General features: G+C 41.7%; 2 protein-coding genes and 3 pseudogenes across 4 annotated transcripts; 3 read left to right on the forward strand and 2 right to left on the reverse strand.

The window, feature by feature from the left end:
* The first annotated feature begins 51,824 nt into the window (after positions 1-51,824).
* RELL1 (RELT like 1) lies at positions 51,825-112,998 on the forward strand. The gene is made up of 7 exons (XM_059923214.1): positions 51,825-52,027; positions 81,507-81,728; positions 85,384-85,455; positions 92,636-92,693; positions 95,269-95,505; positions 98,609-98,747; positions 110,639-112,998. The coding sequence occupies exons 1-6, from the start codon at positions 51,940-51,942 to the stop codon at positions 98,742-98,744; spliced, it is 813 nt and encodes a 270-aa protein (XP_059779197.1). The 5' UTR covers positions 51,825-51,939; the 3' UTR covers positions 98,745-98,747; positions 110,639-112,998.
* LOC132366247 (lysophospholipase-like protein 1) lies at positions 108,097-116,389 on the forward strand (annotated as a pseudogene).
* A 10,334-nt stretch (positions 116,390-126,723) lies between these two features.
* Positions 126,724-210,142, reverse strand: C5H4orf19 (chromosome 5 C4orf19 homolog). 3 transcript variants are annotated; one of them, XM_059924146.1, is made up of 5 exons: positions 210,055-210,136; positions 155,958-156,026; positions 144,706-144,755; positions 129,518-129,571; positions 126,724-128,484 (listed from the first exon to the last, which is right to left on the reverse strand). In XM_059924146.1, exons 4-5 carry the CDS (start codon positions 129,547-129,549, stop codon positions 127,551-127,553), a joined length of 966 nt encoding a protein of 321 aa, XP_059780129.1. In that variant the 5' UTR covers positions 129,550-129,571; positions 144,706-144,755; positions 155,958-156,026; positions 210,055-210,136; the 3' UTR covers positions 126,724-127,550. The 3 variants fall into 3 exon arrangements, with proteins under 3 accessions (XP_059780129.1, XP_059780130.1, XP_059780131.1); XM_059924147.1 differs by lacking the exon at positions 155,958-156,026 and having other exon boundaries at positions 210,055-210,142; XM_059924148.1 differs by lacking the exons at positions 155,958-156,026; positions 210,055-210,136 and adding an exon at positions 151,795-151,842.
* Positions 129,857-131,108, reverse strand: LOC132366248 (CDGSH iron-sulfur domain-containing protein 2-like; annotated as a pseudogene).
* LOC132366249 (large ribosomal subunit protein eL39-like) lies at positions 171,391-172,771 on the forward strand (annotated as a pseudogene).
* Positions 210,143-215,399: the final 5,257 nt, after the last annotated feature.

Genomic DNA, 215,399 nt, shown 5'->3' on the forward strand with positions numbered 1-215,399 from the left:
GTATGTGAAGTGCTTTTAAACTTTAGGGCCAGATTCACATGTATATTATTTTGAAAAAATATCCATCAAATGTAGGCTAAAGATAATGAAAGGAGTTTGGATTATTTAAATTGGGTTCGTACACCTAAAACTTTAATTTAGAATTTCCTGTTAGCAGGGTATGTGAATAATTAAAATTTCTAATTTAATCTGAAGGAAATTTCTCCTACTGAATTTTTAATGAAATATCTAAACTATGGCTATCTCAGCTACTGCCCCCAGTTCTTCCTGATTCATGTAGCTCATTAGCACGAGAAATCATCTCTCTCGAAACTGATCGTTCTTGAGAATCTTCTCATTTCTTCTTTACATCAAATCCAGATACTTTATATTGATTTATTTATCTTTTAAAAAGCTTTATTGAGGTATAATTGACATACAAATAACTTCACATATTTAATGTATACATTGTGATGAGTTTGGACATAGGCAAACACCCATGATGCCATCACCAAAATCAAGGTACGAAACATATCCATTACCTCCAAAAAATTCCTTGTTTTCTTTTCTGGGTTTGAGTGTGTGTGTGTGTGTGTGTGTGTTAAGAAGTCTTGACATGAGATCTATCTTCTTAACATATTTTAAAGTGCACAATACCATATTATTAACTATAGGTGCTATGTCATACAACAAGATCTCTAGAATGTATTCATCTTGCATAACTGGAACTTTACAAGACTGCTCAGAAACTAGCTGAGCAACTGACTGCTCATTGTTTATCTCAGCGCACTTCCGGTGAAGGTATACATAGAGCTAAAACAGTCTCAGAGAAACTGAGCCTCAGGGTTCAGACTGCTGCTTTACTCCTACAGACCCCTAAGCCCTTATGTTAACAATTCCTTGGGCTTGGCTCTATATAAGGACCCAGGTTTGTAGGCTAAGGTAAGGGATGCACTGGCATTCTTGCCTTGCCTGTAAGAATCTCCCCTCATCCAAACTGTGCTCATCTGCCAAAGCTCAGCACAAATACCACACTCTCTATTAAACCAAAAGTGCTTTCTTTCTCTTCTGAGTCATGAGACTAATTTATGGCTTTCTTGTGGCACCTACCTTACCCTGATGTGACTTACAGTGGTTTTGTATATGTATCATTTCTCCAGTCGACTGTAAACAGTGAGCAGAGACTGTGCCACACATCTCTGTATCTCTTGCAGCCCTGAGCACAGAGCCCAACTCATGCTTAAGGAACAGAACCTGGACTTATGCTGCAGCCTTCATCCACCTTTCATTCATTCAGCAAGTAACCATTAAGCATCAACCATGGGTCAGGCCCTCTGATGTGTATGGGTGACATAGCTGTAGACAAGAAAAACCACGTCGCTCTCTAAATGGAGTCCCCTTCTAGAAGCGCTAGACAGGCACTGAAAACATAAGTAATGAGAAATGCTTTGCAGAGGCTTGAGAGAGAGATGTGAGAGGGAGAGAGCCATCCTTTGGACTGAGCGTTGAATGAAACCCTCCCAGAGGAGGACATTTGAATGGAGTCTGAGGATGCGAAGGAAGCTACGTCTTCAAGAACTGGTGGCAAGAGAGTTCCAGATAGAGGGCACCGAAAGTGCATAGAGCCAGGAGAACACAGGAAGTAGAAAGGGGACCAACATGGCTAAAACGGAGTAAATAAGGGAAAGCAGGGGAGGAGATTTTAACAACCATATTTTGGACTCTAGTTCAGATGCCATATTGCAAAACACCTTTGTTCAAACATATAACCACTGATACTTGAGAAGCTAATGTATATTTCAAAAATAAGTTACCTGGAGAATATGGTACCCACCATCAGTTGATAAGAAAGTTTTATCAGTTTTAAAGACAGGTTCTTTCCTGTTGCATTATATTTTAGAATATAATATTATTTTAATTATATAATAACTAGATTAACTGTCTAACAAGCCAAGACCCTATCAATAGTTACGGTATGAAGAAACATTTTCAGGACTCAGCTTGCCCTCAGTATACTTCCGCGTGTCACACTACACCAGATGCTGTTCCGTGTTGTCACTTCAGCTTTAATTAACTGTGGGGAGTGGTGGCACTAGTTGCAATTAGTTTATTAATGAAAATTTTCCTTTATTGTGCCGAAAGCCTACTGGTGCAGATCATCTGAGTGTGATTAACTGCTTCAAGGAGTGCGGCTCACAATGCTGTTGGCAACGATGCTGACCTGTGAACTAGTCTTTCATCCAAAGATAATATAAATTTAGCTAAAATTTTACAGAATAACTTATTAACACTGGCTGCTAATGAAGCACTGAGATGAATTATTTTCGGTAAGAGTTAATAAATATCTTGAGCTTACTAAAATTGCTTTGACATCTCTCTTCCATTTCTGTCAACATACTTCTGTGACACTGGTTTCTCTGCTATGAGTGTTAGTAAGACAAAATATAGAAGCAGTTTAACTCATCCTCAATAAGTAATGCTGTCACCATCTAACCCGTATGGACTATATTAACAAAAAGGAAGCAGCTCATTTTTCCCATCAAAGACTTTAAATATTGATATGCATGTAGGTGTTTGTTCAAAATGTTTGCTCATTTACATAGAGGTGTTTAACAGAAGAAATCATTATTTCCTTCATCACCTTTTTGGCTGTGATTGCAGTGACCAGTGTGAGTAGGGGCTGCAAACTTTCGGGAGTGGGTAGAAGGACGAGGTGATGTATAAACTGAATCCAGTCAAGTGGGCCATGTAACACCTTCTTTCCTTGAAGTTGAAGAGTTGTGGCCCAGAAACTTCAAATGGGCTCAGAATGTAAGGACAAACAAGCAAACAAACGAAACCAGAAACAGATTGAGAGAGAGAAAGAGAGAATGTCCTGTCTGGGTCACCAACAAAATCCCAGTCAGCAGAACAGTCGGGTCATTTGACAATCTCGAGCAAGCAAAGAAAACAGCTTCAAAAATTGTATGAAAAGGTAGTCACTCTTTCCCTTCAAATTATGAAGAACATGGAGACATTTGTTAGTGGGTAAGCATCTCTCATCCTTGGGAAGATTTAGAATTGAGAAGAGAAATGTTCAAGAGAATGAAGCACTTAGTGCTAACATTTATTAAGGTGGAAGGATCAACACATGTTTGGGAGGAATTCAGGGTCACCCCCCTTCTCCATCTCCCTCTGCCTTCGGGTCAGAAGGATATCCTGTGGCCCTGGAGTGAGTAAGAGCTTCAGCTTCAGGTTTGAATGAACATGGGACTTAACCCTCCCACCATCACTTCCAGAGGCGTGATCTGTAATAAGTTCTTTGCTTCTCTAAGCCTCAGTTTTCTCATCTATATAATACTCCTCACCTGATAGCATTGTAAGGATTAGAGAACACATGCAGAACATTGGTACAGAATAAGTGCTTGGTACAGAGCAGTGGCTCATTATCTGTTGCCGAGTAACAAACAACACCAAGCTATTGGTGTTAAAACAACAACTTTCTGGATTCTGTGGACCAGAAATTCAAAAAGGGCAAAGCAGAAACAACTGTTCTCTTCTCTATGATGTCTGGGGTCTCAGTTAGAGCGACTCAAATTGGGGGTGGGTGGGTGGTAAATCGAATGAGGGGGGCTGGAGCCAGAGGATCCACTTTCATGATGGCCTCTTCACTCAAGTATCCGGTGCCTGGACCTGAGATGGCTAAAGCACGGGCCCAGCTAGGACTGTTCACTGCAGAGCTTACACACAGCCTCTGCACATGACTTGGCTTCCTTAGAGCACGGCAACCTCAGGCTAGTCACACTTCTTACAGGCAGCTCAGAGCTATGAGTTAATATCAAAAGTTCCTGTGGCAGTTTTAAAACCTGGCCCCACATTCTTGATACTCCTCTCATCAAGAAATCGCTGAGAGGAGAGAAGATGGCGGAAGAGTAAGACGCGGAGATCACCTTCCTTCCCACAGATACAGTAGAAATACATCTACACGTGGAACTGCTCCTACAGAACACCCACTGAACGTTGGCAGAAAACGTCCGACCTCCAAAAAGGCAAGAAACTCCCCCCGTACTTGGGTAGGGCAAAAGAAAAAAGAAATAACAGAGACAAAAGAATAGGGACGGCACCTGCACCAGTGGGAGGGAGCTGTGAAGGAGGAAAGATTTCCACGCACTAGGAAGCCCCTTCGCGGGCAGAGACTGCGTGTGGCGGAGGGGGGAAGCTTCGGAGCCACGGAGGAGAGCGCAGCCACAGAGGTGCGGAGCGCAAAGCGGAGAGATTCCCGCACTTCCCGCACGGAGGCTCGGCGCTGACCAGCACTCACCAGCCCGAGAGGCTTGTCTGCTCCCCCGCCGGGGCGGGCGGGGCTGGGAGCGGAGGTTCGGGCTTCGGTCGGATAGCAGGGAGAGGACTGGGGTTGGCGGCGTGAACACAGCCTGAAGGGGTTAGCGCACCACAGCTGGCTGGGAGGGAGACCGGGAAAAAGTCTGCAGCTGCCGAAGAGGCAAGAGACTTTTTCTTGCCTCTTTGTTTCGCGGCGCGCAAGGAGAGGGGATTCAGAGCGCCGCCTAAACGAACTCCAGAGACGGGCGCGAGCCGCGGCTATCAGCGCGGACCCCAGAGACGGGCGTGAGACGCTGGGGCTGCTGCTGCCGCCTCCAAGAAGCCTGTGTGCGAGCACAGGACACTCTCCACACCGCCCCTCCCGGGAGCCCGTGCAGCCCGCCACTGCCAGCGTCCCGTGATCCAGGGACAACTTCCCCTGGAGAACGCACTGCGCACCTCAGGCTGGTGCAATGTCACGCCGGCCTCTGACGCCGCAGGCTCGCCCCGCCTCCTCTGTACCCCTCCCTCCCCGCGGCCTGGGTGAGCCAGAGCCCCTGAAGCAGCTGCTCCTTTAACCCCGTCCTGTCTGGGCGGGGAACAGACGCCCTCAGGCGACCTACACGCAGAGGCGGGTCCAAATCCAAAGCTGATCCCCAGGAGCTGTGCGAACAGAGACGAGGAGGGGAAATCTCTCCCAGCAGCCTCAGAAGCAGCGGATTAAAACTCCACAAACAACTTGATGTGCCTGCATCTGTTGAATACCTGAATAGACAACGAATCATCCCAAATTCAGGAGGTGGACTTTGGGAGCAGGATATATTAATTTTTCCCCTTTTCCTTTTTTTTTGTGAGTGTATATGTATATGCTTCTGGGGGAGATTTTGTCTGTATAGCTTTGCTTTATAATTGCTTTATTTTACTTCACTATATTATAGCCTCTTTCTTTCTTTCTTTCTTTCTTTCTATTTTTTCTCCCTTTTACTCTGAGCCGTGTGGACGAAAGGCTCTTAGTGCTTCAGCCAGGCATCAGGGCCGTACCTCGGAGGTGGGAGAGCCAACTTCAGGACACTGGTCCACAAGAGACCTCCCAGCTCCACGTAATACCAAACGGCAAAAATCTCTCAGAGATCTCCATCTCAACATCAAGACCCAGCATCACTCAATGACCAGCAAGCTACAGTGCTGAACACCCTATGCCAAACAACTAGCAAGACAGGAACACAGCCCCATCCATTAGCAGAGAGGCTGCCTAAAATCATAATAAGGCCACAGACACCCCAAAATACACCACCAGATGTGGACGTGCCCACCAGAAAGACAAGATCCAGCCTCATCCACCAGAGCTCAGGCACTAGTTCCCTCCACCAGGAAGCCTACACAACCCACTGAACCAACCTTAGCCACTGGGGACAGATACCAAAAACAACGGGAACTACAAACCTGCAACCTGTGATAAGGAGACCCCAAACACAGTAAGATAAGCAAAATGAGACGACAGAAAAACACACAGCAGATGAAGGAGCAGGGTCAAAACACACTAGACTTAACAAATGAAGAGGAAATAGGTAGTCTACCTGAAAAAGAATTCAGAATAATGATAGTAAGGATGATCCAAAATCTTGGAAATAGAATAGACAAAATGCAAGAAACATTTAACAAGGATGTAGAAGAACTAAAGAGGAACCAAGCAATGATGAAAAACACAATAAATGAAATTAAAAATACTCTAGATGGGATCAATAGCAGAATAACTGAGGCAGAAGAAAGGATAAGTGACCTGGAAGATAAAATGGTGGAAATAACTACTGCAGAGCAGGATAAAGAAAAAAGAATGAAAAGAACTGAGGACAGTCTCAGAGACCTCTGGGACAACATTAAACGCACCAACATTCGAATTATAGGGGTCCCAGAAGAAGAAGAGAAAAAGAAAGGGACTGAGAAAATATTTGAAGAGATTATAGTTGAAAACTTCCCTAATATGGGAAAGGAAATAGTTAATCAAGTCCTGGAAGCACAGAGAGTCTCATACAGGATAAACCCAAGGAGAAACACACCAAGACACATATTAATCAAACTGTCAAAAATTAAATATAAGGAAAACATATTAAAGGCAGCAAGGGAAAAAAAACAAATAACACACAAGGGAATCCCCATAAGGTTAACATCTGATCTTTCAGCAGAAACTCTGCAAGCCAGAAGGGAGTGGCAGGATATACTTAAAGTGATGAAGGAGAAGAACCTACAACCAAGATTACTCTACCCAGCAAGGATCTCATTCAGATGTGCTGGAGAAATTAAAACCTTTACAGACAAGCAAAAGCTGAGAGAGTTCAGCACCACCAAACCAGCTTTACAACAAATGCTAAAGGAACTTCTCTAGGCAAGAAACACAAGAGAAGGAAAACACCTACAATAACAAACCCAAAACATTTAAGAAAATGGGAATAGGAACATACATATCGATAATTACCTTGAATGTAAATGGATTAAATGCTCCCACCAAAAGACACAGGCTGGCTGAATGGATACAAAAACAAGACCCATATATATGCTGTCTACAAGAGACCCACTTCAGACCTAGAGACACATACAGACTGAAAGTGAGGGGATGGAAAAAGATATTCCATGCAAATGGAAATCAAAAGAAAGCTGGAGTAGCAATTCTCATATCAGACAAAATAGACTTTAAAATAAAGACTATTACAAGAGACAAAGAAGGACACTATATAATGAGCAAGGGATCGATCCAAGAGGAAGGTATAACAATTGTAAATATTTATGCACCCAACATAGGAGCACCTCAATACATAAGGCAAATACTAACAGCCATAAAAGGGGAAATCGACAGCAACACAATCATAGTAGGGGACTTTAACACCCCACTTTCACCAATGGACAGATCATCCAAAATGAAAATAAATAAGGAAACACAAGCTTTAAATGATACATTAAACAAGATGGACTTAATTGATATTTATAGGACATTCCACCCAAAAACAACAGAATACACATTTTTCTCAAGTGCGCATGGAACATTCTCCAGGATAGATCATATCTTGGGTCACAAATCAAGCCTTGGAAAATTTAAGAAAATTGAAATCGTATCAAGTATCTTTTCCGACCACAACGCTATGAGACTAGATATCAATTACAGGAAAAGATCTGTAAAAAATACAAACACATGGAGGCTACACAATACACTACTTAATAACGAAGTGATCACTGAAGAAATCAAAGGGGAAATCAAAAAATACCTAGAAACAAATGACAATGGAGATACGACGACCCAAAACCTATGGGACGCAGCAAAAGCAGTGCTAAGAGGGAAGTTTATAGCAATACAAGCCTACCTCAAGAAACAGGAAACATCTCGAATAAACAACCTAACCTTGTACCTAAAGCAATTAGAGAAAGAAGAACAAAAAAACCCCAAAGCTAGCAGAAGGAAAGAAATCATAAAGATCAGGTCAGAAATAAATGAAAAAGAAATGAAGGAAACAATAGCAAAAATCAATGAAACTAAAAGCTGGTTCTTTGAGAAGATAAACAAAATTGATAAACCATTAGCCAGACTCATCAAGAGAAAAAGGGAGAAGACTCAAATCAATAGAATTAGAAATGAAAAAGGAGAAGTAACCACTGACACTGCAGAAATACAAAAGATCATGAGAGATTACTACAAGCAACTCTACACCAATAAAATGGACAACCTGGAAGAAATGGACAGATTCTTAGAAATGCACAACCTGCCGAGACTGAACCAGGAAGAAATAGAAAATATGAACAGACCAATCACAAGCACTGAAATTGAAACTGTGATTAAAAATCTTCCAACAAACAAAAGCCCAGGACCAGATGGCTTCACAGGTGAATTCTATCAAACATTTAGAGAAGAGCTAACACCTATCCTTCTCAAACTCTTCCAAAATATTGCAGAGGGAGGAACACTCCCAAACTCATTCTACGAGGCCACCATCACCCTGATACCAAAACCAGACAAAGATGTCACAAAGAAAGAAAACTACAGGCCAATATCACTGATGAACATAGATGCAAAAATCCTCAACAAAATACTCGCAAACAGAATCCAACAGCACATTAAAAGGATCATACACCATGATCAAGTGGGGTTTATCCCAGGAATGCAAGGATTCTTCAATACACGCAAATCAATCAATGTGATACACCATATTAACAAATTGAAGGAGAAAAACCATATGATCATCTCAATAGATGCAGAGAAAGCTTTCGACAAAATTCAATACCCATTTATGATAAAAGCCCTGCAGAAAGTAGGCATAGAGGGAACTTTCCTCAACATAATAAAGGCCATATATGACAAACCCACAGCCAACATTGTCCTCAATGGTGAAAAACTGAAACCATTTCCACTAAGATCAGGAACAAGACAAGGTTGCCCACTCTCACCACTATTATTCAACATAGTTTTGGAAGTGTTAGCCACAGCAATCAGAGAAGACAAAGAAATAAAAGGAATCCAAATCGGAAAAGAAGAAGTAAAGCTGTCACTATTTGCAGATGACATGATACTATACATAGAGAATCCTAAAGATGCTACCAGAAAACTCCTAGAGCTAATCAATGAATTTGGTAAAGTAGCAGGATACAAAATTAATGCACAGAAATCTCTTGCATTTCTATACACTAATGACGAAAAATCTGAAAGTGAAATTAAGAAAACACTCCCGTTTACCATTGCAACAAAAAGAATAAAATATCTAGGAATAAACCTACCTAAGGAGACAAAAGACCTGTATGCAGAAAATTATAAGACACTGATGAAAGAAATTAAAGATGATACAAATAGATGGAGAGATATACCATGTTCCTGGATTGGAAGAATCAACATTGTGAAAATGACTCTACTACCCAAAGCAATCTACAGATTCAATGCAATCCCTATCAAACTACCACTGGCATTTTTCACAGAACTAGAACAAAAAATTTCACAATTTGTATGGAAACACAAAAGACCCCGAATAGCCAAAGCAATCTTGAGAACGAAAAATGGGGCTGGGGGAATCAGGCTCCCTGACTTCAGACTATATTACAAAGCTACAGTAATCAAGACAGTTTGGTACTGGCACAAAAACAGAAATATAGATCAATGGAACAGGATAGAAAGCCCAGAGATAAACCCACACACGTATGGTCACCTTATCTTTGATAAAGGAGGCAAGCATATACAGTGGAGAAAAGACAGCCTCTTCAATAAATGGTGCTGGGAAAATTGGACAGGTACATGTAAAAGTATGAAATTAGAACACTCCCTGACACCATGCACAAAAATAAACTCAAAATGGATTAAAGACCTAAGTGTAAGGCCAGACACTATCAAACTCTTAGAGGAAAACATAGGCAGAACACTCTATGACATAAATCACAGCAAGATTCTTTTTGACCCAGCTCCCAGAGAAATGGAAATAAGAACACAAATAAACAAATGGGACCTAATGAAACTTAAAAGCTTTTGCACAGCAAAGGAAACCATAAACAAGACCAAAAGACAACCATCAGAATGGGAGAAAATATTTGCAAATGAAGCAACTGACAAAGGATTAATCTCCAAGATTTACAAGCAGCTCATGCAGCTCAATAACAAAAAAACGAACAACCCAATCCAAAAATGGGCAGAAGACCTAAATAGACATTTCTCCAAAGAAGATATACAGATGGCCTACAGACACATGAAAGAATGCTCAACATCATTAATCATTAGAGAAATGCAAATCAAAACTACAATGAGATATCATCTCACACCTGTCAGAATGGCCATCATCAAAAAATCTAGAAACAATAAATGCTGGAGAGGGTGTGGAGAAAAGGGAACACTCTTGCACTGTTGGTGGGAATGTAAATTGATACAGCCACTATGGAGAACAGTATGGAGGTTCCTTAAAAAACTACAAATAGAACTACCATACGACCCAGCAATCCCACTACTGGGCATATACCCTGAGAAAACCATAGGTCAAAAAGTGTCATGTACCACAATGTTCATTGCAGCTCTATTTACAATAGCCAGGACATGGAAGCAACCTAAATGTCCATCGACAGATGAATGGATAAAGAAGATGTGGCACATATATACAATGGAATATTACTCAGCCATAAAAAGAAATGAAATGGAGGTATTTGTAATGAGGTGGATGGAGTTAGAGTCTGTCATACAGAGTGAAGTAAGTCAGAAAGAGAAAAACAAATACAGTATGCTAACACATATATACGGAATCTAAGGGGAAAAAAAGGCCATGAAGAACCTAGTGGCAAGACGGGAATAAAGACACAGACCTACTAGAGAATGGACTTGAGGATATGGGGAGGGGGTGGGGTGAGATGTGACAGGGTAAGAGAGTGTCATGGACATATATACACTACCAAATGTAAAATAGATAGCTAGTGGGAAGCAGCCGCATAGCACAGGGAGATCAGCTCGGTGCTTTGTGACCACCTAGAGGGGTGGGATGGGGAGGGTGGGAGGGAGGGAGATGCAAGAGGGAAGAGAAATGGGAACATATTGTATATGTATAACTGATTCACTTTGTTATAAAGCAGAAGCTAACACACCATTGTAAGGCAATTATACTTCAATAAAGATGTTTAAAAAAAAAAAAAGAAATCGCTGATGAGTCTTTTAAGAAAGGAATGCATGAATACCATAAAACCTCCCCAAATCTGTTATTTACTACATGAGTAATGCAGTAGTAGGAAGAGTGATAAAATAAATTACCAGAATTTCTTGAGGTGGGTAATGTATGAATTTGGGATTTGAAGATTTTACGTCTGGTCCCTAATTCTCGTCCGCTCGTAGTGATGCTTGGGTAGGTCTGTTCCAAGCCTCTGCCGGCCTCCTCCCGTCTTAGACCTTCTGCCCCCTGGGGCAGCTTCCGCCCTTGCTCTGGTTGCGATGGCCACTGCTGAGCTCCTCGCCTGCCCCGGCTGGCTCTCTGACTTCTTCATCCTCAAGCCTCCTGGCTACTGCTCTGGCTCCTTCTCTGCCTTCAGTTGAGGCCGCCTGTATTCTTCTGAGGTCACAATAATGGGAGGCCGGGAAACACAGGTGACCTGTAGAGATTTGTGTGCAACTGCAAAGAATGATGAGGAGGGTCCAGACTGTTCAGCCTTTACTGTAAGGTCAGCACCAAGTAAAACTGTGTATTTGTTTCTTAAAACAAAGGTATCTTGAAAACACTGAAGACTTTAAAAGCAGAGTGCTATCACTGTGCAAATGCACACTCACATACATTTATATACAATGGTTCTCTTAAGAAGAATGTCATTCACTCTATTGTTTTTCTTTTCCCTGGCAGGCATCTCTGGCTTATGCACTAGCTAGTTAACCATTAAAGGGCCTTCCTGCTGTGGTTTATTCAAAGAGTTAGGGTGTCTCCCTCTCTGCCTACTGAACTCAGTGTGGGTAGGAGATAATGAGGATGCGGCCAAGGTCATGGCCATTTGACACTGCTGCCTCCTGGTCACCCTGGGCATTCCTGGCTCTTTTTCAGGTGACTATTTGTTGTTTAACACAGAAGAATCAGGAGGCCGAACGGGCGAATCTGTGCAAACATCACCACACCTGAGGCGCACTCAGGCCCTGTGTAAGCAGCATCTAACGTCAGGAGATAATTGGGCAGTGGGGAACCTAGAATTCAAGTGGAATCTTTTCCCTGAGCTTTGCTTTTTTGTGTCCCCTTGGCAGGCATCCATTTTGCCTCTCAGCTTGTTAAGCGCCTGTATGCTGAGCCTCTTTCTTTACTTTGTAATTTTTATGGCGATTATAATTGAGCTTAATAGAGTCTCCTGGAATCCTACAGGCTTTTGAATGTTGTGTCTCTGTTTGAGGTTAGATTTAAGAGCTTCTTCCATACAAATTTTTTACTTTAGGAGTTGTTCTGGAATTTGTTTGGAAACCACACACTGAGTCAGAATGAAAGCATTTAAGAACATCTCCCTAAATTGAATATGGTAGGAGAGCGAATCCAACCAAGGAACATGCTTGAGGAACAAGGTTTGATTGCTGTTCAGTAAATTTGGGGATTTATTCTGCTGAGTGAACTGTGCAGGCTGAGGGCAAAAACTGAGTTGCTTGGGGATTTCTAGAAGCTGCGTGTATTGGATATGAATAGAGGATTGAGCGGCAGAGAATACAGAGAACAGACACCTGGTTGGGAGGACTTCTGGGAAGAGTCTGGGGACAGAACAGATAGAGTTAGTGGAGGAGCATGATTAAACTTAGCTGGGTGAGGTGTGATGTAAGCATCTCCTTAGCCTCTCCATAAAATCTATAAAACTGATTTTATAGTTAGATTTTTTTCACAAAATAACCTTTCAATTTTAGGTCAGTTTTAGATTTACATTTAGATTCAGATCACAAAGTTGTGAGACAAGTACAGCATATACCCTCCTCCAAACCCGGTTCCCCGAATAGTAATGTCTTAGGTTAGTATAGTATATTTGTCACAATCAATGAGCCAATGTTGATACGTTATTATTAACTAAAGTCCATACTTTATTTAGATTTCGGTTTTTAAAAAATTAATTAATTAATTAATTATTTTTTTGCTGCATTGGGTCTTTGTTGCTGCGTGCGGCTTTCCCTAGTTTCAGCGAGCGCCGGCTACTCTTTGTTGCAGCGCGCAGGCTTTTCACTGCGGTGGCTTCTCTTGTTGTGGAGCATGGGTTCTAGGTGCGCGGCCTTCAGTAGTTGTGGTTCGCGGGCTCTAGAGTGCAGGCTCAGTAGTTGTGGTGCACGGGCTTAGTTGCTCCATGGTATGTGGGATCTTCCTGGACCAGGGCTGGAACCCGCGTCCCCTGCATTGGCAGGCGGATTCTTAACCACTGCGTCACCAGGGAAGCCCTAGATTTTGTTTTTTAACCTAATGTCTTTTCTTTTTTTTTTTTTTTAATTAATTAATTAATTAATTTTTGGCTGTGTTGGGTCTTCGTTTCTGTGCGAGGGTTTTCTCCAGTTGCGGCGAGCGGGGGCCACTCCTCATTGCGATGCGCGGACCTCTCACTGTTGCGGCCTCTTCCGTTGTGGAGCACAGGCTCCAGACGCGCAGGCTCAGTAGTTGTGGCTCACGGGCCCAGCCGCTCCGTGGCATGTGGGATCTTCCCGGACCGGGGCACGAACCCGTGTCCCCTGCATTGGCAGGCGGACTCCCAACCACTGCGCCACCAGGGAAACCCCCTAATGTCTTTTCTATTCCAGGATCCCATCCAAGATCCCACATCACATTCATTGTCTTCTCTCCTTTGGCTCCTCTCGGCTGTGACAGTTTCTCAGACTTTCCTTGTTTTTTATGACCTTGATGGGTTTTGTTTTAATTGAAATGTAGTTGACTTACAATATTCTATTAGTGGGACTTCCCTGGTGGCACAGTGGTTGAGAATCCACCTGCCAATACAGGGGACACGGGTTCGATCCCTGGTCCAGGAAGATCCCACATACCGTGGAGCAACTAAGCCCGTGCACCACAACTACTGTGCCTGCACCCTAGAGCCCACGAGCCACAACTACTGAGCCCATGTGCCACAACTAGTGAAGCCCACACGCTCTAGGGCCCACGTGCTGCAAGTACTGCTCTTCAGCGTCATCTACTTAAACCTCATAAGAATCCTCAGAGATGATATTTTTACCTAGCACTGAGAGCTGTACCAAACAGAAGATGAAAAGGCTGGCAGATTTTCATCCTATTTGATAGACTGAAAAATGTGACTCTGGGGATTGGCAGTGATTCTCCTAGGGCTAAGCAGAGAGTACAAGCCTGGGATCAGTCCCAATAAGCCCCAAGTTCTAGCTGAATAAGCAGATGTCTGGACATGGTGTCCAGAATGTCCACTTCAGTGTAAAGTGATTACTCAGAGACAGCCAGTCAACAAAGACTGACACATTTGCAGTATAATGTGTGACCTTTCACAGGGAAATTGTTGAAACTCAAATGCAAGTGGAAGGAATTGCTCAAACATATTTTTCTTGCTCCTATTATATGCTTACATTTATTTGTTGGAAAATCCACCAATTGATTTGTGGATTTGTTGTTGTTTCAGGGTTTCTTTATGATCTTAGCATTTAAAAAGTTGATACAAGCTTGATTTCCATTTATGAAATCAAGCAAGTAAACTAAGAGTAATTCACTTGAATTCTTGACTATAATATTTTTTACTTGATTGTAATTATCTCTTGTTACTCTCCAAGTCCCTTTGGAAACCTTTGTTTTACTGAGTTAAACAGCTTCTATTAGAATTTATCACTTAAAACTAGAGTATAAGTAAGTAAAAATAATTTCCATACAGTGTTTGATTTGAGAAGATAATATTCAAACATAGATCCATCTGATTCTGAACAGATCTACGATAATACTAAAAATTATTTAGTTGTTTTTCTCATTTTGTAAACCTTAAAGTGGGTCACTGCATTCCTAGAAAATGAAATGTATGATATGATCATAGTGTATATAGATTTTGGTAGGAGGCTGATTTTATGCTTATCCTCAAATAATGCATGTTTTTGAAGCACATAAAAATACTCTTATTAATAACACTGAACAGTGCCCACAACCAGGCTTTGTGGAGACTTGCCAAGTGCAGTTTTGAATCATGTGTATTTTTCTGATTCAAGTAGAGTACATTCAGTAGCTCAACATTTCCCCTTCATTATTGATTGTATTCTCTCTATCACTGTGACATTGTTCCCAATAATTGGTACTAGAGAGGCGTGGGATTGATTTAGGGTATATAGATGACCCTATTCCACAAATTTTATGATACAGTTACAGACACTGGAACCAGGAACTAGTATACCACCAGAAGCACCAGAGGTCCCCTTGGTAACATTTTGAACACTGAATTTTTAAAGAGCATGCATTCTTAGAATGGAGACTAAGAGAAAAGGGCATTGGCAGCTGGCAGGTATTGTGACATACTGAGCCTATCTACCCTGGAGTAACTTTCACAAATCCATAGACAGTGACAGAACTACTAATCAGGCCGGATGGAAGCATCATGGTGCTGAATAATGATCCTAATCATGCTCTGTCTGAAAGGTGGGGCAAACACATCTTGCATGTTCCCTTTTTGTTCCTTTCACTGACCCAGATTTCAATATTGGATGCGTGACTGCATACACCCCATGCCATATCGGAACCATCCATTATTTGAGTCCACATTCCACGCACTGAGAGTCTCTTATGACTGTAGTTTCTCAGATTGTAACTGAAAGCTCGTGACTCAAAAGAGCTTTGAGTCTCACATGTGGATGAGACCTACGCTAAATATCTCTGGCCTGGACTAGAACGTTTTATATGAGGCTTTCTCCAAGACATAAAAGTTTATTTCCCAGTGAAATAAAATGGCTTCCAACATTTTAGTGTTGACAGGGAGAAGTGACAAGGACAGTTTGTCTTGGAAGCTAGAGAGACTGTCACTCTAAGAAGTCACTCAAGTAATCTTATTACCAATGCATCTCTGTGGTTTCAGATGAATTGCAAACACAAGGCACATCCTGTCTCAGGATTAAGCAGAAACTTGCAGCAAATGTTAACCTTTTGATGGTAGAGTACTTGATGTGCTCTAATCTTAATCTATTCAATTAATTTTAACCATTATAACCAGCACTTCCCTACTTAGCTTGGACCTAACTATGCTAGGGATATGGAAAAATATTTTTCCTTTATATAGTTAGTTCGGTCTTTTCCAACTTTACATCTAGACTTTTCTCCATTCTCTTTCCAGATGACATCACCTCTGAAATGGATTCTAGGCTTTCATTTTCCCTCATTGCACTCTCCTCTGTTTTAAACACTAGGAATTGCTCATTGGGTATGTATATTGAGCACCCTGATTCTGTGATCATTACAATAAAGTCTGATGCCAGGCTAGGAAAATGGCAGCTGGTCATATCTCCATTCAAGATAAGCCTCTCTCTTACAGGATGAAGAACAGCACAATGTGTCTTTAGAGGATATTTTTACAAGGTGACTCCCTTTACTTCCTATTATAGTCTCCTTTCTCATGGATGAACTGCTTCATCAGTTTCAGCCGGTGCTTTTCAGAGTAGGGACATAGTCACTGCTTTTTGGGTCATGAGTCATGTGTCTTCCTCAATTCCTGGAGGCAGGTTTACCTCCAACATAGCATCAGGGAAGCCCAAATTCTGGCTGAAGATTGCTATTGGTTGTTTGACCTTGAAATGTCATTCAGTAATTCTTGCATTTATTCATTCAACAAATATTTATTGAGCACACTCATGTGCCAGTCACTAAGCCAGGTATTGGTGATTCAATGACGAGCAAAAAACTACATCATCTCCGTCCTCAAGGAGCTTGCTGTCTACCCTGTTGGGTTGGTAATTAATCAAACAAATAAGTGGAAACTTTTAAACTGTGGTAAGTGCTATGAGGTTAGGGAAGCCTTCCCTGATAAGTGATGATTGAGATGAAACCTGAAGAAAAGATGGAATTTGGCTAGGTGAAGAGAGAGGTAAAGAACTTCTCAGATAGTGGCAACAGCATGTTCAAAGGCCCTGTGATAAGAGAAAGCAAGGTGTGGCCTGAGTATGATTGGTGACTGGGGAGGGCATGGCCCAAGATAAAGTTGGAAAGGTGGGCAGGGGCCAAATCATGTAGGGCCTCACGGTCATGATAGAGATTTTGTATTTATTCTCAAAGCAATGGGAAGCCATTGAAGTGCTTTGGAGGGGGAAAATGGTAAAGTCATCAGACTTATGTTTTGAAAAGATCACTGGTGGTAGTGTAGGGTAGAGGTAGGTGTGGGCTAAGATGTAAGTATGGAAACAGTCTGATCAGACCATTGGAGTAATCCAGGTGAGAAATGAAGGAAGCACCATCTATGGGGGTGGATATAGAGAGAGGAGGGTGGGTGCCAGGTATATTTAGAACTCAGTGATTGTTTGAATATGAGAAAAGAGCAAATAGAGGTTTCAAGGATGAACAGAGAAAGACTATTTGGAGGGATCAAAGTTATTCCCATGAATATTTTGTGTTCATCTTTTCAGGTTCCTTTGACATTATAATTTTTTGATAGACTGTTCTTGTCTTAAAAAATTAGGGAACTGGGATTTGCTAGGGAGAATTTAGTTTACAGTCAAATGTAGTTGTTGATCATCATGTTGAGGACATCAGAGCTTTAGTGAGGGTGGTTCACTGGGAAGACCAAACATATAGGTTAAATGATAAACATTTCCTACAGAAATTGGCAGTTGGCAAGCATGTCAACTACCTTAATCCCATTCTCACTCGAGGAACTGGTAAATTTCCTCTGGTCCATGTGGCCATAAGTTCCTTTCTGTTGTTGATGGCTGCTTTTGTAATCATAGCTTCCTTCTGAACTATGACAAAGAAACTCTTAATCAAACTAGTCCATCTGTGTTTAAGACTTTCTCCAGTCTTAAAAACACAAATTTCATTTGCAGATTATCTATTTAGGCAGTTAATTCGTCACATCCCCCGTAACAGACACCAATTCATGTAGTGTTGTTTGTTTTCTGAGGAAGGATAACCCTGGAGAAGTCCCTGGATTAACAGATATTCTATTTATTGTGGCCTTTTTATCACCTTAGTCCTAGCCCTGGGGTTGTTAAACAGAACTCTATTTTATTATTTATTATTTATTTTTAATTTTTAAAATTTTATTTTTAGTTTGGCTGTGTTGGGTCTTCGTTGTTGTGTGTGGGCTTTCTCTAGTTGTGGCGAGCGGGGGCTGCTCTTCGTTGTGGTGCGCGGAGGGCTTCTCATTGCGGTGGCTTCTCTTGTTGCAGAGCACAGGCTCTAGGTGTGCGGGCTTCAGTGGCTGCAGCATGTGGGCTCAGTAGTTGTGGCTCACGGGCTCTAGAGCGCAGGATCAGTAGTTGTGGTGCACGGGCTTAGTTGCTCCGCGGCATGTGGGATTTTCCTGGACTAGGCATCGAACCCGTGTCCCCTCCATTGGCAGGCGGATTCTTAACCACTGCGCCACCAGGGAAGTCCCAGAACTCTATTTTATATTTACTCTTCCTAGGACCTCTACTATGGATAGTTCACTTGGGAGTAAAGAAAGATTTGCCTGGGAGCTTTATGAAACCTGGATCTCAGAAGACAAAGTGGTCAGGCTGCTTCTTCCGTATTCTTCTTCCAGTCACATTCAACAACTCAGAGAACTCAGACTCGTAGGGAACGCACTGTGCCCCACTGGAAAGCACCAGGGCTATGGTGCTTTGCCAACCTTCAGTAGTAATTGGCTATTGCAAGGAGCTGCTGGGATCATGATATCAAACATTTACTGAACATTTCCTACATGCACGGCACAATGATATGTGTTTTATGTGCATTTAAACATTTATGTGCATTATTGAGGTATAACATGTAGTAAAGTTGCATAAATCCTTATTGTACAGTGTAAACCTCAATGAATTTTTATATACGTATGCACTGTGTAACCACCACCCAGATCATGATATAGCATATTTCCAACACCCAGTAAGACTTCCTCATTCCCAGACAATACCTTCACCTCCCCCATGATAAACATTGTTCTGACCTCTATCACCATAGTTTAGCTTTGCCTGTTCTTGAACTTGAAATAAATGGAATCATACAGTCTGTGTATGAGGGTCATCCATGTTATTGCATGTAGCAGTAGTTTGTTCATTTTTTATTGCTATGTAGTTTTCCATGTTTAACTATATCATAATTTATTTATCCATGGTTCTTTTGGTAAGACATTTGACTTATTTTGAGTTTCAGGCTATTATAAATAAAGTTATGACTGTATCACAAGTCTTTTTTTTGATGAATATGTTCTGGATACATACCTATGAGTGGAATTACTGGATCAAGAAATACATTTAGTATATATTAGTAGATATAGCCAAACCATCTTCCAAATTAGTGATACCAGTTTGCACACTTACTAGCAGTTTCTAAAGTGATTTCAGTTGCTCTACATCATCACCAACACTTGATATAATCAATGTTTAATTCTAGCCATTCTGGTACACATGTGGTATTATCTTATTTTAATTTGTATTTCTCCAATGACAATGATGTTAAACAGTTTTTAATATACTTACTGGCCATTTGGAAATCCTTTTTTGTTAAGGATCTTCTTGCCCATATATATATATATATTTTTTTTTTTTTTTCAGCCATGATTCTTTCAAAGCCAGGTTTATCTAGAAGGTTATATTTGCTACCAGTTTTAAAATTTTAGAGTTTCTGATTTTTCCATACAATTTTAAGGCGTTTTATTTTTTTTTAATTTTTAAATTTAAAAATTTATTTTTTATTTTTGAATTTTATTTAATTTATTTTTTTTAAACAGCAGGTTCTTATTAGTTATCCATTTTATACATATTAGTGTATATATGTCAATCCCAATCTCCCAGTTCATCCCACCCCACCCCCCACACTTTTCCTCCTTACGTGTCTATATGTTTGTTCTCTACATCTGTGTCTCTATTTCTGCCCTGCAAACCGGTTCATCTGTACCATTTTCTAGATTCCACATATACGCGTTAATATATGATATTTGTTTTTCTCTTTCTGACTTACTTCACTCTGTATGACAGTCTCTAGGTCCATCCACGTCTCTACAAATGACCCAATTTCGTCCCTTTTTATGGCTGAGTAATATTCCATTGTATATATGTACCACTTCTTCTTTATCCATTTGTCTGTCGATGGGCAGTTAGGTTGCTTCCATGACCTGGCTATTGTAAATAGTGCTGCAGTGAACACTGGGGTGCATGTGTCTTTTTGAATTATGGTTTTCTCTGGGTATATGCCCAGTAGTGGGATTGCTGGGTCATATGGTAATTCTATTTTTAGTTTTTAGTTTTTTTTTTTTAAATAACTTTATTTATTTATTTTTGGCTGTGTTGGGTCTTCATTTCTGTGCGAAGGCTTTCTCTATTTGTGGCAAGTGGGGGCCACTCTTCATCGCGGTGCGCGGGCCTCTCACTGTCGCGGCCTCTCTTGTTGCGGAGCACAGGCTCCAGACGCGCAGGCTCAGTAGTTGTGGCTCATGGGCCTAGTTGCTCCGTGGCATGTGGGATCTTCCCAGACCAGGGCTCGAACCCGTGTCCCCTGCATTGGCAGGCAGATTCTCAACCACTGCGCCACCAGGGAAGCCCTATTTTTAGTTTTTTAAGGAACCTCCATACTGTTCTCCATAGTGGCTGTATCAGTTTACATTCCCACCAACAGTGCAAGAGGGTTCCCGTTTTTCCACACCCTCTCCAGCATTTGTTGTTTGTACATTTTCTGATGATGCCCATTCTGACCAGTGTGAGGTGATACCTTATTGTAGTTTTGATTTGCGTTTCTCTAATAATTAGTGATGTTGAGCAGCTTTTCATGTGCCTCTTTTCCATCTGTATGTCTTCTGCCCATCCAGCTTCTGCCCATTTTTTGATTGGGTTGTTTGTTTTTTTAATGTTGAGCTGCATGAGCTGTTTACATATTTTCGAGATTAATCCTTTGTCTGTTGATTCGTTTGCAAATATTTTCTCCCATTCTGAGGGTTGTCTTTTTGTCTTGTTTATAGTTTCCTTTGCTGTGCAAAAGTTTTTGTGTTTCATTAGGTCCCATTTGTTTATTTTTGTTTTTATTTCCATTACTCTAGGAGGTGGGTCAAAAAAGATCTTGCTGTGATTTATGTCAAAGAGTGTTCTTCCTATGTTTTCCTCTAAGAGTTTTATAGTGTCCAGTCTTACATTTAAGTCTTTAATCCATTCCAACCACTGGGCTCTCAGTTCCACCCTCTGGATTATCCTTCCTCCTGCAATAAATGTAACCTGTGTTTGCAGCTGAGTAGTTTTCTCAGCTTTCTTCCTGCCCATAGATGTTTGAAGGTCCCCAAACCTCTTTTTATTGTGTACTGTCTTGGGTCATTTTAGTCCAAGCTGTTACAACTCCTTTAAAAAACTTTATGGATTTCTTACAAATCGTTTTAGAGTCCAAACATAATGCAAAACCATACCTCCAAGTCATTTCAAAACAAGCCCTTGCCTATCATTGGCTCTCTGTAAATCTGCTGTAAGAGTCAGGATCCTAGTAAAACTGAACTCCTTGTAAACAAACTGAAATTCTGAGAAGCCCTATTACTTAAGATCCTCATTATTAAGGGCTATTTGTCAGTTTGCAAGGGTCTATGACATACTGACATAAGGTCTTAACAAAGACACTTCATGGCACTCCCTCAGTTTCATCTTTAGACCATTTTTTCATGATCATGCCCTGGATGTGATCTCTGCCTGAAGCCATTTCTTAATTTTAGCATTTTTTTTTTCCAACTGGAGAGTCTGGGAATGAGAAATAATTTCATTTTTGAACCCAGTAAGTCCCAGGTCCTTTATAATTACCAGTTTATTTCTCTCCTTACTTAGTTTATCTCTCTCCTCACCCATTTTACTATAGGCAGTGAGAAGAAGCCAGGTGGCATGCACAACACTCTGCCTGGAAATTTCCTCAGCTATATCACCTACTTCATTAAGTAGATTTTCTGTTTTCCATGTAACCATAGGTTACAGTGTTGTTAAACTTTCCACCACTATATCATAGGGTTCCTTTGCTCCCAGCTTTCTAAACATTTTCCTCACTTACTTTAAGCTCTCACCAACTGCATACTCAAGGCCCTCATATTTCACAACAGCTTCAAGGCCCATCCAGCTTCTGCCCAACTCCTCCTCCCAAAGGTGCTGTCACATATTTTAGGTTTTGTTATGGCAGCAGCTCACTTCTATGTACCAGACTTTCCTAGTTATCTATTGCTGTGTAACAAACTACCCTAAAACTTTGTAGTTGAAAATGACAACACTCATTTATTTTGTTTATGCAACTGCAATTTGGACAAGAGTCAACAGGAAAGACTTCTCTGCACCTCCCTACCCCCCACCAGCATCAGCTGGGGCAGCTCAACAGTGGGCAGGAACATTTACTCTTGGATGACTCACTCACATGGCTGGCAAGTTGATGCTGCCTGTTAGCTGGGTTGAGGGGTGGAGGCCTTGTTTCCTACCCAAATGGGCTTCATCATATGGCTCATATTTCTCCACAGCATGGTGGCTGGGTTCCAAGGGTGAATGTCCCTAGACAGGTGGAAACTATGGTTTTTTATGATCTAGACTTGGAAGTCCCATAGCATTGTTTCTGCCATATTGCATTAGTCAAAATAGTCACAAAGGTCCATCCAGATTCAAGGGAGGGACATAAACTGTCCCTTTTGATGGAACAGTGGTAAAGTTCTGAATGAGCATATGAGATGGGAAATATTATTACAGACATTCTGGAAAATGTAATCTGCCATGCTTTCCTTTTCACACTGCTAATAGTATCTTACAGTTAATAAAAGCTCTTGATTTTAAGGAAGTCCAATGTACTCACCTTTTCTTTTTTTTTTTTTAATACATTTAAAAAAGTTGAAGTATAGTTGATTTACAATGTTGTGTTAGTTTCAGAAGTACAGCAAAGCGATTCAATTATATATATATATATGTTTTATATTCAGTTATATATATATTCAGTTATATGTATATATGTATATGTATATATTCAGAGTCTTTTCCCTTATAGGTTATTATAAAATATTGCATATAGTTCCCTGTGCTATACAGTAGGTCCTTGTTGGTTATCTCCATCTTTCATTTAATGAGTAATTCTTTGTGTGTGGAGAAAAGGTAACCTTCTTACACCGTTGGTGGGAACGTAAACTGGTATAGCCACTATGAGAACAGTATGGAGGTACCTTAAAGAACCAAAAATAAAGCTACCATATGATCTAGCAATCCCACTTGTGGGCATATATCCAGAGAAAAACATGGTTTAAAAGGATACATGCACCCCAATATTCATTGCAGTGCTGTTTACAATAGTCAAGACATGGAAGCAACCTAAATGTCCATTGACAGATGAATGGATAAAGAAGATGTGGTACATATATACAGTCGAATATTACTCAGCCATAAAAAAGAATGAAATAATGTCATTTGCAGCAACATGGATGGACCTGGAGATTATCATACTAAGTGAAGTAAGTCAGACAGAGAAAGGCAAATATCATATGACATCGCTTGTATGTGGAATCTAAAAAAAAAAATGCAAATGAATTTATTTACAAAACAGAAACAGACTCACAGACTTAGAAAACAAACTTATTGTTACCAAAGGGGAAAGGTGGAGGGGGAGGGATAAATTGGGAGTTTGGGATTGATTATACACACTACTATATGTAAAATAGATAAACAACAGGGACCTACTGTATAGCACAGGGAACTCTGCTCAGTATTCTGTAATAACCTAAATGGGAAAAGAATTTGAAAAAGAATAGTTGCATGTGTATGTATAACTGAATCACTTTGCTGGACACCTGAAACTAACACAACATTGTAAACCAACTACACTCCAATATAAAATACAAATTTAAAAAAAGAAAGTTTTGCCTGTTTTTTTTTGTCTGTGCAATGTGCAGGATCTTAGTTCCCTGACCAGTGATTGAACCTGCGCTCCCTGCAGTGGAAGCGTGGAGCTTTAACCACTGGATCGCCAGGGAAGTCCACTTTGCCTGTTTTAAAGTTACATTATTGTACTTAATCCTACAAGGTAGGTATGCGTGGTATTATGGGCCTTAGCTTTTATAGGAGAGAAAATTGAAGCACAGAGAAGTTAAACACTTACTCAAGGTCTGACTCCAAAGTTCATGCTTTTGTGTCTCGTCCTGACTGTCTCGGCACCCGAACATTTAGAGTGAACCCATATTCCTGCTGAAACTATTCTGATCAGGCTGGGACCACCTCAGAGCTGAGTCTTCCTCTGGAAGCCTGTTTACCTATCTGTATTTTCCTTCCACTCCTCTAGAACAAACAACCCATGGAAAGTAAACTTTCTTAAGTTCCTATATGATCTTGTAAGATGTCATAAAGGAGAAGGAAGCTTCTTAGATACATCTGACTGAAGTTAGGTACAGACTCAAAGCGTTTTTGTTTTGTTTTATATTTTTGCTGTTATTACTGTTGTTATTTGGTTAGGTTTGATTTGATCTCCAGGCAGAAAAATAGGGTAAGGAAAATGGAACCACCTGGTCCTAGTCCGAATGGCCCTAAAAGCGGGTCCTACTTTTAGGGCTGAATATGAATAACTACACAATCTTAAGCCTAACAGCGGATGGGTCTGTAAGATATGAATATAAAACTACCGGTTCCGCGTGCATCACCAGATTATTGTGAGGATAAAGTGAGCTAATGGACGGAAGTCAACTCTAAGAACAGTAACTGTAATGTTTCTTTACTAAAATCAACAAATCCCTGCAAGAGGCAAGCCTGCAGACAGAGTAGAGAACAGAGCCATTTGCCAGCCAGAGCATATCCTAGGAAAACTTTGTGACCCCAATAATCTCATCATATATAAACACCTATATTTTTATGTCAACTGTGCCACCAGGCATTTGGGAGCCTGCCAACTTTTTGCAGTTGTTCCTTTCCTCATGTGAACTACTAGATAATTCAAGTTAATTGACTCATTGGAGGAGGGAAGAGGCAATTCAGGACTGTGCTAATTCATTTTGCAGGTTTCCTGTCAACATAGGTAAGAGGTGAGAGGTAAGATGGTGCTTTCCAAGATAATCGTCCTTTGCCAATTCAGAACGATTTCAGTCCTGAATTAGTTACGGCATGTGACAAAGAAAATAAGTTATTTCCTTTAACTTCTTGCTTTGCTTAAAGTGACAACATAATAGAGTTATTGTATTTACTCTCTACTAAATAGCAGGCTCAAAAAAATCCTGACGTCAAAAGAAAGTGTAAGTTCTAATCAGGGATGAATTGAAAAATGGCTAATATTTATTGAGCCCTATGTATCAGACAGTTTTCTAAGTGTTGTACAGTGTTAACCCGTTCGACTCCCATGACAGCTCTGTGAGTGAGATATTATCATTTTCTCTATTCTAAGAAATATAGGAGGCATAGGAGGGTGTGGAGATGCAGAATTTAACCAACGAAGTTGGATGCCAGAGTCTGCCCTTGGAATCTTACCATCACCTCATTTGATATAAATTATTAAATTGAGCTTCTTATTAAAAATGTATGTTTATCAAAGACAATGTCTATCATTAGACTAGATTAGATAATAGGTATGAAAGCTATTAGCAAGGAAGTTGGCAATTGCTATTGTTGAAACTAACAGTTAATGAGCATGTTCTAATTACCATATACTTTGGGCACTCTTTTGGTGTAAGATAGACTTGGATTCATGCCATTTGCTACCTGAGTACTTTGGGTAAATTACCTGACATTTTTGAGGCCAGAGTTTCTCATCTGCAAATTGGTACACACTGTATTCCATTGAATCAAAGACGTCATTAGTTATAAGATGCACCATTATTTTATGCACAATTAAGAAATTTAAAAAGCAGACAATTAAATATAATAATATGCTTTCTTATCACGTGGGTTTTAAGATGTATCCTGAATTCAGAGATGTTAAAATATGAACAAAGATACATTTTAGAGTCAATAAAATATGGAACAATACCTTAAGAAGTTATTCTTGTGTGGTTTAAAATGGATATTTTATTATATATATTATAGAACAATAATATATAGTAAATATATATTACAGTTAAAATATGTAAAGCACATATAGAAGGCAATTAATAAATATTAATTAGTTCCTCCTCCCTTTAACTACTTAGTAAACAATTTAAATGTTTGAAACACACTAATTTCATACTATTATATTCAACCAGATAGAGGAAAGGAAGTGTACAAGAGTGAGAAAGTCTGTTTGAAAAAACAAGAGCTATGCAAAAAATTGAACCTTGATACGTTAGATAATTAATGAGGCAAAATAAGGGAGAAAAGAGCATTAAACTCTGAAGTGAAGTGAGAATCGTGTCTAATAAATTTAGAAACCAATTAATGAAGATTAGAAAATAACTGTGCTTTGCAATTGTAAAAATACTAAAAAAAATCAGCAAACTGAGTTTATTTTTAAATAGAAAGAAATATTTTACAGTTGAGGCTGCTGCATATTTCTCAGGGTTCTGAGCCAACCCATTGGAGCAGTGATGTCATGAAGAAAAGAAGAAAGACATAAGAATAAAATGTTAGTAGCATTCCCTTTAAAATCAAGATCAAAATAAAGATGCCACTAACACCACTTATAGTCTATTCAACATTGTACTAGAGGTTGTAGCCAGAATAATAGGACAAAAGTTAAAAAGTATAAGAATTAGAAAGAAAAAAACAAAACTCTAATGAAAACTATAATCGTAATATGATTATCTGCACACAAACAAACAAACAAAAAGCACCAAAAACTTACAAGGAACTATAAAAATCAGTTATATTTTCATACACTAGCGAAAGTTAAAAAAAAAAAAGAGAATTTGCAATAGCCACAGAAAGAAAATTAAGGTAACTATGAAAAAATCTAACAAATGTGGGCAAAAACTTTAGAAAGAAAATTATAAAAATTTATTGAAAAACACAAAATAAGGCCTAAATAAATGTAGTATTATACCATGTCAATGGCAAGGAAGACATAATATGGTATTTCCCCAAATTTGATCTATGGGAAACTCCAATTTCAATCCAAATTCCAATAGGCTTTTCATGAACCTTGACAACTGGATTCTAAAACTTAAATGAAAAAGCAAATTGCCAAGAATAAGAAGAGCAAAGTGTGGAAACTTGCTATAATAGATACTAAATGTAAAGCTACAATTATAAGAGAGTATAATGCTGGCATGTAGATTGACAAAGAGATGAGTGGAACAGAACAGAAAGCCCAGGTACAGATAATACACAGATGGAAACTTGATATATGATAGTTGAGGCAAGTCAGATCAATGGGCAAAGGAGAGTGTATTCCATAAATGGTGCCAGGATATGGATGGAGTTTTTCCATATGGGGAAAAGTGAAAGTTGGATCCTTATTTCATATCAGATACAAAAATCAATTCCTGATATATTAAGGACCAAAATGTGAAAAGCAAAACTTTAAAAATATTAGAAGTGAATATAAGAAAGTATCCAAATATTTGGAATATAGAAAGATGTCATAAATAAGATATAAAAGAAATACATGTACACCAAAAACACAAGAAAAAATTATGAATTGATTGTAGTAAAGAAAAAAGTAAAAAGAAGGATAGAAACTGGAAGAAGAGTTGAAACACACACATATACTTGATAGAGGGTTAACATTTATAATAATAATAATCTCTTCTGAATGAATAAAAAGACAAAATCTTGGTATAAAAATGAACAAAAGACATGAAGAGGCATTTCAGAAGAGAAAACACAAATGGCCAATAAACATATAAGATATTTAACCACCATACTAATCAAGGAAATACAAATTAAAACCACTTAGGAGGATTGGGTGTACCAATGGCCCCAAGTTTTCATGCCTCCTGGTGTACACACTCTTTGGCACTGCCTTCCCTTACTGAATCCGGACTTGACCATGTCCAACCTGACAATAGCAAACCTATTGCGAGCAGAGCTTACATAAGCACTTGTGTGTTTCTGTTCTTTCTCTTGCTTGTTTGTCTTATCCATGAGGACAAGTCTAAACTTTGTTATTGGAGGGTGAGAGACCCATGTAACAGAGCTGAATCATGAGGCCCTTTTAGTCCAGCCAATGCACTGATGACCTGACAGTTGTCTGCAGGCCGTGAGCAAGCCCAGGTGAGATCAAATGAGCATGGCCCAGATCAGCAGAACCATCCAGCTTAACCTTGACTAGTGAGAAATAATAAATGGGTATTGTTTTAAGACACTAAATTTTGGGATAGTATGTGGCAATGACTAGCTGATATTGTTACTATTTTACAGCCATCAGACTGGCAAAATTAAGAAGTTGACAATGTCGAGAGTTTGTGGGAGTACAAAGCAAAGGGTACTCCTAACACACTAGTAGCACAAACTAGTATAACCACTTTGGAAAATAATGTACCATTATCTTATAAAGATTAAAATACCTCAGGGCCCAGCAGTTACATTCCTGTTGTATGTGTGTTTCCATGTACATCTTAGGAAAATGCACATTCCAGAGATGTGTATAAGAATGTTCATAGCAACATTGTTTGTAATAGCAAAAAATGCCAAGAATCCAAGTGTCTGACATCATAAAGGACAAATAATTTGTAGTAATTACATAAAATGGAATAGTGAAGATGAGTAAACTAAAGCAAAATGTATCAATATGGATTAATCTTACAAACATAATATTGAGTCAAAAAAGCAAGTGGCAGAAGAATACAAACAATAGGATACTGTTTATATAAAATTCAAAGAGGTACAAAACTAAATATACTGTTTAGAGATACATACAAATGTAGTAAAATTATAATGAAATTATTGCAAAATTCAGCATGGTGGATTCATTGGGGAAGGTAGAAAAATTTCAACAGTTTTGATAATATTCTATTTCTTAAGCTGGTTGGTAGGTACACATATATCCATTTTATTAATCTTTATGTCTTGTATACTATACATCCATTCCAAAGAATCTATCTATCTATCTATCTATCTATCTATCTATCTATCATCTATCTACCTACCTGTTTAACTAAGGAACCACTCTTTCAAAACATAAAACGTAAAGAGAGAGAGAGTTGGAAGCATTCATCTATTACTACGTCCACATAGCTGTTGTCAGGTGTACAGAGCAGAGTCCAGGGGATTTCGCTAACACTGTACTTCTTTGATGTCCTCACCAGGGAAAAATGATGGGTATATGCTTTGTTTCCTGCAATTTTTTTTTTCAAATCAACAGCTTCCAAAATATTTTACTTTGTTATTTTAAGCACATGCTCTTTCACTGTGACCCCAGATGACATTTTCTGAGCACATGAGCGGCGGGCTGCTTCCTGCACTAACACTGATGTGGAAAAGCAGATGACTATTAACTATCTGGAAGGATGAATGCGAAGAGACAATGGGGATCAAACAAAGGAGAGCTACAATTCTCTCAAGTGTCCAAATTATTCCCTGACGTAAGAGAGCCTTTTCAGAGGCTAGGGTTGCTTTTAACTTGCAATCAATCAATTGATATCCACCATAAGCCTTGAACTGTGCTGGATGATTAGGGTACAAAAACATATAAGTACACACCCAAGAGAAGTGAAAACATATATCCACACAAAACATATACAGGAATGTTCATAGCAGCAGTTTTAGCATAAGAGCTAAAAAAATGGAAACAACTCAAATGTCTGTCAACTGAAGAATGGATAAACAAAATGTGGTATATCCATACAACAGATTATTATTGTCCTAGAAAGAAATGAAGTACTGATACATGCTACAACATGGATGAATCTTGAAAATATTATACTTAATGAAAGAAGCCAGACATATACTGTATGATTCCATTGATATGAACATCCAGAAGAGGTAAATGAATAGAGCCTGAAAGTAGATTCATGGTTATCAGGGGTGGGGATAAACAGGAATGACTGTTAATGGGTGTGGGGTTTCTTTTAGAGGTGATGAAAATGTTCTGGAATCAGATAGTGGTGATGGTTTCACAACTTTGTGAATATATTACAAGCTACTGAGTTGTATACTTTAAAAGATAAATGTTATGGTGTGTGAATTATGACGAAAAGAAAAAGCTAATCCATTTTGTTAGGCAGGAGAGTGGTTACTGGTGATGGGGGAGGCAAGTGATGGAAGGGAGAGTGAGAGGAGTTTGGGGTGCTGGTCTGTTGTTTCTTGATCTGGGTATTGGTTACATGGCTCAGCTCACTTTGAGTTAGGACAGCACACTTGAGTAAACATTTTTTGATATATATTGTTACGGGTTGAATTGTGTTCCTCAAAAAGATATGTTCAGCTCCTGCTACCTCAGAATGTGACCTTATTTGGTAATAGAGTCGTTGCAGATGTAATTATTTAGTATGAGGTTACGCTAGAGTACAGTGTGACCTTCATCCAATATGACTGGTGTCCTAGAAGAAGACAGAAAGACACACAGGGAACACAGCCATGTGGAGGTGGAGGCAGAGAGTAGAGAAATACTACCACAAGCCAAGGAGCGCCTGGGGCTACCAGAAGCTGGACGAGGCAAGGAAGGGTCCTCGATAGAGGCTTAGAGGAAGCATGGCCCTGCCAACACCTTGACTTCAGACTTCTAGCCTCCAGAACTGTGAGAGAATAAATTTCTGCTGTTGTAAGCCATCAAGTTTGTGGTATTTTGTTACAGCGGCCCTAGCAAACTAAAACATATATTATAAATATAGTCTTTAGAATGAAAGGGAAAAAAAGAGCACATAAGTCTCATTTACTCATCAGATAGAAGTTACCATAGACGGAGCATGGAGGTAGTACTTGCTCTGGTTGGTGAGATCAGGGAAGGCTTCCCTCAGGGGGAGACACTTGAGACGAATTTTTTTTTTTAATTAATTAATTAATTTATTTATTTTTGGCTGTTTTGGGTCTTTGTTGCTGCTCGCGGGCTTTCTGTAGTTGTGGCGAGTGGGGCCTACTCTTCATTGCGGTGCGTGGGCTCAGTAGTTGTGGCGCACAGGCTTAGTTGCTCCACAGCATGTGGGATCTTCCCGGACCAGGGCTCGAACCCGTGTCCCCTGCATTGACAGGCGGATTCTTAACCACTGCGCCACCACGGAAGTCCCTTGAGCCGAATTTTGAAGCACTGGTAGGAGTTTGCCAGGTGGGAAAGGAAGAACTGTCACTAGACTGCCATGCTCCTTGACATGCGAAGCTAATGTTTTAGTGAGGGTGACAGGTAGAAAACAAACAAATAAACAAATAACAAATTACAAATTGTGGTAATTATAACATAAAGCTCAGTGTATTGAGAGCATTCTCATGTCTCTGATGGATAGCAGCTGTGTCATAGGTGGGCAACCCTCTGCAGCCTGGTGTCTGAAGATCACTGGTAGAGTGGATGGACCACCAGGCAGAGAAGCATGATCGTTTTGTTCTTGCCCTAGTGCTGTGTGTCTTGGGCACATCTTCTCACTTCTCTGAACCTCACTTCCTACATCTGAAAAAAGAGAGGGCAGGAAAAGTGTGTATCTAAAATCCATTCTTATTCTAATTTGGTGAAATAAGTGTTCTTACAGTCATCCATCTGAGTCCTCAGGTTCTGCACCCACAGATTCAACCAACCATGGATTGAAAGTATTTGAAAAAAAATTTCCAGAAAGTTTTAAAAAGCAAAATCTGAACTTACCACATGCCCAGCAACTACATACATAACATTTACAATGTATTTATAACTATTTACATAGATGTACATTGTATTAGGTATCATAAGTCATCTAGAGATGATTTAAACTCTACGGGAGGATGCGTGTAGGTTACATGCAAATACTATGCCACTCTATATAAGGGACTTGAGCATCCCCGGGTTTGGTATCCGTGAGGGATCTGGAAACCAGTCCCCCATGGATATCGAAGGATGACTGTATGAAGAGCCATGTAATTTGGTTAATTAAAGCTGAATCCATGGGACAGTAGCCTTATGCTAATTACAAAAGTTTCACAGTATTCTACGTGGATTTTTTTTTTAAGGTGGTTAAATTGAGCTGTAATATCTATTACAAAGAAACAGAGCTGCAGTCTGTGGCCTTATTTTTTCTGACTGGAGAGAGCATGGTAATTCACCATATAATGAGAAGAGCATTTACCCCTAGAGGCAGCTTCATTCTTGCATTTATCTCTTCTGTGGCAGCAGCTATTTTCTTTGCAACCCTGTCCCTACTGGAATTGCTTCCATAGCGCATGTATCTCTTTGGCTAGGGAAATAGAGATGAATGTTCAAAGCCAGCCTAGAGAAGGAGAATGAGAGGGCAGCTCTCAGGTAATGAAAGAACTCCAGACTTGGGGTTAGAGACCTGGGTTCAAATCCCACTTCTCTCACTTCTCAGCCATGAGACCCAGAGCAAGTGTTGTACTCTCTGAGCCTCAGTTTCCTCGTCCACAATGGAACTGAAAATACATTCTTCACATGGCAGTTGTGAAGATTAAATTCACTCATGCATTCATGAAATATTTATGGAGCACTGACTATATCTATCTATCCCTATCCAAATATATACACGCACACACACACACACACACACACACATATATATAACTCTGTCTATCTACTTATCTATCATCATCTATCTATCTATCTATCTATCTATCTATCTATATCTATCTATCTACCTATCTATCTGGCACTGCAGTTACAGCAACGAGAAGACAACGCAATCCATGGTACCCAACCTCAAGGAGTTTTTAGTATAGAGGAGAAGACAGGTATTGAATAAGAAGTAAGGAGTGCAATGAATGATACTAACTTCTGACTTTATAGGGATTTGGAAAATGAGTAGAAATCATCTTGTTGAAGACAAAAATGGTAGGAGGCAGGAAGAGTATTCAAAATGGGAACATGTATGACGATTCTGAGCTTTTTGCTGGTGTTGGCTGAGTCAATAGTGAAGAAGTGGGTGATGGGACTGAAATAAGTGTGAATTAGGTAAGATCATAGCTCAGAGGAAATTCTTCCTGAAAATGTGTAACTTGGTAAGTTTCGTCCCAAAAATGAGCCAAAATTTCATTTAATTTTTTTCAGATATGAACTAAGAACCATAAAGTGAGTTGATTTTTGTGCTTCCTTTTCCAGAACAAGGAACACGTAGCAATACTCTGGGCTAATTTGTCTTTCAAATCTCTCTGGTGTTCTGAATCATGTCATATTTTTATTACACCTCAAGCTACTTCTGAAAAACATAATTGGTCTTCCTCAAACAGAATTTCTTAAGTGTCTGTAGTTCCTCTGTGGTAATTAAAATCACACAACTTCTGTAAAGATACAAGTTGTCTAGCTTGGTGGATATCATGTGTATACTGCCATTTATCAAAGCCTATTGTTAAACTAAATAAGGGGCAAAGGAGAGGTGCTGTGGCTAAAACATTAAGGTTTCAATGCCAGTGATGAGAGAAAATGTGGATTTTGCACTTAAAGCAAAATTTAAAAAATCCTATTTGGTAAATTCCCGGAACAATATTAGTATATTCTGCTTTTTCCCATTTTGCCGTCCAATATGGCCACCACTAGCCACATGTAGCTATTTTAAATTTTTTTAAGGTGGGGCGGGGGAGGGAAGGATTGGGAGTTTGGGGTTCGCAGATGCCAACTATTATATATAGGATGGATAAGCAACAAGGTCCTACTGTATAGCACAGGGAACTACATGCAATATCCTGTGATAAACCATAATGGAAAAGAATATGAAAAAGAATGTATATGTATGTATAACTGAGTCACTTTGCTGTACAGCAGAAATTAAACACAACATTAATTAAATTAATTAAAACAAAATTTAACATTCAGTTATCATTCTCACTAGCCACCTTTCAAGTGTTCAGTAGCCACATGTGGCTAGTGGTGAGCATATTAGACAGTGCAGATATGGAATATTTTCGTCATCACCAAAAGTTCTTTTGGACAGCACTGCCTTAGAAGTTCTATTTAGCAAAAAGAACTATGAAACGTTCTCATACAAGCCTGGAAGAAATGGGTTTTCCTTTATTCCTAGAGGAACATTAAGAATCTTTACAGTCACTTCTAGAAATGTATCCTTTAAAAGGTAGATACGCAGCTAATGGTTAATGAACAAAACTGTTTCTCATGCTATTATTACAGAAATTAACTAACGTAGATGTTCATGGCAAGAGAATAGTTAATGGTCTACAGTTACCAAAATCATATTTTTAGGGAGCCTTTAATGACATGAGAAATGCTAATGATATTAGTTGAAAAAAAAAACAACAACAATACAATAAGATACCCAAATGTACTCAACATGGTAATTTCTTGGCAATTAGCTTATGTTGGATTTTTCAATTTTTTACATTTTTTTTTTTTCCCAATGAGCATGAACTATTTAGTTGCTAGAGAAAAAAAGGTTTTTATGTTTTTTTTTTTTTAAAGTACAAATATTTGCTGTCTAGGGCAGATAGATAAATAAAATCCAAAGCAAAAAGCAAGTCATTAGTGAATTGCTTTTCTGTTTCAATGGTAAATTGAAAGGTTGGTGCTATTAAGAACATTTTGATGGCAATATCAAAGTCTAGGATCTGTCTTCAGTCTGTGTTCATTCTTATTACCCACAGGGATCTAATAAATGTGATTTAGAAGATAAGTGTGTGGGCTGGTGGCGTTAAGGAAGGTGATAATAAAGTGAATTACAACACGCCAGGCCATCTGCAGATGGCAAGGAGGAAACCGTTCCAAACACAGAGAAATTGAAATGTCACGGCATAAAAAGCAAGTTAATTTAAAACCTCATCTTTTTCAGTTAAAACAATCACATCATTTTAAAAGTCATTTTCTTACCTTTCATGATTTTAAAATTAAACTCTCAATTTTTTACAAGTAATTTTGATACAATCAGTTTTTTCAAGTTCTTTCTCAACACTCAGGCAGTTCTTCCCTATCATTTTGCAGATGAATCAGCCTAGCTGAGATTTTAGCAGTTTTATAAATGCATCCTAATGTCACACACTGTACATTTTCTATATATTTGTAATGTGCATACACATATATAATGATTTATATAAAGACAAATGGAATATGTACAAGTATTATATTATAATAGCTAATATTATAATATTAGCTATTATAATACATCAACCTTTATATAATTTTGTCCAACTTTTTCTTTTCAATGACTGTATCACATACATGGACATTTTGTAGTTATCTAGTGAATGTGAAAAAGTAGTCAATTGAGAACATTAGCAAGGGGCTGATTTACCGGTTAAATTCTTAGTGAAAAATAAAAATACTTAAATGTAAGACCGGACGTTATAAAACTCTTAGAGGAAAACATAAGAAAAATACCCTTTGACATAAATCACAGGAAGATCTTTTCTGACCCACCTCCTAGAGTAATAAAAATAAAACCAAAAATAAACAAATGGGACCTAATTAAACCTAAAAGCTTTTGCACAGCAAAGGAAACCATAAACAAGATGAAAAGACAACCCTCAGAATGGAGAAGATATTTGCAAAATATACAAACAGCTCATGCAGTTTAATATCAAAAAAAACAAACAACCCAATCAAAAAATGAGTGGAAGACCTAAATAGACATTTCTCCAAAGAAGACATACAGATGGCTAAGAGGCACGTGAAAAGCTGCTCAACATCACTAATTATTAGAGAAATGCAAATCAAAACTACAATGAGATGTCACCTCATACCCTTTAGAATGGGCATCATCAGAAAATCTACAAACAACAAATGCTGGAGAGGGTGTGGAGAAGAGGGTCCCACCTCTTGCACTGTTGGTGGGAATGTAAATTGATACAGCCACTATGGAGAACAGAATGGAGGTTCCTTAAAAAACTAAAAATAGAATTACCATATGACCCAGCAATCCCACTACTGGGCATATACCCTGAGAAAACCATAATTCAAAAAGACACCTGTACCCTAATGTTCATTGCAGCATTATTTACAATAGTTAGGACATGGAAACAACCTAAATGTCCATCGACAGATGAATGGGTAAGGAAGATGTGGTACATATATACAATGGAATATTACTCAGCAATAAAAAGGAACGAAATTGGGTCATTTGTAGTGAGGTGGATGGACTTAGAGACTGTCATACAGAGTGAAGTAAGTCAGAAAGAGAAAAACAAATATTGTATATTAACGCATATATGTGGAATCTAGAAAAACGGTACAGATGAACCTATTTGCAGGGCAGGAATAGAGACACAGATGTAGAGAACAGACGTGTGGACACAGGGGGAAGGGAAGGTGGGATGAATTGGGAGATTAGGTTTGACATAAATACACTACCACGTGTAAAATAGATAGCTAGTGGGAAACTGCAGTGTAGCACAGGGAGCACAGCTTGGTGCTCTGTGATCACCTAGATGGGTGGGATGGGGGGGTGGGAGGGAGGTCCAAGAGGGAGGGGATATATGTATACATATAGCTGATTCACTTCGTTGTACAACAGAAACTAACCCACATTGTAAAGCGATTATACTCCAATTAAAAAAAAATTTATTGGGAGGACTGAGAGTCAATCAGTGACTTACTTGTCATCTGGCAGAGACCAGTACATTGGCTTTTGAGCTGGAGAACGGGAAAGACATAATTTTAGGTTGGGGGACACCTCTTGAGCAGGGGAAGAATTGGAAGAGAGTGAATTATACAATGTGTGAAGGCACTAAAAGCAAAGTTCATCCATTTTGCAATGTTGTCTAAAACCATGGTGGATGCCGTGATCCTAAAAATCATCTTGCCATGGCCCATATGTGTTAGTCTGCTTGGAGTGTTCTGCAGACCAGACAAAGGACCCTTCTATCAACTGAGAGCTTGCCAAGTCACCTTTGGTTCATTTGATGATCAAATAAATTGAAACATTTACATTAATCCCCCTGTGGAGATATTTGTTGCATTTCAGAGTACAGTCAGCCCTCTGTACCTACATGTTCCGCATCCGTGGATTCAACCAACCTGGGTGGAAAATATTAGAAAAAAATTCCAGAAGGTTCCAAAAAGCAAAACTTAAATGTCACACTGGCAACAATTTGCATAGCACTTACATTGTATTAGGTATTATAAGTAATCAAGAGATGATTTAAAGTATAAGAGAGGATGTGTGTAGGGTTACATGCAAATACTACACCATGTATATAAGGGACTTGAGTATCCTTGGATTTTGGTAACCATGGGTGGGGGTGAGGGGCTGAAACCAATCCCCTGCAGAGAGGTTGGGGACTCTATTTGGATTCTGCATATAAAACAACATTCTAGCATTCCCTCCCTCTCTCCCCCCATTTGGCTGTCAACTGCTTAAGAAGGGTCTAGAAATAGATTTCTCCAGGTGACAATCTACTGTTTTGCTCCTTCATGTCCATGACCAGACCAGACTGCTTATCACTTCTGACAGTCCTCAACTCCAAGAGAGGGAATAAAAAAACAAATTGCACTAAGTTTCCAAATGTTAATTTTGAATGTAAAGTTTTAATCAGCAAAATGTGGGTGTTAGAAATATTGGAATTGATCTTCTCATTATGCTTCCAACTCAGAAATTATGATGAGATTCATTAGAGAAAAAAGCATCATTCATCTGTTCTTCATTTCCCTGGAACTTGGCATAATGGTCTTGGCTTAGATTGTCATTTAAATTTATGTGTCTTATCATAGCACAGCTGAATTTATTCACATCACAAAGAAAGTCTAAGATACTATGTCAATACATTTACTGAGTGTGTAATGAGTATATGGCCAATGCCAGACTACAATGACAGATAGAACCAGCTTCAGCATTTGCAGCCTTATGTCATTTTTCTAATAAATTGTATAACACAACATGGAGACTGTCTTACTTCGAATTCACTGGGAGAGAGAGAATGGGGGAGGGAGGGTTGGTCAGTGCACCTGTATCTTTATTTTGGTCCCTGCACCAGTACTGATGTCGAGTGGAGTTTCTGAAAGTTGTAAATTCTTTTATAGGACTCTGTGATCCCTTGCTGGTCTAGACCCTCAGCATCACATTGGAGTTGTTCAAAGGTTATAGTTCTTAATTCATGTTTACACACCCAGACATTATTTCCAAAGTAAAACCCATGGGGCTGGATTCAAGAGGTTTACAGTCTTGCCTCTCTCCACTAACCCTCCAAGAGCCATTATATGGAGGCTGAGTTACCCAGTTGTATTAGTTTCCTATTGCTGATGTAACAAGTTACAACAAATTTAGCAACTTACACAACACAGATTTATTACCTTACAGTTTTGTAGGGTGGATGTTGGAAATGGGTCTCACTGGGATTTATTTCTTTCTGGAGGCTCCAGGAAAGAATCTGATTCCATGCCATTTCTAGCTTGTAGAGGCTTCCCACATTCTTTGGCTCGTGGCCTCCTTCTCTCTTCAAAGCCAGCATCATTGCATCCCTCTGTGTCTTTCTTCCATAGTCACATATCCCTTTACTGTTCAGCCTCCCTTTTCTGTGTTTATATCCCTTCTGACTATGTTGAGCCCCCCCCAGGTAATCTCCCTATTTTATTTTATTTTTTATTTTTTTAATAATTTTTAAAAAATTTATTTATTTATTTATGGCTGTGTTGGGTCTTCGTTTCTGTGCGAGGGCTTTCTCTAGTTGTGGCAAGCGGGGGCCACTCTTCATTGCAGTGCGTGGGCCTCTCACTATCATGGCCTCTCTTGTTGCGGAGCACAGGCTCCAGACGCACAGGCTCAGTAGTTGTGGCTCAGGGGCCCAGTTGCTCCGCGGCATGTGGGATCTTCCCAGACCAGGGCTTGAACCTGTGTCCCCTGCATTGGCAGGCAGATTCTCAACCACTGCGCCACCAGGGAAGCCCAATCTCCCTATTTTAAAGTCAGCTGATTAGCAACGTTAATTCCATCTGCAAATTTAATTCCTCTTTGCTATGAAACCTAATATATTGACAGGTTTCAGGGATTAGAACTTGGACGTCTTTGGGAGGTCATTATTCTGGTTATTACACTAGCTCAGACTCTCTTCCCTGAGGGTCATCTTCTCTTAGAAGCCTATTCCAGTCTTTCTTACTGTGGCAGGCAGGCTCTTAGAGACCCATCAATGATTTCTGTCTCTTGGTATTCATGCCCTGTGTAATTCCCTCCCACTGAGTGTAGGAGGGACCTATGACTTACTTCTAACCAATAGGATGGCAGTGGCAGTGGAATGACATGTCCATAATTATGTTCCATAGGATTATAGCTTTCATCTTTATACAGACTCTCTCTGTTGCCTTCTCAGTTTACACGCTTTGATAAAGCAAGTGGCCATGTTGGGGAGGCCCACATGGCAAGGAACTGAGGGCCAACATGCCACAAAGAACTGAATCCAACCAACAACCACATGAAATTGAAAGTGGATCTTTCCCCACTTGAGCCTTCAGATATGACCTCATCCTCCATCAACACTTTGATTGTAGCCTCATGAGAGACTCTGAAGCAGAGGATCCAATTAAGTCATACCTAGATTCCAAGCCCACAGAAACTATGAGATAATAAATGTGTGCTGTTTTAAGGCACTAGCTTTGTGACAGTTTTGTTACAGAGCAATTGTTATCTAATGCACTTGCCAAAGGACCTCAGTGGGGAATATCCTAATCCATAAAACAGTTGCTCATAAAGTTGAACCTCAGAAGTGTAGCTTGGGGCTTCCCTGGTGGTGCAGGGGTTAAGAATCCACCTGCCAATGCTGGGGACACAGGTTTGAGCCCTGGTCCGGGAAGATCTCACATGCCACGGAGCAACTAAGCCTGTGCGCCACAACTACTGAGCCTGCGTGCCACAACTACTGAAGCCTGCACGCCTAGAGCCCGTGCTCCGCAACAAGAGAAGCTACCGCAATGAGAAGCCCGCACACCACAACGAAGAGTAGCCCCACTCGCCACAATGAGAGAAAGCCTACGCGCAGCAACAAAGACCCAACACAGCCAAAAATAAATAAAATAAATAAATTTTTTAAAAAGTCCTTGGAAAAAATAATTTGTTAAAAAACCACGAAGTGTAGCTTGAAGTGTAGATGCTTGTTACTCAGAGTGTGACTCTGAAATTGTTAGAAATGCAAAAACCCAGGCTCCATTCCAGATCTACTAAATCAGAATCTGCATTTTGACAAGATCCTCTGGTGTTTTATATATTCACATTAAAGTTTTAGAAATATGGGGATCCCTTTCTCCCCAAGAAGCTCCCCTCCGTGAACTTGCCTACCACCTTTGTAGTTACTAGCCCTGCAACCCACAGGGGTTGGAGGGCACCTTGGTTCAGGCCACAGAAGTCTAGTCACACCCTTATCCTGGGTCAATGGGAAATACTCAAGTTACCCCTTCCACGTTAATAGGGAATATCTATTTCAAAAGGACTTATTCCCTTAACATCTAGGCAGAGAATGTGCTGGTATCCTTTTTAAAATTCTACTTCTCTAGTCCCCTGTTGCTCACATAAAACATTGTTGGTATCCTCAGCAATCTTTCAGTCTAGTTGGGAGGATGGGGCATCCCACAGACCTGTAAGTAACAAAACACAACAAGAGAACCAAGTTGCTCAATTTGGGGACAGAATGGCAACTGATGACAGGTGTGGTCAAGAGCAGGGTTTACAGAAGAATCGGGACATGAATTGATCCCTAAAGGTGAAGAGCACACAGGACACTGAAGTGTGAGAGATGTTGAAGACAGAGCAGGTAGAAATATTTCTGGGGCCTTTGGTGAACATGAAAGTAGGCCCACTTGGCTGGAGCACAGACTTTAAGTAAAGGAATAATGAGAGATCAAGGAAATAGAGGTCAACACTGTGGAGAGAGATAAAGAAAGGAAAAAAGAGAGAGAAAGAAATGAAGGAAGGAAAGAAGATGGATTACAATAGGGGCAGACTGCTGTTTCAGCCAAGTCATCAAGCTATAACCGATACCATGTTCCAAAGTGAGGTGTGGGCCACTGGTTTACCAATGAGGTCCTCGAACACCAGTAACACGACTCTGAGTTCCTCACTCATAATTGAGGTATAAAAAGGTTGGAAATAATTGAAAAGGAGTGAGGAGTTTTACAAAGCGTTGCTGGTGTTCTTGGGCATTAACCACGGCCCCCATCACCATCAAGGAGGAGAGAGGGGGTGTGCTTTATCCTTTACTTCAAGGCAAGGGGATCCTCTGGCAACACTGCTCAGCTTAACGTGTGTCCCCTTCCTGGTGCCTGTCTTCCGTCTGAAAAGTTTAAATGGTGAGGAATGGCCTGGTCAGCTGCTTTGACAATGAAGCAAAGGAGAAGTGGCTTCACTGGAGGAAGGCGTGACTGTGCTGCCCACAGTTTTTTGGAGCAGAGACTGTGAGGGGGTCTAGGGTCCTGTCTACAAGGGCATCTGGAGGGGCAAGCAGCCCTCAGGGAAAAGAAGCCAGAAGTACCACCGGATGCCTAGAGCCTGAGGAAGTAGTGAAGAGACAGCCAGAGAAGACGTCCCCCCTCTTTGAGGAGAACTGAGGAAGATAGATTCCTGGGCTGGAAGGTGATATGGTGGCTGCAGGTGTCTCCAAAGAACCCTTGAAAATTCGTAAGAGAGCAGAGTCTGCGTTTAACCCCTTCCTTACCAGTTCAGCTCTGATGAGAGTTCTAAAGTGGAACTTTCTTGTCCTCTCTTCTTCTCTTCTCCCTCACAGCCCAAGCCTGTGAAGGTAAAAAAAAAAAAAAAAGTGGTCAACAGGATGGGGATGTTGAGTAGAAGGACCTCACAGGGAAGGAGAGGAAAAGGCTGAGTTCCCCAGGATGCAGACACAAGACGGAGACTTGCACGCAGAAGGCTGATGAGGGAGGGCCCCCAAGACTGACTCCGCGGGGGGCAGTGAGTGGGATGGGGCAGAGGAAGACGTTGAACTGGGGTGCAGTTGTTTGTTACAGAGGCCGCAGCCTTTCCCACGGGGTACTTCTAGAGCTGGGTTGCCCTTCTGAAGTCATCCCTCATTGGCAGAGGGCGCTCTATCCTCCTTTACCCCACTAACCCATCACTGAATAAGGGCTGACCCTGGGGAGGAGGCAGCTCTCTTTTGCTGAGGTCAATTTCCAGAGAGCCTCTCAGCTGAGAACCTTCAGGACCAATCCTCCGGCAGCTGGGGGACAACTGGGGGGGGCATGCCCGTGGATGGCAAAGACAGCATCGCTACACTGACAACACCGCCCTCCCAGTGCATGCATCCTGTCTGCAGGAGCATGGGCAGTGGAGAGGGAGGAGTTTTTAACCATTATGGTCACCGGACTTTTAATTAGTGTCCAGAGTAGCTTTTATTACCTTAAAGTACTGGGAAAATCATGACGCTTGCTCTAAATTTCATCCATGAGGAAGGAAAGAAATATCCCCATAGAATAAATTTACAGAAATGTGCATCTAGCTAACTAGCTAGGTAAGCTTACTTACATCCCCCAAACCTTGGTTATAACTGCATCAGTTTCTAGAGAAGCAGCATCAGGGGAGATAAGCTTTGCAGAGGAAAATTCCTCAGTAGGTGTGGTTATGCAAAGGCAGGCCCTGGAGCAGGTGTTCTACACTTTCATCTGTGTGTGTGCGTCTTGCACCCCTTTGGCAGTCTGGTATGGCTTATGGAACCTCATCTCAGAATCATATTTTCAAATGCATAATTAAAATTCGTAATACAAAGAAAACCAACGATGTTGAAATCTTTTGTTATTGAAATATTAAAAAAATTCTGATAGTGATATGTGTGCTACTTCACACATTAAACAAGATTTTATTTTAAGTCTTGTTATTTAACGTGTAATTTAAAATTTCAAAGTAATTTCCAAATAATAATGGGTATAAGCAGTATTTTGAGATATCTGCACGACTATAATATAATATGAAAATATCTGTGGTTTCTGTTGGTGCCAGTGTTGCAGGCACTGTGGTTTGTTGCTACATTTATCAAAGAAGGAAATGCAAAACTTCACTTCAAGATTATTGAAAACAGTTTTGAATAATTTCAAGATTAATAAGGATGTAATGTTTTCCCCACTAGAAACAACAACCTCCCCTGAGTTCTATTTACAGTCCCCTTGGATTCTGGGTTAGAACCCCTGCAATCTGGAATAGGATCACCTGATCCTCTACATGATAATAAGGTAATGAGAAGTTTTAGAGTGTTTTCTGGGGGAAGTGAGCTGGCAGTAGAGTGTATTGAAAGCCTTGTAATTCTAGGAGAGGAGAGATAGGGCTCTTTGCTCTGACCCTAAGTGGTGGTCCAGTGGTTAAGAATCTGCCTTCCAATGCAGGGGATTTGGGTTTGATCCCTTGTCGGGGTACTAAGATCCCAAATGCCACGAGACAACTAAGCCCGTGAGCCACAACTACTGAGCACACGCGCCGCAACTAAGACCCAACACAGCCAAAAATAAAATAAATAAATAAATAAATAAATAAATAAATATTTTAAAAAGGAAAAAAAAAGATTAAGGAAGTTTCCTTTAAAAAAAAAAAAAGAGCAAAGAGGTGAGTGGGGACCCAGGGAATGTGGTGGACTTACAGTGAGGAAACTTCCATGGCTGTGATGGCTGAGGGGATTCTGAGAACCACCTCATTTCCTGTTCCATCTGTGCTGGGTCCACAGATGATACTGGCTAAACCTTCAGGAACAGTCTGTTACACAAAGCACCTCTGTGTTAGTATGTCTGGGCGAAAAAGAATGGGCAGCGTACATGTTTGGGGAGGGGGCAATGAAGAGAGTGGCAGCCATTCCTAGAGGCCAGGGTGGCCGTCCCAGAATTGCACAGAGAGCCGCTAGGAGCCAGGTGACCATGAATAAGTGGCTGGCAGTGTGGACTGAGTCAGGATGGCCAAGAGGCCACCCTTTTTCAACCCAAATGTGCTAGAGGTAAGTGACCCTTGACTGAAAGGGAGAAGCTGGATTCTGCCTGCATGGATATGAGGGTAGACATTGAGGTTACAGCAGATTAAAGAGTTGAACGTGACCCTGTAGGCAACAAAGGGTTGGGTCCTAGAAGGGAAATGAGCAGAGAAATGTCTGCTATCAGTGGGGTTTTAGAAGTAGCACCGTGGCGGCGAATGTGGGATCGGGTAGAACAGCGCACGCTGGAGACAGACTGTTCAGAGGCAATTGCAGGACTTGGAACCACCAGGAACACAGAAGGAGGATCAGTCCCTTAGAATCGTGCCTTTTAGGAAGAAGCAGTTGTGGACATGGCTGTGCCTTTCTGAAGTCAAACAGAACTGTACTGTTTCTTCAGCAAGAAAAAAATAAAACAAAACAACTTGTGTGATTGCTTTGCAGCAGATGGAACTGGCCACCAAGTTCCTCCATCGCAGTGTGTGCTCACAGAAGAAAAGATTGTTTAGAATGTCAGCACTGAAAGTTCCTCATTAAGTCTGACGGTGGGGAGTGGTTTGGGGGTGGGGTGCTGGCAGGGGAAGGGCTGTCAACTGCCCTCAGGCTCCCTCTCGGGCCAAGCGGGTTTCTGGTGAAAGAGTCACTCGTGAGTGCCGGGCGCCAGCCACAACTGTGAAGCTCTACTTAGTTCACACCACCCCTGCAATATCGTTAGTCTGTACTGTTGCTTCTTCACCGTATCAGCAGAGAATGGAGGGTCAGAAGGATGGAGGGATCTTTTTTTTTAATTTATTAAAAAAATTTTTTTTACTGAAGTATATAGTTAATATACAATATTATATAAGTTACAACAAGAATGGAGGAATTTTTTTTTGGCAGTCTTCAAGTTTTTATTTTATTACTCCATATTTCTTTTGAGTTATTTAACAGGTTGAAAGAAAGTCAAAATGTTCCAGAAATATTTTCCACTTTCTTTTGATTGCAAAACAGGACCCCTTTCTACCAAAGGTTAGTGCTTATCCCACCACCGTATGTTAAAGTGGTTAAAGAAATGTTGTATTTAAAAAAATTTCCCCCTTTTCCTAGTTTTATTCCCCAAAGACATGCAAAAATGTTGCTTAGATCATGTGAACGGGGGATATAAAATGGCCCTCTCCAGATTACAGTGATTCTGAACAACATGTTATCAAAGAAGGTATTTATGGCTGACAGAGTAATGGGAAAATTGATATTTTAAAATAATAGATTATTCATGCAGGGACCACAATAGCTCTATCTTCCTTTAGCACAAAGAGATATAAGACCACGCATGGGGCTGTGATCAAAATCAACAGCTGAATCAACGTGCATGACCAAGCAGGCCCTTCTCCCTGGTACTCGGCACCCTCTTGGCAGAAGGCATGTTGTGACTCTTCACCGGTGGAAAATGGAGCTGCTACAACCTTTAACTCTGCCTGCAAAATGAGTTGCCACAGGTTCGTGCACAGAAGTGCATCTACCCTCAAGGAATAGAGGAGTCTTGATAAGCATGACCCTTGGGAGTAAAAGCAGAGGGGAGAAGACCAGCGGCCTTTCAGTCACCGCCTCAGGAAGGACTTAGGGTCTCTAGCCCAGACCTACATGGTACTAATGGTCTCATGCAGAGGGGCAGAGCTGGTGGCAGCTGGTACTAAGAGCTGACCAAGCAGACTAACTTTTTGGCCGGGCTGAAAGGAAGATGGGGAGAATCCTTGTTACTGACCTGGGTCTTGGCAACAGAATGGCCCATATGGGATTCTCAGAGTCTTGGACTATGTTGAGAAAGGGCCTTCCCCTCCTGCAGCTCTCTCATCCTCTCCGCCCCACTGCCCTTGTGGTACACCTCAGGCACACCAGACCCCTAAGTTCTCTCCGTACATCAGCCCTTTGGTGTCCTAACCAGCCTACAATGAAGCTTATCACCTCAAACCCTTATCCTTCAAAACTGCCAAATGCCTTGAAAAACCTCTAAGATGTCACACTTTTCCCTAAACTGGGATCCATTTCCTCAACTGCCTCCTTCATTCCTACCTCTGGGCCACTAGGCATAGTTACAGAGAATCACTCAATCAAGTCGATTGGTCCATGAAAAATTCATGGGCTGCAGCCCCAGCTGTACCCTCCGAGATGTGCAGTAGCATATATACTGGGCAGCTCTCCTCTTCCCTTCAGTGACTTCTACTACTCTCAGAATCTCTGAGAATCAGCAAAAAGTGCCCCTCCCTCCAGTTAGTTTATTCTGATATTATTGTACAATCTGGACAGCTCTGCCCTGGGGGTAGGGGGAAATGGGATTTCCGGAGTCCCAGGGGGAAGCATCCCTGGCTGCACACATACATGTGCCCAAATTCTGACAACTCGGCCCCCCCCACCTCCAGACTTTGGGTCCCCACAGTGTCAGCAGCCTGCACACTCCACACATCCCCAGGGAAAGAGAAGTAGGGTTGGAGTCTGATTGTCACAAAGCAGGCTTCTGCAGGTGAGAGAAGAAACCTCAAGGGATGCTCAGTGAAGACTGACATGGGACACAATCATGCATGCGTGTGTGCGTATGTGAGTGTGAGCACCAGTGACCGTGTGCATGTGTAGTCTTCCAAGTGTGTGCATGGCCTTGTCTGCAGTGTGGGCTTATATGCACGAGGCTCTCCCCTGCTTTTCCAAGAGTTGATCAGGAGGCCAGAATCTCTTGCCTTCACATTCTGGAATAAGTTCATATATGGTGCCTAGTGTGGTACATGACTCAGACACCTGTCCTGATGGCGCTGACCATGGTCTCCTCAAAGCCCTTGCATCATTCCCACTCCTTCCATTGTCAAAGGATGGTTTTGCCTCAATGTGAACCTCCTCAACTTTCTTTCTCAACTGCAAATATATTCATCTTGGTGCCTTTCTTTGGCCTTTTCCCTTCAATTTTAAAGCATGAGGTGTCTGCCTTTTATTCAAGGCTAACAACCCCTATGCTTCTATCAGGGGTCTCCTCTGGACCTTGTGACGTTAGTTATGCCCTTCTTCACTACTTCATTTCTGTCTATTTTCCAGTTGTCCCATACAATCAATTCCATTCCATAAAAATCTTCTCTTGGCTCCCAAGGTCCCTCTACCACTCGCTCCCTCTTCTCTCTCAGCCAGGCTTCTGAGAAAAGAACTCTCCACGACAATTTCCACTTCTTCATCCTCTACACTCTGGTATCCCCCCATCATTTCCTTAATGTTCTTTCACAGGAGTTCTCAGTAACCTCTGAGAAGGTTACTGACTTGGAGGATATCTTTTTCAGTCCTTATTTTACTGGACTACTCTGCACATACGATGCTGACCATCACTTCTTTCTTTAGGACAATCTTGCCTCTATTCTGCTTCCATAACACTTCCCTATGTAGAATCCATCAGTCCGCGCGAGGACCACGCCCAACATACCCGACTAGAGGCTACACTCAGAGTTCCTACACGTGGCAGCCCCATGTTCTCCTGAGACATGGGAAACCAATCCACAGCCAGTCTGTGGAGATCAAGCTAAGCAGGGCCTGGGTGCAAAGCAGCCATGGGAAGGCCCTGCCAAGATGAATAAGCAATGGCAGATAGCAAATTAGCAGATAGCAGAGAGTGAGAGAGAGAGAGAGAAAGTATAAACTTGCTAAGAAGTAGAAATGAGAACAATGTGGTAGCGCAGAGATAGAGAGGGAAGCACACCCCCTACATTTACCATCTACTGTTCTCAGTTCTGATTTGTTTGAGGGCTTGAGACTTGGCCATTTTTATATCTGTGAGTGTTTTACCTTTATAATAAATTTACTGCTTATTCAGCTAGTGTTGATGTTTCTGTGTATTGCAATCAAAAGGAACCTTGACTAAGACAGATACTTTGTACTTTGTCGAGTTTCTTCTCCAAAATGTGCATTTGTGGGTTTTATTGGGCCGAAACCATGGGGTTCATTACCATAATTCTCCCTTGCTCTTTACAGGGAATAACCATATCATTGTATGTCCACCCGATTTTGAGGCTCTAGCAGCAAATGGTCTGAGTCACTTATGTGCAATTTTCAGGGGACTGTGTGCCCATGAAACGAAACTTGACCTGGTGGTCAGGAATGAGGCAGCGATTATGGACACCACTGCTAACCCAGCAATCAGATTCCTCTGATGTCCTCTGATGAACATGTTGGCAAAACTGGGACTGCTCTATTTGCAGCTTCCTGACAGATGATAAAAAATATTTAATTGAAGAACTGAAATTCATCTCAACCTCCCTAAAACAATCTATTTTGGTATAATTTATGACAATTCCTGGGCATTTAAAGTTCTCAGTTCTCCTATTATTGACCACTGTGCTCAGCTCTGACCCACAGTTATAGCTGACCTGTTCTCCTCGCCCTCTTTCCCTCATGTGTACTCATCACCATGCAGCCTACATCATGCTAAATTCTGTCACTGTACAGGTACTTATACCCTTCCCCCACCTCTCCACTAATCCCTGTACTTCCCTCAATTTAGCCCAAATTGCACCTTCTCCATGAAGGCTTGCTCAGAGCCTCCGGTTGCAATCCTTTTGGTTTTGGAATTCCTATAGCCCAGAGGTTCTCAGCCAAGGGCGATTTTGCCCCCAGGTGACGTTTGGTAACATCTGGAGATATTTTTGTTTGTCTCAATCAGGAAAGGGGAGAGCACTACTGGCATTTAACTGGTAGAGGCCAAAGAGGCTTCTCAACATCCTACAGCGCACAAAACAGGTCCCCCCAACAAAGAATTATCTAGTCCACAAATGTCAATAATGTTGAGAAACCCTACAGTCAGGCCCAACTTTGGTACCATGCACCCTATCATTTGATTACTCATTATGGTGTAGAATCTTAGGGCTGGATGGGAACCTTTAGAAATCATCCTATCGTCTGCCTGAATTTTCTGGGTAAGAAGCAGCTGGTGAAAGTCATAGAGTGAGTCAGTGGCACGGCTTTATCCTGATCCCTGGGCCTTTGACCATTCCCATTTCATGATGCAGTTGTTTCCTTTCTTAACCTGGCTTCTATAAGCCAGGTTAAGATCTATTATGACTCATGTAGTGACTCTCTTCTCCAATCTCCTCCCCTCAGCCCAGTACTAGGAACACAATACATACTTGTCAGATCAAAATAGCCTCAGATTTTATAAAATATCACTTGATATACCTGCAAACATATTTTTTAAAGAACTGAAGGCTTCTTTCCTGGATGTAACCTCTCAAAAGGAAAGATGACTACATCTAAATCACAGAAAGAAGGAATTCTACAGAGACCTTCTGCAGAAGTATTTTCAACATTAATTAGGGTAAATACCAGCCAACTGAGCCTTACACATTTAAATGATGGTGATGAAAATTACCACCTTACAGCACAGAGGAAAACAGGAAAGGTTTCTACTAAGGGGAAGGATTAACTGAATTTTATAGAGAAACTGGAAAAAACAAAACAAAATTCGACAAAAACCAGAAAGGACAGAAGATTGTATAAGTTTGTAAATTTGATTCCTAGACGCTCTTCCCATATATAAATAACTAATTTTCCCCCAAAAAAGTGCATTTAATCAATTGTTGACACAGAGTTCAAGAAGTCCAGGTTAAGAGAAAAATGACAATAAGACTTTATATTGGAAAAGGAGAGCTAATTGGCTAGTATTCTGCATTTCAGAGGCAGAGCAGTATAAGCAGAAGTTCAAGTGTAGGCCTGGGGTGAGCTGATTCTGGATTTGAGTCCTGGCAGCACCCGGAGCAGCTGTGTGACTTTGGTGAATGCCTTAATCCCACAAATCCTAGCCTTCTCGGCTTTGAAGTGAGGATAAGTAATAATACTTCCCAAAACATAAAATTGTGAGGATTTGATGAAGGAACACAGGAAAAGTGCTTGCCCCAGGATCAGGCTAAATCTAAGAGCTGAGTAAAGGAGAGCTAATGTTACAACTATTTCTACCTATGATCCTGTAATTTTATTTCTGAAAAAATGGGAAGATCATTTAGTCTTGTGATGTTAAATTTTTATTTCCTCAGAAGAAATATGACATCCCCTTGCTAATATGAATGAGGACTTCGATCACACTGAAGTTTTCACATTTAAAATAAAACAATAAGCAATAGCTTTTAGATATGCATATGTGGGGCTTTTTTAATCAGCTGAACAAATCTGTAGGGTTAAGTACCTAGAAAATAATTTAAGCTTCATTTATTTCCTTCCTTCCTTCCTTCCTTCCTTCCTCCCTCCCTCCCTTCTTCCCTTTCTCCCTCCCTCCATTAACAAGATGTGCAAATGCATGTATATGAGGTTCTGTGACAGTGAACTATCTATAGAGAGTGTGTCAAGCAGCTAAGTGTTATGGAAAAGTCTGAGAAGGGAAATTTTAGAGCCTCGGTTCCAACCCTGGCTCACACTAGCAATGAGATAGTAGGCAAGTCACTTAACTATCTCTCATCTGTAAAATAAGTGGCTTGGTAGATGATTACTAAGGTTGCTACTAGCTTTAATTACTGGATTGTACTCTTATTTCTGGAGAGCCACAGACATCCAATTCAAATAGGTTGTTAAAAATGGCCCTGTCTTTTTAATAGTAAGTTCAATCTGTAAGAAAGAGTGAAACACTATTCATTTTTAAAATGATATTTTACATTTTGAATAGATATCTTGGTCCAATCATTTGGCTACATTCTAAGTTCCAAAACCAGAGCCGGCTTTATAGGTGTGTGTTTAATTTCTAGGCCCAGGACTATTTCATTTTTTTTTTAGTTAGAAACCCACATGGACCTCTTTCCCCTGCAGCCACTCTGTATTTGTGTTGGTATAAAACTGCTTCACCTGCCAGACTGAGGATGTGCGGACAACTGTGCAAAGGAAACACAGTGCCCTCCTTTGGCTTCAAAGGGCAGAGGTTCCATCCTTCAGCTCCAGCCATCTGTAGTGGCCTGAGCTTCTGGGAATTCCCACCTAAGTGCAGATGTTTGTAAGAGTCTAGTGGACTGTGTAGAGAACTCAGCGAGGAGATGAAAGAGTCCTCCTTTGAAAAGCTGAGGCTGACAGGCCAAGGAAGAGCCTGGTTCTGTGAAAACCTCCAATGCCCACTCCCTCCTCTTGCTGGTGTTCTTGAACTTTTGTTCAAGGCCTGACCGCCTTGTTTCAGGAGTCTCTAAAGAGCAGTAAAGAGGGAACTATTCATAGAAAGACCCTGACTCCAATTGCTGCTCGTGATGATGATTCAACTTCAGAAACCACTTCTGATCTCTTACTTAGTGTATGCTGTCATTGAGCTAGGCAGGGAGGGCACGGTGGTGAGCAAACACAATGGAGAGCTAATCCCAATTTATCACGGTGGCCTGGTCATCGGGGGTTTACTCCCTAGCCTGTGAAATAAGGATACTACTTACCTCACAGAGCTGGCGGGACGATACAAGGAGATAATAAGTGACTAGGCACTTGAAGAGTTACTTCGTAGAAGTATTTGCAAGGTGCAATGTGGGCACAGCATTTTTTAAAATAGGCGATTTGTTCCTGGAGGTATGTAGAGGTTTTTTCTCCCAATAAGAGCAGCTTAAATGGAAGTGGAGATAGGAAGAAATTTAAATGATTTGGCTTTTCTCATTTTCAAACATTGGAAGTTGACATCCCGCGCAGCGCCCCTCCCCGGACCAGTCACCTAGGGGAATGCCAGCTGAATAGATAACGCCAACAGAGAAAGAAGATCGTGCCCATTCCAATGCTGGCCATGTCCACCCGTCCAGACCTTCCTGACCTGCTCTTTTTCCTCTTCCCACGCCCACCTAGTCCCAGCGCCCGGGAGGACAAGCCCCGGCGACCCTGCCCCGACCCCGGGCTCCAGCGCTATGTGGACGGCTGCTGTCCAGAGGGTCTGGGAAAGGGAACTAGCGAGCGGACAGGAGGGGCCTCGCCCGGTGGGCGGGGTACGGGGCGGGACCATGGCCTAATCCGGGAGGCGGGAGCTGCGGACGGATTTGGAAAGGAAGCCGGGGCGAAGGGGAGAGGCTGGACCAGGCTGAGGTGGGCGGGTCCGGGGGCGGGGTCACTGGATGTGCCGCCTGCCTGTGTAAGCGGAGCCCGGGGCTAAGCTGGGAGAGGCAGGGCAGAGCGGAGGTGGGTGGGGCCTGAGGGGAGGGTCCCTGGCGGGGCGGGGTGCACAGCGCGCTGAGGCTGACCCCAGCCAGTCTGTTAGCCCGCGGGCTCCAGAGCTGCTATTCGCGCCGGAGCCCGGGACGCGGCGTCCCGGGGGAGGAGGGCGAAGGGCCGCGGCGATGGCTCCGCCGGGGCTCCTGGAGTCCGCCGTCCTCGCCGCTGCTGTCTTCGTGGGAGGCGCCGTGAGTTCGCCGCTCGTGGCCCCGGGTGAGTGCCCTGTAGCGGGTGGGGCGCGCAGGAGGAGGCGAGGGATCGGGGCTGTAGTCCCGCTGCTCTTCGAGCTGCCCTGGTCCTGGCACAGCCGCGGGATCCAGGCGCTGAACATCTGGCTGTCTGGGGGTGGCCCGGGCCGGGCGCGGCGCGTGGAGATGGCTCCCGTCCCTCCCAGCCTGCTCGGCTCCCGCCTTCCCTCCTCCGAGGACCTGTTACCCCCCGGCCCCACCTCTGAGCTGTCTGGCGTGTAGGGACCCGGCCGGCTCTTGCCTTCCTCGGAAGCCCTTCCGCCCGGGCCCAGCAACCTGGAGCCCTGCGGACCCCTTTCCTGCCCTTGTCCTCAAAGGCCCCGCGAGCGGAAGATCGTGACACCGGGCACCGGGTGCGCTGTCGCCGCCTTCCTCCCCCCTCCTTTTTTTTTTTTTTTTAATCTTCAAACCTTGAGGAGTTACAATTTCTTTCCTTTCCAAGTTTTCATTTATTTTCGTGGTTGATGGATTCTTGTAACAGGTTGGGGATTTCTGATTTCCTCCCACATATCCTGGATAAATCAGGCTTGGAAAAACGGAGGGCGCGTTTGTAAACTTACCTTTTTGTTTTTCTTCTTTGAGTTGATTCCTGTCACCACAAAAGGAACCTTCTGTGGTCAGAGCAGGAAGCCACCACCAGAGACGATAAAATGCTGTCCCCAATGATGAACTTGGAGCAGGAGTTTTTAATTGAAATCTAAGAGGGGGTGTAACTTGTACGGAAGTTCTTTCTCACACTCTTGTTTTTATAATTATAGACACCAGGGATTCCTTACCACCGAGCCCCCTCTTAATTGCCACCTTACAGCAGTAGTTAAAAAAAAAGTATACCTTCTTGTCCAGCTGGGGTTACTAGAGCCTGGAATCTTACGTCAGCAAGCTCTTCCAAGCTTGAGCGGCTCCTCTTCAGTCCAAATAATAAGCAATAACTGGAAGCCTTCCAACCATGACTATCTCCTCCATAAAAACACATATACTGCTCTTCACTCCTAAGAAGAATCCACTTGCTTACAGCTTTTAAACTGGCTTATCACTCTGGCCTTCACTTTTTTGTAGAAACCAGAATACGTTAGGAAGGGAACATATGTCTCCTGAATCTTTATTAGCAGATCTGTATTTCCTTCAGCCACCCACCCTGAGGAAATGGCCACTAGTGACATGTATTATTGGATGGGAGATTTTGGTTTTCACCCTGCATTTCATTGCTGAGACAGGTACATGCATCATCAGGTTCAAATTGGACCCCAGGTTGTAGACAGTACTTAGAGGGCTAGAGTCAGTTGCTCCAGAATTTGAAGAGCTTGACCCGGGAGGGAAACTGTTAAAAATTCAGCCCATGATGCATGTAATCAGTCATAGCAGGAGAAATCATCTGTAGAGTGAGCTTGTGTTTTGATGGATCTTTGAGCAACACACAGCTTTCAGGACTGGAATGTGATGACAAAACTCTTAATTACACAGTATAACTCTTTAGAAGAATGAGGTATCTAAAAAGGAAAGGGTACAGAGTACAAATGTGCCAGTGTGACTTGAGACCTGTTTTGTGAAGAAAAGATGCCCTGACCAGCCAACATCTGGTCCCCGTGGAATCTAAGACGGTGTTAATGTTTGTAGGGAATGTTTTAGGGAAGTAGGGAGAAAGATGGGGAGTAATGTTGAGTGCCTGCTATGTGTCAAGCTTTGAGTTGGGCACTTTATATTCATTTTTATACTTATTTCTCAATTCTGTGAAGTTCTTATTTCCAGTGAGGCACCTGAGGCCCAGAGAGATTAAACAATTGGCCCAACATCACATAGCTAGTGTATCCGTCAGCATTCAGTCTGAAGAGGAATCACTAGGAGGGGAGTGTGTGTGTGTCTACGCGTATCTATATCTTTGATAACCCAGCCTGCTTGATTCCAAAGTTCATTCTCTTTCCACTATACTGCACTGCTCCCCAGAGAGAAAATAGAAAAGAAATCACCTTCAGCCGTCTTGTTGAGATTCTAAGAGAGGGAGTTTAGGACATCATAATATTGTAAGCATGGGGTTATCAGAAGATGGGAAGTAGAGAAAAGAAGGACAGTTAAGTTCACAGTGGGTAGTGGCAATGTCTCTGACGTCCTGCCTAGTAGAAGAATCTCATTAAGCTTCTGTCTTAGTAGCAGCATTCGAAACTATATACCACCAGCACCAGAAGGGATGATTTTCCACATCTTGGCTTATTTATGTCTTTTAAGTTCTCTGGTTACTTAGGGCTTAGTTTCTCTGCAGACAATGGGCATGGCCTTTGAGTAAGGAGTGGGCTGAAAAGGACCAGGGGCTGGTGAATGAGAGGTGCCCTCTCCTGGGGCTCTGTGGGCTTCCATACAGCCTCCTGATTCCTCATTTAGATGCTAAGGATAAGCTTTAGTAAATTCTGGGTTCTCCTTTGGCCAGGTGGCTGCCTAGCTGTATACGTACATTAATCTTAGTCAGTGGACAGAATGTTTTGAGAAGGCACCCCTTGGAGCTTGGGCTTCCATGCCCAAATTCCATTTAAAGGGAAAATGCAATATTCAAGGCGTGCCTGCCCTTCCCTATCTCCCCATCCCCACCCCACCCCAGCCCCCAAATAAATTAAACAGACTATTTGGGAGTTTCAGTAGTCGCATATGAATGAGAGAGACCAAAGCCCCAGGTGATAGAGAAAAAAGTTTTCATTGTTACTTTTTAAAGAATTGTCTCTCATGTTGAAGTTTAATTACACATTGGGACAAAAGAGTAGTTATTTGAAACCCACAAAAAAATGATTTAAATTGTCATTGGTTAAAACTATTATGTTGAGTTGTTTCTAAGAATTTTAGGCCAGTTGCTTCAGAAATTCTAAAGATTTGGTGGGCTGCTGAAAGCAGGGAGAACAGTGAGTCTGGCTAAAATTGGAATCTGCAGTTAGTACACTGTGGGCCCTTTTCGGAGGAAGGAATGCAGTGTTTATTATACCTGTTTTGTGGCAGGCTCTGGTCTAAGTCCTCAGATCATTTAATTCTTACAACATCCTGTCAGCTATATAGTTTTATTCCTCCATGTAGAGATGAGGAAATTGAATTCTGAGAAGTTAACTTGAAAAAGTCACTTACATGTGTAAGTTGGATTTTGACGTTGACTCACATCTATTCAATTCTGAGGCCTATTGTTACCAAATCATTTTGTTTTTCTTTAGAGTGAGGAATTTCTTTTTACTGTAACATATTTATAAAGAATCATTAATAGGGTAATGGCATGATAGAGTAGAAAGAGCACCAAGCTCTAAGTCAGAACCCTGGACTTGAAGTGTGCCTGCCGCTTTCGGGAGTGTGGCTTTCTCTGCCTCCATTTTCTTGCCTGGAAAATGGGTGTGTGCCAACCCCTATCTTTTTCTGCCTTACTGGCTGCTAGTGAGGAGCAAATGAGCTGGTGTCTCTGAAAGGTCTTGGCAAATGGCAGAGTGGTATATATCTTCTATCCTGTGTATCTTTTTTCCTGTATTTCCTACCCAAAGTGCCCATTAGACTAGACTTATAATGTCAACCAAACTGTCTAATAAATGTAGACCACACATGTTTTCATTCTGGAAGTGGTGATGGTTTTGCAGTCATAGGTTCATTGTAAATATCTGAAGTCTGGAGTGACACCTCAGATTCATGGGTTTGCTGCCACTGACTGGGAGTTAAGTAGCCAAACCTTTTTTCCCCATTTCTCCTCAGCTAAAATACAGTGCTCTTGGTATTTCTGGATAATTCCCCCAAAGATTTAAAGTTTTGGGGGAAGGGGAGAGAATAACACTTGATCTCATTACTCTAAGACACTTGTCACTGTCAGCCTATTTCATTCTGGTCTTCTTTGTATGTATTTTCTACTTGGAGGGGATCATAATGCAAAGATACATTTTTACCTGGCATTTTTTTACCTAATGTTATACTTAAAGGTTTCTCCATTTCCCTACACACTCACAAAGTGGCTGCATAATATCCCATTACATGGTTCTCTGTCTTCTACCTCACTGTGCTTCCATTTTAGATTTTAGTTTTTGCTAATTATTTTTAAACGAATTTTAAAACTCATTGTTTAGTGAACATCTATGCAAAGCTTTGTCTGGATATCGACGACTTCCATAGAAAATGGGTTCCTGAAAAGGCAATGTTGGGGTCAAAGGTATTCATGTTTGAGGCCATTGATGCCACCAATCTTAGTGACCTGAAGGTTGTTCCAGTTTACATTCTCACAGCAGTGGTCAAAGGACTCACTTTTCATACCGTTGGCATTTTCTCTGAAAAACATATTTGCTAAATTATGCTAAAGGCAAAAATTTATACCTTGATTGTTTAAATGTGTATGTTTTTGATTACTAATAGGTTGACTATTTTCTTCTAGTATAATATTTGAGCCGTTTGCACATGTCTGTAATCCTTTACGGACAATTCTGAAATTTGAAAAACTCCGAAAACCAAAAGATTTTTGAGGCTTTTTGCATACTTCGTTGGTGGGTGAAACCTAATCTGAACCAGTGTGAATATTGCTAAGTTTTGGCTGCAGTAATATTAATGAGTTTGATTTCTGAGTGTTACATAATGTGTACTAAATGCCTTGTTACCTTTCTAGAATTACAAAGTCTGAATTTCGAGGCACATCTGACCTCCAGGTTTTCAGATAAGGGATTATGGTCCTGCATTTCCTCTTCCGTGACTCATCTGCTCTTGTTTATGGGCAGCCAAATGTAAAACTGCTCAAAATAGTAAAATACCCTATGGAGAGAAAGAACTCCTCAAATGAGTGGCACTTCGTGAAAAGAAGCACTGCTTTGGTATTTTAGTGGGGAATCTAATAAAGTGAAGATACTTTGGCAAAGCTGAGGTTTCCTCTGTTCTAGGTGGGTTTAGGGATGGATGCCCATTATAATGGAAACTCTGCTTTCCTCTGCCAGTTATTGACACAGCTTTCTTTGTAAGGGAGAAGAGAAACGGAATCCGCCCAAGGGACTTTTTGGGGAGGGAAGGTTGGTAGAGGGTGGTGGATACCCCAGGCAAACTGAGTTCCCATGCCCAGTCATCTCACCTTGAGGATCCTTGTGCCAAACTTGTTGAACTCAGGGTTCTTCTATCCCCCCTTTGCAGCGCCCCAAGTTTCCTGCCTTCTTGTCTTTGTTCATCTCAGGATCCCAAACACCTGCCAGCTCTTCCCGACTCTCCCCTCCCCCCATTTTGTTTGCACACCCCTGGGTATAACTGCATTCCAACCACTAAGAAAGTGCCTATTGTACAGAGGGCAAAGAAATCTTTGAACCACTTTCCTCATCTGTGTTGTGGAGAAAATATGGCAGAGTTGCCTCATTGGCGTCGTTGTGACAATTACATGAGATAAAAATATAAGGGTGCATGGCGCGGTGTTTGGCATGTAGTAAATGCTAAAAAAATATATTATTACTTTGTCCTTAACCAAATACTACCTGTCATAGCTCTCAGATGGGACAAAGTTGCTGGCTGCTCCAGAATTTTCCTCTCTGGTTCTCTGCCATTGCCTGAGGTGTCCCCTGACTCATCTTGCTCCTGAGCCCAGGCTGCTGAGGCTGCGGTGTCATGGGCACGAGGCTGAGGAGGCAAGTTGGGCAGCGCCAAGGTCCCAGGGGAGGAGTAGGGACCAGTGAGCCTGGCAGGGAGCTCTCTCGGGGTGCAGGGGATGTGTGGGGCTGAGCCATTAGCTACCAAAATTAGGCAAGGAAGGAGAAAAAGAAAGAAACCGTTAATCTTTATAAGGGTAGAATGTGGCAGTTTCTTTGGGAAGAATTTTGAAAAATTCACCAACTGGTTTTTCTTTAGCCGGTGGATCTGTAGCTACAGTCACAAAGTTTTGACAGTTTTCCCCTAGGATTAGTGTAATCATCCCATTGACATCCTGTTTGATTATCCAGGGTTGAACTTGTCCTTGTTCATCTTCTCATTGTTCACCGGTGAATGTTATGTTGAAGAAGAATATAATTAGAAATATATACAATATAAATAATAATATATAATATACGATATGTATAATATATGTATAATAAGAAATATATTTAGTCTCTGTCCTCAGTTCGTGACGCAAAGTTCCTCAAACCCTTGGGATTTCCTACGTGATAGGAGTGTCTTTTTTTTGTGAGGAGCCCCCTTTGAGCGTATGCTAATGAGGGGACTTAGGGTGGTGCCCTTGATACCCTCAGGATGGGGCTGGTCACCTGAAGGAGGGTGGGAGTAGAGGGTTGAAACTTTCAGCCTCACCCAGCCACCTCTTCCCAGAGGGAAGGGGAGGAGGCAGGAGGAGGGCCCAAGATTAAGCACTTTAAAAATTTGAATAACAAGACTTGATGAGCTTCTGGGTTGGCAACCTACCGTATGGAGATGTGTGGAGAGTAGCACACCCAGAGGGCACGGAAACCCCACCTCTTTCCCCATCCCTTGCCCTGCGCACCTCTCCCATCTGTCTGTTCCTGAATTGTGTCCTTTTATAATCAACTGGTGATCTAGTAAGCAGAATGTTTCCCCGAGTTCTGTGAGCCACTCTAGCAAATTAATTGAACTCAAGGAGGGGGTCATTGGAACCTTCAGTCTATAGCCAGTTGATCAGAAGTACAGGTGACAACCTGGACTGAGCATTGGCGTCTGACGGATGGGGGCCCGGGGAGTGCGGTGGGGAGTCTTTGGGTCTGAGCCCTTAACTTGTGGGATCGGATGCTCTCTCCAGGTAGTGTAGGAATTGAGTTAGTTGCTTGGTGGTGCGGGGGAAACACATGCTGGAATGAGGAGGTAGAACCCTGTAGCATTAAGGCTGACGATCTCCTCAAAGCTTATTTAACAGACGAGGATACTGAGTCGGCCTAGCCAGGTCTTAAGGGGGTTCTTTACTCAGTCTAGGACGCTTCCCACTGTGTGAAAGCTGTCTCTCCACTGCAGTGGACCCCGCTTTGCTGCTTCTGGCAAGGTCTACACTTGCACTTGGTCCTCACGCTCGGGGATCTGGTTTCTCAGCTCTCTGGATCTGGGGTGAGCGGGCCCTGAGAAGAATGACTTTGGCTAACTGACTCCTGAGAGTAATTGTGTTGTTCTTAGTCACGTAAAGTTAGCGTCAGAGGGGACTCAATGGTCCTCTTATAATTCAGCCCTCCCTTTGCAGATGGGGAAGCTTCAGGTTCAGGGGCCTGCGGGAATCAGGAAGGGCCGCAGCCCGTAGTCGAGGAGCAGAGCGTTAGGCTTGGTGACGGAGGGCCTGTGTGTGTGTCTTGGTCACTGTCCAAGGCTCAGATCCAAGCACAGGACCCGGAACAGAGCAGATGCTTAAAAACATTTGAATGAATGAATGAAGGAAAGAAGGAAGGAAAGAAGCCAGGGCTGGAATCCAGGTGTTCTGACTCAGCCCAAGGCATTTTCTTTATAATAAAGCGAAGACTTAACGACTTAACGCTTTCCAAAATCATCCCTAAGTCTTAGCTGTAAGTCTCCTCCCCCCTCTCCCCTCCCGAAATGGAAAGAGGCTGCTTTGTCTGTCAGCCTCTATGGGCTATATTGCTCTGAAAGCCTGAGGCAGAGACTCTGGTCATGGAGGAAAAAAAAGAATGACAAAAAAGTAAGCAAGTACTGCCTTATCAGGTGAATATGGTGGGACATCAACACATTTGAAAGTGTTAGTGAAAATTTTCAGTGCAAAGGTTTTCAAAACTCAAATCTGTTCGTTAAGTTCTTTTCAAAGACAAACTGAATTCAGTTGTGTTGCTACACCAGTACTTTAAATGCATCTATTAGTTTCATGTATATATATATCATACTTCCAATTTTATAATACTTTATACCTTTCCTTTATACCTCACAGGTTAATTCTTTAAATTATTTACTCATTCAGCAGATTTTAGCCAAGTGCCTTACTGGGGTGCAAGACACTAGGATGAAGTGATGCGAACAAAATAGACACAGTCTGTGCCTTTACGGAGCCAGTGCAGGTTATCAGGGAGGACGATTAAACAAGCAATAATGATAAAGTGTCATTACTACCTCAATAAGGAAAGTATGGCACAGGGCCAGAATACTGGGGCTGGGGGTGGGACAAGAGTTGAGTACAGGTTGAGCAAGACTTTCTAGAGGAAATGAAGTTTGAATTTATAGTTGTAAAAGTGTCGGCATTAGCCAGGTGAAGGGGACACGTGGTTGTGGAACAGAGGAGGTGAGAACGAGCAAAGCCATAGCATTGGTCCCTAAACTTGAGCATGCATCAGAATTAACTAGAATGCTGGTCACAACACAGATAGATCGCTCTCCCCCTCCTCCGGTGTCTGTAGCTCTGGGAAGGGACTGGAGAATTTGCATTTCTAACTGCTTCCCAAATGATGCTAAGTATCTTAACCTGGAAATCCATCCCCTCTTCATGGGCTAGTTGTCCTGTTTTCCTGCCCATCCTTGAAGCTGAGCTCTAGGATTAACACTTCCAGGAAACCTTCCTAGGCATTCTCAGTGATTTTATCTCCTGTGAATATACATCTCGAGTCCATGAATACATGTTGGATCTATAGTATGTTATTTAACACAGAATCATAGGCAGTTGTTTCCACTGTGTTTTGTGTTAACTAGACAGCAGAGCATATAAGACACACTCAAATATTTGATTACTTGATCAGGTTTATTTCTTGCAACCTCTAAGAGGAGCACTTTGCTGTATTCTGTTTTGTAGCGATGAGGAAACAGATGTACAGAGGGATAACCAAGACGAAGAGAAGTGAAATGTCTCATTCAAGTCCTAGATGAGGGGAAGCCAAAGCTATATATATGTTCATTGTTCTCAAATGTTCTTTGTTGTTATGTGAAATTGCATGTACTCCATGCTCAGCGCTACCGGTGGAAGGATGGTCTTATATTTATTTACTATTATTATTTTTTTACTTTTTCATTGTAGGGCCATCTACTGAAAGAGAAAAACTAAGGCAGTTTATTAATTGAATGTAGATTTTGTTCTTAGTGGAAAATGAGCGATTATCTAAGGAATTCTTCAGGAATTGTCTGTTTACTTTTAGAGTAAATATTTGAAGGGACTAATTCAATTTACATGTCATTAGATTTCGAAATGATTTTTATAAAGTTTTGGTGTGAGGGAGATATTTTTAAAAATCTATTTCAGTTTCCTGAAAAGACACAGATTAAACAATTATGCCATTACCCTTCTTAAGTGGCCAGCTAAGTTTAGCTGAGTAGTCGGAGATTTATAAAGAACCTGTACATAAAATGTCACGTGATAGGTAAGGGTCACAAAAAAACAACAAATTCTTTTCAATATCAGTAACATGCCAATCCTTCCTCCCCCATGCATATACGAACATAATGTGGTTCTCTGAGATTCCTGTAACGGGTAAAAGTTGGAAGAATTCACTGGGTTTTCTGTCTCACAATATAACTCGGGAACACTAATTTTCAAATATTCCAACGGCTCTCCATAGCTGGAAGTCTCCAACACAATCATGTGAATTATTCACATTATAAGAAACGGCAGCCCGGAATTTCCTGGCATTGGTGAAGTGGCAGATGGCTAATGGACAGGCATTCCTTCATCTTTCTTTGCATGTTTGTGCTATATAGTTGTATGGCCTGAATGCTTCGGAGGCTTCCTCAATTCTTTCCAACCTCCTCCTCCTCTATTAAAGCAAAACACAGAACAACCACCCATAGGAAGAAGAAAAGAGGCATGGGCTATCGCTTAAAGCCAGATGATAGGGCCAAGGAAGCTGGGTTTTGAAGGTAAAACTCATTTCCCATGCATGATTGCCAAGTCAGTGTCTTAATAGTCTTTGCAGGTAAAACATGTAGATATTCCATACAAACAGCATGCAATTCATTTAAAAATGAGGGCCTTCTTTGAGCTACTGTTAGGTGTTGTGTAGGTATATAAAATGAACAACAAACTTGGTTTCCGTTCTCTACTAACTTGTGATTGAGAAGGGGGAGGAGATAAGCTATGAATACAAATTGTTATAGAATAACAGGGAGGATGTATTTGGTATCATCAGAGACCTACAGACAAAGTGCCACGTGGGATCACAGAGGAGAGAGACTTTCCTTCTGATAGAAGGGATGGAAAAGCCTTGAGAGCCTAAAACTTGGCATTTTAAGCGGACCTTAAAGGGGAGTGTGGGGATGGCAGCCCAGCAAAAGGAACAGTTTGTGCAGAGGTGTGGAGATAGGTCAGGAGGGGTCAGTGCAGACCCGGTGAGACTGCAGAGGGCAGGTTGAGGCTAGGCTGTGGGGCTCCTGAAACTAGGTGCTTGATTGTGCAGGCACTTGGGGGCTAAGGATGGGGTGCAGTGGAGGATAGGGGACCAGAAGGGCCCTCAGGCATTGCAGTGTGATGGAAGAGCTCCAGATGCTGAGCTGAGTAAGACCTGAGTACCAGACATGGCCCCAGTACTTTCAACAAGGCCGTTGAGATTGCTGTGCTGTTTCCTCATCTGGAGAAAAGGTGGGGAGGGTTGGGGGTGGGCAAGGAGAGGGGGAGGGAAGGAGAGGGAGAGAGAATGAATATACCTGTTCTTTATACATCTCAAAGTTGTTTGGAGGATCAAACGGATAATGTAGTCCTTTGTAAGTAATACAAATATGACCCATATAGTGTATAGGTTTAATATAATGCATATGATATATAGATAGAAACAAGTTTTCAAAGTTTGCTGGGAAATTAGACTCATGAAGTAAGTGCAGTGTATCGTCTTGGTGGTGTGAAGGCCAGAAAGTGCTCATGAATGGTAAAGGAAATTGTACAAATCATCTTGCCTCCTGAATTCTTCATTGCTTAACATTTATTTTTAGAGGACTGTTGTGCATGTCCAGCTTTTGTGCTAGCTATTGTTGGTCAAGTTCTCATTGTTTTCTTCTCTCTCCGGGCGAGCCCAGGTCAGGAGGGCAGTGCTGGCCATCAGTGTTTAGGGTCGTGTCTTTAAATAAAACATGCAGATCAACACTGCGTTGATTAATAAAACCCTGCTTGGCTAAGGGCTCTATCTCTCCGTCACTTCTGGCAAGTCCGTTTCCTTAGTCCCTTGATTTCTTATAACGTGACCGAATAGATTTGGGGGAGGAAAAATAACGCACTTGAAAGTAATTTAGTGTACATTAGGTACCTTCATATTATGGACATAGTGCTTACAGAGACAGAGGACTTGGTGTGTCTTAGTGCCTGGGAGCCGGTGGGATAGGAAGCGCGGAGTCTTCAAGGAAGGAAGGAGAATTCTTTTGCTTGAACCATATGATAAAGTAGTTGATCCTTTCCATGTCTTTCAGTGATGCACCTTGATATATAAATAAGACTCTTGACTTTGAGTCAATGTGGTATAATAAAGGCTATATATATATGTGTGTGTGTATATATATGTATGTATGTATGTATGTATATATATATTTGAGTTTTGTCCCATGTTCCTAGCACAAAACTCATAAACCCTTGGAATTTTCTGAGTGATAGGAGTGTCTTTTGTTATTCTTAATGAGCCCTTTAGACTATACCTGAGTTCACCCTAATGAATGACTCTTGGTGGGCCCTTAGATAGCTTCAGGATGAGGGCAGGTTGTCAGAGGAACCAACTTCATGATTATAGTGGTTTGGAACTTTTAGCTGCATCCCCTGAACTCAGGGAGGGGTGAGGTTTTGACGATTGAGTTAATCACCAATGGCCAGTGACTTAATTATCATGCCTATGTAGTGAAATTTCTTAAAACTTCAATAAAAACTCTGAAACAAGGAGGCTAAAGGAGCTGCTGGGTTGGTGAACCCATGGATGTGCTGGGAGGGTGGTGGGTCTGGAGAGAGCATGGAAGCTCTGCACCACTTCCCCTCCCCACCCCCAATTCTTTGCCCTACGCATCTCTTCCATTTGGCTGTTCCTGAGTTGTATTCTTTATAATAAAATTATAACAATAAATATAGCACTTTCCTGAGTTCTCTGAGCCATCATAGCAAATTGTCGAACCTGAGGGAGATGATGGAAGCCCTGACTTTGTAGTGGGTTAGCCTGGTTAAGTGGTTAGATGCCATTTGCAGCCGGTGTCTAACGTGGGGTTTGCACTAACTCCAGGCAATTGGTGTCAGAAATGAATTGCATTGCAGGACGCCCAGTTGGTGATGGAGAATTAGTTGTTGGAAAATGAAGCAGTCAAGTCTTTCTTATTGTGAAATACCAATGCATAATATTAAAACATTGTGGCTGTAATAATCTCTGAAATTACGGTGGTTTACTACTTAAAGACTGAAAAGTCCTTTAAAAAAAAAGTATAGTGGGAAAGAAAAAAAGTTATCAGGCCAATGCCTTATTATTTATGTATTTACATTGTGTTTTATAGTGTAATAAAGTAGAAGTTACACCACTCTGTGGTTTCCATTGACCCGTCTCTCCTAAGGTGTAGACCAAAGATTTCATAGCCTTTTCTCTGCCTTCAGTCAGTGGAAATATCTAGCATGTAAGTATTATGGATTGCAGTTATAGGTAGTCTCCTCACTAAGGGATTTTCAGTGCTTTGGTTTACCTCCACAGCATTAATATTACTATTAGGATAAACCACAGGAAATTACCAATATTCTACTGTTATTGACCTACAGTGACAACAGTTTCATATGGTTCAAACTTAATAGGAATTAAGTTCTTATTGACTTTCTATCTGCAGTTTAAAAAAAAAAAACAACTGTCGTGACTGCCATCAAGACATTTAAGGGACTTCCCTGGTGGTCCAGTGGCTAAGACTCCGCGTTCCCAACGCAGGTGGCCCGAGGTTTGATCCCTGGTCAGGGAACTAGATCCCCACATGCCGCAACTAAGAGTTAGCATGCCAGCAACTAAGATGTCCTGCATTCCGTAAGGAAGATCCTGCACACGGCAACGAAGATCCCGCGTGCCGCAACTAGGACCCGGCGCAGCCAAATAAATAAATATTAAAAAAAAAAAAAAAGGCATTTGAGAAAATACTAAAAGGGAAAAAAGAAAAAAATATATACTCCCAAGTTCCACCAACAAAAGATACAAAATACTAAAAAGAAAATAAAAATAACTTGTAATCTCACTACTCAGAGATAACAGGCAATAGAGCACAGGGTATGGGACTCCGGAGCCAGGCTGCCTGGATTAAAATCTCACCTCTGCTATTTGCTAGCTGTGTGACCTGGTATAAGTTACTTGACCTCTCTGTGCCGTAGTTTTGTGTAAACATTTTGGTACTTTTTCTTTCAAAAAACTGAGATGGGACTTCCCTGGTGGCACAGTGGTTAAGAATCTGCCTGCCAATGCAGGGGACATGGGTTTGAGCCCTGGTCTGGGAAGATCCCACATGCTGCAGAGCAACTAAGCCCATGCGCCACAACTTCTGAGCCTGCACTCTAGAGCCCGCGAGCCACAACTACTGAGCCCGCGAGCCACAACTACTGAAGCCCTCGCGCCTAGAGCCCGTGCTCCGCAGCAAGAGAAGCCACTGCAATGAGAAGCCCGTGCACTGCGACGAAGAGTAGCCCCCGCTTGCCGCAACTAGAGAAAGCCCATGCACAGCAACGAAGACCCAACGCAGCCAAATAAATAAATTAAAAAAAAAAATTTGTCTCAATAAAACTGAGATCATGTTAGCTCAAAATACTGCTTTGTGTTTATCTCTTCACTTAACATTTTTTATTAACAATTTCGATCATTTTGGCAAAGGGATATGGCAAATCCGATCCCTTCATACAAATAGTTTCTATTGTTTTAAAACAAAAGGAAGTTTAGGATTTTCAATAAGTAATCAGCAATTTCAACAGTGTGGAGTGTAGATCAGATGGCTTTTTGATTTTGTTTCTTATAATGGTAGCAGGATTTTTTTTTTTTTGAAATAGGTATTTAATGCCAAAAAAATAGATAAATTGACCTGGAGAGACTATAACTTAAATGCACCTTCTCTTCCCAATACTTGACTCACTAGGGAAAACCATTCTCTCATTCTAGGTTTCTTATTGAAATAGATGAGTAATGATTACTCATGGATTAGTCTACTCAAGACACTAACTCAACATAGAGATGAGCTATGGATAATCCCATTTTGTGGAACTTTACTGAATATCAAAACTGGTAACTCGCACAGGCAATTGAGCACAGAGTATGGGGCTCTGGAGCCAGACTGCCTGGATTAAAATCTCACCTCTGCTACTTGGCTAGCTGTGTGACCTGCTATAAGTTACTTGACCTCTCTGTGCTGTAGTTTTCCTATCTGTAAGATGGGGTTGAAAACAATAGCGCCTACCTCATAGGGTTATTGTAAAGGTTGAACAAGTTCATACCTGTAAAGTGCTTGGAATAGTAATTATACAAAGTATGCATCAGTACGTGACTAATATTAATAGTATTTTTCTATGTGTCTTACCCTTGCTACTGGTTTTCAGAGTTCTTATTTGAGTTTCAGGCTACTGACGTTCATTTATTCCCCTTAAATCAGGTTCTCTATATCTAGGGTTTTCCTAATTACTTCTGTTTAATCTTGCCTTTGTTTGCCTTTTCCGAAATGGTCTTTATTTTCTATCTTAGTTCCTGTTCCTTTGCTCTCTCTAACAGCCCCAGGGGAGAATTCCCGGCAGAGGACTTCATGACTTCCCCAGGACAGGACCGTGGCCCCCCACCTATACCATCTCTGCTCGCCAGTTCCCATATTCACAGAAGGCTGGCCACGTGCCTGTCTAGCAGGAACACTGCCTGACTTAACCTGTGACTAATTGGAAAACCCTGCATTTAGGACTTTTGTAGTTTTCTGTTTAATTGTTACCCCTTCCTGTTCCTGGAAGGAAGAGAAACTGGACTGATGTCAGCGTTATGGGAGTTGCAGACTGGCCCCCGCGGTGCCGCCTTGGGCAGCTGCTCCCTCACCTCCAGGGTTTAAGGTATTTCTCTGCCCCCCACATTTAACTCTGCCCCTCCAGTTGGGCTCACGTGCTTCAGTGTCTTTTCCTGTCTGTTGGCTTTGTATTCCCAGCTGAGCTGGAAGCTTTGTGAGGATAGCAATGTTTACACTTATTACCTCTAATAATGAGCATCACAGCAATGCTAGCTAATGTTTATTGAGCACTTACTCTGTGCTAGGACCTCGCCTAAACCCGAGTTCATGTCATTACTGCTCAGAATCCATTCTATTATTATCTGTATTTTAGAGATGAGGAAACTGAGGCACTGAGAAGTTAATGGACTTGCCTGGCGTCTCACAGGCAGGAAGCAAGAAAAAGCTAGCTTCTGCTTTTTGCCTTCTTTCTTTCTAGGGAGCAGCTTTGGTTGAGAGCTTGGGCCCTGCTTGCAACAGACCTTGGTTCAAATCCTGGCCATTCCCCAGATGAGTGACCTTGACCTCAGTACTTTCTTCTTTAATGTCTCCATTTCTAAGATGGGTTTCATTGCAACACCTATCTAAGAGTTCTGAAGATTAAAAAAAAAAAAAAAGATAACGCGAGTAAAGACACCCGGCTCAGAAATAAGCACTCGGTAGAGGTTTGCTGCTCTTAGTGACTGGTGGTAGAGTGGTTGAACTCCCAGAGGCCCTGGATGTGGGATGGTGAACCCCCAACACACCCCCGGAGAATCAGTCACTAAATCCCTCTCTCCCTCTGTAGGGCCTGTCACCCGGCAGTTTTCCCTTTTGAAGCCCACCCGGCTCCACAACACCCCCAGTTTTCCCACGTGGGTAGTTCGTGTTGTCTTCTGCACGGTAGAAATTACTTGGCTGTACTCCCACTCTGGCAGGGGCGGGTTGTAGCCAGAAACCGGGGACCTAGCTCCTGGTGGCCTGGTCCTCTGAGTCAGCGCCCTCTCTGCGGAGCTCCAGGGCAGTCACTGGTTCCTAAGGGAACCCCCTCCTCCCTGGGCCCCCCTCTTGCAGTTTCTGCCAGAAATAGACTATCTGGGCCTGTCTTCTCCCCATTTGGTGGTTTTGTCCTGGCACTTGCTGGTTAGTTTCCTCCCGTAGTTTAAATAATTCCTAACCTAGTCCCTGCTTGACCTCTTGTGAGGAATGTTCAGGAACAGATCGGTTAGGGGATTGCATCCCTGTGGAAAGAGGGCAGCGCCTTTGGTGAGGGTATGTCAGCTCCACTCCTTGATGGACGCGGCAGTGTGGAAAATGATGGAGTCCAGTGAAAATCCAGTGGAGGGCCAGTTCCTAAAGCTGGGCTTGGGAGTGTGCTGCCATTCGTGGCCTTCCTTTGAATCTTTGCTATCTGGAATCTTCCGTTGATTTTGATGAGTACAGACAGGGGTTTGCTGGTATATTTACATCTTTTGGAAAGGGCTTACCCAAAAAGTGGGTAAAGCTATGGGGTGGATCAGTCGTCCAGCTCTGAAAAGAACTTATTTATATAAGTTTTTAAAAACTGTCAGCATTTGGCAAATGAAGGTACAAGTGCATTGGACATTCTGTCCCACCAAATAGCATCTTAACAAAACTGCTGATCCAGTTGCAGTGAAAGTGGACACTTGATCAGTAATCGAGGAATCCTTCTGGAAGGATGGAATCTGCTTTCACAATTCACAGGTTGCATGCGGCAAAAGTTCAAGGTGCTCCTACCGTGTTCCAGGAGCTGTGATTGATAGGGGTTCAGGGTACAAGGATAGGACATTCTCCTCGCTACCTGGGGAAACAGGAGTGTTTGGTTTAAATCAGGCTTTTCCTGCAAGTTCTGTCACCCACGTTGGGTTTCCTAACGTTGACCACAGTATGCCCGAGAGATGTGCTTGTCGTGAAGTGGGTGGGGGGGCTCTCAGTGGCCCTTGAGTGTTGGTTCTTCTGCCTGGCTCATTTCTGTATCTCCCCAGTGATGTCATGTTAGACCACTGATTTATTTGCAAAATGAGGGTCTCATCCACCCTCTTGGCTACTTCCTTGGGATTAGACGTTTCAGATAAGACAATGACAGCGTCAAGTGTCATGTGAGTGGAAATTTTTATATCTTATATGATGTCTCTAGCTAATAATGTATGTGATTGAAGATTTTCTTTTTCCTTTTCCATTCTTTCTTTCCCTCCCTTCCTTCCTTCCTTCTTTCTTTCTGAAAGATTTTTAGATGACATGCAACTAACATTGTTAGCACAAATAATGTTTGTGACAACTATTGATTTGCTTCGAAGTATAATAGTTTGTGAGTAATAATGTGAAAACATACCTGTGAACAAGATGCTTTTCAGTAGATAGAAAAAAGTCTTCCTTTTACTTTCATAATAGTTATGGAGCAGTAAAATAGCATTCTACTTTAGAGTGATCTTTTGCTTTTTGTAGTAGAAATTAATATGGGGAAATTTTATGCTGCTGAGAATATTTTTAAAGTCAATACAAATTTATCTTGCTGTAGCTGACTTTAATACTTTTTCATGAAGATGATTCTTACATTTAACAAGATGCATGCAGATTCCAATGTTTATCACACATGATAGGGTCATTTGGCAAGAGGCACCTTTTTAGTGTTTAAGGACATTCGGGTGGGTGGATGCAGACCTGGGCTCCAGCCCAACTCTGTGCTGAACTGGTGATGGTTTAACCCACCTGTTTACTGTGAGGCATGTGTCACTTACTAGGTAAAACTGAAAACCAATCTCCACTCTTACAGACGCTGCTAAACAATGTGGATAAGAGTGCAGGGCCCTGGGGTCTCGAGGCTTGGCTTGAATCCTGTCCCACTATATGTTAGGACTTGTTATTGAACCCCCATGGGCCTTATTTTCCTCATCTGCGCATGGGGATAATGAGACAACCTACCTTAAGATGTGGAAATGAAATGGAATTGTGCATGAAACACCGCAAACACTCGGTAAATGCTGCCCTACAGTTACCTTAACGTAGCAACTCATTCTTTATAACACACCACCTTTAGAAAAGAATCTGAAGTGATTATTAAATTTCTGAAGTCCATTGCTTTGCAGTCATATCAAGCAAATGTCTTTTGAAAAATTCTACTTTTTCTTGAGTTGATGTAATTTACAATTTGAAAGGTGAGGAAGGGTCTACAGTCAAAGTCTCACTCCACTCCTGTCCTCCAGCCACCCACCCACCCCATCTCCAGGAGACTGACAGTGCTACAGTAACTAAAGATTTTAAAAATCCCCAAATGGACAACACTGAAAATAGCAAGAGAAAGAGAAGAGGCAGAGGAAGGGGTAGGAGAATAGGAAAAGAGGAGGGGGGAGATTCAGCTGGGGTCCAAACTGCTGAGCTCTCCCGGTCCCTGCAGCCCCTTGGGCATCACCCTCACTTATACCCCTCTCTGAGGACCCCATGATGTGCCCCACCCCTTGGAGTCCCCTTGGGACTCCTCAGCCTTTTCTGTCTTAGAGGCATGGTGGGTGGCTTCCTGGCCTGTGTCCCAGTGCAGACACTGGCAAGCTGACCTCGCCCCATGTGGGGTGAGCTCAGGTCAGATGAGCCTTCTGTGTCATCTGAATGTAAACCACTGTTTGAGGTATTCTGGAAGATTCAGGAAGAGTCCAGAAGTTGAGATCCTTGACTTCTCAAAACACTGGTGTCCTAAACTGAATTCCTTCCCAAGGAGTAGCTGTGGGGCTGTAGCTCTTTTCTGTTTTTTTCAATCTTTTGGTGCTCTTGAAGAATTGGTAAATCCAAGACAGTTGTGGAGAATGCTAGGGACTTTCTCTTACTTTGCAAAGTTAGTTTTCCCCTTCTAATCTAAATGGAAACCTGAGATGGTAAATATTTATAGTTTCCATCATAGTTTTTGTGTCTTTGTTTCTTTATATTGACATCACCCCAGTTTCAGTTCTTTGTTCTGGTAGCTACTTGGGGTTCAGGAGTAATTCAGTTTTGTCCCCCAACCTCCTGCCTGTCAAGAATGTTTGTTCCCTTTTTTGTCCAGCCAAATTAAGTTTTTCTTTTGAAACCTAATATAAAGTCCTTTTTCTTCCTGGATCCACACTAATTACTTCCCTTCTCAACTCCTATGGTACTTATACAAAGGAACTGCAGCTTAGGGAAGGGTTGTGCTCCAGACGTTCCTTTTTGAGCAATTGGGCTGGAAATTGAAATGCATTTTCCCATTAAAAATAATAATTAGGCTCCCATAAAGGGTATTTAAAAAATGATAAAATGGGACGTAGTGAACTTTTATTATAGAAAAGTTGAAAGAATAGTAAAGTGGACTGCTGTACACTAACCACTTGGTTTCAGTAATTTGCCATATTCACTTGCTCACCCTGTCTATCTATCTGCCCATCCACCCATCCACATACCTCTATCTACCTACTTCTTTTGCTGAACTATTTGAAATCAAGTTGCAGACAGTGTTACATTTCACCCTAAATCCCTCTGCCATCATCTTATAGGATTAAGGACTTCCTTCAACATAACTGCAATACCATGATCATAGCTAAAAAAATAAACAATAAATTTGTACTACTGTCTATGCCATTTTCCTGTTGACCTCAAAATATCCTTTATTGCTGTTTTAAAATTTTTATTATTGTTTAGAATTTGGAATCAGGCTCCAGTCAAGGTTTACTAACCGCATTTTGTCCTATTAGTTTCTAACAAAATCTATTTGAAGCCACATTTAGCCAAGTACTGGGGGAGGGAAGGAACTTTGAAATCTTTGTGTACTCGCCCCTCCCTGTTTTCCTCTCCCACGCTTAATGCCTGTCTCTGGATCCTGGGGGGCTCCTGCTGCCCTGAGCTCTCCATTTTGGCCAGACCCCCAGCCCCAGGGTACAGGGACCTCTTAGCCAAATGCATCTGTAAATCAGGGGTTCATAGCCGGACATTGCTGATTTATGCATGTTTTGCTGGGGAAGCTTTCTGGGCCTCCATCTGTTCCCCTAGTGGGTTTTGCTGTCCAGTATCAAGAGTTTTCCAGCATCAGCAGAGCATTTCAAGGAATTTGACAAGATAGAGGTAACTGAGTAGCTGTATGCTTTGGGAGGGACTTTGTATCGTGGGTGAGTAGACTCTGGGCAGGTGGGTCCTGTCTGGATGTCCCGCCCTGCCTAGTCACAGCTGCGGAGTTGGGGAGGGTGGGACCGTTGCAGCTGCTTATCTGGGAGTCATTTGGAAGTTGGCAGCTGCCTGAAGTTCCACTACAAAGTTTAGCACTTATTTATATACTGACTTCCATTGTTTTCCAGTTTCCATATATGCTCGTTTGTTCTCTTCATACATTTTAAGTTTTTAAAATTTGGGCAAATGCTGTGTCTCAATCACTGGCGCTGGGGGAATATCTTAAAAGCTCTATGGTTTCGGTTATCCCCACAGCTAAAACCAGAAACAGTTTGGGGATGATTTTGTTTTGTGGAGTTTGCTTTGCATTCTCCCCTTTCATTAGTGTACATAACTGATTTAAACCGTGTTTAAACAGTTAGCTTAATAAAGGGGGTTGTTTTTCAGGAGCTAGTAGATCTTAGCTCTGCCAGAGTAGGATTGAGAGGCTCTATCCTGAAACAGGATCTGCCTGGGTTTTCCTGCGGGCTCTTACCAGTTTTCAACCATGTGACCCTGGGCAAGTGACATACCCTCCCTAACCTCCAGCTTCTCTCTCTAAAATAAAAGTACCCACTTCATAGGGTTGTGACCGTCAGAAACCCTTGGGGCCCATGGCCTAAACTCTAAATATGCAAGTCCCCCTCGAGAGGTCTAATCAAATATATTAATGATTATGCAGCAGACTCAGTGGAATAGAGCCTCATATCAGATCAGAACAGGTTTTGCTACCAATGAATTTGTCAGATTTGGTTTTGCTATGAAATGAGGTATAAAACTTTTTGTTTCAGAGGTTTTTGGGTTTTGCCTTGTGGACACGGGAGGGTGGGCTTGTGTTTTCCTCTCCAGTAGCATCAACCCAGAGTGAATGTGGATGGGGTTGGAAAAGGTTGCGGAGTATGGAACTTTGAGAACCAGGAAAGACGTTGGTTCTAGCACATAATTTTTTTTTAAATGGTTAATAATTTTCTTTTTTTTTAAAAATATTTATTTATTTATTTGGTTGCGCTGGGTGTTAGTTGTGGCTCGAGGGCTCTGTAGTTGTGGCATGCAAACTCTTAGTTGCAGCATAAATGAGGGATCTAGTTTCCTGACCAGGGATCAAACCCAGGCCCCCTGCATTGGGAGCACAGAATCTTTTCCACTGCGCCACCAGGGAAGTCCAGCACATAATGTTTCAGCTGAGCAAACCAAGGTGCAGAGGGGTGAAGGAACTTGTTCAGTATCACAGAGGTAGCTGGGGACAAAGCAGGAGGAAGAATAACCCCTTTAGAAAAATGCATATCTAGCCATCTTAGTCAGTAACCTAAATCAAAAATAGACTACTTTTGGGTACCGTGATTTGAATGTTTGCTGAAAAAATATAGGATGTGTATCTGTGTGTTTAAATGCAAGGTTCCAGCCAAGTTTAGTGGGTTATCTACTTACCAGCCAAGTCCTTTTCCCATCACAGAGTTGTTGGGTCACTGCTGGGAAACCCTAGCTTCTGAGAATGTACACCCTTTCCTGATAGGAGAGGAAGAATTGCTATCAGAACCATCAAAATGCTCTTGGCCCTGGTTGGAACAAAGCTGCTTGGGAGAAGTCACAAGGGCCTCCTTATCTGGAGTCTCAGGTTATTACCGTCATCCCCATTATGTGTATTTTAGCAACCCTCGAGCTATGCCCACTGGGTTTGAGGAATGCCATTTCTGTGCCATTTCTTCTCAGCTCCTCTGACCATTGGGGTCAGTTAGAAATATAAGTATTACTTGGAAACCAAGCTAGAAAACTGCTTTTGATTTTTTGAGTTGACTTCGAGCCATTCCTCATAACTCTTCGTCAGTTTCTTGCTGTCTTAATGTTTTTTATATAACATCTTCTTTTGTGACTTTGTCAATAGGATCTTGGCAAAGCACAGTACATAGTGGGTCTTCAAAATACGGTGAATTAACCAAACCTGGCTGGGTCTAAGAAAAACGCTAAGGATTTTGATAACCGCTGGCTTTTGCTGGACCTGTTTTACTTGTAATGTGGAGGGGAATCACTTTTATCAGTAAGAGCTGAGAACTCTCTGTTTCTATGGCTCTTGCTGTGTGTGGAGGATACTGGAGATGGGGTGATGGGCTTGTTTTGAAGAGGCTGAGGGACCCGAGGTTGTGGTCTGCATAAGGTGGGCTGTGATTTGGGAGTTGGAAGGGAGGTCAGAGACGGGGGACAAATAGAGTTTTGCAGTTGTTCATCGGGTAAGCTGCTCTGAGGTCTGGTGGTGGGCATTTTCAAAACATCCTACTTCCAGCTGTGCTAATTGGAATCTATAGTTTTGCGATGTGGGGAGCCTTTAATCTAAGTTGTGAAATATGAGAGCAAACCAGCATTTAGCATTTTAACAGAAGAGTCGGTAAATGATGACCTCAGGTCAGGTAAGAGGAAGCAGCGTCCAAGCAGGCAGGATCCAGACTGCCTGGTTTGAATCCAGCCACTGACGCGTAGCAGCTCTGTGACCTTGGGAAGGCTGCTTGACCTTTCTGTGCTTCCTTTCCACATCTGTGACGTGGGGAGAATACCAGTAACTATGTCATAAGTTTATTGCGAAGATTCAGTGCTTGGCTTAGTGCTGGATTGCAAATGCTCCATAAATGGGGTGGTGCTTATTGTTAGTAGTTACTGAGGAATAACAAATTAGTCTGAGCCAGACTTCCATCACTTCTGGAACCCTCCCACCTGAAACCATCCCCTTCCTGCCTCTGGTTCAGCCTACTTTCCATTCTGACCATGATCCCTGGTGTCTGATTCCCTTGGGTCTCTTATTCTCTTTCCTGCTCGGGTGGCCCACCCTGCATGAGTTAGCCCAGTTACAGGTTTGGGGTGCACATCTCAGCTGTGCCCCGAATGGCTTTGCAGTCCTTTCACTGGCCTCTCACATTCCTTCTGTCTCTCCACTAAGCCTCGCTGTCTCCGTAAGCCCCTCTTCTGCCCTGGTCCCTCTAGTTCTCAAGAGATGTCATCTCTCATATTCAGGCATCTGTTCGCTCACCTCCCCTCCATCCACCATAAAGAACTAACTCATGGACACCCTGCCTCAGGACGAAGTATCTTTTTTCCTATTCAAGTTTTTAATCCGTCTCCTTTTTGCTCCTTGTCTTCTGCATGTAAATAAACACTTTGGTTTCAGCCACTTTAAAAAAATTCAAAACTCCAAATAAAAATTTCTTCCCTTCATGCTGAAAGTGAACTCCCTTACCCTTAATGCCCATAGTGGGCTTCTAGAAAGAGCAAACTGACCTGTTTCTGCTCCTCAACCCAGGGAATCTAGCCTCACCTTCTGGTCTATGAAAAACTGGTCCCTCCAAGGCCACAAAGATCTCCTGCCAACCGTTTTTTCCTTCCTATTTTATTTTATTTATTATTTCATTTTATGTATGATGTATGTATGTATTTTAGGATTTTAAAGATTATTTTAGGATTTTAAGTTACTGCAAGAAACTATGGGGAAACAGAAAGGGAGCAAAGTACAACAAGGCAAAAGTTAAAAAAATTCCAAGTTACTTCCTGATTCAGCAACTAAAGGCTTTCCGTGTGTTCTTTGGAACTTCTGTGTGGCCCAATTTGTCTGAGTTTTTCTGAATTCTCTTTCTAAAGATTCTTCTTAGGGTGTTTCTCTCTTTTCTTTATTTTTTTTTAAATTGTGATAAGAACACTTAACATGAGAATTACCCTCTTAACAAATTTTTAAGTGCACAATACGGTATTGTTAACCGAGGGCACAATGCTGTACAGCAAATATCTGGAACTTATTCATCTTGCATAACTGAAACTTTATCTCTGTTGAATAGCAACTACCCCTCCCCCCCCCCCCCCCCCCCCCCCCCGCCACCAAAGCTGGCTCCTGGCAACCACCATTCTACTCTCTTTCTACGAATTTGACTATTTTAGATGCCTCATGTAAGTGGAATCATGTAGTATTTGTCTTTCTGTGACTGGCTTATTTCACCTGGCATAATGTCTTCCAGGTCCATCTTGGTTGTCCTTTATGGCAGGATTTCCTCCTTTTTTAAAGCTGAATGGGATTTGATTATATGTATATGTCACATTTCTTTATCCGCTCAACCATCAGCGAACATTTAGGTTGTTCCCATGTCTTGGCTATCGTAAATAATGCTGCGGAGAACATGGGAGTGCAGCTATCTCTTCAAGATCGTGATTTCAATCCTTTGGATAGATACCCAGAAATGGAATTGCTGCATCATTTGGTAGTTCTATTTTTAGTTTTTTGAGGAAGCTCTATACTGTTTTCCATAGTGGATGTACCATTTTATGTTTCCATCCTATTTTAGCTCCTCTCTCTTGAAGCATCTGACCTAGCTGACTGCTGATTCCTTCTGGAAACTTCTTCTCTGTTCTAAGGTAGAACCCTGGCTTCTCTTCCTCAGGTCCTCAATGGATATATTTCCATCTGGATGTCTCCGTGCTTACCTTTATCACTACATGTTCAAAACTGAACATGTGCTATTGTCTTCTCCATGCAAGTATATTAGCTAGGGCCCTTGAAACAAAGTACCACAAACTGAGTGACTTAAAAAGGAGAAATTTATTGTCTCACTGTTCTGTAAGCTAGAAGTCCAAGATCAGGGTCAGCAGGGTTTCTTCTCCTGAGGGCTGTGAGAAAGAATCTGTTCAGTGCTTCTCTTCTAGATTCTGATGGTTCGCTGGCAATCTTTGATGTTCCTTGGCTTCTATAAAGCATCATCCTGATCTCTGCCTTTATCTTCACATGGTGCTTTTACTTTGTGCTTGTCTGCCTCCAAATTTCCCTTTTTTTAAAGGACAGCAGCCATATGGGATTAGGGCCCACCCTAATGACTTCATTTTAACTTGATTACCTTTGTAAAGACCCTATGTCCTAATATAGTCACATTCTGAGGTACTTAGGGTTAGGACTTCAACATATGAATTGGGGGTGAGGCAAAATTCAACCCATAGCACCATGCAGACTTGATTTTTTTTCAGGTATTTCTCATCTCAATGAATGGCACCAATGTCCACCATGTTACTCAAGCAGAAACTTGGGAATCATCCTTATCAAATCACGTGCCTTTATATTAACCTAGCATCTAGAGCTTGTAGAACTTGGAGGCACAATTTTGGAATAGGAACCATAGCATCCAACAGGTTTACAAAGGGATCTGTGACTCCCAAATGGCTGACAACCTCTGCTCTGTATCTTTTTTTTTTTTTTTAAGTGTCTACCGCCTTGGTACAAAAGTAATAACATACATAAGAATTTTAGAAAACTACAGAAAAGCATAAAAATAAAATTAATAATTATCCTATTATTCAGTTACCCAGAATCACTTATTATTTTGGTCATTTCTCGTACATTTTATGCCTTCATGCATTTTTTTTTTTTTTTTTTTTTACTAGTTGGAGCATACTGTGTGTAAGATTTTGAATCCAACTTTTTAAAATTCAACACTAAATCACGTGTGTTCCCATATCTTCACAAAATCTTTATAAATAGTTTTAAATGGTGTGTTATTTCATCAAATGGATAGATAATGATTGACTTAGATATTTTATTATTATCCCATTGTCAAATATGCAGGTCGTTGCTGTTTTTTGACTTTTATAAATGATGCTATGACAACCTTTACTATTAATTTGGACTCAAATAAATATTTTTTTCAGAATTCAGGTATGAGTCAGCAGGGGATAAAGAAAAAAGGTGGACACAGTATCTCTAAGCAAATTATTAGTGTAAATTGAAGGAAAGCTAAGCCTACCTAAGTTAACAAATATCTTAGGCGTTAATTGTGAGTAGTTACTTTGTGATTTAAAAGTTATTCTTAATTAAATTGTTAAGGTAGATCACAGTAGAGTCTCCGGTCAACATTTTGCTCTTCAGTGATTCTTTACAGTCTATAACAGGGTTGTACAATATAAATTTTGGCGATGATGGAAATGTTCTTCATCTGACCTGTCCAATATGGAAGCAATTTGCCACATGTGACTATTGAGCGCTTGAAAAGCGGTTAGTCCAACTGAGGAACTGAATTTTAAATTTTATTTATTTTTAATTGATTTAAATTTAAATAGCTATTTGTGGTTAGTGGTTACCATATTGAATAGTGCAGTTCTATCAAGGTGATGACTAAACACTTTTATAGTGCTTATCTTTTCCTACATACCCTTTTAAGTGTTTTACATATTAATGTATTTAATCCTCACAATGACTTTAGGAAGTAGTCTTCCAGTTACTATTGCTATATAAAAAATTACCACAAAACTTAGTGGCTTAAAACAATAACAATCATTTATTTTGCCTGTGAATCTACAATGTGGGCAGGGTTCATCAGAAATGGCTCATCTTTGCTCCATGCAGGATCAACTGAGGTTAGAGAGTCTACTTCTAAGGTATCTCAATTACACAGTTGTCGTGTTGATGACTATTAGTGGTTTTTCTTCTTGGGGCAGCTTGGGTTTCCTCACAGCATGGTGGCTGGCTTCCAAAAGCAAGTGTCCCAAGAGACAGGAAGTGGAAGCTGTCAGTTTCTTAAGGCCTGGGACTTAGAAACTGACAAAATATCACTTCCAACATATTCTATTGGTCAGGCAAAGCACAGAATATATCTTCAAGGGGAGGAGATACAGACCTCACCTCTCCATGGGAGCAGTGCCAAAGAATTTGGGGACGTGTTTTAAAGTCATCATAGAAAGGTACAATCATTTTGATTCTGTTTTACGGATGAGGAAACTGAGCACCTAGCAGTTAAAAAACTTGCCCAAGGTGACATGCCTAGTAAGTGGCCAAGCTGTTATTTATGCCAGGCAGTCTGACCTTTTTTTAACTACAGTGCATCTCTGTAATTCATGTTTCACTAATTTAGATTCATATCTTCTTCAGTTTTGTCCATGGTGCAATAATTATGAGATTAAACGACTGCTATATGTTTGTAAATCACAAACTGTAAATACATAGTATTTGCAAGGGTTTGCTAGATGTCAAATTAATGATGAACACACATTCTCAACCATCTGATTCAGGAGGAGTTGTTTGGCTCCAATTCGGAGCCTCTCTGCTTTCATCTCTGTTTCTACTGCTTCCCAAAGAGAATTTATTATCACCTCCAGATTGAAACAGACCACGATTCTGAGTAAAACTCTTTCAGTCTTAGCATGTTGCCTGCTTTACCTATTCCTGTTGCATGGCACATGTGTTTTTTAAAAAGGAATTAATAAATAACACAGAATTATAAAAGGAGTTGAATATTTCTGGTTTTTACTGAAAGTAAGTCTTGAGGTTAAACCCTAATTTAGATGATATATTTGCATATGTTTAGGGAAGTGTGTGTGTGTGTGTGTGTGTGTGTGTGTGTGTATGTGTGTGTGTGTGTGTGTGTGTGTGTGTATATACTCTTATTTATTTATTCATTCATATTAATTATATTGATTCTTGGAAGAGAAATCAGAAAAAATATATAGATTATGCCAAATTCTAGAGGTTGCATGATAAAATAATGAATGCCACCTTTTACAAACCTGAGAAACCAGCAATTTCCTTTCATGTTCAAAGATAATGGATAGTTCCATGCGAAAGAGAGAGCCTTTTGTCCTGTGGCCTCTGTTTGATACTATTTGCTGCAGTAAAGAAATGTGGTCACTTCACACCTAGTCTTTGTCCCCATGTCATCATTACAACACAGGGTTTTTTTCTGGTTTTTTTTTTTTCATCAAAATACTCTTGAGAGAGTTTATAGTTAAATGCATCTAGCTTTCCAGTTTCTGGGTTTCTCAAGCAATACGTGTGAATCTCCGTGATGTAGAAAAGCTCATTTTATTACTTCAGAATCTGAGTATCCCAAATAATGAGACTTCACTTCAGTGAAATCCCACATTTTTCTTTAGTCCACATCCTACCTGACCCTCTCCTTTGTTTTTGTTTTTTTTAAATATTTATTTATTTATTGGGTTGTGCTGGGTCTTAGTTGCAGCAGGCAGGCTCCTTAGTTGCACCTCCAGGGCTCCTTAGTTACGGCATGCATGTGGGATCTAGTTCCCTGACCAGGGATCGAACCTGGGCCCCCTGCATTGGGAGCGTGGAGTCTTATCCACTGTGCCACCAGGGAAGTCCCTTCTCCTTTGTTTGATAACTCCCTTCTCATTTTATGTGTGTGAACTGGTACTTTGTTGATTTTCCACACAGTCGGCTCTTTCTCCGTTATCTTAACTGGCTGTATCTTATGATTGTACGAGCCGGGCTCACTGTTTTTCCCTCTCACTCCTTCATAGATGTGACTCAGTTCCCCATATATGGGAACCTCTTGGGAGCCTACGTAGCACGCTCTTGGGCCCAGATATCCGGCTGCCTCTGGTGTAAGTCCATGTGGCATTTTGACTTGTCCAAAAGCAGTGTCTCCTCTCCCAAAGATACCCCCTTCCCAGCTGCCCCATTTTTGAAGTCATAACATAGGTCCCCACTATTACTGTTTCTTTTAGTGCCCCATGCATACCTTCCTCGGCCTTTCTCCCAATCTCTCATGCCTGCCCAGGTGTTCACTTGTTTAGTGCCTGTTTCCGATACTACCCTACAAGCTCCAAGATGGCGTTGGTCATGCTGTGTTATTTTCCACTCTCTCTCCAGCTCCCAGCTGGTGCTTTTCACATAATGGGCATGCCATAAATGCTAATTCGGGTTAGTAAACAAATAAACAAATGCACGTGCTTCCATTTTTATGTTTGTACCCCTGGGCCAAAACTTGATGCCGTCGTGGATTTTTCTCTCTTTTTTCATACACTAGATCTGTCAGTTTACTAAATCTTTCTGGGACATACACTCCATGAGGACAGGGATCTTTGTTTTGCTCAGTGGTATGTCCCAGATGCCTAGAATGGTGCCTGGCATGTAGTTGAGCCAAGCTGAGCGTTTACTATGTTGTAGAAATGGTTCTGGATGTTTTACATGGATTAATTTATTTCATCTTCATAACAAGCCTAGAAGGGTGGGTAGCTACTATTAGTGTGCCTATTTTACAAGAAACCAAGGCATGGAGATTAAGTCATTGTCCAGCATCACACAGCTGCTAAGCGGTAGAGCCAGGATGTGACCCCACGTCTCCTGAGTCTGTGCTCTTAACCACTAAGTACTCTGCTGTGATACCACCTAGTGACGGTGTGTTTGCTCTGTGTGGACCCTTCACTGAAACTCTGTACATTCACTCCACGCTGTGTAGGTACTCTTTTAGATGAAGAAGCAGAGGCTGGTTTGGAGAGGATTTAAAAAAATTACCCAGGGTGGGACCCAGGTTCTGAGTAACAGGGACAGGATGGGAACTCGAGACTGTTTCAGCACTAGCCTGTGTGCCTGTCCTGCCAGACCTGCCAGTCTCTGCGTGGCCCGTGGTTTCGGAAGCAGACTCGCATTTAACAGGAACATTTCCCAAGGCTGTCAGATTTTCCTTGTCCCCAGTAGACGTCTGATGCAGCTGGGCATGTTTCTTCCTCAGACAATGATGGCAGCCGCCCGTTACACTCCAGAACTGAGACGACGCCCTCGCCCACGAACAATGGAAATGGACACCCAGAATACATCGCGTACGCGCTTGTCCCTGTGTTCTTCATCATGGGTCTCTTCGGCGTCCTCATCTGCCACCTGCTTAAGAAGAAAGGCTATCGTTGTACAACAGAAGCCGAGCAAGACGTGGAAGAAGAAAAGGTTGAAAAGATAGGTAAATAACCTGGATTCTTTTAATGGGAATGTGAGTGCAGACGATTTTTAAATCAGAAACCAGTAATGTATATTTTCCACCTCTATAAGGCAAATGATCCATCTTTTTTTATATATTGACATTATGTAAATTTAAAGCGTACAACACGTTAATCGGATACATTTGTATATTGTAATATGATTGCCATTGTAGCGATATTTAGCACCTCTATCACAGTACATAATTGTCATTTCTTTTTAGTGGGAATGGGAATCATTAAGTTCTAGTCTCTTAGCAGGTTTGATGATTATAATACAATATTGTTGCCTATATTCACTATACTGCGCATTCAATCTCTAGGGCTTATTTACTATTTGTTCTAAGTTTGTACCCTTAAGCAACATCTGCCCTATTGTAACTGAAGGTGGTGTTTGGCTGCTCGCTGCTCAAAAGCCAATAAAAAGACAATGTTGGTGGTGTATTTTGGATGCTGGCAACCAGGGTGGGGCGGGGGGGGAGGGTGAATGGACTCCTGTCCAAAGGCTGACTACCCCACGCCCCCGACAATCGGGGGCAAAAGAGATTTTATAGACGGAGGGAGGGGGCTACAGGCAGAAACAGCACAGGCAGCTCTGACAGTCATCTTGCAATTGGTCATGTGGTGGTCTGACCAGTGTCATCTTGATTGTTTTTTTGTTTTGTTTTGTTTTTTATAAATTTGTTTATTTTATTTATTTATTTCTGGCTTCCTTGGGTCTTCGTTGCTGCGCGCGGGCTTTCTCTAGTTGCGCTGAGCGGGGGCTACTCTTTTTTGTGGTGTGCGGGCTTCTCATTGACGTGGCTTCTCTTATTGCAGAGCATGGGCTCTAGGTGCATGGACTTCAGTAGTTGTGGCTCGCGGGCTCTAGAGCGCAGGCTCAGTAGTTGTGGCGCACGGGCTTAGTTGCTCCGTGGCATGTGGGATCTTCCCGGACCAGGGCTCGAACCCATGTCCCCTGCATTGGCAGGCAGATTCTTAACGACTGCGCCACCAGGGAAGCCCATCTTGATTGTTTTAAGTGCAGTTAATCTTCACTTCCAGGGTCAGTTTTTTCCCATTTCCTTGAGGCCAATTCTCAGAATTGTGGCAGCTTATGTCATGGCTACAGTCTGGTCATCATGTAGTTAACTTCTTCCACCTGGTGGCGGTTTCAGTATCTATAAGACAGCTCGCAGGATGTGGCTCAGAATATTATCTATAGCCCTTGAGGAGGAACTAGAGGCCCTTGCTTTAGCTTGACTTTGCTTAGTGACTAAACTATTATTGTCTTGTCCTGTTTGACTGCTTTTCTCTGCTTCTGCATTTTCTCACTTCTCTGATTAAACTTATTCTTTGGCTAAAGTTTTTCCACAAGCAAAAGGCAGGCAGAGGACATGGGCGTATAGACCACAGGGCCCTGCTCCATTTCACTCTCTCCCCATCCCTTATGCCCTGGTAACCACTCTCTATTTTTACAACTTTGGCTTTTTTAGTTTCCACATACAAGTGATAACATACAGTACTTGTCTTTTTCTGTGTGTGATTTATTTCAGTAAACATAATGTGCTTAAAGTCCATCTGTGTTGTCAAAAATGGCAGGATGTCCTCCTTTCTCATGGCTGAATACTATTCCATTATATATATATGTATCTCACATCTTCTTTATCCATTCATTTCTTGATGGGCAGTTAGGTTGTTTCCATATCTTGGCTATTGTGAATAATTCTGCAATAAACATGGGAGTGCATATAAATCTTCGAGATCCTGTTTTCATTTCCTTTGGGAATGGAATGACTGGATCATCTGGTAGTTCTATTTTTAATTTTTTGAGGAACCTCCGTATTGTTTTCCACAGTGGCTGTGCCAGTTTACACTCCCAGCAGCTGTGCAGAAGTGTTCCCTTTTCTCCGCATCCTTGCCAGCACTTTTACAAAATGATCCATCTTAAAGGCAGATGGTGTGGTGTAGTGTCACTGTAGATTTCACAGGAAGCACACCTAGAGTTATAAACCTTGCTTTCATTTATTAAATACCTACTAAATCATTTACTCTCATTTGCCTTGTGGCCTCGGGCAAGTTATATGTGTTATATATGCTGCTATGTATAATTTAACTTAAATTTAATTTCATTAATTTAATACTAATTTAATTAAAATTTTAATTTAAGTGAGAACAGTAATCTCCACGTTGTAAGATTATTGTGAAATTTATAGAGAATATATATTTGGTGTTTGTCACAAATGGCCACTCAGTAAATATTAACCCTTACTATTATTGAATTAGATTCCAATAAGAACGATGGGAAAACTGAATACGTCTCACCATTTTTGTGCTGTTACTTTTGCTGGGGGAGTTCTATCTTAAATCCACGAGGATAGAGTCTATGATTATTAAGTAAATGGTTGTGTGAACATTGCAGTGAAAATATGGCAAGAGCTGGTGCCTTCGTATTGACTTCAGAGTGTCTCAGCTTTTCCTCTTAACATGGAGTTGCTGGATTGTGTTTGGAAAACGCTGAGAGATGAAGTCCTGTTTTCTCCACAGATGTACTTTCCAACCACCCTTTAGGGCCTTGGGGAGTAGTAGGTAACTCTCCTTATCCCTTTCAGCCTCTCAAAGGACAGTTTTTGCAGAAAGGTGACGTTTGGAGTAGGTCAGCCTTCAAGCCGGCCCCAAGGGCAGAGTGCGGGAGCTTCTTCATTCCTTGCCAACTTGCTGGCCTGTTGGTTTTTCCCACCCCCACTGACCTTTGAGCCAGAGAGAGAGCACGGTCGCAGAATGAGTCATATGTGAGCTTATGAGCAAACCAAGGCTGAGTGTTTGTCAACAGAAGGCGGGGCCTCCCCCTCCTCCTTGTAGATGCTCTGTAGGTTGGCTTAGCCATTAGCATGTGTACTGTGCAACCAAACATGCGTATGCACAAGAGGAAGCAGCTTGGATGGAGACCATTTTCCACACGGGTAGGACACCGCATACCTTGATTCCTTCTTTGTGAGCTAGGTCAACCCTCCCTCTTCCTTCTTGTGTTATGGAAGCAAATTATAAGGATCAGTTTCAGAATGGAGATTTGATTTTTTTCTTTTCAAAGACTATCCCATGTGCAGAGTCTCTCAAAGTAAACTGAGTTGGTAGGCAATTAACTGCGACCAACATTTAGATCATTTGGAAGTACATTTAAAAGAAGAGTCTTGTAAAAACACAGCCGAATAATTACCCAATTTAAGAAATGAATTAATTTTCTAAATTTATATAGTACATCTGCAATTAAAATGAAATCCAAGAAGTTTTTCTTTTAACTGTCTTTTTTCTTTCCATTTCCCTTAAGGGTTTAACAAAACGATGAGAGAGAAATAATAGTAGTAAGGACTGATATAGATACATAGAATTGTTGTCTTGGAAACTGAATGTGTGTTTGGACTTGAGATCAATGCACAACTCTGATGCTTTTTATGCCTCTTATGCCGGGGAAGTCACTGTGTGCTTTCAGTCAGGCAGCTTGGGGTTGAAGGAAGAAAGCAGAGCTCTTAGCACCATGAGTGATCAGCTGAACTTTCTGGAGACTGTTCAGAGAGGTCTTGGGCTCTAAGACTGCACGTCTCGTTGACCTGATGCAAGTGACCAATTGTAACCTGTCCTCCCCTCCCCTTTCTCTTTCAGAGTTGAACGACAGTGTAAATGAAAATAGTGACACCGTTGGGCAAATTGTCCACTACATCATGAAAAACGAAGGTATGGTTGTTTTAGTGTCCAGAACAATTCAGTGTTCATATGTTTTATTAAAAACCTGCTTCAAAGAGTCGTGATTTGTATGGATTGTCCTGTCAATGTTTCTGAAGTTACTGACACCTTTTACCTAAGCTCACAAATAGCTCAGCTTCCAGCATTATCCGACCAGGAGAGTTTCACAGAAGTGTTTTCTAAGAGTCAGTCGTTGTAGAGTCAGCCCCGGAGGCTTACCTTTTAATCCTGGCCTCGCCTCGATTTGGGGAAAGTCATATTACACCATTGAGCCTCGCTTTCCTCCTCTAAAATAATATTTACCGCATAGCATTGTTGTGACATATTGCACATAAAGTGCTTGTATAATAAGCACTCGAATATTATCGATTCCTTTTTTTGTGCTTTTAAAAATACTGTGGTAAAATACACATAACATAAAATGTACCGTTATACCCATTTTAAAATGGACAATTCATTGGCCTTAAGTACGTTCACAATAATGTACAACCATCACCACTATCTAGTTCCAGAACTTTTTCATCATCCCAAACTCTGTACCCACTAAGCAGTCACTCCCCATTCTCCATCCCCTTTCCCTCCATCCTCTGGCAACCCCTCCTCTGCTTTCTGTCTCCATGGATTTGCCCATTCTGCGATCTATTCTTAAGTGTTAAAACTTTTAAAATATCTAAACTTTATGCTTTAAGCACTTTTTTCCCTTCTGAAATGTATTCTAAACCCCCATCTTCCTAAACTAATCAGGATTAGTTTAATCTTGATTAGATAAATCAGGGTCATTGTTCTGAAGGTGATTGTCTCCATAAGGTTCCACACCCCGAGTGACTTGTGAGGTGTGTGGCACTCCTACCCATATACCTGTGAACTAAAAATGTCACCTGTCATGTCAGTAAACAAAGGATGTTGCAGCCATCAAGCCATCACGTTACAGCCGCCCCAGCGGTGCACCCTGAGGAGACTCAGGGTGCACAGGATACTGGCCCCAGAGAGCTGAGGTGCATATCAAAGGAATGACTTCAGTGAACCCAGACTCTTGCATCTTCCCATACATAGAAAAGAGCTGCATTCCTTAACTCAGAGATGTCTGGTTTTCTTTAATTAATAGTCATCTTTTGATGTTCCCACTACCTGGTCTTTGTTGCAAAAACCCCCTGTATATCCTGGGGTTGCCTCTCCAGAGCACTCCCTCAGAGCTGCCTGAGACGCTGTGGCCCGGCCTTAGGTCCTCAGATCTGTCCACCGAATAAAACATAACCTCTCAACTTTTAGGTCGTGCATTTTCTTCAGTCGACATATCCGGTATCCGCAGATCCCCATACTTTGAATTCTCATGAGAATTTAAAAGAAAATGTTTTCCTTGGGCTCTGTCTGCGCCCTGGTCAGTGCCAACACATGCAGCATGCGCTGCTGCACCTGAGCCATTTGTCCAAAAGTAGAAATACCTCCGTGCTGCTCTTCCATCCCCAGCCGCTCCCCGGCGATCCTCTGCCCCCATATCCTCACTATCAGCTGGAGCACCTGCCTGGCCCGGGCTGCTGGTCAGTTTTTCTGACTTAGAGAAGCAGCAATTTCACATGATTCAGCATACTTTTCATTGTTCTTCACAGAGTCGACTTTACGTATTTGGCATAGATCTAGGTGCATTGTGTGCATAATCTAATCCTCAAAATATTCCTCTGGAGTTGATATTATTATACCCATTTTACAGATGAAGAAAGGAAGACTCCAAGTGGTTGGTCACACGGTTAAGGAGCAGCCTGGCCCTACCTGGGTCTCTTTCATCTATACAACATTGCCTTGCCTCTCTTCTACTTTGTAGCTTTCAGTTTCTATAGGATGGAAAACCAGATAGCCAAACTTAATAATATGGTGTTTAAAATAACAAGACAGCAATCACTTGGATTTGATGTCTGTTTTCTAAAGACCTTCCCTCAGGGAACAGTATTTGGTGATGCTATTCTTGAGGACTCAGTGGTTCATATTTCTTTTACATAAAAAAAGTGGATTTTAATTTGCATAAGAAATACAAAAATGCGTTCTTGGAATAGAAGCTGAAGCCATGACAAAAGTGCACGGGGTAAGGTTGCTCCTGTGCCTTGATGCGTTCGAAACTGCCTTCAGGGCTTTGGGGAGCTTGGAGGCCTTTGGGACCTGGGCTTCTGAGAGCTGGAGCGGTTGCTGAGTTAGTGAGTGCTGCATGAGGGGGTTACTGACAGGTGAACTGGTTGAAATAAGTCAGCTGTGAAAACTTTGCCGGGGGCTGAAGTTCTCGTGTATAATTTCATAGTAGACACTGAGTGCTTGCTATGTGCCAGGCTCGTTCTAGGGGCTTTCTGGGAACCCTGTGATTCAGATACTTCGTTCCCAATTTACAGTTGAGAAACTGAGGCCCACAGCACTTAACTAACTTGCCAGTGTCACCCTGCTGCAAGTAGCAGAGCTGAGATTTTAACTCTAGCATCTGATGTCAGTCTTTACTTACCCACGTGCTGTCACTGCCTCTTTCCTGATAGCAGGAAAGACGGATGATAAACTTCCTCCTTTCAAAGAGACAACGTATACAGCTGGGGTGTTTTATAGAACTCCTAAACATTAACTCATTAAATTCTCCAAACTACCTTATGAGGTAGATCCTGTTATCACCCCATTTTGCAGATGAAGAAACAGAGGCCCAGAGGGTAAGAAAGTTACCCAAGGTCACACAGCCAGCATGTGGCAGGATGGTGCCAGCAGTGGGCCCCTTCTCCTAATTACAGCAGACGAGAAGCCTTTGGGTCCCTGGAGCAAGCAGACTATATAATTTCCTCACCTTCCACACTCATAGACTATAGGGCTGTTCTTTTCTTTTTTAATTATGTCCTTTTCCTTTCAGAAAGTAGCCTTTTGGTTTCTGCTGCCTTGATTACCAGTAGGTATGTTGAAACAATACCAAGGCACTGATTTCATTCTTTCTCCTCTGCTCCCCAGTTCTTTCCCTTCTGTCTTTCTTATTCTTTACCCTCTTCCCTGTCAGGGCCTTCATCTGTCTGCCTGTGATTTCTCCAGTGACCTGTGAGGAAGGCTGGGGGCTCTTATCCTTTGTGTGGCCTTGGTTCTCCTTGGCCACCAGGAGACATCTGACCTCACTGGACACCCCTTTTCCAGCCGTGGCCCTCTCTAGCTTCCAGCCTGTGCCAAAACCGCAGCTGGGGGATTAGATACATACTTGGGTCTCTTACCAGTTGATAACCTAGCTTTTTTAGTTTGCCTTTGAGGCTTACATTCTCTATAGAACAAAATGTATTTTTCTTTTCTTTGTCATTAACAGACTCTGAACTTAATATCAATTAAGACCTCCCTGCTGAGGTTAATTTAACTATTTTTAAAAAAATTATCAGCACACTATAACATAATTTTTCTTTAAACATTGAAGAAAAAAGGAATAAAACTGAGTACAAACCATTACCATTTTTCCATGTTTACTTACATTTTCTTTGCCTATATTTACATATTTTAAAACATTTGCAGTCATGATATATGACTCGTCTTCTGCTTTGCATTTTTAATTTGGCTAATGGGGTAATATTTCACCTGTACTCATGGGGACATTCTTGTTTATGGTTTAAACCTATCATGTCTTGAATGTTGCAAATCAAGTTTTGTTTAGATAAATATCTCTTGAAGGATGAATTTATTGGCTGACCTGCAGACTGATTATTTTCCCCCTAATTCCTAATCCTTTCTAAATAGAGCTGAATTGAAGAGCATTTGGGTGGCCACTGTATGGAAGTTTGGAAAGTACCTGCAACTCCGTAGCTGAGCTTCTCTGCCAGGCCCTGACACTCTGAAAATAGCAACAATTCAGAGTATTGTGATTACTCTCCAAGCGCCCTGGTTATGGTTATTCACACTAGGCAGAGAGAGGGATCCCTTGGTGAAATTCTTACCTTGGGGCTCAATTTGTGTGGTGGCAAAAAGGATTCCTTCATAAACTACCATCATTACTGAGTAGATCTCTGAAACTTGCTGTAATGATTATGCAGACATCCTGTGAACTCTTAAACTACTCATCATTTAGATAGAGACTTGGACATTGAAGGAGTAGGTCGGGGTAGGTCGGGGTGAAAAGCACCCACCCCAGAGTCAAATAGACCAGGGTTTGTATCTAGGTCTGTTTCTAGCTCTGTTTCTAGCTGTGGGACTCTGGCCAGTCAGTTACAGTCTTTAGGCCTCAGTGTCTGTCTTTAAAATGGGGATGATAATTCTGCCCGCTCTTGGGGAGAATCAAACATGATAGGGTCTGTAAAGCTTTTAGCCAGTGACTGACACATACCAGGATCTTGCCTTGAATGTAAGGGAAAACTTTGAAAAGAGTAATGGTAGGAGAGAAGACAAGGCATTTTTGTTGTCTGATTTTGACTGGTCTATGCATATTATCAGGCAGAAATTCAGGAAAGAAGAGAGGAAGCAGTTTCTGGAAATTACTGCCCACTGGAAAATTTTCCCTGTTCTTGACAGGCTTTGCTTGTCCTATAATTGACTCCTCTCATCCTTTGGATGCCCATGAAGGGAAGTATAGTCGGACAGAATGTTGACAACTGTAGGGGAAACCATCTTTTGCAGCCTCTTGGAATTATGAGTAATCACAAGGAGGAGAAATATATTCATTAGAACTTAATTGGATTATTGCTCTTTTACAGCCAAATTAAAGCATGTGTTTATGTGCTAATGGTGGTGTTCTGTTAAGAGTTTTCTCATCACAGGAAACCAAAAGTGTTCCCAAGGGTTAGTTTACTGAGATTTACTCCCTGGTATAGATTGCAGGATAGGCTAGAGACAAGGGCATATGTGCGTGTGTATGTGTGGGTCCCACACACCCACCCTCAATGGGTATGAATGATCAAAACTTGAGTCTACTCTTAAAGCATCACTCATAGCAAACAAAGGGGTTGTTTACTATTGTTTCTAAGAAATAAGGGCAAGATACAGGAATACATGAATACATGAGAAACAACACAAGCCTATAAAAGCAAGTTTTAGTAATGATTTTAATATATTTTCATAATCTCTCTGGGAGCATTTTATCATCTGATGTTTCTAACAGAGGTCATCATTTTGATTAATTAATTTTCTCAGGTGACTATTTAAACTTTTGTTTTTGAAAAGCTCATTCTTATAAGTGAATGCTATTAGTGTTATCTTTGTTTTCATACCTTTTTTGTTGTTGTTATTTTCCCCTCTTTTCTGTTTATAGTTTTGAAGTTTAGTAAATGATGGCAGAATATAAATCTCAACTGGCAAATTATTGTGTATTCCCTGAACTCTTTATCTGAAAGAAAATTATTGTTCTGAATTCTTAGTATTAGTTAAAGAGAAAATGATTAGATTGTACTTAAATTTGTCTTACAGAGGGTAATGTGCCTTTTTTGTCATGTGGGAGAAGATACAGCTGATCCATTTCAGCACTTCTTTTGTAATGATAAGAGTCTTATTTAGATCAAAACTTGTGTTTGGAAATGCATTTGTGCATCTTCACAGATAGTCATGAAAGGCAAAGAAAATATTTCTTTTTGAAAAGGATGGTATGCTCCATCAATATTTCTTCAGAAGCCCCATACATTTGCAAGGGTTGTGAAGGGGAGAAAATTAGATTGTAGGGGGCAAAACCCCCTTACTATTTTATATGTAAAACACAGATATGCATATAGTACCTAAACATGTATATCTGCAGTATTATAGTTTCATGGGAGGGTGATTAGGAAACAAATGTCAAAAAGAAGGCTTCTGGGTGGAGCAATAACAAAAAAAAGTTGAAACACTGGATACATCCTTAGCTATTAGCACTTAAAAGCAGCAGTGTCAAAACTAGAGTTAATTTTCCTCCTCTCGGATGTCATTTGAGATGATAAATGTTGGTGTTAGCTCACATGATAAATGGTGATTTTTTCATTGTTTCATTGTCTCTGGGGAATTTGTTGTGGTTAGTCCTGAGGACACTGCTTTAAAAATCAACGGCAACGGGTCAGGAGTCGGTTGTAACATTTGGCCTTGCCAGGAAATACCCAAGAGAAACTTGACCATTCACTTCAGTCTTTTATCCTTAAGACTTGTCACCCTACAAAAGACGAAAAGAACACGTGTGTCTGTGCATGGAGGTGGGGTAGGCACCCAAGAAGCTTAGATTCAATTTGCTTTAGTTGACAGCCTGGGCACCCCCCTACAAATTTGGATTTTTTTTAAAAAAGTTAACATTAGAAGTCTAATTTAACTGATGGGTGTGACCAACATTTGAAATTTAAAGCTATCTGGCTAGAGTTAAGGTCTTGTATGGTCCGAATGGCCCACCTAGAAAATTAACCCTTTCTCATCCCTGATTCTATGTGGGATAGACTTGATACTACATGGGTATCCAGAATTTAGGGCTAATTCGTTGAGCATGTATAAGTTATTAAAATACAGGTCTCTTGAAACATACATTTTATGACATATTTAGCAAAGTGAGTTAAATTCAGTTTCCTTTTGGTTTGAGAAGGGGAGAAAGAAATGTCTTCTATGTTATATGGCTAATGACGTGTAGGAAACAAAGCTCTGTAGTAGATCTGCTTTCCTTTGCATAGATTCTCTGTCACTCTCACTAAATTCCTGCGTGGTGAAAAGTATTGGCAGGTGGTGCCACATCTGGGTTTTTCTTGGGAAAGACCCTCCCTTCTCCAGGGCCCCAGGGCCTCATTTGTGAACTGAAGGAACTCAATTAGGTGTTTTTCCAACAGTTTTTCTGATATGATAATTCTATGATCACTCATCTGATTGATTTCATTTTAATTCTTTTAATTAATTAATTAATTAATTAGTTTTTGGCCGTGTTGGGTCTTCGTTGCTGCAAGCGGGCTTTCTCTACTTGCGGTGAGCAGGGGCTACTCTTTGTTGCGGTGCGTGGGCTTCTCATTGAGGTGGCTTCTCTTATTGCAGAGCACGGGCTCTAGGTGCGTGGACTTCAGTAGTTGTGGCTCGCGGGCTCTAGAGCACAGGCTCAGTAGTTGTGGCGCATGGGCTTAGTTGCTCCGCGGCATGTGGGATCTTCCCGGACCAGGGCTCGAACCCGTGTCCCCTGCATTGGCAGGCAGATTCTTAAGCACTGCGCAACCAGGGAAGTCCCCCATTTTAATTCTTGACCTCTTTTTTTTTTCCTTAGCAAATGCTGATGTTTTAAAGGCAATGGTAGCAGATAACAACCTGGGTGACCCTGAAAGGTGAGTGCTTTTCCCCTGATTTTATGGGGCTTTCGTTTTCAGTTATCCACTAGAGCAGGTTTCTGTACTTTGGCACTATTGACATTTGGGCCAGGGAATTCTTTGCTGTGAGGAACTGTCCTGTGCATTGTAGGACATTTAACAGCATTCCTGGCCTCCACTTACTGGATGCCATTGTCCCTTTCTCCTGCTGTGTGACATCCCAGAACAAACGCCTCCACACATTGTCAGTGTACCCTGGGGGCGAAGTCGCCCCTGGTTGAGAGCAGCTGCGTTAGAGAACAAGGATGAGAGGAAGGAGTAGCCCTGGAACTGGGGACCTGGGTGAGTCTTACCTCCACCACTTCTGGATCCCCTCTTCTCGGGCAAGCTAACCGACCACCCTGAGCTCAAGTTCCATCATCTATAAACTGGAGATAACCACTGTACCAACTTAATTGGAATATTATGAGGAATACCGAATACCTCGGGCATCGAAAGACCTCTGTGAACAATGATGATTAAACGAAAAACCAGGCTGGTTTGGGGGCACCTGCTAAGTTCTGTTTTTGTATTACCAGTTTTAGGTTACAGTGGTTGAGTATCATAGTCCTTCCTAATTAATTACAGGTAATTGTATTTCTATGTAATTTTTCATGCTTCTTGGAGCATTTATTGAGTGCCTGCTGTGTGCTGGGCATGATGCTGGAGCCGGACCTTCACAGATCCTTGCCATGGAGGACGAAGTCTAGTGGGGAGTGGAGACAAGAAGCAGGGGCTGCTTGTAGGCAGAGAAAGTCCAGGACAAAAGGCCCGGGAGAGTGAAAGTGTGGGATGCCTCCGGTAAGGTTCGGTCCGGTGTGGCCCGAGTACATGCTATGGACAGAAGCAAGAAGGGCCAGGAAGACAAGTGGGGTTTGAGTGACATGGCAAGGAGTCTGGACCTTTTCCTGCTTACTCTGTGGGTGGTACACCCAGCGCATCTTAGCTATTTCATACATGTTTGTCAAACTGGCCACGTTAGATCTGCATTTCAGCGAGGTGACTTAGTGCCGGAAGGCCAGTGAAAGGAGCTCTGGTGGTGTAGTTTATAGAGACGTACGAGCTGTGGTTTCCGCCACACTCCAGCCCTGACCACAGACTCCTTGTGTTAGGACCATGTCACCTCATCGAATCTTTGCCTCAGTTATCTTAGGGCAGCCTGTGATCCCTGTCATTGGGTTTTGTGCACAGCGAGTACTAGATAAACGTTTGTTGAATGTTGTTAAACTTTCAAATTCAACCTCCTAATATGTGGTGTGAACATTGGTTTACCTCAGAAAGCTGCGGTTGTGTGTTTTTATTTTAACAAGCTAAAGAGCATTCCTAACGAACACCAGGAAACTTTTGGCTCTCTGTGGTGTTTGAGACTATCTCTTCAATCAGGCACTTTTTTGTCTACTTTTGAAGTGGGCGAGTGGGCTGGTTATCAGCAGCATAAAGGCTGGCTTATGCTGTCATGAGACTTCTATATGCCTTTGGGGCTCTCAGCCCAGTCTCAGGAGTCAGGCTCTGCTGTTATGTGCTGCCCTGCCCACCCCACCTACACCAGGTCAGAGGCCTGATTCCTGGTTGGGCTGGCCCTGTCCTGTCTTATTTCCTCCTTTCCTAGTGGACCAGAGCCTTGACACGTGCCTTTTGAAAGCAGCCAGCAGCTGACCTATATACTTCTGCTTTTTATATTTTGGATGGTAGGGCTGGGTTTCTTCCAGGTTATCAGAGTGAGCTCCCCTGTTTCTGAAGCACTGTAGTATGATGGTTAAGATCATGGTTTCTAGATTTAGTCTTTCTAGATTTGGATCTCAGCTGTCACTTACTAGCTGTGTGACCTTGGGTAAGTTACTTATCTGCTCTGAGGCTCAGTGTCCTTGTTTTTAAAATGAGGAAACTAATAATACCTACCTCAAGGTTTTGTAAAGATCAATGGAATTAATATATATCAAGTGCATAGACTGCTAAGTGTTAGCTATTTTTATTATTACTATGATCAACATCTGTCTTGAGCATCACTTTTGATGTCTTGACCTAAAAGCTTTCTTCCTTTGACACAATAGTCAGATCGGATCAAATATTCTATCTTAAGTCATTCCAATTTGATTGGAATTTAAGTTTTTCTCTCCTCCAGGGCACATATATTCTGGGCATCTCTTTGCTTGGAGATCTAGGAGGAACTTGGGTATGTGTGAGAAATTAGTTTACTTGAAATTAGATTGCATGAAAAGGGAGATCGGCCATTTGGAAAGAGACCTAATACTTGAAAGACACACAGTGCATCATCATTAGAAGCAGTGGTTTATTTCCGGCCAGTTAATCCCATGCTAGAAGTGATAAATCACATTGTTACTGTTTAAAACGAACTGTCATTGTATAGTCATAAGAGCTGAGTACCTGCTGCCTGAGATCAGTTCACAAAGCCCATTTGTATAACTGGAAGAGGCATTTTTTTTCTTTTGATTGAAACCTGCTTCTTATATTGCAGGGGGAGAGAATGCCTTAGCTGGTATTTCTTTTAATAACCAGTTCGACCTTTTCCTTCTTTTTTTTTTTCCCACCTTAGCCCAGGGTCCCCTAGCAGTCCTGGGAGCCCGCCTGTGAGCCCCGGGCCCTTGTCGCCAGGTGGCACCCCAGGGAAGCACATCTGCGGCCACCATCTGCACACAGTGGGTGGTGCTGTCGAGCGGGACGTGTGTCATCGATGTAGGCACAAGCGGTGGCACTTCATAAAACCCACCAACAAGGCCAAAGAGGGCCGCTCAAGGCGCCAAGGAGAAGTTACTGTCCTCTCTGTGGGCAGGTGAGTCCTGGGGGTGCTTTGGGTTTGTGTAACGTGATTGCTGTGCTGTGTGGATTTGTACACCCGTTAAGTGTACAGTGTGTTCTCCTGAGCCTGGCTCAGGTCCTATGTCTGGGCTTCTTTGATGTTTTCTGGTCTGAGTCCTGCATTTTTCCAACAGCAGAAGAATTCTAAGAGGTGGCTATTGCAAGATCAGGTGTGACTTGTATTAATTAAGGTAACAAATTAATTACTTGCTGTATTAGGGTTCTACAGAGAAGCAGACTCAATAAGATATATATACACACAGACGCACCTGTAAGAGTAGATTTATTATGGGAATTAGCTCACAGGATTATGGAGGCCAAGAAGACAGGAAAGCTGGTGGTAATTCAGTCCAAGTCCAAAGGCCTGAGAACCAGGGAAGCCGATGGTATTAGTCCTGGTCCCAGTCCGAAGGCCTAGAAACCAGGAATGCTCATGTCTTATGGCAAAAGAAGAGGGATGTGTCAGCTCAAGTAAAAAGAGCAAATTCAGTCTTCCTTTGCCTTTTTGTTCTGTTCAGGCCCTCAAGGGACTGCATGATGCCTCTTCTCATTGGTGAGGGTGATCTTTACTCAATCTACCAATTCAAATGCTAATCTCTTCTGCAAACGTCCTCACAGACACACCCAGAAATAATGTTTTACCAACTCTCTGGGCAGCCCTTAGCCTGGTCAAGTCGACACATAAAATTAACCATCACACTTGCTCTAATAGATAAAGCCCAAATCTCAACCGTTAAAGAATGGAAGTTTGTATTTCACTTGTGGAAATCGAAAGATCAGTGGTGGCCCTTCAAGCAGTCACCCAGAGCCCTGGGTCCTTTCCATCTTGTGCCTCTGCTGGATTTGCTAGCAGGAGAAAGTACGCAGAGGATTGTTCACAAGAGGTTTTTCAGGAGATGGGCCTGAAGTGGCACATTTCACTCTTGCTCACGTTCCTCTGGCTGGAACTCGATCACTCGGCCACACCTAATGGCCAGGGAGGTAGGAAATGTTGGCCAGGGAGGTAGGAAATGTCGGCCAGGAAGAAGGGAAGAGATGCAGCCTGGTCCACTGCTCTCCAGCCTCTGCCGTGTAAGATCCACGTGGACCCCTGGGACTGCTTGCTTTTAGTTCACCTCCTCCTTTCCCAGTCCTAAAGTTCCATTTACCTGTGACCCATATGTGATGTGGAGATCTTGCAGTTCAAGTGATGAACAATTTGACGATACTGTATGCAGAGCATTTTTGGTTGATTTTGAGCCTCCTGCAGGAACTGCAAGGCTAATGCTGCATGTGCAAAGGCAGTAGAGAGTAATGGTCGAGAGCATGCCTGCTGGCACCAGACTGGGGAAGCCCTGAGCAAAAGCTGACAGTGTTGCCTACATGATCCTTCTCTCCTTACTGACAAACTCTGGGAAGAGTAGCCTGGACTCACTGAATCACCCTCATTTGACTCCTGACACCAGTACTTACAAACTGTTACTTCTCTCTGTGCCTCAGTTTTCCCCTCTATAAAATGGGGATGACAGTAGCACTCACCTTATCGGGTTGCTGTGAAGACTAAATAAGGTGACTCAGGTAAAGGTCTTAGACCAGTTTTTGGTGCTTATTATATACTCAAGAATTGTTGGCTATTATTATTACTGTGATTTGAATTCCATTGAGTTTCATCATGTGTTGCACAAGCAACAAGGAGAAGACTCCTTGGCTCTTTGCCACTCACAACAAAACAGTGCAACTCATGACCACACTGTTTTATTCAGAGCAGAGTCATGGGAACTTATGAATGTGGAATGCGGTGAGAACCTGTAACTTGTTTGGACAAAGTGTATTTTGTTTGCTTTAAAAAAAATCTGCTGAAACTTTCAACTCAGATTCAACATGGCTTTTTTAAATGCCCCCAATCCAACTCTCCATCTTGGAGATAGAATAAATACTATGACTGCTGAGTGATTACAGGCTGCTTTTCAGCAAGTGTTGCTTAAAGAGAGTCTTAAAGTTTGACCGAATAGGTTTGTGGTGACAACTTTTTCCTGATCCTCCGTTCACTCCTTCAGAGTCTCCTTCCTCCTTCTGGTGGGTGACCTCATTTTGGACAAAGAAGGAGGATTTATTTTAGGTGGTTTTGAGGGAAATGAAGACCAAGACTAGAGAGAAACTACTGTGAAAGATTTTAGGGTTTTGATGGTGATGGACGAGAAAAGCAGTCCAACTGAGTACATTTCTTTAACTTTTCTCTTAATTCTTAAGGAAAATCTCTTTCTTAAATTCCTTAACCCTTAATGAAAACCCAAATTTGCTTCAAAAACAAAAACAAAAAAACCCAGACAAAACCCAAGCAGACACAAAAACTCTGCCACCGACTGATGCTGATAAATGTGTGTTTGGGGCCCTGTTTATAGAGACAGACCCTCTGCTGGGTGAAATTTGAGAAGACAGTTCCCTAGTGAACATCAGATTTGCAAACTAGTCGGGCTTTTATCCAGCCTTCTGTTGTTAAAACAGCTGATGTTTAAGCCCAGGTCCTTGTTAGAAACCACAGCTCTGAGGCTGTTTCATATTTGAGTACCCGTGTTTCTTAGTGCATTTCCCATGCTCTGTAAACTGTGCCGCAGAGTCTGTGATGTGTTGAGTGAACATCAGCTGGGAGGTTTGGCAGGGGACAGGGGCCTTGCTGTGTAGGACGGTTCCTCCTGTTGAATATGGTGATTTTCTTTTCTTTTTAAAAAATTTTTTTATTGAAGTATCGTTGATTTACAATGTCGTGTTAATTTCAGGTGTACAGCACAGTGATTCAGCTATATATATATTAATATAATATGTATATATTAATATATATATATTCTTTTTCAGATTCTTTTCCCTTATAGGTTGTTACAAAATATTGAGTACAGTTCCCTGTGCTATATAGTAGGTTCTTGTTGGTTATCTATTTTATATATAGTTATGTGTATATGTGAATATGGTGATTTTCATTGCCGTCCTAACTTTTGGCTGAGTTTGTTTGGGATCCTCCAGGTGGATGATTTTTAGTTCATTCACGATTCTCGTTCAGTGGAAAAGCAAAACCCGTCGCATCTCCTCTTTCCCCCGCTCAGGTTTAGAGTTACGAAAGTGGAACACAAATCAAATCAGAAGGAGCGGAGAAGTTTAATGTCAGTTAGTGGGACCGACAGCGTCAACGGGGAGGTGCCCATGACACCCGTGAAGAGAGAGCGAAGTGGCACAGAGTAGCAGGTAAGTTGAAGTTGCGGCGACATTGGGGGTGGGTGGTACATGGCAGGGAGAAGGTGCCCAGAGCCTCCCTGGGGTCTGTGGTAATACGGGAGTGACTTGGCAGGGAAATGAGAAGTGCTTTCCTGGAGCTGGTAAGGCTGTAGGGGAGGGAACACCATCACTTGTCTGCCCAGAGCTTTTTGTGAAGAGCCCATCAACACAGGTGCCTCCAGGGACCTGGCCTGCATGATAATGAATGGGGAGGATTACTTAGGAGGCACTGTGGAGTGGTGGGGACTGGAGCAAACTAGAAATCACATAACCCATCTGTTAGGGTTTGCATTACCACAAGGCAGGAAGCACTTAGTGTGGCTAGATCTTAGGCAAAAAAAAGGTGGAAATCTAGACTTTTTTACAGGTGAAATCAACAGGTTTTTAAATTTTGGCGGCTTGGTAAAAATCCTTTAAACAACCACGCAGGCCAAATGAAATATAATCTTGTCATCATTTCTAGGTAAACTGTGATTTGAAAAAGGCTTGAGCAAGCAAAGCAACGCTTTTTTCCTTTGAGTTGGAAACCAGTTTTCTTTGATGTGTCACAGTTCTAAAATACCCCCAGTAGAAGTATTACTCTTTCCACCAAATATTTTGAAGCAATTTAAAAGCAAACGTGAATGCTTCTTGGTTTGGCAGTTTTAACTTTGGGAGATATTACTTAAAAAAAAAAAAAAGCCTGTGATAATTTGATATTGGCTTAGCCTTCATCTTCTTTGCTTTCTGTTCTGGCTTGAGTCCCATTCATCCCTTTCATGTTACTTATTATATGTAAAAGGCTGCGTGTGAGGACTCAGGAGTGACCAGCTCCAAAGTCTCCAATGGAACTGTCAGAGCCTGAATGTTAAGGCAGAAGAGGTTCCACTTCCAAAGGGAGGGGGAGGCGGGGAAAGGGGGAGGGGACTAGCCAGGTCCTAGAAGGTACAGGGAAACAGCAAGGTCGAACCTGAGCCTTGGAGTCAGGCTGCCTGGTTCAAGTCCCCGTTTCCCACTCACTAGCCCTGGGACCTGGACAAGGTGCTTGCGCTTTTTTATGCCTCACTTTCTTCACTGGGAAATAAAAATGATGCTGCCTGCCTTGAAGGATGGCAATGAGATATCAGGGAAATAACATGGGAAGCCCAGGGCCTGGTGGATAGGAAATGCCCAGTCAGTGCTACTGATTATTTTAAGTGGCCAGTTTGGCGGAGAAGGGGCTTTTGAGTGAAGCTTCTGATAACCTGCCCGGGCTCAGAGGGGTTGAGGATGATCCAGAAGTCATCTGGAAGAGTTGTGCGCCTGAATTCTGTAAGACGTAGGGGCTCTGATAGCTTTCCAGCACTGGTTCTTGCCATTTCGCCCTTGGGAAGATCTGGCCCCTTCCCCTAAGTTGAGGAGCCCAACAGAGGCTTTCTTTAAAGAAGAGACATGGAGCAGAAAAGTCTGTCTTTGGCTTCTCAGCCAGTTACTGGTGCCTTGGGAAGGGAACGAAGAGGAATTTAGGAAAAGGAAGAGGAGGATGAAGATCATAAAAGCAGCTAATGTCAATTCAGTATTCTAGTCTTCTGGGTGTTGTACTGAGATGTATCTCACATGTCACCATTGTAAACATCTCCCAGTGGGATGGATACTATTAGCCCAGCTTTATAGATGAGGAAACCAGTGCACGGAAAGGGTAAGTTACATGTTATGGATCACATAACTGGCAAGAGGAGCTGATTTGAACTGAGGTCTGTGACTGTAAGACCAGCTGCACTCTTCTGCCATCCTGGGGTGCTCATGAAGGGGCAGCCCTAGATCCATGAATGAGGAACATTTCCACCAATGATCTGGAACCTGGTGGTCTAAGATGGTAGCCACTAGTCACCTGTGGCTACTTAAATCTAAATTAATTAAAATTAAAAGTTTCATTCTGCAATTGCACTAGTCACATTTCAAGTATTCAGTAGCCATAGATGACTAGGGTCTGCCAGATACTGTATCTGCACGGGACAGTGCAGATACAGAAAATTTCCATCATTGCAGAAAGTGTTACCAACAGAGTAGACGGTACCTTAGATGTTAGAATTGGAATCCTGAGTGACTTTGGTAAATTAGAGAAACATTCTGATTGAAGTCACGAGGACTTGCCTTCTGGGACGAGAAGTATGTGGCTATTCAAGTCTAAGGTGAGGAAGGCCCAGCCAGTTTAGCTGCAAAGAAAGAGAAAGCATGAGTTGTAATGACAGTTCTGCATATGAGTCATCAACCTGGCAGTGTGTTGAGAGACGGAGCAGCCCGTGGGTAAGAATACACTGCTTGCCCTCGGGCAGGAAGCGCAAGGTGATCCCGGGTTAGGCTCAGCCAGATTCCAGCCTTGCTAAAGTGCCGTGGCAGGTTTTGGCCACTACTGCTCGGAGGGAGGCACTCAAGATCTGGGAAGGTTAAAAGAATTAGGATTGGAGGGCTTCCCTGGTGGCGCAGTGGTTGAGAATCTGCCTGCCAATGCAGGGGTCACAGGTTCGAGCCCTGGTCTGGGAAGATCCCACATGCCGCGGAGCAACTAGGCCCGTGAGCCACAACTACTGAGCCTGCGCGTCTGGAGCCTGTGCCCCGCAACAAGAGAGGCCGCGACAGGGAGAGGCCCGCGCACCGCGATGAAGAGTGGCCCCCACTTGCCACAACTAGAGAAAGCCCTCGCACAGAAATGAAGACCCAACACAGCCATAAATAAATAAATAAATAAATAAAAGAGTAACTGTAGTGCCATGTACACACACAAGAAAGCTTATTTATAAAAAAAAAAAATAGAATTAGGATTGCTCAGCTATTTTTCTTGGTCCAAATTCTGTCCGTATCTGGATTTGATCCAGTCATCTGAAAATCCTGACCACATCTGACTGGTTTACAATTTGATCCTCTCTGCAAAGCACACAATCTTCTTACCATGATTTTGTGAAAGAGCGTTGGATTTGATTAGAAGACCTGGGCTCTCATCCTAGCTTCGCCGCTTGGAAATTGTCCTTAACTGCCCTTACTCCAGGTTTTCTTGAACGTGAAATAGGATATTAAATTCATCGATTGAAAGTGAGTGCCAAGAGAGCATCTGGCATGTCATTGGCTCTCAGTGGTGCTGTGCCGTCCAAAGGTGCAACGAGCACATGAGTGACCTTAGAAAGGGAATGTGTTTTCCGAGCCTTCAACATAATTGTAATTAATTTTGGAATTAAAAAAAATAATTTTTATTATGGAAAATTTCAAACAGACCCAAAAGTAGAGAGAATAATGTCACGAATGCCGATGGACTAACTTAATTATAATACGTGCTGCGTATTGAGTATCTACTATGGTACCGGGCATGCCTTAGAAGGCATATTCCATGTATTAACTGATTTAATCCTCACAACAGCAATAAGTAGGTGCCAGTTTAAGCAGAGGGAGTTGAAGCAACTTGTTTAGAGTTACCAGCAAGAACGTGGTAGAGTTTAGAGTCCAACCCAGGCAGTCTGGCTCCTGGAGTCCCAGACTTCACCACTCAGCCGGGTCCGAGGAAAAACAGGTCCTGTGGTTAGAGCCTGCTGAGGTTGGGACCTGCTGAGTGACGATGTCTGATGAGCCCCACAGAGAATGGACTCTGAGAAAGGAGGGAAGGGACTATTCATTGACACTCAAAAATATGTATGTACTTGTGAAAATTTTTCTTGCTTGGTTTCTTAATATTTCTCATCCTCCAAAAGAGTATGTTTGGGCGATTTAATATGACTTGATTTTCCAACAAGAGAGATCCTGAGGTTTTTCCTTCTAGGCTCAGAAGATCTCTGGTTCTGAGCTGAATCAGAAGATCTGCACTGGGATGTAACTAATACAATAAGACAGGAGTGTTATGTACCTTCTGTACTGTCTAATACAGTTTTTAGAGTTGTGTTTTTTTCCTGAAAAATATTTTTGTTTAAATTTGGATTTTTGGCCAAGCTGTTTTACTGGAATGCCTTGTTTTAATGTAGAACTGATTCAAATATTCAAATGCAAATGCATACCTACTCATTGGTTAGGTTTCCTTCTTAAAAAAAAAAATTCAGTGGCTGATACCACCAGCTAGACTTAGGATTTCTCTCTCTTTCTCCTTCTCTTTTTAAAAAACAAAATCTGCTGTTTGGCATTTCTTCCCCCCTTTATTATTTCCCCCCTGTTTCCTTTGCCTGAGTTCTTTTTTGTAGCTAGATCTGACTTGCACTCTGCCTAATTTATTTTGGCAATGCAGTTAAAATGGTTTCTTTTTTCCACAGAAAATGTGTTTTGATTTCTTCTTAGAAGAATAAGCTTTTGTTCTTCAAAGTTAAATAAATCAAATTGCTTTCAGCCTCCAAATGCCACTGCCTTGTCTTCATTATCATTGGGCTTTTGCTTTTTCAAAATGATGCCGTCGTAAGCATTCTCTCGCACATGTTTCTGAAGTATCTACCCCCTTTTCCAGTTTATGGTAGTATCTTATTGAAAACGTTGATTTGGTAAGTTTACAGAAAATATTTTTTATCAAAACAGAAATTCATCATATTAGATAGCTCTGTTTTAAATCGTTTTATTATTGAAGCTATTCTATTAATTCTTATTTCAGTCATTTAGTTTAGTGATTAAGAGCTGAGTTTTAAACTGCTTAGGTTTCATTTTAACTGTGCCACTAACTACCGGTTGTTTTCAGCAAGTTACTTAACCTCTCCAAGCCTCAGGTTCTTCATCTTTAAAGTGGTGTAGGGTGCGGTGGTGGATGTAAATGACATGATATATGTGTACAGTTCTTAAATCAGGCTTTGGCACAGAGTTAGTATTCACTAACTCACTATTCACTATTATCAATAATTTCCATCCCGTTCTCAGGGGTCCTAGTTAGTTATTAGCCCATTCCTCAAGCATCACTTTTAGATACTGTAACTCCCGTTTTACTTCTTAAGAACATTAGAGCTTTGGAGTCTGATGACATCTCAGAAATAGATATTTGTCAAGTCCCTTAGGAATTTGGGCCATTTTCTTGTGTGTGTTAAGAGGGCCTTAGAAATAACATGCCCCTCTTACTGGAGGTGGAATCAGAATTAGTAACAAGGCAATTGAAAAGTGTTGCAACTTAAGTTCTTTTTATTATACAGATCAGAGGAAGGGTTCTATTAAGAGGTAGTGTGGACTGAATTTTCTTCACCTCACCGTGCTACTGCTGGGCTGGGGCTTTGCTCTGGGATGAAAGTCTCCTTTTTGCCAAGACTCATGGAGCACGCTCCCTCCCTCCTCAGGACCACAGCTGGCACAAGGTCAGCTCTCCAGATCTTCGGGGCCTTTTCATTTCCTCCTCTAACAGTGAGGAAAGGCAAGCTTTTCTCCTTTTTGCTTTTGAACTCTGGTGACAGGCAGTGCAGTGATGGTCCGGTGGTGGCCTCCCCTGATGATGTGTTGCTTTATTTGCAGTCCTCTGCATGGCTCATTCTTTTGTTAACTCTCCAGGGAAGGAGAGGATGGTGAGAAACTTTAGGTATCACGAGTTAATTTTTTTCTCCATAGCTTATATTTTCTTCAGGGCAAAACACATTATTTTTTTTTTTTTAAAGCAGGAGGATCACAGATTTGATGGAAGCCCCTTAATGTGATTCATTGGCCTTTATAAACAGAAGTTGCACCTCAGATAGGTATGGATAGGACCACCTGGCTTGATTTAGAAATGGCTGAATACATTTCTAAAGAGTAATAGCAGTACTTTGATACTTGTGTTGTTCTTACATGGAAGACCAGTCCCATTGAGCCCATCTTAAATATGGAAGTGGAGGGAAGTTAATGTCTGTCCTTGACCATTCACTGTCTGTGCAAAGCATAGGCAGTAGAACTAGGCAGATGAGGAGAAGAGCTGAGTGGGGGACAGAAATTTAAATGCAACCTGATGGATCATGGGTGATCATCTCATCTCTCCACTTTACAGTGGAAGAGCCAGGCTCAGAAGGATGAATTTTTCCCAGATCCCTGGGCTGGGGAGGGAGAGGGCTTGGGTGGGAAGAAATCCATACTTTGGGGCCGATATGCTCAGTGGCTTTGAAGTTCAAGGGAGCTTTGCTTCAACAAAGAAAAAAATCTGCATTCAGTTTAGCCCGGTAACTCACAGCAGTGATCATTTCAACATTATCAACCTTCCCCAGGCTTGGTCTCCTATGGGGACCATCTGATGTCTTTTGGCTGTGCCTGGATCAGTCCAGGTTTGTGAGCTATTCTGTTTTCTAACAAGTCGACTAAGATCATAGACTTCGAGATCTCAGAGGAGCTGTGATGGCTAGTTCAGGTCAACTCAAGTACAATTAACATCTTTTAAAAGTATTTGTTGAGCCCCTACTTTGTGCCAGGCCTTAGGGGTGCAGCAGTGTGGAAAAAGGACAGACAAGGGCCATGCTTTCATGGAGCTTCTGTTCTAGTTTTTGTAGTGATTTTTCTCCCCATGCCCCCTTGGTCCCCTAGTTTTAGAGTAAGGAGGCCCTAGGACATTACGCTGTACAAGGTCATGCGGATGGTTTATTCCAGAGCCTGGACTTGGGCTTCCTATAGTTCAGTCCCTTCAATGTCTCTGAGGTCCTGGGTATTGCAAGTGTTTGAAATTGAATCATTTTTAAAATTGAAAAATAAGGCATGAACACAATACAATATTTAAGCACCATAAAAGGCTGCAGGATGAAAAAAGAATGTCTTCACCCTGTCTATGCCCCTTCTACCCACCACACACATGTCATCTCGCAGTCCCCTTCCCAACAGGGGACCACGGTTGTCCGTGTCCTCTATATCCTTTCAGGATTATCCTATGCGTATACCTACTTAAACAACATATATACGTGTCTACAGCCCCCTCCTTTGCCCTTCCACGAATGAGAGCTTAGATACTTGTCTGCACCTTGCTTTTTATTGAAGTTGATGACTGATAAGGTCTGTGGACTATTTTTTATGCTCCCACATTGATTGAGCCATGAGGAGTGAAAATGCTGGACACGTTTAAAACGTCGTATGTCCTCTTTGTTGTTGGGAATAGCCCCGAAACATTTACAGACATAATCTGAGAGTTTTGGGTGGACCTAAAAACATATTTTGCTGTCATCAACACTGATGTTCTAAGTTATTCTTCCACAGCCTTGTTCTGTGTACAGAAGAGACTGAAACATATTTGCGAGTATTCCCAGAATTTAGATAACATGAGGGCCCAGAGGGTTTTGTTTTGTTTTGTTTTGAATTGCCACCAAAGCTATCTCCTCTCCTCAGTTATCTACCTCGGCAGGGTCTGCTCCAGGGCGCCTCCCTAGTGCTGACCAGAAAGTGACCCCTCAGGGAGCTTATCTGTCCTCCCCGGTGGCCCTGCCTGCCCTCTGACAAGGCTTAGGAAAGAGGGCTGCAACATCTGCCTTTTTGCCGCAGAAACTGCAGCACTGGAGGCTCATGGAGACTTCGGAGGACGAAAAGGCAGACCTAAGGGGCTCGAGGGAGGCAGAAAATGAAATGCCTTTGGTGACATTTTGGCCTAGAACAAGATAGAAGAGGGAATTAATAGTTATAACCAGGATTTTTATTTTTCTTCATTTGTAACTCGAAACTTTGAATCTACTAACATTAAATAGCTAAGGAAATAGTAGTCCCTGTTTTCTGTAAGTTGTCTATTTTCTGCAAGGATGTACAATGCTATAGTAGCTCCACAGTATAGGTTCTGGAACCAGACTCCTTGTGCCCAAGTCCTAGCCGGACACTTTTTAGCTGTGTAATCTTGGGCAAGTTCCTTAGCCTCTGACTTCTCCATCTGTCAAGTGGGTTTAATAATTATAATACCCCCTACCTCATAGGGATGTTGTTCTTTGGCACTTAGCAAGTGCTAAATAGCCAAATACTTGATGTTATTATTATAATATTATGTCAGGTGAGACCTATTTAAACACTTAGCAAATAAAAGTGTGAAAAATTAATGGTTTTTGATATTTCTTAATTTTCCTGAGGCTCAGAGAGGCAGGTTAAACATAACCTATAAGATGTTGTAGTTTTGTTTGACACTCAGGTAGAGGCTTACTAAATGCGGGTAGCTGGACTCTTGCTCACAAGGCAGTCAAGAGGCAACGTTTAACTTGTTTTGTTTTCCTTATTAGAAAGAGGTGGGACCATTCAGAGTCTTAAATTATTCTACCTGTAGCTAGCGTAGACGTTGAATCAGAGGTTTATTGAGACTAAGAGGGAACTGCTGAATTGCATTTAAATCCTTCCCAGGAGAACGCTTGTGTTTCCAGATACAGAATAACTTTTGATGTCAATTACATTTTACTTGGAATAAAGTGCTCTGACTCTCACCATCCCAAGGGCTGGTAGATCACAAACGTTCAGCTATTGTCACTTGGGAAGCCCATTATTGCTAAATATGTGAACACATTTAAATTGTTGTGAAGCTATAACTCAGGAAAGAGCAACCTTCAGACTTCCCAGTAAGATCCAAATCTCATGTGAGAAAATTCAAAACTACAAGGAGTGCACAGTTTCCCACTGGCGTTATTCAGGAAAGAGCAGAGAAGGACAGGCCGCAGAAGACCTCATGGCTCGGTGGATATCTCCGCGTGATTGGTGTGGCGGCGACTGTGGCTTCCAGGTGGGACAGCCTGGGCTGGAATCACTGCTTTCTTATGATTAATTGCGTGGCCTTGAACCTGCAAGCCTCAGTGTGCACTTATGGAAATGAGAATCGTCATTGACTCATGGAGTCATTGAAAAGATTGAGTTACTGAATCCGGAGCGCTTAGCACTGCAGTGCCTGGTGCGTAGAAAGCACTCCGTAAATGTCAGCCACTATTGTTATTAATCAGACATTCTTCCTTCCTTAATCCCCTGTCCTTTGAGGTCTTAGTGTTCACTGTCTGTTAATCTGTTTAGGCTTCTAGTTTCTTAAGACATGGTTCTCATTTTTAAAGGGACCAGACCCTTTTTTCTAGAGAACCCTTTTTGCACAAGGCACACGTGCGTCCTAACCAAAGCTCTGTTGTGGCTCCTGTGGAACCTTAACACCATAATGGAATTCTAGCTTCATCTAATTAGAATTGTGTAAAAAAGCAATAAATTCTAGAGAAAAAGATGACCTTTTCTTTCCAGATAAATTGTTTCTGAGGTTCTTAATTTCTCTCCATCAGTCTTGTTGTATGATGGACGTGGTCACACTTGGGATTTCTGAATCGTCTTTTCAGTGTAAGGAAGTTTCGCTTCATTTCTCCCAGCTTGAGCACTCACTTGTGTAAGACAGTAATCACCAAATTTCCCCACCCTATCCCACCCAAAAAAGATAGATCAGTCTTGTTAAATATGGTGGGGTCCCACGGTGATGCGAGCTGAGAACAACAGGTGGGTGGAGTGTTTTCTCTCCCTCTGGTCCGCGGCTGCTAGCCTTCGCTAGCATTCATGCCGGCCTGCTCCTGGTCTCTGACTGCTGTGTGCCTGTAGAGAAGGCAACTTTTAATATTAATATGTTGCGGTAAAGAAATACTATTTTAAAGTATGTGTTTGTTTATCAATATGGTCGTATGCACAGCTGTAGAATGGAATGAGAAGAAATTCAACAATGTCAAATGCACCATGACACAGTCCCAGAAATAAGGCTGCAGTTGGAAATTTACAAGCTGTACAAAATGCGGTATCTTCTTTCCTCTAGATTATCACTCAGATAAGACAGGTATTTATCTGGAAATTGAGAGCTGCTGTGCTGGTCAAAGCTTCCCTTTTGTTAAGTGTGTGTGAAGACAGAGAGCCCAGAACTGTGAATCACTGCTGGGTAGTTTTCAATAGAGCCTGAAAAGGTTAACTTTCCTTTTTTCTGCCTTGTTCCTGGTATTAGTAATGAAGACTTTTAAGCAGCATTTTGTATTTTTCACGTTCTCTTTCAAAGATATTGTGTGCAGTGCAGTTTTAATCAGCTGCATAAGGCCATTGTGGAAGAGAGCCACTGTGCTGGGATGCTGGTTATGGTCACGACAGCTAACTTTTAGGAGGGTACTGACTGCTTGGCCCTGTATTAAGCATTGTACGTATATCATCTTATGTAAAACCCCCAACAGCCCTACGAGGGATGCTGCAGAGAGACCAAGGTTCAACAGCTAGTCACAGGGGTCTGGATCTGGGGACAGGCCACTGGCTCCAGACCCCTCCTGTGTAGCCCAGCCTTGGTCTTACATGCCCACTCCTTAAAGTTGGTCAAACCTGTGCAAAGAACTCTAAATGGGAAGTTCTACTACGTTGGAATGAAAACTCTTACTGTGATGAAACATTTCATTCTGACATCCCTTGCTCCTGACCTTCTTGTTTTCCTTGATGCAAAAAAGTCCAGGTCTAAGGGAGCCACTGATAAAAAGAGGAGACATAAAAGTAGTTGAACACCTTTTTTCTAGATAATGGCCTAGTTTGAAGTTTTACTGGGAAAATTCTCTCCTATCTTTTAGCTTTTTTTTTTTTCCTCTTAGGAGAATTTTTCCACCTCTGGCTTTTCTACTTTTTTCCCTGCTAGTGTCTTCCACATTAATCGACTCTCAAATGACAGTATTCCCAGACTTGACTTTGTTCAGTTTTATTGTACAAATCCATAGTTTAGCCATGCTAGGTTGTAGCAATGCAGAGCAGGGAATTACTTATTCATTTATAATTAAGAACTTGGTTCTTGCTGTTTTAGAGGACAATGCTTTATTTCCTTTTCAGCTAAGGGGGTAAGGGTCCTTTCCCCAACCCATTTAGTTTGGGAGATCCCCCTTTCTGTCTCTCTCTCCTTCACATATACACACACACACACACACACACACACACTGATTATTATAAATGACATAGTGACAGAAAAGATTAATATGGATAATATTAGGCTACATGTGAAGGATGAGCTATAAAATAAGTACAAAGTAATACTTCAGTGAAGACAACCTATTGACTTTTTGCTATTTCTTCATATTTCTGTAAGCTGGTTTCATCTCTGTTTTTGTTTAGCATTTATAGGAAACACAATTTGGGGAGACAAGAGAATGTTTTGTTCCTTAACCTGGTGTAGGTTTGCCTGCATTGTGTGTATGTTTCAATATACACAGTCAAGTGTAGAATTTTAATCCTATCCTGGGTCTTCAAAACAGGAAAGTAAAGGGGTACATAACTGTCACGTAGATGAGACTACTGTAGAAAAACAAAAAACAAACACAAAACTTTGAAAAATAAAAAATTATTTTGCAGGTTTATAGGGGGCTTCATTTGTAATGTAAACACAGATGTTGACATGGGCCAATTGTTAGAAGAACTTAAAAATATAATACAGAGCCTTGCAAGGTACAGTGAAGGCTGAAGATTGAGCATTTTATCATTGTGTTCGTACTCGCCCAGTGAAGTCCCAGCCAAGCTGCACCCTTTGCTCAGTGGAGATGCAGAGTTAACTCAATTTGGTGTGGCCTGGGAAGGTCACATTACCTGACACATGCAGGGTTCCTTGTGACTGACCACGTTCGCCCTGTTGCTCATTACTTGACAGAATGTAGCTGAAGAGTTAAAGAACAGGTTCCTGAGAAGAAGTGCTAAAGGACTCACAGGAAGAATGCCCACCAGTCACCCCAGAAACTTGTATTAAAACAGACTGCTGCCGTCAGTCTACTGTGGTTCTCAAGTTCTGTTCTTTCTTGGTTTATAAAACCTCAATAAAGAGGTCCTTTGGAAATTTTCGTGCTTAAATTTCCTTAGACTGATTTCAAAGAAGAAATGTGTAATGGGGGAAGGAATGCAGTGGGATGGGGTGGGACGGGGTGAGGATGGATTACAATTCCTCTGTGTTCTTAAATATTTAGGCCAGATTAACATGTGATATGATGCTTGCCAAGCTTTACCTTTTTTGTTTTCTCTTGCAGGAGTGACTTTATGTGAAGACTTCTAAGAGACTGAAAACTTATGACATATAAAGTTGCCTAGGGAATTATTTTTTTATCTTTTATACAATTTCTATGGTGGAGTCTGCAGGCATGTAGATGAAAGCTAAAAGGGAATACTGTTGCTATGCTGGATACAGAATTCAGTTTGCTTTGAAACAAGTTTTGGTTTAAAAATGTCTGATGCAAAATTTATTACATTTCCAGGGAGGAAAAGAGCTCATGTTTTTGTCTTCCCAACCACCACTCCTCCCAATCCCCTATCTGTGGCCTTGGTGTACACACTGCAATTTTTCCAGTATGATAACTATGTACAATGGAACTATATGTGTATAGTCTGAGCTAATGCTCAGGGTATGTGTGTCTGTAAACTATATGTGTATAGTCTGAGCTAATGCTCAGGGTGTGTGTGTCTGTGAACTATATGTGTATAGTCTGAGCTAATGCTCAGGGTGTGTGTGTCTGTGAACTATATGTGTATAGTCTGAGCTAATGCTCAGGGTGTGTGTGTCTGTGAACTATATGTGTATAGTCTGAGCTAATGCTCAGGGTGTGTGTGTCTGTGAACTATATGTGTATAGTCTGAGCTAATGCTCAGGGTGTGTGTGTCTGTGAACTATATGTGTATAGTCTGAGCTAATGCTCAGGGTGTGTGTGTGTGTGTGTGTGTGTGTGTGTGTGTGTGTGTATGTACACACATGTCTGTGTGCCTGGGCTTCTGTTCCCCCAACCCTTAGATCTCATTTTGCTACTGGTTGTAAGATGATCCCCTTATAGTTTAACTGTTACAAAAGATAAAAGATGAATCTTTGGTGGTGAAGGCTCCTTGAAGATATAGTCTAACCCTGGGCAGTTGATCCCCCAAGGGATCATGGAGTCAGAGGGAACCAGATGCTAGACTTTGGATTCAGAGACGAGAAATCAGCACTGACCTGCTACCAGCATGCCACTCCCAGGTCACTTATAAAATATTGAGAGTTTTGGTTGTTTTTTGTTTGTTTGTTTGTTTTAACTCAAGCTAAGAAAATCTTATTTAGCCATTGAATAAAGGGGGAAATGGTTTAAAGTCACTAAAAAAAAAAGTCTTGTTTTGACAACTCAAGGCTAAAACAAAACAAGACGATCTCCACTTCTGGTGCAAGATGGACCCACACCTTCCTCTGGTATGTTTTGCTTGGTGTTCTTCCTGTTCTCCATCTTGTAGCTAGTGCCTGTTATTTAAAGGATTCTTGAGGGTTACTTTCCCCTGTAGGTGTGGAATACCCCACTTAAAAAAAAAAAAAAAAGCTTTACAGTTTACAAAACACCTCAAAGAACCCAGAGGTGAAGGTAGTAGTACATTTATGGGAGGTCTGGGCCAAGAGGTTGGGGAGTCCAGGTATAGGGAAATCTTCAAGACCTGCCTCCATGTTGGTATGGTCCCTTGGCACTTCCTTTATTTCAAAAAGAAAGCACAATTCTCATTTGACTCCCAAAAGATGATTCCCATGAAAATGTACTTTAAAGTATCCATTCTTTTTCTGGCACCAGACTAAAAATGTCTAACCTTTTAAATGAATGGTAGGTTCAATTTCATGTGAATTTTTGCTGACAACTAATTAAAAGCTGTACATGTGTACATGCATACACACAGTAGACCAGGGGAAGGCAATATGGAAATAAATTTCACGGTGGTCCAGAAAGTAGCAATATAGGAATTTTGGGGGTGTGTATTAGTGTAAATAATATGCGTGCAGTCTAGACCAATAGTTTTAGTTTTATAAAGAGGAATCATTTTTTGTTTTAAAAATATTATGCCCCCGGAATGGTGAGGGATAAAGTGTAAGATATTCTTCAGCTTTAATTATTTTATAATTTTATTCAGGTCAGATCGCTTGTTTTTCTTTAATAGCAATACAACAGGCAAGAGAATACTCAAAATATTTAAATTGTATTTATACCAAGAGTATGTTTTAAATATTTTCTAATACTTGAGCAGTTGTTGTCTGACTGGCTTCCAAATATGCCAAAAGTTAAGCATTCAATATTTTCAACATGTATGCTTTTTACTGGTTTATATTACCTAATAAGAATCTTTAAGTGTTCCCAAAGCAACGGATGTTTACAGGCCTTTTGTGTTTTTCCTCCTTTAGAAGGCTTGGAGACCCACAACAAAGTTACTGTATAAAACACTAATGATGGACTAACTTCTGATGTAATAAATGAGTTGGCTACCACCTCAATGTAAAAATTTGTAAAGGAAATTTTTCACCGAGTGTCAAATGTATTTTTAACTGTCTGGTTTGTACTTCTATGACTTTTGTACTACCAAAGCAGAGTTAAAAATAAAAACGTTAAACAGAGTGAGTTGTTTTTGAATGATCCAATTGTTGGTGCCTTGGGTACTGAAAGTACAATTGTGGTTGGTATAATTTATCGAGCTTAATATCACAGTGCCTGATTTCTTACGTCTGAATTGTCAAGTGATCATTTGGCTGACTTTCCCCATTGGATTCCTCCTTCCCCCCGTAGTAATACCATCCTCACCCCTGATTATTATTTTTAAAATGTGGAGATAATTTTGGATGTAAGGAACAGTTGCAAAAGCAGTACAAAGAGTTCTTGTATACCCTTCACCCCACATTTCCTTATGGTATCATCTTACATAACCACAGAACAATGATCAAAACTAAGAAATTAGGGCTTCCCTGGTAGCGAAGTGGTAAGAATCTGCCTGCCAATTCAGGGGATTTGAACCAGGGTTCGAGCCCTGGTCCAGGAAGATCCCACATGCCGCGGAGCAACTAAGCCCGTGCACCACAACTACTGAAGCCTGTGCGCCTAGAGCCCGTGCTCCGCAATGAAAGAAGCCACTGCTCGCCGCAACTAGAGAAAGCCTGCACGCAGCAACAAAGACACAACACAACCAAAAATGAAAATAAATAAATTTATTTAAAAAAAACTAAGAAATTAACATCAGTATAATACTACGAATTAAGTCACAGCATTATTCCGGTCTCACCAATTATCCCACTACCATCCTTGTTCTGTTCCAGATTTCCCACTGCATTTAGTTTCGGCCTCCTAAATCTCCTCTGACCTGTGATTTTCCCTCAGTCTTTTCTTATTTTTCATGATCTTGACATGTTATAGCGTGTACCGGTCAGTCATGTTGCAGAGTGCCCTTCAACCTCAGTGTACCAGCTGTTCCTCCTGACTAGACTGAGGGTTTGCATTATGCGAAGGACGCCCTTCCCGTTGCTCCATATTGGGGGCTGGTGGGGGAGGCCATGATGTCAACCTCCACCATTCGGTCAAGGTGGTGGCCACCAGCTTTCATTCTGGTAAAGTCACTATTTTTCCCTTTGTAATTAATAAATATTTGAGGGGAGATATTTTGAGATTAGGCACATACCCTATTTCTGCTTAAACTTTCACCGTTTAATTTTACCACCTGTATTAGTTTCTTTGGGCTCCTGTAAAAAGCAAACTGGGTGGCCTAAGACGATAGAAATTTATTCTTTCACAGTTCAGGAGGCCAAAAGTCTGAAATCAAGGTGTCTGCAGGGTTGGTTCCTTCTGAGTCCCAAGGGAGAAGCTGTCCCACGCCCCCTCCTGCCTCCTGGTGGTTGCTGGCAGTCCTGGCGTTCCATGCTGTGTAGCTGCTTCCCTCCAATTGTCTGCCTCTGTCTTCACATGACTGGCTTCCCTGGGTGTGGGCCTCTGTCCTCTCCTCTTCTCATGGGGACACTAGTCATTGGATATAGGACCCACTGTAATCTAGGATGACTTCATCTTAACTTGATCACATTTGCAAAGACCCTAATTCCAAATACGATCATCTTCATGGGAACCTGGGGTTAGGACTTAAACATACTTCTTTTTAAAAAAATTTTTTTTAATTAATTAATTTATTTTTGGCTGTGTTGGGTCTTCATTTCTGTGCGAGGGCTTTCTCTAGTTGCAGCGAGCGGGGGCCACTCTTCATCGCGGTGCACGGGCCTCTCACTATCGCGGCCTCTCTTATTGTGGAGCACAGGTTCCAGACGCGCAGGCTCAGTAGTTGTGGCTCACGGGCCTAGTTGCTCCGTGGCATGTGGGATCTTCCCAGACCAGGGCCCGAACCCGTGTCCCCTGCATTGGCAGGCAGATTCTCAACCACTGAGCCACCAGGAAAGCCCTGACATACTTTTTTAGGGGACACAGTTCAACCCACTGCACCATCCATTGGTGGATCTTGCCTGCAGCTGTTTTTACTGTGGGAGGGGCTCTTTCAGGTTGGTGCCTGTGTCCCTTCGACATGGCTCCTTCTCTTTATTTCTTTCTGCCTTCCTCTTTAGCCCTTTTGCCCTTTCTTACTTTCCAGAACCACGAGCTGCTCCAGGCTCGTCTTCTCATCTTGTGTTTTCCTTGTCTTAGCCTCGGAATCCACCACTAACTAATCAAGGAGCCCTGGTTCCTTTTATTGGAGAATGGTGTTTAGAACTAGAGATCAGAGCACTGGGTGTGCTCATTGATACTGGGGTGTTACTGCCTCTGAGCACACAACTACATACACACACACACTACTAACCCGTTCATATACACACATCTTTATGTAACTCTCTTTAGAACAAAAGCGTGAGTCCCGACTGCTGCCTCTGACCCCAGTCTAGCTCCACGGGGTTCCCTCTGACCTTCCCACTTTCCTTCTTTGTGACTTTTCCCCAACAGTAAAGAAACCTGGCTCTTACAATCTATAATATTTTTATACAGTGTCTCAGCCCTAGCATGCGTATCAAGTAGTTTGAATACATACTCCTGTGAGGAATAGGTTTCCAGCTAGAGCACTATGCTGTGTACTTATTCTTCTAGTTTTGAGCCTTAGAGAATCCGACAGCCAGAAGCCTGTTTGCCAAATTTACTTAGGTCAGCGCCTTTGTTCCCCACACCTCGGGCGGGCTTGTGTGATTCAGTTTTAACACAGAGTCATTTGTCATCATCTGCGTTCCATCTTCCCTTCACATCCCGGTTAAATTTCTTAAAATTTATATGCGGCAGGGTCGTGGCGGCAGTCGTGGCGGCTCTGTCGGGTTCAGGGCGCCTGCCCCGCTGCATGGGTCACCGGCTGCGAGGCACAGCGCCTCTCTGATCTTCCTGCACGGCTCAGGCGATTCTGGACAAGGATTGAGAACGTGGATCAAGCAAGTTTTAAATGAAGATTTAACGTTCCAACACATAAAATTTAGTTATCTAACAGCTCCTCCCAGGCCATACACTTCTTTGAAAGGAGGAATCTCCAGTGTATGGTTTGACAGGTTTAAAAGATCTAATGACTGCCCAGAGCACCTTGAATCAATTGATGTCATGTGTCAGGTGCTTACAGATTTGATTGATGGTGAAGTAACAAGTGGTATCAGGAAGAACAGGATATCGGTAGGAGGATTTTCTATGGGAGGGTGCGTGGCGATGCATTTAGCATACAGAAATCATCAAGATGTGGCAGGAGTACTTGCTCTTTCTAGTTTTCTGAATAAAACACCTGCTGTTTACCAACCTCTTCAGAAAAGTGATGGTGTCTTTCCTGAATTATTTCAGTGTCATGGTACTGCAGATGAGTTAGTTCTTCATTCTTGGGGTGAAGAGACAAACTCAGTGTTAAAATCCCTAGGAGTGAGCACAAAGTTTCCTAGTTTCCCAGGGGTTTACCATGAGTTAAGCAAAGCTGAGCTAGAAAAACTGAAGTCATAGATTCTTACAAAGCTACCAGACTGAATGCATCGATTGATTTGTTAATATATAAGTAATGTCTTTTTGAAAAGTGATGTTTACTGCCAAATTCTAATTTGATAAACAATAATTAAAATATTTTAAAAAATTATATACAGCAAACTTCACTCTTTGGGGTGCCTCATTGGATTCTGATTTTGAATTTTCGTGTGTGTGTGTGTGTGTGTGTGTGTGTGTGTGTGTGTGTGTGTCTGCCTTGAAAACAAGATGATCAATAACAGCTTATGCTAAGGAAGTGGAAAAGCTGATTTTACAATTTTCAGCTCTTGAAAACCAGGAAACCCAGCATATATGCACCAGGGAGGATGTTAGGAATTCCCCCAAATCTCATTTTATAGTAGAAAGGGGTCATTTGGGGTTACAGGTTTTGTTCTTAATCAGTCAGCCTTTTGATATCCTCTCTAAGATCCTCCCTAGGATTCCGCTCTCTCACCGGCAGGTCCTGGGTGAACTTGCCACGGGGACTGATGGTCCATGGCCTTGTATGCTCCTGCACTTCCTTTTCAAATCCAGATATCGAGCCTTCCTCCACCCTGATCTGATATAGTGGAAGTGTGGAGGAACACTTCCTTCCCTCCCACTGAGGACAGCAGGATGTTGGTGCTTTGGAAGTGGGGTCCCACCATTCAGGGCTTGGCTGTGGTCAAAGGAGACTCTGTTTTTCACCCGAGGTCCTTACCAGTTCTTAAATCCTCTGGCCCTTTTGTCTGCAGGGCAGGTTCTATCCAGGGCTTCCTTTGTTCATTCCTCATCTTCCCAGGACCATTCTTCAGGACTGTTCTCAGATCTTCCTGGAGATCCCTCATGGTAGCTCCAAACACCTGAAAGGGCACCTGGGACTCTGTCCCCGGCATTCTCTGGCCGCCCAGCTGGTGTCGCTGCCCACCCGCTTCGGCGGCTACCCAGGCAGGCGGTTGTCCGCCTCGCACAGAGCTGGCACTTGCCCCCTCTGCCGGCCGAATGAGAGAAGTGCAGGAAGCGTAGCTCCTGGACCATTTATTGGTGGTGGTGTGTCTTTCAGGGCCGGGCGCTCAGAAAGTACGTAGGCATGATTTCATGATGATTCGCTGAATGAATAAATAAACAAAAGTCTACCTTTAAAAATGAAAGATTATCATCAGCTATTTTATGGGAGTAAAAATTGAAGCTTGGATTTTTCCTAACTCATTTTCTGGCCCTACTAGCTGGTCTCTATTGTCTTTCTCATAGGAAATCCCAGTTTCTCACCTGGGAACTTATTTCCCTGCACGTGCGGATGCTGGTAGAAATAACTGAGTTCTGCTTTGGAGGAAACCCCATGCCCTGAATCCTGCCACGGAAGTGGTGTGACTGTGAGAAGCAGTGTGGTGTCAGAGCAGTAGCCCCGGCCTTTGCTGCTGGGTTTGAATAGTGGCTCTGACACTCACTGCTGTGTAATGTTGGGGAACTTACCTTACCTTCTTTTCTTTTTTTTTTTTAAAAATATTTATTTATTTATTTGGCTGCGCCGGGTCTTAGTTGCGGCTTTCAGGATCTTCGTTGCAGCATGCGGGATCTTTAGTTGCGGAATGCAAACTCTTAGTTGCGGCATGTGGGGATCTAGTTCCCTGACCAGGGATCGAACCCCGGGCTGCCTGCATTGGGAGTGCGGAGTCTTAGGCCACTGGACCACCAGGGAAGTCCCTTACCTTACCTTCTGAGATGCAGTTGCCTCAGCTGTAAAATGACCTATCTCTCCGGACTTTTAAGGACTAGGAAAATGCATGCAAAGTCATGGTGCCTGCCATGGTCTCCATGGCCAGCCTGATGGAGTGCCCTGTCATCGTCAGCAGCCAAGCTCGGTAGCTTGGTAAAGGGTCTGTGTGTGTCTGTCCCACCACAGCTGAGCAAGGTGGCTTGTGAAGAGGCCAGGCACACATAACTTTGTCCAAGCGTGGAGCTGAGCCAGGACACTTTTTGCTGAGCCACAGTTACAGTTCAGAAGCCTCGTGGAGGAACCACAGAGTAGAGGAGAGTCCAAATATTGGGGAGGCAGAAGCACAGAGGTAGAAAAAAGAGTTGAGGATGAAGAGGTAGTGTGTGCAGGGGGCAGCTGAAACTCCATCAGCCCAGCGCCTCTCCCTTACTGGGATGATGCCCCCTCCTTTGGAGAACTCTTCTCCTCCCTCTTAGAACCCAGCCAGGCGCCCCGCTCCCCTGACTGCAGCTGGATGTGACCGAGGCCGTGCCGAGGAAGCTGGTCTGAAGAAAGGAAGGGAACATGCAGAGGGAAGAGAGGCAGTCCTGGTTTGCTGTCAAGGCCTAGATTCATTTGACCCTGAGGCCCAGCTGCCCTTCCGAGCTTTAGGAACATTCCAAGGACATTCCTCTTTTGTCTCACCTCCTTGGGGTTGAGTTTCTATCACTTCTGACAACAATCACAAAACCCCACGGTCGGTGCAATTATTCTCAGAAAAGTAGATACACGAGGAGTATCAGAGCCACATGAATAGTGGAACCCAGGCATCCAGCCGTACAGCTGAGGCTGCCCAGCGCCGCCTCAGATCCATAGCCAGGGGCCCCGGCCCTGGTGTGGCATCTGCTCTGAAATGCTCTTGCAAACCCTCTCCAGACTCCATTGCCTTAGGATAACCTCCCTTCCACCATCTTTCCTTGATTTGCCATAGGGCTCGCGACTGTAGCTCCCGTCAGAGCACAACTTTGGCATTCAGATGACTCTGGCCATCTGTGACCTTAAGGTTTTCAGATCCCAATCTTCTAACTGAAGATAATAGACTGAAGATAATATGTGCCTTTTAGGGAGGCCGTCAGGATTATAAGAGCGTGGGCAGATAGTGCATGTAGCACGGGGCCGGACACAGCCAGCGCTGACTCAATGAGCTGCCTCGGAGCTGCCAAACTCAGCCCCTCTTTAGTGAAATAAATGATAGAGTGATGAGTATTTGGCCACTTGAGTGTGGGTTCTTGATGTTTTTGCCACATTAAAATTGCTTCACATTGAAGATGGATCCCGGGTGGGGATGGGGGCGATTGGAGAGTAGGAGGGATCAGGTAGAAGAGGAAACTTCTGAGATTCTGTCTGGGCCTGAGATTCTTCTGGAACCAGGTCAAATGCCTTAAGTGAGAGGATGATCTCATTGCTCCAATGTTAAATGGAGCCGGATCTACAAGACAAGGGGTGTGTTCTTTCTCTGCATGTTCAGGCTCTCATTTTATCTTATCACTCTTAGGATAAGACATGAATGTGGTATAGTCTTAAAAAGAACTTGACTTCTTTTTATTTGCAAGTCATTCTAACTGAGAAATTATAGAGAAAATGCTCTTGGAATCATAACATGAAACCTAAATCACAAAACTTCTGGGTTTGATTATGGATGAATAGCTTAATGTTGGCCAAATAAAAAAACACCTAACAAAACGATCCCTCTGAAATAACTAACCAACCCTACCAAACCCAAGATTTCTATCTTGCATTAAAAATGCATTTTATTTAATAAAAATGTATTTGTGGCAAGGGAGGATTAAAGAAATAGGTTAGTTTTAATGCCTCAAATATTCATTTCAAACATAGCATGACAAAATTGTGACTAGGCATAAATTACTGTGTATCCTCCAATGGTTAAATGATGAAAATAATGAAAATAAATAATAATGATGAGAATACAAAATGTATTAAATTTGAAGTACCCCCAAGATGCATGTTTACCTTGAGATGATTGTTAATAATGTAGGTAGAAAGGGACTTATCTAGTTTAGAAATAATTCAATATGATTAGAAGTGGTGCAGAAAGCTTTGATGGTCATAGAAATCAAAATTTAGTTATTAAAAAAAAGTGTAAATGCTACTCATAAAAAAGTGGTCCAGTGTGAGATGACCTTCACTGGGTAATAGAAGCACATCTAACATTTATTATTTACCCGGTGCTGGGTATGTGCTAAGCACTTTATATTCTGTATCTCCTGTAAGTTGCATTACAGCTCAGGGCAGGCATAGCCACCACTTCCATTTTACAGGTGACAATACTGAGGAAAGGAATTTCAAGATACTTTGCACTGGCCGTTCACGTGATCACTGTAAAAACACAAATATCATTGGTAGTAGACAATCTCAGAGATTTTACAGATAAGGCCTTGACTAATGTTTCAATTCTTTATTAAAATCTCCCTCAGAACCAGAAAAAGAAAAAATACAAAACAAAAAAACAAAAACCTTTCTTTCCCAATTGACAATACATGTAAGTTTACTTTTCCAATATTGGATTGTTCTTATCTCCACCACCTTGGTTTAAAGTTCCCCCAACTTTCCGATCTCAGAATTCACTTGATTGTTGTGATTGCTGCATTCCCTGAAATAATGGAGACCAAAGGCTTTTTTTCTTAGAAATTTCACATTTTGATGCAGCCCTTCTTTTTTTCTGATGGTAACATAGCTGTCTCCACAGAGAGGCTGTATTACCTATTCCTTAAAAGGAAGCTTGTTGTTCAAACTGAGTTCAGTTGAGATTCTGCCACCGACTGTCTGTGTGACCACGGATGAATCAGATAGCTTTTTGAGCCTCCATTTCCTCATCTGTGAAATGGGGATAATCATACCTACAACTTATAGGGTCATGGTGGACTTAAGCAAGATGATGCATATGCAGAACTCAAACTGTACTAAATGCTTAACAAATGGTAGTTTTTTAAAAAGTTAAGCTATATTTGCACCTATAAAAAAACAAAAACCGTAACTTGCTGTCTCTCAGAAGTTATTACTGAATAAAATTTCTATATCAATAACTGTATTATTTGGCAAATTATTTTGAAAGTGTCTGCAGATATGTTTTTCTTGTTATAAAATTTTTCTCTATAAACTTTAAAAAATAATTTTAGTCCATTTCTTTTTTTTAAATTAATTTATTTTATTTATTTATTTCTGGCTGAGTTGGGTCTTCGTTGCTGCGCGTGGGCTTTCTCTAGTTGCGGCGAGCAGGGGCTACTCTTTGTTGCGGTGTGCGGGCTTCTCATTGCGGTGGCTTCTCTTGTTGCAGAGCATGGGCTCTAGGTGTGTGGGCTTCAGTAGTTGTGGCTCGCAGGCTCTAGAACGCAGGCTCAGTAGTTGTGGCACACGGGCTTAATTGCTCCATGGCATGTGGGCTTTTCCTGGACCAGGGCTCGAACCCGTGTCCCCTGCATTGGCAGGTGGATTCTTAACCACTGAGCCACCAGGGAAGTCCATCTCTATAAACTTTTAATTTAAATACTGTACAGTTCTTGGTTTGTCTCCTGGCCAATGGCTGACATCATGAAAATCTTAGAGCCTATGATCATATGGCTTCATAAATGGGTAATTTAAAACTTTTGATTCTGTTCTAGGCATGAACATTTAAGACAGGGAGAGCACATTAGTTAAATGAGAAGAGACCAGCAACTCTCCTTGGCCTGTAAAAATCTTCCCTTGTTTATACAAGGACCAAAGTTTATATGTACCAATCTTGATAGCTTTAGAGCTATTTTGGAGAATGAAAAAGGATGAGTAGAACCTGGAAATGAAACTATTTTTGTGGGAGTTTCTTCTAAGGTTGGTAACTGATGTCAAGAGAGAACTTTATGGCTTTGTTTTTGAAACAGCAAGAGCCCCACTAAACAAATATTCTAATCAGCCTGTCCTCCAACTTTCTCACTTATGTGAATTGGGAATGTGTAAATTTGATAAGGGAAATGAGTAAAATTCTTTGTCTACCTTCTGGTCTCTGGGTCATATTTTACCCTTGTTTTGTATTAACCATTCCAAAATGCTTAAAAGCAGAAAATACAGAAGTCTCCTAAAAAATCAAGCTCAAAGGGTGAGATAAGGGTGAACAGTAGCGATGAGTGGTATTGGCGAGGTATTTTCACGTTTGCTTGTATTCTAAGCGTATGGCTCACGTGCATATGTAGGCCACGTATCTTGTTGAAAATCTTAGTCCAGTTTTGTCTATTTAGAGTGATTTTATAGATAGTTCATTTGAGCTTCTAAATCGGTGGTTTTCAAAGTAGGTTTCACATAACCCAGGGGTGTGGGAAGAAAATATTAAAACCCAGATTGATATTTGTTATGTTAATACTGCTCTACAAAGTATATGACATAGTACAAGAGGACGGTACATTTATTTGTAAACATACTTCTATTAGGGGTAGGAGTGTGACATTTTTAACTGATAACTGGTGCAAGATCAAAAAGGTGTGGCAAGTCCTGCTCTAGTCTCAGAGTTTCTCCAAGTGTGGCTGGAGAAATACCCACATCAACTATGCAGATGCTGGGGCCCCACCCAAGACCTGCTGAATCCAAGTCTCTAAGAGCTGAGACCCAGAAACCTGCTTTTATAAAACAAGCACCCTGAAATTTGAGAATGTCTGCCTTCCACTTGGGATGTAGGAAGGATCCCCATTTTACAGATGAGGAAACTGAGGCTCAGGAATGTTAAGAAACTTAAATCCAAGGTCATACAATGAGCAAGAGGCACAGGCTGATTCCACCCCAGGTTGATTAGGGTTGAAGAGGGGCACGAGTCTGAGTGCCCGGCCCATGCTGTGTGGTCAGAACCTCCGAAGACCAGGAGGTCACCACGCATGGCTGCAGGGGTTAATCGTGGAGCCAACCCCCATGTACTTTTTCTACCATGAGGCGCCAAGAGAAGAGTGACATCTGAGTCTCATGTCACAAATACACACCCTCTCCTTCTTTCAAACCCCTCCAGGGTTTGAAAGATTGAGTTCAAGATGACTGAAAAATGTGGTGAGCCAAGTTTCCCACTGCTTGGTCCCAAACATTGGTTTTCTTAAGGTTTTTGTCTCAGTTTGGGAGTAAGGTCCTCAGGGTAACATGGCCTCGTGATGGAGACCAAATCTCCACTGGCTACTCAATTCCACTCTGTGCCCATCTTTCTACAGACCACCAAGCAGCCTCCTTATTCAAACGGAGCAGGGCCACCAGAGTGAAACGTGTGGCTAATACATGTAATTTCTTTTCTCTCATATTCATCTAGACTGTGCTTCCACAGCCCTGCATTTATACCTTTATCACAACATATCCCAATCTCACAGTTAGCATTAGGAATCTTAATCAGCTGCATGATGTCTCCTCCACTACATGTGAAAAGCTTTTAGTCTTTCATTCAACAAATAATGTACTGAGTCTCACCTGTGCCACACACCATCCTAGATCTAGGCAAAAGGTGCTTGTTTATTAAAGTCACTTTAGTTGAAAAAAAATTGCTAATGGTCAACTCCAAGCATATTTAATAGATTTGCCTAGCATGTTGTTTCTTAGAGTGGCTGAGAGTGCTTCAAAAGTCAGCCTGTTATATGTCTACTATAACCTAATACATTGGAGGAACTTATAAATTTAGTACATAAATAAATGAGCAACTTATTTCCGTAAGTTAACAGAGAAAGCGTTTACCATGAAAAATAAATGTCAGCTTGTCTCTGTTTAATTATCATCAGCTTTAAAATAGCAGGTTTTAAAAGGAATGAGGTTTACTCTAGAAGAAAAAATAAATAAACAGAAAGCAAGAATTTCCACATTTTCATCATAAAGACTCATTGTACAAATAGGAGTCCCCTTGATGAAGAATAAAGTCCAAGTTCAAGAGCAGAGGCCACGTTCCTGTGACTGCACACAGATGACAAAACTAAGGAAGTCAGATCTGTACTCTTGTACTTGCATTTGGTGCTTCCTTCAGTCTTCCTAAGGCCTCCTGCTGGGAGATACTGATGAAGAGTTAAGATGAGAATGGGTGGGGGACAGGCGGGCAAGTTAGGCCTTGGGGATCAAGAGATACAGACTACTACGTATGAAATAAATAAGCTACAAGCACGTAATGCACAACACAGCGAATACAGCCAATATCTTATAATAACTATAAATGGAGTACAACCTTTAAAAATTGTAAATCACTACGCTGTACAACTGAAACTTATATAATACTGTACATCAACTATACCTCAATTTAAAAAAAAAAAAAAGAAGAAAAGATAATCTTGCCCTTAGGGTCAGGGCAGAGGAAGACAGAAAGAGGAAAACGGTGACTGGCTAACAGTTACTGAACGTGGACAAATGGGCGTGTGCTAAGAACCTGAAATTCTCTTCAATCCCTTGCGGATCTGCTTTGACAGTTACAACAATATGCTACCATCTGCCTTGGAAACCAGGGAAAAACATCTAATTTCATATTTATATGATAGTTCAACTATCAGTAAAAAGTGAAATGTAACTTCCTAGCGCAAGAAAACTACATGTAATATAGAAATAATCTTATATCAAAATCAAGATTTAACATGGTAAATATCCATGCAATGCAGTTTGCTAAGATCATGGAGACAGTGATGTCCACTTCTTTATATATATACACACATATCTATTTAATTGGAGTATAGCTGGTTTACGATATTGTGTTAGTTTATACTGTACAGCAAAGCGAATCAGCTATACATATACCTATATCCCCTCCTTTCTGGATTGTGATGTCCACTTCTAATCACAGCCAGTGCCTCACATTCAGAGTGCATCTATGCTGTCAGACTGTCCAGAATGTTTGAAAAGCACCACTATCATCAGCATCACTTTTGATAAGGGGTGGCACCAGGCTGCAGAAAGAAGACATTACACAGAGCAGGATTCTCAGCTGCTAGACAAGCTGCGGGAAAAAGCTAAAATCTGGAGTTTCTTCTCAACCTAAAGATTCTGACATTTGCCCTGACGTCCTTTGGTGGAGCCTGGATATTGGGGCCAGGGCTGCTTTTAACAAAACACATGAAATTCTGTTAATCTTTTTTGAAGCAGTTATTCACATATAAAGAATCTTTAAAAGTCGAGAGTTTTTAATCATGGTGAGCTCTCTGTAGCAGTCCTAAAATGTAAAATTAGGTAAACATGTAAATGCAGAAGTGTGTTTCCGTGCCAGGGAAAGAGACTTGTCTGCAGGAATACCTCACTTTCCCCTCTCCTTGTCCGATTTTTCTTCTTTCTTCCGTTTTGGAGATACCTGTGGGAAGCTGGGAAGGCTGTAGCTGTCCAGTCCTCCTTCCTCCTTGGACCAAAGGTTCAGACCCCTCCTGTGTCACACTAACTGTAAACAATATTTTTCAATCTCTTGCAAATCAGCTCTATCCCGGGCTTTTGTGTTTTGAGGACCTGGTGTGGCAGATTGTAAGCAGACCATCTCATAACTCCATGTCCATTCTCCCCCTTCTCCGTAACTGAATCCTGAATTTAGTTGGGAAAGCCATGCTCATAGCTAGAAAGGTAAGTCTTCCTAGCCTTTCTGGCAGCTGGATGTGACCAAGTAACCAGATGTTGACCAATGAGATACAAGTGGAAAGGTTGAATTACACTTCTAGAAGGTCCTTAATAGAGAGGGAGTGAGATCTTCTGACCCATTATTCTTTTTCCTGCATGGAAAGCAAATGAGTGACTGGAGCCCCAGCAGCCATTGTGGACCACGTGGTAATGTTGAGAAGGAAGCCAAATGGTAGAAGGTACATAAGTCGCTGATACCACGGCATCCTCTACCAGCCTGGACTGCTACCTCCAGACTTCTTTTACATAAAAGGTAAATAAATCTCTTTTTATAAGACATTTATCCCATGCAGCTGGACCTGATCCCAACAGGTACACTTAGGAAATTGTTGAAGGAACCACTTTGAAATATTAAGCATCTGGTGTACTAAATAGAATAGTAAACCAACAATGCAATTAGCAATGCCAACAGTTTAGCCTTTAAAAGCTCTGAGTGACCTTGTATGTAGAGATGGCTTGTCATCAAGCAAACCCAGGGAAATGTCTGTCTGTTAGGCTCAGAAATCATGTTTATGTTAAATAAGTACCAAAATGGAGTGATGACATTATGACAATCTCTAGAAATACATATTATTATTATTCTCACTTAATTAATGGGTAAATAGAAGGGATACATTCCTTGCCCAAGGTCACATGCAAAGCTGGAAATCCAACCAAGGTCAGATTTCAGAGCCTGTGTTATGAAACACCATAATAAAGTATCCTCCATGTTCATATTTTTCTAATTACTCTTGACCATCCTCTAAATTCTCCATCAAGCCATGTCTAAATGGCTGTCCTTGTTTATAAATTAGAAGGCTGAAACCCAGAGAGGGCTATTCATCCTAAAGGTCAGATCTGCACAGGTAATCATGGTGTCAAGAGTTTGAACTACAGGGACAGAGAGTCAAAGCCATTCTTGGCAAGCCAACCTAGTCTCCTCCTCATCTGTCATCTAATAGTCTAGCTGTTTAAATTGAAAGAAACATCAAGGGTCACTAAGGCTCAGTGTGGGAAAATTAGAAGCACTTCTGAGTTAAGACACACAGACACGTTTGTTGCTATATTTTAATCACAATCAGACATTAACATGGCACAAAACACTCCATCTATCTCTTTGCTGTTCCAAATCTCATGAACTTAAAACCTGAATTTGACACAAGCAGTTTAAATAATTATTTTGACCAGACTCCCCAATCCCAAAGGAGATTAAAAAGTAATAATGTAAAAAAATTAAGGTCAAGGTGTCCTGATATCACAGCTAATGACTAACCATTTGTTTACGGGCGGCTCCTGCTCCACCCTGAAAGCTGCTGAGCTTCCGCCTCGGTCCAACAAGTGGTTAGTTAGTAGTTCCCTGCGTGGTTGCCCCTGAAGGTAAACCATACATTAGGCACTTTAAGTGGGGGTAGTTACCTTTCTCGGGTTGGGTATAACGCTTGGCTCTCAAAAGCAAGATGGAGAATTTATAGTCAAACAGAATGTTCTGTGAATCTGTGCCCTTGGGATTAAGCGCTGGGATGTCAGCGCATTCTCAAGGACATCTGCACCAGATGTTCTGGGGGAGTCGTGCGGGTCGCCAAGCAGGCTGTTTAATGTCTGCGTGCGCTGTGGACACGAGCACTGTGGCCCACTCTGACTTTTATTCTCGTGTCTCGAGTTTTAGCCCATCTAGACGGTGGCACTCTCCATATTTAACAAGTGGTGTGGCCCAGGCGCTCACAGCCATCAGAACAGGTGCTGGGTGTCAACCACCGGGAAGGCTGCACCCATCTGCGCTGCAGTCATCAGCTGTGTCTAAGGAGCAAACCCAGCCCCATACGCCCAGCTCAACGCTGGCTTCCTTGCCGGCGCAAACCCCCTCCCCTACTCTGCCTCGTCCACATCTTCTCCCGCAGTAGCTGCCTCTAAAGCGGCCAGGGCTTCGGCCACCTCCGCGTCCTCATCCGCCGTCTCCCCGCTCGCATCTCCAGGGGAGCCCTGGGTCTCCTCCCGCCCGTTTCTCGAATCGACCACAGGCACGTCCTGAGCAGGATCCTCTTCTTTAAAGTATACACTTAGAACTTCAGTTGCCACGGCCTCGTTTAACGAATCCCAGCCTCTCTTCACGGAGAAGGGCATATTCAAACCACGCTCCCCCGCCCTGGGGTGAGCGCCTTCCCGGGGCTCCTCCTCTGTGTGGCCCTTGAAAAGGCAGTCCTTTTCTTCGCCATCAACGTGATCGGCGTCGTCGTCGGCTGGGCCCCACAGCCGAGGGTAATCCGGGGCGGGTATCTGGAGGACGTGGTCTGGGACTTCCCAGGCGGGATGCCCCGCCGCGCAAGACGCGCTGGAGTCGCCACTTCCGATGACACGGGTCTCTCCTGAAGCCAGCAGCACGCAGTCCGGTTCCCTGGCGCTTCCTCCTTCAAGGAAGGGCCGAGTCGTGTGACCCTTGTTTGCGGCACTGGCCCAGGAGCCCCTGTCCCCCTGGGGGCACCCGGCATCGCCAGCGAGCTGCAGGGCAGCAGCGGGGCCGAGGCCATTGACGGCCCCGCCAGTCTTCTCGGCGCAGGGTCCCCCCGCCGTGCCCCCCGGGAGAAGCGGTCCTTGTGGCGGCCCGCAGGGCTCCTGCGGAGCAGCCGTTTGGCCCCTGCTCGCGGTCCTCTTGGAGCTCTCGCTCGGAGGGTCATCCTTGTGTACCAGCACTTCGCGGCTCTGTTTGCCTTTTACCTTAACGGCATCGTCTTCATCTAACTTGCAGCTGTTTACTTCGTTGACGTAACCAGGGGAGGGCACTTGAACTGGATCGAAGAGATAGCTGGGGTGAGAAGAAGGGAGACCAGTCGGGTTAAGTATTAACTTTATTAATAACTAATTTTCATTATTAATATTTCTACTACAGGCTCTGCTGTTTTCTACGATTCCTGTTAATTTCCGTGATTACTCTTTTAAGTCTATATGTGTGCCTCATTAAATATATATAGTTGGTATAAAAACGTTCTACCAACTGGAAATAGATCTTAAGAAGGGACTCAAAAAAGGGCAGGAAGAAGTTACAGAACAAAGTGGGTCATGAAATTGAAAAACAAACAAAAAACGTAAATAAATAAAACAAATATCCAAGCACAGGAAAATAAGTGGTTAAGAACTGATGGTTCAACCCCTCAATGGAATATTATGTAGTCATTAAAATAGTAAGTATGAAGTCTGGACTAGCATGAAAGATACTTACAATAAATTTTTTTTTGAATAGAGCCTAACATCAGATTATAGTGGAATAACACTTATATATGTATGTAGGTGTGTGTGTGTATATATAACTATATCTATCTATATATAGATCTATATATAGATAGATATAGATACAGAATAGAACTAACATAATAAAGATAGTTTTGTTAAGGAAGCAAAATCATCAATTTTTCCCCTTTATTTTATACAGAATTATATTCATGTTGCCCAAATTTTTATGAAATAGAATCTGGACAAAATTAAAAGCACATATGTGACTGGGGTGTTTTCAGTGATGCCATTTCAGGCATCTTCTAAAACTCAAACTTTTCTTTGCATTGAAGCTCTCTGGAGAAATGTAAATTCAACCCAAACCAAATTCAGCCTCAGAGAAAGACAGCGTTCCCAACACACTCTGAGCATTGCACAAAAAAAGTTTAAAAATCCAGGCCTTGTGTTCTTTTAAATGACATTAAAGTGGTTCCAAACTCTTAATTGCCTGGCAATGGTGGTCATGCCCCAAGCTGGGTAAATGCATTGAACCCATGCAGGGTGTTTAAAGTGCTTGCATGGTAATCACAAATTCCTCCATTCGGATGAGACATTTTGTTCAATGTTACCTTTGTAGCATTTTACAGCACCTGCACCCCATCTGGATTACTTTTTGTTATCATCTGGAAAAAAAGGCATAAAAAGGAGAGAACAGAGTGAAGGACATTTTATTTTATTTTATTTTAAAAATAAAAAGTGTTCGTTTTATTTTAGGAAGATACATTAATTCTTTGAAATCAGAATGAAAGGGTTGCACGATTTAATTCTATATAAATGACTGAATATACAAAGTGTCAAATATAAACAGTAATGTGAAATAAATTGGCAGAAATAATTATTCAACCAGTAGCAATACTTAAGACTACCATTTGAAAAATCTTCTATAAACAAAGAATGAAAAAATACTGTTATAAGATTTTCCAGCACAGAATTGAATTCCATCCTAATTCATTACTATTATACTTCTTCAGTATTAGTGGACCCACATCATCTCCAGTCAATTCGTTGTGTTTATCATGTGAACCATCACAGGCAGGAAACGTCTTAGAATGCCAACACCTACAATTAGCTGCTTTAGTAAGACACAAATCTTCAATGTTTATTTCATTCACCACTTTGGGATTTTCCTTCTGTATTTTAAGATTAATCAAGTTATCCTGCTGCTGCTTTTGCTTCGGAAGGAATGGACGAACCGCAAGGTAGTGCAAGTACACCGAGGAAAGGCAATAACCAAAGCCAGTCTGAAACTGTGAGCCGGACGATCCCGGTAACGCTCTCGGGGACTGGGAGCTGCTTAAGATAACGTGGGGAGCTGCACCTTCAACATGCGGACCGCGGCCTCCAGCACCTTCCTGGCCAGCGGCACCCGCTCTTCTCCCGGCCCCGCCCGCCGGCGGCCCTGCCGCTCCCCGGCCGAGCTTCGGGCGCTCTCGGCCTGCACTGGGCCGGGGCGTCTGAATGACATTTTAATAGGAATTAAGTTTGCTTTTTCTTTCCTAGATACACTCAAAGTTAGTAGAGTTACAATTTTTTGGCAAAAGGATAACGTGATTCAGGGAGGGCACTGGTTACCCGGAATACCTTCACATATCTAAAATCACCGATTCAGAGTTCTCAGACATTTATTTACACTTGTCTCTTGTGCCAGACCTTTCCCCAACCCTGGGAGTTATGCCATCTCCATTTTGCACATGAGGAAAAAACAGGTTGACGAATGCTAGGGAGAGAAAGGTGGGACTGAAAAGGACCTGTGCGTTTTCTCTTCCATTGCCTTCCACGGGGGACATGGACTTAACTAGGGTGCAGCCCCCGTGCAGCAGCAAATGGTGTAAGAGAGTGGAGAGGTTTCCGCGCCAGGGGATTAGCTACTCAGTGTTAAAAGATGTCAGGATACGGCAGCTGATCTATACGTTCCATGTTACAGACCTGAGGAGGTTGGAGCTGGAGGGATCATCACAAGCTTTACTTGGACTAAGCTGCTCCTGTTTTGCTTTTCCCACCACGAGTCCCATCCCGGCTACGATCCCTGGACTCCACTCTCTGGCAATTCAAGGACACCCCCCTTCGGGCTTGCTGGTGGCAGACGGACTCACATCTTTGCTTCTTTCATTTCCCACCTGCCCTCTGTCCCCTGGCCTTTCCCAAGTTGCATTTTTTCCTCATGAGTGCCCTCTGAATAAAACCTTCTCTTCATGTAAAACTGACCACACTGTTCTGGTCTTTTCTGTGAAAATCCTAAAAATTAGTATGGAAGAATCTTTAAGTCATCTTCCATCTCTAACAGCTACAACCTTTAAGGAGACAAGCCAGTGACAGAATCTAAAGCCCTAGTCCCTTTGTCTCCATAAGATGCATGTGCTAGGGAGAGAGAGGGATTGCTCATCGTCAGCTGTGTCACTGCTTTCTCTGTTCTCTGTCCTTCCTTTCAATCACGGATGAATTTCCCAGGATGCTACTTCATAAGCCTTTAACCACAGAGAAAATTACTGGTGCCTTTTACGAAGTACAGACTAGTTGGTTGGTTAGAGGAAACTAGATTTACATCCCCCCCCCCCCCCACAAATATATCCAACATCCACATCCTAATCTCTGGAACTTGTGACTGTTACCTCATGTGACCATGAAAGAAAGTCTTTGCAGGTGTGATTACAGATTTGAGATGGGGAGATTGCCTGGATTATTTGGTTCAGGTCCCAGCTCTGCCGTGTAACTTTAGGCCTCAGCTATGTCATCTGTAAATGGGGATAATGATGCATCTACCACATAGCATTGTTGGAGATTATACGAGTTAATATTCACAATAAGCGTATACTTATTACTCAGCTCTGTCTGGATACAGCATGTTTAAAAAAAAAGACGGAAGCTTTGCACCGAAGAAAGAAAGAATCTAGTTGTCATGACATACATACACATACAAACAAGAGCATTAACAATACCAAGTAATACTTGTTTCCAGAATAAGGGCCAAATGGTATATTTCTATCAACTGGGGCACCAACTGAAAGACACACACCCCAAGTGCATCAAGAGTTCCACAGAGAGAGAAATCATTGGTGGCTTAGCCAGCCAATATGTGTACAACCTTTTCCTTTTTCAATGCACCCTCAATGAAATTACCCCATTTTCCAAGTCCAGGATTTTGTTTCCAGCCTCTGCTCCCCACTTATGTCCATCTGCTGCAAATAATTTATATATCAGCTGGATAAACAGGTTGAAGAGCCCCCTGTGCACTTCCTCCCCACCATCAGTCCCTCCCCTCCCCACTTGCGCCCTCAAAATCTGGCACGTTTCCATGCTTGCAGTACCTTTGTTTATCTTGGAATCTGTTTTTAAAAAGTCAGGAGGATAGAAGGCAAGAAAAAAGTCAAAGAAAAGAAAAAAAAGGGCTTTGGAGTGTTTGAGAGAGGGGCAGACTACAGGTCTTAATAATGTAATCGAAGCAATCGTGATATGTGAATCATTGAAAAATGTCAGGCAGGTGGGTTCCAGAGTCGTAGGTAGGGAAGGTTTTCTTCTGGAAAGAAGAAAGAACGAAAGAGACTTGTCTTGAGCAACACCTGGCTTTCCCAGCGTCTCTGAGGCTGACCAAGGTCATCCTGACCCTGAGGCACCCTCGCCAGGCTGGCTGGCTGTCCCCACCCTCTGGAAGTGAGATTACTGCTGAGATTTAAGAGCCCAACTCCAGAGCCTCTGCTTCCCTGTTTCTAGGAGAACTGACGTGTCATCTGTGACTTTCACCCGCTCCCCCCAACTTTCCTTGGAAAACCATAGGATCTGTATTTTTCTTCAAAGCCATGTAGTTATAAAAGGTGTTTTGATGACTCTCCCCTTTCGAGTCAAGTTTCCAGTCCCCCCACCCCCACCGGCTGCCTCCCTTTAGGGTGCACCCCCTGGGGTTCCTACAGACCTGGTCCCGTACCGAGGGCCACGCTCTGTGCCTCTCTCTCCCCAGCCCAGCAGAGGCAGCCTCTTCCTGGTTAGAGGTCCTGCCCTCTCTCACCACCCTGTGTTTTCCTTCCCCAGCAACATTCCTTCTCTCAATGAGATAGGCTCCAACATCCAAGGTTGGGTGACCGCTGACAAAAAGGGTGGGGACTAATGCATTTACACCCAACCCCTGCCTGCCTGTGTCTACAATGATTCTTCTTTCTATGATGAATCCTAACATCAAACCTGATCTGTTTCTCTTTTCATGTGTCCCTCCCACACCACATCTTGCTTTTAGCGAGGAGGTCTCCCATCTCCAGGTGCAAAAAGGAAATACTCCAGGTCCAGCGTGGCACATGGACATGGGGAAAAAAATATATGCTCTTCTGAAGTAAAACCCAATTCAAAACGGGCAGTCTGTCTCTTTCTCTCCCCCCTCACTTTGACAACATCTGGCTTAAAGGTGAGAACTCAGTTGTCTGGGGCCCTTTATTATGGAGCAGAATCAGAATTTGCTTTCTCTTTGGAGTGTAAAAGAGCAACAGAGAAACAAAAGGCAAAGCCTTCGCAACCATCATCTGGTTTCCACAGGAGAAAAGCAAACACCATTAGGATGGTGTGTCCACCCACTGCTGGCGCCTGCCTGCTCCTGGACTCCTGTGTTGGAGGTTGACTCTTGTCCTGTGCTTCGTGTTGAAATTACAGTCCTGTGTTTGAAGACGGGCATGCTAAAGCCCCATCAGTTACTAGTCAAGTCCCCTTGCGGGAAAATCGGGTTTCACAAGGGAGTTAGTGATGAAGGTGGGGAGAAACGGGGAGACTGGGGGGAGGCAGGAGTTTTGCAACCAGACAGAGAAATTGACTGAGTATCCATCAGGAAGTCAAGGAATATAGAAAAAGGCTCAACCCAGCCGGAAAGGGCTGCCTTTGAATAGTGATGATCTTAAAGAGTGACAGGGACAGGTCAAACGGACACAGGACCAGCTTGCAGGGGTTCTACTGGCCAAATACGGAACAACGTGAGCATCAGAATAAATACTAACATAAAGGATTATAATCCATTGAATAAAACAAGGGTCTATGAATCCTTAGGATATAAATCTAAAAAGGGGAAAGCCCTGACTTACAAGTAGACAGTCAGCTAACAAACATACAAGGAATAATGGAACTAGAGAAATCACCATTTGACAATGATCACAGTAACAGTTGACGTAAGCAAGAATCATCAACAGATGCTGAGACCAGCGGGTGAAAACTTGAGAAGGATGGGATATTTAGTCTGAAAAACAAGGACAGACTAAAGAGCTATTCCAGATTAAAGGAGACGGAAGAGACACGACAACCAAATGCAATCATGATCTTTTTGTAAGAGGTCATTATTGACACAACTGGTGAAATCTGAATAAGGTCTGTAGATTAGGCAGTAGTATTAAACCAATGTAAATGTCCTGATTTTGATTATTGTACTGGAGTTATATAAAAGCATGCCCTTGTTCTTAGGAAATTCAGAGTGAAGTATTTCGGAGTAGAAGGGCATGGTACCTGTAATTTATTAAAATGATTCAGGAAGAAGATTATGTGTGTATGTATAGAGAGAGAGAAAAATAAAGCAAATGCTAACATTTGCGGATTGTGACTTTATGAGGGTCCTTTGTACTTTTCTTGCAACTCTTCAGTAAGTCTGATATGATGTCAAAATCAAAAGTTAAAAGGAAAAAAAAAAAAGTGGGAAGTTTAAAAAAAAAAAAGCACTAATCTGATGTCAGTTCTGTTCTGCTTGTCGCCGGGCTAGGACCCGTTACCTACAGGAAACCATTGCTATTAAGCTATTCCCTATAAAGAAGCACATGGAGAAAGGTCTTGGAAAGGAGCTCATCAAAAGCCCACTGGCCTTTCTGGATTTAGTTGTCATTCTGAGTACGTACTAAAGACCTTTCCTCAATACCCAGCCCCAGGCACTACAACACTGAAGGCAAAGATGCTTCCTGTCCTTGGGCTGCCCCATCTCAGAAGGGGACTTATAGTCTAGGGCACTGGTGTTCATCAGCTGTCGGCCTCCCTTACTGAACACAAGCCCCTCGCAGGCAATGCCTAAGCCAGGGCAGCATCCAGCTTGCTTGGAGCACGTCACACCTGCTATTCAAATGAAGGAATGACTGGTGAGTGACAGGTGCAAATGAATGAATGGTGAGTATGAGCTTTTATAAATTATTCCAGTAGAAGGTTTACCCTTTTCCATGATCAAATCTCACTCCACCCAGTGGTCCAAAACCAAAAGCCAAGTGCATGACACGAGCTGAGAGAGATGGGAGGAACCGTGGTTCCTCTTCCCAGCTTGGGAATTACAGTTATGTAATTCCAAGGGTCAAGGACATCCTGCTTCGAGGGCTCTAGTCAATGAATGAGCTTTCAGAGCAGCTGCTGGCAAGTGGTTTGAGTTGATGGAAGTTGGAGTGTTTGGAAGAGACATGATAAAATTAAACACTTAAATTTCAACTCCGTTTTGAAAAACCAACTTGCCAGTGTTTAGAAAACAGTCCAGGATTTCACCTTAATCTGGCCAGCAGGTGAAGTTGAAAAATATGTAGTGAGTCACTTCTGGGTACTGACCTCTTAGACTCAAGCGGATTGGATAAAAATAATTACCACACACTGAAGAAACCACCAGGTGCTTTATAAAAGAAATTAAAGACTGCCTGCCCAACTCCATAGACAGTATTGAATCTATAGTGGAAAAAGGACAAGAAGATAATTCTTGACTACTACCCAATCTCTTTCCTCAGCAGAATCATATCCTCCTTTCCGGGAAGGCTTTGAAAACTCTCTGGGACAAAATTTTCTGGTGTGTTCCCTTTTCTCCTAAAGAGGCTGAACTTCAGTGATTTTGGAGAACTGGAGAGACTATAAGAAGACTGTTATTATCAGCACCATCAAACAGTCCATTCGATGCACTCCCAATAGTCAATGTGCTACCATATATGTCTCAGCAGCACTTAGAACTGGGTTTGATGGAATATTTGTGCAGAGGTGTGTTCAAATGTCCACCCCCATCCCTGCCAAAGGGTTCCGCGGTCAAACAGGTTTGGAAACAGCAGAGATGAAAGATGAACACATTCATAGTTATGAAAAGGAACGATTTCACCTTGTTTAACTCAGTATTTCCCAAAATTATTTGACCACAGAACTTTTTTTTTTCCCCATAAAAGATATTAACAACCAACAGAACTTGTGTTTTGTGGACCTCTGGGAAAAACAACTGTCATGACAGTCCTAATTATCAGGAGGGGTTTTACGCCCCAAACTAATTATTGCCAGGTGGTGGTTGGTGTTTTGGTGAACTCAGCCAGGCAAAGTCTGTGCCAGGTGTGAGAAATCCACCTTCCAGCAGTGGCTTCATCATCAACCATGTGGATGTGGGAAAGTTGTGTAATCTCCTGATTCCTCAGTTCCTTTATCGGCCCAATGAGTCCATGACATCAAAGCTCTCTTCCAAATCTAACAATCGAAATGGTGAATCAGCGAAGGAAGGTTCCTCCCCTCCTGACCCTCTCTCTGACTTGGCTCACACACCTTTATCGTTGAACACCGAGACAAGGCAGGCACCAATATCACTGTTTTGCAGGTGGGGAGCTCTGCTCAGTGGTGTGTGAACTACCCCATCCCAATACTGATGGGCTGCGTTTGGGTCCCAAGTCCACAGTCACCCCAACCCATGATCCTGACTGAATGCACAAAGCTTCTCCTCCTGTTTCCTTCCTTCAGGCCCCAAGTTCTCATCTCATTCCCTTAGGTCTGCAGCTCTTTGAAAAGGTCTCCTTGGCTTCTTTGCCATAGGGTCCTGCTGACCAATGCCCTGGAGCCTTGAGATGGGGAGAGTGTGTGTAACAGCAACTTCCCTGGGAGGGGCGAAGACTCAGATCAGGGGGACTCTGAGGGAGGAGGAGGTGCACCTGCTGGACCTCCTTCACTGGGATGCGCTGGGGGAGAGAGGGAGAGAGAGAGAGAGAGAGAGAGAGAGAGAGGGAGGGAGAGTGTGTGTGTGTGTGTGTGTGTGTGTGTGTGTGTGTGGCGGGGCTGGGGTATGTGCGTGAGGCGAGACGTATAAGCATCTGAGAAGATTTATCACACCAGCAAGTCAGCACAGTGGTTTAATGAGTAATTTAGGGCCAGAGTTGTGGGTTCCAATTCTACCTCCACCATTTATTAGCTTTGTGACCTCTAGGCAAATTTCTTAGCCTCTGTGACCTTTAGCTGTCTAATCTGCAAAATGGGAATGATAACAGTTCCTGCTTATCAGGATTGTTTTGAAATTTAAATGAGATAAAAGTATGTATGGCATTTACTGTAATGTTTGGCATCCTGCCAGTACTTATTAATGATTACAAGTAGTTAACATTTGAGTGTTTAATATGCATCAAGCACTGTTTTAAGAAATTTCATTTCAATTTTACAATAATCCTTTAAGATGGAAACCAGTAATTATTATTATTTTGGCTGAACTGCGCGGCTTGTGGGATCTTAGTTCCCTGACCAGGGAATGAACCCAGGCCATGGCAGTGAAAGTGCCGAGTCCCAGCCACTGGACCACTAGGGAATTCCCTATTACTTTTTTAATTGAAGAGTAGCTGATTTGCAATATTACATTAGCTTCAGGTGTACAGTACAGTGATTCAATATTTTATAGATTGTACTCCATTTAAAGTTATCACAAAATAATGGTTATATTTCCCTGTGCTGTACAATATATCCTCATTGCTTATCTATTTTATACATAATAGTTTTAATCCCATACCATTGTCCTGCCCCTCCCCCCTTCCTTCTCCCCACTGGTAACCACTAGTTTGTTTCCTGTATCCGTGAGTCTGTTTCTGTTTTGCTCTATTCGTTGGTTTTATTTTTTAGATTCCACATATATATGATATCATATATATGATATTTGTCATATGATATGTCATATGATATATATATTTGTCATATGATATGTCATATGATATCATATATATGATTTATCATATGATATGTCATATGATATCATATTTATATATCAGTATTTGTCTTTCTCTGACTTCTTTCACTAAGCATCATACTTTCTACGTCCGTCCATGTTGTTGTAAATGAGTAAATGTAAATTTCATTCTTTTTTTATGGCTGAATAATATTCCATTATATATATCACACCTTCTTTATCCATTCTTCTGTTGATGGACACTTAGGTTGTTTCCATATCTTGGCTATTGTAAATAGTGCTGCTATGAAAATTGGGGTGCATAGATCTTTTCGAATTAGTGTTTTATTTTCTTTTTTGGATATATACCCTGGAGTGGAATTGCTGGGTCATATGGTAGCTCTATTTTTAATTTTTTGAGGATCTTCCATACTGTTTTCCATAGTGGCTGCACCAATTTACATTCCCACCAACACTGCACAAAGGTTGGGAGCCAGTATTTTATAGATAAGTAAATGGACATAAAAGCTAGAAAGTGGTACAGTGTGGCTATTATTAATGTTGTTGTTATTGTTTTCATTATTATTAATACTTCCTGATTATATATTACTTATTATATAATATTTATATATTTCATACTATATTAATATAATACCTCTTGTAGGTTTTGTTGTTTTCTGAGTCCACTGCATTACACAATAAGAAGCAGCTTGTGATCCATTAGCTTTTGCAAAAGGGAACTGGATCCTCTTGATTTGGGCCCTGATAGAATTTCATAGGTGTGGTTTCATCAATTGGCCACCAGATGGCAGTATAGAGTGGTTATTTAATTTAATTTCAAGAGAAGGACTTGGTATGGGAAAGGCCTCAAACAGAATTAAAGGCACAAATAGTGTAGGTGCTTTGCCATGTGGTGAAGTTAGGGAGTAGGTGATGTGGTAAATATTCAGACAATTATTGTGTTAAGTCCTGGTGGCCATGGCACCACCTTATGGCAGGGTTTCCTTCAGCTCTGACTGGGCATGGGATTTATTCTGTAGTCTGGCCAGACCATGGCGGGGTCAAAAAACTCTGGCGATTCTATAGACGCCTCTTTTCACACAAATGGGATCTGTCTTTCTGGACAATAATTCTGTGGAAGAGGCTGCAGGAGGAAGGAGCCTATGGGGTGTGGAGGGGTTCAGTTTCTCCCGTGTTAGCTCTGATGCTGCTGGACCTGCCCGTTTCACTGCTCCTTCCCTATGGCCATCCTTGTGCTGCCCCAGGCCCCGTGTGCTGCCCATGGTGTGAGCTGGTCTTGGGGGCCCATCTTCTGGATGAGGGTAAGTGGCCATGAACTAGGAGGTAAAGATAAGCTATAAAATAAATATGGCCCAATTTGAAAGTTTTTGTGGAAGAAGCCTATTATTTTTAATTTAAAATAAATTCAGAATATTATGTTTGAAAAGGCAAAATTTGCATGAATTATTAGAATTAAACAGAAGGCTTTTTTTTTTTTTTAGAGAGAGGAAAGTGAATGTAAAGAAGGGAAAAAAACCTGATATAAGCACGTGACAGTAGCTATAACAGAATAGAAGAAGAAGACAAATTCTGTGAGGGTTGTTGAACAGAGTTATCATTCATCTTTTTTTTCTTGTTGTTGTTTACTTTAAAAAAATATTGATAGCAATTATGCCTGCATAGTTTATTTAAATTTTGTGAGTTTTTTACACTTATCTGCAATAATATTTGCGTAAAAAGTCAAGTATCCATTTATACTTAGTGCTGCTACTAAGCTCTCTACTCTGTGTCATTGATCTACTTTTGCCAAAACCACTGTTCTTATTACTCTAGGTTTGCAATATGTAATAACAGAGAAAGTTCGTCTATCTTATTTTCTTAAAAGATGTTTTTGGATATTTTTAGCTCTTTGCAATTTCATATAAATTTATTTTTTTTAAATTTTATTTATTTTTTTATACAGCAGGTTCTTACTAGTCCTCCATTTTATACACATCAGTGTATACATGTCAATCCCAGTCTCCCAATTCATCCCACCACCACCCCTCCCCCCGCTTTCCCCCCTTGGTGTCCATACGTTTTTTTCTCTACTTCTATGTCTCAATTTCTGCTCTGCAGAAAATTTCAAATTCTGTTGGTAGCTTATGGTCAGCCCTCTAGACCAGTTCCTTCTTCCTGTACTCTTGGTGGGAACAGTTCTAGGGAAAGTTTGAGAAGCTATGCCCCTATTCTCTGGACTGTAAATTCCTGGGAGTAGGCTCCTGTCTGGATCAGATGAGATGCAGCTCATTATTGAATAAAGACTAGGGTGTATGGGTGACGGGGCGGGGATCCTGGTAAGCACTCTGAGAGGCAGAGGGCACGGGGTCCATAAGGCATCCTCCTGGGTCTGTGCGGGCCGATAACTCGCATTTCTAACAAGCTCCCAGGTGGTGCTAATGCTGCCCTCTGGGGACCACACTTTGAGAGTTCCTGCTTTATGGCTTTATGGAAATGAAGGCAGGCAGACCTCTTTGTTTTGCTCTGTTGCTGGTTGGTCTAGGTGAGCTCTACTTAAAGGGGAAGGACTAACACCCTAAGAACGCTTGTGGCTTGGGGACTTCCTGGCAACAGTGAGGTGGCTACGGTTACCACTGGCCCCTTTTGGTGACTGATGATATGGCCCAAACCAAGTTGGCCGAAACTAATACCTGTAGTCACTACTGCCAATTGCACTCCCAATTGGTGCAGTTTACAATCCTGTTAAGTTTCTAAAAATATTGTCTGTTTTTCAGAATTTTCTTTTTAACAGTTTTTAATTTATGTTCTTTTATCCTTCTCTATGGGCGTTATAGCAGGAAAAAGTTAAAATAAACCACGTGTCCAATAATATGGGATCAACCTGGACAACCTAAATGTTTACTAACTGAGGAATAGATGAAACAAACCCAAGACATTGGGCTGGTCCACTGCCTGTCTGCTCTTAGGCTGGTCCCTGCCCCCTGCCCACTCAGTTTCTCAAGGCACCGTAATGCTGAGGAACCCTTGCCCTCTGGATCTGGGTAGTCCCACCAGTGGAAGGTGCTGGCGGAAGACTAGAGGGGGAGGATGGGGGATGTCAGGGTATGTTTCCCTTTCTCTCTACTTTGGACAGTATGCTGTTCATCCTGGTAGTGGCCAAATCTCCTGCACAGCAATAGATGCCCAAGAGCCCCACCCTCCATGGTGCCAGATAGAACCATGGTGCCTCACCATGGCTCCAGCCATCGCCCCAGCATCTGGTTCTGTGTCTCATCCTGGGGTGGTAATGTCTCCCTGCCTTGCCCATCTCTGCGTTGCCTCACCATCTCATTTGGCTTCCCAGCTCTTCCAATACCCACATAACCCACTGATTATAACGTCCCTCTGTCTGAAAGGAAGAGTTCCCATTCCTGGCTGGACCTTGCCTAATACAAATAATATCCGGGTCAAAGGCTTTCTAGCTAAGTTATTAAGTAATACACAATAACAGTATTGGACTCTGCAAAAATTGGTATTATCTATTGTATAGGTTGCTGCTTGTTGAATACCTGACATGGGAGGGGGTGTCCACAGTGGCTGGGGAAGGGACTTTAGCCCCTCCATCAACTCCATCAAGTTCTCTTCCCTTTCCCACCCAAAATCAGTCTGCTTGCTGTGTAATGTAACTTCCAGACAAGTCTCCTATCTTCCCTTCCAAGCTCTTAAACTCTTCCTATATATATTCTAAAACTGCCACTGGAGAAAGTATAGGGGACACATGGACCTTCGCACTATTTTTAGTAATCTCGTGAAAGTACTCAACATCATTCACGCGTGTGGGTGACAGTGGTTAATATATGTTTCGATGTTCCTCATGTCTGCTAAAATACGAAGGGTATCTCCTATTATTCACATGGGCACCTGGCCGTATTAACCCATTCCCCGTTATTAATGTAGTGGCAGGAAGTTTATTTTTAATATGCCCCTAAATCCTTCAGTGAGTCTCTAATTCAACAGTTTAAGACAAATATCTAAAACTCTTAGAGTCGATAATCCAGATATCACCATGTGCTTATCAATTGCTTTTGAAGTAAGCCTTTAGGAAGTCATGCAAATTATCACAGACAGCTCTGAAGTGAAAGAGATAGAGAGCTCAACTAATCACGTACACAATCTGACTTAAAATGACAATTTATCATCAATGATACGGGATTAGGTATTTACCCTGAATTCTACTACTTGGGTAGAATCTTGTTCACTGATGAACCAATATACCATATCACTGAAAACCAAACCAAACCAAACCAGACCATTATCAGGGATAAATGACCACAGCACCAAGATTCAGACCCAACTGAAGATGGGGGCAGGCCATGACCTTCTGGGTGTTTTTTAGTTTCAGGGAATATGCACAAGTACACTTTGGAGAATCTTCAGATGGTACAAACAGTTTATTTGAGAAGAGGATTTTAAAAATTTGAAGTGAAGATGACGTGTTTTCACTTAACACGTGCAGTTCTATGTCTTTTTCATGTGGGATTCAGTGGCCCCCTTCCTTCATACTCTTGACCACCATAGTAACTGTATCATCTGACAAAACTCATCTCAACTCAGCTTGGTGGGCTGATCTTGACTCTGGATGATTGGAAGCTCAGCGTCACCAATCTTTAGTAGGGAATCTGCTTAAAAACATCCGAGACACCCTTGCATTAGTGCATGATTGATTTCATTTTTACGGCCACGTTAACAGAAGGACTGGTCAAAGTACATGTATAAAATCATATATGGGTTTAGAAGAAGAGGAGGAAGAATTTTAACATCCAGGACACAGAAGACAGTCTGTCTATTGTAATTAAGGGAGTGGGCTCTGGAGTCAAAATCTGGACTGGCCTGTTCTAAGCTGGATGATCTTGAGTAAGCTGCTTGACTTCTCTGAATCTCAGCTTTGCCAACCATTAGACAGGGGAAACAGTAACATCTAATTGTGCAGGGGTCCTATGAGAATCACATGGCTTACACACGTGATGGGCTTGGCAAAGTATGACTGGCAAGTAGTAGGTTCTTAGTAAATGTGGGCTGCTCTCATCTTCATGGCCATCGTCTATGAGAATATTAGTTAACCACTGGCTTAATGACTTTTAGACACTGTGAATAGAAATGGGTGATGTTCTGTCCAAATTCTCCCTGAAACCCCATGGGAATTAGGTGTGTCTCCAACGCACAGTATGTCTCCAATGTTGATAAGTAGCCTTATCTGGGAGGTGGAAGAAGTCTGGAAGAAACCTGAAGCATTTAGAAAAAGTTAAGTTCTGGAAATGATGAGGAAGTTGCAGAGGAGGCGACGTGGAGAGACGTTTATATAATACAGTCTTGTAAAGCTATAAATAATGATAGCTTTAAAAGCAAGCACAGCTCAGGGCTGGATGCTTGCAATGAAGTAGTTCTGGGTAATTCCCAGTATCCTAGATGTCCAAACCTCAGCGAATCTTAGAGAACATCCTACCACCCAACCACCTTATTTTATAAATGTGCTTCTGGACTCAAGGCTGGAAGCATGGACTGGTCAGAGGACAAGAAAAAACAGATTGTCCCATGTTTGCAGAAAACCCTATATGTGCAGAATTGGGTCACCAATGTTTCTTTGAAGTACAGTAAAAATAGTTTTTGCACTTGAAAAGACTGAGCATGGTTCTGAGGTCTCAAATATCCCTGAGCACTTAACTGAGGACAAGACACTCTGCTAGTAACTAGGACACAAAGAGGTAGAGATCTCTGCAGTTTGTTAAAGGGCTCACCACCCATCATTCATGCACCAAATATTTCCTGAGCACCTATTATGTACAGGTACTGAACTTGATTCCAGGGAGTTGAAAAGAGTTCACAGTCTAGCAAGGAAGACAGATATATAAATACATGACTAATAGAGTATTAAAAGTATGAGATTAAACTATGTCATACAACATGTTACATAAGGCAAGGAGCACCTGAGTAATCTCGGGAAAAGATTGGAGGAGACTTGTGGCCACAGGTGAGCAGATAATGGGGCTGGTGGGGTTCCGGACCACATTCCAGGGGATACTACCACTTACACTCTCTTTCTTAGTAAGCCCACTCTTTTCTCTACGTGTGCACTACCCTTGCTTTGTCCTAAAACATTATCATTTTTTCTTACCTGAATTTACTGCAAAATCCTCGTCTCCTGCATCCACCTGTGTCTTCTAAAATAATACATTTGCCACATGGAAGTCACATGATCTAAGACATAAATCTGAATCTTATCATTTCCCTGGGCCTAAAACTTTTCAAAGGTGTCTAAGACCCTCAGGATATTTAACAACATAGAATAATAAGAATGACGATAAAAACAGCAAACTTACACAGAGTTTCCTATGTACCAGGTGTTAATCCACGTGCTTTATGTGTACAATTGGTCCTCATTATTTGTGGATTCCATAGTTGTGAATTTATCTACTGGCTAAAATTTAATTGTAAGTCCCAGATGAATAATTGCTGTGTTTTGGGGGTCATTTTTGGGCATGTGCAGAATGGTGAAAAATTGGGAGTGGCCTGAGGTGCACGTTTCTAGCTGAGCTCAAACAAGGTAACACTCAGCCTTCTTGATTCAACCCCATATTGTAAACCTTTCAGTGTGAAGACTTGTATGGGTCATGCCGTTTGTCCCGTTTTAGAACTGTATCCCCTAAACAACAAAAGTAAAGAGGAAATAACAGAATTCTACTCAAACCTGAATGAGTCAGAAAGAATAGACTTTGGGGATTGCTCTGTCTACTGGCTTTAATGTTTCAGGTAATAAGAACTGTAGTGGAAGACCGAATAATAGAAAATGTAATGGAAAGTGGAAAGAATAGACTTTCTTCCCAAAGCATTAAAAAAAGAACAGCTTACCTGTTGTGGAGATTGTCCATTAGGTTTCTCTAGAAGTTTAACTTCTCTTCCTGCAACCAAAAAAAAAAAAGAAAGAAAGTTCAAAACTGAGGTCTACAAGTTGCCTCCTTTTCACAGCCAAGTTGCATCTTGAAAGCCACAGCAGAAAGCATTTCCTGAGGGGCCCAGGCAGTGATGTGTGGGAACAGAATTCCTGGCCTAGAACATTTAGCCCAGGCAGGCAAGGGCTTTGAAATTTGCCAGCCTGAGTTTGCAGCCTAGCTCCTAATACTCAATTAATGATCAATTAACAATTTACCCAAATGTCAGTGTTTCATCTATAACATATAGTGAGATTTAAATGGCACAACAGGAAAGCTGCTTGTCATATGCTGGGCATGTTGGAATTGTGGAATTCCATATTGGAATAACCAGAAGCTATTGTTAGTTATTGCTGTTGATAAACATTACATGACAATACACCTCTTCTCTGATGGGTAAAGTTTCAACTAAGCTGAAAAATAATTCAAGGAATTTACTTCTTGGAGACATATCAAACAATCAAAGTTTCAATGAATATATGCATACTATTTCAATAAAATACTTAATTTAGAAAATAGCTTTGCTTATAATGAAAATAACGAGATATAGAATTTGAGAAAGTAAAGCAAATGTTCAGATTTTTACCAACTTCTCTGTGATTATTAGAATAATTCACTATACATAGACAAAACTTTTTAGAGAAATGCTCTTAGCCCACTCCCAAGTAAACTACATTTTGGGATAATGAATTCTGCCTTAAATTTATCATACAACATTAGAATGGTTATATTCTTTTGGAAATTCAATTTCATATTGTCAGCAATGTCTTTTCACTCAGTATTACTTCTTACTGTTTAATAATTCCTTAAAATCTAATACATTGCTCAAATGTCAAATGAATGTTATTCTTAATTTTTACCAAGTACTTATAATTTAACTCAAATATTAGTTGAAAAGGAAGACACAAGAAAGACAAAGCCCAGGCCTTCAGGGAGCTAGCCATCTATTGGGAAGGGCAAGGAGGCAAGAAAAGGTTAGGTTACAAATCACTAAAATATTAGGCAGGGTGCACATAATGCCATCAAAGGAACACAAGAGCTGAGGGGGTTCAGGATTGGGAGGTTGTGTAACTGGGCTGACAGCACCTGAACTATGCATTCATAGAAAGATGGGAAGAACTGTGGCAGACAGAAAAATGATGATGGTGAAGTGTGGAGGGAGGGCCTTTTAGGCAGAGGGAATGTGACAAAGAGAAGTCAGGAAAGGATGGGGTATTATTTAGTCACCAGGTAATTCAACCCCTACTGTGTGTCAGGCACCACTAAATTGCAGTGCATGGGACACCATGCTGTGTGCCCTACAGAATGACAGCCCTATGTGCGGGAGAGTGAATATTCTGGATTGGCTGGTGTTTAAAGAACTTGGAACTTGCCATGTGGTTGGTAGACAGATATTACAACTTTCCTACAAGTGTTCTGTAGGAAACCAACGGGATGTGGCAATTCGGAGTTACAAGTGAGAACCTCCTTAGAGTGAGGGAGGGACCTTTGAAGAGGGAGCACTTAAACTGGGACCCAAAGAATGAGATGGAGCTAGGTGTGCAAAGAATAGCTCTCAACAAGTCACTCCCCTTTAAGAAGCCTTAACTGGCTCTGCATTGCCTACCAATCTTTAATGTCCCCAGCTAAGCATTCAAGACCTGCCACAATATGGTACCAATTGGCCTTCCTAGATTATCCCTGAAACTCCACTAGCCACTACTATTTCCAGCCAACATGGATTTTTCACTGTTTTCTGAACATGTCTATATACCCTTTTTCTTATTTCTATACCTTTGCACATATTGTTCCCCCCAGTTGGCATGCCTCCATGCCCATTGGTATTTTGCAGAATTCTACTGATCCTTCAAAGCTCCATGAAGATTTTTTAAAAATCCCACCTAAAGGTAATTACTCCATTCTTTTAATTTCGATAGAATAATTTAACTGTTTGGATGGCTCTGATCACTTTCTGCCTTGGATTACAGTGTAGGTACACCTCGTTTTATTATTATTTATTATTATTCATTTATTTATTTTTGACTGCATTGGGTCTTAGTTGTGGCACATGGGATCTTCTGTTGCGGTGCGTGGGCTCTTCATTGCAGTGCATGGGCTTCTCTCTAGTTGTGGCGTGCGGGTTTTCTCTCTCTAGTTGTGGCACACGGGCTCCAGGATGAGTGGGCTCTGTAGTTGTGGTGAGCGGGTTCCAGAGTGCATGGGCTCTGTAGTGTGTGGCATGCAAGCTCTCTAGTTGAGGCACGCAAGCTCAGCAGTTGTGGTGCGTGGGCTTAGCTGCCCCGCGGCATGTGGGATCTTAGTTTCCTGACCAGGGATCGAACCTGTATCCCCTGCATTGTAAGGCGGATTCTTTACCACTGGACCACCAGGGAAGTCCCGGCACACCTCGTTTTATTCTGCTTCGTAACTATTGCATGTTTTTTGTTTTGTTTTGTTTTTACAAGTTGAAGGTTTGTGGCAACCCTGCGTTGAGTTGAGCAAGTCTATTGGCACCATTTTTCCAACAGCATTTGCTCACTTTGTGAGTGTCTTTGTGTCACATTTTGGTAATTCTCACATTATTTCACATGTTGTCATTATTATTATATTTGTTACAGTGATCTGTGATCAGTGATCTTTGATGTTACTATTGTAACTGTTTTGCAGTGCCACAAACCGCAGCCATGTGAGACAGCGAACTTAATTGATAAATGTTCGTGTGTTCTGACCCGTTCCACCAACCAGCTGTTCCCCATTCTCCCCTTTTCAGGCCTCCTCATTCCCTGAGACACAACAATATTGAAATTAGGCCAGTTAATAACCTTACAATGGTCCCTAAGTGTTCAAGTGAAGGGAAGAGTCACACATCTCTCACTTTACATCAAAAGCTAGAAATGATTAAGCTTAGTGAGGCAGGCATGCCAGAAGCTCAGATAGGCTGAAAGCTAGGCTTCTTGCACCAGTTAGCCAAGTTGTAAATGCAAAGGAAAAGTTCTTGAAGGAAATTAAAAATGCTACTCCAGTGAACACACGAATGATAAGAAAGCGAAACAGGCTTATTGCTGATACGGAGAAAGTTGTAGTGGTCTGAGTAGAAGATCAAATCATCCACAACAGTCCCTTAAGCCAAAGCCTAACCCAAGGCAAGGCTCTAATTCTCTTCAATTCTGTGAAGGCTGAGAGAGGTGAGGAAGCTGCAGACGAAAAGTTTGAAGCTGGCAGAGGCTGGTTCATGAGGTTTAGGAAAGAAGCCATCTCCACAACATAAAAGTGCAAGGAGAAGCAGCAAGTGCTGATGTAGAAGCTGCAGCAAGTTGTCCAGAAGATCCAGCCAAGACACTTAATGAAGGCGGCTACACTAAACACCAGATTTTTAACATAGATGAAACAGCCTTACATTGGAAGAAGATGCCGTTTAAGACTTTCATAGCTAGAGAGCAGTCAGTGCTTGGCTCCAAAGCTTCAAAGGACAGGCTGCCCCCCTTATTAGGGGCTAATGCAGCTGGTGACTTTAAGGTGAAGCCAGTGCTCATTTACCATTCCGAAAATCCTAGGGCCCTCAAAAGTTATGCTCAATCTACTCTGCCTGTGCTCTATACATGGAACAACAAAGCCTGGAGGACAGCACATCTGTTTACAATATGGTCTGCTGACTATCTTAAGCCCACTGTTGAGACCTACTGCTCCGAAAAAAAGATTCCTTTCAAAACATTATTGCTCATTGACAATGCACCTGGTCACCCAAGAGCTTTGATGGAGATGTCCAACGAGATTAATGTTGTTTTCATGTCTGCTAACACAACATCCACTCTGCAGCCCACGGATCAAAAAGTAATTTTGACTTTCTAGTCTTATTATTTAAGAAATATGACTTGAAAGGCTATAACTACCATAGACAGTGATTGCTCTGAGGGATCTGGGCACAGTCAATTGAAAAGTCTGGGAAGGATTCACCATTCTAGATGCCCTTAAGAACATCTGTGATCCACGGGAAGATGTCAAGATATCAACACACACAAGAGTGTGGAAAAAGTTGATCCCAGCCCTCGTGGATGACTTTGAGGGGTTCAAGACTTCAGCGGAGGACAGGGTGCAGAGAAAAGGGAACCCTCCTACACTGTTGGTGGGAACATAAATTGGTGCAGCCATCATGGAGAACAGCATGGAGGTTCCTTAAAAAACCAGACATAGAGTTACCATGTGATCAGCAATCCCACTCTTGGGCATATATCTGGAGAATACTCTAACTCAAAGAGATACATGCACCCCAATGCTCACTGCAGCACTGTTTACAATAGCTAAGACATGGAAGCAACCTAAATGTCTATCGAAAGAGGAATGGATAAAGAAGATGTGGTGCATACATACAGCGGAATACTATTCAACCATAAAAAATGAAATAATGCCATTTGCAGCAACATGGATGGACCTAGAGATTATCATACTAAGTGAAGTAAGCCAGAAAGAGAAAGACAAATATCATATGATATTGCTTGTATGTGAAATGTCAAAGACAAATATCATATCACTTATATGTGGAATCTAAAAAAAACGATACAAATGAACTTATTTACAAAATAGAAAATGACTCACAGACATAGAAAACAAACCAAAGGAGAAAGGGAGGGGAGGGATAAATTTGGAATTTGGGATTAACAGACACAGACTACTATATATAAAATAGATAAACAACAGGGACCTACTGTATAGCACAGGGAACTATATTCAGTATGTTGTAATAACCTATGATGGAAAAGAATCTAAAAACGTATATATACACACACACACACACACACACACACGTATAACTGAGTGTACACCTGAAACACTGTAAATCAACTATACTTCAATAAAAAAAATAATGAGAGAACAACAATAAAACGTTCTTGGAAATTAAAACGAGACAGCAAAAATGAATATTTCAATGGAGAGTCTAGAAGAAAAACATGAGGAAATCTCATATAAATTCGCAAAGGAGATAAAGACATGAAGAATTAAATAGAACTGACATAAAAGTAAAGCTCCTACAGGCTTCAAGAAAGAAAAAACTGATCATATACAAAGAGCTGGGGATCAGAATGGTTTTAGACTTCAACACACACACACACACACACACACACACACACACACTATTCTAAACTACCAATGAAGTGAGAGGGTACGATAAAGACATTTTCAGATAAGAAAAGTCTCAAAAATGTTACCATTCATATACCTTCCCCTGCTGGGAAGGAGACTATTAGAAGATGTAACAAACAAATGAGGTAGCAAACCAAGAGCGGAAGGCAAGGAATACAGGAAATAGGGCATTAAACACAGGAGAGAGAAAAAAGTAACCCCCAGGACGATGGTGATGGGAGATCCCAGAATGCCAGCAATGCGCACAGCCTGGAGGACAGCTCATTCTGACTGGAGAAGATGAGAAGGCTCTGGGCAGTTTTCTTTTAAGAGATGAAATTGATAGAATCACTGAAGTGTCCCAAAGAGAAAGATATATACAATAGGGAAAGACTTTGGGGTCCAATCAGTGGTAAGGATGTAGAATACTGAACAGACGAAAAAAACGAGCCATTTGTTACCTCCAGAGAAAAAGATGTTCAGGAAAGGAAATATAATTATAATTCCCTACCTGGCTTAGCTGTGAACTGCATTTACATAGTTATAATAAATACTAGTTATTCATCTAACTAAAACTAGAGGGGGGCGTTCAGTAGGGAGTGGGAACATTTCTTCTGTGTGGTGGGGCAGGGGGTGGAAGCTGAACCATCTTTTACCACACTGGAATATATAATGTCTGAAACACTTAAAAAAAAAAAAATCAAGAAATGGTAATAGAAACATTCATTTAGAGAAACTGAGGCAAATAACGAAAATAATCAGTGAAAGAAGTGATTTCCTTTGAGGAAAGAAAGATGTGCTCACGAGTAAGCAGCCTGGGCTTTATCTGAAGATTTGGGAACCAATTTAGTCCTAAGAGCAAAGTCATGAGAAAGGGTAAACCAGATGATAGCAAGCAATAACAATGATGCTTTTGAAAAAAGCTGACTCCCATCCATTTATTTAACCTACAATAATTATTTAATTCCTAGTACCATGGGCCAGGTCATGTGCTAAAAAGAGATGATTTAGCAGGATGAACTGCTTACAGCCTGGTGGGGTGGGCAAAACAAAAACAAATAATTACGATCCAGTGACATAATAGAGTTTAGAGGCAAAGCATCATGAAAATGTGGGGACCAGCAATCAACCTGTCAGAATATTCTAGAGCCACACAGCCCAATATGGTAACTACTAGCCATAGGTGGCTATTTAAATTACTAGAAATTAAGTACATTAAAAGTTCAGTTCCTTGGTTACATCAGCCAGCCACATTTCAAGTGCTTGAAAGCCATATGCAGCTAGTGGCTATCGTATCAGACAGGGTAGACACAGAACATTTTTCTCATCACAGAAAATTCTGTTAGATGGTACTGGTCTACAGGTTCTTAAATGGTGATTTTTACGGTGTTTTCAAGTACATCAAACCCCTGAAGGGATCACATTCCATGGGTCTATTAGTAAGTAGAGCCTTGCTGAGTTTGATATTTAACTAGTTATCTGTACATGGAGTGGAATTTTTACTCCAAGTTTAGTTTTCTATTGGAGCCACCGCTGGAACTAGAAACGGGTCTTTCTTACATGTCCTGATACTGTTTGACCACAGATGTTGGGGGCAAGTGCTGCTGGTGACTAATAGTCTTTGAGCCTTTGGGAAAGCACTTTAGTGTCGTGAAAAGAGGGGAGAGTTCTGGAGAACTCAGAAACTCCTGAGTTTGAATTTTAGCTCCACTACTTATAGCTGTGTGGCCTCAAGCAAATCTCTCAACCTCTCTGGGCCTTTGTTTTTTCAGATGTGAGGTTTATAGATAATGCATGGATCAGGATAAGCAGGTAGCAGAAGCACAAAAATGGCAGTGGCTAATCTTCTCGTCATTCTTAATCTACAGGTGAAGAGGGGCCCTCAATGAAGAAGAGGGCTGACTCTCCTCACCTCTCATTTCTTCTCATCACTGCCCTGATTTCTGGCTTTTGCGAAAGGATCTATCATTGACCAGGAACTTTAGTACCTATGAGAGGAAGAGGAATTTAAGTTCAAAGAAGGGCAAAGGGAAGAAGGGGGAAGGGTACTGGCATTTACCCAAAGCCCAGGACATGCCAGCGTCCACCCGCAGGTACTACGTGTCATTCTAGAAACCCTCCCCAAGGTCGAGGAGAAGTTGAAGGGCATGAGAAGGTGGCTGGAGGGGAAGAGGCTTGTGGGTGGTGGAAAAGGAAGCATGGTCACACATAAACCCACAGGCGTTAGGTAGAGGAGGGCTGCGAACGCCATGCTCAGGGCCCGGCTTGATGAGATTCGCAGTTCACAATAATAAATGGCAGCAACACGTGGGACTCACGGTGGGCCAAGAGCAGAGGTGGCCGAGGGGGGCTGAGCCAGCCTGTGACTTACCCACAGACAGGCTTTTATTCACAACTTACACCATACAGCCCATCTCTGTTGCCTTCTTTAACTTCCATGAGAAGAAACACAAAGTTTCTCCCCAAGTGGAGTTAAATTCTAAACATGATAAGCCTGAGTTGGCACCAAGGCTGCTTGCCAGAATTAACTTTTCCTTGTAATTTGTAAATGCATTCAGGCTTGTTTTCGGGTTTCCTTTTATGGGCTTCCCCCCACCCCCACCCCTCAAGCAGGGCCAATATCTGAATAGAAAGAAAAGATCTCCAGCTGGGCTCCTTTCTCCGAACTAGCTTTGCAAGCTTTGCAGCATCTTCCTTGGATACGATTCAGCTGGGGGCCTTCCCTGTATTCCAAGAGGAATTCCTTCGTCCTCACACAGGGGCCCTTTGTTGTCTGAGGTTATGAGAAGCTAACCACTACTTTGCACAAGGAAATATCTTTTCCCAGTGCGAAGTAATGATCAAAGAGGAATGCCATTTAAACCAAGGGAAAACAAAACCGTGATTGATATCTGGAATCTCTACGGGAAAAAAAGAACGACCCTAGTTAGTTACTTCAGTAAAGCACGATCATCTGCAGTATAAAGTGTAAAATTCACTCATCTATTGATGGATTTTAAAGTTTAGTCCTTGGTACAAAGTCTAAGTACTTTTTTTTAAGTATAAAAACTTTTATTTTCTTTTGTAGCTGCTCTGCTCATAAATATCTCCAATCTTTTCCAAATGCTTAAAGAACTTTTCTCATTAAAAAAAGATGTTTGTATGTGTACACATTTATATGTAAAATACGTATTATATAAAATAGATGTGATTATACACACACATGCACAAATATATACAAAGTTTGGGAAAAGGGCAGAAAAAAGCCAGCTGTAATCATAGCAATCTAACCTGTGTTAGATGCTCAGTTTTTTTCCCAGGATTTGTTTTAGTTTATGTCCATCTGCATACCTGTTTTTTTGTTTTTTTTTAACATCTTTATTGGAGTATAATTGCTTTACAACGGTGTGTTAGTTTCTGCTTTATAACAAAGTTTATCAGTTATACATATACATATGTCCCCGTATCTCTTCCCTCTTGCGTCTCCCTCCCTCCCACCCTCCCTATCCCACCCCTCTAGGTGGTCACAAAGCACCGGGCTGATCTCCCTGTGCTATGTGGCTGCTTCCCACTAGCTATCTATTTTACGTTTGGCAGTGTATATATGTCCATGACACTCTCTCACTTTGTCCCAGTTTACCCTTCTCCCTCCCAGTATTCTCAAGTCCATTCTCTAGTAGGTCTGTGTCTTTATTCCTGTCTTGCCCCTAGGTTCTTCATGACCATTTTTTTTTTTTTTTTAGAGTCCATATATATGTGTTAGCATATGGTATTTGTTTTTCTCTTTCTGACTTACTTCACTCTGTATGACAGACTCTAGGTCCATCCACCTCACTACAAATAACTCAATTTCGTTTCTTTTTATGGCTGAGTAATATTCCATTGTGTATATGTGCCACATCTTCTTTATCCATTCATCTGTTGATGGACACTTAGGTTGCTTCCATGTCCTGGCTATTGTAAATAGAGCTGCAATGAACATTTTGGTACATGACTCTTTTTGAATTATGGTTTTCTCAGGGTACATGCCCAGTAGTGGGATTGCTGGGTCGTATGGTAGTTCTATTTTTAGTTTTTTAAGGAACCTCCATACTGTTCTCCATAGTGGCTGTATCAATTTACATTCCCACCAACAGTGCAAGAGGGTTCCCTTTTCTCCAAACCCTCTCCAGCATTTATTGTTTGTAGATTTTTTGATGATGGCCATTCTGACCGGTGTGAGATGATATCTCACTGTAGTTTTGATTTGCATTTCTCTAATGATTAATGATGTTGAGTGTTCTTTCATGTGTTTGTTGGCAATCTGTATGTCTTCTTTGGAGAAATGTCTATTTAGGTCTTCTGCCCATTTTTGGATTGGGTTGTTTGTTTTTTTGATATTGAGCTGCATAAGCTGCTTGTAAATTTTTGAGATTAATCCTTTGTCAGTTGCTTCATTTGCAAATATTTTCTCCCATTCTGAGGGCTGTCTTTTCATCTTGTTTATGGTTTCCTTTGCTGTGCAAAAGCTTTTAAGTTTCATTAGGTCCCATTTGTTTATTTTTGTTTTTATTTCCATTTCTCTAGGAGGTGGGTCAAAAAGGATCTTGCTGTGAATTATGTCATAGAGTGTTCTGCCTATGTTTTCCTCTAAGAGTTTGATAGTGTCTGGCCTTACATTTAGGTCTTTAATCCATTTTGAGTTTATTTTTGTGTATGTGGGATCTCAGCTCCCTGACCAGGGACTGAACCCACACCGCCTACATTGGAAGGCGAAGTCTCAACCACTGGGTCGCCAGGGAAGTCCCCATGATGATTTTTTTAAATGGCTGCAAATTATTCCAATTAATTATTATATAATTAATAACGGAAGATATATTATGCCAGCTAATTAACCATTTTTCTCTATCGCTTAACATTTTTGGAACTTTCCATTTTCAGTAAAGTTACCCTCCTTGCAGTTTCCAAGTTCGATGTCCATGGTGCTGACTATAAACTTTACGTAACTGTAACGTGTGACATGATTTTGATTTTCTTGCCTTTCCATTTCCTAATTTTCTTCTGCTACAAAGTAAAGATGATCTAGAGGACCCAGTCGTTAGAGACAGTCAGGAGGCTGTTTCTCCACCATAAACCAGGAAATGCTGGATCTGTAAGGCATCACCGCTCTTCAAATTCAGAGCTCTAGACAGGTAAAAGACCAAGGGAAACCTGCCCAGCAATTACCTATACAGGCAGAAATCCTCTTTTCCCGAACACTTAAAGACCCTGAACGATAGATGCCAGGGAATCAGACCCAAATTTTTAACTTCTATTAAGTTAATCTTTTTTTCTCTCTCTTTGCGGCACAAGCTCTTCCCAGGCAGAGGCTTAAGGTGCGTCCCTCTTAACAGCAGAGACCCCAGGAGAAACGGCTGACAGTCATCCTGTAAACTGTAGGTGCTCCAATGCCCTTTGGATATTACCTTTTCTACTTATAAAGTCCCATTCCGTCTCAGTTTTCTCACATAAGTGGCCTAAGAAGTGTGTCTCAGAGCTGCATGCTGTCTCTCACACCTTCATTTACCAAGGGCAGGTGAGGGGATGAAATGGAGGCAGAGCCTGGGGGCCAAGTCACCGCAGCTGTGGGGCTGTCAGTTCACTTGTGAACGGGAGCTCAGGGAAGTTGTGGGCATAGGACTCTTCACTGGGCCCAGGAAGGCAGTGTAGTTACACTCAACAGATGTTCAAAACCCAAACTTGGGCTCTGGATCTGGTATGTATGTGTATGTGTGTGTGTGTGTGTGTGTGTGGTGGTGGTGGTGGTAGTGATGGTATCTGACACTTGAATATCCAGTATGTGTTTGGTACTTGACACTCATTATTTCATTTTCTTCCCAGCAACTCTGTGACATAAGCATTACAAGCTCCATCTTATGAATATGGAGACTGGTTTAGCAAGCTTAACTAACTCATATAAGGTTACACAACTAGTAAATGGTGGAGCCAGGATTCAAAGTTCAAGCTTTTTTATTCACACCATAAAGTCTTCAGTATGACAGGATTCATGTCATCAAGCCTATCATCATGGGGGCAGGTAGGAAATGTGGGAATATGGGACACAGGAGGTCAACTAACCTGGGCTTCCCATTCATGAAGGGCCTCAATGTAGACTCTTGACGAGTATCTCCAAATATACGCCCAGAGCTACACGGACAGGATTGAAAGAAAACAATGTTCATCACACAGCTTTGAACTTCAGCCCCACGTTTCCGTAGTAAATCACCAGCAGTTCCCTATGAAGTAATACTTTACCTTGAGAATAGGAAAATTTAATCACCTTTATGCATGTGTGCAATATTGCAAATTTGTACAGATAAGCATTTAAAATATCCTTCAATTTTCATAATCCTGCTTTGTCATTATTTTACTTCTTTAATATATCAATAGCCTTGAAAACAACAACAACAAAGTAATCCAGGCCTCTTTCAACCTCTGAGTGACCTTGATCTGACATTATGGTTGTTCTAGAAAAACCAGGTTGTATATTAACTGTAAGTGTAATGCAAAAAAGAAAAGTTAGGGACAGGTTTCTGTGCAATTACTTCAAGGGACATTTTCAGGGGCAGGGAGTCAACTCTCATGTACCTGTTGTAGAGACTCCACTATTTGTGATTCCTTAAGTATATGCATCTTAAGAACCTAAGAGCTGTTATTCCATGGATTACATACATGGTATTGGCACAGGTAAGCAATCAATCACCAGCAGATTTTATTATGATGCTAATGGTCCTCCAGCTCCTGGGCCTCTCTTTTCTTGTGTAGGCAGGCAAGGGCCCTGCTGCCAAGAGGCCATCACTCTCTGCCCCAAGCTGGCCAGCCACGCCACGACTGACTGAGACTACATGTATTAAAGGAGGGACTTGAACGTGTCAATTAAGCTGTCCCTCGCTAAATTTCTCCCATTCTACAGTGAGATTTGTGAAGTGTTTTGACACCCTGGCTAAGCTACTAGTCTTAGTAGAGAGAGACAATAAGAACAAATAAATGGCTATTAAACTGCTGTGAATAAAGATTAAAGTTAGAGTCACAGCATTTTGGGGTGGGAAGGCCCCGAGAAAATATTACTCTAGCCCACATGTGTTACAGATTGGGAACTGCAGCCCTGAGAGGCTGTGACTGCCAGTATTATTTTTTTTAATTTATTAAAAAAATACATTTATTTATTTATTTATTTATTTATTTGGCTACGTCAGGTCTTAGTTGTGGCACGTGGGATCTTCGTTGCGGCATAAGGGGTCTTTTGTTGTGGTGCGCGGGCTCTCTAGTTGTGGCTCGCAGGCTCCAGAGCACATGGGCTCAGTAGTTGTGGCACGTGGGCTCTCTAGTTGTGGCACGTGGGCTCTCTAGTTGTGGCACGCGGGCTTCAGAGCACATGGGCTCAGTAGTTGTGGCGTGCAGGCTTAGTTGTCCTGCGGCACGTGGGATCTTAGTTTGTTCCTCCTGTAGATCCCTAATCAGGGATCGAACCAGCGTCCCCTGAATTGGAAAGCGGATTCTTAACTACTGGACCACCAGGGAAGTCCCCTGCCAGTATTATTTTTGCTACACCATGCTGCTGTCCTTGTAGAGATCTAGAGCAGGGGTCAGGCCACCTGTTTTTGCTAAGTAGAGTTTTACTGGAATACAGTTATGCCCATTCATTTATGAGTTGTCTATGGCTGCTTTAGAGCTACACAGCAGTGTTGAGTAGTTGCAACAGATGTCGTATGACCCACAAAGCCTAAAATATTTACTCTCTGGCCCTCTACAGAAAAAGTGCTGACTCTGGCTCTACAGGATGAACAAAGTAGATGAGGAGGAACGAAGCCATGCCAGAACCATGTGAGTGATCTTGGCAGTGGGTCTTTGGAGGCCTGCCAGTGGGCACCTGAGTGAGCTTGGAAGCAGGTTCTCTAGCTCATATGCAGCCTGGAGATGAACACGGCCCTGGCCAACAGCTTGACTATAACCCCACGAGAGACCTTGAACCAGAGGTGCCCTGTTAAACTGTGCCTGGGTTCCTGTGAGATAACAAATGTTTGCTGTTTTAAGCTGCTAATGCAGGGGGTGGGGAGGGGGTACTTTGTTACACAGCAACAGATAACTAATACAATTGTGTCTCATTAGCTGGGCTCACCTTTTCAAGGCGAGTCAAATTCTACTTCCTCGGTCAAAGTGCCATTACGATCTGCTCTGTGGAGCCTTTTGGACCCCTGGTCCCCATCTCCAAATGGAACCATCTATGCCAACTGCTTACTTAGAGTCTATCCCTTGGCCTTGTGGTCAGTTATGTAGATGTCTGTCTCTCTGGCTGGTGCTGTGTTTCATTCAATTTTGTAACCACAGAATCTGATTTAGTACCTATTATTCATAATGGAATTATAATATTTACTGAGTACTTACTACGCATCAAGCACTTTATGTACATTATCTCATTTAACCCTCAAAACCACCTTAGGAGGTAGATACTATTTTTAAGCCCATTTATTAGGGGAGAAAGCAAAGGTTAAAGAGGTTCAGCAATCTGCCTTTTATCCTCTAGTGAGCTAGTGGGAGCACCAATATTTGAGCTCTGACTGACCCTGAAGCTGCCACATTCTGTTGACTGGGACCCAAAGTCCCAGGATATGTGGCTCCAGTCTTGGCACTGCCACATTTAACTGCGGACCCAGAAAAGTCACTCACGCAGAGGACACCAGTGTCCTCCTTCATAAAGTGGCGATGATGATGTCCCTTTCCTATCTCTCAGAGTTACTGTGAGAAAAAGCACATGTGCTGAAATACTGATTTTTAGTTCACAGCAAATGTGGAATCAAAATGAAGTGATTTTCTGATCTTTGACCAGGCACCCATGGCAGACCTAAAAGAAGATCAGGAAAACAAGCAGAGTTGGACAGAGGTGGGAGGGCACTTCAGGGAAGACCCAGAGGGAGGGGAAAAGGGACACTGGAATCTGCTTCCGACACCCCTTCCCACTTCCTGTTCCTCCCTCTCCTGCTCTTGGTATCACTGTGGCCCCCGTGCCCCATCTGCAAAACTCCCCCAAACAGTGGTGGGATGGGTAATGAGGAGAAATCCTCAGTTCTTTCACACTTTGGGAGTTTTTACTGGGACTGCCCTGAGCTCTCTCCTCCCTGGAAAGCCCTCTTCATGTTATCTGGCTGACTCTGACTTCTCACTACATCTCGGCCTCTTCCAGAAATAAAAGTGTCCTGGATCCCCCAGGCTGGACTAGTGGTCCTGGTTCTGAACTCCCACAGTACCTGCCATACCTCGCATACAAGGGAGTCTGAATTTTTCACAGTTGCATCCTTAGTGTGTAGCAGAGTGCTTGACAAACATTCGACTGATTTTAGATGAATAAAGGAAAGAATTTTCACCCACTTCTAAGGCTGTTCTGTGCTAGAATGTAAATCGCATAAGGAAACTGCCTGGTGCTCAATCCAGCACCAGGCATGTATTGGAAGCTCAATATGTATTTGTTCACCAGCTGGCCCTAAACGTTTGGCCTCATATTACTAGATCCAGGGCAGTATGGTTTGATTAAAAGGAGATGAATTCAAGGAATGGTTTCGAGGTTCAGAAGACACCCCAACTGTGGCCACACTAGAATGGATTCCCAGGAGCTTCCTGGACATGGTTTCTTGTGACTTAAGTTCCTAGACTTCATGATGCTATAACATCAGTGTGTGCACTCATCCTCCAGGAAAAGCATTATCTATCTATTCTGCTCAGACTGCAGCCAAATGACCTTGGATTTAAATTGTATGTTTCTTGGACCAGTGATCTTCAAAAGTTAAAAAAAAAAAAAAAAAAAAAAAAAGACAGGTACTTCTGTACGGACTACCTATTTCATCTTGCTTCCTTAAATGCCACTGATACACACACACACAAATACCAAAAACCAACATTGCTTCTCTTCCAACGAACAACAAAATCCCAAGAGATCAAAAACTTCCTCAAGGTTTCCTTTCAGTTATCAGTTCTGATAAGTTAGGTAAAATGGACATCCCAAGAAAATAAAGAACCTGACATATTCTTAACATCAAAACCAGAAAAAAATGCTGCCTAATAATCACCCAGAAAACGTGCACTGTCAGTATTTCCCACCATTACTTGGCAATCCACCTACTTTTCTAAGGGAACCAAGAACTCTGCAGACATCATCTGTCTCCATCAAGATGCCTGTACAAACCTGAGTCAGATATATCTTGCCCAGTTATTATTTTTATCTCTCCCACTTAAGCATTCTTAATCGTATGTAAGCAATTTTCCAGAAAATATTGAAAGTGTCCCTAGCTATTGTTTTTTTCCTTCCTTCATTTTTTTTCATTAATAAATATTAGATGTCCATAAGATTAAGGTAGGAAGGATGGCAGTTTTCAAAATTTTGCATATTAAAGTTTGCTCAAAGAAAATGAAAAATTTGGTCAAAGGAAATTTGCTTATTTGTAAGCTAAAATCAACAGCCAGCCCCACTTCCCACAGTGTGGAGTGCAACATGGAAAACTCAGTTTGTGGAAACAGTCCAACACCAATTAAAGTAGATTTAAGTAACTGAGCATATAAAAATATGCATAACAATCCACAGATTTCTAGAGTATTTCTAGAGAGTGGTACAGGGTAGAAGGAAAACAAAACCAGAAATTGATAAGCTCTTAACCTACTTTTAATTCACTCAACTAAGTAAATATCAGACTGGCTTAAATTCCCAAATTTTCAATCCTTAATGTTTTCTTAGCCTGATATAGTAATACATAAAGTGTATTAACTTACTGTCTTTGGGGGAAGAAATACTGCTGCTTAAGCCAGAGATAGCTGGAAAAGGATGCTACAATCTTCATTAGAAAAAAAAAGGTACATGTATGCATGGCAACAAAATCCATGAGGAGACATTTATCTGTAACCTGCTTTGGGGTAGTCTGAAGATTTCCTGACAGCATTCCCTCTCGCTGGTGGACTAATGTAGAAAATTTAACACCAGAAGAAGTTGGCATGCTTTTTAGCGTCTCTTTTTTAACAATGGGATAAAAAATTGTATTCCTATTTCAACTATGTTCAAAATTGTGCCAGTGCTTTGGGGGAATGCAAGAATTTTGCTCTGCGGTTCTAGCAGGTGCAAGATTTGTAGATCAATTATACCCCACAGGCAGTGGTGCACTGGCAATGTTTAACAACTGGTTCTACAGAAAAAAAAACGTTTATTATAAATAAAGCATGTGTAGCACACAGTTTATAAGTAATAACAAAAACCCCAATAGTTTCTTTTTATAACGAATTCCATAGGGACAACTTATTTTCACAGAATGCTTTAACTGAGTTTTGCCAGACTCTTTTGCCAGTAAGCATAGATTTGATTTGAATGTTAGTTGATATTTTCATTTGAGTTAATAAGTTAGACAAAAGTGAAAATAGGAACACATTTCTTGGAATTTCGCTTGGTTGTTAATGACTAGTTCTTTGCTGAATCAGACAACAGCTTTTAAATACTGGAAGAAAACTTCCTCCAGGAATTTTTTGGGTTATCCTCATGTAAAAGCTACAGACTCAGCAAACCTTTACGTTTAACTTGCATTAACATTTTCTTCATCATAGTCTTAAGTGTCGTCAAGCAACCAAATATTAAATCAAGCCAGACTTTATAGCATTCGCCACTTTCCATGGTGTAAATGCTTCTGTCATGGCTGATTTCAAGCTAGCAATGTTAGATCCCTGAACACAAAGCTGGAGAGATGTATGGTTTTGCACCATTACGGAGTGTTTCTACCACACAGATACGATAGATGTAAATACCCTCGAGAACACAGAAAACAGTAAAATAATTAGGAAGTGATGAGTTTTGAGTATGTATTAACTTTGTTTTTACTTTAATAGAATTTAACTTTTCGTATCACCTCACAACATTTCTGAAATTCCAAAATTCCTCAGCCAGTCCTGGTGGCTCCAGCGCAAGGTTTCAGGGTTCTGGCCTGAAGGGTAGACGCACTTCTCAGACAATTTTCCCTCAGGCACACACCACTAACCTCCAATTAGCAGTGACCCCAGGCCCAACTTCCCCTGCTGGGAGTTAATCAATCTCCAGGGGTGGGATGTTGGGCATTAGGTTCTCAGTAGAGTATTAACACTTAGGGAGGGAGGAAATGACTTCAGCACAGTCACATGACTCCGAGACATTACTCAGTTTCCTCACCTGTAGAATGGGGATGATGCTGTTTCTAGTGCGATTATAAGGATTAGAGATAAGGCATACAAAGGTCCTAAAATAATGCCTGGAATATAACTGTTTATTGTTAAGATGGTGGCAGGATCACTGTAAAAGACTCCTTTTCTGGGCACACATGGATCTGTCATGAAGCTGCTTCCTCTCTCATAGAGAAGCACTTTTCAAATGTGAGTGAAAGACGAGCAAGCCAGGTCACAATCAGATTTCTTGAGTATATGAAAGATAATTACCTGGCTCCCCAAATCACTATTTCATCTCTGCTCAGGAAATACAAAAAAAACACACACACACAAAAGTGAAGGGAAACTTATAATTGGAGAGTTTTAGCACAGACCCAAAGGATAACTTGTAACAGTAAATATTTTATGTTGATGTTATTTTATGTTATGTCTATGTTATTTTCCTATCCCAGAGGAAACACACAAATGTTTATAGAATTGAAATGAATAATCTCTTTCTCTCTATTCTCCTGTTTTAGTTTCTTTGGACTGAACAAATTTCGGAATTGTAACTGTGGTGCCTATAATTACTCCAACTTAAATCTGGATGCCTTGAATCATCAGAGAGGCTGAAGTCCTTTGGCCTTTCCCTTCCTTTCCTTCCTTTTCTATACCCAGGGTCCTTCCTCACCCTCTTCTGGAACCCACTGTGCTCATTCACTCTTCTTGGGCTCTCCATGGGGGATTACTGCTTTGGCCTCTCTCAATATCACCTCAGTCATTTGCCTTAGATACACTTCAGAAGAGGGTATCTATTTAACCTTCATTTCATTAAAAATACTCCTTTCTTCACTAAGCAGTAAAAGATGAGAAGTCATCACACAATGGTTTTAGGTGTGGTAGCCAGCTTCCCAGCTGGGACCCCATGATCCTCACCTCCTGGTATCACATCCTATTGCAGTCCTCTGCCCACACTGAATCAAGGCTGCGTGTTCAATAAAACATGGCAGAAGTGATGATGTGTGACTGTCAACGTTAGGTTAGAGAAGGCATAATTGCTTCTGTAACAGTCTCTCAGGTGGTTCACTCTGAGGGAAGCCAGCTGCCCTGCTGTGAGGACACTGGCGCAGTGGAGATGCCCCGTGGGGAGGAACCCACCTGACCCACCTTGGAAGTACATCCTCCAGTGCCAGTCAAGCCTCAGTGACTGAAGCCACAGGCAGACACCTGACTGTACCCTTAGGAAAGACCCCAAGCCAGAAGGGCACACCTCTCAAATTCACGGCCCTCTCTTTTGCCCTCACCGCAGGATAAATTTCCAGGCTTCTGCTGAGGTGGAGGGGATGCTGCCACCCAGGTGCTTGCAGTGGCAAAAGGAGGTAGGGTACCAGCTGCTTGTTAAACCAAGTTCAGCCGCTCCTGCCATTCTGGCCTCAGCCTCCTCTCAGCCTGAGGCGCCTGCCGCTGCTGGTCCTGGAGCCTTTGCAGGACCCTGCCCTGAAAACTGGTGGGGCCCATCTGTCCCGCTTCCAGCTTCTGTGTCAGCTTTCTCAGGGCCACTGAGTTCGTGGCCACTCATCCACCTGTCTTCTAGCAGCACTAGGTGCCTCGGGTCTCTGAAACAGGGGATGTCCAGGCAATATTCAGGGTGGGGACCATATAAAGATAGGAGGATGGAGTAAATAAATAGGCACGAAGCATCCCAGGATTCCTCCAGTCTACTTCTCACCCTCAATCTCCTAAACAAACACTGGCAGCCAGGCCCTTACCCGCTGGGCAAGAGTTTGCAGGTATTTTCTTACAGGATGTGGCCAACACGTGAGGAAAGCCCTAAAGACACTGACATTAGAAGTTCCCTAACAGCTGGCTCAGCCAGCTCATTACAACAAAAGTCATCATCGATAAGTGCAACCTTCCCCCCACCCTCACATTCTTGTTCGGAACTTCAGTTTTTAGTTCCTTACTCTTATATCTGAGAACACTAATGATTATCAAATAGCTGAAGAAAATAAAAAAAACAATGCGGAGAGATCAGGAACTGTGGAGTAAAAAGAAAATTTCAAAATTTATTATTAAAAAACTCATAGAGATAAGAGAAATACGTTGTCTCATGAAGCAAGAAAATGATACTGTTAAAAAAAGAGCATTCAGAGAACAAAAAAAGACCTCTTAGGAATTAAAAACATGACAGCATAAATAAAAACTTCAATTGAAGGAATCTAAGTTAAAATTAAGAAATTGGAGTGAAAAGACAAAGAAATAGGTAACAGGAGAGGAAGAATAAGAAAAGCAGATAAATAATCCAGGAATTCCAGGAGATCTAGAAAATAAAACAAAACACCCACAGAAGAAGAAACATCAACAAAATAATTCGAGAAAATTCCCCAAAACTGGAGGGTAGATTTTCTAGATTTAAAAGGCTCACTGAGTGTCCAGTGCAGTGGATTAAAGAAAAAAACAACTGGCACTGAGGAATATCATTGTGAAATTTCTCAATATATTCAACCAACTTTCAGAGAAGAAAATACAGTTTTATATATGTATAAAGGACTGGGAATTGGAACGGTGGTTGGTATTAGAATACTTTTCAACAGCCATACTGTGACTAAGGAAACAATGGAGCAATATCTTTCAAAATTCTGAAGAAAAAAAATTTGCTTGAAAATAATTTCCAACAGAGAACTCTCTATGCAATCATGCTATCAGTCAAGTGAGGTATTGATAGAATACAGACATTTTAGACAGGCAAGTTCTTACATAACTTTAAACCTCCATATGCTTTTTCTTAGGGAGCTACTGTAGGATGTGGTCCATGAAAATGAAGGAATAAAACAAGGAAGAAAAAAAAAAAAAAAAGCTGTGAGGTCTAGGAGATAGCTCTGACACAGGAGAGAAGTAAAGGGACTCTGTGGATGGTAATGCAGAAGACCTCAGATAACCAGGCAAAGGGGGCAACCCGTCTGGATGAGCAGGTCAGCAGTTTCTGAGACAGACTTCTTCAGACCCATGAAACTGACATAATTGACATAACACCCGATATGAAACTGATAGAATCATGAAACACCTTCAGGGAATATCTAGACAACTGGCAAATATTTCAGTACTGAATGAATGTTAAGTACATAAAACACACACACACACACACACACACACACACACACCAAACAGATAAAAATAAATAAACAAGTAAAAAGAAAATTATTAACTCCAGGGATAAGTTGTGCTGATAAGAAAAAAATCGTTTAGTATATGCCCCATTTCTGAATAGCACATATAGTCATAATAATGTAAATTTTGAATACTTTTCTAATCAAAACTGAGATATAACTATACTGTGAGGATGGCAATTGCACATGGTATAGACCAGGAGAATAAAGAACTAAGTCCTCATGTTCGAAGGTGAAAGTTAATGTGCGGTGCCTCAAACTGAAAAAGCAGGAGGTGGCAATACTTACTTGCCATTAGGCATATGGAGGCAGAGTTGAAAGTGGTCTTTCTGGGGAGGGAAATGAGGAGCAGGGGTCTGGGACCTGTTCTTTCTCGTATGAAACCTCGTAGAACGAGCAGGTTTTAAAAATTGTACCCTGCTATATATAACTTAGATGAAAAATTTAAAAAATAATTTAAAATGTAATGGTATATAGAGAGCTAACATGTGACTGCTTTTTCAAAATAACATCTATGCGATTTTGGTAAATAATATTTTGGGTGTTTACTTTCCTTTTTAATAAATTGAGAGGCTTGGACTACATAACTGCTACGGTCCCTTGACCTCTACACGTGTATGTTTTTTGTATCTCTTTGTACCTTTCTGGACTTGTGAACACAAACATACAGAGATCTGATAATCAATAGTGGAACTCCCTTGATTATTTGATCATTAAAAATTAGTATGTATTATCCACATATCTGCAAAGACACAATCCGATACTACCAAATGAAAGAGAACAAGGCGGCTCAACCATCTACCGATTTGTAGAAAAACACCTGAGGCTGCATTTCTGTCTTCCTCTGTCCATGTGAGAGGAGACACAGGAAGAGACTAAAGTTCCCTGCTGGTTAGACTCTGGCCTGTGACGCACGCACTGTGATGAGGACCTCAAAGTTAATATTTGTCCATCTCAGGGAGTTAAACTTGGCTTGAGAACTTGGGGGGTGGGGAGAAAAAGGAAAGTGCTACATACTCTGGTGGAGATTTGTGCTCAAGTCAATGTTAATCTTGGTAGCATAGCTAAGTCACTCGCATCCTCTCTAGCATGTGCCAAGGAAGAACATGGCGAGTCCTTCAACAAAACCAACACTAAAATGGGGAGGGCCGGGTATGGAACTTTGAATTAAAGAGAAATACGAGGATTGTGAAGGTGATTTCTTCCTAGCTTGGTGACTGGTAAATCACTTAATCTCTCTATGCCCTGAATTCTTCGTCCATAAATATATATTCCATGTAGCTGTTAGAAGTATACGTGTTAACACCCGTAGAACACTGAAAACAGTGCCTTGATATATCTTCTCTAAAAATAGATGCAAAGAATGTAACTGATTTATAGGGGTCTTGGATTCATGGTTGGCGTGCACTTGCATGGGCTCTCTCTCTCTCTCTTTAACCTGGTCTTTATTTATGTAACCTGGTGTTCAGGATAATGGAAGCTCTAAGAGGAGAGACTTTCCCATGACAGATTTGGTCAAGTCAATCTCAAAAAGTCAAGGAACCTACTGCTCACTGACCATAGTAAGCTTGTTTGGCAAAATCTCAGGTTACATTCATTTGCACTACCATTTAGTATCTGACGCTGAAGCTTTCCTTTGGTTGCCAGATGTATTTGGCACTCTGGAGGGGATGGACAAACTCTGTACTACTGCCAAGTCAAGGAGTCCAAGGACTGGTTTAAGGATAGGCCCTCATCCTTTTTTGTTATCCCAGGTCCTCAACAATATCTGGCATACAGAGAAGGAGCTCGTTTGTTGAATTTAAAACGAAAAAAAAAATACATTGATATGCTTCTCATAGTCAAAAGTTATATAACCATACCTTATAGTCACCCACAATTCTCTCATCTAAGAATGCAATCTTATTTTTCGCAGTCATTTTTCTGTTTATACTAAAACTTTTATAGGTTAAACCACTATATTAAATGGAATGTTAGTGTATCATATTACAGTATGTGTAATTTACATTTAAAGAAATTAATAAAGAAGACTGTCATCCTACAGAAGTAGTACTGTTTAGTTGTGAGCTATTTTACTTAAAAAAACCCCAAAGAATATGAATTCCTTATCAGATTTATGGTTTGCAAATATTTTCTCCCATTTCATAGGTTGCCTTTCTCTCTGTCATTTCTTTTGCTATGCAGCTTTTATTTATTATTTAAAAAAATTTTTAAATATTAATTAATTTTATTTTTGGCTGTGTTGGGTCTTAGTTACAGTATGCAGGATCTTCACTGCAGCACGCGGGATCTTTCGTTGTGGCGCGTGGGTTTCTCTCTAGTTGTGGCGTGCAGGCTCAGTAGCTGTGGCTTAGTTGACCTGCAGCATGTGGGATCTTAGTTCCCCGACCAGGGATCGAATCCGTGTCCCCTACATTGGAAGGCGGATTCTTAACCACTGGACCACCAGGGAAGTCCCCCATGCAGGTTTTTAGCTTGAGGTAGTCCCATTTGTCTAGTTTTGCTTTTGTTTCTTGTGCTTTTGGTGTAAGATCCCAGAAATTGTCGTCAAGATCAATGTCATGAAGGTTTTCTGTTATGTTTTCTTTTTGGAGTTTTATCGTTTCAGGTCTTAGGTTTACATCTTTAGTCCATTATGAGTTGATTTTTGTGTATGGTTTAAGATAAGGGTCCAATTTCGTTCTTTTGTATGTGGATATCCAGTTTTCCCAACTGTCTTTTCCTCATTGTGTACTCTTGGCACCCTTGTCAAAGATCAGTTGAACTTATGCTGTAGACTATAGGTCTGTATGCCCTAATGAATGGGATTAGTGCCTTTATAAAAGAGACCACAGAAAGCTCTCTTGCCCCTTATGCCACATGAGGTTATGGCAAGAAGACAGCTCTTTATGAACCAGGAAGTGAGATCTCACCAAATACTGAATCCCAACACCTTGATCTTGTATTTCCCAGCCTCCAGAACTGTGAGAAATAAATTACTGTTGTTATAAGCCACCCATTCTATGGTATTCTGTTATAGCAGCCTGGATGGACTAAGACACCATATATTTATAAACTTATTTCTGGACTTTTTATTCTGTTCCATTAGTCTATATGTCTGTTTTTATGCCAGTACCATACTGTTTTAGTTACTGTAGCTTTCTAATACATTTTGAAATCAGAAAGTGTGATACCTCAAGCTTTTTCTGTCTCAAGTTTGCTTTGGCTATTCTGGGTCTTTTGTGGTTCTGAATGAATTTTAGGATTGTTTTTTCTTTTTCTGTAAAAAAATGCCATTGAGATTTTGACAGACATTGCATTGAATCTGTAGATCATATTGGGTAGTATGGACACTTTAACAATATTAAGTCTTCCAATCCATGAACATGAGCTGTCTTTCTGTTTATTTCTGTCTTCTTTATTTCTTTCAACAATGTTTTGTAGTTTTCAGTGTACAGGTCTTTCACCTTCTTGGTTAAACTTATTCCTATAAAAATAAAGTATTTTATTTTTTTGCTGCTACTTTAACTGGGATTGTTTTCTTAATTTCCTTTTTGGATAGTTTGTTGTTAGCACATAGAAATGCAACTGATTTTTTTAAGTTGATTCTATATCCTGTGACTTCACTGAATTCCATATTAGTTATAATTTGTGTGTGTGAATGTGTAATCTTTAGGCTTTTCTACATGTAAGATCCTGTGGATTTTTATAATCATTTCATAAATGGTGGTAGGACAGCAGGTTATTAGGGAAAAGTTAGATCCTGAATTAAATGAGAATAAAAATATTTGGAGGGAAATACAAGTGAATATTTATCTAATTGAAGAATAAGGAAGGGCTTTTCAGTTACTAAAGGTCTGGAAGAAACACAAGTAAAAGATTAACAGATTACATAAAAAGTAAATATTTTTCACCTTAAGAGGTGAAAAACTGCAAAGATCAAATGGAACAACACTTATGACACAGATGATAAAGGGTTACTATCTTTAACTTTAAAAGGGTTCATAATTCAACAGGACATTTATTAAAGACATCAATAAAAAAATAACAAAGGACATGGCCAACCAATTAAGAAATGAATAAATACTAAAGCCAATGAACATGAAAAATTATTCAACTACAGAAATAAGTAAACGCAAATAACTGTATAATACTTTTGTCAAGTAAGTTGAACTTTTTGTTTAATGATAACAGCCAGTGTTAAAAAGTCTTTAAAATATCAGTAATTTTTGCTCCAAAAATTATAGTCCTTGGAGCCTAAACAAAGAATGTAATCAGAGAATCAGAGAGGTATGAGCAAAGATTTATTTATTTATTTATTTATTTTTGGCTGTGTTGGGTCTTCATTGCTGTGCATGGGCTCTCTCTAGTTGCGGTGAGCGGGGGCACCCGCTCGTTGTGGTGTGTGGGCTTCTCACTGCAGTGGCTTCTCCTGTTGCGGAGCACGGGCTCTAGGCATGTAGGCTTCAGTAGTTGTGGCGCGCAGGCCTAGCTGCTCCGCGGCATGTGGGATCTTTCTGGACCAGGGCTCGAACCCGTGTCCCCTGCATTGGCAGGCAGACTCTCAACCACTGCACCACCAGGGAAGTCCGATGAATAAAGATCTTTTAAAAAGGGTGCTCCACTTAGAATTATCCTTAAACAAATTATGATATATTCATAAGTTGGAAAAAGAAAGTAACACTAAGTTTAAAAAAAGTAGGGTATGAGACTAAGTGAAAAAAAAAAACAGGGTATGTATATGAAGTGTAATGTAAGATTTATTATCAACGAATCACCACATATATAGTCAAAGGGAATATACTTAAATGAAAAAAGTCATCTTGGGGTAGGCAGTAGGTTTAGCTTATGATTTGTCTAAATTGGATCAGATTTTTTTTTAAACCATGAAATATATTTATTGGCAGTATTTGCATAATAGATTTTATTTTAGACTACAATGATAAGCTACATAAAGAGAGCAGGTATCATATGATGCTGGATGGGAATATTCTTCTAAAGCACATTTTGGAAATAATTAATAAGCATGATGTTAAAAATTATGTCTATCCTGCAGATTCAGGGAATACTGTGGAATACTGGGAGAGTTGTGTTAAATTCTTCCTCCACATTTGCCTTTTTCAATTTCTTTTTTATCTATACTTTTTGCTTGTATTTGAAGAAGCTGAGTTATTTGGCATACAAAATCATAATTTTATTTTTTGTTGGAAACTATACCCTAGATCAAAAATTGAAAGATCATATTTATTATTTTATGTTTCTTTCTCTTTGAATGTATTTTTTTCTGATATTAGTATGCAGCCCCTGATTTCTCTCTGTTTCATTCGTTTGCCTTATCTTGGCCTTTCCTTTTATTGTTTATTTTGTTTGTCACATTATTCTGGGTGAACAGCAATTGACTTTACTTCTTTTCTGACCCAACCTAAGAGTCTGTGCCTTTTAATAGAGAAGCTTAAACTACTTACATTTATGGTATGCACTGACTCTCTCCTCTCGTCTTATTTTGCCATTTTCTTAATGTCTCCTGGTTGTTTCCTTTATTTTCAGACTTCTGCTTTTACTTTTTGCTTTGTTTTAAAATTTCTCCAGCATGTTGCAAGGTATATGTTGTGTTTTAAAAATTCTCCTCATGAGAGAAAATATTCTCTTTTTATCCTCCTTTTTAAAAGGCATTATTTACCTGAAGTGGTACCCAGATGGAGTTTTAATGCAAGCTTTCTAGTTCAACACTGATTGTGTCACTTTTGAGGATAAAGGCAGCACTTATACTAATTATGCAAGAACAACAGGTTTCAACTAGAAGCGTTTTGGGCAAATAGGATGGATGGTCATCCTATCTCTGGGTGATAGGAATAAGGAGGTGCAGGTTTGGGGGTGGGTAGAAGATTTTGCTTTGGTGTATTCTGTACCTAAGGTGGTTGATGAACATTCAAAGGGAGGTATTCTGTTGGCAGTAGTATATATTGGCCAGAAACTCAGAAGAAAGCTTTGGGCTCAATATAAAGATTTCAGAGTCATTACCAATATAGCTAATAAATAGGGCCATGAGACTGAATAACAAAATAGAGGCACTAAGTATGTAGTGTTAAAGAAAAGAATGAATCCTGATGAACACTGCTTAATGTAAAAAAAAGAAGAAGAAAAAAAAAACTACAAAGGAGATTAATAAATTGCAGCCAGTGGGTAGGAAAAAAAATAGAGGGTTAACTCCATTCCTTGCCATGTCTTCTTATGAGACTTTCAAGATCAGGTAATTTCTGGCCAAGAAACAAAAGCAGAACTGTCCCATTCTGCAATGGTTCCAGATGAAAACTGGTAGTAAAACCAGATACGATTCCAAAAGGAGACACTGGAGAAAGACCAAGCTGGGTCTATATGGAATTGCACATGACATGGCACCATTTATGCTGTATCAAAGTCATTAGCATCTTTCTAAATCAAGCTGAAAAAAAATCACCATTATCTGGACAGTTGGACAAGTCTTACTGGGAAAATGATATTTCTATGCTCCTGTACTAGTTGGTTGGTTCAGTAATAAATATATGAAAACTTTTATTTGAAAAACAAACAAATACATAAATAGAAGTGAGTGTGGTAATAAAGCAGGTAAAGAGTTTCAGGGAGCAAGGATTGACCAGTAGTGTTAAATGACACTCAAGGGTCCAGTAAGCAAAGGACTGTAAATGCCTCTCAGGTTTAGCCCCAAGAAGTTACCAAGAAAGGTAACTGGTGACCTTGGCAAAGGCAGTTTTGGTACAGTGGTGAATCTGGAAGCTAGATTGCTATGGGTTAACCAGTAGTAGGAGGTGAGGAAGTGGAAACATTAGGCATAAAAACCCTTAGAAGGAAATGGGCTGTGAATGGAAGGTGAGAGAGAGCGAGAAAGAAGAAAGTAGGATTAATGGAAAGTTTGCTTAAGTTGGGAGTTTTCAAGTTATTTGGATATGATAGTAGAAGACAGTTGGAAGAAAGGGAGGAATTGAAGACAGAGGTAAGAGACAGGATCATGGTTTGAGCAAGGTCTGTTAGCAGGCAGGAGGGAACAAGGAAGGATTAATCAGCCTCAGATAGGAGATGGTGGGGAATAAGGCGGACCTGTGCTCACTGTCTTCATTTTATGTGTCTTCCTGTTCCGCAGAAGCTAGAAATGAGAAAAGCGTTCCCATACCGACTTAGATTCAGACAATCCTATGCAAGATGAAAAAGCCAGAAGAAAGGGAGGGACAGGTTGTACTTTGGCTACTCCTGCTCTTTCTACTGGCAAGCCCCACAGGGACATGCTGGGTTTTCTGTTAGCACGTTAGCAGTGTTCCAGCATCCTGGTGCTTTGTGGATGTCAAGAGGCAGAATGGGGGGCGTTTGTTTTTCTGTCTGTGCAGATCCATGAGGCATGGTGTGACTCTAGGGCCATCACTTGTAGCAGCTCACCAGCTAATCCCAGCTAAGGCGGTGTTCCACCCATCATTTCCAACTCCCCCTCTATTTGGTTGTGTAAGAGGAGGCAGCTGCCTGGAAGGGTTAGTTCTGTGGTGGCTTTTTGTTGTTGTTTTTGTTTTTAGTGTTATTGAGCCTGCTACTCAAGCCTTTCCAGGGATACTGTAAGCATTCAATTCCCTGTATTAAATTTCCTTTTGCTTGACATAGCTAACGTAACTTCTGCTTCCTGCAAGTGAACTCTGATTGAGAGGGACGTCTACTCTTGTATCAGGAGGGAAGGAAGGATGGATATACATGTAGATAAATTTGTGTGTGTGTGCGTGTGTGTGATGGCAATCTCCTCAAATGCAGGAGTTTTTTAAGCTGCGGTGTGCAGAGCCTCAAGGAGCTCCTAAATAGGGTTCACGGCATCTGTGAACTTAAATGAGTAAAAGTCACTTCTCCTTCTTACCTAACCTCTAACTTAAATTTACTATTTTCTTCAATTCTGAATGTAGGCATCAAACCACAGCATCATTGGCAGTTCCTGTGACTTTTGCCTCTAATAGAAAGCAGATATTTTCATATTATATTAGAGCTGTTGTAGATCTCAAAACATTGTTTATGCTCATAACTATGGTATGTATTAGACTCTTGTTAGATCTTGTTCTGTAATACATTTATAAAGAAACACACACTGACGTTTTTCCAAAGATGACATAACAGGCACATGAAAAGATGCTCAAGATCACTAATTATTAGAGACATACAAGTCAAAACAACTATGAGATATCACCTCACACCTGTCAGAATGGCTATCATCAAAAAATCTACAAATAACAACTGTTGGAGAAGATGTGGAGAAAAGGGAACACTCGTACACTGTTGGTGGGAATTTAACTTGGTACAGCCACTATGGAGAACAGTATAGAGGTTCCTCAAAAAACTAAAAACAGAACTACCATATGCTCCAGCAATTCCACTCCTGGGTATGTATCCAAAAAAACCCAAAAACAAAAAACAGAAAGCAAAAAGAAAACACTAATTTGAAAATATACATGGCACCCCAATATTCATAGCAGCATTATTTACAATAGTCAAGACATGGAAGCAACCCAAGTGTCCATCAACAGATGAACAGAAAAAGAAGATGTACACACACACACACACATACACACACATATACACACAATGGAATATTACCCAGCCATAAAAAAGAATGAAATTCTGCCATTTGTCGCAATCTGGATGGACCTAGCAAATATTACACCTAGAAGAATATGTCAGAGTTAGCAAATTCTGTATGATACCACTTACATGTGGAATCTAAAACATAACATAAATGACTATATACGCAAAACAGAAACAGACTCACAGATATAGAAAATAAACTAGTAGTTACCAAAGGGGAGAGGGAAGGGGGGAGGGGCAAAATAGGGGTATGGGATTAAGAGATACAAATTACTGTGTATAAAATAGATAAGCAACAAGGATATATTGTATAGCACAGGGAATTATAGCCATTATCTTATAATAACTTTTAATGGAGTATAATCTGGAAAAATACTAAATTATTATGCTGTACACCTGAAACAAATATTGTAAATCAACTACACTTCGATTTAAAAAATGGAATATAAAAAAGCACATTACATCACAATTTTTAAAAATTGTTAACTCTATTTCCTTCGTAGTCCTATGTATTTTATTTTATGCATTTAAAAATATCATCCTGAAAAGGGGTCCATAGGCTTCAACAGACTGGTAAAGCAGTCCATAGCATAAAACATGTTAAGACGCCTGTTCTAATGTCTTCTATTTTGCCTGTAAAGTGGGGTTTCTAAACTTTGGCACTAGCGATGTTTTAGGATGGATCAGTCTTTCTTCCGGGGGACTGTTTTTGCACTGCAGGATGCTCGGGAGCCTTGACTATGCTAGTAGCACCCTTCCTGCCCACATGACAATCAAAGAAATTGTTACCTGCGGGGCAAAAGTGACCCTGGTTGAGAACCACTAAGGTAGTGCTAAGCGTGAGGAAGGTGACTAGGTCTGAGATCTGACTGGAGGAGAGAGGGCTCAAAATGCATGCAACAGAGGACGGCAGAGAGAAATGTCCAAAGAAAACATGCAACTGAGTGATGTTGAGGGACCAGCTGAAATCATCTACAGTCATCCCTCAGTATCCCTGGGGGATACAGGATCCCCATGGATACTACTGATAAAATCCAAGGACATTCAAAGTCCCTTATATAAAATGGCAGTGTATTTGTATATAACCTACACATACCCTCCCATATACTTTAAATTATCTCTAGATTATTTATAATAACTAATACAACATAAATGCTATGTAAATAATTGTAAATACAAGGTAAATGCTATGTAAATAGTTGCTGGTGTGTGGCAAATTCAAATTTTGCTTTTTGGAACTTTCTGGAACTTATTTTTTTCAAATATTTTTGATCTGCAGCTGGTTGAATCCACAGATGCAGAACCTGCAAATATAGAGGGCTGAATGTATAGAGTAGCCCACGGATAAGAGGTTTTTCAAGTTGTTGTTGTTTTTTTTTTTAGTTTATTTATTTTTGGCTGCGCTGGGTCTTTGTTGCTGCACGTGGACTTTCTCTAGTTGCAGAGAGTGGGGGCTACTCTTCGTTGCGGTGCGCGGGCTTCTCATTGCAGTGGCTTCTCTTGTTGCGGAGCATGGGCTTTAGGCTCGCGGGCTTCAGCAGTTGTGGCGCGCGGGCTCAGTAGTTGTGGCACACGGGCTTTGTTGCTCTGTGGCACGTGGGATCTTCCTGGACCAGGGCTGGAACCCGTGTCCCTGCATTAGCAGGCAGATTCTTAACCACTGCGCCACCAGGGAAGCCCCTCAAGTTGTTTTCTTCTACTCACCATACATGATGAATATTCAAATGATGGACAGTCTACCATCAACAGCATTTGTGATATAGGTGCTGACTTACAAATGAGATGGGCTGGAGTTACCTACAACGTCCGAAGTACTGTTTCTTCCCCTGATCCAAATGCTAACATGTCTTAACATGCTGGTTGAAAAAAACACTTTATTCAAGCAGAAGGAAAACGAGAACATTTAGAACTTAAAATAACTGTTATTGCCCCTTGTTCTGCTATTGTCCAGAATAGCAGCGACAGGAAGCAGGGTGGGTACATTCTGGACTTGAATGGATCTGGAGGTTGCTGCTCCCAGAAAATCTGAGCACAGGTGGCATGGCTGTGAAGGATATGGAGCAACCCTATGATCCAGCAATTTGCCTCCTGGGGGATTTACCCAGGAGCAATGAAAATATATATCCACATAAAAACTTGTCCAAGAGTGTTGACAGCAGCTTTATTCAGAGTAGTCCCAAACTGGAAATAACACAAATGTCCATCAACAGTATAATGCCCTGTGGTGTGGTCATACAATGAAATACTACTGAGCAAGAAAAAAGAATGAACTGCTGACATATGCCACAACACATACGGAACTCAAGAACATGCTGAGGAAAAGCAGCCTTACACAAAAGAGAACATACATTCTTACAGACTGTACGCGTCATTTATATAAGTTTTAAATAGGCTAAATTAAGCCATGGTGATTAAAAAAATCAGAATAGTAACTGACTCCATTGGAGTGGAAACAAGAATTGATTGGGAACGGGCATGGAAATTTTCCTGGGTGATGATCTTCTCTATATTTCTTGATGAGGAGTTGTGTTATACAGTTGTATGCAGTTGCCAAAACTCACCAAATTGTACACTTGGATTTATGCATTTCACTGAATGTAAATTACACCAGAGGAAGGGGAGAAGGAAGGGCAGGGGGAAAGGTGAAGGAGAAGAAGAGGAAGAGAACGGCAAATAAAAACTGAACTCACAGTCAACCAAACACATGCTGAAATGTTTGAAATGAAATGATGTCTGTAACATACTCTGAGATGTAGTCAAAAAAAAAAAAAGAGGGATTGGTGGATAGCCAGGTGGTTAGATACGTGATAGAGAAAAGACACCTAACATTAATGGTAGATTCTAGATGGTGAGATGTGCAATTCTTTAAGCTTTTCCGTAGCTTGAAAATTTTCATACTAAAGAACGTGAGTGTATGGCCATGTATCTCTTTTGGCCTTTTTGAAGTATTTCATTAACCTTTGGGCCAAAAAAGCTACTTGAGAACCATCAAAGCATTTCATATGGTTCTTGCTCTATTTTAATAAATGGAACCTAAAATGTCACACTTATTCTCCATTCCGTGAATAACAACAATCACTCACACTCTGTGCCACCACCACCTCTGGATCGCTGGAGCTGCCCAGGCACCACCGGGCTAATTACCTTACACACGTTAGCCTCCCATAGAGAACTCAATGGTTTTCTTTATTGTCTAACAAAAAGTTCTAGAACACATCTTCAGAACTTCCAGACAGCTGGGAACTAGAACAGGTGTCCAAGAGGAAGACTATGTCTGTGATGGTGGGTATTTTTAGCAGAATGTATTATTCAAATGTGTTATGAAGGTGTGGGACTGTGTGTGTGTGTGTGTGTGTGTACTGAGCCGGAAGTGAGAGAAGGAAAATATATTTTAGAAAGAAGGTACACATTATAAGTCATAAAAAGGAATAGTAACTTTATTCCAAATTCTGTAGAGAGAGAAAACTTTTTCCTTTTCTCTTTTTTCTTAAGCTCGTATCCAATGCCATATGATCCTGTCAACTGGCAAAGGGGTGTGACAAAGGCTGCCCGGATCTGGCACCTCCAGCTCTTTTCTAGCTTCCCTTTCTCAATAAACCTTTGACAAAGGTCAGTTGTTTGAAAGGCTGGGTTTTTCCTTGTTTGGTCAAAGCGTTTCTTGCTCAGCAGAAAGATTAAATGTCTCTGAGTGTCAGTAAATAAGTGGTTTCAGTGAAGCTTTTTGGAATCTATTTCCCTGAAGGCTGCTTGGTGGCGTGCCTGGGATTGCTTTGGTTTTGTGTGAAACTAGTAGGTAAACAATGTAATTACCAGGCTGCCTAGTCCCTGCGGCTCCTGACACCTGCAGAGCCATGCATTGAAGAAGAGGGCAGGGATAAAGTATCTTCACCTAAAACCAGGAGTCAGGCTTTGAACTTCAACTCAAACTGACAAAATGCCAAGGCGCTAAAGTGGCAGAAGTTGGATTTGAACTAAAGGGATCTCAGGAGCCCTGGTGCAGCTGTGCCGGCACTAGGAAGGTAGTGAATTAGGTAAATATCTACTAGGAGAAAAAAAGACAATAAGCCAGACTTAAACAAAGACATCAGTTTCTGATTAACTTTACTCTGGATGGAGGCCATAATTCAAACCTGATTCATGAAACAGTGTCTAACAGTTCTGGCTGTGTACAGGGGGAATGTATCAGAACTGGATTAGCTACAGTAACCCCACACCAAACAAGTTCAGGGAAATCTGTTTGGTTCATTTTATTTGCATGGACACCTCTCTGCTGTCATTAGGGAGAGAAGGGCGGTTTTCTGTAAAGCCAGATCAAACCATCTCTTCCTGAGAAGCAGCCGACTGACGTGCAAACAAGCATCTTCTGCCTGTCCCATTGGAATAATATAGTAGACGTGTTTCATACAACGACACACTTAGTGGTACCCAGGTTCCAAAAAGTAGCAGACAGACTTTGAAACTTAATAGGATTCAGGAGGAAAAAAAAAATCCTGGCTCCTTCCTTAACATAAATTGTATATAATCAGCAAATCAGCAGGCAGTTTTCATTGGTTTGTGACTCATTTGGGACTTAATTCCAATAAAGATGACGTGGTGACATTTAAAGGCTTGGCCTAAATTAGAAACATAGGAAAACTGAAGGTGACTTTGGTGGAAAATATAGAATATAAAATAGCGTGCAAAATAGTAAGACATTCACTCTTCAGGTGGCTTTTATGAATTGCTGACTCAATACATCCATACTGTTTTGGCCATCTGACTACTCTGCCAGTCTGATGGTGTGGGATGAGTGACAGCCTTACTTTCACAGGCACAGAGTGGTTTTTGTTTTTTAAGATAGAATGATCTATCAACATAGTCTTCTCGGCCATTCTCCCAGGACAAGAAACGGAAGAAAGTTGAATGACTTGCTTTCTGAGCAGAGAGTGAAGTAAGAATCTGAAGTTTAGTCCCCGTGCATCTCACACACTTCACATTTAAGAGACCTGGTTACACGGATGCCGGGCTACAGACTGGCAGGTACAGTGGAATGGAGCAGACCAGTGTTCACCTGGCTGAGGTGCTCTGCTGTTTCAAGGCGAAATGCTGGTCTCACGGGGTTAGAAGAAACATCCAGAAGCATTCCTCTCCTCCACTAACATCTCCATCTTTGATAACTTGGGCATGGGGATGATCAGAGGGAAACTGTTTGTTGCATTTTTCTTATCCTTTATTGGTACTTTATAGGATTACTAATAAGAAATCTGAGTAAGTAACAAAAATCTTGCCCCAGCACGTATTGGGACTTCTCTATGGAGAGTGCTGATGACGGATGGCCCTTCGTGACACAGGACCACCAGACCTTGGATGCGGTGTAGGCCGTTGATGCTCAGTGGTGGCACCAGCGCTAGCAGAAGAGTTTATGCTTCTGGGGTTGTTCCGGGCTGAAGTGTATCCCTATCCCATAGCGTCTCAGAATGGGACTGTATTTAGAGAGAGGACCTTTAAAGAGGTAATTAAGGTAAAATGAGGTCATTAGGGTGAGGCCTAACCCAATCCGACTAGTGTCTTTATTAGCAGGGGAGATTAGGACACACAGACAGCACAGACTCTGGGAGGACCATGTTGAAGAGGCGGCAAGGAGAGAGGCCTCAGGAGAAACCAAACCTGCTGCCACCTTGACCTTGGACTTCCAGCTTCCAGAACTGTGAGAAGTTAAATGTCTGTTGCTTAAGCCACCCAGTCTGTGCTATTTTGTTATGGCAGCCCTAGTGGTCTAATACACGGGTTTACAAAGAAAACGTGAAGAATATTTGGAATTGTTCGAAGTACAAGAGCCTATCTAGGCTAACTCAGAGTTGTCAGAAGTGTGTTCCTAGGAAGTTAGTAACTGTTACTGGGAAAAAGAAAGGGGGATTCTGGGCTCAAGTGAATTTGGGAAATGCTGGATTAGACAGTCAGCCAGGTTTCTCTGCTGCAGAACTTCTCGGAGCCTTTAATGTGCTGAGGTGCATATTATGAGTTTGATTCACATGATCTGTGTGCCATCCTTGACACCTCTCTTTGCCTCACTTTTCATTTCCAATCCATGGCCAATTCTTGATGACTTTATCTTTTAAATATTTCTTGAACGAGTTCACTTCCATCTGAACCTTCATGAAACCTGGGCTGTACCAACATTGCCTGACAATTTCATTTTCTAAATATTTCTTGAATTAGTTCACTTTTCTCTACTGAACTGCCATTGAAACCTGGACCAAATGACCTATGTCTCTTGCTTAGTCCACTGCAAGGCCTTTCTGACAGGTCTGCCCACACCCACTGGGTGCTCTCCAGGCAGTTGTCCACAACGCAGCCACAGGAATCTTTCCCAAGAACAGGCTGGATTATGCCAGCTCCCTGACTGTAAAGACATTTCAGTAGCGTCCCACTGTTCTTAAAATGAGAAGACAAAATTCCTTCCCACTTCTCCAAGCTTATATTGAACCATCATCCTCCCTGGGCTCCATCCATCCTCACAGGTTTTCTTTTAGTCCCACACTGTTCTGCCTCTACCCACTACAGGGCCTTTGCTCATGCCGCCTCTTCTTCCTGGTTAACACCCCCGATCTTCCTCAGGGAAGCTTTCTTTTACTTCCATTCTCGGGTCAAAACCCTGTACCATTGATTCACATTGCACTTGTCACTACTGAAAATTTACCTGCATTATTTGATTATTTGGTTAATACCTGAATCTTCCTCTTCTGCATTGAAAACTCTGAGTTTGTAGAACACCTTTTGAGAAATACCCAGTTAATTTATTGATGAAGGTCCGGGGAGGACACCTATGAAACACACCGTGAAGAATTTTTATGAAGAAAGACAATGAGCAGGGTTCAAGGAGAAAGGTTTTGGGTCCTTAGAAACAGGCAGTTGTTGTTGCAGCTTAGCTAAACAACTCATGTGAAAAGTTGAATATGGAAAAAAATATGATATTGGGTCTAAGTTCTGCAGGTGTATGTGGGTGTTTAACTTAAAAAATAAAACAACTTTTGATTTTGAAAATTTTCAAACCTACAGAAGACTTGGAAGACTAGTACAACAAACCGCCACATACTTTTAAGCAACCTGTTTAATGATGTGATTTTGCTCCAGAAAAGCTGCTCTTTTCTGCTTTACTGTAGTCAGTGTAATTCTGACGGTGCCTTCAGAAAGATATGACTACGTAATTTGATCACAAATGCTCATATTTCAGGAAGGCTAGACATGCCTGCTGGCGAATGATTAATCAAGAGATATTCAGGGCTCGATCTTAAATTAGGTACTGTGGGAGATAAAATGACATTTATGGGACATACTTTTAAAAAATTTACAGCCACCTGAGAAAACAAAACACTTTCAAATGAAAGAATAATCAGCAATAAAAATAACAGATAAGTGTCAACTGAGGGGTGAGGCAGAGAGCACTGAGAGCATGAAGAGGGTGAGATTGTTTCCAGTTCTGTTTCTTCACAGAAATGGATTCCCTACGGAAAGCAGCACATCTTGTCATCAGTTTATTTCCCTGTACTAAAATACCAACTTGGAAAACTAACTTTATAAGGCAAATTGTAAATAAGTATTGTCTTTCGTAAGCACACACACAGTGTGAAAGGTCTGATTCCTTATTTAAGCAGTATTTACAGTTGTTTTAGTTCCTTACTAGAAGGACAATCCAAAGCTCAGGGAAGTATCTGTTCCTTTAAGGGTCAACCAAGTTGGTGGACTTAAGCCAAATAATTAACCCTTTTTTTTTTTTCCCCCCCTGACAAAGAATAGGCTACTATATTCACCTGACGTATATAGTCAGTCTCTCGCTAAGACCTGCCTTGGGGAGGGGGTGACTCCCACTGAACTGGCCCCTAGGCCTAGAGATCCAGGGATTTCCCTCTTAACCCATTATTTCCAGAGATTGCATGTAGGTCTAGAGAAATCAGAGCCAGGTAAATGATGAGTAAGATCACAACCTGGTACAAATGTGTTGGGGAGGGGAAGACCACTAATAGCAGGGTGAAGTGAGCAGGGCTGTGTTTTTAAATTAATACAAGCTGTTAACTGCATTTGGGCACCATCTAACCTATTCTAGACTAGAAACTTGCCTTTAGAAATATGAGCTCTTCAGGTCCAAGTGATAATTTTTGAGAAGGTTCTGTCAAAATGGAGTTCACATATGGCCTTGGTGTGAGAACTCGGTTCCCTAAAACCTGAATTCTAGACCAGATTTTCCAACCTGGAAAGGAATCAGGAAGGGGTACTGCTCTCAGAGTCACAGCATTACCTGTGTTCTTTAATTTATGCTTTGAACTCCTACTTATCTGAGTTTTCCCCCAATGTGTTTATGTTAATTTTACAATCAGGAAGAAACCAATAAAACTATTAAAGATCAGAGCTGAAGCTTCTCATTTGTACACATGGGGAAACTGCTGCTGTGGGTAAGGAAGAGTTTCAAAAAGCTTCCCGCAAGTCAAAGGCCATGGATATGGGGACACACCTCTGATGGGGTAATTAATGTCTACTGACCTCTTGTCTAAAAACTTTCAGCTTCAAAGGTTAAGTAATTAGAAGTCCATTACTTTACTATTTTTTAACAGTTTTGAGATATAATTCACATATCTTACTATTCACCCAGGTAAAGTATACATTTCAATGGTTTTTAGTATATTCATGGAGTTATACACAATTTTAGAACATTTTTATCACCCTCAAAAAAGAAATCCTGCACGTTTTAGGCAAGAACCCCTGATCCCCCAACCTACTCAGCACTAGGCAATCACCAATATACTTTCTGTGTATTTGTCTATTCTGGGCCTTTCATATAAATGGAATCATGCAATATGTGGACTTTTGTGTCTGGCTTCTTTCACTTAGCATGGTATTTTCAAGGTTTATCCATGTTGTAGTACATATCAGTACTTCGTTCCTTTCTATGGCCATGCAATAGCCAATACTGTATGGATGTATCACATTTTATTTGTCTACTCATCAGTCAGTGGACACTTTCTGGCTATCATGAATCATGCTGCTATGAACATTCATACACACATGTTTGTATGGACATGTGTTTTCAATTTTCTTGGGTATATACCTGGGAGTGTATTGCTGGGTAATATAGTAGTTCTGTGTTTAAGAAAACCTTTTAAGAAACTGCCAGACTGTTTTCCAAAGTGGATTCACCATTTTACATTCCCACTGGTAGTGTATGAGGGTTCCAGTTTCTCTACATGCTTGCCAATACTTGATATTGCCCATCTTTTTGATTACAGCCATTCTCGTGGGTACCTATCATGAAGTGGTACACTTCATTGTTTTTAATGTGTTTTCAAGAATTGTTTTCTGTCTGATTACAGAAGTCATGCAAGTTAACATAGAAAATTTCTTCACATGTATGCACTGATTTGATTCCTAGCTTCTAGGCCAACAACAATCCCATCTATGTATCAGTGCAATTATTATCCCTAGTTTACAAAGAAATGGAGGCTCACAGAGCTTAAGAAGCTCTAGAGCTGGGATTTGAAACCAGGTGTGTCTAAAAGATTATGCTTTTCACCATGGCTTTATCCTGTTTCAGTGGCTACTATGTGCATATATAAACCCACGGGGATCAAATGGGATATGGAAGTAACTAAACTTTATGAATTTAAAGCATCTAGTGATGATGAGTAAGATGCTGAAGGAACATGGCTTTTGCATTATAGCAACAGGTGACACATGATCTGTTGACAAGGAACAGAGAAGTGACTCCTGTGACCAGAGAGCAATTTAAAGGAAGACCTGAAACTAAGCAGTCCCATGTCACTTTGGGTAAATTATTGTCTTTATCACTCCCCCACCCCCGCCCCGGAAAAAGGACAACATTAATCGTCCTAGGGCTATGGTGATAAATAGCACTGAAACATGTGCTAAATGTATTTACCTTTCGGTCTGTGCACTTAAGAGACCGAGGCCAGGTGCTCTTGAGCCACTGCATTCTCTGAATGAGGCCAGAAAGGTGATTCAGTTTTGCGATTCTTTTCCACCTTATATAAAGTAGTTCCTTTTTTTCTTTTTTAACTCCTTGTAATTGAGGAAAAATGATTTTGCAGATTGGCCACAATCACAAGCAATTCCGGAAATTAAAATTCCTCAGGCTCTAGTTAAACATTATTGGTAAAAAGTTCCTGCTCACTACAACCCCTTTCTAGAAATGTATTCCATGGCACGTCATATATAATGATTATATCTTTAGCTAGGCTCCTTCCAATTTTCAAGTTTATATATGTGACTCAATTAAATAGAAGAGCTCAGGCAATCAACTTTCTAAATAATTAATTCATAAACATTGCTAAAGGTGGTATATTTTTACACATAATTTCCTGTAAAGAAGCTAGACAGAAGTTCCTCTAACTTCAAGAATCTTAACCAAAAAAAGCACACTAGTTTTGGACAGGACAGAGTTAATTAGGGAATGAGAAATAGAGACTAGAATGCTCATTAGTTTCAAAATGTTTATTTTGAGCAAAGGATCATTATTATCTCAATCTTTAAGGTGCATTAGGCAGCCTGTATTAAAATTGCTTATTCTCCAGGGGGTGAGGGGTGAGGTCATGGGTGGGGTGGATGTGAATGAGATAGCAGTGCTAGTTTTAACACTCTTATTAATTTTGAACTAGGGTTGAAGTGTGCAGTGGGAAAAAAGAGCACTGTTTCTATGAACTGTATAGAGGAGAGGGAAGGAGGAAATGTGAGAAGGATGATATCTCAATTTTATTTCTTAAAAGGCACTCTTGTGGCTGCATTTCCTCCTAAACCCAGTATTTTGTGTCCAACTGGACTGCAACACATCCTTCTTGGTCTGGCAGTACATGGAAAGACCAAGAAGGAGTTTTCCTAAAGCAGCAAAAGGTCAGGCAGCAAAGCTGGGAGAACTGCTTCTGCTGATATATCTTCCATAAGTGACGGGATTGATCTTTGAAATCATTATGCTTGGGTATTTTGATCTGCCTAAAAAGGTAAAGTGAGTTCTTTCATAAGGAAGTGAAAAAAAATGGACTAAATGATTATAAACTAATTTCTGAGTTGCTAAGTATCACTTGATCGTCATCAGTAATGCCACTGCATAAAAATCAGTTTGAGGACATCTAGCCTAACGTGAAAGCAGCGACTCTGAGGTGAGATGGCTGCCACTGAGGAGGCAGTCTGCTGGCTAAGAGGGTGTGTCCCAGAGTCACAGGAAGCTTGACTGAGTCCCAGCTCTGTCACTTACTAGCTCTGTCATCTTGAACAGCTTGCCTAACCTCTCTGAGCCCACACCTTTAAGTTAGATGAGGTATATAAACCACTTGGAGTGCCCGGCACATAGTAGGTGCTCAATAAATGTTAGCTATTCCTGCTCTCCTGAGGCCTTCCCCATCCACTTGTCCTAAAACATGTATTCATGCCACCCCATATTTTATTTAGCCTTCGTATTCACAGATGGAGTTTTTGAGCACCTGCTGTTGTCGGGTAGTGGGCACCGAGGAGGCAAAGATGCCTGAGCCACGGTCCGGTTCTTGATCTTGACGGGAAGGGAAACCAGGTGATGTGTCATCAGCCAAAACAGAAACACAGGAGGGAGGGCAAATCAGTGTGGGTGGGGGTGGGCGTGGGGCAGTGATGAACTCAGGCTAGTAAGATGGGTTAAGTTTAAAGGGGCCTGGGGATGTGCCAGTAGATCTGCCCTGCAGGCAGCTGTCTTCAATGGATCTGTAGCTGTATGGGGAGAGCAGGGCTGGAGGGATGCATGTGGTGTCATGTGCGTATGGGTACTCTTCAGGGTGCACACACTCTGACACTGCCAGAGGCTGGTCTGGCTCCATGGGGTGGGGAGGGAGCCCAGGGCACACCAATGCTTGGGAATGGGAGATGGCAACAGGGCTTTCTGGGTGTCCCCTTAAGGCCCCAAAAGACATTATGTGAGGCTACTTAGATTTTTTTTAATTAATGGGTAAGTCATTAAAATAACAAATCCAAAAATTTAATTTTCTCTTGAGTTGGGATCAACTATAAATCTTACATTCTACTTAAAATTCTATATACTTTGTCAATCCTTTTAAGAGTGATGCAATATATTGGATTTTCTTAAGTTATTTCAGTTTTCTGACCAGTAAACAAACCCTCCCCTAGTACTTAAGTCATTTTATAAAACTAATAAGCTCACAAATAACGTAAATCTTTGGTTCTCTTAAAAGTTTCAGTTGCGTATAAAACAGCAAAATTATCTTAAAAGTTTCAATTTACAGATCCAAGGTCTAAATCAATCACTCAATGACATATTTTAAATTGGAATCACAAGGCTATTCATGTTAATTAACATATTATCTTAAACACTGTGAATACTATATGTATTTAAAATATTAAAGGAGACCTTCCAGATGGCGGGGGAGTAAGACATGGAGATCACCTTCCCCCCTACAAACACATCAGAAATACATCTACATGTGGAACAACTCCTACAGAACACCTACTGAACGCTGGCAGAAGACCTCAGACTTCCCAAAAGGCAAGAAACTCCCCACGTACCTGGGTAGGGCAAAAGAAAAAAGGAAAAACAGAGACAAAAGAATAGGGACGGGACCTGCACCTCTGGGAGGGAGCCGTGAAGGAGGAAATGTTTCCACACACTAGGAAGCCCCTTCACTGGAGGAGACGGGGGGTGGCGGGGGGAAGCTTCGGAGACACGGAGGACAGCGCAGCAATAGGGGTGCAGAGGGCAAAGTGGAGAGATTCCTGCACAGAGGATCGGTGCTGACCAGCAATCACCAGCCTGAGAGGCTTGTCTGCTCACCTGCTGGGATGGGTGGGGGCTGGAAGCTGAGGCTCCCGCTTCGGAGGTCAGATCCCAGGGAGAGGTTGGTGCGCCACAGCTAGCTGGGAGGGAGTCTGGGAAAAACTGTGGAACTGCCTAACAGGCAAGAGACCATTGTTTAGGGTGCGCAAGGAGAGGGGATTCAGAGCGCCGCCTAAACGAGCTCCAGAGACAGGCGCGAGCCGCGGCTATCAGCACGGACACCAGAGACGGGCATGACACGCTAAGGCTACTGCTGCCGCCACCCAGAAGCCTATGTGTAAGCACAGGTCACTACCCACACCTCCCCTCCCGGGAGCCTGTGCAGCCCGCCACTGCCAGGGTCCCGTGATCCAGGGACAACTTCCCCTGGAGAACGCACGGTGCGCCTGAGGCTGCTGCAACGTCATGCCGGCCTCTGCCGCCGCAGGCTCGTCCTGCATCCGTACCCCTCCCTCCCCCTGGCCTGAGTGAGCCAGAGCCCCCGAAGCAGCTGCTCCTTTAACCCTGTCCTGTGTGAGCGAAGAACAGACGCCCTCAGGCGACTTACATGCAGAGGCGGGTCCAAATCCAAAGCTGAACCCCAGGAGCTGTGCGAACAAAGAAGAGAAAGGAATATCTCTCCCAGCAGCCTCAAGAGCAGCAGATTAAATATCCACAATCAACTTGATGTACCCTGCATCTGTGGAGTACCTGAACAGACAACGAATCATCCCAAAATTGAGGTGGTAGACTTTGGGAGCAACTGTAGACTTGGGGTTTGCTTTCGGCATCTAATTTGTTTCTGGTTTTATGTTTCTCTTAGTTTAGTATTTAGAGTTTATTATCATTGGTAGATTTGTTTATTGATTTGGTTGCTCTCTTCCTTTTTTTTAATATATAGATATATATATATTTCCTTTTTCTCTTTTTGTGTGTATGTGTATGCTTCTTTGTGTGATTTTGTCTGTACAGCTTTGCTTTTGTCATCTGTCCTAGGGTTCTGTCCATTTTGCTGTTGTTGTTTTGTTTTGTTTTTAGTATAGTTTTTAGCACTTGTTATCACTGGTGGTTTGTTTTTTGGTTTGGTTGCTCTCTTCTTTTTTTTCTTTTATTACTTACAAAATTTTTTTTTTTTAATAATTAAGAAAATTTTTTTTTATTTTAATAACTTTATTTTATTTCCTTCCTTCCCTCCCTCCCATCTTTTATTCTCCCTTTTTTTCTGAGCCATTTGGCTGACAGGGTCTTGGGGCTCCGGCTGGGTGTCAGGTCTGTGCCTCTGAGATGGGAGAGCCGAGTTCAGGACACTGGTCCACCAGAGACCTCCCGGCTCCACGTAATATCAAATGGTGAAAGCGCTCCCAGAGATCTACATCTCAACGCTAAGACCCAGCTCCACTCAATGACCAGCAAGCTACAGTGCTGGATACCCTATGCCAAACAACTAGTAAGACAGGAACACAACCTCACCCATTAGCAGAGAGGCTGCCTAAAATCATAATAAGTTCACATACACCCCAAAACACACCACCGGACATGGTCCTGCCCACCAGAAAGACAAGATCCAGCCTCATCCACCAAAACACAGGCACCAGTCCCCTCCACCAGGAAGCCTACACAACCGACTGAAGCAACCTTAGCCACTGGGGGCAGACACCAAAAACAACAGTAACTATGAACCTGCAGCCTGCAAAAAGGAGACCCCAAACACAGTAAGTTAAGCAAAATGAGAAGACAGAGAAACACACAGCAGATGAAGGACCAAGGTAAAAACCCACAAGACCAAACAAATGAAGAGAAAATAGGCAGTCTACCTGAAAAAAGAATTCAGAGTAATGAGACTAAAGATGATCTTAAATCTTGGAAATAGAATGGAGACAATACAAGAAATATTTCACAAGGACTTAGAAGAACTAAAGAGCAAACAAACAATGATGAACAACACAATAAATGAAATTAAAAACTCTCTAGAAGGAATCAATAGCAGAATAATTGAGGCAGAAGAACGGATAAGTGACCTGGAAGATACAACAGTGGAAATAACTACCGCAGAGCAGAGTGAAGAAAAAAGAATGAAAAGAATTGAGGACAGTCTCAGAGACCTCTGGGACAACATTAAACGTGCCAACATTCGAATTATAGGGGTCCGAGAAGAAGAAAAGAAAAAGAAAGGGACTGAGAAAATATTTGAAGAGATTATAGTTGTAAACTTCCCTAATATGGGAAAGGAAATAGTCAATCAAGTCCAGGGAGCGCAGAGAGTCCCATACAGGAAAAATCCAAGGAGAAACACGCCAAGACACATATTAATCAAACTATCAAAAATTCAATACAAAGAAAAAATATTAAAAGCAGCAAGGGAAAAGCAACAAATAACATACAAGGGAATCCCCATAAGGTTAACAGCTGATCTTTCAGCAGAAACTCTGCAAGCCAGAAGGAAGTGGCAGGACATATTTAAAGTGATGAAAGGGAAAAACCTACAACCGAGATTACTCTACCCAGCAAGGATCTCATTCAGATTAGACGGAGAAATTAAAACCTTTACAGACAAGCAAAAGCTAAGAGAATTCAGCACCACCACATCAGCTTTACAACAAATGCTAAAGGAACTTCTCTAGGCAGGAAACACAAGAGAAAAGACCTATAAAAAGGCCTTTTGTAGGTCTTTTTTCCTTTTCAAAAAGGAAAAGACCTACAAAAACAAACCCCAAACAATTAAGAAAATGGTAATAGGAACATACATATCAATAATTACCTTAAATGTAAATGGATTAAATGTTCTAACCAAAAGACATAGGCTGGCTGAATGGATACAAAAACAAGACCCATGTATATGCTGTCTACAAGAGACCCACTTCACACTTAGGGACACATACAGACTGAAAGTGAGGGGATGGAAAAAGATATTCCATGCAAATGGAAATCAAAAGAAAGCTGGAGTAGCAATTCTCGCATCAGACAAAATAGACTTTAAAACAAAGACTATTACAAGAGACAAGGAAGGACACTACATAATGATCAAGGGATCAATCCAAGAACAAGATATAACAACTGTAAATATTTATGCACCCAACATAGGAGCCCCTCAATACATAAGGCAAACGCTAACAGCCATAAAGGGGAAATCGACAGTAACACAATCATAGTAGGGGACTTTAACACCCCACTTTCACCAATGGACAGATCACCCAAAATGAAAATAAATAAGGAAACACAAGCTTTAAATGATACATTAAACAAGATGGACTTAATTGATATTTATAGGACATTCCATCCAAAAACAACAGAATACACTTTCTTCTTAAGTGCTCATGGAACATTCTCCAGGATAGATCATATCTTGGGTCACAAATCAAGCCCTGTTAAATTTAAGAAAATTAAAATAATATCAAGTATCTTTTCCAACCATAACGCTATGAGACTAGATATCAATTACAGGAAAAAATCTGTAAAAAATACAAACACAATGGAGGCTAAAGAACACACTACTAAATAACCAAGAGATCTCTGAAGAAATCAAACAGGAAATAAAAAAATATCTAGAAACAAATGACAGTGAAAACACAATGACCCAAAACCTATGGGATGCAGCAAAATCAATTCTAAGAGGGAAGTTTATAGCAATACAATCCTACCACAAGAAACAAGAAAATTCTCAAATAAACAACCTAACCTTACACCTAAAGCAATTAGAGAAAGAAGAACAAAAAAACCCAAAATTAGCAGAAAGAAAGAAATCATAAAAATCGAATCAGAAATAGAAGAAAAAGAAATCAAGGACACAAGAGGAAAGATCAATAAAATGAAAAGCTGGTTCTTTGAGAAGATAAACAAAATTGATAAACCAGTAGCCAGACTCATCAAGAAAAAAGGGGAAAAGACTCAAATCAACAGAATTAGAAATGAAAACAGAGAAGCAACAACTGACACTGCAGAAATACAAAGGATCATGAGAGATTACTCAAGCAACTATACACCAGTAAAATGGACAACCTGCAAGAAATGGACAAATACTTAGAAAAGCACAACCTTTTGAGACAGAACCAGGAAGAAAAAGAAAATATAAACAGACCAATCACAAGCACTGAAATTGAAAATGTGATTAAAAATCTTCCAACAAACAAAAGCCCAGGACCAGATGGCTTCACAGGCAAATTCTATCAAACATTTAGAGAAGAGCTAACACTTATCCTTCTGAAACACTTCCAAAATATAGCAGAGTTGGGAACACTCCCAAACTCATTCTATGAGGCCACCATCACCCTGATACCAAAACCAGACAAAGATGTCACAAAGAAAGAAAACTACAGGCCAATATCACTGATGAACATAGATGCAAAAATCCTCAACAAAATACTAGCAAACAGAATCCAACAGCACATTAAAAGGATCATACACCATGATCAAGTGGGGTATATCCCAGGAATGCAAGGATTCTTCAATATAAGCAAATCAATCAATGTGATAAACCATATTAACAAATTGAAGGAGGAAAACCATATGATCATCTCAATAGATGCAGAAAAAGCTTTCAACAAAATTCAACACCCGTTTATGATAAAAACCCTCTGGAAAGTATGCATAGAGGGAACTTTCCTCAACATAATAAAGGCCATATATGACAAACCTACAGCCAACATCTTGCTCAATGGTGAAACACTGAAACCATTTCCACTAAGATCAGGAACAAGACAAGGTTGCCCACTCTCACCACTATTATTCAACATAGTTTTGGAAGTTTTAGCCCCAGCAATCAGAGAAGAAAAAGAAATAAAAGGAACCCAAATCAGAAAAGAAGAAGTAATACTGTCACTGTTTGCAGATGACATGATACTATATATAGAGAATCCTAAAGATGCTACCAGAAAACTGCTAGAGCTAATCAATGACTTTGGTAAAGTAGCAGGATACAAAATCAATGCACAGAAATCTCTTGCATTCCTATACACTAACAACAAAAAATCTGAAAGAGAAATTAAGGAAACATTCCCATTTACCACTGCAACAAAATGAATAAAACACCGAGGAATAAACCTACCTAAGGAGACAAAAGACCTGTATGCAGAAAACTATAAGACACTAATGAAAGAAATTAAAGATGATACAAACAGATGGAGAGATATACCATGTTCTTGGATTGGAAGAATCAACATTATGAAAATGACTATACTACCCAAAGCTATCTACAGATTCAATGCAATCCCTATCAAACTACCACTGGCATTTTTCACAGAACTAGAACAAAAAATTTCACAATTTGTATGGAAACACAAAATACCCTGAATAGTCAAAGCAATCCTGTGACAGAAAAATGGAGCTGGTGGAATCAGGCTGCTGGACTTCAGACTATACTACAAAGCTACAGTAATCAAGACAGTATGGTACTGGCACGAAAACAGAAATATAGATCAATGGAACAGCATAGAAAGCCCAGAGATAAACCCACACACATATGGTCACCCTATTTTTGATAAAGGAGGCAAGAGTATACAATGGAGAAAAGACAGCCTCTTCAATAAGTGGTGCTGGAAAAACTGGACAGCTACATGTAACAGAATGAAATTAGAACACTCCCTAACATCATACACAAAAATAAACTCAAAATGCATTAAAGACCTAAATGTAAGGCCAGACACTATAAAACTCTTAGAGGAAAACATAGGCAGAACACTCTATGACATAAGTCACAGCAAGATCCTTTTTGACCCACCTCCTGGAGAAATGGAAATAACAAAAATAAACTAATGGGACCTAATGAAACTTAAAAGCCTTAGCACAGCAAAGGGAACCATAAACAAGATGAAAAGGCAGCCCTCGGAATGGGAGAAAATATTTGCAAATGAAGCCACTGACAAAGGATTAATCTCCAAAATTTACAAGCAGCTCATACAGCTCAATATCAAAAAAACAAACAACCCAATCCAAAAATGGGCAGAAGACCTAAATAGACATTTCTCCAAAGAAGACATACAGATTGCCAACAAACACATGAAAGGATGCTCAACATCACTAATCATTAGAGAAATGCAAATCAAAACTACAATGAGGTATCACTTCACACCAGTCAGAATGGCCATCATCAAAAAATCTACAAACAATAAATGCTGGAGAGGGTACGGAGAAAAGGGAACCCTCTTCCACTGTTGGTGGGAATGTAAATTGATACAGCCACTGTGGAAAACAGTATGGACATTCCTTAAAACACTAAAAATAGAACTATCATACGACACAGCAATCCCACTACTGGGCATATACCCGGAGAAAACAATAATTCAAAAAGAGTCATGTACCACAATGTTCACTGCAGCTCTATTTACAATCGCCAGGACATGGAAGCAACCTAAGTGTCCATCGACAGATGAATGGATAAAGAAGGTGGCACATATATACAATGGAATATTACTCAGCCATAAAAAGAAACGAAACTGAGTTACTTGTAGTGAGGTGGATGGACCTAGAGTCTGTCATACAGAGTGAAGTAAGTCTGAAAGAGAAAAACAAATACCGTATGCTAACACATATATATGGAATCTAAAAAAAAAAAAAAAAGCGTTCTGAAGAACCTAGGGGCAGGACAGGAATAAAGACGCAGACGTAGAGAATGGACTTGAGGACACGGGGAGGGGGAAGGGTAAGCTGGGACGAAGTGAGAGAGTGGCATGGACTTATATATACTACCAAATGTAAAACAGATAGCTAGTGGGAAACAGCCACATAGCACAGGGAGATCAGCTCGGTGTTCTGTGACCACCTAGAGGGGTGGGATAGGGAGGGAGGGAGGGAGGGAGGGAGGGAGACGCAAGAGAGAGGAGATATGGGGATATGTGTATATGTACAGCTGATTCACTTTGTTATAAAGCAGAAACTAACACACCATTGTAAAGCAATTGTACTCCAATAAAGATGTTAAAAAATAATAAAATAAAATATTAAAGACAGACTTTCCCACAAACTTATCTAAAAATATAAATACTTTGGGTTTTATTTAGTCCATCACATTTGTACTTGATTCTAAACCTTCCCAGGGTTAAAACACTGTTTTGTAACGAGATAATTTGTTTTAATATGGAACCCAAACCTGACAATGGGTACCATCTTCTCACTTTTGTCCCCAAGATTCCAATTACTAGTCACCTAATTCTCAAGACCTCTTTGATTCTTCCGTCTCCCACACAGGCTGCCTTGCCATCTGACCCAAATCAGTGAATCTAGTCACTGTTTAATCCTATTCTGAATTCTCTGTACACCCTTCCCTGATGACAGTCATCACTCACAGGTGTACAGAGGACCTGCAAATGGATTCTGCATCAACACCCCCCTTCAGACTTGGTAACAGGTGGCAGATGAATAGGGAAACGTCACAGAAATATATGAAGAACCAGGGGGGAGAAATGTAATAGTATAACAGAAGTCAAAGAAAAGAGAGAATTCCCATAAGGAAGGCATCATCAATACCAGTAGTTTGAAATGCAGCAGGGAAGTTTATAAGGTAAGTGGATGAAATAGGACCATTAGATTTGATGGTCATACATTTAAATTTAAGATTCAAATTCCATCAGCGAAATTTTCATGTCATGATGTGCATAGACAACAAAGAGAGCCATATGAAGAGTGAGCTAGAAGTGAGAAATGGGAATTGCAGTTACAGGCAGCAACAACTCAGAATTCTTTAAGACCTTTTAACTTAACTTAGTATTTTAATAAGGGAAACACAGAGAGAGAGAGAGAGTGAGAGGGAGGGAGGGAGGGAGGGACAGAGGGATGGAGGGATAGCTAAAAAGTGGGAGAATGAGGCTCAAAGGAAGAGACGTTTGTTCTGTATTTTAATTAAAAAAAAAAAGATATGAGTGTGTTTACTGAGGAGAGAGTTGACTCCTTTTTGTGGGGGAGGGTTGGAGCGCTAAGAGTCTGAAGATTTGGGAGGGAGACAGGATTAACTGGTGAGGCAGTGTGCCAGGGTACTGGGCTAAAAGGAAAGGAGGCCCCATTAAAATGCTGACCTTGAACAGGAAAAGGAACACCTTACCCTCTGAGAATGGAGGGAATGAGGAAAGGATTGATACAGAGGGAGATAGGTGTGGGTGTAGGCGGGGCAGGAAGTAGAGGTAGGCCAGCTGAACTGCCTGAATCTGGTCCACCCAGCCAGCCTGGCAAGGACTCAGCACACAGTTCCCCGGAACAGAAGGAATCTGGGCTGGGATGATGACAGCTCCAGAAGTGGCCCAAACAGAGCCATCAGAGGCCTTCCCAATAAGGTAGCAATTCACATGGATCACAGGTTACAGAAGGAATCTAGAGGTTTCTATTCAACTCTGATTTCTCAGGTAAAGAAGATGAGACCAGAGATTAAGACACGCTCAAGGGCAGTTACTGGTGGCTCTCAGACTACAAACTGGGTTTCTTGGCTTATGCCTCCCTCCGCCTTTATAAAAATATACACAACCAGTTTTCTCCACCTCTTTCCCTGGCTAACTTTCCCTCATTCTTCTGCTTTGCACACATCACTTTCTCTGAAAACCTTCCCTGGCCTCTCCCCCTTTCCCGAAAGCAGATCCCATAAAAGCTGTTCTGCGTCCCTTTTACTTTTTCTTTGTTGCACCTAGTTGAACAGGTTGAAATTCTAGTTTTATTTACGTGCTTATTTAATGTTCCTCTTTCCCAGCAGATATTATAAGCCACAGGGGGACAGGACTCTATTTGTTCACTTCTGTTTCCTGCTCAGCACACAGCTCAAAGCCTAGCATGGAATTAGTGCTCAGTAAATATGATGAATGAATTTATATTCCAAGTATATGCTGTAGGAGTATAGTATTCAAGAATTTTATTTGCAAATTAAAGTTCTGCATTTGTGAAAAAAAAGTCCAACGTGGGGCGGCAAGAAGGCTGATTTATATTTTCCCTGTAGGTCTGGCATATGGGAAATGCTCAATACATATTTGTTGATTGAATAAGAATTTCTGCACTACTGGAATTTTCATTACCTTAAGAAAAACAACAACGACAATATAGCTTGCCTCCAAGCCACTGAAACCAAAGATACTACCTAAACATTAAAACAAAAAACAAAAAACTATTGAAACAAGTAAATTAAGATTTTCCAAACAATGTTATTTATTAGAGTTCATCAGAATTTTGTTAATAACCAATTTATGATGAAAATACTGATCACATAATTAAGGTAGCTTCTGGGATAATATATTACTAGAAAACTCAATGTTTAATTCCTAAAGTTTCACACTTTTGGAATGTCTCACAGACATCTTCTCTTATGATACTAAATGAACCTGAACTTACAGATTTTTAGGACAGAAATTCATGCATTTGCAAACATTTAAAAATAAAAGTCATCACCAATGAATTGCCTACCACCTTTCTCAGAAAAGGAAATTCATGAACACATGCATGAAGATTAGCACCACACAGTAGGCAAATATTTTTCCATGTTCCACCCAAAGCAAACAAATGAAAATAGAAACTTCAAGGACAATTATAAGATATCTCTAAATTTAAAGACACAGCATCCTTTTCTCCTTTGGCTTTCCTCTATGCTTTTATCAGGAATAAATAGTCCTTAATCAGTTGTAACTGAGAAATTCTAGCAGGAAAACATTTCTGCTCTTTTGATTGTGAGGTAGTTAATTTTTGTCTTACATTTCTTTACTTTCAAAACTTTATAAAACAAAAGAAAAAAAACCATGGAAAGCACTCAAATGTTTGTTGATTATGGATATTAAGAGACATTAGCGAATCTACCTGGTCTAGCCCTTAATTATACCTACAGACCCTTAGATTCTAATTCTTTCATGGAACTTTTAATTTCCCTAAGAGGCTATTATCCCTGTTAATAATTAAAACGTTTCAATGTTTAGGCATACACAGTGTCACAGTGTTGGCATAAAAATACTTTGTCATAGTCATTTGGGCAAGTTATGGGGAACGTGGCATAAAAATGCTTTGTCATGGTTATTTGGGCAAGTTAAGGGGAATACGAATTCTTGAGTTTTCAGGGAAGACTGATTTCAAATAGTCTATCCTGTTGTTCATCCAAAGTGTTTTGCATTTTACTAGAAGATTCGGTTAACTGTATTTCATACCAAAATTACTGGCAGATAGATGATGGCTTGGACTGACCATAGTTGAACAATGAGAAATGTAACTTTTTCCAGATATTTCTGAAGGCACACACACAGTCCATGGTTGGGTTATGTATTGCTAATAACCCCTCTAGGGCTCAGCTATCCTGTCATCTTGGAATTTTCTGACTCTTAAGATCTGTTGAGTTCACCCACATTCCTTCCTGTTCTATTTGCAGTGGAGGTCTGTGGAAGGTTATACATTCTCCCCTTGCCTATACTCTCAGCCTCTACATGTATCCCTAGTATTCAGGAAACTAAATTTCTGCACTTGTGAAAAGCAAAATGTGAGCTTACTGAAAGGCAGACATATAGTTGACCAAGGCGAAATAATTATTAGTACTTTAAATTTATCCTTACTTTCATTATATCAAAATACTAACTTGCTTAATACAATTTAAAGGTACATCACAGTTGTGACTCAACTATTTTTGCTTTTTCCCAATTTTAAGATAAAATGTACAAATGCATTAATATGGATACCTTAAATACTTAAAGCATTGTGAACCCACACGAAACTAGCAATAGGAGAAAGAAAAAGTGGTTTGAAAGAGTTTAAAACTAAGCTCTATATAAACGTGTGTGGGAGTAGAGTCTAAAAAAAATAAAACAGATGGTAACTTGAAAAATGGCAACGTTTAAGATATGGAAAATACTGAGTTGAAATAAAGTAATAAAACACTGGAAACAAGGTCACCAAATCTGCAAAACGGGAGCAGAAGAGTTTCCGAAAGATAGCGGCCCATTTAGGTGATGAACACCAGATGCCCAGTGTAGTTCAGTATAAACAAAAGTATTCTGATTAGCTTCAGGGGAGAAAGAGAAAAGAACCAGGTACCAAAGGTGGGAAAGCCAAATAGCCCTGAACAGACTGGGGCACATGGCTCCCTAACTGCCCCTGGGGACCTCCAGGTCTAAGGACAAGGTAGACCTCTATCCTCCTTTCTGTCAGTGAACTGCCGTCTGCAAGTGTTCAGTTCTTTGGGCCACCACCATGTGAGAGTGAACCACCTGAAACATTGCTCTTGGGCCCACAATCAGGCTGCGTTTCTCTAAGATAAGAAACAATCCCCAAAACACATTCTGTGAACAAGGGGCTACGAGAGTTGTAGGAAGTGAGCATTCTGAAGACAGGTGTGAGAAATCATCACAACCTCATCAACAAATGAAAAGTATCCTTCAGGAACCATGCCATTTCCTTCAGGAAGTTCAGGACATCGGTGTATTGTTGACCCTTACTTAAATCCAAAGTCCATTTCCCCAGCATAGCCAATTAGGCATTGCAGCCGAGGGCAGGGAGCTTATTCTTACTCTGGGTGGGGCTGTGAGAGCGTGGGGCAGGGGGGAGATGGGGTCGGGCGGGCAGCTTGCTCTGTGTTGAGCGTCAGTGTGGGAGTCTGTCTCCTGCCCTAATTTTAGTCCCGCCTCTAGGATCGGAAGTCTAGTCCATCGAGTGCTTTAATGAGTGTTTTACAGTCTGTGGAACATGAGGCTGAACACTCCCCGAGTCTGAGCGCATCGTTTATGGCAGGAGACAGATTTATTTACTGGACGGTCCAATAAAAGCCAAGGTATTCATAGACACAGCACTTGCTAGAGGAGACTTCGCTTGCTGTAGTCTAAAGAATTCCAGACTCTGAGTTAGTACAATCCCAGGGTTCTAGTCTTGGCCCTATGACTAATTTAGGGTTCTATGACTTCAGCTAAGCCCTTAACCTCTCTGGGCCTCCATTTCCACATCTGTGAAATGGAGGCGCTAAACTAAATGACCTCTAAGCCCCTTTCTGAACCTAACATTCTGGAATGACTGTGGACTGTGTGTTCAAAAGAGGGAGTAATCATGTTGGGATAGAATGGTCAGGAGTTTTCATGAGAGAAGTAGGGTGGTTTGCTCATTTTCTGCAAAATCTGATTTCTCAGTTGCAAAAATCCATAGTATAGATTGCAAATGGCCCTGGTAATCTCTGCTGCACAGATAACCACTGCTAGGAATTTTTTCTTCTGGACAGTATAAATGCTAATTATAATTGTTACTATTGCCATGTTAAGTGCCAATGATAATCACTACTAATTGTATTAAAATGGAACACTAAATGCATGTTTCTTTAACAAATTTAAAAAATTAAGATTGTATCCTGGATATCTTTCCACCATGCCATCACATATATATCTCTTTTTTTTTTTCATCAGTGCAGAGTACTGCATTGTATCTATAAAGTGTACTTCATTTAACCAGCGTATACTGACAACAGATACACTGTTTTTCTTTTTGATCACAAACAACACTTCAACAAAACTCCTTTGTATACTCAGCCCCAAAATTCAGTCTTGGCACCTCCTCCCTCACTTCCCACTTCCAATCCACCACCAGGTCCTGGTGATTTCACCTAATATCTCAGGAACCCAGCCACTTCTCTCTGTCGAATTACCTCCACTTTATTCAAGTGGAGATTCAACAACATCTAACGCAACAGCCCCTTACTTGGTCTCCTATCTCCCCATGTCTTCCTTCCAGTTTCCCAACTTGCAGCCAGAGATGCAAATCTTATTTCCCAGTTTATGACCTTCAATAGCTTCTCTCTGTTCCCCAGATAAAGACCACTGCCTCATAATGGTTCTATTGTCTATAATGCATAGACAGTCTGGAATTTATGAGTGTGTTTTTCATCTGCACTCTAGGATGTAGATTAAATTAGTTACCCCAGTCAGGAATACACACTTCAGAGATGGTTAGTAAGAATGTTATCAGAAGGCTATAATCCAGAGGTGGTCTCTATAGGTATGTTAGCTTTCTTACCTCCAATCAACAAAAAGGACTTGATTAATTAGCAAATAAATGTTAGAAGTTATTTTTCCTTGGTGAAATCAGTTTTGTGTAGGGTGTGTGGATTAGCTAGAAACAGCGTCGAGGCACCCCACTCTTGCACCAAATGGTACACGGTGGTGATCCAGTACCTGTGCCATTCCCAGGGGTTCCCGGTACATGTTTGTGAAAAATGCCTTGTCTAGTTCTTGTCGCTCAATTAAACCCTTAGGTTAGCTGAACCCTGCCTCAAGAGGAGTGTCCCCATCCATTTACAATGCTTGGTGTCAGTTTATTTATCTCTTGTAAAAATAAAATACAGTGTGTGTGGGAAAAAAAAAAAATGAATACAGTAAAAAAAAAAAAAAAAAAAAAAAAAGAGGAGTGTCCCATTTGCCTCTAATGAACTTTCCATGAAAGATCTACTTGGAGAAATGAAAAGAACACAACGGGGGACTTCACCAAGCTTACAAAACAGGCTGCACGATTATTTCGATTCCTGCTTACTAATCAATGTTACAATGTGAGGCTAGATTGGGCCTGAGATTGGCTTTGGAACCAAGTGTGAGGCTGTGGGGAAGGAGACCTGTACCCTCAGCCACCTCTAAATATTGGAGGTTTCAACATCCACCAAAAAAATCCTAAATCAGATTGGTTGAGGTCAGATTCTAGCACGTAGCTTACAAGACCCCACACGATACACCTTCTGCCACCTCTCCTGGAACCCCTCATGCTCAGGACACTTCCCAGAACACGGCCACCCTGAGGTGTGTGAGCGCGTGGTGTGCCTTCCCATCCGACGACCCCCTGTGCTCAGTCAGATCGCTCTCAGCCTTCGCAGCTGGGCGGGACGGCCCTTCCTGCCTCTCAGTCCAGCTCACGCTCCCATCCCACCCCCCACAGAGCCGGGGTGTCCCTCCCTGCGGTCCCTGTGGGAATGGAGGGTGATACGTCCGCATGCTGACTGCGCTGAGCCCTACGGGGACTGTGTCCAGGCCTGTATGATCACCTTTGTGTCCCCACCGCCTGGCGCAGCCTCCGTGGACGTTTGTTCAATAGGCAGCATTTAGATTTTAGTCTCCACGGCATCAGTATTAAAAAAAAAAAAAAAAAAAGAAGCTTTTTATGGCACTAGGTTCACTAAGTGGAGTGGGCCTTCCATAATGAAAACGTTTTATAATATTTTTTTAAAAAATCCAGCCACAATCCAATCCAACTCACAAAGTGAAGGATGAAGAATATTACAATATACAAAGGTGAAGCAATGACCCTTTCTTTTAAATGCTATACAGGCCAACTTAGCTCTGTTGAAAATCCTTCACGGACGGGAGGACCAGACGAGAGCCCCCTTCCTCATCACTCACTTCCGCATATTTCCTCGTTTCCTTTCATCTCAACACTTAGAGCAGGATTATTTTAGTATGCAAATAAGTTCTGCTTTCTCAAAGAACTCCATTTTTACTTTGTTTCCACACGTCAAGTCCTTGGCATCCTCCCTACTTCCCACTAATACAAACATGGAATATATTTCAGCCCAAACTTCTTTACATGTCTGAGGTCCGGGGAGGATTTATAACTACCCTTGGACAGATATTTAAGGAGATCATTTTATAGTAAGGAAAGTTATATATCTAGTTAGAAATTCCAGGGAAATCCCATGTGTTTAATTTTGAAGTTTCCTGTTGTATTTCGTGTGGCTTTTATCCAAGGTAAAGATGAGGTGAGCTGGGAGGAGAAATGCGCTGATTGAACACCTCCCCTATCCCGACCCTTCCTTGTATCATGTACCCCATAGTGCTGCGCTGGTCCAAACCTCTCATTTTACGTTCGAGAAAACTGAAGGCTACAGAGGCTGAGAATCAGATTTATTAAGCATTTACTAAGTGCAGACGCATGCAGCTTTACAGATAAGAAACTGAAAGCCAGGGAGGTTTCGGGAAATATCTGAGGTCCCGTAACAAATGGCAGAGTCAGGACTCAAACCTGTTGGGAGTCTAGCCCTCATTCCCATCTCTTCTGGGAGAGCCAGGCCTGACTCCAAAGAGGTCACATTTTTTCTTCCTCAAGACTCACTCGAGAAGCACCGTTGACCGGCTGGTTTAGTGATGGAAGAAAGTATACCACCACCCTTGGTTTCTTTTAAGGGCTCCCATAGACTAAACAGATGGTAAGCACCTGCAAACAGAGTGAGTAAAGACATTTAATGGGACCAAACATGCATATGACGCAGTCATCTGTGACTGAGAGGATGATTCTGACGATTTCTGTGTCTCACCCAGTCACACCTGCCAGTGGAGCCCTGCAAGGTGCTGGGGTGGCGAATTCTGGAGATTTCGTTTGTTTGCTTGTTTTGCTTTTTCTTTGTCTAATTAACTCTTACAGAACAATCGCCAGTCCAGGGTTGTAATTTCAGTAATTTTGTTTTCTCTAAAGCTACTTTAGCTTTTTATTTTTATTTTTGATTACATACAGGTCACACTCCTTTTGACCCATTAAACCTTTGACTGTAGGCAGGGTGTTACAAAAACAACCATCTAGCTCTCTCCACGCTAGTGGGCTGTGACTTTTCCACACCCTCCTTTGTTTGTGGGATCCCTCCCCAGAGCCACAGTTTCGCCTGTGCTTCAGCACCAGGAAACACTTGTCTTTTAGCTTTGAAAAGAGAAAGCGTTGCATCAGTTATAGAGACTGAACTCATTTTGTGGAGGAGGGATCAGGCCTTCATCAGCGGTCTTCTGGAGCTGGACCTCCGCCTGGGTTGCAGTGTCTCTCTGAAGCTCGTATCATATCCACTCCTAGAACATTTGGCTTCCTTCATCAAAACCAAATCCCAGTGAGGATCATAAAACTGTCCCATCAAGTTTAAAAGAGAATGCAGAGAAATTGTACTTTGTAAACTAAATCTCGACTGTGTAGTCAATTAACTCCGTTTTATAATTCTCTTTAGAAATGACGGTAGCAGGAAATGCATTTTGTTCCATGCTACATAGCTAGCAAACCAGGACTCAAACCCAGGTCATCTTGACTTTGAGCTCTCCCAACTTCCCCACACTGCCCATTAGAGGCTGGCACACACAATCATAGGGAAAGGAATTGCTTTGAAGTAGTTTAGTCAAAGAGTAGAGGACTGGGGGTTAGAAACAAGGGTTCCAGCCCTAGTTTTGCCTCCGACTTGTGGGGTATCTTTGAACAAGCCCCCTTCTCTCTCCAGGCCTCTGTTTTTTAATTTATAAAATGAGGTGTTTCGCTCAGTGAAGCCCCCTTCCAAGTCGGGATTCTATAATCTACAGATTATTTTAAAAGCCCCAGGTTAGTTGCTTAAGAAACAGGCTTAAAAATTTATTTAGAAAAATATTAAAATCTTTTTATCACTCAAAAAAATAAAAGGAAAAGGCAGCAAAATAATTCGTATCTTTTGAACTCTAAAGCGTGGTTTGTTGCTAATAGAATCAACACAGGGATTCAATGAAATAAGAAAATCAGGCGGGGGAGGAAATCAGTTTTTATGAGGCATTTTCAAGTTTCCATGAAACAGTTACTTCAAAGTCACAATATAAACTTTCAAGCATCTTTCTGAGGTTGACACAGTATATATGGGGGAAAAAATAAACCAAAACTTAATAAGAACCTGCTGTGTAAAAAATAAATAAAATTAAAAAAAAAAATAAACCAAAACTTAAAACTGATCAGACTGACTAATTGCCTCCAAAGACCAAATATAAAACCTGCAGAATGCTTCAGTGGATAGAAGACTGGGCTTGGAGTTAGCAGACTTTGGTTCAAACCTTGGCTGGGTGACATTGCTAAATCTCAGTATCCTTAACTGTGAAAGGGGCATAATAATTCTACCTATATAAATGTCACAGGACAGTTTGGGAAGGTTGAATAAACGGAAGAATTATATGAAGAACTGTTTCATTATAATTAATTGCCTGCCAAAAAAATTCTCTCACTGTGTGTGTGTGTGTGTGTGTGTGTGTGTGTGTGTGTGTGTATATATATATATATATATATATATATATATATATATATATATATATATATATATATATATGAAATTGGGGAAAGCTGCCTGAAAACAAACAAAACCCCAAACCACCGTTACCACCAAAAAGTATCTTCTTTTTCAGTAGCAAAGAATGCAAAGATAATGCCCCAACCTGAAGTTTGGGAAGCACAATTCAGAACTTGGCAGTCTAGAACCATCTTCACTTCCTCTCCTTCTTTCCTTAGAATCCAATTAGGCAACAAGCCCTGTGGGATGTGCTTTGAAACGGCTCCCAGACCGGACCTTTTCCCTCTATTTCCGCCATCCCTGCCTCGGTCTGAGCCCTCCCCTGGGCATGCCTCACAGCTGGGTTCACTGCCGCCAGGCTCTCCAGGCCATCCTCAGTGCTGCCTGATTAGCCTTCCTAAAAAGCCGACTCCCTCAGGATCCACAGTGATTCCATCAGTCTCACCCTATTTCCTTCTACTCCAAAAACATGCCCCTCCTCCAGTCCAGGAATTCCTTTACCTGCCCACAGACTCCAGCCTCAGGTCCTCTGCTCTTGCTCTTCTCTCTGCCTAGAATGCCCTTCCACCAGCCCATCTTATTACAAATCATTTCCCGCATGGTCCCTTTAATGCAGTGCTCCTCAGACTTCACCGTGCTTACGAATCATCTGAGGATCTTGTTACAATGCAGATTCTGATTCAATAGATCTGAAGTGGGGGCAAGACTGCGATTCTAACCAGCTCCCAGGTGACCACCATGCTGCCGGCCCATGGACCCCACTTGGAGTAGCAAAACCTATTGGCTCAGTGGGAGAAAAATGGGGAGGGGGTAGTTTTTTGGAGACATACAGACATGGGTTGGAATGCAATCTTTATCAGGCAAATATCTGCATCTGTAGAGTGGGACTATTACCCATTTTATGTTAAGTGATAGGAGGATCTTTTGACTGTAAATAGATACTATCCTTTTCAAATCTGTCTTTCCCTTAGCTCCCCTAAGCGCATCACCTTGTCCCCTACTATGCCTCTCTGATAATCCAGTTTCTCTTTACTCTGAATCTTAACTGGCTTGATTTCTTTTAGCACATAAATCAAGACAAAGGACTCTTAAAGTTAATTTTGTTCACATGGAACTCTGAGCTTATGATACTTTAATAATACCATCCTCCCCTGCAGCATCACACAGAGAGGCACAGGGGCAGAGCTGCATCATGGTTACAGACATGGGCTTTGGATCTGATCTTTTTTTTTTTTTAATATAGTTTTATAAATTATTTATTTATTTTTGGCAGTGTTGGGTCTTCATTGCTGCACGCGGGCTTTCTCTAGTTGCGGTGCGCAGGCTTCTCCTTGCGGTGGCTTCTCTTGTTGTGGAGCACGGAATCTAGGCGCGCGGGCTTCAGTAGTTGTGGCACGTGGGCTCAGGAGTTGTGGCTCGCGGGCTCTAGAGCGCAGGCTAGAGCTTAGTTGTGGCGCATGGGCTTAGCTGCTCTGCGGCATGTGGGATCTTCCCGGACCAGGGCTCGAACCCGTGTCCCCTGCATTGGCAGGGGGGTTCTTAACCACTGCACCACCAGGGAAGTCCTGGATCAGATCTGAGTTCCAATGCTGGTTCCATTGCTCACCAGCTATGTCCCCTGCCTCATGTGAACTAACACGTCTGAGTTTCAATTACTTCACCTGTAAAATTCTGCCTTCATCTCTTGTGTTGTTATGAGAATTAGTTAAGTTCTATAAAGTGCTTGGCCAATGCAGCAGATTGCAAAAATGGCCACAATTCTCCACCCCTCCCTGAATCCATACCATTCTCTAAAGACTCTGCAGTTCCCATCAAAAGGTAGAGTCTGTTTCTTCATAAGTAGATTGGAGGAGAAGCGACTTGTGTCCATTTCAGTCTAGGCCTCAAGGAGCCGTGCTCCCATGCTCCTGCTCACAACCAGGCTGAGCCAACATGTGACCAAGCCCAGGGCAGCCTGTCCAGTGATGGGAAGCAGGAGGCCCAGCTGCTCCCCAGAGGACTCAGCCAACAGTCAGCCAGCACCCAGAGGCAGAGCCACCTTGGTGACCAGAGACACATAAGGGAGCCTGGACAAGACCAGTAGATTCGCCAGGTCCAGACTGCTGACGCACAAAGTCATAAACTAAATCAATGGTGGTTGTTTTAAGCCACTATGTTATGGAGTGGTTTGTTATACAGCAATAGATAACTGACACTGTATATATGTAAGTAATTTCTCCATAAATAGTGGCTATTACAATATTCTGAGAAAAAGGTACAATGTCAACAGATAATGAATTTTCCATACCATTAAAATTTCTACTTTTTGGTCGGTAGTAGGAAGATGGCTGAACTGGAAATTGGGATTCATAGATTCTGGTCCCAGTAGCTTTTCCAGTTGGCAGCCATATGACCTTGGAAACATCATTTAACCTCTTTGAGCCTCCGTTTCCTTATCTGTAAATTAAGGTGGTCAGACTAAATGACTTTTAAGGTTTTTTCTAGCTCTAAAAAGGATTGAGGATCCATTTTTCCAAAAGGCAATACTTATTTCCTTGTTAACAGATAGTTCTGAACCCAACTTTTCTTTTCTCATAGACTTAGGATGTAATCACAGACACCCCTCCCTCTATTGCCTTCACTGCTCAGCAGTTGGTTGTGACTACGTATCACACTTATTCTAACAGCCATGCTCTGAATCTAGAAGGTGGACCTCCTTGCTGCGGACCAGGAACCCAGATAGCCAAGCTCATTAGGAGTCAAAAGATGAATAATGCCATGTAAGTTCTAGCCAGAATCGAAGTTATGTGGCTCTTAATTCTTTGCAGGTGCAGGTAGACTTCTTTTACTCCTTTCTAAGTTGCAATAAATATTCTGCAGGACTGAGGCTGTGCAGTGTGATCACTAAACAAGGAGGACACTGTTTTACAGCCATAAAGTACAAATCAAATCTGCATTTATTGCACATTAATGACCCAAGATATACAGTTATCAAATGGGGGGAGAAAGATTTAACACCAAAATTTAAAAAGTTTCAAAATTCTCATGTAGAGATTGACCCTGGAACTAATAAACAAGTAAACTGCAAATACATCCAAATACATTTGTATTAAAAAGCTATACATGTGGCAGTGACTAGAGTGGCTTTTCTTCTCTCACGGGCATTTAGTGCCTCTCACATACCACTAGTACATACATGCTCTAATAGTGCCCTCTGCAAATACAATACAGTCTTCCCTGTGACATACAGCAGGCCATACTGTGGCCAACTTAGAAGAAAAAAAAAAAAGACTGTTCCACTGCCCACTTCCATTACTGTTACACAATCAAAAGTCAGGGTGTTTTTATTCCTGGGAGGAATTAAGCTAAATCAGAGAATGTGTGTACAATCTGAGGGCAACAGTTTATCTTAACTTTGCCTTCAGATATATATAGTTAAGTCTGCATAAAGAAGCACCAGGTTGTTGAAAGTGTGAATAAAAAAATAGGCTCATTCTTTATCAAAAACTTTTTTCTGTGATAGAAACAAATTACGTGGGGCCCTAGAGTAGCTACAGTCAGTAAGGACAGCATTGTAATGAAACATGGCTTCTGGTTATCTACATGGAACACATGTATTTTGAAATGACATGTCAATTATTCAGAGACTTGAGTCACCTAATATTTTCTTTGAGTTAGTATCTTAAATACCTTTGCCTAAATATCTTTTGAATCAATTCACTTCTCTCTCCCCTCTAGTGGGGGTTTTCTTAGCAGCTGCCTTGCTTGTATCTTCCCCATTTCATTCTTCTCACTGCAGCCAGAGTGAATTTTCTAAAATACAGATCTGCTCTGCTTAAAATCCTCCAATGTCTTCTCTGAGGACTGTAAGACCCCCAAAGGCAAGAACTGTGTCCCTAGCACCTGACCAAATGTCTATAAACCCTGGCCAGGTCAGGGTTCCATTTAATTTTAGAAAGCCAATTGTACACAGAATAGAACAGAGTTCACTGTTTGCGGTAAAATTTGAGACATGATATTCCTCTTGCCTTATGTTAATACTATTGATATTTACTGCAGCTCAGGAGAGTCTTTTCTAAGATGCTTGATGACACTGAGTCAGTATTTTGAGTTTTTTTAAGTCTCTGCTTGAGGATACATATTCACATATTCATGTGAATTCATACATATTCATACATATTCATGACCCTTTAGGATACATACATTCATGTATGTATGATACAGACATTCATACATATTCATACATATTCATGACCCTTTAGGATAGGGTCATTTTGGTGATATATGGTCCTTTTGAAGATTCCAATCTCTGTGGGACCATGATATTCTCAGGTGAGAAGGGTGACAGTAGATAAAACATTTCATTTTCATTTCATTTTCTTACACAGCATTCAGGTGATAACCAGACTAAGGAAGGCTATAATGGGGTGACCTCGCTGACCTGCAGATGGGTCAGGGCTCAGGTCTATCCTCTCCCCTAGGACGAGCCTATCAACTCCTCTTTTCTATATATCTAGTAAGTCTATCTGCAACCAATAATCAATCTAATGCCCCAAAAAAAGAAAGAAAGAAAAAAAAAAAGGCAGGAGCTAGGTACTATTTTACCAAAAGCCAAAAAGATCCCAAGGTTCTGGGTTATTGAAAAAATTGTGGAACTAGGGGAATTTGAAACAGTCCAGGTAGAGGAAACCCAGCTACCAAAAGGCTGGTATTCAATTATTCAGAAACTGGGGTCCATTCCTGGAAGCACAGTCAATGGGCTCTCGCGGCACCAAGGGTAGGGCAGTTCCCGGAGCAAGGAGGGCAGTACCTGCTCTGCCCTTGGGCTGACACTGGATTCTGGCCAGAGCTCAGCCTGGTTATGTTGCCAGGCTCAGACAGGGACTAGGTGGAAAGTCAGGGGGGATTGCTCCATTCTAGGCTAATGAACATGTTTAGTTGATATGCAAGTCATTGTTTTGTTTTAAATTCCAGATATGCCAGAGCTCTTAGAACATAGCGAAGACTGGCCACCTTGATCTTCAGGTGTCATTAACATAGCTAAATCTTGAGAACCTCTGATAACCAGGCCCGGGGAACAGATGCCATGAGATAGGAGCTTATCACATACTTGCTGAATCAAAGAACAGGATCAGGATGGACACAGAGAGCAAAGAAGAGAAAGAAGCCTAACCTTGCCTTCTTCTATCAGTGTCTGCTCCATTTGGCCTCTGTGATCAAGGCAGCTTCCTATAACTGACTCCTCACACTTTAGAGAAATACAAATAACCCCAGAACTCTACTTCACCTTCAGAGCTTGGTTATTGTTTCAGTGATCTGCCTCATGACTGTTAGGATGTTCTACAGACCTGGGTGCTTAGCCTTAGAAGACTTTAACATGTCTCCTTCTTAAACTAGTGTTAACTGGAGGAGTCAATGTGAGAATAAGTGGCAAATACAGAATCTATTGTCTTTAAAAGCAGCACCCACTTTCCCCATCTTTCTCATTCAACTCTCAAGTGTTTCCAAAATAGCGTGTTTACAACCCCCCACAAGCCATGGTGAGAAGTGCCATCAGTAATTCTCTCTCACTGTGACAGGAAGAAAATAAACACCCTATTCTTTAATGCTTTGAACCACCTCATGGAACACTGATTTCCTCTAAATTCACTGGGCAAACATCTATACTGCAATGGAAAACAACATGTACTAAATTACTAAAGGGAGTTTTTGTTTTGTTTCTAAGGTGAATTACAGTGCTTGAGGAAAAACAAAACAAAACATTGATTTTTGTCTTTTATCACTGGAAAGTTTGTTCAGTGGTGGTTTGTGAAAATCTCACCTCATCTGGACTGCCAAGGTCACGGAGACCCAAGTAATCGACCTGGGAGATAACTTGCCTAATTATCAAATATTCAGCCAACAGTGTGTGACCATTTAACCGGCTGCACCTGGGACCCTCCTTCAACACGTGCTGCTTCCTAGTACTGCCGCCTCCCCTCCACCCCTACTCATCTCCACCCAGGTCGCCAGCGCCCCAAAAGGGGCAAATCCTGGGACCCAAGGACATTTCAAAGAGACAGCGGCGGTCACCTTCCATTTCCGTTTTACTTAAAAACATTCACATGCTTAAAAATGGGGGAAGGAGGGGGTACTTAGAAATAAGGGGGAAATCTTTTGCAGTTTTCCCAGTTCAAGTTCTCAGGCACTATTGAAAGTTCATTAATAAGATATTTAAAAACAAAAGTGTTTCACACACCAAGTAGACGCCAAGCTTTGCAAACTGTCTCGGTCTTTAGTTTGGGGGAGTTTGTAAAAGTCCCCCCAGCCTCACCCCATTCCGGATTTCTCCTCTTTCAGAGCCTTTGTTGAATGGCCTGACTTTCCCGAAGCAATCAAACTAAGAACTGCCTCACCTCCCCATACCCCACTTTTTTTTTTTTTTCCCACGGCAAAGGAAATAAATAAAAATGCCCCGTGAGAGAAGTAGGGGAAATCATGCCACAAAACCCGAGTTCCGCGGGAGTCAAGCGCCTGTGCTGCCCGCGGCGGGGCCCGGCGCGCGGGGCTGGAGACTGTCCCTACCTGGGGCCGGGCGGCGGCGGCGGCGGGGTCGCGGCGCCCATGGCTTCGCCGGCCTCGGGCGGACGCGCCGGGAAACTCCAGCGGCTCAGCGCCGCGGGGATGCGCCGCGCCCGCAACGGCCGCCCCGGCGCACTCATTGGGCAGGCGCGTCACGTGGCCCGGCCGGCGGGCGAGCCTCCCGAGTCCGCGTAACCCTTTACCTGAGCTGCCCGCGCCGCGCCCGGGCTTCCGGAGCGCCACCGCCGACCCCCCGAGCCCGGGCTGGCCTGCGGGGCGCACCCAAACAGAAAACCCCGGAGTTCGGCCTCTGATCACCGACACCCCGGCTGCATGCCAGCCTCTGTCCGCGCAGGGAAACTTTTTGGTGCCTATTTTGCCGTCGTGCTGCAGGGAGAAGGGAGCTTCCTGATTTGGGACGTAAGGGGGGGGGGGGAGAGATACATAAATGCACTCCCTGGCAAAGAGATTTGTCCCCCGTTCCCCCCGTGAACTTGTGGTTTTGTGCCCCCCCCCCCCACCCACCCACCCAGTGCTGGCATTAGCCGCTTACACCTGGTGTGTGCACTGTCGCCTGCCTTTATGGGATAGATGGTCTGGGAAAGAGCGCAGACGCTACTAGAATGAGAATTCCCGGGGAAGTTGCGCAGCCTCGCCTGCACACTCAAGACCGCGGTGGGAGTTCAACGAAGTCATGCTCCCCCGCCCCTCACCTTCCCTCTCTGTTCCTGGGGTGTTGGAACCTCGGCTGCCACACTCCGTCTACCCTCCTGAGCTCCACGCCCGTGCTTGTGGCAATCCATGCACTTAAAGTGGGTTGCTTTACTCTAAAATAGTACTTAAGGGTTGGAGATTGTTTTCACCTGTGCTCCAAAGTGCGTCAGTGTTGGGCTTGGCAGGAAAACCTGTTAAGCAACGGCGCCACCTGCCTTGCCCTCTTCTCTCTTTCCCCTTCATTCATTCAGGGAGAGTCAGGATAAAACAGGATGCTGGAGAAGCAACAGGGCAGAATACTGTTTAAAGATGGACACACTGCCTTTAGTTCTTAATGTGTCCACTCAAATGATTCCAGCGCTATTTACACGACAACATTTGTCACGCTTTATGGGGGAAAACTCGTTTTTTGAATCTTTCCGCTTGTGTAGTAGCTGCATGCTTTAAAACGATAGATTTACAGGGGACGTTGTGTGCTGTTTTACATCACTTTCTGATAAAACTCTTTGTCACAATAAAGGGCCCTCTTGTCCAACTTCTAGCCCATGCTTTAGAAATGTCCACTGGTAAGTTTATCAGTTGGTTATTTTGACCAGTTGGTATTTATCTTGGGTTTTAAAGTGTGTTTCCCAGACTGGCAGAATCAGCATCATCTGGGGGAATTTAGTAAAAATACAGATTCTTGGATTCCACCCCAGACATATGGATTCAAAGATAGTGGAATCAGGGAGGGTGAAGTAATCTGTGTTTTAACAAATGATGCACCACCACCCTGAGTCTGCTCATGCAGCTGGCTAAGTTACCCTCATCTACTAAAGGCTGGGATTCTATAACGCCACAGGTGGTGGTGTTATTGGTAACCTCAAATTACCAGTTTTACATGTCATGTTGATACACTGAAAGTGAACCCTTTGATGTGTCTGTACAAAGTGTAATCTATATTTCATGCAACTCACATGGAATGCCAAATGGAGCTCAGAGGGGACCCTCATAAAAAATAAGGAAGAAAAACCTATGGTTTCTTCATGCGTGTGGGAATGAAACACCACGATTCACTTAGTTTTTTAGGTGTGTTTATGTTTTCATTGGCATATAAATTGTTCTCTGCTGATGAGTTATGGAAGCTAAGAAAGCTAATTTGTTTGAGTGGATTTGTCAGTATAGTTCTAAATTTGTCAATACAGTTCTAAAGAAAAGAAGAGACAAACTTTTAAAAAGGTTATGGTATTGGCTTACATTATGACCAAACGAGTGCCATATTAGGCATTTTAGACTTTTGAGAAAGAGATTACTGGTTAGATTCTTTATCTTTAGCTCAGGTTTCTCCATTGGATGGATCGCGTATTACCAATTGCCTGCGTGGATGTCTTAACCTTTAAACTCTCTGGGTCCAACTTTATTATTTCCCTCATTTTCATCTCCTAACCTATTCCCTTTACATTTGTAACTCTACTCTCCACTCAACTTCAGTTGGAACTGGAATTAGAGTTTTCCTTCTCTTTCATCACCCACCTCTATCAGTGACATCCTGAAGTCACTCTTCTTAGCAATTTTACTGCCAATGCCCTCAGATCAAGTTCTTACACTTTCTGTCTCAGGTCTTTGCAATAGTCTCTTTACTGGTCTCCCAGCTTATGCTCTCTTTCATCTCTAATCCATCTGACATATTACTGCCCCAGTCATTTTAAAATACCATTTCAACCAGGCCATTCCCCTTCTCAAAACCTTTTTCATGATTCCCTATTGGCTACCGAATAAAGTTTAAAATCCCCACATAGCATTTGAAGTCATCTAAGTACACTTTGACGCTCCCCGTTTTTGCTCACGCAGCTTCCTCCGCCTGAAATGTCTTTCTGACATTCTGACAGCCAAGTCCTACTTATCCTTCAAGCCACTGCTCTCTGTCGCCTCCTCTTGGCCATCCTTTCTGATTCCCAGTTAGAGTTAATTGCTCCCCTGCAGTGTATCCTCAGTACCTGGCTTTCACTTTTCACTTTTTTTTGTTTTGGCTAACAACTTTTTTTTAAAATCACAGTGTGTCTTACATCCAATTTAGTTGCGCCTCCCTTAGATTATAGGATTCTGGAGGGCAGGGGTTGTGCGTGACTAATTTTTAAATCATCCTAGGCATAGCATAATGACTTAGACATAGCAAGCACAGTGTTTGTTGTGTTCTTGACCCTAGGAAGGAAGATATTTATTTAAACAACAAACTCCATGTATATGAAATGCTTTTATGCAAATGATAATGATCCACTCCTCTACATTTTCTCTGAGAACCGAACTTCATGTACTACACATAGAACTTGTTTCCTGTTTTCCTATTAAGACTGAAGTCCTAGAAGGTATAAACTATTTATTAATCTTTGTATTCCTGGCAAAATGTATGCCGAAGTAAATATTTGTTGGATGAATACTGCAACTATGGCAGTTACGGTTATACCTGAAAATCCTGGGAGTTTGCAAAGACCTCCAGTGATCTTCAGAGCCTAGCCTGGCCTCTAATCTTCAAATTAGAAAATATCTTCTAGGTCATTAGCAGTAAGTTCCTGCTGGATACTCAGTGCTTTATTTTTATGTGCTTTGAGAAGTTAACAAAAAAAAATTGATGGTGTATTGAAATCCTGTTCAGCGATTCCCTCTGGACCTCTGTTTTTCGGTTTCTTCATCTGTACGTTTGGAATATTAACAGTACCTACCTAACATGGCTGTTGTGAAGATTACATGGCTTAGCACATGCAAAGCTCGTGTACAGTAAGCACTCAGGAAGCATGAACAATTATTATTATTATTACTGTTATTACTGGAGATCTCTAACTACATCTGCCAAAGTTGGGGGAGAAAAACAAACACCACACAAATCTAAGTAGTTTATCTTTTATTCATACAAACAATACATACACAAGACTGTACAGTTTTTGAAGACTGCAATAATTTTCTAGTGTAACAACTCTGTAATAAAATTTAACTAAATGTAACATTTATGAAAATATAAATCTCTGATTGGGTAATTCTTCCCAACAATACAAAGTTTACATAAAAACATTCAATATGAGCTATCAGTTGCAAACAAGTTAGGAAAAATCATTCAAGTCACTTGTTAAACTCTGTTGGCTGTTACATAGAACATTCACACACTACATTTAATCCATCTAGACATTTATTTCTTAGAAATGTGTAGCATGGAGGTCCAACTGATAATGACAGGAATAAGAATGTGTTGCCTCCGAAGAGCTAAAAAAAAAAGCATTGACTCAAACAGTCAACTCCACGTGGTCTGTACGTGGGCTGAGCCTTCTCTGGGCTACCACCTCCCTGGCTGGTAGCTAGACCAGGAGGAGTATACTGAAAAAAAAGTCTTTCACTAGGGAGTGGGTGTTTATATTGGAATCACATCTCTGTATGCTTACCTGTCAAGCCGCTTTCCAAATTGAGATACAGTTGGCTTGGATTCCCAGTGGGTTAGATCACTTTGTTTCTTGCATTAGCATTAACAATTAAGATGTCACTCTCTTTTTTCTCACATTTCTCCCCCACATCCCTATGAGAGCAATAGCAGGAGCTATCACTACCCTTATTCTGCAGTTTACAAAAACAATACATTTGGGCGGTTAAAAGATCTGTCTACGAATACTGGATGAGTTCATGGCAAAGCTGGACTGAAAGCAAGTCAGTTCCTTGTTCATTATTCTGCCTTCTCAAGTCACCACTGTCCCTTTCAAACCAAACTAAACCACCACTACTGACGCCCTTTGGAAAGGCATCCAAGGACATGCCATGAGGAGGATAGGGAAGGAAGAAAATCACTTTCCCCTTTTGAGATGTAATATTTTCTTTTAAATAGGAGAAGTAGCTTTTAAAAACATCGAATACCAATTTCACAGCTTCTGCTTTGAAACGGATAAGACTATAAAAGGCTCTAGAGAGTCCTCAGGCAGAAAGGGTGACAGATAAAGAAGTATACACACAGTGTGTAGAAGTAAGAAAGTGATTACAAACAGGGACGGTAAAGAGCCTTTGGACACCCTTAAGATTTACAGAATATTTTAGCACAAAGACAGGCATATTCAGTTTGTCCCAGAGTATTTGGTCAGCTATCTGCGTTTTACACAGGAAAGAGGAGGAATGAGAGTAAGGCAGATGTCATCAGTATTCCATAGATGGCATGTCGAGAAAGCTTTCCTTCTATTAAGATTTACTGCAGGGATTTAGGAAATAATTTATGCTTCGGTACAACTGACTTCCATGGCACAGCCTTTTGTTAGTACAACGATAGAAATGAACAGGTGTTTTGACCAAATTTGTAATGCCCTTTCTGTAACTCTTTTTTACACCCAGCACAAATAGACATTTCAAAATGACATGAAAAGATTGTGGTTTCTTATTAAATGTGTTCTTTTGCAGCCCAGAAAATAGTTTAAAAATCATGTGTTCCATTATACAGAAACCCTTGCATGCAGTTGTCACAACTGTATTTTAATGAAGACCGACTCTGTGTGTTCAGTAGCCCTATGATAGCGGTAGGTAGCTCTCGCCCCAGTCAGTCTGTGGCCTCACACTTCACATCCTTTCTCCTGGGAAACTGGGAGTACATCTGGGCATTTTTGTTACATTGTTTTGCACCTTTAGACCTT

Source organism: Balaenoptera ricei, chromosome 5 (assembly GCF_028023285.1).
Source record: "Balaenoptera ricei isolate mBalRic1 chromosome 5, mBalRic1.hap2, whole genome shotgun sequence".
Classification (NCBI taxonomy): domain Eukaryota; kingdom Metazoa; phylum Chordata; class Mammalia; order Artiodactyla; family Balaenopteridae; genus Balaenoptera; species Balaenoptera ricei.

Coding starts and splice junctions, on each gene's coding strand:
- RELL1 (XM_059923214.1), top strand. CDS start 51,940: ATGGCTCCGCCGGGGCTCCTGGAGTCCGCCGTCCTCGCCGCTGCTGTC. Junction 52,028..81,506: donor TTCGCCGCTCGTGGCCCCGG/GTGAGTGCCCTG, acceptor TTTCTTCCTCAG/ACAATGATGGCAGCCGCCCG. Junction 85,456..92,635: donor CTACATCATGAAAAACGAAG/GTATGGTTGTTT, acceptor TTTTTTCCTTAG/CAAATGCTGATGTTTTAAAG.
- C5H4orf19 (XM_059924147.1), bottom strand. CDS start 129,549: ATGGGGTGCAGGTGCTGTAAAATGCTACAAAG. Junction 128,485..129,517: donor TGCTGTAAAATGCTACAAAG/GTAACATTGAAC, acceptor TTCTCACCCCAG/CTATCTCTTCGATCCAGTTC.